General features: G+C 42.1%; 8 protein-coding genes and 1 pseudogene across 33 annotated transcripts; 6 read left to right on the top strand and 3 right to left on the bottom strand.

The window, feature by feature from the left end:
• The first annotated feature begins 10376 nt into the window (after positions 1 to 10376).
• Positions 10377 to 25615, top strand: Ism2 (isthmin 2). Of its 2 annotated transcripts, XM_013065863.3 has the most exons (6): positions 10377 to 11183; positions 18923 to 19153; positions 20941 to 21289; positions 22555 to 22695; positions 22948 to 23031; positions 24105 to 25615. In XM_013065863.3, exons 1-6 carry the CDS (start codon positions 11046 to 11048, stop codon positions 24620 to 24622), a joined length of 1461 nt encoding a protein of 486 aa, XP_012921317.1. In that variant the 5' UTR covers positions 10377 to 11045; the 3' UTR covers positions 24623 to 25615. The 2 variants fall into 2 exon arrangements, with proteins under 2 accessions (XP_012921317.1, XP_087051252.1); XM_087195126.1 differs by lacking the exon at positions 22948 to 23031 and having other exon boundaries at positions 10969 to 11183.
• A 3814-nt stretch (positions 25616 to 29429) lies between these two features.
• Positions 29430 to 37413, bottom strand: Ahsa1 (activator of HSP90 ATPase activity 1). Of its 2 annotated transcripts, XM_004837123.3 has the most exons (9): positions 37117 to 37413; positions 35618 to 35808; positions 34443 to 34525; positions 33919 to 34036; positions 32611 to 32699; positions 31282 to 31410; positions 30485 to 30586; positions 29945 to 29996; positions 29430 to 29807 (listed from the first exon to the last, which is right to left on the bottom strand). In XM_004837123.3, the coding sequence occupies exons 1-9, from the start codon at positions 37194 to 37196 to the stop codon at positions 29635 to 29637; spliced, it is 1017 nt and encodes a 338-aa protein (XP_004837180.1). In that variant the 5' UTR covers positions 37197 to 37413; the 3' UTR covers positions 29430 to 29634. The 2 variants fall into 2 exon arrangements, with proteins under 2 accessions (XP_004837180.1, XP_087051259.1); XM_087195133.1 differs by lacking the exon at positions 34443 to 34525 and having other exon boundaries at positions 37117 to 37364.
• A 183-nt stretch (positions 37414 to 37596) lies between these two features.
• On the top strand, positions 37597 to 67210 carry Vipas39 (VPS33B interacting protein, apical-basolateral polarity regulator, spe-39 homolog). 3 transcript variants are annotated; one of them, XM_087195125.1, is made up of 20 exons: positions 37597 to 38061; positions 40815 to 40907; positions 42262 to 42364; positions 44805 to 44951; positions 45991 to 46029; positions 46383 to 46447; positions 48457 to 48513; positions 50478 to 50570; positions 51194 to 51227; positions 51677 to 51779; positions 53254 to 53281; positions 56572 to 56645; positions 58448 to 58523; positions 58964 to 59098; positions 59981 to 60022; positions 60342 to 60431; positions 64069 to 64155; positions 64786 to 64875; positions 65374 to 65478; positions 66230 to 67210. In XM_087195125.1, the coding sequence occupies exons 1-20, from the start codon at positions 37678 to 37680 to the stop codon at positions 66248 to 66250; spliced, it is 1866 nt and encodes a 621-aa protein (XP_087051251.1). In that variant the 5' UTR covers positions 37597 to 37677; the 3' UTR covers positions 66251 to 67210. The 3 variants fall into 3 exon arrangements, with proteins under 3 accessions (XP_087051251.1, XP_004837182.1, XP_021101440.1); XM_004837125.4 differs by having other exon boundaries at positions 37688 to 37876; XM_021245781.2 differs by having other exon boundaries at positions 37770 to 38340.
• A 177-nt stretch (positions 67211 to 67387) lies between these two features.
• Positions 67388 to 110897, top strand: Noxred1 (NADP dependent oxidoreductase domain containing 1; the record flags this gene model as incomplete). Its single annotated transcript, XM_087195183.1, is given in 7 exon segments — positions 67388 to 70967; positions 85966 to 86146; positions 90650 to 90830; positions 91385 to 91536; positions 92113 to 92143; positions 92145 to 92324; positions 110738 to 110897. Coding segments are annotated over 7 exon segments (1041 nt in total), but the record flags the coding sequence as incomplete, so codon positions are not given.
• Positions 110192 to 122208, bottom strand: Samd15 (sterile alpha motif domain containing 15). 3 transcript variants are annotated; one of them, XM_021245763.2, is made up of 4 exons: positions 120325 to 122208; positions 119097 to 119195; positions 115192 to 115251; positions 114399 to 114605 (listed from the first exon to the last, which is right to left on the bottom strand). In XM_021245763.2, exons 1-3 carry the CDS (start codon positions 122206 to 122208, stop codon positions 115207 to 115209), a joined length of 2028 nt encoding a protein of 675 aa, XP_021101422.1. In that variant the 3' UTR covers positions 114399 to 114605; positions 115192 to 115206. The 3 variants fall into 3 exon arrangements, with proteins under 3 accessions (XP_004837187.2, XP_004837188.2, XP_021101422.1); XM_004837130.4 differs by lacking the exon at positions 115192 to 115251 and having other exon boundaries at positions 110192 to 114605; XM_004837131.4 differs by lacking the exons at positions 115192 to 115251; positions 119097 to 119195 and having other exon boundaries at positions 110192 to 114605.
• Tmed8 (transmembrane p24 trafficking protein family member 8) lies at positions 110743 to 166017 on the top strand. Of its 7 annotated transcripts, XM_021245803.2 has the most exons (7): positions 122568 to 122702; positions 126094 to 126178; positions 148339 to 148420; positions 154099 to 154261; positions 156189 to 156330; positions 156541 to 156843; positions 158110 to 166017. In XM_021245803.2, exons 4-7 carry the CDS (start codon positions 154112 to 154114, stop codon positions 158325 to 158327), a joined length of 813 nt encoding a protein of 270 aa, XP_021101462.1. In that variant the 5' UTR covers positions 122568 to 122702; positions 126094 to 126178; positions 148339 to 148420; positions 154099 to 154111; the 3' UTR covers positions 158328 to 166017. The 7 variants fall into 7 exon arrangements, with proteins under 7 accessions (XP_087051257.1, XP_021101462.1, XP_004837185.1 ...); XM_087195131.1 differs by lacking the exons at positions 122568 to 122702; positions 126094 to 126178 and adding an exon at positions 110743 to 110911 and having other exon boundaries at positions 154132 to 154261; XM_004837128.3 differs by lacking the exon at positions 126094 to 126178 and having other exon boundaries at positions 122570 to 122702; positions 154132 to 154261; positions 156204 to 156330.
• Positions 148430 to 154092, top strand: LOC147822773 (NOP protein chaperone 1 pseudogene; annotated as a pseudogene). Its single transcript, XR_015444946.1, has one exon. The product of XR_015444946.1 is annotated as an NOP protein chaperone 1 pseudogene (transcript).
• A 5107-nt stretch (positions 166018 to 171124) lies between the features above and the next one.
• Gstz1 (glutathione S-transferase zeta 1) lies at positions 171125 to 192048 on the bottom strand. Of its 7 annotated transcripts, none has more exons than XM_004837132.4 (11): positions 191874 to 192048; positions 188513 to 188619; positions 179503 to 179742; positions 179151 to 179202; positions 176964 to 177031; positions 176313 to 176393; positions 175935 to 176060; positions 173854 to 173932; positions 173246 to 173298; positions 172496 to 172545; positions 171125 to 171782 (listed from the first exon to the last, which is right to left on the bottom strand). In XM_004837132.4, the coding sequence occupies exons 3-11, from the start codon at positions 179671 to 179673 to the stop codon at positions 171656 to 171658; spliced, it is 807 nt and encodes a 268-aa protein (XP_004837189.1). In that variant the 5' UTR covers positions 179674 to 179742; positions 188513 to 188619; positions 191874 to 192048; the 3' UTR covers positions 171125 to 171655. The 7 variants fall into 7 exon arrangements, with proteins under 7 accessions (XP_004837189.1, XP_021101511.1, XP_021101505.1 ...); XM_021245852.2 differs by having other exon boundaries at positions 188527 to 188619; XM_021245846.2 differs by having other exon boundaries at positions 188403 to 188619; positions 191874 to 192045.
• Position 192049: 1 nt separating this feature from the next.
• Positions 192050 to 232741, top strand: Pomt2 (protein O-mannosyltransferase 2). 7 transcript variants are annotated; one of them, XM_087195117.1, is made up of 22 exons: positions 192485 to 192623; positions 193252 to 193404; positions 199396 to 199480; positions 201606 to 201710; positions 203177 to 203285; positions 205162 to 205270; positions 206822 to 206981; positions 208316 to 208422; positions 209069 to 209151; positions 211537 to 211646; positions 215884 to 215950; positions 218261 to 218333; positions 220515 to 220593; positions 222181 to 222332; positions 222982 to 223073; positions 223963 to 224039; positions 227292 to 227363; positions 227652 to 227711; positions 227812 to 227917; positions 229009 to 229149; positions 229339 to 229453; positions 230209 to 232741. In XM_087195117.1, the coding sequence occupies exons 3-22, from the start codon at positions 199421 to 199423 to the stop codon at positions 230312 to 230314; spliced, it is 1983 nt and encodes a 660-aa protein (XP_087051243.1). In that variant the 5' UTR covers positions 192485 to 192623; positions 193252 to 193404; positions 199396 to 199420; the 3' UTR covers positions 230315 to 232741. The 7 variants fall into 7 exon arrangements, with proteins under 7 accessions (XP_004837191.1, XP_004837190.1, XP_021101475.1 ...); XM_087195116.1 differs by having other exon boundaries at positions 199396 to 199492; XM_004837134.4 differs by lacking the exon at positions 193252 to 193404 and having other exon boundaries at positions 192050 to 192623; positions 218264 to 218333.
• Positions 232742 to 233196: the final 455 nt, after the last annotated feature.

The raw sequence follows: 233196 nt of genomic DNA, 5'->3' as shown, positions 1-233196 counted from the left end.
TCACATTTTCTCACTCTTTGTATTTACCATTGCTTTTATTCATTCCCAGTTTATGAGACCTCTTTCAGTAGATCACATCAATAAATGCATAGCTAGGAAACATCAAAATCCCATACAAAGAGTGGATCAACTGGTTTTTGCGTTTCTTCTCCAATCTTTATTTTAAAAGCTTTAACCTAGCAGTACAGGGATTTGAGGGCACCTTTTTAAACTTTTTTCTTTGCTTCAGGTTTTTGGTGTTTTTTTGGTACCAGGGATTGAACCAGGGTCCTTGTGCTTATGCAGCAGGTGGTAAAACTACACTGCTAAATCCCCAGCCAGATTGTTCTGTTTTTAATCCCCTTCATAAAGAGATTCCAGTCTCTAGAACCCTGTGTGGTGCTTGTTTGAGGAGTCCTGCCATCTTAGTCCTTTAGTTACTACCTTAAGTTCTCATGAGAGGGTGAGGGTTCTAAATGGTCAGAACTGGTTTCTTCATATGCAGTCACAGGTGAACAGGAACACCCTGCATCCATATTAAGGGCTCTGCTTTTGCCCCATGGCTCTTTCAGATGCTAAGGAACTTTTCCCAGTGATTTAGCTCTGTAATCCCTCCCTCCTTCACTTGTCCTTTTTTATCTTCCAGTTACTGATTTTTAGAATTTCAGCTCCAGAGAAAACTGATGTATGATGATCCTGTCCTTCAAGGATCAGTAGTTCAGAGCCCTGGTTCTCTGTCCATTCAGCCTTACATTTCAGGAGGAGATCAGGAGCAGTATTTCATCCCTCCTAATTAAAGGAGCCTGTATCTAAGTTTCTCGTGGATGATATGATCTAGCTAGATTTTCTAGTGTATAATACACTTTGCTTCCTACCTATTAGTAAAACCGGGAGGAAGAATGGCTCACTTGGAAAGATTTCCTGACTTCCCAGGGAAGGGGGAAAAAATGATGGGATTTACCACTACCTCCCTGTTTTTCTCTTCCAAATCAGTGAAGATGTCTGGTCCCCAGTGATACTGAATAGGCATATTAGGGTAGAACTGCTGGTCACACCTAGGCAATGAAGAAAGAGAATCTGGCTAATTCTTTTTTTGTCTGGATTTGTAACATTGTGGCAAAAGTACCTAGAAAAGACTAAATGCAATTGTTCTGTTGTGTGAAGAATTATTGTGACCTAATTCCCAGGCTGCCTTTCCTCTTCTGGTGTTTTCTAGGTAAACCACAAAGGGTTTAATCTGTATTTGCTTCCAATGCTGGTTAGAAAAAGAGGGAGAGGGCTGGGGATTTAGCTCAGTGGTTTTGCTGCCTGCTGCTCAAGCGCAAGGACTTGAGTTCCTTCCCCGGTACCAAAAAAAAAAAACCAGAAAAAGAGGGAGAACAGTGGTTTTCCTTTTCTAACTACCTACATTCATGAAGATCAGAATTGTTGAGCATTTTACACAGGTAAAATCAGTCCAAAGGGGCTGGAGATGAGACGTAGGAAAATCAAAGATTCTTTCTAGCTGCTTAGCCAAGAATCTATTAAAAAATTTTTCAAGCCCCAGAATCTATAGATGTATGGTTTTCTGCTTAACATGGAAGCCCAGTGCCCAGCAGGCATCTTAAACCCTTTAGGGCAGTTAGTCAAAACACCTTCCATGTGGAGAAAAGCATGTCCCTTCCTCTTCTCTGCTTTATCCACATGAAATTCTTGCTCGGGCTCCAAGCCAGTTGCCTGTGTCCAGCCAGATAGCTGAAGTAGAGGGCTGGCACCCTCCTCTATCACACAGAAGAAATGCTAGTTCTAGGCAGTGACCCCTTGGCTTTACTTGTGTACAAAATGCTATTGTTCCTTTTGTGATTTCCAGTGATTTGTTGTCCAAGGGACTGTTTGCTCTAGATTTAGTCTTCTGGGAAAGAAACAAAAGGGGCTGGCTTCAGCCCCTCGTGGAAGTGATTAGTCTTTTGACTTGCATCTGGAGATTATACATCCATGGTCCACCCTCGCAAGGTGGCTTGGGGGGAGCCATGGACAAGGTTTTGTTTACTATATAGTACACATGACAAATGGCCTTAAGCTGTTATTCTTTCTGGTATGATGAGTTATAATAAACTGACCCTAAAGAACACAGTGGTTCTTACGCTGCAGTTACTGTGTTCTTGATGAAGCAAAACCCAAAGCTCTGTTCTTCTAGTGCTGTTCTGGGAGGTTGAATGAAAGGTTGTTGTAGCTTTATGTCTATTTCATTGCCATTGTGTGAAGAAGTGAATCTTTCCATGCACAAGGAGACTTGAGCCAACTCTGAGTTTGCTTTTCCAATACAGTTCCCAGGTTTCTGTGCAAAGCTCGGTTACTTGTCCTAGGCCAGGGATGACAAACCTTTTAGAGCCTTCAGTGAGAGCAGCCAGCCTGCTATGGCACATGTGGCATAGGTTCGTCACCACTGGTCAAGGCCTTCCGAGAAAGCAGGGGACATACCACTGACTAGGGTGGAATGATAACCCATCTTCACCCTTAACGCTGTTTGTTACCTCAGGATTGTATACTCAGTAGCTGGAATTACAAAAAGCTTCCTTGCTGGGGCTTCACAGAACACTGGAACTGGAAATCACCCCGTCAGTCCAGCCTGCATACCCAGTCTTGATGATCCCTCTCTGTAGAAAGGCAGCTAACAATAAGAGAAGGGGGAAAGAGGTAGAAGACAGCAGTGCTTATGGGAGAGCTGAGGTCTTATTTTGTTGATCTATATTTTTCCACTGACCAAGTTAACTTGTCAATGACTTTGCAAGGTGTGCTGTGATGTTAACTCCTTCCATTGCTGTAATGTTAGTATAATCTGGGAAAGTGAGTAAAGGAGAAATGTAAATAAAATTTTTTAAATTTTGGTAATGTGTTAAAATGTCACTCTTTCTCCATTACCCTGCCTTCTTGACAGATGATGATTTTTTATTTTTATTTTTTATTGGATGTCTGTGAAGTGGATTGGGGATCAGTGTATCAGTTTTCAGAACACATGTTAAAGAACTAAAGAACTTCTTAAGATGACATAAGAATCATCTCATGCAGATATATTGATTTGTCCTAATAAAGCATTTACAAAGATACATCTGCCTTTAGTCATTCAACCAGGAAACATTAAGAGTTATCTCTGCCAGTTGGAGTACCAGTCACCACCAGTAAAGTTAGGGACAAATAGATATGGTCCCTACTTCCTAATTAACAAGTCATTTTACGAACTGCTAAGGGTTATGGAGGAAAAATAAAGAGTATGATAAAGGATTGTACCAAAGCAGGGCATAAGGGCCCATGCCTTCAATCTCAGTACTTTGGGAGGCTAAGGCAGGAGAACCACAAATTTAAGCCCTGCCTGGGCAACTTAGCAAGACTTGTCTCAGAAAAAGGGCTAGGGGGGTGGGGATTTAGCTCAGTGGTTCCACCACCTGCCTCGCAAGCACAAGGTCCCGAGTTCGGTCCCCGGTACAAAAAAATTTTTCTTTTTGAAGAAAGACCTGGGTAAGCAGAAGTGGGAGCAGTAAGGCCACCAAAGAGGTGGCAGAGGCTGCTGCACTGACTTCATGGGGTGGGGTGAGGCATTGCTCGTACTATAGGGAAAACCAGTGAAAAGTTTAAGCATTGGAAACTGTCACCTCTGGCAGGATTTTCTGTAGATACTGACAAGTTGATAAAATTTCCATGGTAGTAGTCAAAACAATTTTGAAAACAATGACATTACCCAGAGACTTTGGATAAAGCTATAGTAATAACGGTGTGTTGCCATTGGGGTAGTCATGTACATCACTTAGACTAATAAGAGCCCAGACACAGACCCATGTGTACATGGTCAGCTGACTTAACAGGTTCCATTGCAAAATTTACAGGTATTGCAACTAATGGTTCTGGAGCAACTAAATATGGGGAGAAATGGCCTTCAACCCTTATATACAATAATTAAGTCATAGATCTGAACATAATAAAAACCATAAAACCTCTAGAAGGAAACAAAATCTGATTTTATGGAATGATTCTTAGGACAAAGAACAGGATTCAAAAGAAAAAATCAACAGATTAGACTTCATCAAATTGAAGACTTTAATGCAAACTCCAGACTGGAATAAAATATTCACAGTATGTATGTCTGATAAAGGCTTTACATCCAGAACATGAAAGAACCCTTAAAACAAGTCCAGGGCTGGGGATTTAGCTCTGGTGCCACCGCCTGCCTTGCAAGTGCAAGGTCCTGAGTTCAATCCCCAATACCAAAAAGAAAAGTTTGTTTGATAAAAATAAGGGAAAGATTTGAACAAACACAAGGTATAATAATGGCCAATGAGCACGCGAAAAATGTCCATAATCACTAATCATCTAGGAAATGCACATGAAAACTACAATGAGATCCTTCCTATGGTGGCTAAAATTTAAAAGAATTATATTAAGTGTAGGCACCTGGAGTTCACACAGATTACTGGTGGACACAGCCATGTGAAAAAAATTGGGCAGGGCTGGGGATTTAGCTCAATGGTTCTGCTGCCTGCCTTGCAGGTGCAAGGTCCCAAGTTCAATCTCTGGTACCAAAAAAAAAAAAAAAAATTGGCAGATTTGGGGAGGAGTGTTTGTTTTTGAGACAGGGTCTCACTATATAGTCCAGACTGGCCTTGAACTTGAGATCCTCCTACCTCAGCCTCCCGAGTGCTGGGAATACAAGTGTGTGCCACCACATCCAGCTAATTTGGCAGTTTTCTGACAGTCATTCTATACACTGGTATTTATTTAACCAAGAGAAATGAAAGCAAGCCTACATGAGGACTTAGACTTGACTATTCATAGGTGCTTTATTCATAATAGACCCTAACTGAAAACAACCCAAAACCATTATAGTAAATGGATAAATTGTACTGTACCCATCTGGTGGGATATTACTTATCAGTGAAAAGGAACAAACCACTGACACAAAATGGATGGATCTCAACAATGCAGAGGAAAAAAGAATACATAAATGTTTCTGCATTGACATGAAATTCTAGAAAGGGCAATACTAACCTATAGTGACAGTGAGATCAGCTGTTGCCAGGAGCCAAGGTTAGGTGGTGAGGATTAACTAAACAGGGATTTTTAAAAAATAATTTTCCATTATCTCAACCTAATTAAAGCTATCTATGAAAAACCAACAGCCAACATGATGCTAAATGGTCAAAAACTGAAAATTTTCACAGTAAAATCAGGAACAAGACAAAGATGCCCACTATCACCACTCCTGTTCAATATAGTTCTGGAAACATTAGCCACAGCAATTAGACAAGAGAAAGAAAGAAAAGGAATAAAGATAGGAAAGGAAGTTAAACTGTCATTATTTGCTGACAATATGATACTTTACATAGAAGACCCAAAAAACTCTGCCAAAAGACTTCTAGACTTAATCAACAGATTCAGTAGAGTAGCTGGATACAAGGTCAACACTCAAAAAACAATAGCCTTCTTATACACAAATAACAAGACTCACTGAGAGAGAAATTAGGGAAACAATTCCTTTTACAATAGCATCCAAAAATATGAAATATCTAGGAATCAACCTCACAAAGGAAGCAAAAGACCGCCACACTGAAAACTATAGCAATCTGACAAAAGAGATTGAAGAGGATACAAGAAAACAGAAAGACATCCCTTGTTCCTCGGTAGGAAGAACCAATGTAGTGAAAATGGCCATACTTCCAAAACTGCTATATAGATTTAATGCAATGCCGATTGAAATTCCAACAATATATTTCACAGAACTAGAGAAAACAATCCAAAAACTCATTTGGAGCCAGAAGAGACCTAGAATAGCAAAAGCAATTCTAGGTGACAGAGATATGGCAGGGGGTCACAACCCTCAACTTGAAACTATACTACAAAACTATTGTGATAAAAACAGCATGATACTTGCAAAGAAACAGACCTGAGGATCAGTGGAATAGATTAGAAGATGTAAAAACAACTCCAGACATCCTCAGGCACCTCATCTTTTCTTTGGTACCAGGGATCAAACTCGGGTCCTTGCACTTGCGCAGCAGGCGGCGAAACCACTGAGCTAAATCCCAAGCCCCCAACCACCTCATCTTTGACAAAGGAGCCAACTACCCTCACTGGAGGAAAGATAGCCTATTTAATAAATTGTGTTGGAAAAACTGGATTTCAACCTGGCAAAGATTAAAACTAGACCCATATCTTTCACTATGCACTAAACTAAGATTGAAGTAGGCCTGGGGATTTAGCTCAGTGGTTCCAGCGCCTGCCTCACAAGCACAAGGTTCCAAGTTCGATCCCTGGTACCCAAAAAATAAATAAATAAATAAAATTTTTAAAAAAAAGATCGAAGTGGATTAAAGATCTAAATATTAAAACAGCAACACTAAACTTTCTAGAAGATAAATAGGTAGAACTCTTGAAGACAATGGCGTAGGAAAACACTGTGAACAAAACCTCAGTAGCACAGGTACTAGCACAAAGAATCAACAACTGGGATCTCATCTTATTAAAAAGATTCTGCCCTGCAAGAGAAAGCACCAACAGAGCTAAGAGACAACCTGCAATGTGGGAAAAAAATTTTATCAGCTGTACCTCAGAAAAAGGACTACTATCTAGAATATATAAAGAACTAAAAAAAAATCAGACCCCCCCCCAAATTTAAAGACCCAATTCAAAAATGGGCATCTGAAATGAACAGAAATTTCTCAAAGAAGTAAAAGCAGCAAATAAACATATGAAAAAATGTTCAACATCACTGATCATTCGAGAGATGCAAATAAAAACAACACTGAGATTCCACCTCACCCCAGAAAGAATGGCTGTTGTACCTCTTTTTTTTTTTTCGGTACTGGGGATTGAACTCAGGTCCTTCCGCTTGTGAGGCAGGCAACAGAACCACTGATCTAAATCCCCAACCCAAGAATGGCTGTATAAAGAAATCATCCAATAACAAATGCTGGTGGACTAGAGGTCGCATTTGATCCAGCTATCCCCCTGCTGGGTATCTTCCCCAAAGAATTAAAAGAATCCTACCACCGTGATATATGTGCACCCATGTTTATAGCGGCACAGTTTTTAATAGTGAAAGCTTGGAAACAGCCCAAGTGCCCATCAACTGGGAACTGGATAAAGAAGATGTGGTTTTTTAATAAAATGGAGTACTACTCAGCCATAAAGAATGACAAACAAGACATTTATAGCTAAATGGATGCATATTGAGCCCATACTCTTAAGTGAAATAAATAGGACACACGTGTAAATACCAAATAGTTTCTCTGGTGTGAGAAACTGAAAGTGTAAATAAGGATTAAAATGATTAAAATGAATAATTGATAACTTGAAATAGGAAGAAAAGGTCCAAATGGGTAGGGGAAGTAGGAGGGGAAGGGGAAAGGAAAGAAGGGAAAGGAAAAATTATGAGGAAAGGAAAAAATGGAAACAAAGCCTTTGTAAATAGGGAAGGGTGGAGGGGTTAAAGGGAGGACTGGGAATGGGGAAAAAATAAGAACCAAGATACATCATGTACAGGTACAAGTACCCAGTGATAAATGTAAACATATTGTATACCTAAAATGTACCAATAAAAGAATTTAAGGGAAAAAAATAATTTTCCAGAAAGCAGAAAATCATTACTCTTTTAAGGATATAAAAATACACACTGGCAAGGGCATGGTGGTGCATGCCTGTAATACCAGCACTCAGGAGGCTGAAGCAGGAGGATCACCATGAGTTTGAGGCCAGCCTGAATTAATAGAGTGAGACCCTGACTCAACCAAACAATAAAAAATTTAAAAATACATAAAAATAAACACTTGCTAAAGATTCTATTTAATACATTAATGAAATGTGAGTTTAGAACAAATTCAAAGGAGATCCTAGAAAAATGAATTTATGTATGAGCAATATTAAAATGAATGCACATGAAGGCAAAACTAGTTTCTTCCACCCTGGGAGAAGGAAGTCAGTTACGTTTCTACAGAACGGGACAGCATGTACCTGACTTCACTCCCTCCCTCTTACTGGAGATTCAACCCAGAGCTCTTGCGCTGAGCTACATCCCCAGCCCCCTCCTTTTTTTCAGTTTTTATTTTTTATTAGTGCACATGTGCAGTACATAATGTTTACATACCTTGTGTGGAGCTGGTACATATACATAACACATCCCAATTCTTTTCATCCCCCCTTCCTTTCCTCCCTCTGTCCTCCCCTCCCTCTACCTCTTGGTCCCCTGATGATTTGAAGCAGATCCATCTTACTCTTTCCTCTTATCTATCTTAGTTTGCTCTTTATTTATGCTTTAGGTTTCTCATATAAGAGAAACCATGCAATAGTAAGCTTGTGTCCCTGATTTATTTCACTTAACATTATGATCCTAAGGTGCATCCATATTCATACAAATGACTCAAGTTTATCCTTCTTTATGGTAGAATAGTATTCCGCTGTGTATAAATATCACATTTTTTATCCGATCATCTGTTGATGGACATATAGACCACTTCCAAGGTTTAGCTATTATTAATTGAGCTGCTATAAAAGGGTATGCATCTGTCACTGTTATGTGATATCTTTAACTCTTTGCCAGCCTTTTTTCTGTTTTTATTTTGAGACAGAGTCTCACTAAGTCACTGAATTGCCCAGACCGGGATTGAAATTGCAATCCTTCTGCTTCAGCCTTCCAGAGTACTGGATCACAGGTAGGCACAACCATGCCCAGCTCAGAATGTGCATTTCTTTATAAGAATTATTTCCTTTGCTATCAGTTACCTACAACCTACAGAACAGCTCGAAGACAATGAAAGACCAGAAGCAGATAACCCAGGAAGATATACTGCATGTAGACAATGCACAGTTTTTCACAATGCACATTGTTTGTTCTTCTCTTACACCGGAGGAAATTAGTGTTGGAAAGGATCTGTATCGTGACAGTGGTGGTGGTCACATGGGGTGTTTACATTTGTTAAAACTCACTAAACTGGGCCAGGGATTTAGCTCAGTGGTTTCGCCTCCTGCCTTGCAAGCACGAGGATCCGAGTTCGATCCTCGGTACCAAAAAAAAAAAAAAACCTCACTGAACTGTACACTTAAAATGAGTACTTTGTCATAGGTAAATTATCTATGAAGCTGATTAAAAAATAACTAGTTCCATGGGGTTGGGGGTGCAGCGGGAACAAGCGTGGAGGCAGCAGGACCCACTGCTCTTCCTGCCGCCAGGCAAGGAACCCGGGGCTGAGGAGAGTCCTTGTGACTGACACAGAGATGGGTGCTCAGGAACAAATGAACTCATTAGCTTCAAATTCTGAGTTTAATCTGGTGGAAGGCGTCAAAGTGTGGTGAAAAGACAAACTATTAGGCTAGATATGAGAGTATTCTAACCAAAAGCGAAAAGAGAAACCGTGAAAAGGAGTAAGGCAAGTTTGCACTGAGTCTCATAAATGTCATACAGTACAGCAAGTGCTGTTCAAAAGCTGGGTTTCTGTGGGCCCAGGGATCTAGCTCAGTGGTTCTGCTGCCTGCCTCACTAGCGCAAGGACCCGAGTTCGATCCCTAGTACAAAAAAAAAAAAAAGCTGGGTTTCTGTGGGCTCACATCTCCGTGCTTGCCACGACGTACTGGGCACCTCTTGAAAGTGGAGCCACACGAAACTGCCAGCGTTCAGCCCTTTTGATCAAATCATGGCAACTTCACATTGTTTGTGCTCATGTGAGGTCTCTACATGGGTTCTCATTTCCTCCTCACGCTTGTGAGGTGGGTAACGGTCCTCCTCCCCATATTGGACGAAACCATTTGTCCAATAATGTCACCCACTTAATAACTGGCAGAAGTAGGATTCAAACCCTACTGGCCAACCTCAGATGCAGATTTTCACCTTCCCATGCACCATTCAGAGCACTGCCGGCTGCGTCCTAGGTTGTGCACAGGTTTTTATTTTTTAATTTTTTGCAACAGGGTCTTGCTCTGTAGTTCAGGCTGGCCTCAAACTCACAGCAATCCACCTGCCTCAGCCCAAGTGCTGAGAAAGGTGTGTGCCACGGTGCCCAACGCCAGCTCCTCTGTTGTGCTTTTGAGGACAGGAGTACCTGCAGAAAACGGAAGGTCCCCTCAAACCTTCACTCTGGCTCCCCCAGATCCCAGCAGTTCAACCCCCATGGTTGGGCTCCTGGCCACCCTCTCCTCCACGGTCCAGGGAACATGAACCCTGAGTCCCCCTCCAGCTCCCTCATCCGGCCCCTTGGTAGGCAACTCCCTGACTGCCCCATCCTGGCCGCTGGGATTAGCACTGCCCTTCATTCTTGCTCTTGGCCACAGCTCAGGTTTTACTCAAGAGGAAGGCAGGCCATTGTTATGCTGCCCCGCGTGGCCTGCCAGGAGCATCCCTACAGGGAGTCCCAAGGGCCTGCAACTCGGTGACACCAGGCTGCAGGGCGGGGTCAAATGACCACTCCCCTCACGGCTGTCTCTCCACTGTCCTTCTGGGGTTTTAGCCTCACACCTGAGTCTCAATTTATTCCTGGTTTTTAAAGTGCAGGGATCCAGGAACAGCAGGTGTGGGTCCCCGCCTCCAGCAGCAGCACTGGACGAGCCCTGCGGGAGTCTTCCCCAGGCTTCCTTCCAGAGCAAACCTACCTCGGTGCACACACGCACACCCCAGGATCCGAAGTCCCCTGCTACTTGCCCCGCGCGAGGCCAGGCCAGTTCCTCCCCGGTCTGGGCGCCGTCGGGGAACGGGAGTGGGGCCGGACCCTCCCCGCCCAGCAGGGGTCGCCGAGCGCGCGGAGCTGGACAGCGGCGGGAGGCAACTTCCCCGGGACAGGAATTCGCTTGGGGCCGCGACGGCAACAGCGCCTGGGACTAAGGGCGGCGAGGCGGCCAGATCAAAGGAGCCGACCCGAGGCCAGGACGCGCCCGGGAAGCTGAGGGGCCCCTCCGGGAAGGGCGGGAACGCGCGGGCCGCGGAGAGAACGCGCGAGGCGCGTGCCCCTCGCCAGGTCCCCCGGGCGCGCGGCTCTCCAGCCCTGCAGGGGGGCGAGGCGAGCGCGCCCAGGCCGGCCCTAGGCGCCGCGGGCTGCGGCCGGAGCGACACGATGCATGCCTTCCCGGGCCGAGCCGCCCTCCTGCTCCGCGCTGTGCTGATGGCTGCGCTGCTGGCCGCGGGCCCGGGGCTCCCCCTGAGGAAGCGGGGCCCGGGACCCTGGCCCAGAAGCCAGGCGAGGCTGACGGAGGTGAGCGGGGCCTGCGGGGTCCTCCGGCTCCGGCTGCGCGAGGAGGGGGCGGGGGGTCTGACAGCCACCACCGGGGGAGGGCGGCAGAGGCGTCCGACAGCCAGGTGCACCGTGCCCCCCAGGCCAGCCTGGGCACAAAGTTCTTTCAAGCGACGAGTGCGGTGGGCCGACACCCGCAGTGGCCAGGTTTCCTCTTGGTCCGCCCTGCCCCGGGCACCTGGTGCTCTGAGAGGAACTCAGACCTCTGCTTGGAGGAGGGGGATTGGGTCTGCTGAGGTTCGAAGGGTCAGGTGACCTACCCACCCCTGCGTGCATCCTCTTAATTCCGCTCTGCAGCGGATTTGAGCCCCTTGGAGTGTGAACTGAGGTAAGCCGAGGTAGTAAGTGGGCTTCTCCACCTTGCTGGGTGCGGGTCGTCAGCAGGGCCATCTACATGCTTGTGTGCTTGCTAAGACTCAGTGGGATACTTTCCCAGTGGCCTGTGGGTTGGCTTTGGAGCTGTAAGGCCCAGGAATGAGCTGGGAAGGTGGCACTGGCCATGGCGAGAAACTATGTTTTGTCCAGTTCTGTTTCCTGCCCCTGTGAGGGTAACTGTCCAGCCTGATGCCACCTGGATTGGGGTGGACATTCATCCCCTGGACACTTATGTTTAAGAAGGGGCCTGTCTGCTGGGTGGTCTCCGTCCTGGGTTCTGCTTTGCCCTGAGCTGTTCTGAGAGGAGACTAGACTCGTTCTTTCCATACTCGAGACAGGGACACTGCGGAGCCTGGACAGCCTGCAGGACACCTGAGATGGTGAATGCCAGGAGCCAGAGCTCCGGCCTTGCTTGTAGCTCCAGGCTCCTGAAACCCTCCAGTCAGCTGGGCAGTGGACCAGTGTTTCTGCCCTGTTGAGGAGACTTTTTGATTTGTTTTTCCTGTGTCCTCCATCCCCTGTAAAACTTTATGTGTGATGGCCTTTTGGAATGTCACAAACTGTTGTCATATCTGATAACATATCCCCCACCCCCACATCCCATTTTACCCCTGTGGAGAATGCACCTTGTAGGCCAGGATTTCCCCACCTTGGTGCTACTGCCTGTGTCCTCTAATTCTTTGTCGAGGCTGCTGTCCTATGAGTTGCAGGGTGTTTGACAGCATCCCTAGCCTTGACCACAGGCCAGATGTGGCCACATGTTTCCTGAGGGACACACACCTCCTCTCCCCATGGCTGGGAACCACTGCTTCGGAGAAATTCAGAGGCCTCTGATGAGCTCCACCCTCCAGGTGGAGATAACAGTGGCCAGTGGCGTAGTTAGTTCAATTGGCATTGTTTCTGCTCACTTGGTATAATAAATACTTTACATTTTAGCTCTTATCAATTTGTATTGTAATTAATTTTTGTATGTTTACCAAATCTTCCTTCAAGGAAATCAACCTAGAGGATGAGCTCTTTCAGAGCCAAAGACACATCCTCAGCCCCAGATAGGGCCTGCAGAGCCCTCAGAAACACCTAAAAGCAAATTAATTCCACGAGGGAAAAACAGACAGGGAGCCAAGTGTGGTGGAGCACGCCTGTAATCCCAGCACTCAGGAGGTCAAATTGAGGCAGGGAGATCGCTGTGAGTTTGAGGCCAGCCTAGGCTAAATAGCAAGTTCAAGGCCAGGCTGAACTACATAGCAAAACCCTGTCACAAACAGACAAAAAACCCCAAAACTACAGAGCCCAGTGCCCGAGGTTCTAGTCCCAGCAGGTCATTAATGCACATGTGACTGATTCATCTTGGATGCTTTCCTCACTTTGTTTGTTTGTTTGTTTGTTTTGAGACAGAGTCTTACTATGTAGCTCAGATTGGCCTCGAACTCACTATGCAACCTAGACTGGCCTCAAATGCAAGCAATCCTCCTGCCTCAGCCTGCTTTTCTCACTTTTAAAGAGCCCTTCCAGCTCTTACTAGTGTTCTACAAGTCTGTGTGGTTTCATAGCAAAGGTGTTCACTCAAGCATCCTGAGAGAATGCAGACTGCTGTTCTAGGGGCTCAGGAATCAGTGACCACCCCAGAAACCTTTATGAGACCTGAAGAACCAACCCCCTTGTGCCATAGCCCCTCAGCCTAACAGTGGAGGATGACCTAGAGGAAGTGCACATTCTCTCGGCCTCCCAGAGCCCATGCCACTTAGCTAACACAAGATGGGCATTCTCCCCATTTTCCAGGAGAAAAACTTTTAAAGTTAAAATTGGGAAGTTAAGCCCGGATGGGAGCCAGGTCTATGTTATAAAGAGCTACAAAGGGGACCTTATGGTACTTTTTTTTTTTTTGGAGACAGGGTCTCGCTGTGTAGTTCAGGCTGTCCTTGAGCTCACTGTGTACCCTAGGCTGGCCTCGAACTCACGGCAGTCCTCCTGCCTCAGCCTCCTGAGTGCTAGGATTACAGACGTGCACCACCATGCCCAGCCTTATGGCACATCTTTACATTGTATACACCAGGCTGGTCATCTGAAGTCTGGAAAAGAATTATTAGCCTCGTGGACAAATTGTGCCACCTGACTCCGGGTAGGCATGTTGCTGAGCCTCAGTTTATTCCCATGGTAAAATGAAAATGAGCACCCACTCAGGTCAGAGCACAGGGTGGGACAGCACTGGGCACATGGGAGGCATTGTCATTACCAGGGCAGGGGCCAGGCAGTTGGCTGGGTGCTGGACAGGCAGAGTGACAGGTCTCTGCCTTAGGTTCCAGTTGAGGTTAGAACAAAATACAGAGCATTTTGCATGTCTTGCTTTGTTATTCTCCTTTGAGGGATGAGGAAACTGGCAGCAGGCCCAATAACAGACCCAAGGTTAATGTGTAGTAAGCCAGGATCCAAACACTGCTTGGTAAGCCTGGCTTCCCCACCTAGGTAGGCAAATTGGGGTAAGAGAAAAGGCAAGGAAGAGCTAGGGACTTGGTGTCCCAAGGATGGCAGAGGTTAAGGGCAGGCAAGAGAACTGAGCGAGGACAGCTCTTCCAGGCTGCAAGAACCGAGCCTCACTGAAGGTCCCCATGTCAGCAGGGTCGGGGCAGGGATTTTGTCGCCTGTTTGAGAGGATGGACCGAGAGAAGAACTGAATTCAGAGGAAGAAGCCTGAGAGACCCCACAGCCCGCAGGGTGTCAGGCCCGTGGAAGGGAGTGCAGTCGGCAGGGGGAAGCAGGGACTGGATTGTGGGAGCGGCTGAGTGGGAAGGTCGCCCAGCTGGGTGTGCTGCACCAAGAAGCCCTGTTTCCCGAAGGCTGGTTTGCTTGGCTGGGGTCTTTCTCTCCCAGCCCACATCAGGGAGCTCCACCCAAGCCTGTGTGAGCTGTGGCCTTGCTGGGGAGCCTCATCCTCCCGCGGTTCAGCTTGACCTCTCCTCTCCCTCTAGACTATCTTCTGTCTCAAGGCTGGGGAACACAAGAGAGCTGGACGAGGGGGGAAGAAAGGAAAAGACAGGAACGGAGGCCCAGATACCTGGCTGCTCAGTGGCCCTGCAGGTCCCCACCTCTCTGGGTCTCAGCCTCCCAGGCTGTTGCTTCCTCTCCTTCACCCTCCCACAGTCATTGCAGGATCAAAGGGAAAGATGGATGTGAAAAGTAGGGCAGCGTTCTGTTCATTGAGCACCACAGGGTAGCAGGCAGCAAATGGGAGCTTGCAGCCCCTGCCTGGAGTTAGCAAAGCAAGAGAGTGAAAAACAGACTCTCTGGACAGACCAGGGCCCCAAATCCTACTCTCCAGCCCCGAGCTGTGTGACCCCAGGCAAGTTACTTCACCTCTCTGATCCTTGGTGCCTCATTGATGAAATAAGGATGATGCTAGTACTTGGGCAAAGGAGGGTAGAGAGGATTCAATGAGTCTGTTCATACAGGGTGCTCAGCAGGACTCGATACATAGCTGGTATTTCAAGATGGGAACAGCAGGACATTAATCCCAAAGTGAGGCCTTGTGCAGGCACACAGGCTGCACACTATGGAACCGGCCCTGTGCTGGGAACAGTGTGCTCTGCCGCCGCTGTTCTTGTTATGGTGAGGCACCTTGAGGTCTCCACTGGGTGCCAGAATACAGGGTTAGAACAGGATGTACCAACCGGCAGGAGCTGATGGGGAAATCCAGCCCCCCTCCACCTCCACCCTTGTCCCGGGCCTGGCCCAAGGGCCACTTGCTGGGAAGGCCGGCCTCTGTCCCCTCCTGGGAGGCCGGAACGACTGAGCACTGAGCGACTGATCGTGCAGCCTGATTCCTTGGGACGGCCCTGGCCCTTAGTCACTGGGGCTGCGGGGAGGGAAGGGAGGAGAAGGGTGGCCTGCACCTGGCAGCTGGATGCTGCTCCCCCGAGTGAGTTCCTGACCCCTGAGGCCCAGAGGAGGGAAACCCAGGAGCCGTGAGGGCTGACTCAGGGTAGCAAGGCCCCATCACACAGTAATCGGAACTGTTATGCTCCTGGAAACAGCGGGTCAGGGCTGCCTGGCCAAGCCTGGGAGGGCAGGGTGTGTGCGTGCGAGTGTGCAGGCGTCTGTGTGTCTGACAGAGAGGCAGAGACATTGGGAACTGCTGGGGGGTGACACCGCCTCCTAAAAGAATGGAGTTGGGGATTTGCACCTGGAACGCAGCACGAGGGAGGAGGTGGCCTCATGGGGTCGGACAGGTGCTCCTAACCAGGCCAGAGCATGTGCATGAGGATCCATCGGCACAGAGATTCAAATCACACCGGAATAAGACGTGCAGGGCTAACCCAGTGCTGGCCAGGGGCTGCTCCTGTCTCCTCTTTCCACTCTGAGAACCGTCTGTCACCACCTCTAGGTAGCGTGCATTTCCATGAGCAAGCCCTCAAAGTTGCCCCTGCTGACTCCTGGTTCCCAGAGGGAAAGCAGGCAGTAACCGGCCCGAGCAGATGAGTTGGGATTTGAACCCAGGGCATGTGGACTCCAATCTGTACTCATCACGGCCACATTCAGTGCCGGACACGATGATGAAAGTGGTGGTGTCTTGTGAATGCAGAGGGCGCTCGCGTGTGAGCGTCACCACCCTGAGAGGGTGTGCGGCTCAGTGCATGGGTGACGAGAGTGTGCGGACCTGAGTTTGAATCCCAGCTCTGTTATTGTGACCTTACCTGAGTCCTTTGCCCTCCGTTTACCCAGCACTGATTGATTGTGCTTCTACAATGTGCCAGGCACCGTGCTAGACACTGGGGACAGTCAACAAAGCAGACCAAAATTCCTGCCTGCACAGACAGCTGTTCTAGCAGGCACGAGTGTCAGGGCAGGTGGAGCCGAGCCCAGGCTCAGAGGACCAGTTGGGGTCATGGCTCCATATCTGCCCACATCCCCCAGGCCTGCGTCCGGTACCCAGGGTCCAGTTGCCTGAGGGCTTTCACTGGCTGTGGCCTGCTACTCCTCGCCCCCCGGAAGTGCTGGAGAGCAGGTCCTCTCCCACCCAGCAGTCTTCCTCCAGTGACTGGCAGGGTTGGTGCCTAAATACCCGGGATAACAGACAGAGGACCACACCAGCTCCCAGAGGCACCCAGTGGGAGTGAGCCTCGGCTGCCCACCACGGCCCCAGGCCTGATGGTCACTCTTTATTAGTCACCTCCCACCACCTGCTGGCATCTCCTGGGATCACCTACCGAGGGAACACCTGAGACAGGATGTCCCCTGTTCCTTTGCACTCCCAGGAGTTCCCTGGTGGCTGCTGCCCGGAGCAGGAGGCTCCTGGGGTAGGCAGCTGGGGCCTGGGCCAGGACTCCTCGGGCCTTTGCTTATCTTATGCTCCAACCAGGCAGCAGTCTGCAGAGAGGCAGAGGAGGACTGGAAACGAGCATTGTGGACAGAGGGCCCCGGCTCTGCTCTTCCCTGTCGTTGTTCCCACTTTGCAGGTGAGGAAGCTCGCAGAGTTTATGTCTCCTGCCAAGGCCCCACAGGTCGCAGAGACTCAGGCAGCAGGGCTCTAACTCAGCACTGATTGCTTCTGGGCTGGAGAATTCTCGTTGGGTTGGACTGTCCTGGGGCAGCGTCCCCAGCCTCCGCCTTCTAGGTGCTAGTAGAACCCCCTCCTGTTGTGACACCCACAGATCTCCCCGAGCACTTCTAATATCCCCTGGTGAGAGCCATCAAGTCACCACTGCACTGCCTGGCGAGGGCAGCCAGACCAGCCTGAAAGGCTGCCTGTCCCTGACGCCGCAGGAGCCTCGGGGACAAGCACCCGGGACCATAGAAAAGGAGGCGAAGGGAGGGGAGACAAAAGTCTGAATCTCTTTTTCCAACTTTGCCAGAAGAAAGTCCGTGAGAATGAGAAAGTAGACTGACTGAGCAACTGGTCTGTAAAAGGGACTCCCGGTCCTCTCACCTGCAGCCTTACAGTGCAAAGGTGGAGTGTGACCTGGGGCCAAGGCCGCCCAGTTCAGATCCTGGCTTTACCACTAAATGTCTGTGTGACTTCAGCTGAATTACTTGTCCTCTCTGTGCCTTAACTGCTGATCGTCCATAAAAAGGGGATGGCTCCTAGCACCTACCAGTAAGGATTGATGGGAGGATGCAATGAGTGATTACGTATTTAGAATAGTGCCTGGCACCTAGTAAATGCTATGGGAGTGCTTGAGAAATAAAATCTGACATTCCTTCCCAGTAGCAATTATCATCTTTATTTATTTATTATTTATTTATTTTGGTACCAGGGATCAAACTCAGGACCTTGCGCTTGTGAGGCAGGCGGTGGAACCACTGAGCTAAATTGCCAGGTCATCTTTATTTTAATTTGTTTTTTGTTTGTTTGTTTGTTTGTTTGGGGGTTTTTTTGAGGCAGGGTCTCGCTGTGTAGTCCAGGCTGGCCTCGAACTCATGGCAATCCTCCTGCCTCAGCCTCCCAAGTGCTGGGATCACAGGTGTGCTCCACCACACCTGGCTTATCATCTTTATTTTGGATGTGAGGAAATTATAACATTGGAGTTAATAGGAGGTTGAGCTGGCATTTGGACCCAAGCTTATGTGAGAGTGTTTTCAGCTGTACCGTGCTGCCCCAGGGATGGGGACAGGAGTGGGTCACAGCTGAGATCCTCCTGCTCAGGGCCCTCAAGATCCCTGAAGGCAGGCCTGGAAGGGGCTCTTTCTGCCCTGTCATAGGGATCTGGCAAACCCTGGGCCAGGCCTTTCTCTTACTCTCTAAACTGAAACAAGGACAGTCCTGGTGTGGGCGCTGTGGCCGGTGGCTGGCGGTGGGGATGCGTTCACCAACAGCCGTACAAGCAGCCTGGAGTGGGGAGATGCCAAACAGTACAGCCCCTGTGTGGATGGCTCAGTCAGGGCAGGTGACATGCTGAGAGGCACGACCAGCCATATTCCGGGGACTTCCTGCTCTGACTTGTGGGGATACACAGCGGGGAAAGAGGACAGGCTGAGGATTTCCGAGCAGGTAGTATGCAAACAGCACATCAGACCCACTGTCTTAAACAGCTCTTTCCTGTCTGGGTTCTTCATCGGTAGCACAAGGAGGCTGAATTGTGCTAATCCTTCTTTCCTGTCTCATGTGGGCATCTGTAGATACAGTGCTTTGCGAACACAGTCCACGTCTGCCCAGCTACACCTCACTTCTCTGCCAGGACCATTAAAGCAGGCAGCGTTTAGATTCACGTTCAGCATACACCCTCCTGGCAGGGCTAAGTCACAGGGCACATGTGTGACACAGTCAGACCCTGGGGCTCCTGAATCCTCCTGCCCAGCCTCATCCCTGTCCTTGGCCTTCCCTCTCTCCCCAGACCCCAACCTCCCTCCCTGGGGAAGAGAAGGCGCCGCTGCTGCTCCCCAGAACCCACCTGCAGACCTTGCTGTGCAGGCACAAGTGCCAGACTCTTCCCGAGCCAGCAGCCGTAGCCCCGGGTGAGGGCACACCTCCCAGGACCCTGGAGGACACACCTTTGCTGCTGGAGCTGCAGAAGCTGCCAGGATTGGCTAACACAGACTTGAGCGCCCCAAACCCTAACATCCAGGTGAGACTTTAGACAGGCCGTCTGGAGAGGAGCAGGGCTGGGGTTCAGCCTGTGCTGTGTCCCTTCTGGCCCGGAATAGGGGGTGAGGCTCCTGTTGGGGGGAGCGCCTGCCCCTCCACTTTCTAGCTGCCAGCCTTGAGGAAGTCTCAGCTCTCTGAGCCTTGTAAGGGACAACAGCACCAACCAGGCAGGGCTGGTATGAGGACTGAATGAGGGGGAAATGTGTACCTTGTCACCTGCGAGCGTTCCACTCAGGAAATACAGGAGAGAGGCCTCTGAGGAGGGCTGAAAGTCTGGTCCCCACCCAGTCGCATCCCCTGACTGCAGGCCCCTGAAGAAGGTGTTCAGTACAGAAAGAGGTGGGCTGGCAGCATGGGGACTCCTACCCACCAGGAGCATGGTCCCAGAGCGGAAGCCCGAGCGGGGGTTAGAATTCCAGCTACACACCCACTGGCCTGTCCTGAAGCTCTGAGGGTGGTGATTCTGCCTGTTCACCTAGCAGTGCAGTTTGCAAATATAAGAAAGGGAGGGAGAGGAAGAGAGAGCCACAAAAGTGTAGAACATAACATTCTAAAAGTGTTTTAAGCCAGCCGCGGTGGTCCCTGCCTACCAGCACTCCTAGAAGGCTGAGTCAGGAAGATGGCAAATTCAAGCCCAGTTTGGGTAACTTAGTGACTGGGCAAGATCCTGTTTCAAAATAAAACAAGGAAAGGGCTGTGTGTGTAGCTCAGTGTGAAGGCTTTGAGTTTCATCTCTAGCACTACTCCCAAAATAATTGTTGTAAAGTGCATCTAAAAAAAAGTCCCCCCCCCATATATATACACACACACCTATAAACATGCAAAAAACTAGGTTATCTGTCAGTAATGGAATATAGGTGATTTTCACTTTCTTCTTTTTTTGATATTTGTGTGTGTTGAATAGTGAGAGGGAGAAGTTTTTTCCTCTAACACCCACACATACATTTATTACACAACTGGCATTGCAGATGGATAAAGAAAGGGGGACTTTGCAACACTTTTTATTTTTTGAGACAAGGTCTCACTATGTAGTCCAGGCTGGCTTCGAATTCGCTATGGAGCCCAGGCTGGCCTCAAACTTGGGGTGATCCTCTTCCCTCAGCCTCCGAGGACCGGGCTTACAGGTGTGCGCCCCCACCCCCAGCTTACCACATGTTTCTCTGGAGCAATTGTTTACCTATCTGGAAGATTAAATATGACTTGCTCTATATACAAGATTAAATTCAGATGGATTAAATATATGTAAAAGCAAGCATATAAATGGTTTTCAGGAAAATATTCATTTACTTCTTAATGTTTTTTTTTTCACCAAAGTTTGGTCAGTGTCCTATTACTTGACAGTAGACAAAACTAATGTTTTTAAAGTTAAATGATTTATTTTATTTATTCCTCCTGCTTAATGTGGGTAGAGAGCTCCTCCCAAGGGCTGCTTGGAGATTTGATCTTTGCTCTCGTTTTCCAGCCTTGTCCTAAAGAAATGGAAGAAATGTGTGTGGCAGAACCAGAATTCAAAGCCAGCTTCCCTTAAACTAGGGGCTCTCATCAGTGGCCCAAGCTGAAACTGCCAGGTCTGCCCTCGCCCCAGACTAGTTACATCTGTACGAGGGGCTGGGAGTCAGGAGTCTCCCATGTGCCCCGCACACCCTGAGAGGTCAAGGTCCAGACAGATGACACGTGGCTGGAGGCAAAGCTGGGCTCTGGCTCCTGCGCTCTCCTTGGAGTCCTGCTCTGAGGCACCCCCTGCCTTTGGTGTCTGTCTCCCTGCAGGTGACCATCGAGGTAGTGGAGGACCCACAGGCCGAGGTGGAGATGGACCTGCTGGCCGAGCCCAGCAATCGCTGGCCCCAGGGCGCTCCTAGGTGGCTGACCACCAAAGAGCTCTTCTGGCCCCTCTTCTGGAGCTACCTGGAGGGTGAAGAAGGAGCCACTGGCCTCAAGGGAGGAGCCCCAGGGGAAGAGGAGGAAGAGGGAGAGGAGCAGCACCTTGCAGAGCACGGGGAGCCTGAGGACCAGGAGGACAAGGAGGAGGAGCTGTGGTCCAGTGGGGCCACACATGGCTGGGACCAGGGCTGGCTGGGCCAGGGGGACTGGGCCTTCAAGGAGCCAGATAGCTACGGTGAGCACTCCAGCCTGGTATCCCTGGCTACTGCCCTCTGCCCTAAGCTGAAGTGGCAGCGCCCTTAGGGCTGAGGGTTTCCCCGCAGGGGAGCTGGGGAGGCCAGGAGCTTAGACACCATCATCAACTCCAAAGTGACATCACCAGAAGCTTGCAAAACTGGGGCTTTTTTTTGCCGGAGAGGTAGCTCAGTGGCGCCGCACCTGCCTGGCAAGCGAAAGGTCCTGAGTTCAATTACTGGTACAAAAACACCAAAACAAAACAAAACAAAAAACCCTGGGGTTTTTGTTTGTTTTCCCAACAATATTTGACCCTCACAAGATCCCCTAAGCAAAAGACAGTTGTTAATATTATATATATTTATATCTATTGGTTTCCAGCAAATTGAGGAATATTAATCTTATCACTCACAGCTGATCTCATTTTCAAACTATGTGGATTTTAGTCCTGGCTCTGCCGCTTACCAGCTGAGTGACCTTGGGCAAGCTACTTAACCTGTCTGTGCCTCAGTTCCTTCCTCTATAAAAATGGAGGATGGCACAGGCTTCACTACATATGTTGGTTGGGAAGAGTACTAAATGAGTTAGTATACATAAAATGCCAGCATTCAGCCAACCCCAGCCACTTAGTGAGACCCTGCCCTTAGTGGGGATGTAGTTCAGCGGTGCCAATGCCTGCCTGACAAGCACAAGGTCCTGAGTTTGATCCCGAGTACTGGAAGAAAAAAAAATGTGAAAAGAGGGCCAGGGATTTAGCTCAGTGGTTCTGCCCCCTGCCTTGCAAGCCCAAGGTCCTGAGTTCGATCCCCGGTACCAGAAAAAAAAATGTGAAAAGGGTAGGGGATGTAGCTCAGTGATAGAGTGCCCCTGGGTTTCATCCCCAGCATCCCCAGCAGGGCAAAACAAAGAAAGAACTGTAGCTCAGAGATGTAGGGGGTCTTGCCTGAGGTCACACTGATAGAGGTCAAGTGCTTCCAGCCCAAATATCTTTTCTTATTCATGGTTCTGTTGGCCCAGAATGAGTGGCTGGGGTTTGTGCCATTCCTGGAGAGCCACTGACACATTTGCACAGGTTGTTCACTGCACAGGGGTACCCAACTGAAGGAGTAGGTAGGGGCAGAAATCCTGCCCATGTGTTTTATACTAGGCTGAGAGCCCTAGCAACATGGGCTGCAGCCAGCTGGGGAAGGGGCGCTTTTTACTAATTTGCACCAATGTTTCCTGTGGGCTGTATGCACTCACACCTGGCTTTCTGCCTTGACCCAGACTATGAGCCTCAGGAAGAGTGGAGCGCCTGGTCTCCTTGCAGTGGGAGCTGCAGCAGCGGCAGCCAGCAGAGGACTCGGCCCTGTGGCTACGCCTGCACTGCCACTGAGTCCCGTGTCTGCAACCTGGCCCCCTGTCCTGGTGAGATGAGCCCCAGGCCTTGCATCAGAGTGGTTGATATGACTTAGACTCTGGCTTTCAGCCCCTGGGTGTGGGGCCCTTGCAGGAGGGGTGGTCTTGAGGAAAGGGATGCAGGAAGCTCTAATATGGTGGTCCTGTCCCAGACCTATCCCAGCCACTGTGGGCACCCAGAGCGCAGTAAGGGCTGGGCTTCCCCACTGGGAGCACGAGGTGCCCTGGGGTGCCACAGCTTGGCCTCCTCTCTTCCCAAAGGCGCTGAGGACGAGGACACCTTGGGCTTCCCCAGTGAAGGGTGGCAGCCCCTGGCCCACAGTGCTATGGACATGCTTGGCCCAGGTCAGTGGGGCAGGGGAGAGCCCGGTGGGGGGAGAACCCTTCTCAGGCGGGTGGGGTTCCGCCGGCGACGGCAAGAGCCAGGCCTCCATCCATCTGGCATTTCTGAGCCAGGCCCACTGGTTTCCCAGGCCATGCTCCTCCAGAGAAGGCCGTCATGATGGCAGCCACAGAGCTTGGAAACCCTCGGGGGTGTTTGTCTTCCCTGGCAGCAGGACAGGAAAGGGACATTCCAACTTCTTCCTTTTTGGAGGTTTCTGGGGAGGGGAACGCACTGCTCTCAAAAATGGGCCAGGTCCCAGACTTCAGGACCACTCCTTCCAGGCAGTTGGGAGTCTGTGTCTCTTGGTCTCACGGCGCCCCCCAAGGCAGGCAGGCAGCAGCTGGAGGCGGGGGCACGCCTGACTACCGGGAGGATAGCACTGCGAAGCAGGCTCAAAGATCTGGGAACAAAAAGGAAGGGGCAGTTTACTCTGTGGCCAGAATCAGGGCCCGCGTTCTCCCAGGGAGAGAGGAGGAGGGCAGCATAGACAGAGGGAGCCCCCAGGAGCCAGGGACGGTGGAGGGCCGAGGCCGAGACAGCGGCACACACTTCTAATTCCAGCTACTCAAAGGCAGAGGCAGAGGGATTGAAGTTTGAAGCCAGCCTGGGCCACTTAGCAAGAACTTAGAAAACATAGAACAGAAAAAAACCAAGTGTGGATTACTGGATAATATATTTTAAAACACTTTCTTAATTGTTGATTAAAAACTGCTGCCTCTGACCCCACCTACCCCAGCCCCTTCCGTAAATCCCAGGGTCTTTCCCGCTGTCCAGCACCTGCCCAGCAGAGGGCCCCCAGAACACCACTCATTTTCAGTGACCATTTTCAGTGACAGCATCTTGCTTCAGGTGCCTGGCAGGTGTGGGGTTGGCCCTCAAGTGTCCCCAGCTCTGGTTTGAGTCCTTCCAGTCCTGTCCTTAGGGCCCGAAGCCATGCCTTTGTCTCCTCTCCCTGTTACCCAGAGCTTCCCCATGCCACCTGGAGGCTGGCACTCTGACCGGCTGCCCTCCCGGACCTCCTTGCCCTCTGCAGATGTGAACAGCTGTGAGAAGTGGCTGAACTGCAAGAGCGACTTCCTAGCCAAGTACCTGAGCCAGGTGCTGCGGGACCTGCCCAGCTGCCCCTGCACCTACCCCCTGGAGGCCGCGTCCAGGCCCGTGAGCCTGCAGGACGAGCACCAGGGCCGCAGCTTCCGGTGGAGGGACGCCAGCGGCCCGCGAGAGCGCCTGGACGTGTACCAGCCCACGGCACGCTTCTGCCTGCGCTCGCTACTGTCGGGCGAGAGCAGCACCCTGGCCGCCCAGCACTGCTGCTACGACGAGGGCAGCCGGCTGCTGACCCGCGGCAAGGGCGCAGGCGCGCCCGACCTGGTCAGCACCGACTTCTCCCCGGAGCTGCACTTCAAAGTGGACACGCTGCCCTGGATCCTGTGCAAGGGGGACTGGAGCCGCTATCACGCCGTGCGGCCGCCCAACAATGGCCGGGCCTGCACCGACAACCCCCCTGAGGAGGAGTACTTGGCCCAGTTACAGGAGGTCAAGGAATACTAAGGAAGGCTGCCAAGTTGACCGAACTCCCCAGCCCTTCTCCTCACCCTTGCCCAGACAACCGTGGGAGGTCGTCTGGCACTGCGTGTCCCCTGCCTGTGACCTCCGGGCAGGTCAGAGCCCCTGGGTGTGCTGTGGGGAAGGTGGATGGGTGTACAGAGCCCAGGGTCTGGGGGTGTGGTGGAAATGTGTGTACCCTCCTGTGTCTCAGGGCCTCCTCTCCTAACTACCCGGAAAAGCTACCACCCCCTGGGCTCTTCTGCCCTGGCTCTGCACATAGGGGTGGCCAGAGCATTCCAGACCCATCCTGATTGCCAGGAGCCGCTGTGAATCTCTCAGACCCCCATCCTGGCTGAGCCACCCATTTCATCTGGCCCTACAGCGGCCCCTTGCTGGGCCTGTACCTGGGTGACCACACTTCCTTGACAGGATGGTGTAGATGGCTCCTCTCATCCCACCCCTGCCATGCATCACTGCAGGAGAGGCGTCTTAGCCCCGAGCTGCCCTCTTCTGGAGGACACATGTTAGCCTGGCCTGAGTGGACAGACAGGCTGAGGCACACCCCAGGCAGGGAGTGGGTCACTCAATTCTGGTCCTTCATTGTTCAGCACCTTGTGTTCCGCCCAGTGGTAGGGATTTGCGGGGTTTGGGGTGGGCTCAGGAAGGTGTCATTTACCTGTGGTGACTGTAAACCAGAAATCCATTGGAGGGGCTGATTTGCAGCATTTGGGCAGTTTCTGTTGGATTTACACCACTGTGGTGTCTCTGAGCACACTGGTGCAGAATTGGGTGGAAAAAGCAGCTCTCTGAGCACATCCTGTTCCTCTTCCTGGCCTCCCACCATCACCCAAACCATACTTCCTTGCCTTTTAGGGGGCTGAGATGTAGAAGCCCCACCTGTCCCTGTTCACAAAAGCCTGCAAAAAGGTAAGGGACTTCTAGACAGCTGTCCTGAAGCTCTCTGGTATCCTCAGCAATAAAGCACTTTATTTTCCAGTTCTGTCTGATGAAGAACGGGGGTTGCATTCATAATTGCCCAGCCCACAGCTAGCTCCTTCCCCTGAAGTGGCTGGGCGGACAGCTCCTGAAATGCAGGGGTGAGCCTGTAACATCTGTAAAGGCCTGCCTTCAAGCCAGACAGGAGCTGGCTGGACCTCAGGGGCACATCACACTTAACTTTGGTCACACAGGTAAACTGCACTTGCTCCATAGGAAGGTGGTCTCCCAGTAATTAGCTGTGAGGGGTCGAAACAGAGCTGCCTAAAGGACTACACCTGTAAAATGAGAGGCACACCTGTATGCTGCCTTCGTTGGCATGCTGCCTTGCCAGATATTCCATTGTTTCCCTAGACATGTGAGGAAGGACAGAGGTGGGTCAGGAATCAGAGTGAAGGAAGCCCACCCCCAGAGAAGCTCAGAGAACCAGATGGTTCCCCTTCCCATCATACCTAAAGGTAAGTTGTTCGTCTGATCCTGGGCTACTAGAGCAACTAGAATATTAAAGGATCAGAGAAGGCAGGATCTCTATCACCAGGTAAAAACCAAATCCACACTCTTTCTGTTGTCCGAGAAATTCAGTAAGAGTGACACAGGGTTGGGATTGCAGTTTGATGGCAGTGTTTGCCCTGCATGTATATGGCCCTGCATTCGATCTCTAGCACCACATGCACACGAGATTAGCACCGGCATGTTTCACTTTTTTCTTTTTCTTGAGACTGAGGTCTTGCTGTGTTTCCCAGGCTGGCCTTGAATGCCTGGGTTCAAGTGATCCTTTCACTTCAGCTTCCCAAGTAACTGAGACTACAGGTACACCCCACTGTACCTGGCTTGTTTTCATTATTTTTTGGCAGAAACTTTAAAAAACAAATAACAAAGTAGAGACATCCCAGAGTCTGTATTTACAGAACTACAAATTCCCCTTCTGTCTAATAGAACTTACCTTGGATCTTAAATACACTGTCTAAATCAAATCAGTACTTAAAATCATAATGTAAGAGAGACACACACAAAACTGCTGCCATGTTAGGTCACAGATGAAAGAAACTAAAGAAAAAGGGGCAGGAAAGGAGTCTTGTAGGGGCTGTGAAGTAAATTAGCTCAGAAATAGTGTTTATTCAAGCTATGCAAAGGAGAAAGGGAGCCAGTACCGGTGGCTGCAGCTTAAGGAACACCTGTGCGTTGGGCTGGGAATTTAGCTCAGTAGTTCCGCCACCTGCCCTGCAAGTGCAAGGACCCGAGTTCGATCCCCAGTACCAAAAAAAAAAAAAAAAAAAGGAACACCTGTGTGAGAGAAGCACTAACAGAAGGGTCACTGAACCCAGGAAAAAGGACTTAGAGGGGCCAGTATCAGTCAGGAGGCCCATAAAATCAGAGAGGGTCCCTCCCACTCCCTTTTGGTCCAATGTCAGTCACCTCACTTGGTTAACCATGACCAGCTGTTCCTTTTGTCCCCAACACCAGGAGCTAATCCAGGGCCCAGCATCTAGAATGAACACCATTACACCAGTGTTTCTACCTTAACAAGATGGTTTTACCCAGTCTTCCCCCTCTTGTTCGCCTTATTAAGGGCCATAGGTGAGGCAAGACCAGTCAAACTGAATCTTACTGGGTTTAAAGGGTACAATCCTTGCCTGAGCCTGCTAACCTGTCTCCCGAAAGCGAATGTTTCAGAACTTCTGCCCCATTAGTCACAATAGGACCCTTGATGTGCTGCTTTGCTTCCTCCATTAGTTTGTTTTCTTTGCATGTTGACACGTGTCACAAAATGTATCCCTGGTATCAGAATCACCTGAGTTATTAAGATGCAGGTTCATGGGCTACATGACATGCCCACTGAGTAAGAATCTCTAGGAGTGGATCCACTTTTCTGCATTCAGCAGGTTTCCCCACATGGTTCTTAGATGTGGAGAACTGTTGGTGTAAGCCAGTGTTTTGAAATGTCAGTTCTGGTTTAAGGAAAAACACTTGGGTTGTGAGTTCACAAGTCAGCAAGCACCAGCTGCTAAAGGCCACCAGGCTCTGGTGCTCCCACATACATCATCTGAAATGCTTTCACAAGGTACTAATCACATCCATTTTACAGATAAGAAATTTGCCGAATTGGTTAGGAAGTGGAATGTTTAATATTCAAACCAAGTCCAGGGTTTTATTTTTAGCAGCACCATTCTGCTTTTTTAGATTCAGATGGCTAACTGAAATATTATCAGTAAGATGGTAGTGACAGCACTGAATAACCATTTGGTTCTGGAGATGAACGCTGTTACTGAGTGTCACGTGACCCTGGTCAAGCCAGTGCTCTGGCATTTACTAAGGTGTTGTAATCTCTTCACATTTTCTTCAGCGTATTCTGTAACTGTTAACTTGCCAGGGTTCCAATTTTTTGTCAGTGATCTCTTTGTTGATTTGACTCAAGTTGTCCCAGTTTTTAATTGAAAAATGTAGTTTTATATCTCTAGGAGGCAAATGTAATGCCATATTAGGTGCCAGTGAATTCAGTCCAGCACTCATCTGCGTAAGTCAAGCCAAAGAGGGCTTTTAGGGGTCTAGGTGACCCAGATCACAAGTTTAAAGATTTTAACTACATTTTGGCCAAGTCAAGTAGGATTAGCTTGCAGGTCTGCCACTTAATAAAACAGGCAAAAATAGACGAGGCAAATAGCTGCAGCTGAAGGAGGTAGTAGTCTGACTTAGAGGGCACTGACTCACACTGGTGTGCAAGCCAGAGCAGGCTTGACTGGGAAAGTGACTGTCCCTGTCAGGCTTCTTCTTCCTGCCCTGTGGTAGCCTGAACTCCACTAGAACATGTCTAACCCCAGAAGTGGCACAGAGCCAGTGCTCAGTAAATTGTTTAATGGTACTAGGAATTTAGAACTACTTTAGGGACGTTTGCTTTTTCCCTGGTACTGGGGATTTGAACTCAGGACCTTGTGCATACTGAGCAAGGGCTCAATCACTGAGCCACGTCCCACCTCTTTTACAAAATTTTTAAATTTTGAGACAGATTCTTGCTAAGTTGCTCAGGGTGACCTCCCACTAGGGATCCTCCTGCCTCATGCTTGAGTAGCTAGGACTACAGCACTGTGCCACCTACCATGCTGTTGCTTCCTTTTGGGGGTCTTGGGGAGTACTAAGATCTGGAATCTCCTATCCAGGAAGGTTACTTAATATACTAAAAATGCAGTGTCTTTGCAGGTTTGAACCAATATGGCAGCAGCAGCGTTTAGATTTGAGTCTGGGCTCTGCAGTAATGGTCTATTCCAATCCCAATCCTGCTCAATGTCAGCTGTTGGATCTGTGCTATTTATGAGGCTTACCTACAGGATGTGTATAGGGAAACCCAAGGTTTAAGTTTTCGTGAAATAAATGATAGTACCTATTTCACTGGGCTTTACGGGGATTAAATGAGCTGATGGGAGGAAACTGTTTCATGTGTGGTATACAAGTGCTCCAGTAGAAGCTGCCACAGGACGGCAGTGTCCCTTTTTCTACATCTCAAACCAGCTCCTGGTGGTCAACTCTTTGCAAGGAGCCAAGAGGACATGGAGAGTGGAGAGCCCAGGGCACCACCTTCACAACAGTGGATCCCTTAGTTGTGGTGGTAAAAGGGCAGCTTTTTGCCAGTTTGCAGGATCAAGTTGGAATACCTCAAGGATGCCCAGTAGTGAGAAGCAGGTTTCCTCTGTGCCTCTTAATTACCTACTATCACCCAGAATAGAGCCTAGGCCTTCAAGCACCTGCCCCTCTTTAAAATTCAAAACCTTCAGGGGAATTCAGTACCAGCCACCCAATGAACACAGCTTCCAGATGTGTATGTTTTTAAAATTATGTTTATTTAGCATATGTACACAGAAAAGAGAAATCACCCTCTGATCCCACCCAGCAGAAAACATGCACAAACCCAAGGTATATGTGGAGGGAGGGGCCCCGGCCCCAAGTTAGCAGTTGGGATGGTGCAATCCTTTGAGTCACTAGCCCCAGTCAGAAGTGTTGTAGGCTGGAGCCCCCCGCTGCCAGCCCTAAAACAAGCGTGCGCCATAGCCAAAAGTCTGTTTGATGCCCTCAAAGTAGTACCGCTGCCAGCCCTGCCGCGTCCGCTCTTCCTCAGTTGCAGGGATGCCTCGGCCTTCCATGCACAGCTCAGTCTCTCCATTCTTGTCAATGAAGGTCAATGTGATGGTGGCGAAGTGCCCTGTTCGGAGAAGGTGGAAGGGATGGTGGTTCAGATCCAGGGTTTCCATGTAGGTTTACAGGGTTTCCATGTAGGTTTACAACTAGGCAGAAAAGACATTCTGGGAACAATGATAATAAACAAACATGCTTACTTACCCTCTGGCCAAGATTTAAACCTCCACTTCATCACAATATGTTTCTCTGGGACCTAAAATAATCAAAGAGCTCAATCTACAGTAGACTGTAACACACCCAATCCTAGCTAGTGTTGGTCATCTGCCTTTGTATGGTCTATCATCTGTGAGACTGTATTACTTGCAAGACAATTCAAATTGGGGCCTGGGATTTAGTTCAGTGGTTTCGCCGCCTGCTGTGCAAGCACAAGGACCTGAGTTCAATCCCCGGTACCAAAAAAAAAAAAAATAGGGACAATTCAAATTGCAGCATTCTTTTGAAAAATGAAACTTTTTGAGTTTTTTTTGTTTTGTTTTGTACCGGGGATCGAACTCAGGACCTTGCACTTGCCAGGCAGGCGAGGTGCCACTGATCTAAATCTCCCGGCCCCAAAACAAAATGGTTTTATTGACCAATGGAATTAAGTCTTAAATTTTAGCCACTGAGCCGAAAAAAGGACAGAAGTCACACATCTGACCAGACAGAGGCTATAATCTTAGACTGGAGCCCCCAAGTACTCACCAGATCGGTAAATTCCCCAGAGACGTTGCCATCTACCATGTGAAACTTCCCACCTTTGTCTGCTTCTAACATCGCAGGAGCGTGGGTAAAGGCCTGAACCAGCTGGAAATGTGGGGTGGGGAGAAGATGCACAGATTTCAATGGGATGGAGGGAGAGCTGAAACCTGCCGGCCTTAACTCTCATTTCCAAAGATGCCATTCTGCCCAATGAACAGGCTCTGGGTTTCCCTGTCTTCTGTTCCACTACAGACTAGGCTTTGCTTTTAGTAATTCTTTCTAAATTCATGATGCCATTACTTTGGGCCATTCATTTTTCTAACAAGGATTCAAGTCAAGCATGCTGACCTCCAGTTGTAATGGCAGCACTCTGGGACGCCAATGCAGGAGGATCTAAAAGTTAAGAGGCCAGCAGAAACAACTTAGCTAGACCCTGTCTCAAAATTTAAAAAGGCCAGAGTATAGGGTCAATGCAAAGGCCCTTGGTTCAATCCCCAGTACCACAAAACAAAACAAAACAAAAAAAAAACAAAAACACAATAACACAACAACAACCTCAAAATCAAACCAAACCAAAAACAAAGGATTCAGTCAGTGGTTCTCATTTATGTGACCTAAAACTACACAAACAGAAAGGGGGGTGAAATTCACTTCAATGAGTACTTGCCCAGCAGGTATTTTTCTTTTGCCTCTACTTGTGTGAGAGAAGCCTCACGGATCCAGTCACTGTTGCCTCCCCTGCCTTCTGAGGGGTTAGACCCACAACCCAAGTCACTAGAATGACAGAAGGTCACACTTACCTCTTGAGTGGTAAACACTCTGTACAGCTCCTCTGGTGATGTCAAGAAGGTTTCTCTAAGGGTGATCTTACAAGTGGGGATTTTGACACCAACAGGTTTGGCCTGGGTTTTTGAAGGAGCAGACTTAGTCTGTGAAAGGTTTAATGAAAAGGGTCAATTTAGAGTGACAGTGAAATCTCAGGGACAGACTTTCCATGCAATCTCACAAATTTCACCTCCAAAGCTATTACTGAGGGGGGTTGAAGGGAATTTGTGAGTGCAGATGTTTCAGTCATGAGAGAACTGTTCCAGAAATATCCTCAGTTCCTACTGAAAACAATCACTCTAAGAGGAAGACTCTGGTACTCATTCAAAACCCACCAGCCATAGGAAAAGCCAATCATTAGGTACTTCTGAAGAGCTCAGGATTAACTCTCAATAGAACTTCTATGCTTAACTAGCTGGAAGCAAGGCCTTGTGTGGTGCCACACACCTGTAATCCCAGCACTGAGATGCTGGGGCAGAAGGGTGGCCTCGAGTTTGAGGCTAGCCTCAACTACATAGGAAGACCAAAAGATAAGCTGAAAGCAGGAGCCAGGGGTGTAGCTCAGTAGTATAGCATCTGCCTACCATATGCAACGATCTGGGTCTCATCCCCCACACTGTCCTCACCCATACCCCTAAAAAAGACCGAAAAAAAAAACCTGGAAGGAGCCAGGCATGGTGATGCACACCTGTAATCCCACCACTCTGGAAGGCTGAGGAAGGAAGATCACCTAGCTGGAGCCCAGCCTTGGGAACTTAGCAAGATCCTATATCAAAATTTAAAAAAAAAAAAAAATTTAAAAGTGGGCTGGGGACATAGCTCAATACAAAGGCTCTAGGTTCAATATCCACTGGGTGGGGAGGTGGGGGCGCCGTGCCTGGAAGCAATTTTCCAGAATTCCCTAACTCTAGAGTATTCTTCATTGTGCTGACAAAAGGGTGTCAGGGCTCCTAACCAAGTACTGAACTTGAACCACATGAATTCTTTATCACTATATGAGACAGACCTATTTCTTGATGAGTAAAGTTGTGATGTAACCCTTTGACACACCTTGATGAGACCTTTAATGTCAAAGTATGAAATATCAACATCAAAGTTTGAAAGAATAACTGAAAACATATACAAGCAAAGACCTTCTTGTGCTGTGCTAGGGTTCTACTAAAATGAATAAAAACCTGGTTAAGGAGGGGTAGACACAGGGTGCACTGGCTTCAAGGTCAGAGAAAGCTGATGTAAAACAAGGAGGCAATCTCTGAACTCCCTCTGTAGACAGCCTCCTCTCCATCACCTGGAATACTGTTTACCTTGCGCTCCTCAGTTTTCAGTGCTGGCTGCCCTGGTGGGTCTACTGACTCTCCATTCATTGTCGGCAAGATCATGCCCTGGGTGAACTCTGAAAACACAAAATCCCAGTTTGGGGAAGTTATTTCTTGGCAGTTGAGACGGAGGTTTCATTACAGCTTAACAAATACAGCTGTCTTAATGCAGAATGAAGTGGTGACCAGAAAAGAAATGGTCTATTTTACAAATTTACCATTGGTCTATACCAGAGAAGTGTCTGAGTGTATGCTACAGAATATAGTACATTCACTGGGGTTATCTTTAAAAGCTTAAAACCCTGACCCAGTTGCAAGCATTACAATTTGTTAAATGCATTTACGGTCTACTACCAAAAGTAGTCAGTGAATAGAATGGCACTTCTGTGATTTCAAAAGTGGGTAACAAATCCAGCACTTATAGATGCATATTTAGTTGCTTTCCTCTGCTCTGCCTTACCTCTGTAGAATGACCATAATGAGCCATAACACTGGAGACAATGATTCCCACTAAAAGAGTTAATCACTTTCTAGGATGGTTCCCTTTGATGGTCATCATATGTACTCCAACACCAATACCAGAACAAAGGGACACAAATGAGACTCTAGGGGAGAGCTGAGCTGACCACTATTCTAACCATCTAAATATTCCTGAAGAATACATATCAAAGGTAGTCCGGGACTGACTCAAGGGGGAAGCCAAGTCTTTAGGTCAGTGCTGTCCAACGGAAATACAATGTGACCTGGGGATTTAGCCCAGTGGTTTCACTGCCTGCTGCGCAAGCACAAGGACCCGAGTTCGATCTCCGGTACCAAAAAAAAAAAAGAAATACAATGTGGGCCTTCTATGTAATTTAAAATTTTCTAGTAGCTTCATTAAAAAAAAAAAATTAAACAGGTGAAATTAATTTTACTAATTAATTTTAAAAATTAATGAAACTAATTTAACCTAATGTATCCAACTATTATTTCAACATGTTATTAGTATTAAAAGATTATCGTGATGTTATCTTTTTTTTGTACCAAGCCTTCAAAACACAGTATTTTATGTATTTTATGCTCCCAGCACATCTCAATTTGGGCTAGCCACATTTTAAGATCTTAAGAACCAACATATTACACAATGCAGCTCTAGATCTTTCCCTTCTCAGTTTACAGACTGACTTGGACACGAAATAACCCCGCCCCCCGCAATTTTCACCCATTTGCCCAACAAAGGACACTCAAGCCCCTTACTCACAGTCTGGCAAACAGAAGACTGCATTCTTAAGGCATTTGTAACTACTCAAAGGATACCTGTTTTGAGGGTGCTGATGTAAATTCCCACTGCTTCTCTTAGAAGTTTCATCCCTTCTTCCTTCATTAAGGCCACGAGATTTGTGTCAGGCTCATCTTTGGCAAGGCTCACACTAATCTGAGTGAAAGATAAGAAACAGGTGGTAAAAAAATTGAGGGACACCCACATCCTAGAATGTGGGTGATGATCAATGAGGTATCTGCTGACATTTCCAAAGGAAATAGTAGAGTTGGGAGTATTCCCCCAATCCCCATACATGTTCCGTCTTGAGTCTTCTCTGCTGAGGCAAACATGGCTAATGTTAGAACCCATTTCACTAGCTAAAATAAAAACAAAGACAGAAAGAAAGAAAGGGCACTTGCTCTGAAGCTTCCAATGGTACCATATACCAAGATCTTTTGCAGACTGGGGTTCTGAATGCTTGGACCAAGCCTGGGCTATTAATTTTAAGTGACAGGTCATTTTCCCCATCTGAGAATTAGAGGCTAGGGAGGACTCAGATGAGGAATTAGGAAGCACAAACCTCCACTTCATCCACACTGTTTTCATCAGACAAATTGGGGATCTCCACATGTCCCTTGTACTGTACTCCTGACTTAGAGGTACCTGTCAAAAGCAATGCAAAGTTATTAGTCTCCTCCTTTGCAGGAAGTTTCTGCTATAAGCTCCTACCAGAATACTACTCCATTTAAGCTTATTTTGCAGGGCTGAACTAACCTTCTTTAGTCTGAGGGACTGCTACAAGTCAGGTGCAATCAATCCCCCTGCCACACCAATGTCTTTTCTTCACCTAATTACTGGAGACCAATTGGTTTATTACAGTGTGGAACTGAGAGCTATACAGATTGGGCACTAGAATGAATTTATTCCAATGTGACTGATATATTAGGAAACAATTTGATCATAAGAATTTCATTTTTCTTCTAGGTGATTTCATCCATGAGAAACACTAGGTGAAGACAGAAAACAACACTCAGCAGAACCGAACTGCTTAGGAAAACACACAATCTCAAACAGCTACTTCCCAACGACCTGTTTACCAGGCAGTGAACAACAGACATAAAGAGCTGGTGATGTAACATTCCTTTAGATTTCAGATGGCTTTCCAGCATTTCACAACAGCCATTAGGCTACCACCCTGCTGAGGCCCAATATCACAAGAAAACTTCAGGTCTTTTTTATGTATTTCTTATCATTTACTTATGTATACTTTTTATGTAACATCATCAAAGAGACATTAAGTCAGAAGACAGGTATGAAAGCCCCAAATCAGTCACACATAAGCTTCGTTAAAATAGCAATCCAACTGGTCATATTCACACTGGAGGTATCTTAGAAAATGAACAAGACTAGAAAAATCTCCCTGCTCCCTTTAGGTCATTTACAAGGCATATGTAACTAGCCCAAGGAAATTTTGCCTTATGTGCCTCAACAAAGACCAAAGCCCCAAGATGCAGAGTGCCAAGCCACCTCACTAATGGGGACACATAAGACCTAGAGATAGAAACTCTACTTAGTGTTCCACAGTGGCAGAGAAATTTCAGCACCTAATAAATACTGCTTCATTCCAAAGTCTTCAAAGCACCCACTGTCTTCTCCCTTCAAGAGTTTTTGACTCCTCAGAAGCTGTTCTCTCCAGCTCAACAGGTCAGTGGAGATGTAGTTTACCTCTTCCCTGACTGCTCCGCTAATACTTACCTGTCCAGTTTAGTTTGATGCTCCATTCGTAAAAGAAGATGAGTTTGCCTTTTCGATTGTTAATGGATGCCTCTCCATCAAGCTTACTAACTTCTGTCACTTCACATTTGCCTTCCTCGTTTTGCACCTGCACTGCCAGGAAAAGTGTTTTCAGCTTTTCCGTGGACCAATTTGACGCATCCCTCTCTGTCCTGCAAAACAGAAACAAAGCTATGGACCAGCAGTAGACTGGAGGATATGCTGCTCTATGCAAGAGAATGCAAGGCTAAAGCAGGCCTGATAGTTTGAAAAGACTGCAAAAACCTGGCTGGGGATTTAGCTCAGTGGTTCCGCCGCTTGCCTTGCAAGCGCAAGGTTCCGAGTTCGATCCCTGGTACCAAAAAAAGAATGCAAAAACTCTGGTTCTATTCCATTATATCCACAAACATGTCACTCTGTTTTGGGAAGACAAAGTATTATATTTTGTTAACAAGTGCTGTACAGAATGCAACAAACTAAACGGAAAGTTATGCTTTCCATTCTTAGCATGATGATATTTGATGCTTTAATATGGCACCCCCAGTTGACCAAGAGAAAAACTGCACATGCTTCTGAGGTGAAGAGCAGACTAGACCATAGGGCACAATGTTTAGCTAAAAAACCCAGTAAAGAATAAACCAGTAACTCTGACCTCAAATAGTGGAGTGTTCTGACCTGTCAGATCCAGACTGTGCTATAAACTAACAAAACGGAGGTCAAGTACTCTGTGTATGTTAAGAGGAGACAGGGTGAGATAAGACAAGAATCACTATTAGCTATTAAAACAAAAACTTGCAAAAGGAGCGGTAAGGGTGTAAAAATACTGTAAACAGTAGGAACAAAGTTCACAAGAGTTCAAGGGTAAGTACATATTACTTTTGGAAGACTTCAAGGTGGGCAATTTTTAAGGAACAAACCACAATAGCCCTGCAACCCGAGTTACACCACCGCCAACTTAATAGTTCCGGGTGAGAGGCTGCAGCGTCCTTAGCATCCAGAGCTCTGAGCACCTGCAGAACACGTTCCAAACCTTCTCCAGCCGCACTGAGGCAGCGATCCCTTATGACTGACTTTTAATTCCACCGTTAAGCCGCAAAATAGGAATTACAACGCCCTGGCCAGAAGACTTCCATAGCAATTTCCCAACACAAACGGAGTTTCGGTCTCGCTGACTCCTCCAGCCACGTGTAGTAAGCATCTCCCATTCAGGCTTGATGCAGCACCTAGGGCGCTCTGTTCTCGTCTCTGAAATTCCTCCTCTAGGACGCAGCCGTCCACGTCGACCCTCTCTCCCCAAACACCGAGACCGTGGCTAGGGTATGGAGAGGTCTGGGACTACGGACCTCTGTCACAGTAAGAACCCACCCCTCAATTTCAGGGCAGGGTTCTCTGGGCCTCAGCTCTATCCCGACCCAGGCTGTAGAAGGCACAAAACCCTAGACTGGTCGGGAGCTCCTGCGGCCTGCCTCGTTGGACCTCACCAGTGCCAGTTGTTGACGTTGGTGGCGTCCGCCCGCTCTTCCACGATCCAGCGTGGGTCGCCCTCACCCCACTTGGCCATCGGCTTTTCTATCTCGCCGCCACCAGCCCCCAAGCAGTCGTAGTCACAGCCTCAGAACCGTTTGATCCCAGCCGCCCGGCAGCGCCTGGAAACTACTAGAAGCGGCCGCAGCACCTCCTAGGTTGCTTTTCCTCCCCCTCCCTTCCCCGCCCGAACTTCCGGCTCCTCCCCACTCCCACCGGCTACTTCCGTTCCAACTTGCCGGAGCGTGGGTTCGTACTGTTCTAGAGTTCCTTCAGATTCCCTCAGGTTATCCCCAAATAGGCTCGAAATTCAGCCCCTCGCACTAGCATTCCTCATCCTAGAAACACAAGAGACCCGTCTCATTGTTTCCTTGGGCCCTAAATCGGCTTGCTAAGCTTTATGGGAGTTGTAGTTTTGTTAAGTGACCATCGAGTAACCGCGGAAAGTAAAGGAAATGACCTCTACGGAGCGCTGGGGTCTCTGGGGGTAGTAGTCAAAAAGCCCCAAGGCCCATCGGATGGCGCCTGATGGCAGAGGCCAAAGAACTGCAACTTCCAGCATGCTCTTCGCCTTCGAACTTTCTCTAGGCCTGTCCCCAGCGACTGTCCTTTTCCGCTCCCTATTCAATGCTGCACAGCCTGATAGAAAGGCTGGCCCGGCGGTAGAGGCTGTAGAGGCTGTAGCTGTTCTGGGAGGCAGGGCTCGGTGTGGAAGAGGTGAGGGTGTCGCCCTTGGGCCGTGTATCTGGCTGAGTCCATCCTCTCCGCGTCCTAATCTTTTCTCCCTCTTGAGGCATTCCTACATCCTGCCCCTGGCCACCCGCCGGAACCGGAGTAAGCTCGAGGTTGAGCCTGCCTGCAAGCCATTCTCTTTACTTCAGAATGAGCTTGTACTCTGCCAGGTAACCGCCGGGGTCTGGCGACAGCGGAAAACCGATGGCTTCGTGGACGTTCGCCTGTAGAGTCGTCCTGTTTCACCCACGTTCTCTGGTTTCAGTTTACAAACCTTTCCTTGAAGCCAGGTTTGACTTCTCATAGCTGGTTCCTAGAGTATCCTGATTCAGGGAGTGTCTTGGTTGTTTATTGTTTTGCCTTGTTTTCGTGATCCTTCTGTTTTCCTTCGTCACATTCTGTTCTCACCTCGGATCTGTTACCCTCCTCTGTGGGTTCTCAGTGTACAGGTAACGATAAGATCAAATCTCTGAAGAATTATAAATCATGTTGAAGTACCTTTTTGGGTCACTTTTAAAATTGTACCTAGTTGCTTTGTAACTTCTAGAGCTATTAAATCACGTAAATCTAGCTTCTCTTTGGTACCACGAGTAAAAATTGGTGTCAGCCATTGCGTGGTTAAAAAAAAAAAAAAAAAAAGGTTCCAGAAATTCTCTGGTGGAGTATAGGGTTTGTTAGACACAGTCTATGCTAATCTATAGCTATTACCATAGTGCAGACCTGCTCTGGTTTTCCCAAAATTGAAAAATAGGTTGTTAAAAGGACTTTGCAAGGCAGAAAACCTGGCTTGTAGTGTGGAATAGGAATGATTAACAAAGTTGCTTTGTTACTTAATTCTTTTGTGCCTCATTTTCCTCATCAGTCAAATAAGAAAGGAATCTCCCTGGCCTACCTTATGAGATTGTTCTGAGAATCAAATGAATGACAAAGTCCCTATAAAATTGAACATGTGCCAGAAACATTTATGTATGTTCTGTATATGCTTTTGACATTGTGGCCACTTCAGAATTTTTGTATTAAATGACACTTTTAAGTATTTAGGCTTGCTTGCTTTATTTTGGTTTTTTGAAACAGGGTCTTGCTATGTAGTTCACGCTGGCCTTGAGCTCACTGTGTAGCCTAGGCTGGCCTCAAACTCACAGCAGTCTCCTGCTTGGATTACAGGTGTGCATCATCATGCCTGGCTAGGGTTGCTTTAAAATGCTTTTTTTTCCCCTATCCTTTTCTAAGGTACTATGATTAACAAAAGTTAATGAACATTAATTTTCTGTCAGGTGCAAAGCACTTACTGTTTTAATGCTCATAACAATCTTGTAAGGTAGGTCATCTGATATGCCAACTTAGGAGAAAACCAAGACAGAAAGATAACAGTAAGACAACTGATACTAAAAGGAACTATTATTTAGTATTTACTTTCTGTTTCACACATCACTTTCTTAGGTTTTTCTGAGTCGTACTTATCTTTTATTCCAACCTTCTAAGGTAGTATGTCATTTTTCTCAAAGCCTAAAATAATTTACCAAGTTTGCTCAGAATCAGAAAAACTGGATTTGAATTCAAGGCTGCTTGACTGCAGCTATGTTTCTGCTACTACAAGGGGCAATATAACTATGTCTGCCAACTTTTTTTTTTTAATTGAATTTTGACTCCCTAGAATTAAATACAGAAAAGGATTTTTTTTTTTTGGTACCGGAGATCGAACTCGGGTCCTTGCGCTTGCAAGGCAAGCAGCAGAACCACTGAGCTAAATCCTTGGCCCAGAAAAGGATTTTTGACCTACTTCTGGATTCAGTAAGAAAAAAATCAGTGAAGTCTGCTGTTGAAAGGGACCAGCTAGCAGAAAGTTTTCACCACTACTGGGTCCCCTTAGTTGAAAACAGGAAGTGAAAGTAAAGTATGTTAAAAGCCATGAAAAAGTTCAACAGGACTCTTATTAGAAGGGTTTCTAAAGCTTTTACTGAGAAAGGTGCTATTGCAAAAAAGGAAAAGCAAGTCAATCCTTTAGAATTTGGCACTGTAGCTTTTGAAATTATTTTGGTGCCTTGGAGGTTTTGGTGCTTGGTTATTGGCTTAAGCCATAGCTTTCACTTTAATCCAGCTGGCATTGATAGTTTAGTTTGTAATTCTAGGGAAAAACTGGGTTCTGGAGGGTGAAATCTAATTTTATGGGGGTTTTTTGATTTTTTTTTTTTGAAATCTCATTTTAAAGTGGTTATGAGGGACTTGTGGTCTTATGACTAATTCCTTATATATTTTTGGCTATGCTCTCAAATTTTCCAAATTTTGGCCAAGTTTTTAATAAAACAATCATGATTTTGAGATATAGGGAAGATAATTCTGCTTCTTTTAATTGCTTTGCTTTCATTCTTTTAGGCGCTTAAAAGGTATACATGAAAGTGAAGGGTTTGTCAGTTTTACTCACTTCATTTTCCCAAACCCTAGCGTAGTACTTTAGAGATGGCACTTGATAGATACACGTTGAAACATGAATGCAGTAATTCTGTTTTGTGTGTGCTTTGATTGATCTTTGTGTCTTCAGCAGATTTTATGATGAATTCTTACATTTGCCTGCCTTGTTCTGTTACCTTTATACATAGTACTTATGCTAACTGCCCCATCTCTGTTAAGAGGACAGTATCTAAACTTTCATATCTCTTACAATACCTGTGGGAGTGCCTTGAGCAAAGTTGATATTCTAGGAAAGAAAGACTGTTCTTGGCCAGCTAGAGGATTAAAAATATAATCTGGTTAGTTGGAAACCAAGGATCTGATTTTATATAACAGGTTCAGTATTTGCTTTACCGGATTTTTTTCTACATTTCTGATTTCTTGGGGTAGTTAGTAGAGAAGGAACCTAAAGTTTTTGGAGCTCTTTCGACAGAGAGCCAGGAAGGGATATGTATCTGTCTTCCTTTCACTCCAGATGAATTGGACAAAGGGTGATGAAGAAGAATATTGGAACAGCTCCATGTTCAAGGCTTTTACCTTTGATGATGAAGATGATGAGCTCTCACAGGTAGGTTTCCACAGATAATTGCGAAAAGTTGCCTTCTCCTTTATGATAACACTCTTAAAATCTCCTTCCCTTCCCTCCTTGTAAGCTGGAAGTGGTGGCACATGCCTGTAACAATCCGAGAGGCTGAGGCAGGAGGATTGCTGTGAGTTCAAGGCCAGCCTGGGCTACATAGTGAGCTCTGGGCCACCCTGAACTACAAAGCAAGAACCTGTCTCAAAAAAACAAACAAACAAAAAAATTTTTTTTAAAATCCCGTGTATCCTGAGCAACCTGGATTTTAACTATGTCTTCATTAAACTCAGAATTGTTTGGGGTTAGATCTTCAGAAAAATCTTTGTTAGTCAGCTTTCCATAGCTTTGATGAAATACTGAGATAATCAACTTTTTTTTTTTGGTACCAGGGATCAAACTCGGGGAGATAATCAACTTTTAGAGAGAAAAGGTTGTTCTGACTCATAGTTTTGGAGGTTCCAGATCATGACCTGGTGGTTCCATTGCTTTGGTTCTGAGGGGAGGCAGCATACCATGGTCCAAGCAAGTGGTGGAGCAAGATTCCCTCATCTCATGGCCAGGAAGCAGAGACAGAGGAATAGAAGGGGTGGGATCCCAAAGTTCACTTCAGGGACATGTCCTCAATAACTAAAGGACTTCTCACTGTGGCCCCCTACTCAAAAGTTCCACTGTGCCAACCAGGGGACCAATTCTTTACTGCGTAGACCTTTGGGAAACATTCAGGATCCAAACTTTAAAAACCTTCATGTAGAAAAGCACTTGGAACCCTATGGAGAAAGAGCCAGAAAGATTGTAAAAATTCATTCCTTTCAGTTTTCTTAAGAATCCCAAGTCTTATTCATGTGATATAATTTATTGTTATTCTTATTATTAAAATTGGATCTTACTATGTTGCCCATGTTGATCTTGCACTTCTGAGTTTGATAAGTCCTCTTGCCTCACCTCCCAAGTGGCTGGTATAGGCATTCACCACGTACCCAACTAATTTATTTTTGAAAGATGATCTAGATTGAAGAGTTGTCCTTAATTGTATCTATTTTATAAATGAGAAACAGACTCAATTTTGGAGGGTGAATAAATTCAGATTTTCACATCAAGTCATTTCTGGGAATATATTTAGAACTCAAAAGTGGCTTTGATTCCTTCTAACTTTTGCTGTTGTACTGCAGTGTTAGCTAAAATGCAAATTGTTTTCTTGGAAAATATATGGTAGACTTGGTTTTCAATTACAGAGGATGAAACTTTGGCCCTCTTGAAGTTCCAATTGTTCACCTTTTTGGTTATCAAAAGAGAGGTGGGAAATGTCGGTTGTCTGAGTACCCTGCCTTATATACCTCTGCAGTTAAAGGAATCCAAGCGGGCCGTGAATAGCCTTCGAGACTTTGTGGATGATGATGATGATGATGAATTGGAGCGAGTCAGCTGGAGTGGAGAACCTGTAGGAAGTAAGTAGAAAAGGCCCTACGAAGGAACTGAAATTCAAGGTTCTTGTCACTAATGAAGGCTCTCCTTATTTGTCTCTTCCATGCCAATCAGGAAAGGGTATGAGGTTAGACTATTATCAGATGAGCACACATCTGGAAGTTTAACCATAGGAGAAAATTCTTGGAAAAATACAACAGTAATTCCCATATGGCTATCTGTATCTGTTGTCCTAGAGCCAACAATTGGCTGGCTATTTAAAAGTCATTGGGATGCTTATTAAAATTACAGATTCCTAGGTTTTACCCCAGAGAATGATTCAGTATGCCTTTGGGGGTGTTATTTTGTTGTTGTTGGGAATTGAACCCAGTGCCTCACATATGCTAAGCTTGTGCTCTACAATTGAGCTGTACTGAAGACATAATTTCTAATAAGTACTGCCTGTGATTCTAATAGTTAGTCATATATTTGGAACTGTTGGCTTTTTTTTGAGACAGGGTTTCACTATGTAATTCAAGCTGGTCTTGAACCCAAAGTGATCCTCCTGCCTCAGCCTCCTGAGTGCTGCGATTACAGGCATGCGCCACCACACCCACCTTAAAACTGTTGGTTTAAATACTCATAATGGTTGGCAAAACTAACTTCCTTAGCCACTGTGCCTTACTACTTGGCTGTTACAGTATTTAGTGCCATTTAACACATTTGCAGAGTCCATCTGATTTTTAAGAAATATTTTTAATTAAAAACATTTTTTTAAATAGAATATGCTGTAACATGATTTAAAAATAAGAAAGGTATTAATGTATACCTTTGAAAAAGGTAGTAACATATTCCATTGACGTTTCCCTTTTACACTGATGAATCTTCTCTGTTCTTAATTCCTGCCTCTCAAAAAACAATCACTGTTGCTTGCTGATTTTATAACCATAAAGATTCTTTTTGCATTGGAAATGCTTATAGGAATATTTATTTATTTATTCATTCATTCATTTTTTTTTGGTACTGGGAATCGAACACGGGTCCTTGTGCATGCGAGGCAGGCGGTAGAACCACTGAGCTAAATCCCCAGCCCTCAGGAATAAATATTTATTTTTACGTCTCTATTTATACAAGCAGAAGCATACTTTATACCTTATTCTTTTCATGTGATAACATAGTTTGGAGATCTTTTCATATCGTTATATAAAGAACTTTCTCATTCTCCTTTAACTAGTTGCATAGTATTACATTGTATGGATCACTGTACTTTATTAAACAGCCCAATGTTGATGAATTTGGGACTTCCAGCCTTTTTATATCAGTGGTCTTATCAATGATCTTGTATTCTGACCATATATGTGTATATGAAAGGTCAGTTCTTACAGTGGAATTACTGGCATAGGATATTTTCATTGATACTAGATAGGTACTGCCAAATTGCCCACCATAGAAGTTGTACAAATTTGTACTCCCATCAGTAGCATGGGAAAGTTCCTGTTTTCCTACAGCCTTTCCACTCTTTGGCCCTGTTACAGAGGACCAGTGATACACCATTGTATTTTCTTTTTTAGTGCTGAGGATCCAGGGCCTAGAACATGCTAGGCAAGTGTTGTATCACTGAGCTGTATGCCCTACTCATTGTACTTCTAGTTTGTAATACTGTTTTGTTTTTTTTTGGTACGGGAATCAAACTCAGGTCCTTGCACTTGCGAGGCAGGCAGGTGAACAACTGAGCTAAATCCCCAGCCCTTGTAATACTGTTACTAAGAATGAAGTATAGTGGCCGGGGATTTAGCTCAGTTGTCCCACCGCCAGCCTCGGAAGCACAAGGTCCCGAGTTCAATCTCCGGTACCCCCCCGCCCCCAAAAAAGGAGTATAGCATCTTTTCATATATTAAAATTTTTTTTGAGTTTTCTTTTCTGTGATCCATTTATTCATATCCTTTGCCTCTTTTTCTGTTGATTAGTATTTTTGTTTTGATTTGTTTTTTGCAGTGCTGGGTATAAGAATTGGACCCTGGGCCTCACACCTGCTAGGCAAATGCTCTCCCACTAGGAGAACTAAATCAGTAAGCACTCTACCAAAGTCTACATACTCAGCCCTTTTAAACATTTTTAGTTTAGGGCTGGGGATTTAGCTCAGTGGCACCCTGCCTGCCTGGCAAGCGCAAAGTCCTGAGTTCCATCCCCAGTACCGCAAAAAAAAAAAAAAAAATTTTTTTTTTTAGTTTGAGTTAGGGTCTCACTGAGTTGCCCAGTCTGGCCTCAAACTTTTGATCCTCTTTCCTCAGCCTCCTAAGTAGATAGGATTACAGGCATGAGCCACCATGCCTAGCTGATTAATTTCTATGAGTCTCTTTTCCCTTGGTCCAACCTGGCCGAGGGACCCAGGGTCTCTGGTAAAAGTCTTTAGAGTTTGTTGGATGTTGGATGTAAGGATTTATTTGGGTAAGACTTACTGATTTAGTTCTTACTGTCTTGCAGGTATCTCGTGGTCCATCAAAGAGACTGCTGGTCATAGTGGGTCAACCCATGAAGGACGCGAACAGCTAAAGAACCGAAATAGTTTCTCCTCCTATGCACAACTACCCAAACCTACTTCTACCTACTCCCTAAGCAGCTTCTTTAGAGGTAGAAAGTGATGATTAAAGGGATAGGGAAGTCTTTTTCTTTTTTCAGAAAAATTCTCAGGCTATAGTTTTCATTTACTCTAGGGAAAAAGATTATTGGAGGATAATAAATTGTCATTATAGCTGGTGGCTGAATTGTAGGAGTTGGACAAATGAGAGAAATTTACAGGCATTGGATTGGATTTGTAGACTACAATGAATAAAATTGGCATTAACCCAATGACAGAGACTGAAGAAATTTGCCTAGTTCACAATTCTTCCTTGCCCAGTATGCAGTGCTGCTCCGAATCCTTGTGCACTGCAGGTGGGTTTGTAAAATGGTGTGGTCAGTATGGAAGATAGTATGGTAGTTCCTCAAAAAAACAAACATAAAATTACAATGTGAATCCAGCAGTTTCACTTCTAAGTATGTGCTAAGAAGAATTGAAGGCAAGGAGTTGAACAGATATTTGTAAACTGGCATTTATAGCAGCATTATTCACAAGAGCCAAAAGATGGAAACAGCCCATGTGTTCATCGTGGGATGCATAGATAGCTGATCTGTGATATGTACGTATAGTAGTCTTTTGCTTGGGAACCTGAGGCAGGAGAGTCCAAGTTTGAGACCAGCCTGGACAACTTAGTGACACTCAGTCTCAAAATAAAAACAAAAAGGGCTGGGGGTGTAGTTCAATGGTAGAGCACCTCTGGGTTCAGTTGTTAGTATTGCCCCCCCAAAAAGGAAAATTAAAATGGTAAATTGAATTATGTATATTTTACCACAGTTAATTATTTTCTCTTGACCTCCCCCCTTTTTAATAGCACCTCAGATTTCTGAAGTCAAGTAAAACCTTTTCTAAGCCTTAAGTTCGTTCCTGTATTGCATAATAAGAGTCCGTGTATACTGTATCCTTAACCAAGTCTGGACAACTCTGACTTGAACTCTGTTGACCTCTTCTTTTTTTTTTTTTTGGTACCGGGGATCGAACTCAGGACCTTGCGCTTGTGAGGCAGGCGCAATCCCTGGCCCGACCTCTTCTTTCTTTGTTCTTTACTCTTAGGTAGAACTAGACCTGGAAGTTTCCAGTCTCTTTCTGATGGTAAGCATTAGGCCCTTTCTCTTGATTGGTGAGGGAGATGTTGCTGATCTGGGGTATAGTCTGGGAAATAAGAATGGTAGTAATTAAAATAGATAAACTTTATTCTGAATCTACCATCATTAATAGAGAAATTTTCTGATGCTAACCAAGGAGGTAAAAATCAGGCTACAGAAGCAAGAGCTGACTTCTAGGGATGCCATTTTAGGGAAGAACTGAGATCTACTTTTGGCCATAAGATATCTTGGGAGGATACAAGTCTCAAAATGTGTGTGAGAAGGAGGCAATAGAAGAAATAAATGACATAAAACAGGACCTCTGGTGCTTTTCTGAAGCAGCTATCTGTTCTTTTTCAGTTCTGTCGGACACACCTGCCAAAAGCTATGCTCCAGAGCTGGGGAGGCCCAAGGGGGAATATAGAGTAAGTTATATCTTAATATTTATGTGCCACTATACAGTATAAGGTACTTTGGCATATGTTTGGCTTAATTTTCACCACTCTTTTTTTTTTTTTTTTTGGTACCGGGGATCGAACTTGGGTCCATTGCGCTTGCGCAGCAGGCGCCGAAACCACTGAGCTAAATCACCGGCCCCCAATTTTCACCACTCTTTGAACAGACACGATAGTCTTTTTTTTTTTTTTTTTTGTACCAGGGATCGAACTCGGGTCCTTGCGCTTTCAAGGCAAGCGATGGAACCACTGAGCCAAATCCCAGGCCCATGATAGTCATTTTGTCATGTAATGACATGGACACATGTTCTGCAAAATGTAATCTTACACAGCTTCATCACATGTGAACATCATTGAGTGTACTTGCCCAAACCTAAATGATACAGCTTATTATACACCTAGGCTATATGGTATAGCCTAGTGCTGTAAATCTGTATGTACTAAATACTGTAGGGAGTTGTAACATGATAGTATTTTTCTATGTAAACATATCTAAACAGAAAAGGTACAGTAAAAATATGAGGCAATAAGAGTTTTTCAGCTCCATTATAATCCACATACTGTTGTATGTGTGGTCCATCATCCACCAAAATGTCATCATGCAGTGCGTGACTGTAAGACATTCCTTTTTTAATGATCCATCCGTTTATTGACTGGACACAACCAAGGCACACTGTTCAGACTTATCACCTGCCACTTGGACCTTCAACCTGCATTCAGACTTAACAAAGCTGGAACGTGAGCAGCAATGAGGCTTTATGGTGACTTCTTCTACAGTACAGTAATGTAATTTTTTCTGATGGTACTGTACACTACAGTACTATAATTTTATGTTCTCATATATTACAATACTGCATGTAAGATTTATGCAAATAAAAGCAAGGTAATCAAGTTGGAGGTTTTTTTGACCATTCCTTTGTTCTGGATATTGTAATATACATACTATAAACAATTCCTCATTTAGTGATCAATTCATTTAACTCTGTTGTTAAGTGAGGACTGTCTGTATTTTAAATGTGTCCCTCCCCCAAATGCAATATGGAACTAGTGATTGAATCCAAGGCCTCACTCATGCTAGACAACATGTGCTCTACCACTGAGCTATATCCCCTTTTTGTTTTTATTTTATTTTGAGACATGGTCTCATTAAGTTGCCCAGGCTGGGCTGGAACTTGTGATCCTCTTTTGCCTTAGCCTCCTGAATAGCTAAGATGAAGACATGCCACTACACTTGGCTTAATGCCCTTTTGTAAATAAGAAAACTGAGTTTCTCAGTATTAATGTTTACTTGGGGTCTGACAGCCAGGAAAGTGTACGTGAGCTCAAAAATCTATATTTTCCGACTCAGTCTTAGCATTTTTTCTTACCCATTGTTCTACCATTTTTTTTCTTTTTGGTACCAGGGATCAAACTTGGGTCCTTGTGCTTGCGAGGTAGGCGGCGGAACCACTGAGCTAAATCCCCAGCCCCATTATCCTACCTTTTGAAGGCTGAAATTTGAAAACCAATGATCCTCTCAGCAGTCTGTATGCTTGGGTGAAATTCAGTGACTTTTACAATAGTGAGATGCTTGGTAGAATACATAGTCCCATGAAGTATAGAGAGAAAAGCAAATTAATTCATAGAAAAGAAACCATGTTTTAAGATCAAACAAGAAACGTCCCAGATGTTACTCTCTGTCTCTCGGCCAAAGGTATTAATCACTAGAATCTCAAAATGTGACTAATTGCATCTAGGGTTTAAAATTCTAAACCAGTAGATATAAGATTACTGGCTTAGTCATTTGGGTCATCCCTCTTTGATCTCTCTCTTCCTGCTTGCATTGCCCTGTTGTAGTTCGTTAAGAGACTCAAGACCATCTCAGTTCATTTTTCTCATCAGTTGCCTCAACAGAATATTTCTCCCCTGGGGACTAAGACTGAGTTTGAGGCGATTTCATCCCTTAACTTACTGGGATTCACGTGTTGCTAATATTCTAGGATTATAGCAATGACTGGAGCCCCAGTGATACAGTGCGACGCCTTCGAAAGGGCAAGGTAAGGCCACTGGATAGAGAATTCTTGTGGGATTCATTGTTAAAGTGTATCACTTATTGCCACAGGGAGAATTTCTTGTTAAATTAATTTCTTATTAAAAGTGAGAGTAATCTTTTAAGTTTAGGTCTGTGATCCATTGTGAGTTAATTTTTGTCTATATTATGAGACAAGGTTGAGGTTCATTGTGTTTTTCTCATGTAGATCCCAATTTTTTTTTTCTAGCACTGTTTGTAGATAAAACTATCCTTTCCTTATTGAATTATTGTGGTGCCTTTCTTGCAAATCAATTGATCAGATATGTGTTGGTCTCTTTCTTGACTATTCTAGTTCATTGATTTATTCATCCTTATGCCAAAGCCACTTGATTATTGTAGCTTTGTAGTATGTGTTGAAGTCACATAACTTCTTTTGAAACTTTCAACTTTGAATTTTGTTCTTCACTTGCAGAATTGTTTCGGCTACTCTAGATCCTTTATGTTTTCATATAGATTGAAGTATCAGCTTAACAATGTCTGTAAAAGAGCTGCTGGGACTTTGATTTTTTTTTTTTTTTTTTTTTTTTTTTACATTGCTGGGGATTGAACCCAGGGCCTTGTGCACACTAGGCAAGCACTCTACCACTAAACTACATCCCCGGCCCTGGAATTTTATTAACTCTGTAAATTAATTTTGGGAGAATTAACATCATAAATAATTAATGGATCAAAATAGATCATAGATCTAAATGTAAGTAAATGCTAATTATATAAAACTTCTAGAAGAAAATATAGGTGAAAATCTTTGTGATCTTGGGTTAGGCAAAAATTTATTCCCTAGGACACAAAAAGCACTAACGATGAAAGAAAAAAATGTGGGGCTGGGGATTTAGCTCAGTGGTGCTGTGCCTGCCTTGCAAGTGCAAGGCCCTGAGTTTGATTCCTAGTACCAAAAAAAAAAAGTATGGTAGGGGCCAGGGATTTAGCTCAGTGGTTCCGCTGCCTGGCTCACAAGCGCAAGGTCCTGAGTTCTATCCCTAGTACCAAAAAACAAACAAACAAAAATACGGCCATATAAAGACAAATGTTCATAGTAGTTTTTTTTTTTTCACAAAGGCTCGCAAATGGCAACCACTCAAATGTTCATCAGCAGGTAAATGGATAAACAAACCAATTTATCCATACAGTGGAAAATAGCTTGGCAATAAATAGGAATAAACTAGAAATACCAAAAACACACAGTTTTCATTTCAGATTGAAAGAAGCCAGTTATAGAAGAGTACATATTATATGATTTTGTTTTTATGAAATTCTAGGAAAGGCAAAACTGGTAACTGAAAACAGATGAGCAGTTACCCAGAGGTATAGGGATGCAAAGAGGTCATTAATGTCAAAGTGCACAAAGGGCCTCTTGGGGATGATGTAAATGTTCTGTTTCTTTGTTGTGGTAATGGTTACATTGGATATATACTTTTCAAACTATACAGTTAAACAGGACAGACTTATGTAAATTACATCTTATTTTTAAAAGTGAGTGATCTCTGTTGACGTTTTCAAGACTTTAGGACCTCAGCATCTTGTTTTTTTTTTTTTTTTTTTTTTTTTGGTACTGGGGATCGAACTCTGGTCCTTGCGCTTGCGAGGCAGGCGATGGAACCACTGGGCTAAATCCCCGGCCCTGTACCTCAGCATCTTGTAGGGTAGTGGTGGCGAACCTATGGTTCATGTACTACAGCTGCCTATTTGCTACCATTGAAAGCTATAAAAGCTTCGCCATAAGTGTCAGAGTGCATCAGGCTGAACTAGAGTGTGTGGCGGGAACCTACTGTCTCACAGAGTACTGGGGAGCGTAGTGCAAATATAAAGAGGCTCTCTTGGTGGACATTTCCTTTCATTGTTGCCTATCCCTCACTATCTGGTGACATAGGAATGTTGGAAACTGTCTTCTGTCTTCTTCCTTATGGACTAATTGTGTTCATACTCTGCCAGGTCTGCTCACTGGAAAGATTCCGCTCCTTACAGGACAAGCTACAACTCCTAGAAGAGGCAGTAAGCATGCATGATGGAAATGTCATTACTGCAGTGAGTTATGGGGTTTTATTGTTCTTATTGTTGTTTTGTTATTAGTACTTTTCTTATTGTTTTTGAGACAGGCTCCCACTATGTAGCCTAGCCTGGTGGTCTTCAACTTGTGATCCTTCTGCCTCAGTTTTCCAAAGGCAAGATCACCAGCCCCTCACTGTTGTCATTTCTTTAATTGTTGTTGAAACACTAGTTTCTGAAAATCTAACCAAATAGACTTTTCCATCTTGGGTTAAATATAAGTAAAGATCCTGGATTCTCTTGTGAGTTGTAGGATTCTCCAGCAGTTTCTGCTCTAAGGCTTAGCTGGTGGGATATGCATTGTGAGTGGAAGTCTTGATAGTAACCAGAGTAAACTAGTCTATGTTATATAAAGTAATCTGTGGGAGGAGAGATGTGAGAGTAGTCCTCCAGGGGACAATGTATCTCAGCCTATATGGGCAGGGGTATGTATATGGACACCCCCTTTCCTTCCATCCCATAAATATATTTATTGTCTGTACTTGAAAAGATTCTTAATGAGTTGTTGCCTCATTCATAGGCATCTGCTGGTCAGGGCAGAGCCTTGTGTTTATAAGATTGTACATTCTGTGTTACATGTTCTGTGTTCTCTTTTCCTCTAGGTTCTGATCTTCCTGAAGAGGACATTGAGCAAAGGTGAGGAGGGTTTGAAGGAAATCTTCACTCAGCAAGGTATCTGCCGCATTTAAGGGGAGAATGGCACCAAAATTCACCAATGTCAATCTGTATCAGAGAGAGCTGAGGTAGCCCTGGACTTGGGAGGGCATCTTCAGAGTGATGACTACATTAGACAGAAAGCCCTCTCTATTTATTAGACAGATGGCTAGTTTGCTTGAGGAAGTAAGAATCCATGTTAAACACTTATTTTGGGGTTGATAAGAACCGAAAAGCTGATTTGGCGGCTATGATTTGCCCTGGACCATAAGGCTATTGATGGTGAATTGAAACATAGGTGTAAACCATTTTTAGCTTTTGCTAGGCTTTGAGGAGATGATGTTTGGAACATGGGAATAGGGAGGCCAATTTCATACTTGAGTAAAAGTGGACTCTTTTTCTCCACCTCACACCTTCTTCCTGCCTGCCAGAGATCCTCTTCCGAGAGCTGGAAGAGCGACAGGTTGCCCTCAGACATCTCATTTACTTCCTTAAGGAAATAGGGGATCAGAAACTTCTTATAGACCTCTTCAGGTAAGAACTGATCCTCTTGTCTATCAAGTTTAAGTACTTTTTCAAAGCTTTCTGGGAGCTACAAAGAAATAGACACTGTCCTTTTCCTAGAAACATTTAGAAGGCAAGATATTGAAATGTGAGGAGGTAGGTAACAGTACACTACAGTCTGTAATAAGGTGACAGTATAGCAGGATGGTTAAGAGCCAGGCTGTAGAGTCAGACACACTTGAGGTGAATAGTGGCTATACTACTAGTGCGTACAGTGACCTTGAGCAAATCAACAAACTTCTTCTAGTATCACTTTTCACCTCTGTAAATGGAGATGATGAGACCTACTGCACAGGGTCATTAGGAAGATTGAAAGAGTTAATGTGTGAGTTAGTACTTAGCATAATGCCTTGTCTGTAGTATTAATCAGTGTTTATTAAGTATTTTTTAAATAAAAGACCTAGATTAAGGATATTTTTTATTGCTTGGTCTCAATGCCAGTGAGTAGTACATTAGAAGACAAGGAAAAAAAATATAATTTTCAGTCAGGATACCTGAAGAAAGTCTCATGGAAGTGGTTAGGATTTGAATTGGACCTATTAGGCTTGGCAGGATTCTGCTGGTAGAGAGATAGGCAGTATCTACTAGAGGTTAAGGACAATGGGAGATGGTCTTCTATCATGTTTTCTTTCCCTATGTCATTCCAGTTAGTTGGGACTATTTCTTGCCCTTGGATTAAAATGTATGTATGTTTTATCCTTTCTTCAGTGTCAGGGAAGGGATTGAAACTTCTGTTTAAGTTCTGTGGCTCGAGATAACTCTAGTTACGTAGTGATTCCAGTGATGACCTGCCCTAAAGACTAAGAGGGGAAAGCAAATTACTTAATTAGGGTTAAGATTACAGATGGGTGTCCAGGAATTTGCAAAAGGATACCTGCTCATGGATATAGGCTATTCCCTCTCTCTGACTCTCCCTTTTTCCTTCCCAAATCAATAAGGACTTATGAAGCATTATCTCTGTGCCACAACAGTGATGCTAATTTTGGTGATCTGTTCAGTGTCAGGAGGAATTAAAGACGAAAGTTCTTGTCTTTTAAGGTCTTACCAAATATATTGTACCCTGTGCAAAAGAATAAAGAATAATATAGAATATCTTTTGGGGATTATTTTGACAGAAGAGTGCTTTACTCTTATCAAAAAACAACAACAAAAAGGTTACTGCGGACTAGAGTAGGTTTTGTTTAAGCTCTCAGTATCCTGCAGTACCTTCTTTGTGCTTACTTTTTCTTCAGCTAGAAAGAACAGAAGAATACTGATATGTGAACAACCAAGTATTTTGAAAAAAATTACTTGTGGTAGAATACTTAAGAGAAGGGCTTATCTCATGCACTGAGGGAAACAAGTTTGAATTGTGTTTTTTCTAGACAGTCATCAACTTTGAGAGGTTATATGCCACTAGATAAAAATAGATAAAAATGCCCTGCTCCATTCTGCTTCTTCCCAGGTTCCTAGATAGAACAGAAGAGCTTGTGGTAAGTGTGGCCTTTGTTTCATTTGGGAACCTGTTACCAGACATTAAGCCAAAACCCAGCCTCCAAGATCCTAGACTGATTGAGCTATTTCCTTTGGTATTGATTATATCCAGAAGAGGGAGGGATCTGGGAAGCCTGAAAACTAATCCAAATGGTTTATTGTTTCTTCTAACATGTTCTTTCGCTTTGGGCTTATGAAAAAAAAAATTTTAATGAATAAAAACTAGCCTGATCAATTTGTAATTTCTTTTTTTAGTTGTTTTCAAGTTCTGGTTTGTTAGGAGTTCATGGGTTTTGGCTTCTAACACTAAAGAAAATGTTAACAGCTGAGAGGATAAGAAACCATAGGTAGGTCACGAGTGAAGGTAGGTCAGGCTGGTGGTGCACTCAATACACATTTTTTTGTTGTTGTTGTTTTTTCGAAACAGGGTCTCCCTTTGTGGTTCAGGCTGCCCCTGAACTCACTTTGTAGCCCAGGCTGGCCTCAAACTCATGGTGATCCTCCTGCCTAGCCCTTCCGAGTGCTGGGATTACAGGCATGTGCCACCATGCCCGGCCTAATACACATTTTGACTGAGAGCTCAGTGGCCAAGTGTGAAAATTGATTTTCGGCAGATTTTCACAGTTAGAATGAACTGGAATACAAGAATGAGTCTGAAATTTCACCAACTTAATGGTATTGTTAAAAATTTAAGGGCCGGGGATTTAGCTCAGTGGTTTCACCGCCTGCTGCGAAAGCGTAAGGACCCAAGTTCGATCCCCAGTACCAAAAAAAAAAAAAAATTAGTGAACTATTTTTTAAAGTATGACATAATGCAGAAATAAGAATTTCTCAGCATTGTTAAGGAAGGATTTTTTCCTTTATTACCATAGCACATATTTGTGATGATACCAATGCATATGAAGGTATGCTGGCACATTTAATATTAACTTTTTTGCACAGCAAAATATAATTAAGGAAATTGTTTTTCAGTAACATTTTCTAAAAAGAATTTGTACTTACAATTTAAGTCTTGAGAAAGTTTCAAAAATCTATCTTTTTTTTTTTTTTTTTTTGGCACTGGGGATCGAACTCGGGTCCTTGCACTTGTGCAGCAGGCGGCAAAACCACTGAGCTAAATCCCTGGCCCCATCAAAAATCTATCTTAGTCTATTGAAAATGGTTAGTAATCTATAGTATTCATTTGAAAAATTTTATGTATTTTAACCTCCATAGGTTCAAAACTATAAAGAATTTTCTTTATAGTACATTATTAAAAGCTTTGTTGTTTTGAAGTTTGGTTAATGAGAATAAATATGTTTTGTGTAGCTTGTTTTTATATAAAACAATTTTTTTCTCATACTCATTATGTTTGAATTGAAGATGCATATTATGTATAAATTTAGAGTTCTCCAGTCTTGAAAGGTTTGGAAGTAGCCAAGCTGATAGTCTACTTTTAGTTTATCCTAGAATATGAAGATTTCCCAAGTAGACTTTTTCTTGAAAAACTTAGGCCAAAATGAGATTAACAAAAAATTAACTATAGTTTTTTTTTAATTGGTACATGTTTACAGTACATGATGATTACAGTACATGATGATTACATTCAGTGTAGGGAATTTGTACATGTACGTAACACATTTCAATTCTCTTTTTTTCCCCCTCTCTTAACTATACTTCTTTTTTTTGGTATTGGGAATTGAACTCAGAACCTTACACTTGCCAGGCAGGCATAGCGCCACTGGGGTAAATCCCCAGCCCACATACTTCTTAAAAGTTATTTTCTTTAATATTATAAATGATTATATACCAAATATTTTACAAATATTAAACTATATCATTTCTGTATCCTGTTATATTGTCATTATTTTAATATACATCATTTGGCTCTGAAAGGATATATATACTGTACTTCCTAAAGCCATTTCATACTCTTAATATTCATATATTTTTTTATCAATCTTTTTATTTTTCATATCAATCTTTATTTTTCACTTCTTGGAAAGTTTTTAATAATTGTATATAAAATTACAGCTTTCAGAATCATTACTAATGGTATCATTTAACTCATAATAACAAATAGACATTTATACTTCAGAGTTTGTGGTACTGATGAATGAAGGCCTGGCTCATGCTCAGTAGGCACCCTACTGTAGAGCTATTTCTGCAGCCCTACATCAGACCTTTCTTTTAGAATTTTAAAACAGCACATGAATGAGATTTCTCTGCAAGTTACATGTAGAAACTATAGTATTTGAATATGAATAGTTAGCTGTGAACAGTTTGTCAGATTGACATGCCCTATTCATGTTACTCATGTTGTCCCCTCAAACACCAGGACCTTGCACTCATCAGGCAGATGAAGAGCTGCTGAGCTACATCCCCTGCCTCATACTGTTATACATGTTATACTACCATTAATCATATACATTGTTGAGGATGCCAAAAATATGTTGAAATGAACATTTAGCCCTTTGACCTTTTAAAAGCTAAGGCTCAAGGGCCAAGGATTTTGCTCAGTGGCACCATGGCTGCCTGGCAAGTGCAAGGTCCTGAGTTTGATTCCCAGTACCTTGGGGTGGGGTGGGGAGGACGACGGAAGGACAAGTAAGGCTTGCTGAGTGTGGTGGCGCAAGCCTGTAATCCCAGTACTCAGGAAATTGAGGCAAGATTATCACCATGAGTTTGAGGCCAGCTTGAATTACAGAGTGAGACCCTGTCTCAAAACAGATAAAAAACAAAACAAAATCAAAAGCTAAGGCTAAAGTATAATAGCTATAATTGGTTAAATATTGAGACTAAAGCCAAACTTCAGGATAAAGGTATGTACTCTATCTACTAAATGCTTCATTACAGATCACCACTGTCCAATACAAATTCCTATGATGAAAATATTCTTCATTTATGCTTTCTGATATGTTAGCCACTAGTCACAGCTATTTAAATATTTTAAAAATGGCCTTGAATTTTTAATTTGTTTAAATTAACCACTTAGGGCAAGTGGTTGCCATATTGGACAGTGCAGTTAAACATAAGTCTTCTAGGGGCTGGGGATTTAGTTCAGTGTTTCTGCTACCTACCTTGCAAGTGCGAGGTCCTGAGTTCGATCCCCAGTACCAAAAAAAAAAGCCTTCTAATGATTTTGAATCACTTTGCCCCTCCCACAAGAGTCACATAACCATCTATACCCAGAAAGAATCCTTGAGACTAAAGAATTTGCGTTTTTTAAGCATGAAAAGTGCACTTGCACAACTACCTCTCTCTTCTAAGGAGAAAAAAATGGCTCAAAACTTTCCTCTGTCTTTTGTAGCTGTCCCATTATCGAGAACATTTGAATATTCAGGACCCTGAGAAACGAAAAGAATTTCTTAAGACCTGCATTAGGTAAGCATGGGAGAGAAATCATTTTAAGTTTAACCTTTGAGTTGGATGTGGTAGCTCATGTCTGTAATCCCAGAACTTGGGAGGCTGAGGCAGGAGGATCGCTGTGAGTTCAAGGACAGCCTGGAATACACAGTGAGACCCTGTCTCAAAAAAAAAGTTTTAATACCTTTATACAGAAGGAATGAAGAGATAGATAGGAATGAAGAGATAGAAGGATTGAATTGATAGATAGGAAAGGGAAAATTAATGAATCATACCGGTATTATTAAACATTATCTTATTCAGTGGCTCTCAAATATTAGTGCCAAACAGTTTTCTCTGGTTCATGGTAAGCTTAGAAAAATAGACAATGTAGAGAGTTTTTGCCTAAAGCTAAATTTATTTAATTTGAAAGAGGGTCTTTTATTTTTAGATTTTATTCCGACCTCTTCCCCTCTTTTTCAGTAGTAACTTTTTTTTTTGGTACTGGGGATCAGACTCAGGACCTTGAGCTTGCTAGGCAGGTGGCAGCACCACTGAGCTAAATCCCCAGCCAGTAGTAACTTTTTAAAATCAACTTATGTAATAAAACAAAAAACTGGCAGCTCTTTGTGGACCTTATGTTATTTTTGTGTGTGTGACTGGTCCTTGAAACTCCATAGTTCAAGAACCACTGATTGGATACAGGCTTTTATCCAGTGTATAAATCCTTGTAAACATTCAGCCTCAAATAATATTATTCCTGTCATGGAGTGCTCAGTATTTTTGAGAGTAACTAATTTTATTGTTTAACAGCCTTCATTATTGGAAAGTGTTTCCTTATATTGCGCCGAAACTTACTTCCCCATGTCTTTCAAGACAGGTATAGAGTCTTTCGATAGTCCTTGCTTCTCCGGGTTCAGTACTTTTTTTCAGCTATTTTTCAGGTCACATGATTTCTAAGTTTCACATTCAGAAATTTGTTTGTTAATGAAATCCTTAGTTTTAATGTCCTAAATGCTGAGCTGTGTCATATGGCCTCAGAAAAATGAAAAGAGGAGTGATAAAGTTAGAACCTATTACTCTCTTATCTGTTACAAAAATTCGTTGTGATTCCCACTTTTTTGCGATAATGTAATTGAATTTCAGAATTCTTCCTAGAGTGAGTTGAATAGAGGGACAATGAAACACTTTCTAAATTATAGTACTATGAACTCAGAGTTTAAAATCTGTCTTCTATTCTTGGCCTTACCTATTGATGTACCATATGACTTTTCAGGAAGACACTGTCCCTCAGCTTCTTTATGTATAAAAATATAGAGAAGGAACCTTTGACATTTGTGTTGATTTTTGCAATCTTTGCCAGTCTGTAACCCTACCATAATGCTATGCAATTTACTTTTATTATTCTGCAATAAAAAATGGAAAATGACAAAGTGCCCTTTAAGTAGAGTTAACACAGTGACATGAGCCACAGAGCTTCACTGGGATGTGGGTGATGGGTAGTTGGCTAGGCTCACTTACTAGCTTTGTGACAGTCCCTGAACACCCAGTTCCCAGCATGAGATGATTTTTATATATGCCATAGCAAAATCACTAGTGACTATGTATTTTGTGGACTTTTAGGATCCCTCTTGAATTGGCAAAAATCTTAAACCCAAAATCTAGGCAAAGGTCTACTCTGTTTTCTGCTTTCCTGTCTCTGCATTTAACAGATACAGAGAATTGAGGTCAGACTTAAGAAGCACCATGAGTCTCTATCCTTATGGTGATGATTTTGGTTTAGTTGAATTTGTTTTCTTTTTATGTAAGAAAGAGATACTAACCTCCTGGCCCTCTACCAGTTTGCCGTTTTCAGCAGAAGATTCTGCACATATACAAGACCATTACACTCTCCTGGAACGGCAGATCATTATTGAGGTTAGATTCTTCATCTCTATAGTTTCTCCTTCAGTGTCATTCAGCATCTAAGAGCCTTCTATGCTCTGGATATATTGGTCATTTCCTGTTGCAGTCTTTTTAAGCCTTTCATTTCCTCCCTCTACACGATACCCCCTTTCTCAGTTGTTCTTATGCATCCTTTTTTGTTTCATTTGCTGCTGACCTGGAAGCATTTCCTCTAAATCTTAAATCTTCTGTGTCATCACCATGTTTTCAGTCACTTCGTCCAACTTAGTTCCATGATTATTTTATGTATTTTAACCCCCAAGATATCCTAGGCAATTTTTTCTTTTTCTCTTTGCAGTTTTGCTTCATTGGTAGGGTGGGAAACACAACTGCTATAGTATTAAATGGGTTTCTTCTGGTACTGCTTCATGAGCATTGTTTTTTTTCCCCCTTGGCTCACTCCTCTACCACAGGCTAATGATCGACATCTAGAGGCAGCAGGACAGACTGAGATCTTCCGAAAGCATCCCCGCAAAGCTTCCATCCTCAACATGCCACTAGTGACAACACTGTTTTACTCCTGCTTCTATCACTATGGGGAGGCTGAGGTACAAGCACAATATGAAAGAAAAAAGTCCCACAAACTTGCATTGCACAGAAGACCATGCTTCAAATCCAGTGCAGTATTTTTATGTACTCTTAACAATGTGGGCATATAGTTCTCAGAAACCCACCTGGAAGCTTTCCTGGGGATGAGCTAAGAGGCAAAAAGAGATTCATAAGAGTTTGTGCATAAGGGTTTTCAGTGGGCTGGCATGATAGTGTAACATGTTCTGTCTTTGATGCTGGCTTCCATCAGTCTCTGTTCAAAGATTCCATAATTTCCAGTGGATTGATACAGTGTAGAGAAGAGCAGTAGGTCAGGTAGCTCTGGTTTTTTGTTTTTTTTTTTAAAGTTTGAATTTTGTACATTTCCCCTTAATTGGATTAGCAAAAAACTGGAAAAAGCATTATATATATTATTTTATTTATCTGTTTATTTATTTTTGGTACTAGGGATTGAACTCGGTTCCTTGCGCTTATGAGGCAGGTGGTGGAACCACTGCGCTACATCCCCGGCCCTAGCACCATATATATTAATCCAATTTCTAATAAGCTAGGTTGTGGTGATCTCCCATTAGACTCTGAAATTTTTCTCCTAAAATAATTTCTGGATTTAAATGAGTACAGAGTGAGAGATAGAAAATCTGTATTGTAGTACCAGCCTGGCTGAGTGGTTAAGGCATTGAACTTAAAAAAGTTTGTATTGTGGAAAAGAAAGAGAGGGTTGGGGGAAGGGAGAAAAGTAGAATTGTAATGTGTTATGCACATGTTGCAATTTCCTACAGTAAATGTAATCATTATGTACTACAAACTAATAAAAGGAAAAAAATAAAAGAAAATGGGAGGCTGGGTTGTCTGTTAAAGTTCTTCCTCTACTTTCTTCCTAGGGGACATTCAGCAGTCCCATCAATCTGAAGAAGACATTTAAGGTAGATATACATTGGCCAGTGTTTTATAAAAGTAGAATCAAGGGTAACGGCGTGAAATGGATGTTGCTTGGTAACCCTATGCAATAGGCTCTTTGCTGGTTAAGGTTAAAGGTAAATGACTTTGTGGGACATGAGAGCAGCTTTTAACTGAATGGTATGCAGCAGTGCTGGTGCTTGGGAGTTAAGGGGTTCTTGATGACCTGTGATTTTAAGGGGCAGAATCAGTCAATAAATCAGGGTGTACTTTTCTAAAATTCTCAAACACCTATATCAATGCATTTTTACTTTCCCTTAATTTTTCTTGATCTCTGCTTTCTAGATCCCAGACAAACAGTATGTGCTGACAGCCCTGGCTGCTCGTGCCAAGCTTCGAGCCTGGCATGATGTTGATGCCCTCTTTACTACAAAGGTGGGTGCTCTGAAACTGCTGTGCTGCTGATGTCTTACGCAAAAAAAGGATTATATCGTTTTATAATTTATAGTTACCGATTAACATTTTTCCTCCAACGTTTTATTTTCCAAAATTTCAAACCTAACGAAAACTTGGAAGAATAGTATAATGACCAAGAATCTATAGCTATTTCCCTAATTTATTAACATTTTTGCCATATGACCTAGTTTTCTCCTTTTTTGTACATGTGCATTTTTTAAAACTATTTGAAAGTAAATTGCAGATAACATGACACTTATCCCTTAAACATATTCATCTTCTACGTAAACATTGTATTACCACTTTCAAGAAATTTGCCATTACGATAATAGCATAATTTGCTATATATTATCTATATAGTTCATATTTAAATCACTTAAATATAGTCCATACTTCAATTATACCTGTTTTTGGTTTGTCTTTGTACTTACGTTCTTTTAGGATCTAACCAAGGACCTTGCACTACACTTGCTCGTAATGTCTTGACTGGTTTACATTTTTAGATAATTAATTAATATATACATTTAAAGGTGTGTGGAATGTTTTGATATGCATAATAAAATAATTACTACAGTCAAGTGAATTAACATTGAGCTCAGTTACCCACTGTGTATGTGTAACTGACGGGGGAGACGGGGAGGGGGAGAGGGGTAGTAGCTCCTAAAATTCACTGTTAGAAAATTCTTATTATACAGTATGATATTATTAAGTATAGTCCTTATGCTGTACATTAGATCCCTAGATTTATTCATCCTACATACCTGCAGCTTCATACCCTTTAACCTACATCTCCCCATTTCCCCTGACCCTGGAAACCACTGTTCTTTATTTCTATGTATTTGACTTTTTCTTAGATCTTCCATATAAGTAAGATCATAGAATATTTTTCATTCTGTGTTGGGCTTGTTTACCTAGCATAATGTTCTCTAGGTTCATCCATGCTGTTACAATGGCAGGATCTTCTTAGGCTAAATACTATTCCATTATGTGTCTGTATATGTACATATACACTGTACATCACGCTTTCATTATCCATGTGTTTAGTGATAAACACTTAACCTCTCTTTTACAACGTGGCTATTATGGATAATACAACAGTGGATGTGGAAATGCAGATATCTTTATGAGGTAGTGATTTTATTTCTTTTGGCATATACCCAAAAGAGGGATTACTGGATAATAATACTAGTTCTGTTTTTAATTTCTTTAGGAACCTTCATACTCTTTTCCATAATGATTCCACCAGTCTGTATTCCCACTCACAGTGCCTAACAGTTACCTTTCCTCCATACCCTCACCAACATTTACCACTTAATCTTTTTTTGTCCTTATCCAGTACTGGGAATTGAACATAGGGTCTTGTGCATGCTGGGCAAACACTTATTACCACTAAGTAATATACCCATCCCTGTTTTTACTTTATTTTGAGACATGGTCTTGCTAGGTTACCCAAGCTGGCCTTGAATTTGGGGTTTGTTTGTTTTGTTTTGTTTTGGTACCAGGGATTGAACCTGTGACCTTGCGCTTGTGAGGCAGGCGGCAGAACCACTGAGCTAAATCCCCGGCGCATTGAATTTGTGATCTTCTTGCCTTAGCCTTCTGCGTAGCTGAGATTATAGGCATATGCCACTATACCACCCTATTGCTTGTCTTTTTTATAATACCTATTCTAACAGATATGAACTGATATTTCATAGTGTTTTGATTTACATTTCCCTGATGATTAGTGCTGAGTACATTTCTATATACTGTTGGCCGTATTTATGTCTTCTTTTTTACATTTTTAATTTTTTAGTACGTATTTGTAATAGATAATGATCACATTTATCATGGGGAGTTTATACATATACATAATACATCTTAATTCTTTTTTATCCCCTTCCTCTCCCTGCTCCTTCTCTTCTTACCCTTCTCATTTGAAAAAGCTCTATTTCTGCTCTCTTTTTAAAATTCCTTTCCGTTTTTTCCCTTCTCCCTCCCTCCATCTTTTGTTCCCTTTCCCATTTGAAAAAGATCTCCCTACTTCCTATTATTTTGCTCTTTATATTTTGGGTTTCTCGTACTGATATAAGAGAAACCATGCAAAATTTAAACTTGTGTGTCTGTTTTATTTCACTTAACATTTCTTCTTTGGAGAAATGCCCATTCAGATCCTTTTCCCACTTATTAGGTTATTTTTCTGAAGCTGTTGAATTGTGTGAGTTTTCAGACACATGGTTTGCAAATATTTTCTCCCAATTCATAAGTTGCCTTTTAATTTTGTTTTCTTTGATTGGTAGGTTTTTAGTTTGATACAGTCCTATTTATTTATTTATTTATTTGGTACTGGGGATCAAACTTGGGTCTTTCTGCTTGCAAGTTAGGCAGCAGAACCACTGAGCTAAATCCCTGGCCCCTCATTTATTTTTGTTTTTGTTGCCTTAGCTGTTACGGTAATATCCAAAAGTATTGCCAAATCTATTGTCAAAGACCTTTCCTATGTTTCTTTATAGGAGTTTTATGGTTTCAGGCCTTATAATTATGTTTTTTGTTTAAGTTGATCTTTGTATATGGTAAGAGTCCAGTTTCATTCTTTTGTATATTAAAATCCAGTTTTCCTAGCACTGCTTTTTTTTTTTTTCTAGCACTGCTTTTTGAAGAGACGACCCTTTCCACATGTGTTGTCTTGGTGGAAATGAGTTGACCGTACATGCTTAGGTTTATTTCTATGCTCTTTTTGTGTTCCACTAGTCTGTGTGTTTGTTTTTTTGCCAGGAACATACTGTTTTGATTATTGTAGCTTTGTAATATAATTTGAAATCAGAACATAGCAATGCCTCTAACTTTGGTTTTTTTTCTTCAGAAATTTTTTTGTTCTTTGGGGTCTTGTGATTTCATATAAATTGGTTTATATTTTAAGTATCAATTTTTTTACATTATGGGTTTGAGAATTTTTTTGTTTTTCTTCCTTGTTAATTAATTAATTGCGTAACTACCAAAGCTAAACATATCTATATCAAAGTCAAACATGGTTATGTAGTGAGAGGGCTGGGGATGTAGCTCAGGGGTTGAGTGCATGCCTGGTATGCATGAGTTCTTGAGTTCAATCCCCAGCACCCCAAAAAAGTTTTTTTAAAAAAGAAAGTCCTCTTTCATTGTCTACCTGCCCCTAGCTCACTCCGTTCTTCAAGGCAAACACTATTTAAAAAGTCTGATCAGGGGGCTGGGGATTTAGCTCAGTAGTGCCACCACCTGCCTCGCAGGCACAAGGTCCTGAGTTCAATCCCCGGTACCAAAAAAAATGTCTGATCAGTAGCTTTCCAGACCTTTCTTCATGAATTTACAAGTGAACATCTGTGTAGATAAATTTATAGAAGTACTACTTACTTAGTAGTATTTCACAGATTTCTTTTTTCCTGCATTAGTACCTATAGCTTTAAGAACTTGTTTTATGCCTTTGACTCTTTCTGTCCTCTTAAATACCTTGACTTTTTTGAAAATTTCATCTCTCAACAGTTCTCTATTCTCCTTCCCCTATCTTTCTACCATATTATTCTGGTCTGACCACAGAGAGACTAGTTCAGAATGTGTTGACTATGTCTGGCCTCCATATTATTCTCCCATCTTCCTTTTTCAGAACTGGTTGGGTTATACTAAGAAGAGAGCACCCATTGGCTTCCATCGAGTTGTGGAAATTTTACACAAAAACAGTGCCCCTGTCCAGGTAATAGCTCCTAAAGAGAGGTGGGTACAGGATACTCTCGGTGACCTAACTTAGCCTGTTATTGTTCAGTGATGGAGACTTGATCTGTTCTGGTTTTCCCTTAATGGCAGTACAGTGGTTGCTGCATGGGGCCTTGAGATAGAAAAGGCAGGAAAGGGATGTTCTCTTCCCTTTAGAAGTAATCCCAGACTGTGTTCTCTGAGGAGCATCTACTATGTTTGACCACGTGGAGAATGGATGTACTGTGTAAATGATCCAAAAGGAGAACTTCCTAAGAAAGGACATCAGGGAACAATGAATACAGAGCGGGATCAGCTCTAGAGTGGTGCCTTGTTGGCATGTGGATCTGGCTCTAGGATAAGGAAGAGTGTGCTCTTCCTTTTTTTCCTGAGGCACTGCCTGGTGTCATCTCTTTTCCCACTACAAAGCTAGTTTTATGATTGATGATAGGTATTGTAAAGATCAGATACTGAATTTTATTTTTCCAGTAGTGGGGATCAAACTTTATTTACCAGACAGGCACAGCACCACTGAGCTCCATCGCAGGCCCTAGAATTTTTTCCCCTCTACCTATAGATTTTGTGTTTTATAAGTCTGGGAATCATTAATCAGAAATACCTCTTCCTACAGATTTTACAAGAGTATGTCAGTCTAGTGGAAGATGTGGACACAAAGTTGAACTTAGCGACTAAGTTCAAGTGCCATGATGTCGTCATTGATGTAAGTTCCCAAGAAGTGAAAACCTGAGTTAGATCCTAGGTGGATAGTGGGGGATTACAGTATTCTGTGTTCTAGATCCTGAAATGTTTCTGTTAGATTTGATTGATTAGATAAAATGGTCTGACAAGAGACCCGCACTCATGCATTATTTTTCCAGCATTCTGATTGGTTTCTCTGTGTTGTTTTTCTTGTTTTGTTACCAGGGATCGAACTCATGTCTTTGCGCTTGCAAGGCAGGTGGTGGAACCACTGAGCTGAATCCCCAGCTTTCTCTGTGTTTTTTATAATTTGGAGTATTTAGAGAAATCAGAACTGATTAAGTTACATAGCTCTGCAGACGTCACTCCAGAATGAAGTTCTGTGGGTGCCTCACCCCATATTATCTGTAGCCTGTTGGCCTCTCCTTGAGCCTTGGGTCAAAGTGATAGTGACCAAAAAAAAAAAAAAGACTCCTCATAGAGAAGGCTGATTTGGGGTTTGTATTATTTTGTTCTACAGACCTGCCGAGATCTGAAGGATCGTCAGCAGTTGCTTGGATATAGGAGCAAGGTAGACAAAGGATCTGCAGAGGAAGAGAAAATTGATGCCATTCTCAGCAGCTCGGTGAGCAGCTATATTTACCCCTCCAGTGATCCTAGGAGGTAGATGGCTCACAAACTAGTATCAAATGTATGTTTCCAGGACTAGCCGAATCACATGGATATAAGATTTGCCTGTAGGGCCAAGCTGTCAAAAGCATTGCTTCAAACAGCAAAAATTACTCCTGAGGTGTAGGATACTAAAAGAGTACCTACAGGCCTCAGATTGAGACTTAACTGTGATGCTCTGATCATTGTTAAACCGATCAGAGTATTAGAACTATAAAACAAATGTTACAGATTCAGAATATCCAGACTGTATAGTTTCCTGGGGATGGATATGAGTTACCTTTTAGACATAAGAAGTGGCCAAAATAGACTTCTGCTATTGGGAGAGTACAACTGGGTCATCTCTCATAGTATGAAATTACTGAGCTTTTTATTATTATGGAACTTAATTTCCTGTTATGTATTTTGGCACTTAGGATAGGGTAACCTAAAGCTCAAGAACCTTGGTCCTGAGGAGAGCAGACCAGAAGAAGTGCCCTAAATCAGGCATTCTGTAAAATACAGAAGAGATATTTAATCCATCTCTTCATAAATGAACTCACCCTCATTAAAAAAAATTCTCCACACCTCCCCAGTTTAATCCTTATTTTCCTTTTTCTTTTATCAACTCCCTTCATTTATTGCATTCATTTATTTCATTCCCCCTACCTCTCTGTAGGGATAAGTGCAAACTGATCACATATGTTCATTGTTTGTTTTTTCCACAGCAAATTCGATGGAAGAATTGAGTGGCATTAGCCGCCCTGAAACCTGCCTCATTTCTTCCTTTCCTGCCTATGGAAGTAGAGAGCTCTTCTTTGTGAGAGTTACAGCATCACATCTCTTGGGCCTATCATCAGCAACAGCACCTGCTACTCTTGAGACAGAAACCAGCACCTGGGCACAGGTAGCTTCAGACTGACTTTCTGTCTAAGGCACATCATCTTAGGGCCAAGATCTAATGCTTTGACTTGTGAGAAAGATACTCTCCACTTGGTGCTCATGTGAAGGTGGGAGCCCACGTCAGTTAAGATCTCTCTTGGTTTGAGAAAAGTGACTGCTCCAGAAAGGAAATTTCCTAGAGGAGGAGGAAGAGGTGTCACAAGGTGGCTACTCCATTCTACTCAGCTAATTATGGGGATTAGCAGTTTTGCTATGAAGAAAGTCAGAACAGAACCAAAATGGCTGTCTTCCAAGGGCCTCAGGAAAAGGTGCCAGTATTGCTCAGGACCTGCTGGAAACACAACTAAACCAGACTGCACAGAGCCCTCCACTTTATGTGCCCAGATGTTGTGTTTCTTCAGCTAGTATCCCTTTGCTGCTTCAGTCTACTCTTTGTCCAAAAACTTAGGGTTCCTCTCTCAGCTGCACACTGAGATGACCTTATTTGGGTGATAAGATATCCCTCTTATCTTTTCCTTCTGTCCCAGACCCACAACTTATATGGAGCTCAGATTCAGCAGTGCTGGAGAGCTCTCCCTTTAGGAAAATTTCATTATTTCACCAGAAGTGTTCAGAAGTTTTACCTGGGCTAAACTCAGCAGCATTTCTGTTAAATATTTAGTGGAGGTTTTATTTTCACACTTAACTTTTGAGAGGATGTCCTGTAATGCTAGTTTGTTCCCTGTACCAGTATCAGCTTCTTTACTGTGACTCAACTGGGCTTTCTTGACATGCCTAGCCTCCTAATAAAGCCATTTCATCCTTGATGCCTTCTCTTCCCTGCCTAGTTGTTTTGTGAAATAATTGCTCAGTATCTAGTCTGTGTCCAGGACTGCATCCAGTGGCCTCTTAGCACCTGTCAGGGTGGTTATGGCAAAGTTGGGCTGGGTGGTTAACAGCACTAAGCTGAGAAACAGAAGGCCTGACTTGTTTTTCTAGTTCTGCCACTGATAGGCTGTGTGGTCCTGGGTGAGTCCTTTTCTTTCTGGACTTGTCTTCATCTGAAAAACGGGGGCATGATAATCTATGACCTTGTAGAGTTCTATACTCCTTTGTCTGGAATGGTTGAAGTGGTAGGAAGAAGAGAGATGATGCTCCTTCAGAGGTTCCCAGTATGCTTTAAGGTAACATGGTTCTCAGCTGGGACATTATTGCCACACTTGGGAGAGGCAGAGGATTCTGCTAAATACCCTAGAATTCACAAGACTGCCTCCCTAACAAATTATCCTGCCCACAATGTTAGTAATACCAATAATGAGAAACCTTGTTATAAGGAAATTCAACTGCATTTTTGCTCCTCCATTTTATAATCACTTTTGTAATTCCAGGTAACCTCATATTTAGTTCCTTTCCTGATTGTCCTTCCTGTTGAAGAAATAGGAGTTTAATTGCTAAGCTGTGTTAAAGTTATTGGCTTATATTCAGACAAACAGTGGTAATTTATTAACTAGTGTATCAGTTACAGTTCAATCAAAAAAGAACCACTAGGAGTGTATATACATTATCTAATCTAACATTTTTACAGGAATCTTACTTAGGTATGGCAGCTGGATAAACAGTCAGCATAAGATGATTGTTTTCATGTCTGGTAGAAAAGCTTGAAATTCATAGGGCAGGCAGCCAGGAAGGGAAAATAGATGTAAAGTAAGAGATAGCATAGACAAGCTAGAACCCATGAAAATAGACCTCGACTCACCTTTATCCTCACCACCTCTAATTGTGATGGAGTGGGTATCCTGCAGGAGAAGCTGATGCCCTAGTAAGTGTAAGAGGACCTAGGGAAAGGACTAGCAGTTACAGGCCCAGCTGCTATCCCACACCAACAAAGTAGCCAATGTATTGGCAACCATGTGTGTGACTACAGAAGTGCATGCTCCAGCCTTGCAAGCTGAAATACAAACTAGTTGCTATTTCATTTCTCCCTTCTAGGTTTTTCACAAAAATATCTCCTGTTGTTTACCATAAGCAAAAATACACAAGGAAGGGAATCCTGGAGAAGAGAGTTCAGCCTAAGTCATATTGATGTAGGAAATGACATAGGACTCCAAATGATATAGGGGAAGTACTATAACTCCCAACCTGCTAGATGTTCAATATGTTGAGTTTGTGTTCCCCAAAATCAAAGAATGAATTCTAAGGAACAACAGAGGTTAAGAGTTGGAAATACTTATTGAGGGGAAAGATACAGCTCCTTAGAGGGAGGAAGGGACCCGAAAGTGGGTTGCTGAGGACCCCACTTCTCAGGGGAAGTTTTTTTGATACCAGGGATAGAACTCAGGACCTTGTGCTTTCGAAGTAGGCGGCAGCACCACTGAGCTAAATCCCAGGCCTTCAGGAGAAGTTTTATAGAGCACAACCAAGTGGGTACAACATGAGTTACGGCTGTGATCAGTAAGATTATAAATATAGTCACTTAGGTAACATTGAGTCAATGGGGAAGTAAGTCATGTAGCAAGTGTACATGGAAGGAACAAAGAACTTTTCAGGAAGAAATGTCTGAGGGTCTTGGTCACACTGAGGTGACTGATATCTATCTAGACTTCATTAGACCAGTGTTACCACTTATCTTAAGCCTGGTCATTTTGTCTTTCTCTTGAGACCTGGCCTCCAACAGTTGTACCTCTGGCCAGGGTTGTAATGTTTTTACCTTTGTCCTGACTCTCAAGCTCCTATCTAAATGCCTATAATGTTTCTGCCTAGCTTAGCTATCTATAATAATATTACAAATTACAAAGCTACAACTGAGTCTCTGTTTTTGAGAATCCATAAAGTGTAGGCCTTGAATTCATGTCTGTTCAACTGAATGTGTGCTGCATTAGTCATGCTGATCTAGGAAGTTGTGAGTTCCTTTTTTTTTGAGCAGGAAAAATCATTTGCAACATTAGAATGCCCTACCACACTGTTTTGGTGTAAGGAAATGTTTCTTAGATTTGATAAAAACTTCCATGCTTTTCACTTCAAGTGCTAGGCACATGGCTTTTAAGGTTATGCTAACCTGTGGCATAGCATGCTTACTCTGAGAGGTTTTAGAGAAGCCATACAAATGGTCCCATATTATATGATTTCATTAATACGAAATACTTGGAATAGGTACAGTTCATCCATAGACAGCAGACTGGTGGTTCCAGGGATTCTGGGTGGAAAAGTATAGGAAGTTGTTGCTTAATGTGAATAGGGTTTCCTTGTTCTACAACTGGAGGTAGTTGCAGAGAATTCTGAATGTACTGCTAACTGGTTCATTTTAAAATGACTAATTTTTTTTTGTTGTTTTTTTGAGACAGGGTCTCATTATGTAGTCCACATTAGCCTTGAACTCATTAAGGAGCCCAGGCTGGGCTCACAGCGATCTTCCTGCCTCAGGCTTCCACGTGTTGGGATTATAGGCATGTGCCACAATGCTTGGCATAAAATGGCTAATTTTATGTTAGGTGAATTTTGCCTCAGTATTTTTTGTTTTTAAATTTAACAAGAGGACTAGAGACTGGAGTAGTTTCAAATTCTGATCTTAATTTCATCATTACTATAAAATTGATCACTGATTTCCTAAATACAAAAACAGTTGGAAATATAACTCAAGTAATCCTAAGATATGTATGATATTTCAGTCTGCAAAAAAAAAAAAAAGATTTTTAAACCCCTAGAAATCCAGAATCTTGTGTTTGGAAGAAGGTCCCATACTGGTCTGCCATAGTACTCCTACAAATAGTGAAAGGAACTTGTATCATCATGTTCAGGTCAGGAAAACCTTTTAAATGAGTCTGGCCCCTTTAAAAATCAGACTGAAGTGATCTGGTAGCTAAGGAGTCATAATGACAACTTTCTTGGGTAATTCTTAGAAATGTAATTTTTTGCCTGCCTGAATCAGAAGTACTGAGGAGAAGCACTCCACCACTGACAGAGCTGGCAGACAGAGCTTCTGGGTAATCTCAGTGTGGTTAGTGAGAGATGTATGTAGATAGGTTTATATACCTCAAGGTTTATTTTCAAAAATCTAGATGTCTCAGCCCTAGATATAAAGGACAGTGATATTTAGCTGGGGCTCTTTTCTACCCTGTGGGGAACCCAGAGTTTAGTGAAAAGGGAGAATTTCTTTGAAATGAGGTCCTATGTATTTCTGAAGCATAGGCCATGGAAGGGAGGTGATCAAGAATACCTCTGAAATCCACTGCTAATGGAAATATATCTGCTGAAAAAAATGCCTGCAGCCTGAATTTGAATGAGAGAGGCGCTGAATTTCACCATCACAAGTACTTGTGACCTCAGCATACACATCATCATACATAAGCCCTCCTTCATAAAACTTTATCTGTCTAGGGTAGGGAGCCAAATTGATAGGGATGTGTCACTGCAAGATATGATGGCTTGGAAATGGACATATTAGAAGACCTTAAGTCCCTGCAGTTTGAGTATGGGATTTCAGAGGAAGATCGTTCCTGGCTCTATTTGCGGGGCCGTTCTCGGGGACTAATGATTGAGGCCTGTGCCCATGCAGTCTTCTTCTGCAAAGTATTCCGTGATTTGAGGTAAGCAAGGTATCCAAGTTAAAGAAGATAGATAAGTGGCTGAGAATCTAATTGACTTAAACTTTTTATATTGGAGGATAAATTTAGCAGGGGGATTGTTTTTCCTCCTTTTCCAACCCAGAATCACTACTCTGAAAGAACTAGGAATATCCAATTCTGAAGCGTCTTGGCTTTGGTTATATAATAAAGCATAGATCAGTGATGATTTCCTTTCAGTGGGTGGATTGATTAAATGATCACTCATTGATTCATTCATTTACCTGTTAGGATTACTAGATTATGCTTCACAGCAGTTAATGACTAGCCATTCTTTGTCTATTATTGGCTTCAAGTGGGCTCAATTCATTCCTTTGGGGTTGACCAAATAGTGGACTGCTCCATCGCAGGAAAGCCACCTGGGACTTTGCAGTCCCTATAACCAGATAACTTTCTTGAACCAGTGATTTTCAGAGAAGCTCTCAGTTCAGTCCTGGTTTCTGATATCTTTCTACAGTGTGGCTTCAGACAATTGAATAGGAGGTGTGTGTGAACCAAATAACTAGAATTAGGGTTCTGGATTTTGTAACTTAGGTATCTCCTGGATCATAGGTCATCTCACTCTATTCAAGTTTACTTTTTTCTGAAATTAGATGAACTATATGATGGAACTGGATGTATTTTTTTGTTTAAATTTTTTTATTAGTACATGTTTGCAGTGCATAATGATCACATTCACTGTGGGGTGTTGGTACATGTACATATAACACATGTTAATTCTTTTTTTCCATCTCCTTTCCCTCCTTTCTCTTCCCCCTCTCTCTGGCTCTTGGTCTCCTTCCCTTTTGCAAATAATCTATCTCCCTATTTCCTATTATTTATTTTGCTCTTTAATTTATTTATATTTTTGGTTTCTTGTATGGGACCAGATCTGAATTGATCATATTTTTATCCATAGCCTATACCCAAGAAGGCAGCCTTCTCAGTGAGTTTGCTGACTGGCCTACTGATAAGGATATATAAACTTACTGGTTGTACCAAAGACTAATTTTTACCAAAATACAGAACAAATAATGTTGTCTATAACAATAAAAGTAATGTATTCTGAGGTCAGACTTTGTACTCTGAGATCAGACTTTGTTAATCATGAGCCAAAGAAACAACCAGAAAAAACAAACAGGAAGTGGAATCTCTGAAAAGACTGGTCTCAAATCCTTATCCTCAGTTTTTCAGGTCTGTTTGTTTTCATAAAGCATTTACTCTTATTAATTCTAACACTCTTAAAAAGCAAAGTTATCTAGGGGCCGGGGATTTAGCTCAGTGGCAACGCACCTGTCTCATAAGTGCAAAGTCCTGAGTTTGATCCCTGGTACCAAAAAAACAAAAAAAGCAAAGTTATCTAGTTCCTCAAGTCTTCAGAAGCGGAAGAGCAAACTGGAAAGAGGAGGTGTATGGTAAGAGAAGGGTTCCCTCATCCCAATAGCAATGCAAATTGACAACTGAGAGTGATATCAAAAAGATGGAAGAATAGGAAGCCACAGACCTCATATAACTCTGCAGAGACACTGACTTAACAAAAGTAAATGGTTTGAAAAGCCTGTGTGAGAACTCCAGAAACCAGTTAAGTTGCAGCATACCAGGCAAGTGCAAAGTCCTTAACAGTTTCATTGAAAGGATGAAGAAAAATGATTACAGTTTATTTGAGGTAGTCCCTTCCCTAAGCCAGTACAACTTGGTATGATCAGGAAAAAACACCTGTCTTTTACTTTGAAGAGAAAAAGAAAAATGGAATATATAGTATGCTCTGCATTCCAGCTTTTCAGGGTTAACAGGGAACCAATATACTTTGAGAACAAAGAAGAGCTCAGTGGTTTTTGCCGCACAGAGAACCTGCAGTACCATAGAAAGACACCAGAGGGTGCAGGAGATTACAAGCTCCTGCCAAACACCAAAACAGGCAACCCTCTCTAATTTGGAAATTATAAACACAAGCCCCCAAAAGACACATTGCCCAGAAAAGCCTTGAGAGCATTCCAAAATCTCCCACCGGGCTGATTGGTAAAGATCTCTTCCCGTATGAAACCAGACTATAAAGATTGGGAGAGGTGGCTATTTTTTCAATTTCCTAAACCCCAGAAAACCATATCAAGGAAATGTGGCTCAATCAAAGGATCAAACTTAATAGTCTGGAAACCAACTCTAAAGAAATAGATATGTGAATTACTTAAAGAAATAAAAATACTTTTATAGAAGCCCAGTGAGCTACAAGAGAAGATGGATGAACATTTAAATGGAATCAGAAAAATAGTACATGAACAAGTCAGAAACTTTTTTTTAAGGCCCAAATTTCTTGAGCTGCAGCATACAATAACATGAAATTCACAAGAGGATTTCAACATCAGACTTAACCAAGCAGAAGAATCAATGAATTCAAGATAGAAATTACTAAGAGCAACAAAAAGAATAAAATGAAGAAAGTCTAAGAGACTTGGGACACCATTAAGCAGACCAATGTGTGCATTCTGAGAATTTAAGGAGAAGGGACAATGAGGCAGATAACTTATTTGAAGAAATAATGGCCCCCAAACTTTCCAAATCTGAGGAAGAAAATAGACATCTAAATTCAAGAAGTTCAAAGTACTCTAAATTGAATGAACTCAAAGAGGCCTACACTGAAACATAAACTGTCAGGAAATATGAAACCCTGCAAGAAAAAAAACCAACTCATATACAAGGGAGCTTCTGTAGGAATATCAATGTTTTTCTTAGCAAAGATATAGTAGGCCAGAGGAAGTGGTTTGATATATTCTAAATGCTGAAAGAATATTGTATCTGGAATTCAATGGCAAATTCTAAAGATGCTGCCTAAAGGGAAAAGTGGTTCTGGAAAAGAGGATCAGGGGGACCAGTCTCTGGGAGTTACAGTGCTGACAAAGCTCAGGGATCCAAAGGTGGTGGCAAAGCAGTAATAATCAGAATTTATATTCCTCAAAAAACTAAAAATAGAAATTCCATTTGATCCTTCCCCTATAGATACTTATTCCCCTTCCAGGTATCTTCCCAACAGAGTTAAAAACATTATACCATAGGGGCCGGAGATTTAGCTCAGTGGTTCCAGCACCTGCCTCACAAGCACAAGGTCCTGAATTCGATCCCCAGTACCAAAAAAACCCATTATACCACTGTGATCTATACATATCCTTGTTTATACCAGCGCAACTCAAAATAGCTAAATCTTGGAAACAGCCTATATGTCCATCAACAGATGAATGGATAAAGAAAATGTAGTATTTATACCACAACGGAGTACTATTGTGGCATTGAGATCATAATGTTAAATGTAACTCAGACAACACAAGCTTATGTTATGAAATAACATGAAATAAACATGAAATAAAAGACAATAGGAAAAAAGAGAAAGAATTGTAATACAGCATGGACAATGTATCTAAAAGTGTACCTTGATTTAGTATAATCTTACATGTTTTATGTGTTCTTTGATCTATTAGTCTAGTTCTCAGTTGTATATATGATAATTAACTTTATAAGTTCTTATAAGATAAATAAATGAATTTGCTGCTGGAAAAATAAAAGGGGATATGAAGAAGGGGAAAAAAGAATTTAAATGTGTTATATATGTATACCAATTCACTACAGTGAATGTAATCATTATGTACTACAAACATGTACTAATAAAACTAAAAAACTAAGGGGATTTTATTAAATGAAAAAAAGGGCTAGTTCTTTGAAAAAATAAACAAAATAGATAAACCCTTAGCCAATCTTACTAAAAAAAGGAATGATAAGACCTATATTAATGCAACTAGATAGAAATGAAAAGGCAAAATCACAATGGACACCACTGAAATCCAGAAGATTGTTAGTAACTATTTCAAAAATCTGTACTCCAATAAATTGGATAATTCAGAATTCAGAAGAAATGGATTTCTAGATACATATGAATTACCAAAACAGAACCAAGAACATATGAAAACTGAATAGTTCAATAACAAGCGAACTGAGGCATTAATAAAAACCTACCAACTAAGAAAAGCCTAGGACACAATAGTTTCACTGCTGAATTCTATAAGAACTTTAGGGAAGACCTAATGCCAACTCAAACTCAAGCACTCCTGAAGTCATTCCTGGAAGCTAGCATTACCCTGATTCCAAAATTGGTCAAGGACCCAACCAAAAAGAAAACTACAGGCCAATTACTTTAATGAACACTGATGCAAAAATTCTCAACAAGATATTGGAAAACAGAGTTGAATAAATAAAAAAACTCATACATTATGAGAAACTAGGCGTCATGCTAGGAATGCAAGGATGGTTCATCATATACAAATCGATAAATTTAATACATCTCAAAAACAAAGATCAAAATCACATGGTGATCTTAATAGATGAAGACAAAATCCAACATCTATTCCTGATTTTTTAAAAAAGAAGAAAAAGTATATAGAAGGGGAGCTAGGCATGGTGGCACACATCTAAAATCCCAGCACTTGAGAGTCCAGGGCAGGAGGATCACTGCAAGTTTGAGGCCATCCTGGGCCAAAAAGGGAGTTCAAGGGAAGCCTGAACTTTGTAGTGAGACCCTGTCTTAAAACACAAAAACAAATCAATATAGAAGGAATTTATCTCAACCTGATAAAAGTCATTTATGGCAAACCTACTGCAACATATTAAATGGGAAAAAACTGAAAGTATTCCCTCTAAAATCATGAACAAGACAAGGTTGTATACTACCACTCCAGTTGAAAAATTAGCTACAGCAATCAGTCAAGACAAAGAAATAAAAGAGCTATGTATAGAAAAGAGATCAAAAAGTTTCAAAATTAGTTTCAAAAACATGATCTTTTACATAGAAGACCAAAAAATTCTACCAAAAGATCCTAGAATTAATAACTAAATTCAGTAATGTAGTAGGATACAAAATTAACACACAAAACCAGTAACATTCTTGTACACCAATGATGAACCCACCAAGAAAGAAATTAGGAAAACAGTACCATTCATAGTAGCTTCAAGAAAAAATTAAATATTGTGTTTAGAAATTAACCTAACCAAGGATGTAAAAGACCTCTATAATGAAAATTATAATACTCTGATAAAGGACATCAGAAAATGGAAACGTATCTTCTGTAACTGAACAGGCAGAGCCAATATTGTTAAAATGGCCTACTTCCAAAACTGATGTACATATTTAATGCAATCCCAATCAAAATACCAGCAGCATTCCTCACAGAACTAGAATAAACAATCCTAAACTTTATATGGGACCAGAAGAGACCTAGAATGACTAAACCAATCCTGAGAAACAAGACAAATCAGGAGGGATCACAATCCCAGATTTCAAGTTATATTACAAAGTACAGTAATAAAAACAGCACGGTAGTGGCACAAAACTAGAAAGTTGATCAATGGAACAGAAAAGAGGATGCAGAAATAACCCCAGGCACATTGGGCTATCTGACCTTTGACAAAGGGACCAAAAACATATGCTAGAGGAAAGATAGCCTCTTAAATGATGTTTGGGAAACTGACTATCCCCATGCAAAAGATTGAATCTAGGCCCATATCTCTCACCAGGTACAAAACTAAAATCAAAATGGATCAAAGATCTAAATGTTAAAACTGAATCTTTTGGAAGATAAAATAGCTAATGCTCTTGATGACATAAGGTGTAGGCAAGGACTTTTGGCACAGAAACCTAATTGCACAAGAAATAACATCAAGAATCAACAAATGAGATCATATCCAATTAAAAAGCTTCTGGGCCAGGGATTTAGCTCAGTGGTTCTGCCACCTGCCTCACAAGTGCAAGGTCCTGAGTTTGATCCCTGGTACCAAAAAAAAAAATAAAATAAAAGCTTCTGCTCAACAAAGGAAAAAACTAAGAGAATGAAAAGACAACTTACAGAATAGGAAAAAAAGACCTAGAATAGCAAAAGCAGTTCTAGGCAAAGACAAACTAGGGGGTATCACAATCCACAACTTGAAATTATACTACAAAGCTACTGTGATAAAAACAGCATGATGCCAGCGAAGAAACAGATCTGAGGACCAGTGGAACAGACTAGAAGATGCACAAACAACTCCAGACACACTCAGCCACCTCATCTTGTACAAAGGAGCCAAACACCCTCACTGGAGGAAAGATAGCCTCTTTAATAAATGGTGCTGGAAAAATTGGGTTTCAACTTGCCAAAGATTAAAACTAGACCTATATGTCTCACCATGCACTAAAGTAAAATCGAAATGGATTAAAGATCTAAATATTAAAACAGAAACATTAAACTGGCTGGAAGAGAGGTTAGGTAGAACTTTTTTTTTTAAGGTCAATTTCTTTAATGAACAAAGACACAAAAATCCTTAGGAAGATATAGACAAACAGAATATGACCAATCAAAAAGATCATACATTATGACCAAGTAGGCTTCATCCCATAGATGCATGGATGTTTCAGTATACGCAAATCAATAAATGTAATCCATTATACAAACAGAAGCAAGGACAAAAATCACATATCATCTCAATGAACATAGAAAAAGCCTTTGACAAAATCTAACATCCATTCATGATTAAACCCTAAAGAAAATAGGTATACAACAGCCTTATCTCAACCCAGTAAAAGCCATTTCTGGCAACATCATATTAAATGGGGGAAAAACTCAAAGCTTTCTCTAAAATTAGGAACTAGACAAGGATGTTCACTATCACCCCTCTTGTTTAACACAGTCCTCCCAACATTAGCCAGAACAATCAGGTAAGAGAAAGAAATAAAAGGATATGTACGGGGAAGGAAGAAGTTAAATTATCATTATTTGCAGATGACATGCTCTTCTACATAAATACCTGAAAATTTCCACAAAAAGAATCCTAGAATTAATAACTAAATTCAGCAATGTAGCAGGATACAAAATCATTCCTGTATACCAATAATTAATGAGAAAAAATTAGGAAAACAATACCATTCACAATAGCATCAAGAAAAATTAAATACTTATGAATTAACCTAACCAAAGAAGTGAAAGAAAGACCTCTACAATAGAAATTATATCATTCTGAAAAAGAAGATTGGGGACATCAGAAAATAGAAAGATATTATCACCTGTTCTTGGATAATAAGCACAATCAAAATGGCTATACTTCCAAAACTAACATACAAATTTTAAGCAATTCCAATCAAATTCCAACAGCATTCTTCACGGAACTAAAAAAAAAATTCCTAAAATGAATATGAAACCCACAATAGTAATAAAACACCATGGTACTGGCACAAAATCAGTCATGTGGATCAATGGAACAAAATAGAGGAAGAGGCTGTTCCACCGCTCCCAGCCCAGAGGAAGGGGCTTCCGGGCCCTCATTCCACCGTTCCACCGCTCCCAGCCCAGAGGAGGTAGAACTCTTGAAGACAATAGTGTGGGAAAAAATTTCATGAACAAAACCTCAGTTGCACATGAACTAGCACAAAGGATCAACAAGTGGGATGCCTTCTTCTTCTTTTTTTTTTTTTTCAGTACCGGGGATCGAATTCAGACCTTGCACTTGGCAAGGCAGGCGCATTGCTGCTGAGCTAAATCCCCAGCCCAAGTGAGGTCTCTTCTTATTAAAAAGCTTTTACACAGCAAGAGAAACCACCAACAGCATGAAGAGACAACCCACAATGTGGGAAAAAGTTTTCACCAGCTGTTCCTCAGACAAAGGACTACTATCTAGAATATATAAAGAACTTAAAAAAAATCAGATCTTCCAAATTTAAAGACCCAGTCCAAAAATGGACATCTGAAATGAGCAGACATTTCTCAGACAAAGCAGTAGAAATAGCAAATAAATATATGAAAAAATGTTAAACATTACTGGTCATTTGAGAGATGCAGATGAAAACAATGCTGAGATTCCACCTCACCCCAGAAAGAATGGCTGCTATCATGAAATCAACCAATAACAAATGCTGGCAGGGCTGTGGGGAAAAAGGAACACTGCTGCACTTTTAGTGGGAGTGTGGAACCACACTGGTGCAACCACTGTGGAAATCAGTATGGAGATACCTCAAAGAACTAGGATTGGAGGTCCCATTTGACCCAGCTATTCCCCTGCTGGGTATCTTCCCAAAAGAATAAAAAGAATCATACTATAGTGATATATGTGCACCCATGTTCATAGCCGCACAGTTTGTAATAGCTAAAACTTGGAAATAGCCCAATTGCCCATCAACTGGAGACTGGATTAAAAAAATGTGTGTGTGTGTGCATGTGTTTTAATAAAATGGAGTACTACTCAGCCACAAAGAATGAGAAATAAGAGACATTTATAGCTAAATGAATGCACATTGAGAAGATACTTAAGTAAAATAAATAGCACACACATGTAAATACCAAATAGTTTCTCTGATGTGAGAAACTGAAACTGTAAATAAGGACTAAAAGGTAAAATAGATAATGTGAAATAGGAAGAAAAGATGCAAAGGGGAAAAGGAAGTGCGAGGGGGAGGAGAAAGGAAAGAAGGGAATGGAATTAATATGAGAAAATTAAAAAATGGAAACAAAGTCTTTGTAAATAGGGAGGGATGGAGGGGTTGAGGGAGGGTAGGGGAAGGGGGAAAAAATAACCGAGAGAGATTATGTAAAGGTGCAAATTTCCAATGATGAATGTGATTATATTGTATACCTAAAATGTGCCAATAAAAATTTTTTAAATTTCGCCAGCTGTTCCCTGGATAGAGGACTAATATCTAAAATATATAAAGAACTAAAAAAAATTAGCCCCCCAAAATAAAATTGTCAAAAGATTGACAATGGAAATGAATAGAAACACTTCTCAGAAGTACAAATGACTAATAAATACGTGAAAAGTGTTTAACATCTCTGGCCATTAGAGAAATGCAAATAAAAGCAAATCTGAAGTTCCATTGCAGAAAGAATTACTGTCATCAAGAAGTCAAATGATAACAAATGCTATGGGGGGAAAAGAATTCTTCTACATTGTTGGTGGGAATGTAAACTAGTACACTCTTTATGAAAATCAGCATGGAGATTCTTCAAAAAACTAAAACTAGAAATTTCATTCACCCCAGCTCTTCCACTCCTAGATATCTTCCTGAAAGTGAAAGATACCATATATCATTATACACACATAACCATGTTTATAGTAGTACAATTCATAATAGTTAAATCTTGGAAGTGGCTTGTATATCCATCAACAGATGAATGGATAAAGTGTGATATTTATACCACGATGGAGTACTACTGTGCCATAAAAAGGATAAACGTGAGTCATTGAGAGAAACAAATCTGACACATACGTTTAAATATTGCATGATTTCTCTTACATGAGAAATCCAAAATATAAATAAAGAGCAAAATAAAAAAATATATAATAGGAAGGGCCAGGGATTTAGCTCAGTGGTTCCACCACCTGCCTCGCAAGTGCAAGGTCCTGAGTTCAATCCCCAGTACCAGAAAAAAAAAAAAAGGTAATAGGAGACAGGGGAATAGATCTTTTGGAAAAGGGAAAGGGGCCAAGGGGTGGAAGGAAGTGGTAAAAAGGGGAAAGGGTTGAAAATAGAATTAAAATTTTCAGGGCCAGGGATTTAGTTCGGTGGCGCTGCACCTGTCTGACAAGTGCAAGGTCCTGAGCTCGATTCCTGGTACCAAAAGAAAAAATGTGTTATGTACATGTACCAACTCCTCATGAGGCATGTAATCATTATGTACTGCAAACACATACTAATAAGTGAAAATTGAAAAAAGTTTCATCATGAGTTTTAGAGGGAACATTTACACTGTAGCACACCTCCAAGAACTAGACAAAGAAAAAGAAACAAAACCCAAAATTAGCAAAAGAAGGAAAATAGTAAAATACCAGAGCAGAAATAAAGATTAGAAAAACAGTAGTAAAAATTATTGAAACTAAGAACTGATTTTTTAAAAAAATCAACAAAATTGACATTCTGTCTAGACTGAGACCACTATTAACAATTATATGCTGAGATTGAATAACATCAAAGAAATGGAAAAAAATTCCTAGAAACTTACTATAAACCAAGATTGAATTTTGAAAAAATAAAAAATTCAACAGCTCCATAACTAGTAAGGAGATTGAATCAGTATACAAAAAACCTCCTAACAAAGGAAATCTTGGGACCAAGTGTCTTCACTTGAAGATTCTATCAAACATTTAAAGAAAAATTGACATCAATCTTTATTAAATTCATTTCATGAGAGCAGCATTACCTGATACCAAAGCCAGACAAAGATACAAGAAAATTATAGACCAATATTCCTGATGAATATTGATGCTAAAGTTGTCTACAAAATATTAGCAAACTGAATTCAACACTTCATTAAAAGGATTATGCACCATGACCAAGTAGAATTTATTCCTCAGATGCAAACGTGATTCAACATAAGAAATCAATCAATATACCACATTAACAAAGGACAGGGCCAGGGATTTAGCTCAGTGGTTTCAACGCCTGCTACGCAAGTGCAAGGACCTGAGTTCGATCCCTGGTACCAAAAAAAATTAAAAAATAAAAAAAAAAGGACAAAAACCACATTATTATTTCAATTGATGTAGAAAAGGCAGTTAACAAAAATCAACACCCTTTCATTATAAAAACACTCCACAAACTTGGAGTAGAGAAAAATTACCTTAACATAATAAAGGTCATATATGAAAAGACCAACCCAACGTCACATTCAGTGATGAAAATCTGAAAGCTTTTCATCTAAGGTCAAAAATAAGGCAAGGATTCCCACTTCACCACTTTCATTCAGCAAGGTACTGGAAGCCATAGCCAGAGCAATTAGGCAAGAATAATAAGTAAAAGCCATCAAATTGGGAAGTAAAATTAAAATGATCTCTGTTCACAATGGAATGATTTTATCTGGAGAAATCCCAAAAACCCCACAAAAATTGTTAAAAACAATAAACACATTCATAAAAGTTGTAGGATATGTAAGCAGCACTCAAAAATCAGTTGCATTTCTGTACTCTAATAATAAATAATCTGAAGAGAAAGTTAAGAAAATAGTCTCAACTAGTTCAAGTGGTAGATATATGCTTAGCATGCTTGAGGTTCAGACCCCAGGAGAGAGAACACAGACACATACAGAGAGAAGAAAATAATCCAATTTACAGTAGCATCATCAAATAGAATAACATACTTAGTAATAAACTTAACCAAGAGTATGAAATACTTGTACACTGAAAACTACAAAACATTGATGAAGGATATTGAGAAGGCATAACTGGAAAGATTTCTTGTGTTCATGGATTGGAAGACTTAAGAGTGTTAAAATGTTCATACTACCCAAAGTAATCTACAGATCCAATGCAATCCTATCAGTATCCCAAATGGCTTTTTTTGTCAGAATAGAAAAGCCATCAAACATTCATATGGAACTTCAAAGAATAGCCAAAACAATATTGAGAAAGAAAAACAAAGCTGGAAACCTTATACTTTTTTATTTTGAAATGTATTACTGGGCCATGGATTTAGCTCAGTGGTTCCGCCACCTGCCTCACAAGCACAAGGTCCTGAGTTCGATCCCTGGTACTGGGAAAACAAACCATATTACCAAGATAAACTGATCAAAACAGCTGGGTACTGTCATAAAGATGTTCATATAGGCTACCAGAATAAAAATAGAGCCCAGAAATAAATCTTCATATATATAGTCAAATGATCTCCAACAGTGTGCCATGGCTACACAATCGAGAATAGGATAGTCTCCTCAACAAATGGTTTTGGAAAAACAGGATTTGTATATCTAAAGAAATGAAACTGGGCTCTTAGATTGCACCACATACAAAAGTTAACTCAAAATTCAGTAAGTATATGAGACTTAAGACGGCAAAATTCCTAGTAGAAAACATAGGGAGAAAACTGCACAACTTTGGGTTTGGCTTGAATTAATAAATCCACCAAAAACACATGCAACAGAAGCAAAAGTAGAGAAATGGGACTACATCAAATTTAAAAGCTTTTCCATAGCAAAGGAAACAACAGACTATAGCGACAACCTGGGGACTAGGAGAAAATATTTACACACCATATATGCTAGGTAGTTAACATCCAGTGTATATAGAGCAACTCAGCAGCAAACAGAATAACCCAACTTTTAAAATGATACCTCAGTAGAAAGTTCTCAAAGAATACATAGAAATGGTCAACAGGTGTATGAAAACATTATTAATCATCAGGAAAATGCAAATCAAAACCACAATGAGATATCATCTTCTGTTAGAATGACCACTATTAGAAAACCAAAAATTAACAAGTTTTGAGTGAGGATGTAGAGAAATGGGAATCCTTGTACATGACTGGTAAGAATGTAAGACTGTATAGCTACTATAGAAAACAGTATGGAAGTTCCTCAGAAAATTAAAAACGCAGTTGCCATATGATCCAGAAATTGCATTTCTGGGTGTATATCCTAAAGAACTGAAAACAGGATCTCAAAGAGATATTTGCATACTCATGTTCATTACAGCATTTCCAATAGCCAAGATGTGGAAGCACTTAAATATCTACTGATGCTGAATTGATAAAGAAATTGTAGGCAGCACATATACTAAAAGAAGGAAATTCTCTCATACGTTACAACATAGATGTAGCTTGAAGATATTACACTAAGTGAAATAACCCAGTTGCCAAAAGATAAGTACTGCATGATTCTACTTGTATGAGGTATCTAAAGTAGCCAAATAGAAAAAAAAAATAAGTAGGATGATAATTACCAGGGGTTGGAAGAAAAGGAAATGAGTTGTTCAGTTTTGCAAAATGAAAAGGTTCTAGAGATCTGAAGCACAACAATTGTTCGTAGTTAACGCTAATGGACACTTAAAATGGTTAAGGTAGTAAGTTTTACGCTAGGTGCTTTTTATTTTTTACCATGATAAAAATGTTGACAGCTCTCTTCCTAGAAAACAAAAAAATAAAGGAAATGGTTACACAGTATGGTGTACAACAGTGACTCTTTACAGTCATCCTAAGTCAATGACATGATAAATATTCAGGCCTTGTGTCTAAGCAAGCAGGAATATGCATAGTACATATAATAAAAAGATGTGCATTTAAAAGTATTATAATCCTACAGATTCACTGCAATCCCAATTGAAATCCCAACAGCATATTTCACAGAACTAGAGTAAATAATCCAAAAGTTCATCTGGAACCAGAAGAGACCTAGAATAAAAAGCAATTCTAGGCAACAGAGTCATGCAGGGGGTATCACAATTCCCAACTTGAAACTATACTACAAAGCCACTGTGATAAAAACAGCATGGTACTGGCAAAGAAACAGACCTGAGGACCAGTGGAATAGATTGAAAGATGCAGAAACAACTCCAGACACACTCAGCTACCTCATCTTTGACAAAGGAGCCAATCACCCTCATTGGAGGAAAGATAGCCTCTTTAATAAATGGTGTTGGAAAAACTGTATTTCAACCTGTTAAAGATTAAAACTAGACCCCTGTCTTTCACCATGTACTAAACTAAAATCGAAGTGGATTAAAGATCTAAATATTAAAACAGCAACACTAAACTTCCTGGAAGATAAGTTAGTTAGAACTCTTGAAGACACTGGAATAGGAAAGGACTTTATGAACAAATCCTCAGTAGCACGGGAACTAGCACAAAGAATCAACAACTGGGATCTAATCTTATTAAAAAGCTTCTCACTGCAAGAGAAACCACCAACAGAGCTAAGAGACAACCTACAATGTGGGAAAAAAATTTTACCAGTTGTTCCTCAGACAAAGGTCTATTATCTAGAATATATAAAGAACTAAAAAAAAAAAATCAGACCCCCCAAATTTAAAGACCCAATTCAAAAATGGGCATCTGAAATGAACAGACATTTCTCAGACAAAGTAGTAAAAGCAGAAAATAAACAAATGAGAAAATGTTCAGTATCACTGATCATTCGAGAGATGCAGATGAAAACAACACTGAGATTCCACCTCACCCCAGAAAGAATGGCTGCTATCATGAAATCAACCAATAACAAATGCTGGCGGAGGTGTGGAGAGAAAGGAACCCTTCTCCATTGTTGGTGGGAGTGCGGGCTGGAGCAACTACTGTGGAAATCAATACAGAGATACCTCAAACAACTAGGATTGGAAGTCCCATTTGACCCAGCTATTCCTCTGCTGGGTATTTTCCCAAAAGAATTAAAAGAATCATACCACAGAGATCTATGTGCACCCATGTTTATAGCAGGACAGTTTGTTATAGCTAAAACTTGGAAACAGCCCAATTGCCCATCAACTGGAGACTGGATAAAGATTTTTTTTATATATAAAATGGAGTACTACTTAGCCATAAAGAATGAGAAACTAGAGACATTTATAGCTAAGTTGATGCACATTGAGGCCATACTCTTAAGTGAAATAAATAGGACACACATGTGTAAATACTGAATAGTTTCTCTGGTGTAAAAAACTAAAAGTGTAAATAAGAATCAAAATTTATAATTGATATTGTGAAATAGGAAGGAAATGTCTAAAGGAATAGGGGAAGTGGGAGAGGAAGGGGAAAGGAAAGCAGGGAAAAGAAAAAATATGAGAAAAGGAAAAACATGGAAACAAAGTCTGTAAATAGGGAAAGGTGGAGGGCATGAAGGGAGGGCAGGGGAATGGGGAAAAAATAAGAACCAAGATACATCATGTACAGGTACAAGATCCCAGTGATGAATGTAACTGTATTGTATACCTAAAATGTACCAATAAACTAAATGAAAAAAATGTATTATGATCCAGTTGTGGTCCTTTGAAAAATGGGTGTGATTTAGTTTTTAGAAAATTTACTCAGGAGAAACAGTTCATCCCCTAAAAGACTGGATAAATGACACACAATTGAAATACCATGTCTCTGAGATACTTAAGGTGCCACCAGGCTTCTATTTGAGAAAATTCATCCAGAGAATATTAGAGATTGATGAGAAGAGCTACTATGTCAACATGTATTTATGTATGTGTTTGTTCATTCTTCAGAAAATTAATACGAGAATCAAGGTTCCAGATCACTCTCAGTTGGATCACTTGATTTGGCCTCTACTGATGATGAGAAGTTAAAAGTGGGGATCATCGGAGGTGGCCATCTTGGGAAGCAGCTGACTTGTGCACTTGTCCCCCTCCCTGCTGAGAGCCTGCGCATCTCCACTTGGAGGCCAGAGACCTTGAGTGAGGAACAGTGTGTTACATAGGAGGTTTGGTTGTGTTAGTCATGTGTTGACAAGGCCATTTTGAAAGGGTCCCTTTAAAAAGGAATCGTTGTGTGCAGCATGCACAGTTCTGAGCTTGCTAGTTCTGAGAAAAGGTACAAAGATGGCTTTTCAACTTGTTGCTTAAAGCAGCTTTTCTCTCCACTTAAATGTTATATCCATCTCTCCTTCTTGTGCCTTTGGTGGTGAATTATTTTTCTGGGTCTGTGATATAGGGAAGCTTTCCTTCTAGACTTCTTCTAACTGGAGGAGTTAGTCTGGTGGACATTAGACAGTTCCAAGTATTTGGATTTGGGCTTATATTTTAAAAACTACTAAAATCTAAAAACATGTTTTATAATGATTCCATTCACTAATCTATGTGATAGAAATAAATAAATGCAATTATAGAAATAAATGCAGTGGTTGCTTCTGAGGAGATGTACTGAGAAAGGGCCTGAAGAATTTTCCAGGGAGATGGAGATGTTTTACATCTTGAGGGAAGTATGGGTTACATGAATGTATACACTTGTCAAAACTATTCAAACTGTATACTTTGGATCTGTGTGTGGTACTATATATAAACTATACTTCAATAATTCAAAACCACATGGGTATTATAGAAAATTACTCTAGAAGGAAGAAAATAACTGCTATAATTTTACCAGGATTAGCAGTTTCTTCCTATTTTTTTCTTTAATTCTATCAGTCATTTTATACTGATATAAATGTTGTTGTTTGTATCCTGATTTTTTTTTTCTTTTGAGACAGGATCTTGCTATGTAGTCCAGGCTGCCCTTGAACTCACTATATAGCTCTGGCTGGCCTCAAACCCCTGGTGGTCCGCCTGCCTCAGCTTCCCAAGTGCTGGGATTACAGGTGTGTGCCACCACGCCCAGGTTGTATCCTGATTTTTCCACTTAATGTTTTACAAGCTTATTCCCATATCACTTAACATTCTTAAAATAATGGGGGTTTTTTGCCCTTCCATTGTTCCACTGGCAAGCTTTGAGCACACTCACCTGGTGCTCCCCACAGTGCAGGTGCACTGCACTTGGTTGGCACTGTCGGTGCTGACCTGTGTGCCTGACTGGGTAGTAGTTGAGAATGCCAGGTATTCCACACTATTCTCCTTTCCTTTGTTTTTTTCCTCAGGATTTAAAATGTATTTTCATCAGTAAAGAGATTAAATTTAATGTAAGAAATGATTTTGAGATTGCACAGCATTTCAAAGTGTAGATATAATTTATATAACCATATTATTTGGTTGAACTTGCTTGTACATAATTTTCAAAATAAAACTCAGGCAACAAATAGGTACAGCTTTCAGGTGTGGTGGCACACACCTGTAATCCTAGCACTCAGGAGGCAGAGGCAGGAGGATCGTTGCAAGTTCGAGGTCAGCCTGGACTACACTGAGTTCAAGACCAGCTTGAACCTTCATAGCGAAGCTCTATCTCAAACAACAACAAACTCAGATAGGTAAAGCTTTATTAAAGTATTTGTATTCAATAAACTACACACCAAGTGTACAATTTGATGGGTTTTTTTTTTTTGGTACTGGGGATCGAACTCGGGGCCTTGTGCTTGCAAGGGAGGCAGCAGAACCACTGAACTAAATCCCCAGCCCCACAATTTGGTGTTTTGACACATGTGTGTATACCTGTGAAACCCATAGATACAGTCAAGGTCGAAAAGTTGCCTCTGTCCTTTGTGATACCTATTTCTCTCCCTCGCTTCAGCTCCCTGCTCAAGAAACCAATGACAATGATTTCTGTCACCATAAATTAGTTTTCATATTCTAGAATTTTGTTAATGGAACCATACATTTTGTTTTTTCAGGTTGTTCTAGTATGCACAGGTTAAACCTAGGGCCTTAAAATTTTTTATTTTGAGTCAGGTTTTCGCTAAGTCATTACGTAGCCTATGCTGGGCTTGAACCTGTGATCCTCCTGTGAGAGTCTCCGAGAATGCTGGGATTATAGGTGTGCACCACCATGCCTAGCTTTTACTTTCTTTTGGTCTGACTTCTCTTATTATTGTAACTATTTTGAGATATATCAACATCATTTTCATGTATCAGTATTCTTATTTCTGAGTAGTATTTCATTGCATGCATATTTCACAGTTGACCTACTCATCTGTTTATATAGGTTGTTTCCAGTTTTTGGCTATTACAAATAAAGCTGCTATGAACATCTGTATATATGTATTCATGTGGGCATTTGCTTTTCATTTTTCTTGGGTAAATACCTGGGATTGAAATGGCTGGGACATGTATATGTTTATTTGTTAAAGAAACTTCAAATACATTTTTTTCAAATTGACCTCAGAAAAGGTGGCTCAGGGCCAGGGATTTAGCTCAGTGGCACCATACCTGCCTCGAAAGCACAAGGACCCAAGTTTGATCCCCGGTACCAAAAAAACAAGGTGGTTCAGTGTAAAATTTCACCAGTATTGTGTAAGAATGCCCATTTCATTACATCCTGGTCAATGCTGGTAATCATTTTTAACAACACTATTTAATATACTTTTAGACTTTTTGTTTTCTCTTTTATTGATCACTGGAAGTGTTGAATATTTTTCATGAGTTTATTGATATTTCATATTTTTTCAGTTGCTTGTGTTTATTTTTAGGTTGGATTGCCTGTATTTTTTTTTTAGTGAATTGTAAATGTTCATTCTATATAAAGGAAACTTTAAAAAAACTTACCACTCAGGTGTATTTCTTAAGCCTACGAATATCTTAAGTAGTATATATGATATTTCAGTATAGTATCTATATTCTTTGAAAAGCAGTGTTTTTATTAGTAATAAAATTACAATTTAAAAGTACTTCTCTGTGTTGAATAAGGAAGCAAGAATTCAAAATGCTCAGCAATAGCTTCTATGCACATGACCAGAATGAGGATACCTCCCAAAAGAATGATGTGTCTGCTTTTTTTCTGTTTTTTTTTTTTTTTTTTTTGAGTCAGGGTCTCTTCCTATGTAGTTCAGGCTGGTCTTGAATTCCCAGTGATCCTCCTGGCTCAGCCTCCCAAGTGCTGGGATTACAGGCATGCACCACCATGTCTGGCACTGCTTTTTTTTTTTTTTTTTTCTTTTCTTGAGACAGGGTCTTGCTAAGTCATTAAATTACCCAGGCTGGGATAGACTCAAACTTGCAATGCTCCAGCTTCAGATTCCGTGAGTGCTGAGGTTACAAGTGTGCACTGCTTTGCCTCCTTTCTAATCTTTGTTTTTGTATTATCTATCTTCTAGATTTATGAATACCCAAATAACCTCAGCATCACTTTTGTCGTCTATTTTTGGTCATTACGATAAGAACTTACATTTCCAGTGTTTGTCATATTCTATTTTTCAGTAATACTGAAAATATACATATATATATTATACATATATACATATATATATTATTATATATATATTGCAGTAAATACAAATGATTAACTACCAGTGACCAGTGAGTGTTTTTAGTGCAAATAAATAAGTTATCACATTTCTCTACTATTTATTTATTTATTTATTTAGGGCCCGGGGATTTAGCTCAGTGGTTTCGCTGCCTGCTGGGCAAGTGCAAGGACCTGAGTTTGATCCTGGTACCAAAAACAGAAAAACAAAAAATGAATCATTAAATTGTCTTTATCACTTCTCGACCTTTTGGCTAAGATCAAGTGTATTTATTTATTTATTTATTTATTTCATTACCAAGGATTAAACCCAGGGCTTTCACATTGGGCTACATCCCAGCCCATTCTTTTTTTTTTCTTTTTCTTTTTCTTTTTATTTTGGTAAGTCACTAAATTTCCCGGTCTAGGCTCAAACTTGCAACCCTCCTGCCTCAGCTTCTCAAAGTGCTGGGATTCATGTGTGCACCATTATACCTGCTCTACATTTCCAAAAAAAAAAAATCCTATTAACATTAAGTTGTATATACTTTAGAGAAACTGGGAAACCTTTCCAAACTTTGCCCAGTCTCTACTTTCTACTCTTCCATTCTCCTACTCGTACCAATTTAAGCCAGTGAGCTATGTTGCTTTGGGCAAGTCACATAGTTTCCTGAAGCCAGACCTTCTGAAGCCTCAGTTTTCTCATCTGTGATATGTGTATACTATTAGTCTTTACCTTAAATAATGTAATAAAGTACATTATCTGGCACATTATAATCCTTTAGTAAATTGAATCCAAAGGTTTCGTAGAGGTTTTTTTCTTCCTTAAAATTTTTGAAAAATTTTAGCATTTGGTCTAATAGTAAGCTAAAGGTGAATTATAATCTCAAGCAGTGGCCCCAGCTGCTTTAGTAATGGGGTTAGGGCATTCCTGCATAGCTATAGAAGGCAGATAGGAGTATCTTCTGGTTTTTTTGACAATGATGCTTGGGTTACTTTCTGAGATAAAATAAAGATCATCCCCTCCCCATGACTGATGTTTGGATAAAAATCCTTTGTACTGTGCTGTTTCTGTCCTTCCTTATCCTCCCCAGCTGAGTTCCAGAAATTGGGGATCCAGTGCTTCTACCATAACTCTTATCTGGTAGTTTGGGCCAACGTGATATTCCTCTGCTGCTTGCCATCTCAGCTGCCTCCTATCTGCTTAGAAATTCAATACAGCCTTAAGAAGACCTGCATTGTGTACAGCTTTGTAGCTGCCATCCCACTCCCCAGGTATCTTGTTAGAATGAGAACAGAACTGGTGCTCACCTTGCCTTTGACTTCTGCTTCCCACCTCCACCATAGACCCTACCTTTTGGAGTTTGGACATTACAGTGATAAGGAGGAGGCCACTTGGACTGCAGAACGGTCCAACTCACATTTCCAGTTGTGTCTTCCCCATTTCCCCCAAATAGTACTTGTGAGTGGGATATTTTCTTTGCTATACAAATATATAGAACTTAACATATTACCACCCCACTATGTGGAGCTTAATACTATTCCTCTGTGTACCAATGAGTAGAGAAACTACCTGCTAACAACATGAAAAATTACTGAAAATGTGTCCAATATTATTTTTGTAGTTGTAGTGTCTGTCACAGTGCTTGACACATTATAACATTCAATAAGTGTTTGTTAGGTGGATGGATGAACAATCTAACTAATTGGTGACCTCAGCACAGATCCAGACCTGCTTTGTCTCTGTGCAGTGCAGTGCAGGAATCTGTTTGCTGGGGTTGAATGTATTCCAGACCTAGTACCCCATTCCCTGTCTTGGTGGCTTCCAGGTTGAAACTCCTACTGAACACCCCCAATATTTTGCGGCCTAAGTGTCAGTGTGCTGAGGATTTTGACAATATCTGGGGGGCCAATAAAGAAATCACAGCTGCTCTCCAAGATCCTGTGATTCTTTGGGCTACCTGCCCTTACAGTCCTGCTGGTAATAGTTCACTATACTTCTAGCATTCTTTAAAAAAATGTCTCCCCCTTAATGAGTTACTGTATTGTTAAATCCCTACTCTGTGTGTTGGGAGCGGTGGGTGGAGCACAAGTTAGACACAGTTTCTGGCATTTAGATTTGGTGTGGGAACAGTGGTGGTAGAAACAGCCTTTATTAGGAAGAGTTGAGAGGACTAATTATTTGATCCCTTGAGGAAGAACTGGAAACACCTAGTTTAAACAGGCAAATGCAATGTCCAGGGATGAAATGGCTTTTCCTTGTTGTAATTTTACAGTTGCCCTAGTTCCTTTCTCTCATTGGGAAAGATCATCCTGGAGGAACTTTTGCCATTAGGAATCTCTACATTAGTGGCATCTGTCCTTCTTTGGTATAGTTAACATGTGATGTGTTATAAGGGGCAGATAGAGCTGTTGGCCTAGGAGGAAAGACTGTTTACTTACCTTGAGGTCCATATTACCAACCTGTATTGACAAAAAAGTGGGTTCTAGTCACTGGTTGGGGTTTATTCTATGTTCCCTGCTGCTAACTGTTAGTTACCTTTTTATTAATGTATAGGGGGAATAACCCTTAGTATCAAATGGTTGGAGTGCACTCCTAAACATCTGCACAGCAAGCAACATGGCCCATTCACAAGTGCTGCAACTTCTGAACAAAGTGTTTCTGTCTATGCACTACAAAGACTGTAAAACAGATGAAGCATCTTGCCCTGAATTTCAATTAACAGATTTTGTCAACACAGTCTATGTGAAGAATATGTTTCAAAAAAGGTAAGATGTCACACAGCTGGCCATTCAGATTTCTGCCATACTCTTGTCTTGGCAGATGCTTTTTTGTTTTATCCTTTCCTATTCTCTTTAAAAATTGATAAAATAGGGCTGGGGATTTAGGTCAATGGGGCCGTACCTGCCTCACAAGCACAAGGTCCTGAATTCGATCCCCAGTACCATCCCCCCCAAATTGATAAAGTAATACATTTTTACAAAAAAATTCAACCACTGGGAAAATGAAAGCCTCCTTTGCCTCCCAAATCCCATTTCATAGATTTCACTTCTGAAAGTTTTACTATTTTGTCTTCTTATCAATGCATTTATAAACATATTTATATCATCATTATAACACATATACATACGTATCTTCTACTATGTATGGTGCTAGAAACCTGAGAACCACATATACTGATTTTTTGCTTCATATAACACAGATACCATCCTATGTTAGTGTAATGATATCTACTTCATTTATGAGCAGCCGCATAGGCTTCCATTTGTTACATTTACTTAATTAAATTTATTCCCCCATTTCCACTTGATAAAGATACAGTTCCTTTCTCCTACCCCAAATTTTGCACAAAAGGCTGCTTTGGATATTTTTGCATTAAATATGTGAAAGAATTTCTGGGTTAGAGATTATATATATAATATATATATTATGTTTGATATATATTGTATGCTTAGCCAAACACTTCTCCAACCATGACAGTGCCATTTCTCTATACCTTGATAACTATAAAATTAATCCTTTTAATATTTGGAGAATCTAATATGTAAAAATTGTTCCTCTTGTAGTAGTGACTTCCATGTCACTAGATTTGCAGGACACTTTTAACTCTTTTTCTCCCTTGACTAATGAATGTGCTATCCTTCTTTTGTTTTTTTTTTTGGTACCAGAGATCAAACTCAGGACCTTGCACTTGCAAGGCAGGCAGCAGCAGCACCACTGAGCTAAATCCCTGGTCTTGTGCTATCCTTTTTGAAGCAATCTCTTCTCTTAGCCTTCATGATAATTCACATTCCCCTCATTTTCTTCCTGTCTCTCTGACTCTTCTTTTGCTAGTTCTTCCTCTGTTCCATTTAAAATCTGGGAATTTGTGGGGCTCTACCCTAGGCCCTATTTCCTTTTCATTCTACATTTGTTCTTGGGTAATCTTTTCTACTTTGTGAACATACATTGCCATCTTTACTCTGATAGCACACAGCTCTATGTTGCTGCTATGCCTGGGTAAGCACATCCTTTCCATCTCCTCTGCAACCTTACATGTCCAAAAGCACACCTGATTTTGGTATGCAAAACTGGAGGTCTGCACTACAGCTGATGCTTCTGTGCTATTTTGCATCCAATTACACGATTCTTTACAAAGTCCAAGCCAGCACCCTGGAAGTAATCCTTGATTCTTCTCTCATCTTTTTTTAAAATTTCAATCAGAAATGGACAGTTTAGTTTCTAGCCCTATGATACACTTTCAGTTTGAGGATTTTTCTTCTCTCTTTTTCTGAGGATTCTCCTTGCTTTTATGTTATTTTGTTTCCTGGACCCCTCTTCTTCTGTGATAGTTTATTTTTTTATTTTAGTGGAACATATCCTACGGTAGCTTCCTGAGAAAAGTATTGGAAGTAATTTTTAAAGACTTGTTATGTCTGAAAATATTTTTAGTCTTAATATTCTATGACGAATACAGCCAAGTATAGAATTCTAGATTGGAAATAATTTTCCAACAGAATTTTGAGATATTGCTCCATTGTCTTTCAGCTTCCAGAGTTTCTGTTGAGAGTTACAGTGATAATTCTTGATCCTTTGCCTGAAACCTGTTTCTTTCGTCTTCCCCCATACTGGGGATTGAATCTAGAGCTTCATGCAGGTGCTGTGTCACTGAGCTACATCTGTAGCAGACATCCTTGCCCAGTATTAGCAGGCTATAAGTGGCACAAGTTTCTTTCCTCTCCATAATTTGGCTGTATTAGGGGTCCAACCAAAGCTTTATGTGACTCAAATGGGCATGTCAGATAGCAGAGTAGGGCGAGTATAGCTCCTCCGCTAATGGCTGCTACCGAGACTTAACTCCTAGTACATGAAGTAGCTGAGCCCTGTTGAGTTAACTTCCAGCCAAGGTCAGCCTGACTCCAACTAAATTCTTTCCCTCTGAATTACCCATTTGTTCTCTTCAGCAAGATATACTAGTGCTTCCCTTTTACAGTCCTGCCTGCAATGCCTGCTATCACCAGATGTTCCAAAGCATACCCTGCTCCCCTCCTTCTCACACTTGTTAGGAATAAATACTGGATATCTTTGTTCCCTGGAGCAGCTTAGATCAGCCTGAGACCTAGATCTCTGTTTAAGTTTCTGTGTCTGTCTTGTTCTCTCTCTCTCTCTCTCTCTCTCTCTCTCTCTCTCTCTCTCTCTCTCTCTCTCTTTCTCTCTCTCTCCTACTGTCTTGTAGGAGATCAAGACCCACAGCCAAGCTCTCAATAACTGGTCTTGATATACATCCTCAGCCCTTTAAAAATTTTTGGACAAGGTCTCACCCAAGTTTTGTAGGCTGCGCTCAAACTTGCAATCCTCCTACCTCAGCCTCCCAAATAGCTAAGATTACAGGCGTATGTCACCATGCCCAGCTCTGTAGGATCTTTCAACCTCAGTATCCTAAAAATTTTTGATGTTTGTCTCTTTGTGTGTGTGTGTGTGTGTGTGTGTGTGTGTGTGTGTGTGTACTGGGGATTGAACTCGGGACTTTGTGCTTGCAAGGCATGGATGGTGCCACTGAGCTAAATCCCTGGCCCTTAAGTCTCTTTTTTACATAGCATTCTGTTGTATTTTCATTATGGAATACTCTTATCTCTTTGAGGATATAAATTATTAGGATTTCTATCTTCTCCGAGTAGTCTGTTTCCTCCAAGTTGTTTTTTGATCAATTGTTTTAGTCTCTATAATCATTTTAGAGGCATTCTTCAAATTTATGTGAATTTTGACAGTTTTCTCCTTTTTTTCTTTTCTTTTCTTTTCTTTGGTACCAGGGATCAAACTCAGGACATTGCCCTTGCCAGGCAGACACTGTGCTGCTGAACTACATCCTCGGCCCAACACTTTTCTCATATTTAAGATCCTGGCTCTTAAAAAGTTACTTGGAAATTTTGTTTACTGCTATGAACTTTACTACAAACCAGTGTGGACAAACCTATGGCATGCTTGTTACTTATTTTTCTTTTTTCTTTTTTTTAAAATGGTAAGCAAATGTATACTTTAATGAAAGGAGCATATATTGAAAAGCATTCTGAGGTTTGTTTTATAAAAAATCATATAGTACAAAGAACATCTAGTTCCATCTGAACCATTTCTTTTTAATATACCTGGGCTATGGCAGTAAAAGTGATTTCACTTAAGAACATGATTTACCTTAATATTAAAGTTCACTCTTTGAATAATACAGTTCCTTTTTAAAATTCAAACACTTTCTATTTCTTAGAAGAAGGATTATTTTATGGTCCATTTTACTTTGTTTTTGTTTGCTTGAACAAACATTAATTACTAACCAGTTTTTACTGTTTGTGCTATTATTTGTATAGTTCCTTATTTTTAAATGTTAACTCTTAGTCCTATTATTAGATTCTCCTTCTTCTTGAATGCTTTTGATTTTGATTAATTTCTTCTTGGACTTCATTGTCAGGTAGTTTCAGTTTTCCTTTTCTTTTCTCTTGCTATGTTCACCTCCTCTTTTTCATTTTTCTCCTTCTTTCTCCTCTGTCCTCTGTTTCCTTCCTTCCTTCTGTTTAACAAAGCATCAAGATTATGATTGAGCAGTTTCCGGCTGTGACATCCCTGGGTGGGTCCTGGGCCTGTGACGCTCTGGACAGGGTGTGGGGGCGTGGGGAGGGGAGTGTGGAGACTTCCGGGGAGTGACAGGACTAGAAAATCTTAAGAGGCACCCAGAAGGAAGCTCCTCTGCCGCCATCCCATGCTCCTAGGCCAGAGAAGCTGAGCCAGTCCCAACACCTGGAAGGAAGCTCCCCACAGCCATCCGAGGCTCCTAGGGCAGAGAAGGTGAGCTGGTCCCAGCACCCAGAAGGAAGCTCCCTGCTACCATCCCACGCTCCTAGAGCAGAGAAGCTGAGCTGGTCCCAGCACCTGGAAGGAAGCTCCCTGCCTCCATCCCAGGCTCCTAGGGCAGAGAAGGTGAGCATGGGCGCAAGAAGCACACCCCGCCCCCATGGAAATGAGAAGACACATAAACAAGCCTCAAAAACAGACTTCCAGATCACCTACAGTAACCTCAAAGGGAAATGAGATGGAACAATCTGATACTCAACCACCTGGACTCTCTGAACTGGCAACAAAAGAGGATCTGGGAAAAATGAAATCAGAAATAATTACTCAGATAACAGCAAAGGTTGTGCTCATGGTGCAAGACATGATTAATAAATGTGGAGAGGACACAGATAAAAAAAAATAGAGGACCTGAGGAACATGATGGAATCCCAACATAGGAAACAAATGGAATCCATAAAACAGATGCAAACAGATTTCCAAGAGATTAAAAACTCCATTGAAAGTCTGCACAGCAGAATGAACCAATGTGAGGATAGAATTTCAGATATAGAAGATAAGATTGCAATTAGTGAGGAGGAAAAGAAAAATTGCTTTAAAATTGTAAGGGAACATGAGAAATAAGTCCAGCAGCTGCTAGATGATGCAAAGAAGAATAACATAAGACTGATTGGAGTCAATGAAGAAACAGGAGAGAGTGCAGATGACATAAAAAAGCTGTTCATGGAAGTGATGGCAGAAAACTTCCCAAGGAGGGGAAAAGAACTTGACCTACAGATAAGTGAGGCATATAGGACTCCAGCTAGCCTTGATCAAAAAAACTCTACACATAGGCATATAATAGTTAGGATTCCAGAAATCCAACAGAAGAACAAAATTCTACAAGCAGTGAGAGAAAAGAAACCAACCACACACAAAGGAAAGCCCATCAGAATCACAGCAGACTTCTCAATGCAAACCCTCAAGGCAAGAAGAGCTTGGAGTGATGTATTTCAAGCCCTAAAGGAAAACAGCCTCCAACCCAGATTGATGTACCCTGCAAAACTATCTTTCAAAATTGATGGAGGAATAAGATACTTTCATGATAAAGAGCACCTCAGGAACTTCATGAATACCAAACCAGCACTCCAAGAAATTTTAGACAATACCCTAGGAAAAGACAATGAGGATCACAACCCCAGGAAGCCCAGCTGAATGAATCCATCGGGCATGGCAAGAAATTAAACACAAAGGGGGAGAATCCAACAAAAAGAAAAAGTCATGACAAGGCTTTTAAAACTTTTAACTTCATCTCCCTAATGAGTGTATAATTCAATCTTGTAGTATTTTTCTGATTCTAGAGTTGCACATCTTTCCTTGTGCTATACTGGCTATTTATCATCTTCTTATGTCTACTTTTTAATTGGGTTGTCTATTAATGAGCTGTAAGAGTTCTTTATATATTCTGGTCATAGGTTATATGCATTGTAAATATGGTCTGTTTAAGGACTACTTTTCATTTTAATGATGTCATTTAAAGTTCTAAATTTTGATGGAATCTCATTTATCATTTATACATCATGTTTTTTGTATCCTAGGTAGTTCTTGCCTAACCTGAATTCATAAACATTTTCCCTTATAATTTCTTCTTAAAGTTTTATACTTTTAGGCTTTCTTATTTAGGTTCATAGATCCCTTCAAGTTGTTTTCATGTATGGAAATAAAGAGTTGAGGTTAATTTTTTATATACAGATACCAGGTGTTCTAGTGCTGTTTGCTGAAAACACTATCTCTTCCTCGGCTCTTGAATTGAGTTTATAGTCTATAAAATGCTAATGTTAAATAATCTTTCAAAACTCAGTGGACCATATATGTCTGGTTCTATTTCTAGATTCTCTGTTTTATTCAAATGATCTATATGTCTTTCCATACACCAACATGCCTTGATAACTGTAGCTTTAGAAGAAGTCTTAAAATTAGGTACTAAACATCTTCCAACACTGTTTATTTTTAACTTTTCTAGGTCCTTTGTACTCCTACATAACTTTTCAATTTCAATATCCAATTCTTCATTTATAGCAAGTATACACAGACCTGAATTTTTATATATTCCTTGTGTTTTCTAATCCTGCTAAATTCAAATACAAGTTCTAGGGGCTCCTAGAGATTTCTTAGTATTTTCTCTGTAGATGATCATTTCATCTACATATAAAGATTTTGCTTCAAAATTCTCTTAACCCTTTATACATACACATAAAAAATACATACATACACACACATACACACACATATATATTTCTTTTTTTTTTAAACAAGATCTCAGTTGGCCTTGAACTTGTGATGCTTCTGCCTCAGACTCCTGAGTAGCTGAGATGACAGACATGTGCCACTGCATCCAGCTCACATATGTATTCTTTTATATGAACTTTTAAAAAATAACAAAAGTAAGCTGGGCATGGCAGTGCACACCTGTCATCCCAGCACTCAGGAGGCTGAGGCAGGAGGTTTGCTGAGAATTTGAGACCAGCCTGGGCTACATAGTGAGTTCAAGGCCAGCCTCCACTACGTAATATATGTTTGTGGTAAAAAGCATATCAACTCTAATGTACCAAGTAAAAAGTGAAATTGTCCACTAGGACAAATCCCATTTACCAAACATAAAATCTACTAGTATTTGTTGTGACAAATGAACTTGAAAATGAATAGATTATTTTAAAAAAAATTTTATTGGTACATTTTAGGATTTAAAATAATTATTATTATTTTTTGGTAGTAGGGATTGAACCCAGAGCTTTTGCACTGAACTATATCCCCAGCCCTTTTTATTTTCTATTAAATTCTTTTATTGGTACATTGTAGGTATACAACACAATTACATTTCTCATTGGGAATTGTACCTTTATATAATGCATCTTGGTTCTTATTTTTTCCCCATTCCTAGCTCTCCCTTCACGCCCTCCACCCTTCCCTATTTACAAAGACTTTATTTCCATTTTTTCCATTTCTCATCATTTTTTTCTTTCCCTTCTTTCCTTTCCCCTGTGCCTCCCACTACCCCTACCCCTTTGGACCTTTTCTTCCTATTTTACATAATAGCTAAAACTTGGAAACAGCCCAAATGCCCATCAACTGGAGACTGGATAAAGAAAATGTGGTTTTTTTATAAAATGGAGTACTACTCAGCCATAAAAAATGAGAAATTAGAGACATTTATAGCTAAGTGGATGCACATTGAGGCAATACTCTTAAGTGAAATAAATAGGACACACATGTGTAAATACCGAATAGTTTCTCTGGTGTGAGAAACTGAAAGTGTAAATAAGGACTAAATGTATAATAGGTCAGGTGAAATAGGAAGAAAAGGGGCAAAGGGGAAGGAAGTGGGAGGGCTAAGGGAAAGGATAAAAGGGAATGGGATTAATATGAGAAAATGGAAAAATAGGAACAAAATCTTTGTAAATAGGGAGGGCTGGAGGGGTTGAAGGGAGGGCTGGGCAAAGGTGAAAAACAAGAACCAAGAGAGACTATGTAAAGGTGCAAATTTCCAATGATGAATGTCATTATATTGTATACCTAAAATGTACCAATTATTAGAATGAATAATTTATTTTCTATTTTGAAATAGGGTCTCACTAAGTCCCTAAGTTGCCCAGGCTGGGCTCGAACTTGTGATCCTCTTGGAATAAGCTATGTTTTTAATGTTAAATCATTAAGTAGTATGCTTGCTTTTGGCTTCTGCTACTACTTACTACTACTTTTTTATATAGACTTAAAAAAGCCTTAAAATTCATTTTAGACAAAAGGCATGTGTAGACTTTGTTTGGCTCATGATTCTAAAAAACATTGTCTTAGTTACTTTTCTAATTGGTGAGACAAAATACCAAACACCCAAAGTTAAAGGAGGAAAGGTTTATTGTAGCTCGGTTCGTAGAGGTTCAGTCCATAGTTGGGTGGCTCCAAGGCAGGGTGGCATGGCAGAGGGGAATCACAGAGGAGAAACAGTCCATGGTGTAGCCAGGCAGGCAGAGGGCAGCAAATGGCAAGCAACAACAGCTTCTTTCTGTCCCTTTATATTCCATCCAGGTTACCTGCCTTTTGGGGGGTGTCATCTACAGCCAAGGAAGTGCACCCTTAATCTCAGCATCGCATACCCTAATCCAGCCATCTTTGAAACTCCCCACCTATGACCACATGAGACTTTGAGGAAGATCTAGATACAAGTCATAACAATCATTTTTTTAAAAAAGGAAGGCACATAGTTCATATTAAGACATTTTTTAATTCAAAACTTTCTGGGTTTTTTTCTGGGGTTTTTTGGTGTTTTTTTTTTTGGTACCAGGGATCGAACTCGGGTCCTTGTGCTTGAGCAACAGGCCGCGAAACCACTGAGCTAAATCCTGTCCCCCCCCTTTTTATCTTTACTAATTATCTCCTCAATTTTTTTGTGTGGTTCTTTTTCTTATCTTCTTGAATATTTATGGCTCATTTAGTTTCAATCACATTATCATAATAGAAACAACAGCTGAGAAGATTGTTATCTAATCCCTTCAGGTATATGCTATTTGCCTTTGAGATAAGAATACATTTTTGAAGAGTACAAAGTTCTGTGGGTCAAATCTATTACAGACTTGCTTCTCAAAATATTGATATCCATAGGCATTATCTGGAAGTTTATTCAGAAATATAGAATCTGGCACTCTAGGCCTATGGAATCAGAATTTGCATTTAAAAATTATTTTTATTAGTACAAGTTTGTAGTACATAGTGATTACATTCACCATGGGGGAAATTGGTATATATATAACATCTTTCTTCTTCTTTTTTATTTTTTTGGTACTGGGGATCAAACTCAGGACCTTGTGCTTGCAAAGCAGGTGGCAAAACCACTGAGCTAAATCCCCGGCCCTACATCTTTCTTTTTACATCCCTTTCACCTCCCCTCCCTCCCTCTAAGGTTCCATTCCCATTTGCAAAAGATCTATCTCCCTGTTTCCTATTATTTATTTTTTATTTTGCTCTTTATGGTTCTTTTCATAAAAGAGAAACCATTTGATATTTAAGCTCTGTATCTGATTTATTTTATGTAACATTAGGTTCTCAAGGTGTATTCATTTTTTTCACAAATGACCTTTTTATGGCAGAGTAGTTCTTTACTGTGTGTATATATACCACATTTTCTTTACCCATTTATCTATTGATGGATATATAGGTCACTTCCAAGATTTAGCTATTATGAGTTGTACTGCTATAGAGATGAGTATGCTCGTATTATTGTAATATAATGTCTTTAACACTTTTTTGGGGGGGCATACTGGAGATTGAACTCAGGACCACACAGGCACAGCACCATGGAGCTACATCCCTGGCCCATGATGTCTTTAACTCTTTTAGGAAGATACCTAGAAGGGAAACAGCTGGGTCAAATGGAATTTTCAACTTAATTTTTTGAGGAATCTCCATATTGATATCCACCACTAATTTACATTCCCACCAATAATGTAGAAGGTTTCCTTTTCTCCCACAGCCTCATTATTATTTGCTACTATTTGCTATTATTTCTTGAGGATAGTCATTCTTTCTGGAGTAAGATGGAATCTCAGCATTGTTTTAATTTGCATTTCTCTAATGGCCAGAGATGTTGAACATTTTTTCTCATGTATTTATTAGCTGTTTGTACTTCTTCTGAGTTGTGTCTATTCATCCCTTTTATTAGTTGCTCATTTTTGATTAGGTCTTTTATTTGAGGAATGCCTCATTTTTTTTAGTTCTTTATATAATATAGATATTAAGCCTCTGTCTGAGGAATAGCTGGCAAAAAATTTTTTCCACATTCTGTAGGTTGTCTCTTTACTCAGCTGGTTGTTTCCTTTGCTTTGCAGATGCCTTCTAATTTAATATAATCTCATTTGTTGATTCTTGTGTAACTGGGTTTCTGTTCAGAAAGTCCTTGCCTATGCCTATGTCTTCAAGAGTTTTCTCTGTTTTATCTTCCAGAAGATTGTGTTTTATTTTATTTTATTTTTTCTGTGTACTGCAGCACTTTAGTTTTCCTTACACACTAACACATTGGTGGGGCCTAATCTTTTCACAGTAGAAAACCAAAATCTGTCATCTTAAAGAGGTAAGTACACTGCCTCACAAACTCAAGGTTCCAAGTTTGATCCCCGGTACAAAAAAAAAGTGGTAAATACAAAAAACCTTACATAAATTAAAAGAATGAATAAATTTACAGGTGTATATGCAAACTGTTTCCAACTCAAGACAAGTAAACCACCCATAGTGTTCAGATGAGAAAACATCAATGATGATGGAAAAAGGGTCCTAAGGCTCAGATTATCTCACCCTGTTAGACTAGCAAGAAGACAGAAGTGACAACTGGTTTACCAACTCCTGTCAGCCTGAGACATCCTGAAACAGTCATCTCTGATTCAGTGCCCTGCACATATCGCTGTGCTCCGGCCACCTAGATTGCTGAGCTGCAGATTTCTCCTCCACAAGTGTGCTCAACTCAGTCACCAAGTGACTGAGCCACATGGACTAAGGGAATTAATCAAAGATATGTGCAGGGTATTAAACATAGACTAAAGGAACAGTTAACATGAATACAGGGTCAAAATCAGCAACAAGTTCTACACTTCAGTGCTGATATCAGATACAAGCTTCAAGGACAAATTTCTTTCAAAGGCTTATTCCAGTTTCGTGAGGCTAGCATGAGGTGTGTACATTTGCCAGGGCATTATACTTTGGAATCAGCTCATGCAGCAGGTGCCTGCCCATCTAGAAGCATTTGCAGTACACAATGGAGGGGCCTGACTTGTTGTACTACTGCTTGCTGATCCACATCTGCTGGAAGGTGAACAGTGAGGCCAGGATGGAACTGCTGATCCACACAGTATACTTGCACTCAGTGGGGGCGATGATCTTGATCTTCATGTTGCTGGGTGTCAGGGCTGTGAAGCTTTCAGTTTTTTTGCATTTAATATGATGTTGCCAGTAGACTTGTCATAAATAGCTTTTATCAGATTGAGATATGGTCCTTCTATACCTATTTTTTGCTTGTTTTTTGAGATAGGGTCTCACTGTGTAGTTCAGGCTGGCCTTGAACTCACTATAGCCCAGGCTGGCCTCAAACTAATGGTGATCCTTCTGCCTTAGCTTCCCAAGTCCTGGGATTACAGGCATATGTCACTATGCCCAGCTCTATACCCATTTTCTTCAGGGTTTTTAAAAAAATTCATGAATGGATGTTGGATTTTTGTGATGTTTGTCCTTGCTTCTGTGTATATGATATATTACATTTATTGATTTGCATATGTTTGAACCAGTTTTACATTTTTGGGATGAAGCCTACTTGATCATGATGTGCATGATCTTTTTAATGATTTGTTGCATTCAAGATCTTTGAAAAAAAAAGATCTTTGCATCTGTGTTCATTTATGAGATTTCTGGTAGTTTTCTATTTTAGTTGAGTCCTTGTCTGGTTTTGAAATCAAGGTGATGCTAACTTCCAAGAATGAATTTTGCAATACTCCTTTCTTTTCAATTTCATTGATGAGTTTGAGAAATATTGGTGTTAGATATTTCCTGAAGTTCTTGTAGAATTCAGCAGTGACTCCATCAAGCCCTGGGGTTTTCTTAGTTGGTGGGGTTTTTATTATTGCCTCAATTTCATTGCCTATTGTTAGATTTTTTTGTATTTTCTTGATTCAGGATTTTGATTCAACGTTTTTGTATTTTTGACTCAAGGTTTTTGTATTTTCTTGATTCAGTTTTGGTAATTCATATGTATGTAGAAATCTATCCATTTCTTTTGGATTCTCCAATTTATTGGAGTATAGTTTTTCACGGTAATTACTAATAATCTTCTGGATTTGGGTGGTATCCATTGTGATTTTTGCTTTTTTCATTTCTAATTGCATTGATATGGGTCTTTTCTTTCTTTTAGTGACATTGCTTAAGGATTTGTCCATTTTCTTTATTCTTTCAAAGAATGAGCTCATTGCTTCATTGATCCTTTGTACTGATTTTTTAGTTTCAATTTCATTGATTTTTGCTTTATAATTTCCTTCCTTATACAGTTTTGGATTTGGATTGTTCTTGCTTTTCTAAGACCTTGAGGTGTATCACTAAGTTTTTTATTTGGGCTCACTATATTTTTCTGATGTGGGTATTCACAGCTATAAACTTCCCTCTTAAGACTGCTTTCATTGTGTCCCATAGTTTCTGGTTTATTGTACTGGCATTATCATCTAATTCCAAGAACTGATTTCTTCTTTGATTTCTTTTGTGATCCACTGATTATTCAGAAGCATACTGATTAATCTCCATGTATTTGCACAATTTCTGTGGTCTCTTTTGCTTTGATTTCTAGTTTCATTGCACTATGATCTGATTATATGCACAGAATAATTCTGATTATTTCGTATTTATTTAAGCTTGATTTATGGGCTAGTATGTGGTCTATTTTGGAGAAAGTTCCATGTGGTGCTAAGATGAATGTGTAGAGAGTTTTCATTTTACAAGATCCCATGTTATACTTCTGCGTATAAAATTGGAAAAGTAATGGGCTATATTCTTGTCAGATGATCTTTTAGAAAGAGAGATTTGGCATATTAGTATTTTCATTATGATTGTAGCTTCTCAAATTCACTCCATATTTGTAATCATCTTTCTTTATAAAGTTTGAAGTTATATCATCTGATGAATAAAAGTTCATAATTTTTAATGTAGTCTTGGTGGAATATATTTTAACTGAATCTCTTTTTTGAGATTAAAAAAAATATACCTTTAAAAAAAGCAGTTTAATTTCCTAAGAAAACTGAGAGGAAAGTATAGATTTCCTGTCCCCATGCATGTATAGTCTCCCCCATTATCAACATCCCCCACCAGAGTGGTGTATCTGTTAAAATTTCTGAACCTACATTGACATATCATTATCACTCTGAGTCCATAGTTTACATTAGGGTTCACTCTTGGGTGAGGAAATATATGAGGGATTTGAAGAAATGTGTGATGATCTGTATCCTCCATTTTAGTATCAGACAATTTTCACTGCCTTATTCTCTGTACTCCTCCCAGTCATCCCTCTAACACTTGGCAACTCCTGATCTTTTTACTGGAGCAATAGTTTTCCCTTTTCCAGAAGGTTACATAGTTAGAGTCACTGAATATTTAGCCTTTTAAGATGGGCTTCTATCACTTAGTAATATGTATTTAAGTTTCCTTCATGTCTTTTCATGCCTTGATAGCTCATTTTGCTTACCTGTCAAATGATATTCCGTTGTGTGGCTCTATTATCAGGGTTTATCTATTCATCTACTAAAGGATTGATTGTTTCCTAAAGATCTTGATTGTTTTCCGAGTTGTAGTAATTGTGAATGAAGCCCCTATAAACATCCTTGGGCAGATTTTTGTGGGAAAACATGGTTTTGGTTTATTTCTGTAAATACCAATGAGTTTGATTGCTGAATCATCTGGTAAAAGAGTAATTTTGTAAAAAAAAAAAAAAAAAAAACCCAAAAAACAAAAAACAAAAACCTGCCAAACCGCTTCTGAAGTATTATTTGTATTCCCACCAGAAATTGAAGCGATTTCCTGTTGCTCTATATCCTTACCAGCATGTAGTGTTGTCAGTGTTTTGGACTCCGGCACTTCTAATAGGAGTGGACAGTTGTCTCATTGCTGTTTTAATTTGGAACTGCCTAATGTTGAAGATATTTTAATATGTTTATTTGCCGCATGTACATCTTTTTTTGTGAGGTGACTATCAAGATCTTTTACCTATTTTTAATTTGAGTTCTTCATTTTTATATTGTTCAGTTTTAAGGGTTCTTTGTATATTTTGGATAACAAAGATGTATCCTTTGCAAGTATTTTCTCCCAGTCTGTGGCTTGCATTTTCATTCTCTTGACATTATTTTCATGGAGCAGAAGTTTTTAATTTTAATTAAATCCATTTATCAATTCTTTCTTTTATGGATCATGCCTTTCACGTTATAGTTAAAAAGTCACTATCAACTCCCCTTGCGGAAGTCATCCAGAATTTTATACATTTTACATTTAAATTTGTGGGGGGTTTTGTTTGTTTTAGTTTTTTTAGGTTTTTTTTGGGGGGGTACCAGTGATCACACTCAGGACCTTGTGTTTGTGAAGCAGGTGGCGGAACCACTGAGCTAAATCCCTGGCCCTGTTTTTTTTAGGTTTTTGAGACAGGGTCTTATGGAGTTCAGGTTGGCCTTGAACTCAGGATGCAGCCCAGGCTGGTCTCAAACTCATGACAATCCTCTTGCTTCAGCCTCCCTCATGCTAGGATTATGTGTCACCATACGGGCCTAAATTTGTGATACATTTTCATTTCATTTTTGTGAAGGGTATAAGGTCTGTGGCTGTATTAGTTTTTTTTTCACATGTATGTCCAGTTTTATTATCATTTCTTGAAAATGCTGTTTTCTTCATTGTATTCTTTTGTCTCCTTGTCAAAATGCAGTTAATTATATTTACTTGGGTCTATTTCTAGGATCTCTTTCTATTCCACTGTTCTATTTCTCTATTCTTTCACTAATTATGGTAGTTCTTTTTTTTTTTTTTTTTTGAGACAAGGCCTTGGTGTGTAGTTCTGACTGGCCTTGAACTATGTAGTTCAGGTTGAACTTGAACTCATAGAATTCCTCCTGCCTCAGCCTCCTGAGTGCTGGAATTATAGGTATGTGCCACCATGCCCAGTTACTGTGGCTTTTATATTATGAATATGTCTTAAAGTGAGTATATCAGTCTTCTTTGTTCTCTTTCAGTACTATAGTGAGTTGGCTATTGTTGAATCTTTACCCTTCCATATAAACTTTAGAATTAATTTAATACTCACAAAATAGTTTTCTGGGACTTTGACTGAGATTGTATTGACTCTGCAAATCAAATTGGGAAGAGTTGTCATTTTGAAACTATTGTCTTTCCATCTATGAAGATGAAATTTCTCTACATTTATTTTGTTGTTGGATTTCTTTTATTACAGTTTGTCTTTGTATAGATCTTGTACAATATTTTTTTAGATTTACATTCAAGTATTTTTGGGGAGTACCAATGTAAATGAGACTGTTTTTAATTTCAAATTATACTTATTTATTGCTGTTTGGTGTGGTCTGGATATTTGCCCCTTCCAAAACCCATATTGAAGTTTAATACTGAAAGCCATATGTCAATGAATTTGGAAGCAGAGCCTCTGGAAGGTGTTTAGGGTTAAATGAGGTCATGAGGGGAAGTCCCCATGACTGCATTCTTCATAAGAAGAGGAAGAGAGACCTGAGGTAACATGGTTGCTCTATTTTGCTATATGATGCCCTCTACCACGTTATGATCCAACTCTTGCAATTCCCAGCTTCTAGAACTGTGAACTAAATAGATCTGAATACTAAACAAATCTGGATAAATTACCAAGTATTCAGTCATAGAAACAGAAAATAGACCAAGACATTGGTATACAGAAAAGATATTTGACTTTTGTATATTAACCTTATAACCTACCAATTACACTAGACATTTATAACTAATCCAAGTATCATTTCATATAACATCATAGCACTTCAAATGTATTGTATAACAAGATAATCTAATTCTTCCTCCTATTCTTTATATCATTACTGTCATTCATTTCACTCACATATGTGCCAATATATAATACACTGTTGCTATTATTTTGAATAAACTGTTATCTGTTAGAAAAATTAAGTGTTTATTTTACCTTCACTTCTTCCTTCGGTGCTCTTCCTTTCTTTATGTAGATCCAAGTTTTTGACCTATATCATTTTCCTTCTGTTTAAAGAACTGGCAACAAATTTCTTTGGTTTTTTAATAATAACTATTACCAAACACACACACATACAAAAAATTAAAATCACTCAAAGAACAATGCAAGGGGGAAAAATTACAGTAATATTCAAATACAGCAGAACTCAACCAAAACAGAACTGAAAAGCACTTAAACATTTTTCCATATAACTTAAAAAAGCATCTCAAGCCCCAACAAGACACCAGAGGATGTGATTTGCTTCAGAAAGATCCCCAAAACCAACACTGAACAAATAGTGGTCTGAAAAAAAAACTCCAGTTAGTTAGCAGACTCTATATAAGCCAAACTTCCCCCTAATTTAAATTTTGATACAATCATATGACACGTGATAGAAACACAATCTGAGAAATGTTATTAGGCCATTTCATCTGTGTGCATCCTTAATTACACTCTCAGTTTCTCACACTAGAGAAACTGTTCGGTATTTACACATGTGTGTCCTATTTATTTCACTTAAGAGGATGGCCTCAGTATGCATCCATTTAGCTATAAATGTCTCTAGTTTCTCATTCTTTATGGCTGAGTAGTACTCCACTTTATAAAAAAACCACATCTTCAAAAAAAACACACCACATCTTCTTTATCCAGTCTCCAGTTGATGGGCACTTAGGCTGCTTCCAAGCTTTTGCTATTACAAACTGTGCAGCTGTAAACATGAGTGCACAGATATTGCTGTGGTAAGATTATTTTAATATTTTTGTGAAGATACCCAGCAGGGGGACAGCTGGGTCAAATAGGACCTCTAAGCCTAGTTCTTTGAGGTGTTTCCATACTGATTTCCACAGTGGTTGCACCAGCCTGCACTCCCACCAACAATGGAGAAGGGTTCCTTTCTCCCCACACCCCCACCAGCATTTGTTATTGGTTGATTTCTTGATAGCAGACATTCGTTCTGGGGTGAGGTGGAATCTTAATGTTTTCATCTAGATTTCTCAAATAACCAGTGATGTTGAACATTTTTTCATATATTGATTTGCTTTTACTTCTTTGTCTGAGAAATGTCTGTTCATTTCAGATGCCCATTTTTGAATTGGGTCTTTGAATTGGGGGGGGGTCTGATTTTTTTCAGTTCTTTATGTATTCTAGATAGTAGTCCTTTGTCTAAGGTACAATTGCTGAAAATTTTTTCCCACATTGTGGGTTGTCTGTTAGCTCTGTTGGTGGTTTCTCTTGTAGTGCAGTAGCTTTTTAATAAGATCCCAGTTGTTGATTCTTTGTGCAAGTTCCCGTGCCACTGAGGTTTTGTTCATAAAGTCTTTTCCTATACCAATGTCTTCAAGAGTTCTACCTATCTTCCAGAAAATTTACTGTTTCTGTCCTAACATTTAAATCTTTAATCCACTTCTATCTTAATTTAGTGCATGGTGATAGGCATGAGTCAAGTTTTAATCTTTGGTAGGTTGAAATCCAGTTTTTCCAACACCATTTATCAAATAGGCTATCTTTCCTCCAATGAGGATGGTTGGCTCCTTTGTCAAAGAGGAGGTGGCTGAGCATATCTGTAGTTGTTTCTGTATCTTCTAATCTATTCCACTGATCCTCAGGTCTGTTTCTTTGCCAATACCATGCTGTTTTTATCACAGTAGCTTTGTAGTATAGTTTCAAGTTGGGGATTGTAATACCCCCAGCCATATCGCCATTGCCTAAAATTTCCTTTGCTATTCTAGGTCTCTTCTGGTTCCAAATGAATTTTTGGATTGTTTTCTCTAGTTCTGTGAAATATATTGTTGGAATTTCAATTGGGATTGCATTAAACCTATATAATAGTTTTGGAAGTATGGCCATTTTCACTATATTGGTTCTTAAATTTCTTTGATTTTTAAAAAAGTCTATTTATTCTTCATTTTTGAAGGATAATTTGCAGGGTACAGAATTCTAGGTTGGTGGATTTTTTCTCTGAACACTTTAAATATTTCACTCTACTCCCTTCTTACTTGCATGGTTCTAAAAAGAAGTCAGTTTTTAATTCATATCTTTGTTCCCCTTATAGATACAGTGTGTTTTCTTCTGTTTTTTTTTTTTCAAGATTCTTCTTTATCTTTGATTTTCTAGTTTTAAAATATCGAGATGTAGGTTTTTGCTGTTGCTTTTGTTAGCATTTATCCTGATTGATATTCTCAGCTTGCTTCCTGGCTCTCTGGTTTGGTGTCTGACGTTGATTTGGGGAAATGCTCAGTCATCATTATTTCAAATATTGTTCCTTTTTCTCTTTATTCTCCTTCTAGGATTATCATTATGTGTGTTACACCTTTTTGGTTGTTTCACAGTCCTTGGGTATTGTGTTTTATATTTTTCAGTCCTTTGTTTTGCTTTGCTTTTCAGGTTTGCAAGTTTCTCCTAGGATATGTTCAAATTCAGTCTTTCCTCGGTCATGTGTTTAACAGCCAAATAACATGCATTGAATGGATTGGAGCTGGGGATTTAGCTCAATGGCACCGCGCCTGCCTGGCAAGCACAAGGTCCTGAGTTCAATCCCCAGTAACAAGAGAAAAAAAAATGATGTATTGAATGGATAAAAAAATAACAATTTCTCTTCTACCCCAGGCCTTTCCCATGGTTTGATCTGACTGATGTGCAGCTCAAGGAAACTTCCTTTTGCCAGCTTCTCTCAAGCAGTACTGTTCTCCAAGACTACCTTACCCATCTATACTGTGACTCATTTGGCATCTCCCTAGTCAAAGAAGATTAGCCAATGATCTCCATGGATGCTACAACCCAGTAAGAGCTCTCAGGGATGAGGGGTTTCTTTTTCCCTCTCACAGATTTGCTCTATGTGGTTACATCCCCAATTATCACAATTGACAAGTAATCATGTGACTGTATTGTGCTTGAAAATTGTATTGGTGGATCTTTTACATGTAGAATAAACAAGAGGTCAATATATTTGGGTGTGCCTAGCTTTCAGAAACAACCAAATCAAACTATACAAATTAATGCCCTTATGTAAACCACTTCCCCAGAAAAGCCTTAACACAAATTATTTCTCTTCAAAAAGCTAAATTCAAGAAGCTACAATGCCATTATTGTAAAATTATATACTGTAGCTTTTTTCCCCCTATGTCATATATAGCTGACAAATGATGCAGCAGCTTGATTTTTTTCTACCATTTTGGATAGAGAAATGTTTGGTAAACAGTCTTAATTGTCTCATTTCATGCTTATTTCAGTTATATGTGTGTTTTCTGGTACTGTCTTATTTAAAGCTGTTACCATTTAAACCGTAGAGCCAACTTAAAAAATAACTGCCATTTATATTAAATGGCTAAAATAATTTTGCAAAATATAGATCTTATTTATATAAAGAGAATTTATTTCCTTTATTTTTTAAAAGCATTTTTAATTCTTTTTTTTTTTTGGTGGTACTGGGGATTGAACTTAGGACCTTGCACTTGGAAGGCAGGCATGGCACGATTGAGCTAAATCCCCAGCCTATTTCCTTTATGTTTTGCAAATACTTTTTGTCAACTATAATAGAATAGAAAACAATAGCAGTGACCCTATCAAGCTAGCAAAAGATGCCACTTACTATGCTCTGTCATGGAACAGAATCATAAAGCTTTGGGAGTTACCACATAAAGGAGCCTTATAAGCCATTGGCTTGTGTCTAGATGCAACCCCAAAGCCTCATGTAGTCATAGGTGGGGGTTTTTCAGAGATGGTTAGATCTAGTTTGTGCTGCTGGGATTAAGGGTGTGTGATTGCTAAATTAGTGCACTGATTGGTTTGGCATAATTCTGAGTGACAATAATGGAAAGGTCACTCTGAGTGTGAGTGCTACCCACCCAAAGTGCATGTAGCCTGGATATAAGAGATAGAAAGAAGACTGGTGTTGCTGCTTGCTGCTTGGTTCCTCGCTGCTTTGCTGCCTTCCTGCCTTCTGCTTGCCAGGAACAGTTTCTCCTCTGTGATGCCCCTCTGCTGTGCTAGCTGGCTATGGACTGAAACCTTTACAAACTGTGAGATAAATAAACCTTTCCTCTACAAACTGTGAACTAAATAAACCTTTAACTTTGGGTGTCAGGTATTTTCTCAACAACAAGATAATGTAACTCAGACATAAGCAAACCCCAGACCCTATGACACTGTCAGTGGTATTTCAATAAGTCTTGTTGTTTTTAAGAAAATATAAACAAATTTTTTTAAAATCTTTTTTTCTCTGATAACTAAAGAGAACTTCCCATTCCTCATTTTTCCTATTTGAAAAACAATCCCTTTCACAATAGCATTCCCAAAAAAGAAACACCTAGGAATCAATCTAACAAGGGAAGTAAAAGATCTCCGCATTGAAAACTACAGTATTCTGAAAAAGGAGATTGAAGAGGATATCAGAAAATGGAAAGATATCCTTTGTTCTTGGATAGGAAGAACCAATATAGTGAAAATGGCCATACTTCTAAAATTGTTATACAGATTCGATACAATCACAATAAAAATTCCAACAGCATATCTCACAGAATTAGAAAAAATAATCCTAAAATTCATTTGGAACCAGAAGAGACCTAGAATAGCAAATGCAATTCTGGGCAACAAAGGCAAGGCAGGGGGCATCACAATCCCTGACTTGAAATTATACTACAGAGCTACTGTGATTAAAACAGCATGGTTACTGACAAAAACAGACCTGAGGACCAGTGGAACAGACTAGAAGATGCAGAAACAACTCCAGACACATTCAGCCATCTTATCTTTGACAAAGGAGCTAAACACCTTCACTAGAAGAAAGATAGGCTCTTTAATAAATGGTGGTGGAAAAACTGTATTTCAACCTGTTAAAGATTAAAACTAGACCCCTGTCTTTCACCATGTACTAAACTAAAATTGAAGTGGATTAAAGATCTAAATATTAAAACAGAAACACTAAATCTGTTGGAAGACAGGTAGAATGCTTGCAGACATGGGAGCAGGCAAAGACTTCATGAACAAAACCCAGACCGCACAGGAAATACTACAAAGAATCAACAACTGGGACCTCATCTTATTAAAAAGCTTTTGCACAGCAAGAGAAACCGCAAACAGAGTGAAGAGACAACCCATGGTGTGGGAAAATATTTGTACCAGCTATTCACCAGATAAAGGACTATTATCTAGAATATATAAAGAAATCAGAAAAATCAGATCCCCCAAATTTAAAAACCAATTCCAAAAATGGGCATCTAAAATGAAAAGACACTTCTCAGATGAAGAATTAGAAATGGCAAATAAATATATGAAAAAATGTTCAACATCACTGGTCATTCGTGAATGCAAATTAAAACAACACTGAGATTCCATCTGACAAGAAATCAGCCATTAATAGCTTCTGCTGCAGCAGCCATTGAAGAGCAGCAGCCATGGCTCTACACTACCCCATGGCCGTGGGGCTGAATAATTCATACATATGTAAAGGATATATGTATCTGGATATTTTAAAGAGTGAGATTTCTTTGTCTTTGAAATCTATTTAGTAGCTTGTCTGCTGCATGCATCACAGTTTAATGCTTATTCAATAACAAAAGACTTCTTGCCGGGGATTTAACTCAGTGGTTCTACCGCCTACCTCGAGAGCACAAGGTCCTGAGTTCGATCCCTGGTACCAAAAGGAAGAAAAAAAGAATTCTTTTCTACATTTGTGGAATGTATTATTTGGGCTGGCAGGTGATTTTATTTTTAATTATATTTTCCCAACATATTTCTACCACCAAGTGTATTACTAGAATTTATCAATAATTCTTCCAATTACCCAGAAAGAAAAGAATTGCTCTTTAATAAAGGGCTAAACTGAAATACAAATAAAGGGAAGATGCCATGAGTAAAGGAAGAACTAGGAATGGACCCAGCAGTTCTCTGATCCCTCTTTTTTTTTTTTGGTACTGGGGACCGAACTCAGGTCCTTGTGCTTGCACAGCAGGCGGCGAAACCAGTGAGCTAAATCTGACCCTCTAATCCCTTTTTTTGAGACAGAGTCTCACTATGTAGTTCAGGCTGGTCTTGAATTCACTGTGTAGCCAGGCTGGCCTCAAACTCGAGGCGATCTTCCTGCCTCAGACTTCTGAGTGCTGGGTTTACAGGCATGTGGCACCATGTCCAGCCTCTGATCCTTATTGAAAAGAAAAAAAAGAAAACTCCAAAGAGACCACACCTCTTTCCCTAAGTAATTTAGTTTGCTCTTTCAAGGTAAGTGATATGGCTCTTTCTCCTCTGTAATTGAGTGCAATGTAATGCCTCCTTCTGTTCAGGGAATTCTTTATGGAGCGTAGTCCTGTAATCCTGCTGCTTTAACAAATTCAGAAAAGGTCAAGGAGTCACATTTTACCCTGGTATGACTTTTTTGTTCTAAAAATAAGCCAACATTGTCCCTGTAGGGAAGTCTGATGGTGCGCCTGAATAATGGCTCTTCAATTCCCAGTAGCTCCCTCGTATGCCGAGAAATTACCTGAAATGCAAGGATATTTTTTTAATGGAACCAATGTAAAAATACAACAAAGCCAAAATTTTGTTTTTTGGTTTTTTTGGTACTGGGGATCAAACTGGGGTCCTTGAGCTTGCGCAGCAGGCGGCAAAACCACTGAGCTAAATCCCTGGCCCAACAAAGTCAAAATTTTAATTAATTTCCTAGGCCTCTTGAATGGTAACCCTTTAAAGTATTTCAATGGGAAAAAATAATGAAATAACATCATGAACTTAATAGCCTGGCCTTACCAAAAACTAAGCTCTTAAGAGAAACGTTACATAACTTTATTTTAAAATTAGCATTTATTGGGCTGGGGATTTAGCTCAGTGGTTCCAGTGCCAGCCTCACAAGCACAAGGTCCCAAGTTTGATCCCCAGTACCAAAAAAAAAAAAACAACAAACAACAACAACAAAAAAACAAAAGTAGCATTTTTGTTTTGTTTTGTTTTGGTACCAGGGATCAAACTCAGGACCTTGTGCTTGCGAGGCAGTAGTTACTCACTTCTAAAGAGCAAAAAATAAAAGGAGAACACAGTAACTTTATTATAGAGAAGAAGCTAGCACATACCTGTAGCCCCAGCAGCTACTCAGGAGGCTGTGGTGGGAGGACTGCAAGTTCAAGGCCAACCTAGGCAAGTTAGTGAGACCTCATCTCAAAACACAAAACATTATATAGCAAGGAAATCTGGCAAACACCCCTTAACCAAATGATCAGGCTAATGTTTCCAGTATTGAACCATACAAATATAATGTCCCAGTATGAGATGAGAAGGGCTTATCACCTCTGTGATAGTCTCCTCCCAAATTCATAACCTTAATCATGATTGGGAAAGATCCGAAAAACTAAAACTGAAGGAAATTTATAAAAATGCTTGTTCACTTATCTTCAGAAGTGTCAAGGTAATGAAAAACAGAAAGATCAAGAAACCATCCCACACTAGAAGAGACGAAAGAAACATGACAGCTAAGTGCAATGTAATATCCCAGATTACATCCTGAAACAAAAAATTATCATGAGTGGAGACAATGCAGAATCTGAATAAAGTTCATCATTTAATAATACAATATTAGATCAAAGGTAATTTGTTAGTTTTATTATTATTATTATTTTTGGTGCCAGGGATCAAACTTGGATCCTTCCGCTTGCGCAGCAGGCAGCAAAACCACTGAGCTAAATCCCCGGCCCTGTAATTTGTTAGTTTTAATGAATATACCATAGTTACATAAAATTTTAACATTAGGGGAATCTAGGTTAAGAGTATACAGAAATTTGGGCCAGGATTTAGCTCAGTGCCACCACACCTGCCTCACAAGTGCAAGATCCTGAGTTTGATTTCCCTGGTACCACCAAAAAAAAAAAAAAAAAGAGTATACAGAAACTCACTGTACTACTATCTTTGCAACTCTTCTGTAAAACTGAAATTATTCACAAAATAAAAGCCTTTTTAAAAAATTAAAAAGGTCTGCCTCAATTGTTGACATGTTATAAATTTGTGCTACTTAAATAATTTTTAACAAGGCAAGAGTAGCAAAATTGCTAAAATATTGTAAAGTTTATAAGGCTGTATTTTAGACTATAAAATCATGCATACAAAATGAATAAACAACTTATGTATGTCCTCCAAATATTTACCACAGAATATTTTTGCTCACTTGATATAGCAAATAGTGGATATTTTCAGAATTATTTTCTAAGAGAGAAAGACAAAGCAAGTGTAATGTTCTTTTACCTACTTTGTCCCTAAAATAAATAAGATTGACTTATTTAAATATTGTTATGGGGTAAATTGTGGATGTATTAGTTGCTGTAATTACAACAGTGAGATAAAAATATGTGATATACAGACTAGGTGTGTACCTCAGTGGTAGAGCCTAGCATGCCACATGCCCTAGGTTTGGATTCCTAGCAATGCAAAAACAAAAAACAAAAACAAAATGATTCCTATATCAATAAAGAAGGTAACTACAGCATACTTAAGTTCATGTATGATTCTAGAAAGATACCTGTGTCTTAGAGTATAACTACCTCTTTTATATGGACCTAAGTGTCAAGTAATGCTTATGTAACATACCTCTAAATCTTGATTTTAATGTTACTCTACTGATTTCAAAGAGAGGCCATATTTGTCTATGACTTTGATAATAACTATCTCAAAGTTTGCTTATTTAAAGTTCTTGGGATATAAGGATAGACTAATAGATTTATCATTAATTCTTGAGGCTATCCAAGACCTCTTGTTTCTTGCAAGACCAGAAAAAACATTATTAGAATCTTTATTTTTGTATATTGATATTGTACTTCTGGAATCAGAATGCCACTCTCAAAAATCTTTTCTTAAGGGCCGGGGATTTAGCTCAGTGGCACCTCTGCCTGCCTCACAAGCGCAAGGTCCTGGGTTCGATTCCCAGTACCCCCCCCCCCCAAAATCTTCATTTAAGATTAAGAGCTCAAGGGCCCGAGTTCGATCCCCGGTACCAAATGAAAAAAAAAAAGTTCATCTCCAAATAGTTAAGGGCCGGGGATTTAGCTCAGTGGTCTTGCCACCTGCTGCGCAAGCGCAAGGACCTGAGTTCAATCCCTGATACCGAAGAAAAGATTAGGAGCTGACAAGGTCCTGAGTTCAATCCCCAGTACAAAAAGAAAAAAAAGATTAAGAGCTGAAATTCTCAGTGCTTAAATCAGGAATTTGGATTAAAAATATTTTGTTAATTCTGTGCCTTATTTTATTTAAACATTCAGTATACTCTTAAGTAGAAATTAGAGCTCATAATTACAGATGTACCATTTTTGAACATAAAAAGAATAAGCTATTTATCTGGCAGTACTTGATAGGTATGTGAGGGCATGGTTGAAAATACCATATTTAATAAGTGGTCCTTCCCACATTATGTACATAAATATTTGTCTATATACCGGCCCCCTTCCCTGGCTCTTAACTAAATTATCTTTTATAAATTCCTTCATATTTCTAGGCCTGTTTTCTCTTCTGTAAAATGAAGATTGGGGGAAATGACATATGTATGGTGCCACATATAAAATAAGCACTCAGCAAAGAATAATTATTAGCAGAATTTAAGAGAGTAAATGTTCAGTTAGGTCTCTGTGTTTAATAATTTAAAGGAATTCCTTACATGTCATTGCCAGTAAAAGGTCTTGAATATTAACAAATATAGTTTTCTGGGCCAGGGATTTAGCTCAGTGGTTCAGGCACCTGCCTTGCAAGCGCAAGGTCCTGAGTTCGATCCCCAGTACCAAAAAAAACCCCCCAACAAATACAGTTTTCTTATTTTCCAAACTTAATGATGTATGGCATTACATGGTTCAAAAGCCTGCTGAAGAGTCCCAGGGAACAGATTCCAGAGCCTACGCTAAAACTAATGAACTAAAAACTCTGGAGGGCAAGCTTGGGAATCTACCTTAAAAACAAAACAAAACTCTCATCTGATTTTGAAGACCATTATCCATATTTGGGAACCATTGAGATAAAGCATCAATGGACATGGGTATGCTGAGTGAACATTGTCATGTTGGGGTAGAAGTGCTAGAGGAAAGGTTACAAATGAGAGTACCTATGTGATGCTTTGTAAATTGCAAAACATTACCCATGGAGGTTACTGTTAAGCAAAGGGAGGGATCTTGAACTGCTAGTGCTGGTAAGATGAGACCCACAGAGGTTAATGTAACCTGTTTAAAAGTCAGGCAGCAAACCAAGCAAAATATATATGGTGTTATAAAGTAAGTGCTAAAAGGGTATTGGAGAAATAAAATGTTATGAGAGAGTGGGAAGAAAGGTTACTGTGGTCCGGAAAGACTTCTTGGGGAAATGAGAATAAGAAATTGGTCTGGAAGAATCACTAAAATTCCTATTAGTAATACAAGGGAAGAGGAACTGAGCAAAGACACAGAGAGAGGCATGTACCAGACCAGTCTGCGATACTGTGAGTCAGACTTGGTATGCTGGAGCAGAAGACTCACAGTGAGAAGGGAAGAGGTTGGTGGCTAGAGAAAACTTGTGGAGGACACTGAACACTTATCTAAGGAGTTGGGACAATATTGTAGGCAGAGGGGATTCAAAAGTGTTTAAATAGTATCTTAGTAGTTGGAAAGTGAGGAGCTGAAAGCAGAGCCCTTGAATACAAAGGGCCCATAGAGAGGCTAAATACAGAGAGCTACTGCAGTGGAATGGGGCAGTAACAGTCTGAAAAGTGGGAATGGAGAAAACCAGATAGCCTAAGTGCCATAAGAGGAACTGGCTGTTGTTGGGATCTTTGTATAGAGTAAAAGGAGAGAGACAGAGAGAGAGAGAGACAGGGAGAGGGAGAGGAGAGAGAGAGAAACCATTGTGAGCCTGGGGGATTTCAAGTACAATGACATCCGCAGATAGAAATAGGACTGGAAGAAAAAGAAACTGATCTGAGACAGATGGCAGCATTATTACAGTGCTCCATAGGGGAAATCTGTACACAACTCACCTTCATATGCTCAAAATCTGTTATCCCCATCTGAGGGAGGTTTGAGCAGTTTACATGGATGAGTTTATTGCCACTGATGAAGTTTGTGGTAAAACTCTCCTGTCGGTACAAAAACATCACTTTAAAATGTACTAAAAGTAGAAGGATGGAAAAGAGGAAGAAAAGAGGGAAGGAGGAAGGATGGAAAGAAATCATGCTTTCCAGCTCTATACTGAGAAAACTTATTTTGTATCTTAAAAATACTACATACTTTTTAAAGCTCTTGATTACATTTCATGCTGCTACTTAAAATTTTTTCCGCATGCTACAATGCTTCATAGTGTTTGTTTGTTTTCAGTACAGGAGATTGAACTCAGGACCTTGGACATGGTGGGTAAGTGCTCGACCACTGCCCTACATCCTCAGCCCTGCTTCATGTCTTGTCCAATTACATTTTTTTTTTTTTTGGTACCGGGGATGGAACTTGGGTCCTTGTGCTTGTGCAGCAGACGGTGAAACCACTGAGCTAAATCCCCGGCCTGTCCAATTACATTTTTAGTACAGGAAGTACAGAAGGTTTCAGATCTTGTGTTGTTTTCAATTAAGAGAATTATACTATCTTTTTAATAAAATTATTTTGGGTTAATTGACCAAGTTACATTAAACTTAACTGCTTGTCATATCTGGGGCACTTAAGATTAATAGCAGAAATTTAAGGTAAGGGAGTTGCCGCTAAGACAACTTGACAAACTACCAGAAGGTCTGTGGTGGACAAAATCTATTTTAAAGTAAATTTTCTGGGCCAAGCATTTAGCTCAGTGGCACTGCAACTGCCTCAAGGTTCTGAGTTCATTCCCCAGTACAAAATAATATATAAATAAATAAATATAGTTTTCTATGAAATTACAAATTTCTTAGCCTTTATTAAAGGATTGCAGAGAAGTGTAATCTCTGGGATTAATAGGAGAAACAAACACATGTGACTCTCCCCAAATACAAATATCCATCAGTAGTAAGGCCAAAATTAATACCCAGTTACAGGTTAGGGATGTAGCTCAGTGGTAGGGTGTATGCTTAACATGTGCAAGGCCCTGGGTTTGATTCCCAGCACCCCTCTCCAAATTCAAGTTACTCTTCCAGAGTCTAGGACTTTTCTATACTTCTAATGAAAAAGAGGCGAAGGGTCAGGTCAGGGTAGAGGAAATATGAAGTAGATTGAGAGCATGGGATTTCAAGTTTTTTTGTATACCTTGTATTGAGGGAAGCCTAAATGGCTAATCCACTCTGCAACCTCTTCTGGGCTCCATTTGAGAAACTCAAATTGTGGCTCCATCCTTTTTTGGGGCCTGGATTCTTCATCTTTAGGTACCAGTTCCTCCAACTCTTGAGACAAATCTACAACTTTCTTCTCATTAAAGGACTCTTTTAATTCCATTTGAGACTCTGAGAAATGTGAGTTTGAGTATTCACTGAAATCATCAAGCTGAAACAGTTTTGAGATTTTTTGAGAATTCTCATAATGTACACTAACTAAGTCTATTTTACTTCCTCTGTGAAAGCCTACTGTATAGTTGTTTCTAATTTTGTCAGTTTCTTTTACTGACTCTGGCCTGTTTTCTTCAGAAAATTCTATACGTGTTTCTCTTGATTTGGCTTCATATGGTAACTCCAGATTTTTCTCCTCAGTTGACTCTGTTTTTCTCTTCTCTAGAACTGGTTTGATCATCTGTGGTGGCACTTGACCTGTTTCCTTAGTTGGTTTTCTTGGTTCCACCTCTGGAAACTCCAATTTAGCCTGTTCTGGTGGCTCCAGGCCTTTCTCCTCAGCTGAGTTTCTCAGTGTTTCCTCTGATTCGAACTTCTCTGGCAGTGCTAGTCCTATCTTCTCATTTGATTTTCTTTGCTTCTCTTTTTGATCTGTTGGTTTAGTATCCTCTAGTGGCTCTGGAGCTTTCTCCTCAATTGACTCTCTTTGTGTTTCCTCTTCAACATCTGGTTTGATCTCCTGTAGCTGTACTAAACCAGTCTCTTTTGGTGTTCCTGGAATCTTTTCTTCATCTGACCTTTTTGTCTCCTTTGGAACTTCTGATGTAGTCTTCTCTGATGGTTCTAGACTTGTTTGGACAACTGGTTTTGTTGATTCTTCCTCATGATACTCTGATTCCAGTGGCTCTGGAACTTTCTCCTCAGTTGACTTTCTTGTTTTCCAGTCTGGAAACTCTGGTTTAGTCTGTGCAGATGGCTCTCTTCCTATCTCCTCAATTGACTTTCTTTTCATCTCCTCTGGAACCTCTGGTTTAGTCTCTTCTGGAGGCTGTAAGTGTGTTTTCTCAGAAGATATTTTTGGTTTCTGGTCTGGAAACTCTAGATTAATCTGCTTAGGTGGCTTTGTCTTTTTCTTATCAGTTGACTCATTTTGTGTTTCCTCTGGAATCTCAGGTTTGGTCATCTTTGGTAACTGAAGATCTACCTCTTCAATTGATTTTCTTGATTTCTCACTTGCAAAATCTGGTTCGGTTTGCTCTGGAGGCTCTAGGTCTGTTTCTTCACATTCCTCTCTAAGTGATTCCTCTGGAACCTCCTGTTCAGTCCCCTCTAGTAACTCTAATCTTGTCTCACTGGCAGTGGCCCATAAAACCTCATATTTGGTTCCCCCTGGTAGCTGTATATCTATTTCTGTAGCCCATTCTGTCATACCTGGTTTAGCCTCCTCTGGTGGCTCTAGGTCTGGTTCCTTACCCATTTCATCCACAGGGACCTTCAAATCCTTGTAAAACTTGCCTCCCTTTTCTCCCAGTGTCTCTGACTTCAATACTTGGGGGATACCTGGTTCGGCTTGAATAAATAGGTCGATTTGGGCTTCCTTGGGAATTTCTTCCTTAGGTGCCCAGTTTGGTTCCAGCTGTACATTCTTTTCATTATCTGGCTTCTCCTCTTTAAAGTCCTTTTCCCCAGTCACCAGTGGCTGTGGCTCTTGGTCAGTCTCTGAGGGCAGCTCCGCGCCTGCCTCTGCGATGGTGTACGGTTCAGCATCTTCGTACAATTTACGAAGTCCTGGCATTTCAGGTATCTTAGGTTCTGGCTTCTCATTTTCATCTGGGTCAGAATAGTAATCTTCTGAGACTTCAGACATTACACAGTTTAGCCAACGCGCCCAGACTTCCTAGCAACCCTAACTTCCGACAGCGTCTCTATAGTTACCACGTTTTTCCGGTAGTGTCTTCCTGAATCTTCTCCAGGTTTTGTTGATTCTTCCGAGCTCTGACTTTAAAGATTGCCCACCAAAAGCATGCAGTAACTCTCCCCGCGTCCCCGTTGCCTGCTTCCGCTGGCCAGTACTCCTGCAGCCTCCCAGAGCCAGCGCGTTCTTCCCGCTACTGCAGCGCGGCTCCTTCCGGCCCGGGGCTCTGTTCGGCTCTTCGGCTCACCGCGGCCGCGCTCGCCCAATTTCGGCTGTTTCCGGAACCTCTAGCTGCTGGCGGCGCAGACTCTCCCTGTGCGAGCTGCAGATGTCGGGCCGGCTGGCGGCTGAGAGGCCGGGCGTTTGGAGTCCCGCAGCCCGCCGAGGGTCGGCGGGCGGCGTCGGTGACGGCCCGGCAGTGGAGGGAAGCCGGGCGGCCTTCTCAGGTACGCAAGGCCCAAGCACTGGCGGGTGGGTTCCGCCCGGCCTCGGGGCCCCGCACCTCGGCGCGAGCCTCCGCGCGCTCTGCCCGGGCTCGCCGTGGAGCAGACTCACCTCGCAGCCCCTTGGCGCACAGAACTCCGCTGCTCTGCGGTGCGACCCCTGTCCCGCCGCCGCCGCCGCCGCCACCACCCGGGCCCTGGGTGCGCTCGAGCTTGTTTTCTGCTCTGTTTCGAAATGCCTCGGTTCCTGTCTCGCTTCCTTTCTCTGATCAGCCCAGATGGTCGTGACGAGGTTCTGCCCAGCTTCAGTCGGGTTCACGTCGCACCTCGGTTAGCTGACCACACCTCGGCTGCGCACTGACTTCGCTGCCCCTGTTTCAGCCTCTCCACTGACCCCCACCTCCGTCCCCTGCCCCGGATTGGCAGCATCGCCTTCCTCTGCTAGAGCCCGCTTCGCCCTGGCTTCCCTGCACGTAGGCCCCTTTAGCTCGAGCCATCCTCTCCATCTCCTAGAGAGGCAGAGATGAAAAGCAAAGTCGTAATAGGTAGGCTCTGAGGTCTAGAATGAACACAGTAGTTAGTGCAAAGGCAGGAAATAGCGGCTGCAATAGGAATTTTGGCGACCTCCCTCGTTCTCCAGGGTTCTCATTTTTCTTGTTTGAGGCATTGTCTCCAAGTCTACTCATACAAGTTCCTCCATGTGAATTACTTCAGGGTCTAGAGATGAAAGGGACAGTTTGTCCCACTATTACCTTTTAGCCTCATGATCACCACACAGGAGGCAACAAAAGAGATGCTCTTTGAAATACAGTGATAGAAGGGAGAGAAGTGGTTACTCTAAAAGGCAAATAATTTTCCAGGTCTGAAGTGAAAATGGACACCATAAAGTACGGTGGTTGAGGTGTTACTGTGGAACCAGGGTGTTTGGATTAAAGTCTGGATCCTCACTTTAACTGACCTTGGGCAAATCTCTGCCTGAGTTTCCCTCCCTTAAGATGTGGTTAATAACAGTACCTGCCTCTAGGATTGTTGGGAGGATTGTCTAAAGCATTTGGCCATGAAACCCAAGGTATACACTGTGATCAGTTACCCATTATGAGTATAAGGTCTGTTTTTGCTCAATTAAACTCCCAGTGATGCCAGGGGAGGTGTTCCTGGATGTATCTCTTCCAATATGGTGGCTTTTCTACTTGTATTCCAAATATCTCCCATTTCCAAATTTTACACACACACACACACACTCACACTCACACACACTGTGAACTGTCCAGCTCTTTCTCATGACTATTTTTTTACTTTAAAATATGTAACAATTTTTGCCTCTTTTCTTTTGAACTTTTAATGCTTTGTATTAAATTTAATACTGAGGGCATATATTTAATATTATAGCAGTAGAAATTCTAACTACAATTTCTGAAAGATTAAGCAAATAAGCTCTATAAAGGTGCATAAGTCTCATATCTGTCCCCTGTGTGTGCCAGTATTTGTTAAGTTAAGCATATTTTAATTTCTCATTAGGTCTTCAGTGTCTTTATGAAAACATACCCAAGCATTTGAATAGAAAGCCTCCCCCACTCCATTGAACCCAGGGCCTTCACACTGAGTTACATCCTCAGCCCTTTAAAAAAATTATTTTGAAACTGGGCGTGGTGGCTCATGGCTGTAATCCCAGCACTCTGGAGGCTGAGGCAGGAGGATCGCTGAGAGTTCGAGGCCAGCATGGGCTACATAGTGAGTTCAGGGCCAGCCTGATCTACAAAGGGAGACCCTGCCTCAAAAAACCAAGAAAAAAAATTATTTTGAGAAAGAGTCTTGTTAAACTGCCTAAGCAGGATTCAAATTTGCAATCCCCACGCCCCACCCCCCTCTCCCATGTGCTGGGATTACAGACATGTGCTGTGCCTGGTTTAAAAAGAAAGGTTTTAGGAGTATTTTAGGAATATATTGGAAGTTAGTGGAGTTTTTTTGAGAATCTCCCCTACCCTGACTTCTTCCTCCCAGGACATTGGTAGAGAAGCTTTCAGTTATTTTTCTTTCTCTGGTCCTCAGAAAGCACGATGATACTTGATTTCTCTTTATGTCATGGACGTGTTTGTGTTAAAGTCTAGGATAAACTCTTATTCTTGAAGTAGGCTTTGTTGCTAAGAAAATAATAAGAATGATAACTTACATATATTGAATATTTACTGTGGGCCAGAATGTGGAAAAAATTTGCATTTATTTTTTGATTTAATCTTGGCAACAATCATTTTCTTCCCATTTTACAGAGAAGCAAAATGTAATTGAGAGAAGTTAACTCGTCTTAGTTTGCTCTGGAGTTTTTACTGTCCATACGAAATCATCTCTTTGTTATAATACAGTTTACAGTTATTTCTTTGTTAATCAGTTATTTGATTAACTTCAGGACAAGTTGTGGTCTTTGTCCTTAAGGTGTTTTCAATTTGTTGAGATGGAAGTTCCACAGAAAACATAGATAATTCAAAATGTTATATAATTGGGTTCTGTTTTATTGTAGTTACTTTTGTACTTGTCCCCCGAGAAGTCATCTTGAATGGAATCTATCTTGCCTGCTTTCCCCCTAGAACCCCTGATGTATTTCAGAGGTCCATAAATACTGGCTGAATTGGATGGTGAAAGTAAGTCTCAATGAAAAGGTCTGAAGGAATATCCAGTGCACGTGAGGAGTTAGGCTGAAGTAATCAAGAATGCACCTTTGGTTAGAGAAGTGATTATGAACCATCAACTATTGAGCACCCTCAGGGGCATTCTGACAATGTCTGAAAACATCTTGGTTTGTTAGAATTGAAGGCAGCTATTACTGAAATCTATTTGAGTATAGGCTAGGGGTGTTGCTACATCCTACAGTGTGTAGGATAGTTCTGCAATGAAGACCTGGCTCCAAATGTCAGTCGTATAACTTCTGAGAAACCCCAAGTTGAGGTTAACCTGGGTTTCCAAAACAGCTGGGAATGCTTGGCCCAGAGTACTTGGAAGTAAACCTAAAAAAATGTCCCAAATTAGGTGTTTGGATCCTTCTGCCACTTCCCACTAGAAAATGATCAAGTGAGTGAGCAGTGGAGATATTGAGAAGGAACGAAATTGACATACTTTCTTAGAGAAAACAGCACTAAAAATGAGGTTGAATATTCAGCTGTTATGGAATTAAGAGTATTTTCAGTACTTTATTCTTTCAAAGCAGGAATTTGTCATTATAAAGAATAACCATAACTTATTTTTCAAAAGTTCTCTGCAGAGGGTCTTCATGTTTGTCAGATGAGGTTTTGCTAAAAAGAAAGAAAAGGGTTTATATTCTTAAACCACTCTGCAGTGGTGATGGTGTTTTTTTTTTATGAGCTGTAATTATTTTTAATAGTTTTTTATTTGGGGCCTCTAGGTTCTCCAGTCTCCCAGAGGAAAACGAAATCATTCTTTGTATCATGAGACTCTCTGAGGCATACATGTTGCATCACTTAAGGCAGGTAATAAGTGATTTTTTTTTTTTAAGTCTAGAGAGGTTGGAGAAAATAAAGATCAAGATCTGTTATGACTGAAGTCAGCAAAATCATAGATTGTTGTGTATGAGCTGTACTGCGTTTAGATGTTGAGCACTGGAAATGGGTCAGGTAACTTTGTTCATGGTTTTGATGTAGGACTATGTGCAGTGTATCTTTGAAGTGAGGGAAATGTTCCATATCTGTGGCTATTTCAATTTAAATTAATTAAATTAATTAAATTTGGTGGCTACCATATGGGATAGTGCAGAAGGGTAGAAGTTTATGCTGAAAAACCTTTATGCTTTTTAGTTTTCTACTGTGCTTTTATGTCAAAACATTAGAAGTTAGGCCAGAGATTTAGCTCAGTGGTTCCAGCACCCGCCTCACAAGTGCAAGGTCCCAAGTTCCATCCCCAGTACCAAAAAAAACCCCCCAAAAAACAAAAATTAGAAGTTTGCCTTCCTGCAGCTCTCTTTTTCTGTATGATTCTTGAGTCTTAGGATAGTTGGTAGTCATGTCAAAATTCATGCCATACAGTACAACCCAAGATGTGGATTCCGAATGACCACTCAGGACTATGTCCCACTCTTAAAGGTTGAAGAGAAATTGGGTCACATGGTCACTGGATTTGGTTGGGACATAAAATTCAACCAATTTGTTTTTGTTTGAACTTTTTGGTTTATAACCACATAGCCTGCTTTTGGTTCCTCTGCTCTGAAATAAGAGGCTAGGCTGGTTATCTCTTTGCAGCCTGTTTAGTGAAGGGGAAGTCTTTTGAGACCTGTTCAAATGAAACTCTGACCTGGTATTCAAATCTTTGGAAAAAACCTGCTTTTTGGTTCTCTTTATAGAGAAAATATGCAAAACACAGTAAGCTTGAATCTGTAGCATGATCAAAATGTCTGAATCCACACTCTGGTAAGTAACATCAAAAGAAAACTCACATTTTAAGAATTGTCAAATATAAAATAAATTACTTTAAGAAAGTTTCTTTTTACTGCCTTACTTTTGATTTAGAGGTTGTGCAATTTGTTTTTGGTTTTGGGGTGTTTTTACTTTTTTTTTTTTCCTGGTACCGGGGATCGAACTCAGGACCTTGTGCTTGCAAGGCAGGTGCAGCGCCCCTAAGCTAAATCCTCAGCCCTTGTTTTTGTTTTTTGAGATGGTTTCTTGCTATGTAGTTCATGCTGGTCTTGAACTCATTATGTAGTCCAGGCTGGCCTCAGACTCATGGTGATCCTCCTGCCTCAGCCTCCCAAGTGCTGGGATTACAGCCATGCACCACTACACCTGGTGTAAATTATTTTTCTTAAGCTTCCATTTTTCTTTCTCTGTTTATGGTTTCCAAGATTTTGGCCAGCCAGGAACCATGGCAATGATTTGTCACAGTAAAGAGTAATATTCTATTATTATTTGGTCTTTAAAAATTGACACGTTTTATTTCATTCTACACTTGATCTTAGCCAAAAGGCTGAGAAATGATTTTTAAAATTTCATTCTAAATAATATACATGATATTACTACGATAATAGGTTTTTTCTAATCATACTAAAATAAGTGTTTATGCTTTAAAAAAAATTTTTTTTTGGTACTAGGGATCGAACTCAGGTCCTTGTGCCTGGGCAGCAGATGACAAAACCACTGAGCTAAATCCCCAGCCCTGATACTCTTAATAAGAAAGAAAAGGCAGAAGTTTTAAACTTCTATTTTGTTTTCATTTTATTCACTAAATTGTCTTCAAGTTGAAATGGATAAAGAGGCGATATGGATTTCTGTTTTCAGTAGTGGCAGACTACTAGGACATTGAGACCCGCTCTCTTTCTGGGGACATTTAGAAAATATGCAGAAACTATGAACGTCTGCTTGAAGACACTGGTGAGATAGCAAGATAATGAATTTTCAGGAAATTCTTGAGTGAGGTATAAAGGTAGAGTTCCAAGGATGAGAGCTCTGTATGAGTGGGGAGCCTAAGAGAAGAGACTGTGAAAAGTGCCTGTCTGGGCTACAGTGACAAAGATTAATGCTGAGGACTTAGCAAGTAGGAAAAACCTAGTAAAGTCTATTTTCTCTATGAAGACTAGGAAAGGCAATAGCCTAAAAGAGGGCTTTTAAAGTTTGGATCTTGAATGTCCCCAAGGCCTATGTGTTAAATTCTTGATCCTCAGAGTGGTGCTAGAAGCTTTAAGAGTTGGGGCCCAGTGGGAAGTCCTTGGATCCCTAGAGGGTGTGCTCTCAAAGAGCCTTGTGGGACCCTAGTCCTATCTCTTTTTCCCTCTCTTCCTCCCAACTCTCCCCTCCCCGTGTGCTGCCTCTTTTGCTTCCTGGCCCCAAGGTGAGTTGTTTCCCTTTGTCACATGCTCCCATCTTGATGTGTTGCCTCACTCAAAGCAATAGGGCCAACTGATGTGGACTAGAAACTTTAAAACTAAGCCAAAATAAATCTTTTCTCTTTACAACTTGATTATCTCAGGTATTATAGTAATAGAAAGTTAACTAACAGAAGGCCCTTGTAGGGACTGCAGCTCAGCTTCAGAAACAGATCTAAGTTCTGAGTTAGATTAAGGTGACCCCAAGATGCTAGTACTCCTAGGTGTCTGCTAGAAACACAGGCAGAGATCTTCCCTAAAGGATCATTTTAGACTTCACATTATTTTCACAAACAATTTTGGAAGAAAAGTTTCTGGCAAGTGTCAAACATAACCAGACCCATAACGTGAAGAGAGTATGTGAGCAAAAATCAGAAGAAGCAACAGACAGTAAAAATGGATCCATAGCGATCCAGATTTTGGAATTACTAATTAAAGCTGTTGTAAAACCAAAGCAAGAAGAAATAGAGAGCCAGGCATGGTGGTACATACCTGCCTGTAATCCCAGCACTCAGGAAGCTGAGGCAGGAGGATCGTAGGCAGGAGGAGATGGCTGCAAGTTCAAGGCCAGTCTTGGCTCCATAGTTCAAGGTCAGCCTGAACTGCAGAGTGAGACCCTGTCTCAAAAATAATAAATAAAGAAAAATTTAAAAAGGAAATCTCGAAAGTAACCAGAGGAAAAACAGTCTGCCTTAAAAGATGTGATAATTAGATAATTAGACTGACTTCTGACTTCTGTACAGACTAATGAAAGCTAGATTGTCTTTCAGTACTAAAAGAAAAGAACTAGCAATACAGAATTTTTTTTCAAGTGAAAATATTCTTCAGCAGCCGGGGATTTAGCTCAGTGGTTCCACTGCCTGCCTCACAAGTGCAAGGACCCGAGTTCAATCCCCAGTACCAAAAAAAGAAAAAAGATGTATTTAGATAATCAAAAACAAGATTTATTACCAGCAGACTCACACCAGAGGAATAACTAAATCTTTATTCAGAATCAAAATGATCCCAGATGAAAGGAAAATAGCAATTTAATACCTCTTGTTAACATATGTGCAAAAACTTGTCAACAAAATAACAGTGAATTTGGAAATTCACGGCAAGTTGAATATTTTTTCTTTCCTTTTTTTTGAATTTTGAGGCAGAGTCTCACTGTGCAGCCTTGATTTCACTATGTAGCCCAGGCTGGCCTCTAATTTGCAGTAATATTCCTGCCTCAGCCTACCAAGCGTTGGAATTACAGGCATGGGCCACCGCGTCCAGCCCAAGTTGAATTTTTTTAGGAATGCAAATTTGTTTAAAAATTTTTTTTTTTGTACCGGGGATCAAACTTAGGACCTTGTGCTTATGAGGCAGGCATGGTGTCGTGAAGCTAAATCCCTGGCCCTGTTTTAGTTTTTTTTGGTACCGGGGATCAAACTCAGGACCTTGCACTTGCCAGGAAAGCGGCAGAACCACTGAGCTAAATCCCCAGCCCTAATATTTTTTAAAAAATCAGTGTAAATCACCGTTACACTACACTTGAGGAGAAAAATTATAATCAACAGATGCACACAAAAGTGTTTGATAAAATTCAACATTCATGTATGATTAAAAACTGGCAAACTAGAGATAAAAGGAAACTTCTTTAATTGGATAAAACATATCTACAAAATAGCTACAATAAACATCAAACTTAATGGTCAAGTTTGAAAGTTTTCTTCTTAAGATTAGGAATAAGGTTTTGGTTATGTACCCTTACCATTTCTATTTATCACTTTCCTGAACACTAGCTATTTCACTGAGGCCAGAAAAATAAAAGATTACAGAGGGATTCTGTTGAATTTGTTGTTTGTAGGTGAAAACTGTGTACATGGTAAATCATAAAGAATCTACAGGTGGGCTGGGGATTTAGCTCAGTGGTTCCACCACCTGCCTCACAAATGCAAGGTCCTGAGTTTGATCCCCAGTACCCAAAAAAAAAAAAAAAAAATCTACAGGTTGGAATTAATTGTATTGTAATTAATAAGTAATTTTGGCAGGACTGCTGAGTGTACAGCCAATATACAGAATTGTATTATATTTATATAATCTCAGCAACAAAATAAAAAATAATGTAAAAATATTATTTACTGCATTAATCAGTTTTTTATCACTCACAGAATGCCTGAGACAAGCTACTTGTGAAGAAAGGAGGTTTATTTAGGTTTCAATTTTAGAAGTTCAAAGTCCAAATGGCAACATGGACTCTGTGGCAGGCACTGTCCCTTGGCCCCATCATATCATGGTGGGTAGCAATGGTCACATCTAGAACAGGAAGCAGAGAACAGAAGGAGCTAGGTGCCCTCCTTTTATAATAGCCTTGTAGGGAGAACTCAAGGGGTCAGATGAGTTCTACCCTTAAGACTAGATTCCTGAGGACCTAAGGTCCTTTCACTACAGCATACCTCTTAAAAGTCCATACATCTTCCATTACCTCTACTCTGGGGTTCAAGTTTCTTTTTAAAAATTTATTGATTTTTTATTAGTACATGTTTATTGTACAGAGTGATTATATTCACTGTGGGGAATTGGTACATGTATATAACATATCTTAATTATTTTTACTTCCCCTTCCTCCTCCCCCTCCTTGGAATCAAGTTTCTTTCTTTTCTTTTTTCTTGTTCTTTTTTTTTTTTGGAGACAGAGTCTCACTGTGTAGTTCAGGCTGGCCTTGAACTCACTTTGTAGTCCAGGCAGGCCTCGAAGTAGTAGTGATCCACCTATCTCAGCCTCCCCAGTGCTAGGATTACAGGCATGTGCTACCACACCCAGCTTGCATTAAAGTTTAAGAAAGTAGAATTTGGGTTTTGTTTTTGTTTTTGATTTTTCGAGACAGGGTTTAACTTTGTAGTGCAGGCTGACCTCGAATTTGCAGAGAGCCTCCTGCCTCAGCTTCCTGAGTGCTGGAATTACAAGCATGTACCACCACATTTGGGTTGAATGTTTTTAATTTTGTTTTTCCTTAAAAAAGAGAAATCCCGGGGCTGGGGATTTAGCTCAGTGGTTCTGGCGCCTGCCTCGTAAGCATAAGGTCCTGAGTTCGATCCCCGGTACCAAAAAAAAAAAAAAAGACAAATACCTTTCCACCCCACGAAATCAGAATACACATTCTTTTCAGCTGCACATGGGTCATTCTCTAAAATAGACCACATGCTAGCTCATAGGTCATGTCTAAGTAAATGTAAAAGAATTGAAGTTTCCCCCTGTATATTATTAGACCATAGAGCAATAAAATTGGAGATCAATGATACAAGAAACTGCAAAACTCCCACAAACACGTGGAAATTAAATAACACCCTCCTGAACAACCACTGGGTCACAGAGGAAATTAAAGAAGAAATTAGACAGTTTCTACAAGTAAATGATAATGCCAGTACAACATACAGGAATCTATGGGACACAATGAAAGCAGTTCTACAAGGGAAATTCATAGCAGGTAATGCCCATATTAGGAAAACAGAGAGAACTCAAATAAATAACCTAATGCAGAACATCAAGTTCCTAGAAAAAGAAGAGCACAACAAACCTAAAACACATATAAGAGAGGAAATTATGAAGATCAGAGCAAAAATCAATGCAATGGAGACTAAGAGAATGATACAAAAAATTAATGAATCAAAGAGTTGGTTTTTGAAAGAATAAATAAAATTGATAAACCCTTAGCCAACCTTATCAAAAAAAGGAAAGAAAAGGCTCAAATCCATGCAATCAAGAATGAAAAAGGTGAAGTCACAACAGATCCAGGAGAAATCCAAAGCATCATCAATACCTCCTTCGAGAACCTGTACTCTAATAAAATGGAAAACACAGAAGAAATGGACAGATTCCTAGGTACATATGAATTGCCAAAGTTAAATGAAGAAGATATAGAAATTCTAAACACCCCAATTACAATGAGTGAAATTGAAAATGTAATAAAAAATTTACCTACAAAAAAAAGCCCAGGTCCTGATGGCTTCACTGCTGAATTCTATAAGACATTTAAAGAACTATCGCCATTACTTTTTAAACTCATCAAGGAAATTGAAAGGGAAGCAAAGCTTCCAAATTCATTCCTGGAAGCAAGTATTACTTTGATTCCAAAACCAGGGAAAGACACAACCCAAAAAGAGAACTACAAGCCAATCTCCCTAATGAATATTGATGCAAAAATCCTCAACAAGATACTGGCAAACAGAATTCAAAGGGTCATCAAGAAGATCATACACCCTGACCAAGTCCAATTATCCCAGGGATGCAAGGATGGTTCAACATTCGTAAATCAATAAATGTAACACACTATATTAACAGAGTCAAGGACAAAAACCATATGATCATCTCAATAGATGCAGAAAAGGCATTCGACAAAATCCAACACCCATTCATGATGAAAACCCTACAGAAAATTGGAATAGAAGGTCTTTATTTCAACTTGATTAAGGCTGTCTATGAAAAACCAACAGCCAACGTCATACTAAATGGTCGAAAACTGAAAACTTTCACGGTAAAATCAGGAACAAGACAGGGATGCCCATTATCACCACTTCTGTTTAATATTGTTCTTGAAACATCAGCCACAGCAGTTAGAAAAGAGACAGAAATAAAAGGAATAAAAATAGGAAAGGAAGAAGTTAAACTGTCATTATTTGCTGATGATATGATACTTTACATAGAAGACCCAAAATACTCTGCTGAAAGACTTCTAGACTTAATTGACAGATTCAGTAGAGTAGCTGGATATAAGGTCAACACTCAAAAAACAATAGCCTTTTTAAGGGCCGGGGATTTAGCTCAGTGGTTCTGCTGCCTGTCTCGCAAGTGCAAGGACCTGAGTTTGATCCCCAGCACCAAAAAAACCCAAAAAAACCCCAATAGCCTTTTTATATACAAATAATAGACTCACTGAGAGAGAAATTAGGGAAACAATTCCTTTTACAATAGCATCCCAAAAAATGAAATATCTAGGAGTCAGTTTAACAAAGGAAGCAAAAGACTTCTACACTGAAAACTATAGCGCTTTGAAAAAGGAGATTGAGGAGGGTATAAGAAAATGAAAAGACATCCCTTGTTCCTGGATAGGAAGAACCTATATAGTGAAAATGGCCATACTTCCAAAACTATTGTATAGGTTTAATGCAATGCTGATTGAAATTCCAACAGTATATTTTGCAGAACCAGAGAAAACAATCCAAAAATTCATTTAGAACCAGAAGAGACCTAGAATAGCAAAAGAAATTTTAGGCAACAGAGATATGGCTGGGGTTATTACAATCCCCAACTTGAAACTATACTACAAAGCTACTGTGATAAAAACAGTATGGTACTGGCAAAGAAACAGACCTGCGGATCAGTGGAATAGATTAGAAGATGCAGAAACAACTACAGATATGCTCAGCCACCTCCTCTTTGACAAAGGAGCCAACCATCCTCATTGGAGGAAAGATAACCTATTTAATAAATGGTGTTGGGAAAACTGGATTTCAACCTGCCAAAGATTAGAACTAGACCCATACCTATCACCATGCACTAAAATAAGATCGAAGTGGATTAAAGATTTAAATATCAGGGCAGAAACAGTAAATTTGCTGGAAGATAAGTTAGGTAGAACTCTTGAAGATACTGGTATAGGAAAAGACTTTATGAGAAAAACCTCAGTGGCATGGGAACTTGCACAAAGAATCAACAACTGGGATCTTATCTTATTAAAAAGCTACTGCACTGCAAGAGAAACCACCAACAGAGCTAAGAGACAGCCTACAATGTGGGAAAAAATTTTTAGCAGCTGTACCTCAGACAAAGGACTACTATCTAGAATATATAAAGAACTGAAAAAAATCAGAACCCCCAAATTCAAAGACCTAATCCAAAAATGGGCATCTGAAATGAACAGACATTTCTCAGACAAAGAAGTAAAAGCAGCAAATACATATATGAAAAAGTGTTCAACGTCACTGGTTATTGGAGAGATGCAGATGAAAACGATACTGAGATTCCACCTCACCCCACAAAGAATCGCTGCTATGAAGAAATCAACCAATAACAGATGCTGGCAGGGTCATGGGGAGAAAGGAACCCTTCTCCATTGTTGGTGGGAGTGCAGGCTGGTGCAACCACTGTGGAAATCATTATGGAGACACCTCAAAGAACTAGGCTTAGAGGTCCCATTTGACCCATTTCTTTGGGGTATCTTCCCAAAAGAATTAAAAGAATCTTACCACAGTGATATACGTGCACCCATGTTTATAGCCACACAGTTCGTAATAGCAAAAGCTTGGAAACAGCCCAAGGGCCCATCAACTGGAAACTCGATAAAGAAGATGTGTTTTTTTATAAAATGGAGCACTACTCAGCCATAAAGAACGAGAAACTCCAGACATTTATAGCTAAATGGATGCATATTGAGGCTATACTCTTAAGTGAAATAAACAGGACACACGTGTAAATACCGAATAGTTTCTCTAGTGTGAGGAACTGAAAGTGTAATTTAGGATACACACGGATGAAATGGCCTAATAACATATTTCTCAGATTGTGTTTCCATCGCGTTTCATATGACTGTATCGAAATTTAAATTAGGGAGAAGTTTGGCTTATGTGGAGTCTGCTAACTGGAGTTTTTTTCCAGATCATTATTTGTTCAGTGTTCGTTTGGGGGACCTTTCTGAAACAAATCACACCCTCTGGTGTCTTGTTGGGGCTTGAGATACTTTTTTAAGTTATATGGAAAAATGTTTAAGTGCTTTTCAGTTTTGTTTTGGTTGAGTTCTACTGTATTTGAATATTATTGTAGTTTTTTCCCCTTGCATTGTCCTTCTTTGAATGGTTTTAATTTTTTGTATGTGAGTGTGTTTGATAATAAAGTTATTTTAAAAATTAAAAAAAGACAAATGCCTAAGCAAAACCTCATGCAGAAGATTATATTATTGAGAGAAATTAAAGAATACCTAAATAAATGGAAGGATGTCTCATATTCATGCAGTGGAAAACTCAGAATTATTAAGGATTTAATTCTTCAACTTGATTATGGCTAAAATGCAATAACAAAAATAATCCCAGGAGTTTGGTGCTTTGGGGGTGACAGAATTTGACAAATTGGTTCTAAAATATATATGAAATTGGAAGGCTGCAAACAAAGACATCTTGAGTAAGAACATGGAAAGAATTGCTCTGTCAAACATCAAGACTTATTTTAAAGCTTTGCAAAATAGTCAGGTCCCAACAATATAATAAAAAAACCTAGAAATACCCACATTTAAATGGATTTTTGGGACAGGTATGGTATCCTACGCCTATAATCCTAGCCCTTGGGAGGCTGGGGCAGGAGGATCATCATGAGTTCGAGGCCAGCCTGGGCTACAATAGTGAATTCAAGGCCAGCCTGAACTGCATAGCCAGACTGTCTCAAAACAAAACCAAAAGAAGCATGTTTGGTTTACAATAAAGATTACAGTCATACCTTGTTGGTACTTGACTGCTTTGAAACTCATCAAATTTGGTACTTCACAAATTTTGATGTGAAAATTTTGCCCAGTACTTTACACACAAGCTAGAACTTGTTGATGTTGATTGCCTTGTGACTTGCTAACCTTTCCAGCCAAACCGAGTTGGTGCTGGTCATTTTCGGTACTCATTGCGCCTCCTGGAACCAGTTAATGATGAATACTGAGATACCACTGTCCATGAGATGGCAGCTGGGGAGAGCTGGGACAGTTGAATATCCCAAGGGAAGAGAAAGGAAATTCGATTTTTTTCCAGGTATATAGTATTTTATTGGTACATTTTAGATATACATAATGATAATATTCATCATAGTAAATTTATACCTGTACATGATACATCTTGCTTTTTCTTTTTTCCCATTCCCTCCACCTCCCCTCAACCTCTCCTCCCTGCCTTATTTACAAAAGCTTTATTTCCATGTTTTCCTTCTATTTTTTATTATTTCTTCTTCCCTTTCTCCCTCCCCCTTCTCTTGTTCCCCTTCTCTTTGAACATTTTCTTTCCGTTTCCCAGTATCTGTTACACATTTTGGTCCTTATTTATACTTTCTATTTCTCACACCAGAGAAACAATGTGGTATTTAAACGTGTGTGTTGGATTTATTTCACTTAAGAGTATGGTCTCAGGGGCCGGGCATTTAGCTCAGTGGTTCCACCGCCTGCCTCGGAAGCGCAAGGTCCAGAGTTCTATCCCTGGTACCAAAAAAACAAACAGACAAAGAGTATGGTCTCAAGGTGCATTCATTTAGCTATAAATGTCTCAAGCTTATCCTTCTTTGTGTCAGAGTAATATTCCATTGTATTAAAAAAAACACATCTTCTTTATCCATTCATTAGTTGATGGGCATTTGGGCTATTTCCAAGATTTAGCTGTTACAAACTGTGCTGCTATAAACATGGGTGTGCACATATTGCTGTGGTCTGATTCTTTTAATTCTTTTGGGAAGATACTAAGAAGGGGACTAGCTGGGTCAAATGGAACTTCTGGTTTTAGATTTTGAGAAATCTCCACATTGATTTCCACAGCGGTTACACCAGTGTACACTCCCAACCACAGTGGAGAAAGGGTTTCTTTTTCCCCCACACCCTTTCCAGCATTTGTTATTGGTTGATCTCTTGATATAGCCATTCTTCCTGGAGTCAGATGAAATCTCAGCATTGTTTTAATTTGCATCTCTCGAATGACCAGTGATGTTGAATATTTTTTCATATATTTATTTACTGAGGAACTTGATTCTTACCTTTCACACCATACACAAAAAGTCAACTCTAGGTGGATTATAGATCAAAATGTGAGAGGTATACAGGCATACTTTATATTATTGTACTTCATTTTATTGTGCTTCATAGATAATTGCATTTTTTACAAATTGAAGATGTCTGGTAACCCTGCATAGAACAAGTATATCAGTACCATTTTTCCAACAACATATGCTTGCTTCATGTCACTGTGTCATATTTTGTAATTCTTGCAATATTTCAAATTTTTTCATTATTGTTTTATCTGCTAATAGGGATCTGTGATGAGTGATCTTTGTTGTTAGTATGAAAGTGAACTGTGCCCACTTAATATGGCCACCTTATCAGGCCGAGGATTTAGCTCAGTGGTGCCACTGCTTGCCTCGAAACACAAGGTCCTGAGTTCGATCCTCAGTACAAAAAAAAATGGCCACATTAGCAATAAATGTTGTGTGTTCAGAGTATTCCACCAGCCAGCTCTCTCTTCTCAGATCTTCCTATTACTTCAGACACAGCAATATTGAAAGTAGGCCAGTTAATAAGCGTGCTACACCCTCAGTGTTCCACTGAAAGGAAAAATCATAAATCATACCTCTCATTTTATTTATTCATTATTTTATTGGTACTTGTTTTTACTTTATTAAAATGCTGAGTTTATTTCACGTGTATATTTTTGTCTCCCCACCATCTCCATGTCTGACCACCACTACTACTATGTCCTATCATAACATTCCATACATACTTAAAACCAAGCAAAGGGTGAGGTTCCATCTTTAAAAACTAAACAAGCATTTTGGACAGCACATTCTTGGCAATGAAACCTGGACAACATTTATCAAACACGGTAGGGAAAGTTCTCACTTTGTATTATAAAAAGGATAGCCAGGTATCAACTGTTAACAGAAACGAAATAAGATGGAAAATTTTAACAGACTGTTTAAATTGGTTTTTTTGTTTTTGTTTTGTTTTGTTAAAGAGGCTTCCTCCACTGCCAAAGATCTTGAATAGCCTCCTGGTCAGTCATCCGGAAGTAATTCTTCACATAACTGATGAACTTGGCTTCCACTTTGGGAAGAGAACCACCCTTTTCTATATTTGCTTGCATTTTTGCTTTAATATCTTCTACAGAACTAGGTCCTTTGGGTGTTTTAGGAGTCTTTTCTTGTTTTTTGAAGGATTCTTGACCTTTTGCTCTTGGTGTTGATGGTTTTGAGTCTTCAATTCTGGTTTGATTTTTGTGCAGTTTTGGCTAGAGTATCTCGTATCAATTTCTTAACTGCTGCTTTCTCTTCAGCTTCCTCATCAGAATCATTGTCATCATCATCATCATCATCTTCAGCAGCAGCTAGTTTTACTTTTTTCTGTGGAACCTTGCTACCACTTCCAGGGGGCAGATCGCTTTCCGTATATACTTAAGAGTAAGATATACTTACATCCTCTTCCTCCTCCTCATCTGATTCTGCATCTTCTTCCACAGCTACTAAGTGCTGTGCACTAATATGCACAGGCCTTGAACCACACTTCAACCTTAAGACAACAGGTGATGTAATTTCAAAGCTCCCAAGGGAAACCGTTGGTGGTACAGACATTTTCAAAGTTGCTAGTGTTACTTTAATTGGACTGCCTTGGTAATTCATTGCCTCTGCTTCCACAATGTGCAATTCATCCTTTGCACCAGCCCCTAAACTGACTGTTCTTAGTGACAAATGGTGCTCATTTTCATCATTATCCACCTTAAAGTGATAATCTTTGTCGGCATTTATTTCACAACCGAAAAGATAGTTCTGGAATCTTCCATGGAGTGATGGCATGCACTTAATGGGAGAGAATGTGGATAGAAATAAACACCTACTGCCCCCAGAGAACAGACATGCAGGACGGAATCACGCCAGGGACTATTGGTACTTTTTATGTATATATTATGATCACATTTATCATTGGGAATTTGTACCTGTACATGATGTGTCTTGCTTCTTCTTTTTTCCCCATCCCCATTCCCTCCTTTCCACCCCTCCACTCCTCCCTATTTACAAAAAACTTTGTTTCCATTTTTTTCTTTCTTTTCTCATATTTTTTTCTTTCCCTTCTCCCCACCGCCCCCTTCCCCTTTGGACCTTTTCTTATTTCACATTATCTATTCAGTTTTCTCACACCACAGGAACTATTCAGTATTTACACATGTGTGTCCCATTTATGTCACTTAAGAGTGTGGGCTCAATGTGCATCCATTTAGCTATAAATGTTTCTACTTTATCATTCTTAATATCTCATTTTTAATGAAAAGCTGGAAATGATTAGGCAAGTGAGGGAGGTATGTTAAAGGCTAACATAGGCCTCTTATGCCAGTTAGCCAAAATATAAAGAAAAAGTTCTTGAAAGAAATTAAAAGTGCTACTTGAGTGAACACAGAAGTGATAATAAAGCAAAACAGCATGATTGCTGATATGGTGGCAGTTTTAGTGGCCTGAGTAGATCAAACCAGGAAGAGCATTTTGTTAAGCCAAAGCCTAACCCAGAGCAACGATTCAAGTCTGCATAACTGATCACTTCTGTGACGTCTGAGAGAGATGAGAAAGCTGCAGAAGAAAAATTTTGAAGCTAGCAGAAGTTGGTTCGTGAGTTTAAGAAGCTATCACCATAATTTAAAAGTGCAAGGTAAACCCCACATGCTGATGTAGAAGCCTCAGGAAATTATCGAGGTAAGATAACTGACAAAGGTGACTGTTAAAAAATAGTAATTTTCAGGGCTGGGGATTTAGCTTAGTGGCACCACACCTGCATCGCAAGTACAAAGTTATTACAACAAGATTCCATTAAGATTTCCTTGGAAAAGACTCCATTAGTACCTGGCTTCCTAGGACGGCTGACTCTCTTGTTAGTGGCTTGTGCAGCCTGCTGGCTTACATGGAAGCTAATGTTCATTTACCATTCTGGAAATCCTAGAGCTATTAAAAGTTAAAGTCAGTCTACTCTGCCTGTGCTCTATAAATGGAACTTGAAAGCCTGAATGATATTACATGAACTTAGTTGATAAAGAAGCAGCAGGGTTTGAGAGGATTGATTCCAGTTTGAAAGAGGTTCTACTGTAGGGCCAGGGATTTAGCTCAGTGGTTTCACTGCCTGCTGCACAAGCGCAAGGACCCAAGTTCGATCCCTGGTACCAAAAAAAAAAGGTTCTACTGTAGATAAAATGCCATCAGACAGCATCAAATGCTACAGAGAAGTCTTTGTGAAATCAAAAATAAATTGATGTGGTAAACTCATTGTTGTCTGATTTTAAAAAATTGCTACAGCCACCCCAATCTTCAGCAACCACCATCCTAAGCGGTCATCAGCCATCAACAATGAGAAGAGACTCTACCTGCCAAAGATTACCAGTCCCTGAAGGCTCATTATGACCACTAGCTTTTTTTTTTTTTTTTAGAGATAATGCCACTGCACGCTTGATAAACTACTATAATGTAAACGTAACTTCCATATGCACTGGAAAACCAATTTATGTGACTCCAGGGTATACCTGTACAATAACTCCTAGGAAAATATTTTCTGGATTGCAATACAGTGACAGACTTCTCAAACAGGACGTACAAAGCCATACTAAACTGCCATGATTTTTTTTGTCATTGCTTTTGCTCACTTAGTCTCCTCTGCCTGCAGTGTCCTTTCCACTTGACTTGCCCAAGTCCTACTTTTTTTTTTTTTTTTTTTGTACCGGGGATTGAACTTGGGATCTTGCACTTGCCAAGCAGGCACTGGAACCACTGAGCCAAATCCCCGGCAGTCCTACTTATTCTTTAGGAGAGCATAAATGAGCTGGACATGGTGGCACACACCTGTAACCCCGGGGACTTGAGAGGCTGAGGGAGAAGGATCACAAGTCTGTGGGCAGCCTGGGCAATCACTAGAGCCCTGTCTCAAAAATAAAAAGGGCTGGGGTTGAATCCCCAGTACTGGGGTAGGGGAAGACAGCATAGTTGTCATCTATTTCAGGAAACCTCCTTTGACACATCTCTTCCTAAATTAAAGTATCTGTGTTTTTGTGATACCCAGTGCATAATTCTAAATGATACTATACACATACTTGTATTATAATTATCTGTTTATGAGTTCATCTTCCTCACTAGACTGAGATCTTTGAGGGTAAAAATTATGCCTAGGTTAACTCTATATTCCTAGCATGGAAAACAGTGCCTGACACATAGTAGAGGGCCAAAAGGTTCTGTTGAATTGAGACAGGGTCAATTTTTAATGTGGTTTCCCTTGTTATATGGTTCCCATATATATACTACATTTTGATTTTGGCAAAATGTTGGGCAGACTGATGCTGAAGAACAGGGTCAGTGGTCTGCTTTAAATGGGTGAATATCATTGTTGAGTGAAAAAGGTAGGTTAAATTGTATGTGTAGTATAAATTAATTTTTTAACCAAAAAAGGTAACTTTTATTTTTGAGACAGAGTCTTGCTATGTTTCAGGCTTGAACTCACTTTGTAGTCCAGACTGGCCTCAAACTCACAGCAATCCTCCTGCCTCTGAGTGCTGGGATTATGGGAGTGTGCCATCAAGCCCTGTGGCAACCAATTTTATACACATAAAAGTTTCTTTTGACTATATGAACTATCAGGATTGCAAATTAAAATAGTAATGTTTCATCATGTTCTATTTATTAGATTGGCAAAACTTATAAGGAATTTTTTATTATACCTAGAAGAATGTGGGAAATAGCACACTCTTTTACTGCTAGAGAGCAAAATTTGGAGAGAAACTGAGTAATGTGTATAAAACTTTTAGTGTGTAAACTCTTTGACAAGGAGTTTCAATTCTGGGCCGTAGTCCCAAGGAAAGAAAGTAAAAAGAGTTTATTTTGTATTTTAAATTCTCTAGTGCATTAAAAATAAGTGCAAATTAAAATTAAGCTATCAAGCTGGTTGCTATGCATTTGTAGTTTCAGCTACTTGGGAGGCTAAAGCAGGAGGATTGATTGAGCCCAGGAGTTTGGCTGGGCAACTTGGCAAAACCCTGTCTCAAAAAACAAAACAAAAGAAAAACAAATAAAATTATAGTATCATTTCTCATGCCAAGTTCTGTCAGTTTTTTAAAAGTTTGACATAATGTAATGTGGAAGCTTTGGAAAAACAGACACTCATATATAGGGGCTGCGAATATAAAATGATAGATGATTCCTGTCAAGAAGAAATTTGGTCCAGAAATTCTACTCCCAGTAATCAGCCTATCCTAAAGACTCCCTGGCAAATACATGAAATATACACAAGGCATGGTAGTGTGATTTGTAATATTAATAGAATGGTGATAATGCTAATGTCTATCAGTAGTGACATGATTATTAATATACAATCAAGTATTATAATTTTAAAAGTAATAAAGAATAATATTAGATAATGTGTTGGCTTTCTTTCACTGTGAAAAAATACCTGAGAAAAACAAAGAAGGAAGGTTTATTTTTTTGTTTTTATTTTTATTTTTTTTTTGGTACTAGGGATTGAACTCGGGTCCTTGTGCTTGCACAGCAGGTGGCGAGGAAGGTTTATTTTTGACTCACAGTTTCAGAGATTTCAGTACATGGTTGGTTAGCTCCATTACTTTTAGGCCTATAGTGAGGCAGGAACATGGCACAAGGGTATGGTAGAGGAAAGCTGCTCACCTCATGGCAGCCAGGAAGCAGAAAAAGAGCGAGAGAGGAAGGGCCAGGGATACCTTTCAAAGGTGGGCGTTCCAGTAACCTTCCTCCAACTGGACCCCACATTATTTCCATCTCCTCCCATTTATGGCATCAAATTATGATCTTATAAATGGATTAATCCACTGATGAAATTAGAGCCCTCATGATCTGGTTGTCTACTGAAATCCCTACCTCTGGACACATGAGGTTTCTGGGGAACATTTAGATTTAATCCATAACAGACTTACTTGTTTTGAGATTTTTCTTTTTTAATGTCATTTACTGCTATAAATCCCCTCTCAAAACTGCTTTGCTGCATCCTGTAGATTTTGGTATATTGTGTTTCCATTGGTGTTTGTCTCAAAGTGTTTTTTTCCCCGGTGCTGGGGAAGGAATCCAGGTCCTCGTGTAAGCCAACAAGTGCTTTACCTCTGAGCTACATTCCCAGCCTATCTCAGGATAATTTTAAATTTCCCTTGTAATTTTTTGTCTGACCCATTGGTTATTCATGTTGTTTAGTTTCTACGTATTTGTGAAATTTCCAAAGGTCCTTCTGTTATTAATTTCTATTTTCATACTTTTGTAGACAGAAACAAGACATCATAAAATTTCTATCTTAAATTTGTGAAGTTTTTTTTTTTTCCTGGCCCAACATGTTGTCTATCCTGGAGAGTGTACCTTGTATGTTAGAGAAGAATTTATCTTCTTTTGGGTGGAAAGTTCTGTGTATGTCTGTTAAGTCCTGTGGTGGATTAACTAATGGCCAACTTGCAACACCCAGCTGAACTGAATCAGCATGGTTTAAGTGTGGAAGAACCACCTGGGGATGGTTGCCAACAGCATAAAAGAACTGGAGGGGAAGATCGGGGGCTGTTGATTTTCTTGGAGAAGCTTCCTGTGGTTGATTTTCCTGATGCAAACTTGACTGTTCTCCTTGGAGGAGGAGCTCAGGGCCTTGTTGATGCTGGGAATGGCTGCTGTTCTTGTCAGGGGAGCTCTAATCTTCACTGTGAGCATCACTTGCTGGCTCCAATTTAGATGATCCCTCAGCCTGGTGGCACAGATCCTTCACCCCACTAGTACAGGTTTTCTGGCTTCCACTACTGGCCTTTGGGCCTTCCAGGTGCAGATCCTCAATATGGACAGCCTGGAGACCTTGTGGTAGATGGGCTCTAGGCCACTGGCTGGACTCGTGAAGGACATTGCCTTAGACTCTAGGCGTTCAGCTGGACTTGTAAGGGACATTGCTGTGGGATCCAGGCCCTTGGGTGGATTCTTCGGGTTTCTAGTGTGCAGCTAATCTCTTGGACTCCTCTGCACTTTTTTGGTGAATATTAAAAATAATCCTACAGATTATGTGTCCTGTATTAAATCTGTTCCCTGACTACAACAGGTCCATTTGGTCTGAGTTGTAGTTCGAATCTAATATTTCCTCATTAATTTTGTCTGGTTAGTCTTTTTTTTTGGTACCAGGGATTGAACTCAGGACCTTGTGCTTGTGAGGAAGGCAGAGGAACCACTGAGCTAAATCCCAGGCCCTGGTCAGTCTATCTATTGAAAGTGGATACTACTGTTACTGTATTGCTACATATTTGTGTTCATGGCTGTTATTATTTGCTTTATACATCTAGATACTCTGATGTTGGATGCACCTATATTTATAATTGCTATGTCCTTTTGATTGACTCCTTTATCATTAAATAATCCCCTTCTTTGTGACAGTTTTTGACTTGAAATCTATTTTATGTAAATATAGCCACCTGTGTTCTCTTTTGCTTACCATTTGCATGGAATATCTTTTTCTATCCTTTCATTTTGAGCCTGTGTGTGGCCTCACATTTAAAATGAGTCTTCTGTAAACAGTACTCATGAAATATATATTTGTGTATGTGTCTTAATCATTTTGTGCTTCTATAACACTGCATGAGCTGGACGTGGTGGTGCACACCTCTAATCCCAGCACTCAGGAGGCTGAGGCAAGAGGATCACTGAGAGTTCAAGGCTAGCCTGGATTACACAGTCTAAGGTCACATCTGGACAGGGCCTTCTTGCTGTGTCATCTCATGGCAGAAGATTGAAGGGCAAGAGAGCACAATGAGAAAGAGATGAGGGGAAAGGGACTGAACTCATCCTTTTATCAGAACCCCACTTCTGTGATAATGAACCTATTCCACAGTAACTAACCCATTACTGTGATGATGAGGGCAGAGCCTCTGTGAAAATGCTGAGTCTCATAAAAAAAGAATTAGGGTTTCTTGGAGAAATGGCTGATTACAGGTCCAGGGCAGGGCATTTATAAGATGGAACTTTTACTGTAAGCAAGACTGCTATGGTTTTGTTAAAGGAACACAGGAGCCAACTCTAAGGAGCTTCTACAGACCCAAACTAGGAAAACCTGAGGCACATAAAATATGGTAAAATCCATATGTTTCTAACAGTATTGCAAAAAACAAATCAGCATTCACCTACCATTCTAGTAGTATTCTGATAATTTGAATAGAATCCTTTATCCTGCCTTTTAAGTATATGTCATAGTAGCCAAATAGTTGATGAGGGGATGCTTTTTTTAGTAGAAAAATTCCAACCAGTAAATGTAGGAAGTGTGATCAAAAAATGCAATGAATGTTTAAATTTTTGAAAATGTATTCCAGTGAAAAGACATGTTGCCATAAATCCCCCTTAAAATACTTCCGCTCAATTGGAAACACCTATTCCATTGTTATTGCCACTTTCTGAAGTAGTGCTGAAAGTCCTCTTCATGTCTAGTCATCCTGTGGTGGCTGCCTTGATGCCCTGAACTGATTTAAAACATTTACTTTTCACGGTCATTTTTCACTTAAGGGACAAGTCACAAGTTGCCTGGTGCCAGATCCAGTGAATTAGGTAGATGAGGATGTGTGGTAATATTTTAACAACCTACCTTTCCATTGCATGGCACTTGGCAGCAGCATTCAGCATTCATTGTATTTTTGATCACATGTTGTAAAGACACAAAGAGGACTTTTAGAACTACTTTGGCAAGTGGCAAGAATGATGGGATAAGTGTGTTCTAAGTGAAGGGGAATATTTTGAGAGGGACTAATAGCAATATGTTTTTTAAAAACACCATTTTTCGATCAGCCTTTGTATAAAAGTGCTAGATTTGGAAAAATCATTTTCTGATTTCTAGTGAAAGTAGATAGTGATCAGTCTTAGAAAATGATCAGAAATGCCTGCCAAAGCCTTTGAGTGGAAGATGCAGCCATTTAAGATGATAATACAGTTCTGTTTATATTCTGGAAAGTGTTCATTGAAATGTTCCACTAATATTTGGTGTATTTCTGTTTAGGAATACACACATATAAATGCACACATATATTTATATGCATAAATGTATTTCAGAAAGGGTATATACTTCAAACAAGTATCTATTGTTTGATGACTTAATAGCGTCTGTTTTACTGAAGTTATAGTTGTTTGTGTTTTTGTGGTCATTTTTCTTGTCTGTATTTTTGATTTTTCTACAGTGAGTAGAATTATTTCTACATTATTTCTAGAATTATTTCTAGAGTTATTTCTCATTATTTTCTACAGTGAGTAATGAATTATTTGTGATTTTAAAACATTTTAATTGAAATAAAGTCTGTGAGTTTAGATGTAAAATGTTTTTTTACTGCAAGATGTTTTCATATCTAGTTTGTTCTATAATGAAAATGCATTGGGAATGTAATTTTTAAAAATTGAAATAAATAATAATGGTATATAAAGTCCTGAATTTCAGTTAAAACGTCAATTATTTTACAAATGTCTGTCTCAAAACCAGAGCATAGTAGAGGGTGGGCTTGGAAAAAATAATTCATTTTTAGAAGCCCTGAAGATCTCTATTGACTTATTTAGGTCAACAGGATAAGTTTTCAGATTAAAAAAATCTAGTGGCTGGCTAGGGTGTTATGCCAAGAACTGTGTGATTAGTAAGAGATTATTGTTGCTGTGCTTAGTATGGAGTAGAACTCTTCTGAAAAAGCTGTTTTTGCTTCTTACTTTGAGTGGAATAAACTAAGTGGAACAATTAAAGGAGGCCAGCATGGTCAAAGGCCATCTGATGTGGAGATGGCTCAGGGAGAAGGAGATTGCAGGAAGCATAGCTCCACACTATAAATATGTTAAAGGGTTTTGTGGGGAGGAGTGGTCAGAGACAGAATTTATTAGGAAGCAGATTCCACTTAGGTCAACACAGGAGAGATCTCTGTATTTAGATTATCCCTGAGTAAAATGGGCCTCTTTACAGAGCAGCAGAGACTGAGGAGCAGCTCATGAGCATCTTAGACTCAGTTCTTTTTTGGGAGAAAAATGTGGTGGTGTGAGTGCTAAGGTCTTTCTACCTATAAGACGGAATCAAAAGAAAGAAAAATACATCTTATTCACATATGAGAAATGGAGACTAGAGTAAGGTTAGATCACAAATCCTGTCATTTTTATTTTTATATTGCTGCCAAACCCTGGCACTCTCAGTGTTTGGGTTTTACTTTAAGTGGTAGCTTGTATTGGGAAGTGGACTTGAGGCTTCATTTTCCTCTATCTTAAGGGACAGAACTAAGGTCTATCTAAATGCACTAAATCACATGCTATCTCATGTTCAAGAAGAGACTGTAAAGTAAACCATGAAACTGATGATTAAGAACATAGCCACCAAAGGCCAGGGATTTAGCTCAGTGGTTTCGCCGCCTGCTGCGCAAGTGCAGGGACCCGAGTTCAATCCCCGATACCAAAAAAAAGAACATAGCCACCTGAATCCTATCTCTGTGCTTTTGTTTTCTTACGTGCAAAATGGCAATGTGACACTAACCTGTAGGCTTGTGGAGAGCTGAGGAACACAGCCTTCATTATGCATTTCACCTATATACTCCTCGAGGGCCCTCATTATTCAGTAAATCATTGGAGAATGAATGAATGAATGAATGAATGGAACCTATAAAAGTCCTTTAACATGAATAAAGTGATTGGAGCTTACCAAATGAAAGTAGAGGTGACTCTACTTTGATAGTAAATTTAGTTCATTTCATCTTACATCCCAGTCGGCCTTCTATGTTCTGCCTAATTTACCTATATACTTTCTGAGAGATATAGTTCTTATATGATTAATTTTGTGGGGACTTGTTTTACAAAATACTTACCTTTTTATGAATGAGTTATGACTATCTAAGACTACTTAGATGTGAACAGTTGAATAATTTTTGTGCTAGCCCTCTGAGAATATAAAGTTTATGCCCAAATTTTTTTGGAAGGAGGAAGTTGATTGAATCTGCTAGTTTTGTTTTAAAGATACAAGATAATTATGGCTGTGGGCCCTACTCATATATTAAATTCTTTCTTTCCATGATTTTCTAGAGAATGAAGATGTAGAAAACACCAAGACCACCTCTTCATTGGCTTCTGTCTCTGATCCAGCACCCCATTCCTCACCTCACAGGTAGGAACAAGCAACTGATTTGGGTAAAGTGCTTGTAGAAGTTTTTTTATGACAATAAATGCATCAGAGAAAGAAGTATCTGTAATGATAATAAAAGTTACTTTCATCGTTCCTGTTTGCTAAATATTTTACTAGATATTAAAATGTATGATCTCATTAACTTCTATAATAACCCCAGTGAAATAAGTATACCTGGTTTTTATTAAGATGAAGAAGTGAACAGTGAGTTCAGTTTGCCCAAGTTCCTGTAGCTATACTTTATCCTCATAACTAGCAGTACAGGGTTTTGAATTCTGTGCTTAGAGCGCCTGGGTTACTGTATGTGAAAATCCTCCTCAAAGCTTTGGTTATGTGAAACAATTCACATTCTCATTGAATCCCCCAAGGAGAACTCCTTTCTGTCTTCCCACTACTGTTCCTTTCCCGCACTTGTCGATGAGAAGGCTTTTTGGAGGATAAGTTTTGGCGTGGAACTGTTTTACACTTGTAAATGTAAATACATTTCTGAGAGAGAAATGGAGAACATTCTTAGACAAAACGATATTTAATTTTAAAGACATGTTTCTAATATCTTTTATGTGAAGAAAAAAATCCAAAGAGCAGGGCGCTGGAAGCTTAGTGCTTGTGTTTTGCATCTATTGGAAATGGAAACAATACAACATTCTGACTTTTCTAGGGTGGCTGGCCAGCTGGCCAGGCTCTCCTCACCCTGTGGGCTGGTCTCTTGGTCCAGGTCAGCACAAAGAAGGCATATTTAACGTAGAGGTTTTTCCTCTCCATGCCTTATCACCAACATCAAGTGGTTTGTAATTTCCATTTCCCAAAATTCCCTTCGCTAATTCTCCAGAGCATAAAATACAAACGTGAATATTAAATTTATGTGGCTATTGCAATCCAGTTTAAAATATTTTTATAAGTAGAGCCATATTTGTTCAAAATAGTATACACATACAAAGAAGAGACTCAGTTTCAAGTTTATTTACTTTTTCTGGTGCTGGGCTTTGAACCCAGGACCTAAGCAAGCACTCTGCCACTGAACTATACCCCTAGCCCAATTTTAGATGCCATAGACAATAAGGTCAGGCTAATGATTCAGAATAACTGTTGTAGGCTCTGTTTCCCAATATCATACATGGTAGTCTGATCCAGAATTCCTGTTTTGGTCCCAAATAAAAATTAACATGTTCATTTACTCATTCAACAAGTATTTTTGCGTATCTACTGTTTATTTGTTCAGTAGATATTTGTTGAGTCCCTACCATGTACCTGATACTGTCTGGGTACTGAAGATATCACAAATGAACATTTGGAGCTTACATTCTAGTGGGGAAGGCAAGCAGAAAACAAGTACAGCATGACTCATGGAATCTGAGTAGCCATCACGTGTAAGCTGTGTTGTTCTCTTCTTAACTCTCAAGATGGCCTAATTGGGGACCCCACATGCACAGGGATACTAGAAGGCAGCACCTTCAATATCTTTCAATGGAAAGATAGAAAAATCTCTCCACATAGAAAAGGATAGCAAAGAAACATGAATGTCTCAAACTTGGCACTGTGTAAGGGGAGGAAATAATACCTCCCCTGAGAATGTGAACCACAAGTCTGTAGTCATTAGGGCCTAAACAAAACCCTTGAACAGAGAACTTAACTTCAGGTAATCAAAGGTTGGTAGTATTCATGAGCAGTGGCAGAAGCACATGCAAATCTCCTGTGGGAGGACTCTGTGTCAGTCCAGGCCCAAGGCAATTTTAAGACATCAATTTTTAAGATAGCCTGTATTTCAGTTGTGTTAAAATCTAAAAGCAATGTGTACCTTGTACTTAACAAAATATGGTATATATTATGGGAAGCAGTAATAAATACAATTTTTAAAAAGCAGAGTAAGGGCATAAAGAGTGATGGGATCTGGGCGTAGTGGGACATACCTGTAGTCCCAGCACTTGGGAGGCTGAGGTAAGAGGATCACGAATTCTAGACTATATAGTGAGACTCTGTCTCAAAATAACCAACTAGCAAACAAAGTGATGCAGTAGGGAGGAGAGTGAGTTTATGGATGGACATCTTGGAAACCTCTCAGAAAGTGATAATTGAGCAGAGAGCAGAGGGAAGAAACATCAAATGCAAAGACTCTGAAGTGGAAGATTGCTTGATGGGTTTGAGGACTATAGAGGATTCAGGAGACCCTTGTCATTGAGGTGACCTGGGCAAAGCAGGCATTTTAGGAGATGAAGTCATAGCTCAAGAAGCCTGAGAGCTCCGTGCTCAGTCTTGGTTCTAGATGCTGTGCATACAGAGGGGGTAACACCAAGTCCCTGGCATCAAGACTGGCTCGTAGTGAAGGAGACAGATAATAAACAGTGTCACAATACAGAAATGGACTGGGATTTCTGAGTTTAACACCATTAAAATAGGTAGGCTCACAACTTACGGCTTACACTGTATTACCCAAGCAAGCCTTACTTTCATAGTCACCACCTCTTATTGATTGAGCTAAGGTAGATTGGAATGACTTGGATATTCCAAAAGATGGCTCTGTTTACCTGAAGAATAAATTATTTATACACTAGGAATGATTTTCCTTATTTATATTAATAAAGAAAAAAGACAGAGCCGGGGATTTAGCTCAGTGGTTTTGCCACCTGCTGCACAAGCGTGAGGACCTGAGTTCGATCCTCTGTACCAAAAAAAAAAAAAAAGAAAAAAGACAGAGAATTGGGGGAGGGAGGCCCTAAAGTAAATGTAAGTGTAAAGTAAGTATAAAATTATTAAAGACTTGTATTAGAAATTAAAACTGAAAAATTAGGATATAATCATTTATAGCAATAATAACTGCCTACATATTAATATAAACAGCACATGGGGCTGGGGATTTAGCTCATTGGTTTCACTGCCTGCCTTGCAAGTGCAAGGACCCAAGTTCGATCCCCGGTACCAAAAAATATATATATATATAAACAGTACATGTTTAATGAAAAACAATAATTTCCATAGCAAAGTTATATAGTAAAGAGAAAAACATAAATCTCTAATGTTCGGCTTACTTAATTGAGTTCTCATCTCTGCTTCTGGATTTATTTTGTGATATCGCCTATCATATAATCTCTGGAAAAAGTAATATTATGAAAAAGTTTTTGCTTTGCAGACTTCCCTTAAGGGTCTTGAGGTCCAGGGTAACCCAGACCATATTTTAGTAACTGCTAATTTAAAACTTCCGTGTCACCTCTTATTGGCAACAGATTTTCAAAAGGCCTGGGGGATTGTGTTATAGTCCTGGCACTTAACTCATGTTCTGGTTTCTCTAAAGCCAGGGAAAAAGGAAGAGAGCATAAATCATTCTCTTACCTCTTCAAAATCAGCTGTTCACAAAGTTGTGTTTTAAGTCATGGGATAATTGTTTAATGTGCTTGAAAAGAAAGAAAGTCATCGTCCCCAGCAGTGAACTGGCGTAGGTAGGGTATGAAGGGAAACTGCTCAAAGATTGCCCCTGGGAGAACTGTGGAGAGGGATTGCCTTGTTGTCAGCTGGCACTTCCTTGGTATTGGTGGTCAACTTCTGCCTTAGGTAGGCCTCTGCTTTGTTTCTATCCAGTGGTTTTGTGTGCAGGACCAAATTGGGAACCTAATTCTTCTTTCATTACAGTTCTGTGTGGAAAAATGGGCATGAGTCTGAGAGTGAGGAATAAAGTCAGACTTATAGAGGCAGAGAGAAGAATGGTGGTTACGAAGGGTTGGGGGGACTGGTCGAATTCAGAGGTCCTGGTCAAAGGCTATAAAGCTTCAGTGAGACAGGAGAAATAAATTCTGAAGATCTTTGCATAGCATGCTGACTCTAGTTAATAATAATATATTTCATACTTAAACATTGCCAAGAGGGCTGGCTGTGGAGACAATGGAGGTCCTCAGTGAGTACTGTACCAGCCCAAGTTCTTCGTCACCCGTACTGGAGTGTTTGGGGGTGTCACTGTCCAAAGAGTGCTGACTGTGGGCGAGGAGTCATATGGGACAAGTTGCTCATCACCTCTGAGCTTAATTCCAGAAAAATCTCTACTTGTCAAACAGTTTAGATAGAGAGAAGTCCATTACTGGTCCAAGTTCAGAACTTTCTCCCACAGATGGCCCAGGCAAATGAGAAGCTCAGAAAAGAAATGAAAGCTGCTCCCCTTGGTCATTTCAGTATTGAAAATATTGATGGGACCCTTGGCAAAGTTATACAAATGGATATGGCTTCATTTGAGATGAACCAGGCAGATTCAGAAGAAGATAGTTCAGATGAGAGTTCCCAAGACAGTTCAAAGGAGAGCTCAGGGTCCAAGGACGAGGATAACAATGTCACCTGTGAAGTCACGGTGGATGACATTAAGTTTCCTAATTCAGAAGGTGGAAAAGGCAAGATTTATGTTTTAGACAGTCCAGCAACTAAAAACAAGGAACAGTGAAATAAATGATCTAAAAAGAAACAGGTGATACATACCTGTTAATGCTGTGAAAAAGAATGCAGTTCTATTCTTTGCATTTTTGGTACTTATGTTGCTCTTATGTGTTAAAGAAAAACTTTAGACAGGTTTAACAGTTTGAGCAAAGAATAGTTCATGACTTGGGCAGAACTCAAAATGGAAAGGGGTTCAGAGAGCTCCGCTGTGTACAGAGGGCAGCATCCTTTTGTAGCTGAACAAGAAATAAATTACAGTAATAACATCAGTTATTTAGTTATTAGTTGTTTCTATGATTAGTTACAGTGAGGCCTTTGCCTTCGTTGGACATGGTCTGATCCACTGGGGGCTTCGGATTGGCTGAAGCTCAACTGTTTGTGTTTGGCTGAAACCCAGCTATTTATTACAAAAATATATTCCTATTTCAGCTGTTAAAGATTTTTTCTTTGTGAGTCAAGTTATGCACTGTGATTATACTTCCTTCTCTCAGTTTTGCACAGAAGGGTGACTCTAGTTAACAAATAGTTATTTCAAAGTAACCAAAAGATTTTTTTGTTGTTGTTGTTTGTTTATTTGTTTTGGTACCGGGGATCGAACTTGGGTCCTTGCACTTGTGCAGCAGGCGGCGAAACCACTGAGCTAAATCCCCAGCCTACCAAAAGATTTTGGAATGTTTCTGTACAAAGAAATTACAAGTATTTGAAGTGATGGATATGTCATTTACCCTGGTTTGATCATTAAATATTGTTTACAGGTATCAAACAACACAATGTACCCCATAAATTTGTAAGATTTGAGTTAAAGTAAATAAATAAATTTTAAAAATACAAAAATTGCTTAGAGTAGATATTATATGTTTTTACAACACAAAAAGTAAGTATATGAGATGACAGATATATTAATTTGCCTCATTTGATCATTTCACAATGTTTACATATCAAGACATCATATTGAGAACCAAAATATGTATAATTTTTATTAAAATTAAATAAAAGGATAACAACAAAGAAAAGCACACATAGAGTCCATCTTAGATGACTGAACTGTGTATGTGTTTACCATGGTTCACCATGTTTACCAAAGCCTGAGCCGTGGCTTTGTCACTGTGTATCCTTACACTGTCACTCTTTTACCCTGGGCCAGTTCTGTCCTTGGCAGTTGGCATCTGAGGTGACAGCAAACCTAGGTGCAGAGGAAGGCAGAGAATAGGGTTTGGGGTATCCTTTGAATGTTGTTTTATTTCAAATAGCCCTTAAATTGACATGCTCTCATCCTCTGAGAGGCCACAGATGGTATCTCCAGGGAGTAAGGATGCCACGGAAGATCTACGCAAAGCAGCCAGTGCCTTGGAAAATCAGGCTTTGGTGGAACAGGATTTACTGCCTGCAAACCAGGGCCAGATCTTCAACAAGGTAGGGAGCATATTCTGTGTCTCTCATGTAAGGGGAGGGATTTATGGTACCAGAATTTAGATACATAATGGATCGGTTAGAATTAAAACACTGCTGATTCCTGAACTCTGGTTCCCAGCGTTCTCTCATTGCTCCTTTGGGCCATCTCGATTTTAATTATTGGAGAATTATCTGTATCTCCCACAGGGCCCACAATTGAATTAGCAGCAGGCACTTGTTCAAACAGTGAAATGTTAGGAATATTCACTAAAATCCTCATAGTGTGATGAGACTTAAGTCATTAACTGTTTTAATCTCACTTTCCTGTGGAAGATCTATTTAGTACTTATGGTAGAAGATTGTACAGAAGTGGTATTAATAAGTAGTGATCCTCTAGCCTCAAAGGTATGGAAGGTAAGGATTATTTGTATTATATTAGCATAGGTATTAGAATAAAATTGATATTTGTATCAATAAAAAAGACCAAACATTATAACATTTGTATAATGCTTATCTACAACACTTCATTTATTCCTCAGAATAACCTTGTGAGATGGATATCATCGTGTCCCCATTTAACAAATGAGGAAACTAAGACTAAGGGCTGTTATTAACTTTATTACAGCTATGCAGCTAAATAAGTTGCAAACTAAATCCATTGTTTAGCCTTTTGGAAAAGTAAGAACTCCTTAAAGCATACTAGCCAAAACGTGATTCACTTCACTTAGCAGTGGAGGTGAGAGCTGGAGGGCTTGCTCTCTTGAAACAAGAACTGGAAGAGCACTCCTGGGAAGATTACAAACTTGGTTTATTTATTTCTCACAAATTCAATTCCAGCCTCTTAACTGGATTGCTGATTCACTGACATGCTCTCCCCTGTGGGCAGTGGGTATAGTTTTTTTGTTGCATTTCTACCAACTGGGGAAGGGGCAGGACATAGAGGTATAATAGTGTGAAACAAGGGCATAATCTGAGTGATATGCAGGGAAACCCACTGTAAAGATTGTAGGCTTTGACATGGTAAGAGAGGGCTGTGAGTATCAAGTTCCATTTGTATTCTTCCATGCAAGTCAGATATCTGGCAACAAATATATTGTTCAAATGCAAATCCTAGAGCAGATCTAAGATGAAATTGTAATTATTTATAGAACATTGTTAGTGACATAGAGGGTAAGACAACATGTCCTCTGAGGTGTGGATGAAAGGAAGGCAGAGGAAGAGGGGGAAATGGAAGGAAAAAGAGATCAGACATAGTGGCACATGCTTGTAATCCCAGCACTCTGGGACAGGAGAAGGACCACAAGCTTGAGGCCAGCCTGGGCAACTTAGTGAGACACTACTGCAAAAAGAAAAATAAAAGTTCAATGAGGAGACCCTGGGTTAAATCCCTAGTACCATGGGGAGAAAGAAAGGGAGAAAGAAAGGGAGAGAGATAGACACAGATAGACAGTGCTTTGGTGAACTGACTGACAGTGATGTAGAAGTAACCTTTGAGTGAGAAGTAGCACTTGATGTAGAAGTAACCCCTATAGCAGGAGAATGTGTGGCAGAATGAGAGTTGAGCTAAACCCTAGATGTGAGAGCTGCCATGAAAGAAACCACAGGGTGGTCCTGAGCAAGCTGACATGAGAACAAGGCATGGCCCAGAAATACTTTTGATGCAGAAATCAGTAACAAGCTAAGAGGATGTTTGTGGAGAAGGATTTTATAGAGTTTGGAGCAGGAGTTGCAAAAGGTAGGAAAGAATAAGAAAGAATCTTTAAGCTATGGAACATTTTGGTGACATTAAATATATAGAAGTTATTAGCAGTTTATACCCAGAAAAAAGAGAAAGAATATTGAATAGCACATTAAGCTTTAAATTGAGGGAGTGGGTGGCCAGGTGGGTCAGGCTTTGTTTGGAAAGAGGCTCATTGGAATCTGCCACTCTAATATGTCTTTAAACCAGAGTTCTATTATGCAGATGGCCAAGTACCAAGTTCCAAAAAGATCTGGGGACATCATTATGATCCAGTCTGAGCATACAGGAACCATAGATGTTCTTTCATCTGATTTGGAATCTGCAGATCTTCTGGGGGACCACAGGAAAGGTGAGACCTTTGGACGTATAGAAAGTGGTTTTTTGTTTGTTTTTAGTAGTTATGTAAAGAATACAGGCAGCTAGAAGGAGAGAAAATGACTTGTGAAAGGAAGTGAGAGAAACCAACAGAATGTCTTAGACTACATTAATCTCCCTAAGTAAAATGTCAGGTGTGGTAGCATTTCCTCACGGTTTTCCAGTAATGTGTCTGTCCTTTCAGTCTCCCCACCTCTGATGGCTCCTCCATGCATCTGGACCTTTGCCAAGGTGAAGGAATTCAAAAGCAAGCTGGGCAAAGAGAAGAACAGCCGTCTGGTAGTGAAGAGGGGTGAGGTGGTGACCATCCGGGTACCTACCCATCCAGAGGGGAAGCGTGTCTGCTGGGAGTTTGCGACTGATGACTATGACATTGGATTTGGAGTTTATTTTGACTGGACCTCTGTTACCAGCACCGATATAACTGTGCAGGTCAGTGACTCCAGTGAAGATGAGGAGGAAGAAGATGACGAGGAGGGGATTGAAGGTAAATAAAATTGTAACAATTTGCAGTTTTCTTCTTTGGCTCGGCCTAATTTCTAGTGACCACTTCCTGGGTGGTAGTAGTCCTCTTCCTTAGAATGCACTCAAGGAGAATCCAGGAATACTACAGGTGCAGGACCCAACATAGCAAGCTAAAGTTGAGGGGTGCAGGCCAAAGTCAGACCCTCAGAGAACATTCTAATGGGGTTGGTATTGATGCCTTAGTCGAAAGTTGCCTTTCCTTTTACTCAGTACCTAGTCATTACCCGAATCTCTCTGTGAGGCTGGGGATTGGGTGGGGGCAGAGAAGGGGTGAGTCAGGATTTTCTAGATTGTATATTAAACAGATCATATTACATTTCTCTCTTGATTTGAGGATATTTATCCTCAGCTTGAAACCAAACGGAGTGATTATAATTTCCTCCTCCTTCTCTCTCCTTCTAAGCTGTCATAGCTGACTACTGGTTTACTTTCTGCTTCACAGCCAGAGCAGTTTTAAAAGTTTTAAAAGTAGTCTCTGTGACATTCCAGTTTTTATTTGTAATATCTACTCAGAATGATCCTGAGACATTTTGAAAGGATAATCTAGGAGCAGATTCTAAGCTTTAGTCTTATTCCTTGATTCTTATATAACCTTAAAATCAGTCCTTTAACTTGTTCCTTCAAGACTGCAAGCCTGCAAGTCTTGCAAGTCTGCAAGGAAATCTGCAAGTATTCATAGAAGAGGAAGACCTTATATCTTAGTTGCTGCTTTTTAGGTGGAACTTTTAGGGTCACTCTATGGAGTGTATTCATCTGCATTTCCTGCTTCTTTTTTGCGAGGCAGACGGCGGAACCACTGAGCCAAATTCCCAGCTGCATTTCCTACTTCTGTTAGATAGTCCTTTCACCTACTAAATGAAACAATATTCATATCTTCACTTCTAAATGTCCTTTGCCCCATCAGAAGCATCCAGGTACCCAGACTTTATCAAGCTGTTATTATTTCTTAGTGGAGGCATCACTGGCATTTGGAATGGGCACCACTTTGTTGCAGAGATACTATCCTGATTTTAGCACTCCTAGACCCTGAGGTACTAAATGTCAGTATCACTCAGTGGTCACTGTAATGACCAAAAGGATTCACAGATATTTTGAAATACCCATATCAGGGCAAATAGCATCCCCAGGCAGAAGTCACAGGGTCCCCCTGGCCTACCCTCTTACCTTCAGATAGGATTATTCAGTCTCTGAACTCACATCGAAATACTCTGCTGTTTTGCTCTTGCAGAACCTGTTCCTGTGGGAGATGTGGAGAGAGGTTCCAGGAGCTCCCTGCGGGGTCGCTACGGGGAGGTCATGCCTGTGTACCGACGAGACAGCCACCGAGATGTGCAGGCTGGCAGCCATGACTACCCTGGTGAGGGCATCTACCTGCTCAAGTTTGACAACTCCTACTCCCTGCTACGCAACAAGACTCTCTACTTTCACATCTACTACACTAGCTGAAGGACTCTGGGATGGGGGCAGGCCATATTTTCTGGCTGAAGCAGCCTACGAGCTGGTGCCTCTTGTTTTGGATAGGCAAGACAAGAGCTGAAAGTTTGTGTGAGGCTCCTGGGCCTCATGCCCTGCCTGGCATGCCTGACTGTTGACCTCACATAGCCTTTTCCCCTTCTTGGCTTCTGCAGTTGGTGGTATAGTGCCCCTGTTCTGTGGTCCCTGACTCACGCTCTTGTTGCTTCAAATTCCAGCGAAATCCCTCTCTGAAGGAACCTACCAGGCAAAAGCCTAAAAGGAAGTAGAATGTTATCTTTTAAAAATGGATTTGTGTTGGTACAAGGCTTATCATTCAGATTGCTGCTTGCTCCCGTAATGCCAATGCATTTGGTGGCACCCACCCTCTTTACTTTTTGAGGTGCCAGAAGAGGGGAAAGCACATTGTCTGCGATGGAGAAAGCTCTGTCCAGCTTCTCACCACTGCCATATTCCTGCCTGCTGGGTATTCTTGGTCTCTAGCACAGAATGGGAGACCTCACTGCCTTGGAGGAATATTATTATTATTGGTAGTTAGACTCTTCTTTTCTTTTTCCTGAGTCTGTGTTTTTGCCACACAGCAAGAACTTTTCATGGAATCTAAAGTGATGATCAGTGTAACCTAAGATCTTCTGGGAAGAAAATTGGCCTCTGTCATTTCTTGTTTCAAGAACTAGTTTCCTTTACCAAGGGTACCAGAAGTTAAATGCAGAAAGGGTGGAAATTAGGTACTGAATTGATCTCAGAACCTACACCTTTGAAAGTCAAGTGTTACTCAATTTTTGAAATATATATAATTAAAGAAGGAATGATATTATTTGAAAGAAAGAGTTCAAAAAAACACTCCCAATTCCCCACTTTTTTTTACCCCTCCTGTCTTTATGGTGGGAGTGTTATGTAGAAATTTTTCTTTGGAACCAAATGCAGTGCAACCCAATCAGGTGTCCAAAGTTTCTGGACTTAGGTTTTTTGCATTGTGGGCTTAAAGTTTTTGGTGTTCGGAGTCCCTTAGGAAAGGTGATAATGAAACATCACTGTTGCTGCTGATTGTATGTGTTCTTTACCTGACCAAAGCTTGCATTTCCCTGGTGGCAGCCTTTCTTACTCTGTTCACTCTGATGCTCAGGAGCACCAGGGAGTGCAGCTGGTGCTGCACCCAGTGCTGAGCACCAGGTGCCAGGGCCTCAGATGGAGAAGGAACACCAGATGAGGTGAGGCTCTCGGCAGTCGATTGTACCTCCTTATTTTTCATTCCTATATTAAGTCTGTTATTCCCTTCCAATTTTGAATAACTAGATTTATTTATTACTTTACTTATTTATTTTAGCATATTTCATTTTGCCTTTCAAACCATTTCCATCCGTTTCTCAGAAGGCTTCCCATCTGCTCAGAGCCACAGAGGCCACTGCTTTTACAGAGTTAAAATGATAATTGTAGAAGAATGTGGGAAGCGATTAAGTTCATTCCTGCAGGTCAGTCCTGTGATACTCTGGGAGGAGTCTGCTCCTTCAGACATGGATGACACTAGCCTACCCTATATTTAGGTACAGCCCCGCGCTCCCTGTGAGGAATTCCAAGTTGTGATGGAATCCACCCATTTGCTGGGATTTGAGTGCAAAGGAACTAACTGGCCAATCAGTGACTAGCTAATCACTGTGATTCCAGGATTTCATAGTCCTTTGCCTCCTCTGACTCCTGTTTCATGCAGTTTCCTTTGGCTCATGCCTTCATTATATGGATGCCTTGCACTCTCCCTATAGAAGCAGTCACTGTAAGAGCAGGACTCCCCTCAATAGTTCTGTGGTAGCATATTGTCAGGAGCAAAAGGCAATACATCCTGACCCTCTGTCCCCTGGAAGCAAAGCCCCAAGAAGAATAGCATGTTGTGGATGGCCTTAGCATTCCTATTCTCTCAGCAGCATCATACTTCCATTATTTAATCATCATAGATGTATTTTGGGGTTTTTTTTTCTTGTCTTTCTTTTTTTTTGCAGTACTGGGGATCAAACTCAGGACCTTGTGCCTGCAAGGCAGGTGCAGTACCACTGAGTTAAATCCCTGGCCCTGTAGATGTATTTTATAGATTACACTGGGCAAAATTTATATACATTGTGATAAATTATTTCAGTGACTGTTTGGGCAGTGAAAAGCAAACTTGCTATGCATCATCCCATCAGATAGCTGGGTGATCACTCTTTCATCACCGAAGTTGAATCATGCCTTAGCTAATTGAATATAATCTTTGTTAAACAATTTTCTACTATGCTGTTTTCCAGTCAGCAAAAGCCTTGCTTATTTTTCCTGTTTATTATCAACTTCTGAGTTTCTTTCAAAATGGAGCTATCAGGTCATACATAGTAAGCTCCCAAGGATAATACGTATTAATTTTTACTTTTGCCATGGAATTGTCTTTGCTTATTTTCTTTTGAATCCTAGTTTTGTTGCATCAGGGAAGCCGAAGACTTGATCTCATCACTTTCATGTGCCTCTTACTGTCTGGTCCCTTTTGAAGTTCTGGGCATTATATTCCTTACTGTTTTTTTTCTCAGTGGGGATTCTTTGTTCCATTAACACAAAATAGCTAGAAGAAGATATTTGCACTGTTGAATGGATTCACTCTTCTCATACTAAAATTCTAAAATAATTGAACTTTAGGAACAAAATATTTACTGAAGCACAGGTAATTACTGAGAACTTATGGCCCAGCAAATTCTAGAGGTGGTCGCTTCCTCAGTCCCTTCCTGTTCAAGTTTATAGAACCAAACAATGAAAAATCATTTGCCTTCATGCTACTCTGTTCCCTAGAGCACAATTAAATATTAAGAAACAGTTAAATTGCTTCATAGTATGGGAGAGATTGAATTCTCTACACAGAGTGGCTGGGTTCTTAAATTTCTTTAGTTTGTTTAGTTTTGCTACTTTGTTGAGAGATGAAACTTTTAGAAAAAGAAAACTTTTGGCCTTGCAAGTACAAGGTTCTGAGATCAATCCCCGGTATCAGAAAAAAAAAAAAAAAGAAAACTTTTTTTTTTTGAGACAGGGTCTTGCTATTAGTTCAGGCAGGCCTTGAAATCACTATGTAGCCCAGGTTGGCCTGGAACTTTCAGCAATCCTCCTGGGATTACAGGCCTCAGCCTCCCAAGTGCTGGGATTACTGGCATGTGCCACCATGCCCAGCTAGGAAGACATATTTAAAGTGTTATTTTTTCCAGCATTTTATTGTGAAAATTCTCAACAAATAAAAAAAGTATAAACACACACACATATGGCACATAAAATTTAAAATTATCAACTGCTAATTTTTTTTTTTTTTGATACTGGGGATCAAACTCAGGACCTTGTGCTTTTGAGGCAGGCACCGGAACCACTGAGCTAAATCTCTGGCCCCATCAATTGCTAATTTTTTTTTTTTTGTTTTGGTTTAGGGTTTTTTTGAGACAGGATCTCACTATGTAGTTCAGGCTGGCCTTGAACTCACTGTGTAGCTCAGGCTGGCCTCAAACTCATGGTGATCCACTTGCCTCAGCCTCCCGAGTGCTGGGATTATATGTATGTGCCACCGTATTTGGCTTTTAACTGCTAATTTTTAAATAAGGATAATTTCAACCCATTTCTCTTGGCAAGTGTCAGTCAGAGAATGTTTCCTATGCATATCAAGTCTCCTGTGTCAGAGAGTCTTGGTTTTTAGCAGGCCTGTTTTATCAACGTAGTTTACTTGGGATGTCACTAGTCTTGGTCTCCCTCTTTCAAAACTTGTGCTGAATTTCTCCTTTTCCTCAGGCTATGATTTCCACCATTTTCCTTTCTAATTGGCATGTCAGTGTGAAGGTACTTGAGAAGCTGCTCTGGAGACTTTTATTCTAATCTGTGTTGCTTTATGATACATCCTCAGGACTCTGAAATTCAAACTCAATCCTTAGATAACAGTAGCTTTATTACAAGTAGATAGCAACTTGAAATTAGAATATTTTTTCTTAATGAATTGATTCATGCACTTTAAAAAATATTTTTATCTGTTATTTAGGAAAGCAAAATGGACTTTTAAAAGTGTTTATTGTCCCATTATAATGTGGATATGGAAGAACTACATCTGTAAGCTCAGTAAGTCTTATGTTAGTCAATGGAATTAGATATTGTGAAATTTATAATATGTAAATTTAGAACATAAAATTTTTGTTGAGCCCCTATTTAGTCCCGCTTAAGAGGATTAAGGAAAATCCAAACCCTGAAGTCTGTATTTTGTATATATTTTTAAAGACCATTTCTCTGCAGAAACTTGCCTTTTAACCTCAAAGTCTGTGGTTTTAAGATTTGGCGTTGAGTAACTCCAGTATACACATAAAAGTTTTTTGTTTCAGTGGAGAATGAGAGAGGGGCAGAGGTTGAAACAATTTTGTGCCACCTGAGAACTGCCTTTTAAATTGATAGCAAGGACTAAGAAAACAAAAGGGGAAAGCAAAGGTCTCAAACATATTTAAGAATTTTGCTTTTATCCTAATTTAATTTAATATGTTACTTTGCATTTTGTTCATTAGAATTGTTCTAATGAAGTCTTACTGGTTCTCCTTGGGTATGTTAAGAATTCCCAAGTTCCTTTATGGTCTTTCTAACAGTATCAACTAAAAAAATTCTTTCCTTTTTGCAATACTGGAGATTGAATCTAGCCCTTTTAATTGATTTTTTGCTTTGAGACAGGGCCTAAGTTGCCCAGACTGGGCGTCAATTTGCGATCCTCCTGCCTCAGCCTCTCAGAGTGCTGGGATTACAGGCATGCCCCACCACACTCAGATTCAACTAGAAATCTTTTTGAGTAGGACTCCTCTGCTAAATGTAATGCTAACCTGAGGATTAATTGCATCTCTTTGTTCTTTGGGATTTAAGAGTAATGCCATGGAAAAGATAGATAGAAAAAGGCTGAGAGGAGTTAATTCCATCTGTGGTACTGTAGTCACAATTGGTTTTGGATAAGGATGAAATAAGTTCATTTGATCATCATTACCTAAGAGCCTAAACTGTATGAATGGGTTTGGATCATTTCATTGTAGGCCCAATGAAAGCCCGCCACATTGGCAACTGTAACCTATGTGAGATGGTTGCACACAAAGCCGTAAGTTGAACACACCACACACAGTTTTTTCTCCATCATAGGACCTCTGTTTAGTTTCCCTTGGGGGCTAAAAGATGCACATCAACCTGTTTAACTAGTTTCTAAGTGTAGAATACCTAGATACCAGAATCTGCTGGAAGAGGGAAGAGTAGCCATCCCTGCATTCTTGGTGGTTCTGTCTGAAGGAAGGTAATTCCATTTCGTTGCTGTGTGACGGGTAGGTAGCTTGTTAAAGGATGTATGTTCTTTACGGAGTGTAAGTCCTTCTATCCATTGTGTGTTTGTGCTCAGGGAGTCATCACATGTGCTTCTTTGGAGAGTAGGAAATGAGTATCAAAAGCCAGTCATAAGTATCTGCTTTCCAGTGACCCAAGTACTCTTGTTTCCTGGTGGCCTCTTTTTGGGAATAGAAGGAGACATTCAGGCAAGAACTGCTTTGGCTGTGTGTGCATATGGTGATGGTCAGTGGCAGCCCTTTGCTCCATGGAACTCCTCTAGCACTATGTAAATCCCTAAATACTATCTCAGTTATTGTAGGTGAGAAGTTAGGCTGGAGTATCTGACCCAAAGGTTAGAAAACTTTACTAAGCACTGCATGGCCAGATTTCGGAATCGCTGCACTCTGGAGTGTGCAGTGTTCCCACTTGACCAGGAACACAGAGGCTCTCCTGTTTGAAAACTCCTTGTATTGACACTAAGAAAACACAGTTAATAGCCTAGAGCTCGATATAGTATGGACAGCACGGCTCCTTTAAAAATTTTCATTCTTCACAAACTAAGTCCAAAGGCAAGACAAGAGGCTTTAAAGTTGTTTGTAATCCTGGTCACTGATTTGAACTCCTGATCTGATTTCTGTTATATGTACCGTACTTTCTTATAGGCCCCAGGCACGTAGATCGCATTTCATGTCATTACTCTTCTTTATTCTAAGACAGTGATCCTGAACCTTTTAGAGCTTACAGTGATACAAACAGCCCACTGTGGCACACGTACTGTAAGTTTGCCACCACTGCTCTAAGATATATTGAAAACATGTCCTAGAAATTTAGAGATATGGGCTATTTTATGAAATTTCACAGTTTTCTTATCATTGAAACAGATTGTTTTGTTTTATTTAAGTGTAAAAAATAAAATATATGAAATTACTTTCAGGGACTGTATTTTCTAAAGTTTTGATATAGGATTATAAACAGTTCTGAAGTTTTGGGTTGAAATACATTGTATATAGCAGCGATGGTGAACCTTTTAGAACTTTCAATGATCCAAACAGCCTGCTACAGCATGCGTGCCATAGATTTGCCACCACTGGTATAATACTGTATACCAGTGGTATATAGTGGTACTGAAGAGCCCTGTCAATTTAAGGGTCTCTCTTCTTGAACTTTCTTCATCACTCAGGGTTGCAATGCCTAGTCTGCAATATCCTTTGTTACAGATTGTTATTGTTGATTTTAGGTTTGGACCATGAATCATCTGGAAGATACCTTAATTCCTTCTCTTATGTCCTAAACAGTACATTTTACTTTAGAAGTCCATGTTAAAAATACCACTTGTCTCTTCCTGAGATTTTTTTTTTTTTTGGTACCAGGGATCGAACTCCGGTCCTTGCGCTTGCAAAGCAGGCAGCAGAACCACTGAGCTAAATCCCCGGCCTCTTCCTGAGATTTTGTCCCATGAGTTAATTAGCTTTCATTGAACCAAGCTGAGTTATTTCCATTTACCCATGTTGGAAAACAAGTAAAGTCTATAGAAAGCAAGTAGTCCTGTGATCCATGACTCTGGTACAACCATTTTCCCTTAATAATAATGGGAAGTGTTTTGAAATTCCCAGAAGAAATGCTGGGATGCTTTACATTTAAAAAAATCATTTATAAATGCTTAGTAATCAAAATAGTGCATCCTAAGAAAGACTTTGGGTAAGGATAATGGGAATACAGGACGGTGCTTGAAGATTTCCTAAACTACTTTATGCCACTTAGCTTATATTTCTGAAGGATCTGCTTTGTTGCTATGTACTCATCTATCAGTTAATTGAAAGTAATGTTTTCTAAAAAAAAATAATAATAATAATTTTTCTTAGTCAATATTTAAGCAGTTACCAACCGTGAAGACAGTCTTTCCCTTCTGTTCTACATCATACACTGATGCTGACATTAAAAAAGGGATGTTGAAGGAGAACTGTCTCAGCCTTGTCTTTTTTCTTTAAAATACAAAAATATCCTAATTAATCATTTATTGTAGTCAACTTGTTTTATATGTCACCCTCTCGAGAAATGCTGTCAATATCAACAATTTCTATGTTAAGAACCCCAAACTGTTAACTTAATCCTTATGTCCTGCTGAGTGGCTTTTCATTTAAAATACCAGATTTTATCACCCTGTGGCACTCAGTGTGTTGCTGTGATACACTGATGATCCCAGCTATGTTCTTTAAATAGCTTGGTTCTTGTGTTTTTATATTATGTAACAATTTTGTGATGCTTTTGTGCATTCTTTGTCTTCTCTTCAGAGTTTTGAAATCTGTCATAAATAAACTTTTTCACTGTGCACCTGAAACATTTTGAGTTATACTTTAATGAACTTGATTTATATTTTAAATTGTCTTTCATCTCTTTTTTATTTCAAGAGAAAAGGTATTCTGTGAATTTATGTGAAACTTTGTTTTTATTTTTATTTTTTATTTTTTTGTGGTTTAGGGGATTGAACCCAGGACTTCACACTGAGGTATATACCCCCAGGGTCTTGATTAAATTGCCCATGCTGGGCTTGAATTTGCAAGCCTCCTGCCTCAGGCTTCCAAAGTACTGGGATCGTAGACATGCACCACCACATCCAGCCCATGTGAGTTCTTTTATAAATCCACTAAGATTATGAAAATTCAGAAAAACATGAGGATAAGATAAATGGTAGATCTTTAATCTGCATTTAAATTCATGGTAGAGTAATAAGAACTGAGAGCTGGGTTTGGAAAAATTGGGATTACAGTGATGATTAATAAATGGAACATTAAAAAAGGATAGAACATTGAATTTTTTGTAAATATTTGGTCTCTAGTGATGCTCATTTTCTCATGAACGTAGTCCTCAAATTTGGAACCATTACTTTGGACACCAGGGTAATCACTAACACAGTCTAAATGATTTTTAATTCAGCCTGTTTTCATTTACAAAACTGTCACCATAATGTATCGTTGACTTATTTTAAAACACTACCACTTCATACCCTTCTTCTTCACATTACAGAATGAGGACTCAAATCTGGCAGGGGTGCCATTAAATATTTTCTCCGATGTTGTCTGTGGCTCTAAGATGGCCTGGTCGATCATTGTCTGTTTTCCTTTACAACATATTTTAGAGGCTGATATAAAGAAGGGATCTGAAATAATTGTGCATTTAATGAAGGTAATCTGCCCACTAAACTACACCATAGCCATCAATAAAAAGCCTAGAGAATTACACATACCTAGGGAATCTGTAATAAGTTGTTTGAGTATATTGGATAAGATGTCACTAACAGATAATAGAATTAACATTTTTTTTTTGGTACCAGGGATCAAACTCTGCTCCTTGCACTTGGGCAGGCAGCGGAACCACTGAGCTGAATCCCTGGCCCTATTTTTTTTTTTTAATTTTTAAAAGCATTCATACCTGTCATCTCATTGACTTGACATAGCTGAAGTTACATAGGCAGTCCACAAATTGCAGCTCTTGACATTCAGTCTTGATCTCAACCCCATGTATGTAGTTCTGGCTTAAACTCAGCAGTTGAGTTTGCAAAATGTTAGGTCTCCACATTTTACTTTTCAGTACTGGGGATCAAACTCAGGACCTTACACTTGCCAGGCAGGCACAGTGCCACTGAGCTAAATCCCCGGCCCAAGTCTCCACATTCTTGAACAGCAGGGCAACTGACCATGTTGATGATCTGGACTCCACTGGAGTCCCCAGGGCTGGAAACAAAATAGCCTCGCTCTGGCTCAAAACTGCAGGCCCAGACATGAAGAGACTTCTCTTTCTTCTAAACTGTGGTCATTCAGTGATGCCAGGACATCACTTTCTCCCCACCCTCCCTACTTCCCATCCTCCAGTTGATCCTGAGTAATGGTCCCCTGGACCTGCATTCTCTCTGCAGCCTTCCCAGTTCCATCTCCCAGCTTCCCTGACTTCCTCACAGCTCGTCTTCAAAGCCCACAGCCAATACCTGAAGAGTTGTTCCTGAGGCTCTTCCAAGTGAACAGGGAGCAAGAATGGTTCTTAGCCCTGTCTCAAGGGCTATATTCCTATAAAAGTCTATGTTCCTACAAAACGTGTGCAGAGCTCCCACATCTTAGGTTCTAGCTTTAAAAACAAAATCTTTGCAAAAACATCATGAAGTATGGAGGTGGACAATCATCCTCCCAAAACTGGTGCAGCTGAGAACAAAGGTTTAGTCACTTCCTCTGGGTGGTGCACCTAATTGATGGGATCCCTGCAAGAACCCAGCACTTTCCAGGTAAGTTACTGCAAAGGAGCCCAGAGTTTATTTTGGTTTAGACCTATTTCTGGTTTTGTAGAGGACAGGTTTGTTTGGGTTTAAGGGACTATGAGAAAGGAGGATGTGATGGTTATGTCAAATCGATTAGGCCACAGGATACCCAGATAAAACATTATCCTGGATGTGTCTGTGAGGATGTTTCTAATGAGATTAGTATTTGAGTGGGTGCACTCAGTAAAGTAGATGGCTCTCCCCAACATGGGTGAGTATCACCCAGTCTATTAAGGGCTTGAATAGAACAAAAGGTGAAGGAAGGAGAGTCACCCTTTTCCTGCCTCACTACTCCAGCGGGGACAACTTGTCTCATCTTCTCTGGCTCTGACTGGGATTTCCACCAGACTTACCCAGTTCTCAGGTGTTTGAACAGGATTCAATTACACCACCAGTTTTCCCAGCTCTCCAGCTTACAGACAGCAGATCATAAAAATTCTTGTCTTCCATGACCACACGGGCAAATTCCATATAAGAACTCACACTCCTCCTTTCCTCTAAATATCCTACTGGTTCCGTTTCTCTATTTCAGAACTCTAATACAGAGGGCTTCAGAGAAATATCATGGATTCCAAGGAGCTCTGGTGCTTTCGCGCCAAATCCAAAGGAAAAGCCATAGCATTTGTTCCCTATCTACCCCCAATTCGGGTCTGATTTTCACATATCAGAAAACTTGTTGAGCTATATACGACTTCAACTAGGGGAAGAATACGTAAAATGAGTCTGTGCATTAGATGAGGGGTCATTTTTTATGTTTCTTAAGGAGGTTGTATCACCTCTACCTGATTTTTATTTCCTTAAGATCCATAATGCTTTTGTTGCTAGTTTTGGATGGTTGATGAGGTCCTAGGTTAAACAGCTTAATACTGTATTCTGATACTGCCTCGGAGGTGATCTAATTTAAGTTGAATTAAGTCAACTCCTAGAAGTCACCTTGGAACAGTCAGGCAAGGAGATAAGCAACAGATATACAAGGTTGAGTGATAGGATTAGAGCCAATTAAACTTCCAGGAGTAAATGCAGGGACCTAAAATTAGTAAAAGCAGGGGCCATGGCTTTGTAGTTCTAGTCACACCTGCACACATCCCAGCTTCTAGACTGTGGCGGTCACCTGGGAGGGCTCTCTGCATGTTGGCAGGCTGAGTGGAAGGCAAGACAAGGCCACTGCTAGAGTCATCCAGACATCAAGATTGTTTTACTCTAGGAAGAGGTCACTCCTCACCATACCTAGTTCTTCCTAGAATCATACAGGGCAGGGGGAAGGGCCTCAGACGTGTTTCTGTACCTTGTCCTAGATGTGGACTGTGACTAGTTCTCTTACTTGCAGATGTCTCTTGGACTTCTGTTTGCTGGAGACTGAGTAGAGGAAGGTGGTAGGGGAACCTGAGAAGTGCTGGAAATCCTTTAGGGTCAGATGGGCTCACCTGTTGGTGAAGGTCAGAGCCAGCTGCCTCCTGTCTTAGGAATGGCAGCAGCAGCCGAGCTGGTCAAGCCAGCCCCTGAAGCTGGCCTGCTGCTCCTCTGCTCCTGCTCACCTCTCCAGGTCCAGGACCTGCAGTGGGAGCTGTAGGAACATGCCCGAAGTGCAGGGGCTCCTTTCCCCCTCGAGTTCATTCTCCTTTTTTAAAAACCCACCTTCATTTCAGATATCCAAACCAGGTGACAATTCCTGGTTTCTGGGCTGATTACCAAGTAGAGGTTTCTTGTGGAGAGACCAAGGGAGACCTATATAGCCAAACAAATCTAGAGTAAAGAAAAGGGTTCAGGGGCTGGGGATTTAGCTCAGTGGTTTCGCCGCCTGCTGTGCAAGCACAAGGACCCGAGTTCAATCCCCAGTACCAAAAGAAGAAAAAAAAAAAACAAAGAAAAGGGTTCAGATGGCAGCAGGGCAGGACAGGAGGCACCACTAAGTCTCCCTCATCACTGTCCTGTGTTATCTACCTTTCTGTCTTTGGGTTTGCTGGGACAAACCTGCCTTGGTTTATCCCAGCAAAAAAAAAAAGACGGGCTCATTTTGGTCGTTCTAGAATTTGGAACCCAGGTCATTTATGAGAAGAGAGGCCACGACCCCAGGATGAAGGGAAAACCAGGTGCCCTAGAACTGAGCTGGAGAAAAGGGGCACATGGTTGAAGAAGGTGGCTTCCATTTGAATTAGGCACATAAACCTTAGCTCCCTGTCTAAAAGCCATACAGGAGAAATGAAATCTCAGGTAAGTCATAAAAGGTCATTTGTTTCACCAGTTTCCCTACAATAACTCTGCCAAGAGGTGGACCTAGTTCTGCCCAAGCACTGCCAAACATGTAGGCTTGCTTCCCCCAGCATAGCCCATGGTGAAATGTCACCTGGCCGGTCTCCTGCACTCAAGCTGCTTTCATGCTGCCATGAGGGGAGTCTGCCTCCCATTCCCACACCCATTTGTGACTGGGTTTACAGAACTGCCTGATGCACAGACTGGACTAGAGAATGCTGCCCCTGCAGATGAGGGCCAACTTGCATCTTGGGGCTGGAGTGGAACACTTCTAGCCCTGGGAACTGCCACATGCTTTCTTCCCTGCTTCTTACATTTGTTCTCTTAGATCTTGTCTGTCTCTCAAGCAGGCCTTTGGGCTATTTCTCTTCCTTGCCCCTGGTTTTCAGGGCAGGCAAGTGGTTGGCTAACTTCCTCCCTGAGTCCAGACACGTGGATTCCAGCTAGGGGCAGTGTTTGTCTTTGGGAGCCCAGCTCAGTCTTACTGAACAAGTTGGAGAGCTGGGCTTTGGGAATGACCAAACTGCAGTGTGCACGTTCTCTGGAGTACTGTTAATAAGGGATGAGAAGATGCCTGCAGGTTCCTCGTGGTGCTTTGGTAAACTTGCCAACCATTTTAATCAGTTTGTTTTCATGACTACCCCATGACACAGATAGCAGGTAACATTTTTGTCCTTTCAGACATTTGACAGATGATAGGACTGAAGTGGGGGAAAGCAGACCCACAGCTACAGTTCAAATCCAAGGGCTAGAGTTCAAGTCTCCTGCCTCCCTTGTTTCAGTCCACCCAGCACCTGTCTGCTCCTGTGCCCTGCCTTGTGCCAGTGGGGCGGGGTTTGGGAGTGTTGTGTCCAGATCGCAAGGTCCCCAAAGACCACCAAGGAGCCGATTTTGATGTAAACACACAAGGGTCGTTTATTTAGGCTCGAGCAGGGACTTTTATCTGACACCGACATAGCAGGTCAGGGTTGAGAGCCCTGACTCTAAAACACCAGGGGTTTTTATAGAGGTTACAGCAAGGCGCGGGGTTTTAAAAAGGCGCAGGGTTTCAAATCACACGCAGATCACACAATTGGCTAGCATTTAGCAAGTTTTGAAAGTTTAAACCTAATTGGTTGGGCCTTGTGTGCTTAACTGCAAACGGCTGTTCAAGTCATCAAAAAGAACATCTGGGATACTGGGGTATTGGGGTAACTACTGATTAGCTGTGGTAGGCCATCGAAAAGAACATCTGGGACATTGAGGCAGCTACCGATTAGCTGTTGTTAGGCTAGTTGCTAGGGGACTGTTGACCATTATCACAGACAGGTGGCCAAAGTGTATCTTGTGGGCTTTTTTGGAACTAAAATCTATGTCTAGGCCACCTTACTCTAAAATGGGGCCAAAATTTTAAAATAGAGTCACTCAGGTCTCACAGGAGCTAGGCCCTCAGCTCAGCAGGTGTATCTGGCTGCCGGCAGGGGTGAGACACCTGGAAGGCCTCCAGGGCCAGCAGTGTCTTGTTGATGCGACTAATGATAGGGTAGGGCTTGAGATCAACCTTGAACCTGTGGGAGAGAAACACCTTGTAAGCCAGAGTTTTCAGGGACACAGTGGGCAGTGAGGGGAACAGAGGCAGGGCTAGATAAAGTCCATGGGCTGACCAAGAAATGACGAGGAAGCAGCCCTGTTGTGGGAACCCTTATTCACAAGTAGCTCTCTGGGGATGGGTAGGACTGGTGTGGTATTATTTAGCATCTCTGCTACCTACTGTTTCTCTCTAAGCAATGACTCTTTATTGAGAACCTGCTATGTGCACAGCCTAGTATCAGGCATTTACATATCACAAGCTTCTTGGGAGCAGGAATGTGTCATATATTTCCATATCTCTAATGCCTAGCTTAGCATGGTGCCTTCCAGAGAGGTACTCACTCAAATGCAATTGAAGGGCTGGTAGAAGGAAACAGGTAGAGCTCTCCGTAGAGCAAAGAGCTATGTCTGGGGACAGCAGGCTCTTGGAGTGCCCACAAGTGAGCCACCTCCTCTTAGGAGCAGGGACTGTCTGTACAGGATCACCTGGGCTACTGTGCGCTTAGTAAAACATTTCATTGATTTTTTTTTTTTCTACCCTGTCTCTTCAGGGCTAACATGGTTGTTGTAAGCCAGCATAGTGGGCCCCTTGGCCAGCTGGGAGGGGTCTGCATGAGATGCCACATAGTAGCTGAAGTGGAAGGCCCAGCTGGATGTAAGCAGAAAGAAGGATAGCGGGACTGTCTCTTACCTTTCAGCATTTGCTACCTGAGGCACTAAGCACAGATCAGCCATGGATACCTGAAAGGGAACCAGGTGGCTTTGTGTTGGGGGTAAGCACCCCAGACTCAGTGTGTCCACTGCAACTACACTGAGGATGCCAGCCCCTGATGTTCCTATCTGACTAGTCTCTTCCCATCCCTAACACGCCACTCTCACCCTTGTTTCCCCTGGGTGTCTGGCTATCCCCCATAGCCACACTGCTTTCAGGCCAAGCTCCAGCTACCCTGCCAGCCAACCATGTGGGTGGCCAGAGAAGGTTTGATACCCTTGGTGATATTGTGCTTGTTAAAACTGCTATTACCAGGCCCTTAGTGAGGGTTCCCAGCAGGGAACAGATGCCTCAGGACCGAAGGAACCAGACCTACTATAGGTTCAGAGCCAAAGCCTGTAGGACTAAAGGGTACCTGAGTCCTAGGGTTTCAGAACTGAGAGGGAAGGGAGACATCATCTAGTCTAACCCCTCAGAGGATGCCTGGCCTACCTTGCTGTCTCAGAGGGGCAGTCTTCTGATATGGGCACCTCACTTCCTCTTGGGGCAGCTTAGGAGTGATCTAGGAGCTCCCCATAAGCTGATGGCCTGGCCAGAGATCCTGACAAGAGGAGATTTAGCATGTGCCTGCACGAGCCTCTATAGGAAGCTGTGAGTCCTGCCTACCTGAGGGGGAGGAGATGGCTGAGCCACAGAGGAGGCCTGGTGAGTAGGTCTGGGGACTCTTACCTCATCTCCGACACAGAACTTCCCTGCTGTGCTCTGCAGGATCTGCTCCAGAGCTGTGGGGAGACCACATGAGTCATCTCAGTCTGGGCACAGAAAGGGGACATCAGCCTTTCTGAGCCTTGGCCTTCATAGTTATGGAATGAGTAGTTATCTGAGTGAAGGCTGGGGCATGGGTGCTGGAGGATTTGTTGCAGCCAGGACTAGAGTGAGTTTCTGGGGACAAGCCTGGGCTCCTCAAGTCCAGCCACAATTGTCCAAGCAGGGTAATGAGACTTGTAGCCAGTCCAGACCTCAGCTCTCAAACTGACAGGTTCAGGCTTTTGCTGGTCTTGGTTTGGCCAGTGTGGGCAGTGAAGCAGAAGTTGAGCCATCATCCAGTTCTGCAGGACCATGGGGCTCCTGTACTGAGGTTTCCAGAAGTGCTGGAGCTCAAGGCCAGGCTTGAATGCCTGCCCAGTCTGCTGCCTCCCAGCCCTGCCCTCATCCTCATCGATGACATGGTCAAGACCAAACAGCCTGGGAGGCTGGTCAGATGCTCAGGACCCTTTGCCCCAGGGTAATTTCTCTAAGAGGTCACTTTGAGGCAGCTCACAGGAGTAAGGACTCACCGTTAAAGCCAAAACTGATGACTTCCTGAGCCCAGGGCAGCTGGTTCTCCGTTCCCACTTGCTTCAGGACAGACAGGTTCTGTGCAGCCCAAGGAAAATCTGTGATGCTTTCAGACTGGGCTGGAGCTGTCCCTCAGCCAAGCTCTTCCTCTCAGGGAAGCTCAGTTCCCATCTGCCTTGGGCTCTTCCCCTAGTCCAGCCCTTCCCTGGACTTCATAACCCCTCTGCTCCCATCACAACCCTGAAGCTAGAGGAAAGAAGCTATCCCAGCAGCCAACCTCTCAGGCTGCCCCAGTGGCCCTAGCTCTCTGAAAGCCCTGTGCAAGACAGGACAAAGGCTACCACCGTGGCCATGGCAGGTGTGACCATACCCTGGGGCCCATTTCCTTCAAACCCATGCTTCTGTGATAGCTAACCCGACTCCATCTTGTGCCTCAATGCCATTTTGTAGCTGTGCTTGAACAAAGTGCTTGCGCTTGAACAAAGCGCCCCAAACCCCCACATCCTGCTTGGCAGTAAACTTGCTGCAGTTGCAGGATGTTTTGTAGCTCACCTAGTGCGTGTGAAACTTCCTTGTACCCCCCACTAACCTGGCATGATTCTGCTTCTGTAAGATTCCATTTGCTCTCCCCTGAGCCCTCCCCAGCTGAAAGCATGATTTAAAAGAAGAAATCAAACTGCTTCCCACTGCCGAGAAAACTTTCTGGGCACTAGCCCCCCTCGGCTACTGGCTATAATAAACAGGCTCGAATCTGGCACAGAGTGTGGCACATCCCTATTGTCCGAACTCACTCATCCACAACACTTCTTCCTTACAGGGTCTCTTATGAAGAAAGGGAGTTCAATGTAGATCGGGGCTGCAGAGGGGATGGGCACAGACAGTTTGAATCTGGTACACCCTTGCACCCCTGGAACCATTTGACTTCTGCTTCCGTTTCCTCATCTGTAAATGGGATGTGGGTCTGTTGCAGTCTGCTTTGTTCAAACAGCAAGAAGACTCTTGGGGCACAAGTTACACAGGGGTCCTGGCCTTGACGTCAGCCCTGCTATTGTGTTACTCGGCAAAGTCACTCCACCTTTCTGGGCTATTTTCTCACAAAATCAGGAGTTGGCACAGAAGAACGGTCCTAATATTTGCTTTTCTGTTCCACCAATGAAAATCTTTAAAAGAAAAAAAACACTAGCCAGGGATGGTGGCACACACCTGTAATCCCAGGACTCCGGGAGACTGAGGCAGGAGGATCCCAAGTTTGAGTCCAGAATGAGCAATTTAGCAACTTAGTGAGACCTTATCTCAAAATAAAAAGGGCTGGGAATGCAGCTCAGTGCAAAGGACTTGGTTTAATCTCCAGTACAGGGAAAACAAAAACTATGAGAATCCCAATATAAGCATACTTGGGAGATACTACAGACTTAGGTCTAGACCATGACAATAAAGCAAGTCATGCGGAATTTTGGTTTCCTATGCTCATAAAATTTCATTTAAACTACACACTATATAGTCTGTTACCTGTGCAGTATCATTATGTCTAAAAATATACACAGCTTAATTTTAAAAATGCTTTACTGTTTTAAAAAGAATGCTAACAATCATCTGAGTTGTTGGAAAAATGGCACCACTAGACTTACTGGATGAAAGGCTGCCACAAACTTTCACTGTTAAAAAAAACCAAAACCAAAACCTATCTTTAAAGCACAATAACCCCAAACGCAATAAAATGAGATATGAAATGTATGTGACAGAGAACAGATGGAAGGAGGCTGCTTGGGTTAAACGCTGGAAGCCGGGACCCGATTCTGTTCAGCTCCTTCCCTGCCACCCTGGCCTTTTCACCACCTCTAATGTGTCCTTGGAGACCTAGGGCTTCCTGGAACACAACTGGGGACCTACCAGGGTGGAGGATTTCTCAGATCCCTGCTCCCTTTCACCACATGGTCTAAGTCAAAGTCTCTGAGAGTTCCTCTCTGTCCTCCTGCTACTCCTACCCCCAAGCTGTGCACCTCACTGAGGACCTGCCACAGCTGATGTGTAAGGGCATGAGTGTGTGGGGGGGCAAGGCTACAGGGTACAAGTGCCTCACCTGCAGGGGCTGGATGCCACCAGCGATGAGGTCAGAAATCATGCGCACATTGGCCCTCTTCTTTGGGTCTTGAGGCAAGAGTTGTGGTGTGGGCCGAGTCTCCTCCAGGTACTCAATGATGGCCAGCTGTCCAGAGAGGGCAGTGAGAGATCCGGGACCCCCAAACCACAAGGGACAGGGCCAGAAACCTCCTCTTCCTCCACTGTTAGCTTGGACCTTGTCCTGTACAACGTGCTTTCCTATATGCTCCGCTCTCTCCTCATCCCCCCAAATAACCTGTCTGACAAATATTTGAGCCTCTACTACGTGTGCCTTAGTCACACAGAGGCAAGGAAGAGACACTGGGTCCTATCATTCACAGAACTGCTCCATACTTACCGACTGGCCAATGGTGATTCCATCAATCTTCAAGGCTGGCACCTGCTTCATGGGATTCAGTGTCTGGAATTCTGCAGAGAACTGTGGAGACCAGGTCCTGGTGGGCTGGGTCACTTGGCCTGAGTTGGCTGGAGCAGAGCCAAGCAAGCAGGCCTGCCACCCATCTGTATTTCCCTTCTCTAGGGAGCCCCTAGCTCCTAAACCTAAGACAATCCCCGGGGAATCCACAAAGCATCTCAACCCTAGCAGCTGCTGAGCTACAGGCTTCATCCCAATGGCCTACCTATGTGATTTTCCCTGCATCTCATACTGTGGCCACCAATGCAACTCCCACCCTAGCCAGCTGGCCAGGGAGCCCAGTATGGGGCCAGGGAGCCCAGTATGGAGCCAGGACCCACTTGCCACCCACCAACATGCACTGGAGCACTGGAGCTCTTAGGGTGTGGTACTGAGATTGGAACCTAGGCCCATGCCCTGGCTTCTCTTGCCATGCAACTTACCACCTTGTCCCACAAGGGACAGCCAGCAGCATTCTCCAGCCACAGAGACCATGGGACACAGGTGTACTTCTTGGAGACAGACACCCACCTCCCCAGCTGGTTACTCTCCAAGGTCCAACTCCACAGTATGGTCTGGGGGCAGCCTCCTTACCTGTTGTCCCCCGTCTTTTATGAGGTTGATGGGCACTGTCTCATAGTCAATGCCTTTCAAGGCCAAAGCTAGGAGAAACCAGACAGGGAGGTCAGAAAATCACTTCTAGCTCCACTCCCAAGAACCCACCCAGGGTGATTTTAGGATGCTGAAGGGTGGTTTCTCCATGCTGCTGATGGTCAAGACCCAGCATGGCACTATCCCCTTGTCTCCAGCTTTGTCACTACCCACTACTCCATTCCAGGGGTACATTCTGCCTCTTACCCTCTTAGAACCCTCACCCTCTGGGCCTCCAACAGGGCCCTCATGCTCCCTGCGTGGTGCTGAATTGAGTCATGGCCCACTGCAGGCTCTTGGGGACAGCAGAGTATGTTCTGTTTACCTCTGCCCCTCTAGGGCCTTGAACAGCAATAAGCAGGGTATATTTATTGGAGACATGCAATATTCCCTTAACAAGGGATCTAGGGGCCAAGGGAAGATGCTTGGGGGTCATGCAGAGCATGATGGGCTGATAAAACTATTTAGAGAAGAATCTCTCAAAACCATTCTCTCTGTTCTCAGGGCTCCTTAGATTCAAGGTGGACACTAGCCTCTCTGGTGGTCTTGGAGCACTGTGGTGACCCCAGTGAGAGAGTAAAAATGCCTGGTGTTCCCCTTTAGTGGAGAAGACTCTGTGTGTGTGTGTGTGTGTGTGTGTGTGTGTGTGTGTGTATGCACACTTGGGTATTAAAATATGGAGGTAGCTGTTCTCCTGCAAAGGCAAAAGAGTGGAGGCATAGCAGGACATGTCACAGAGTGAGGAGAGTCTGGAATAGGCCAGGCTTGTCCTTGGTGCTGGTCACCTCCACTCTGGACAGTGGGACAGTGAATGTGGCTGGAGTACAGAGGGAGAAGCCAAGGCATGCAGGTCCCACAGACAGCACTCCTACTGCTCTGGCTTCTGGCTCAGCCAGGGCAGACTCTGGCCCCAAGGAAAGGAGCATGTTCTTGGAGGAGTTTCTCCTAGCACCCAGGGCTTCTGCTTACTGATGCCACAAACTCCATCGTGGGATTTTGGGGTCAGGGAGGGGTGTTACTGAAGATGGCTTTGCTGTTAGGGTCAAGCTTTTGAGACAGGCTGCTTGAGTTCAACTGTCATATCACATTTATTTGTTAGCTGTGTGGGTGTGGGTGAGTAATGGGCCTCTGTGCCAGTTTCCCCATGTTGTAAGCAGCAAAGAGTAGTTGTTAGAAGCATGGGCTCTGGCTGGAGGTGTAGTATGCTAAAGGTTAGCATACTTGGCCCTGGGTTTGGTCCTCAGCACCAAACCAAAGCAAAACAACATAAACTCTGTAGCCAGATTATTTAGGCCAAATTCCAGCTCAACCTCTTATCAGCTGCAAGATGGTGGAAAGTTATTTAATGCTCCTCTGCCTCCCGTTTCCTCATCTGCACAACAGGAGAAAGAATAGTCCCTCCCTCCTAAGGCGGTTGAGGTTGAGGGAATCAGGCACACAAAAATACTCATAGTCAGGTGTGATGGCACACATCTGCAATCCCAGCACTCAGGAGGCTGAGGGAGGAGGATTGCTGTGGGTTTGAGGCCAGCCTGGGCTACAGAGTGAATTCATGTCCAGCCTGAATTATACAGTGAGACCCTGCCTCAAAAAATGAAAGGAAAAAATAAATAAATAAAATAATTTAAAAAGAAGCACTCAGCACCAAATACTTCCTCAGTATGAGCTGCTGTGGCTATGACCCTTGGCGAGGATGGTGTTAAACTGAGGGCGCAAAGGGTCCAATTTAGGACTAAAGGAGAGGGCTCTAGTTTCTGTTCCTCTAATCCTCTGTAGCTGACACCAACCAGTTCTGTTTGATTTGCCAGGTCAAATAAGATAAGAAGTGAGGGAGGCCAGCTGTTTCCCCTCCAGTTACCAGGAACCTCTGGATTCTGTGAACCTGCTTTAAGCACGGTTGCTGAGGGGCTCTGGAGAGCAGCACGGGGAAGTGGAAGCCCCTTTCCTCTCACCCTGGTATCCTCTTGTTGGACTTCCTGGGTGGAGGTGCCATTCAGGGACAGGGGATCCTGGAGACTGCGGAGGTTGGTTGCGGGGTGAAGCCCTGTCTGACCGAGCATCCCTTTGGTCCCAGGCCAGCTTTGCACCTGAGGTTTCTCTACCCCATCCCACCCAGGTGCCAGTGCTTACCGATTCGAACTCTCCAAGAACAGGAGCTTCGGAAATAGGAATAGAGAACGGGCTGAGGAGAGAGAGGGAAGGGGGACACATTAATCCAGGGTGGGTGGATTTCTAGCCTCAGGAACTCAACAGAAAGGAGGTCTCAGACACCAGCTCAGGGCCTCTGAGCCACCTGTTTCTTCTCATTATGCTGGGCCTCCTTCGCCAGGTCTGTCTAGGCAACTCTGTGCTGACTCAGAGCTCTCTGGTCAGGGGCCCTGAGAGTCTCGTGAGACCCCTTGATTCCCAGTTATGCTGGGCAGGAGTTCCTGAGGGTGGAGTGGCTCCATGGGTAGCAGCAGCTTTCAAGTGCCTGCCTTACCTTGCTAGACTCAGTCATGGTGCTGTGGTGATCCTTGGTCTCCCAAGAGAAGTGCCTTCTCACAGAGTTGCAAGGAAGGGAAGAACCCTGAAGGCGTGGATCCCATGAGCCAATGGGGAAGCAGCGCTCAACAGGCACCAGGGGAACTTTGACTCTGGTCAGAAAGGCCATCCCTTGCCAACTTGTGGGAGTTTTCTCTTGCTCCTAGTGGAGCAGAGGTAGGTAGGACAGAAGTGAAAACTAGGTAAGAAGGAGAAAAAGGAAATCCAGATTTAAAAAACTGTTTTGAAGAAAAAAATGCAGCTTCAGAATACAAACTCAGTTTATTTTTTTCTCTTTTCTTCCAAAACAGAGTAAACCTGGGCAACTCCCTTTCACCTACAAATGTGTCTGCCCTTTCCCTTTTTACTTGCAAATGGTCCTCTTTTACCCATGAAGGAATCACCCTTTTGGGGTTTCCCTATGAAAAGTCCATTATCTCACTGTGGGTGGGCCATCCTCTCCCACCCACTAGACAAAATTAAGATTATAGATGATCAAATTTCAGATTTCCACCAAAGAAAACACATAAAAAACAGTTCCCAACTGTACTGTGCCTCATCTCTTTGAGCCCTGGCACTCCCCCTTAGGTGCATCTTATATTGTATATCTGCCTAATAAACCTTTATCTTGCCTCTTACTTACTGATGCATTCTGAAAATTATTTTTCTGTGAGAAAAGTCAGCAAGCCTCCAAACTTCTTTTCAAAGGACAGGATAGGTTCCTTATTTCAGCCACAGGGACCCTCAAGACCCATCACAGTGGGCCGGGGATTTAGCTCAGTGGTTTCGCCACCTGCTGCGCAAGTGTAAAGACCCGAGTTCGATTCCCAGTACCAAGAAAAAAAAACACCCAGCACAGTGATGATCTAGGAATGATACAGGGGAAATAGATGTAACTTGCAACCTGTTAGATGTCTGAGTTTGTGTTCTCTAAAATTGAAGAATAATTTTTTTTTTTGATACCAGGAATTGAACTCGGGTCCTTGTGCTTGCTCAACAGGCAATGAAATCACTGAGCTAAATCCCCAGCCCTGAAGAATAAATTTTTAAGAACAATGTAAGGTAGGGCCAGAGATTTAGCTCAGTGGTTCCGGTGCCTGCCTCGAAAGGTCCCGAGTTCGATCCCTGGTACCAAAAAAAAAAAAAAAAAAAAGAACAATTTAAGGGAAGAGTAGGAAATATTTATTGAGGGAAAGACAGCTTCTGTCTAGGACAGAAGGAGACCCAGATAGTGGGCTGCCAAGGACTCCATTTATAGGGGAGGCTTTATAGAGGATGGGTAAGAAATCATGAGGTGGATATAAGGTAGGACAAAACTATGGTTGACTAATAAGATTGTACGTATAGTCGCTTAGGTAATATTGATTCAATGGGGAAGAAGTCATGTAAAGGACAAGGACCTTTCCTGGAAAAGATGGGTTAAGGTCTTGGTACCCCACACAGGTGATGGATGCCTATTCAGAATAGCGATCATTATTGTTTCTCCCTGGGGAAGTAGATGTAGTAATTTCATCTTTGTCTTGAGGCCTGGCCTTTAAGCAATGTGCCTCTACCCACTACGTGTGTTTTTATCTTGTGCACTGGCTTCTTGAAGGGCCTACCCATAGGCCTGACTGCCTATATTTTTAACTAACTTAGCTCTCTATGATAGTGACAGAGCCAGGTCTGGCATCTTGGGCAGCTGGCATGGTGTGTGCTGACACAGCTGGGGTCTGGACCCAGTGCAGGAACCAGATCTGTGACCTGGACAAATCTCTGCATTCCCTAGTCTTTAGCTCCTCTGCTTGGACAACAAAGGCTTGCCCTAAAATGACAGCAGAGATTCCTTCCAGCAGTGGCAGAAAGACCAAGAATTCTATCTTGGATGGTTTGGTGTCCATCTCCTACCTCCATGCACCACTCCTGCAGACTGCCAGCTGGCCTCATAAAAATAGCTGGCAGGCATGCCAATTCACCCTAAAGGTCAGGTTGCCGTTGACAGCCCATAGAATCTTATCTGCCGCTCAGGTGTTGGTTAGTCTACACAGAAGGTTCCTGACTTAGGATGGTGCGTAAGTGATAGGTATTTGGCTTAGAAACCAGACTTGATTTTGATCTTTTCCCAGGGTAGTGATACTATAGGCAGCTAAGTTAGATAGAAATATACAGTCAGGGAGGGACTGGGCTCTCAAGGAAGTCAGCAGAAAAGAAGACATCAGAATGGTGGCTGAGGGTACATCTGAAGAAGGCCATGCCTCAAGATAAAGATGCAATGGCCAGCCCTACATGCCTCCCTAAAAGATAAACAGTGACTTGAGATTATACTGTAATTAGCACCACCTGGTCCAGTAAGTCCAGCTAGGCATCAGCCGCCCAGGTGGTTGACGGAGCCAGCCGTCACTTGTCGAACAGCACCTGAATGGGGGAGTGAGGATGCAGAGATAGAGTCGGGAGCCTCTATGGCTAACACGGCTCTCCACATCTCCCCATTTTATATATTATGATCAAGGTCCCTTGATCACGCAGATAGGCTGTGCCTGTCTTAGGTGAGGAATATAAAGAAATCCCTTACCCATCATGGAGTCAAGAGCATCACAGTACTCTTGCTCTGTCTTAGGTTGGTGATTTCCTGTATTCCTCTTACCCATCATTGACTACCAGCCTCTGCAGGGAATTACACCATGGGTTTAGGCGGTGTAGCATGTAATTGTAGACCATGAATACTTCCAGCCATCCTCATTAAAGAATGCATAAACATCTGTAGTAGCGCCAGAAGGATCATGCATGTAAGAGGCAGCCCTCCTCCAATAATTACTATGGAAATGAGTTACCGCGTAATTGCAGATGTAGATGGCAGAACTTTTCTAATTTGTTCGATAAAATCCTGTGCAGCCTGGGCCGCATCAAATTTTAGGGGTTCTGCATTTTGGAGATCTATAATATCCAAATCTAAGAACACATTCGCAAAACCATTATCTGATTTTCTGTTCGGGTGACACAATTGCTTATTTGACAATTGAAATAAATTACATTATAATAATCATAATCTTTCTGAACACTAATATTTCCTACAAGCAATACCTAAGAGCACATGACATATGCAGTGACATTTCTTTTGGGATGACAAGAATTTTCAGACCAGTCCAAAACATAAGTATCAAATCCAGTAATACTATATCTCACAGGGGCATCCACCACACATCTCTTCTATGGAACAGTCCCATTGGAGCCTTAAAAGTTGGATGCACTACACCAGTGGTCTCTATACCCACAGGTAGATGTAGATGGACTCCAGTGATCCTGCCTTTGCATTGATCTACCTGCCTTCCTGCCAGGATGCGAGCGCTCAGTCTTATACAATCAGTTCTGTTGATTTTGAAGAAACATATGGGGATTCCAGTTTCTGATCCCGTATAGTTGAACAATCGGACCTCGTTCTTGTCAGGTGCTGCTGGCTCATCCAACAGCCTGGTATTGTTCACCCATACCATTACTTCTCCATTTTTTCAGCTCGTTGGATGTACAACAGGTGGATCAGGTACATAAGTCCAATAAACCTTCTCATTAAGCATCATCATTAGATTTATCAGCAGGACAGTTGTCAGGATCATCCTAAGGGACAGGGGAATTTCCCGCAAAACGGACCAATCTTTCAGGCAGCCACCTGGCACCTTCAGCGTCCTGCGGGAAAACACAAACATGCCCTAGTCCCCATATTAATACCGGGTCGGGGCCACTCCATACACCCGTGAGGGGATCTTTCCACCTCACTTGAGCATATGATGATTTAGTTTTAGGATGCCACAGCCGTTCTGCTGCAGTCAATCCATGAGCATCCACAATCAAAAAGTTCAGGATGAAGAGAGCATGATGTAAATAATTCTGTGGGGATAAAGGGTATAACTCCCCCTTTTTTATTTTTTGCAATTGATTTTTCAGAGCACCATGGGCTCTTTCCACAATCCCTTGGCCTTGTGGGTTATAAGGAATACCTGTCTTATGGGCGATACCCATCTGTTTACAAAAGATTTGAAAAGCTTTACTAGTATATCCCGTGCCATTATCAGTTTTAAGAACGATAGGGACCCCAGTTGTGGCAAAGCATGTTAAACAATGGGCTATCACATGTTTCGTAGCTTCTCCAGTTTGTGCGGTGGGCATAATAAATCCCGAAAAGGTATCAATACTTACATGTATATATTTCTGTTTTCCATATTCAGCAATATGGGTAACATCCATTTGCCATAACTGATTAGGTTTAAGGCCGCGGGGATTTACCCCATAATGAGGGACAGAATGATGTATAGGACAGGCAGAACATTGCTTAGCTATTTGTCGAGTGGCTTCCCGAGTTATATGGAATTGCTTCCTTAAGCTGTGGCTATTTTGATGATGTAGAGCGTGAGACTGCTGAGCTAATTCCAATTGACTGAAAGCTACTAGCCGTGTAGCCTGATCTGCAAGATCATTTCCCTTTGCCAGGGGTCCGGGAAGCCCAGAATGAGCCCTAATGTGACCCACATAACAAGGACAGGTCCGGGCAGGTATGCACTGTTGTATCTGAGCAAAGAGCTCCTGTATTTGATTATTGGCAGCATCAATATAAGCAACTGTTTCAAGCACCTGTAAAGCTTTAACAATATAATGACTATCTGTATACAAACTAAAAGAATAATGGGCCAAAAGTTCAAATACCGCAGCGATGGCACAAAGCTCAACAATCTGAGCGGAGGTGGGGGCTGTATGAACAATCTGTGGCTTTCCCTGAATAACATATGCCGCAATACCATTGGAAGACCCATCAGTGAAAACCACTTGAGCATTTTTTATGGGTTCCTGTTTCATAATCTTGGGAAACACCAACGCATGAATATTAACAAATTGCAATAATTTATCCTTGGGGAGATGGTTATCTATACATCCAGAGTAATGTGCAAAAGCAATGGCCCACATGTCCACATTTTGGAATAGCCAATCTAACTGTTGTTTGGTAAACGGGACTCCAATTAAGGAAGGCTCTGCTCCAAAATAGTTTTGAGATTCCTCCCATGCCATATGAACTAGGCACACCACAGATTCATAATAGGGAGTTAACACTCTGGCTGGAGAAACAGGCAAATGCAACCAAAGCAAGGGACCTTCTTGCCATAAAACGGCAGTGGGAGCATGTGCTGTCGCCAGAACATAGGCAGCCCATCCTCGAGCATAATCTATATATTGAACTTGCTGTCGTTCTATAGCTTGTTCTACCTCACACAAGGCCATCCGACCTTCTTCAGTTAATTTTCTAACAGATGTAGGATCAGAATCTCCCCGGAGGATATCGAATAAAGGTTTCAATTCTCCGGTGGAGAGTTTTAAATATGGCCTAAGCCAATTAATATCTCCTAACAATTTCTGAAAATCATTCAAAGTGTGTAAATTGTCTTTCCTAATTTGAACCTTCTGAGGTAATATGGATTTGAGATATAACTTATGTCCTAAATAGGAATATGGCGGTTCAGTCTGAACCTTTTCCAGTGCAATCACTAATCCTTGATCCCTCAGAGCTTGTTGTAAATGAGCATAGGCTGTTAATAAGAGGCCTTCTTGTCCATGAGCTAAAAGTATATCATCCATATAATGAACAATATAGATTTGGGGATATATTTGCCTAATTTTATTTACTGCCTGAGCTACAAATTTCTGACACAAAGTAGGACTATTAGCCATACCCTGAGGCAATACTTTCCAATGATATCTCTTCATAGGCTCCTTAAAATTTGTTGAGGGTACGCTAAAAGCAAATCGCTTACAATCTTCAGGAGCAAGTGGAATAGTATAAAAACAATCCTTTAAATCTACAATGATTTTATAAGTATTTCTAGGCAAAGCTGATGGCATAGGCAATCCTGGTTGCAAGGCTCCCATTACTTCCATAGTCTGATTGACTTTTCTAAGATCTTGTAATAATCTCCATTTCCCCGATTTTTTCTTAATGACAAAGATAGGAGAGTTCCAAGGAGAATTAGAAGGAGCTACATGTCCGCTATCGAGCTGTTCCTGTACTAACTGCTCAGCAGCTTTAATTTTTTCCTCGGTGAGAGGCCACTGATCCACCCACACAGGTTCCTCACTTTTCCAAGTAATGGGATCTGCGTGGAGTACAGGCTGATCAGTGGCCTCCTTTAAAAACACCCTAAGCCTGTTTTTGGAGGTCATTTGATCGGCATTAAAGGCTCCTGTATCCCCTGACCTTTAGTTCCCAAGCCTTGATTAGGTAAAAGCCCTAGTTCAAACATTCGGTGGGTGACCTGTTCACTAGGACTATATAAATACACCCCCATTTCTTTCATAACATCTCTGCCCCATAAATTAACTGGCAGCCCCGGCACGATATACGGCTGGAATCTACCCTGATGACCCTCGGCATCTTTCCAAAATAACATATCACTACTCTGTTCAGTACTTCGGCTTTGACCTATTCCTTGTAATTGTGTCATTGTTGATTGTTTAGGCCACGCCGTAGGCCATTGGTCTGCAGTTAGAACTCAGACGTCAGCCCCAGTGTCCAGTAGACCCTGAAAATTTCTCCTATCAATGGTCAGGGTGAGCACAGGTCGTTGGGTTCCTATAGACCATAACCAATAAACATCTAAAGAGTCGAATCCAACATCTCCTCTTTTTTCTCTTTTTGCTGCTTTATTTGTTAGTATTTGAGGGAGCAACAGCAGCTGCGTTATACGTTGTTCTGCTTGTATCACAGAAATCCCAGTAGGTGAATGAGTCATGATTTTAATTTCTCCAGTGAAATCCCCATCTATGACCCCAGGAACAACCAAAATACCATTCATAGTAGCGCTACTTCGACCTAAAAGCAATCCCATCATCCCTGATGGTAAGGGCCCATAAACTCCGGTAGGTAGAGCCTGCATGACCATTTCTGGGGTTAATACTGTGAAGGCGGAGGGACTGAGGTCCAGTCCTATGCCACCTGCGGTTGCTCTGAAAAGGTCCTGAACGGATTTCCTTGCTGGGGAACGAATGTTTGAAGTGCCCCATAACATTGTCGCGGGGCCTGGGGCGGGCCCCTCCTCCCGTTTCCCTGCGGGAGAATATTTCCCATGGCATCCTTTTTAGATTTACACTCATTAGCCCAATGATTGCCTCTTTTGCATTTGGGACACAATCTAGGCCCATTTTCTTTCCCTGCCTTGTTTGAATTGGCTGGAGGAGTCTTATTGGGACATTGCCACACCTGATGGCCTATTTCACCACATCTAAAACAACTCCCTGGCAGACCCAGAACCCTGCCTTTGGGATTTCTCTTTTGTTGTTGGAACAACACTTCTTTAACTGTTTTTCCTTGCAAAGCAGCTGCCATGGCAAGGCCCTGAGTATAAGCAGGCCCAATGTCAGCACACATTCTAATATAGTCTGAAATGGTGCCTTTCTTTCTAAATGGTCTTAGGGCTGCCTGACAGGCGGTATTGGCATTTTCATAAGCCAGTTGTTTGACCAGTAACAATCCTGCATCGGAATCTCCCAGCAATCTACTGGCAGTCTGCATTAACCTGGCTACAAAGTCTTGAAAAGGCTCATCAGGTCCCTGCCTAATTTTGGATAAATCTTCTGTCTGCCTACCTGTAGAAGGCAGCTTCTGCCATGCCCACTTGGCAGCGGTATTGACCTGTGCATATACTCCTGCAGGAAACAATAATTGATTGGCGAGGTCCGCATATTGCCCTTCTCCTGCCAGCATGTCATAATCAATATCATTCCTATTAGCCCGATTTAATTCAGCTGTTCTTTGACACTGCTCGGAAAATTCTGTTTTCCAAAGGAGGTAATCTCCCCCAGACAGGCATGCCTTAGCAAGGTGTTTCCAATCTCCAGGAGGCAGCGCCTCCATGCTCAACGATTCTAACATAGCCTGAGTAAAAGGTGCGGTAGGGCCATATTGCGCACATGCCATTTTTAACTCTTTGAGTTGCTTAAAAGATATCGGCCGATGGATTCTGACCATATTCCCTTGAGCGTCAGCTTCCTCAAATACTGGACAAGCTAAATGAAAGCCCTGGGTATCTTCCCCTCTGTCAACCACATGTTGCAGGGTAGCTTGTAATGGCGACAGAGACTGAGAGTTGACAGACAAAGGCCTGGGTCCTGGGGGATGTTTAATCATGGCTATAAGAGGGTCAGTTTTTTTCATTAATCTTGGACCTGCAACTGGCGGGGGATCAAGACCAGCAATTATACTAGGAACTATTCCTCCCTCGCCCTGAGTCTTCTGGTCTTCCTCTTCCACCGTTAAGCCTGTCTGCCACTGCTGACAAAGAGACTCCAATCTCTTTTCCAATCTAGTAATCATTTTGGTCACGTCCTCATTCGCTGGCTGTCTGGATTTTTCGGTTTTCCTGGCCACGGCTGTGATTGGGGGCGGGGGGGAGGCAGTCCTCATTGTTATACCTAGCAGCCTCTTCTTCCAAATCATCAGCATCTCCCGGGTTTAGGGGTCCCTCATCCGGAAAAAAACCCCTTCCTTAGTGCAGGCTCTGCCTCAGCATATACTGGCGGAGCAGCTGGCTTAGTTTCACTTTCTATAGGAGGTGGAGGGACAACCTCGGGAACACCAGCCTTGTCAGGCTCCTCCGAGGAAGGATTTGAGGAGGGTCCTTCAACCCTCTCTCCCTCATACCGAGGATCCAAACTATCTCTAATTAAAGCCCATAAACTAAAAGCATCTACAGGGATTTTAGTGGGTCCATGACCATAGTAATAGTCCTGAAGTCGCTTTCCTACCTTATTCCATACTTCTAAATCTACTGTGCCTTCTTCAGAGAACCAAGGACAAACTTTCTCTACAAATTCTAAAAAATTACATAATGGTTGATGCCCTACCTTTGCTCCATGAGCGTGAAGCATATTTTTAAGCATATGTTCAAAAAGCATTCTGCTATTACCAATACCCATCTTGTTACTCCCGAGTGTATTCACCGCCCTTAATTTACTTATCCGAGCTCACGATCCGCGGTGTCCTTCACTATGGTCCCCCGTATTCAGGTCCCTGTTCAGGCGCCACCCGTGACGGAGCCAGCCATCACTTGTCGAACAGCACCTGAATGGGGGAGTGAGGATGAAGAAAAAGAAAGATGCAGAGATAGAGTCAGGAGCCTCTATGGCTAACACCGCTCTCCACAGGTGGGTGACCAGAGGATATGGACCCTCCATTCCCCAAAATGCCTTTGTCCTTTCCATATATCCTTGACACATGATTCCTTTCCTTATTGGGTCAACATTAACTAAGCGGTAATACTTGTAATCCTACAGGTTGATTGTAGTTGGACCCATATTGTACCTGTCAGGCTTGATCTGGCCATGACCTGTTTAATGAATATGTTGTTTAATTGCAAGCTACAATTTTAGCAGATATAAAAACACTGCAGCCCTCAGCAAAAACATGCCGCTCCTTTAGGTGGCTAAAGACCAGATGCCGGCTGTGCCGTCTTTGAGCAGATAGAACACAGAATGGGATGTTACAGAAAAGTGATAAGACTACAATATTCAGCACAACATCTCCGCAGCAGCAAGTTACTGGCTAACATCCATACATCTGCCTAGACCGCTGCACAGACCCTGATCACAAATATTTGCTCTGACCCCTGTACGTATGTGACAGACCCCTTCCCAATCCCCTGCCTTTTCTTTGTTTACCACTGATGGCCTTGTCACCCTCAGTTGACCTGCACCCAGGTGAATAGTCTGTGCCTCATATTGCCTTCAGCCAGCATTTTTGGGTGGTCTCATTCCTCCTCCATTTTTCAGAGTACCCACATCGTGATTTTTGCTGTATAAATCACCCCCAACAAAGGGCCTCAATGGCCACCCCATTCAGGACCCTTCCCAGAAATCCAGGAGCTCTCTGGAGCTTATTGCCAATAAAACTCTCCTAACTTCACCAGGTGTCGTGGAGCATGCCTATAATCCTGAGAGGCTGAGGCAGGAGGATCACAGTGAGTCGGAGGCCGGCCTGAACTGCACAGTGAGACCTGAAAAAGTTTAAAACTCTCCTAACTCCCTTTGTGTGGTTCACGACTTCATTCCTCCATGCTGTGGGACCATAGACCTGGCACATTTGACATCTAACAGGTTGGGGGCTAATATTTCTCCAATATCAGTGATTGAGATATATATATATATATATATATATATATATATATAGTATAATTTTCCCTCAAAACTTTGGGCAGTGGCAGCAAACTGCAGCTCTGTGATCAAGGAGAACATTAAATGTACTTTGAGGTAGAGTTGTTCCAATTTATTATGGGTTTACTGGTATGCAATCCTATTGTAAGTCAGGGAGCCTCCATATTTTAAAATGTTTCAATTGTCAACATTTAAAAATCAAGCCATTTCGTTTACATATTTGTTGTCATTTTTTTCTTTAAAAACTCTGGAGGCAGTGGATTCAGTTTCCTAAGTAGCAACAATTGATCAGGACAGATTAATGATCCCCTACCTTCATTGGTCATGGTACGGGCTCTCTGGTCTGCCTTGCCCACATTTCTCTTGTTAACTTTCTCCCAGGAGGTGGCTGAGTGTGATCTCTCATATATAAAGTTGTTTCTCTGCTGGTTCTTGGGTAATCAGCATTTCAAAGGGGGACCCAAGAGTCACTGGTGATTGGCACTCATAAATGTTCCCAGAGACATATATTTATATGAATAAGAGAGAACTTAATGGAAATTCTCGGATCACACAACGACCACTTCTCTGACTACAGACACTTCACCAAAGTTCCCTCTCCCTTCGGACACCCTGGGACACCAAACTGCTCTCTGAACCTGCTTTCCCCAGCCCTACACTACTAAGGACAGGCATGCGTCTCCAAGTATAAAATCCAATTGTGGTCACCCAAATCTCCTTTTTAAAGGTCACTTGCTCTGTCTGTGCCCCAGGACCATCTTCACATATCCCACAAGAGGTGCTTTCAGGACAAGGTAGACTTTTGCACTTGGGACTGGGGCTCACTCTGGGAGAGACTGTGTTTCCAGGGTCTTGCCTGCCAAGAAGACTAGCTTGGTAGAGTTTTTTGTTTGGTTGGTTTTTTCCTTTTTTTGGTACCGGGGATCGAACTCATGACCTTGTGCTTGCAAGGCAGGTGCGGTATCACTGAGCTAAATCTCCGGCCGGGGTTTTTTAGTTTTGGAATTTTCCATTTAATATTTTTTGACCACGGCTGACTACAAGTAACGAGCCACGGAAAGAGAAACCACAGGTAAGAGGGCACTATTGTAAACCATTCCATTCTTTTTTGCACTTGTAAAGTTAAATTTTAAATCCAAGTAGTGTCCATTACATCAGTGCACCTGGAATTCCAGTACCTGTCTGATTACTCCGGCTTTTAAGTACTGGGTATTGAACCCAAGGTCTTCACACTGAGCTACATCCCCGTTTTTTTAATTTTGTGAGAAGGTCGCTAAATCGCTAAATTACCCAGATTAGGTTCAAAGTTGCAACTCTCTTATCCTCCCAGAGTGTTGAAGGCGTGTGCTGAGACCAGTAAATTTTATTATTTATTAATTTATTTTGCGGTGCTGGGGATCGAACCCAGAGCTTGATGTGTACTAAGCAAGCGCTTTACCACCTGCTTTTATATTGTCTCTTAACATTTTACAGAAAAAACTTCTAAAATCCCACTTGGAAGTGAGAAGGCTGAACACTGTCAAGGTGATATAACGTCCCACCTGATGTGCCACCTTCCTTAGGACCTTAGCAGTGGCTCTCAATCTTTAACGCTCTTGAGTTTTGCTGCTTGTGAAAGATTCTCAGCCCTTTTCGCCATTGGTTAATAAGGTGGCTCTAGGACTGACCGGGGGAAGTGCGTGTTACACTTGGGAAGCTCCCCAGGTGACTCTGACGACTTAAAAATGCCACAGCCTTCGCTCCACCTGGTGCGCTCTTAAAATGCAAACATCCCTGGAAGGCCATCCGTTAACTGTTAGGACCGACTGGTGGGAAAACGAGGACGCAGAGCTGTGCAGGACCACGAGGCAAAGGACATTTACAATTTCTAGAAGATATAGTGAACTGGGGGTAGGAAGCGCGGAGACAGAAGCTCGAGCTCACTGGGCCAAGCATGGTCCACAGAGCGCGCCACCTCGAACCCACTCCCTCGCTGATCAAGGAGGGTGTGGCATGTCCCACCGCCCCCCCCCGTCAGCATGCAGCGCGCAGGCGCAGAGCTAGCCAGGCGCGGTGCACGCACGGCACGCCGGGAGTCGTTGTGGGAGCCATTGGCGAAATGGAGAGGGGGACCCTGGGCCCCACCCCTGCCTTGCTCCACCTTTCTCCGGGGTTCGCGGCACAGACCTTCCCGCCTTGCATCTCGCACTTCTGGCGATCCCTTGTTCAGCCAGGGAAGTTCGTCCCAGCGGCACTCGCCGGCGATCAAGGCCCAGTGAAACTCCCAGGAATCAGACCGCAGTCTGATCTCCGGGCAGCAAGGGGTGGTCCGCTATGGACTGTCTTACGGTTTCGGGATGGCCCGGCCCCGCCCCGCATCCCCGCCCCGCATCCCCGCCCCGCGCGCGCGCGCGGTGCCGCCGGGAGATGCAGTTCCCTGAGCCGGTCCTCGGCTCCGCTCGTCCTCGCGTCCTCCCGCCCTCCCGCCATGCTCTGCGCCTCTGGCCGCCTCCTAGCGGCCCGGACGGCGACCTCGCTCCCCGCCCCGCCTAGAGGCCGGGGCCCTGCACTCCGCTGCCCGCGGAGGGAACTACATTTCCCAGGGAACCCCGATCCGCCCTCTTGGGACTGCTTGGCTGGGCGCCTGACGAGAGCTAGCGCTTCTCCGCACCGGAGGGTCATTCTGAGGAGGGGGAGGATGCCGCCGGCCGTGGGCAGAGGTCTGGCAGGGTCCGAGCTGCGTCTCCGGAGGAGCCGCTGTGGGCCCCGGGCTGCGGGCCGGGACGTGGCCATCCAGGCCGCAGCGCGAAGCCCGAAGCGGCCGGCTCCGGGCTCGTGGCGCTTCGAGGTGGCGGGCCGGCGGGCAATGCTGGCCTTGGTAACGCTGCTGTCCTTCGCCACTCGCTTCCACCGTCTGGACCAGCCGCGGCACATCTGGTGAGTGATGGGAGGGACTGGCGGGCACCCTGGCAACCGGGAGGGAGGGACGCTAGCCTGTGATTGGCCTACAGGCACAGAGGGATTCACAGGAGGAGGGGCAGGTTCGCGGTGGAGGGGAAACTGAGGTTTCTGCTTGGCTTCCCGCGAGGTGCAGACGCTGAGAGGAAAGGTTCTGCTCTGGTGAGGGACCGTGGGGCTCAGGATTTAGAGAAGCAGTCCTCAACGATTTCCAAATTATGCTGGAGTGACTCATCTTGCTGCCAAATTGTTAACTCCTCTAAAGGTGCTTTGAACTTTCTGAAGAGATTTGGAAATTCTTGGTACAGAATTTCCCAAGGCCTGAGCGCCTCACCTAAAAGATTTTCAGGCATCAGCAGAGGGGGAAATTCCTTTATGGGTACCTTCATCCCATAGAGCTGGGATAGTGTGGCTGTCTAGAGATGGTGACAAAGATTCCAGCAAGCAAGTCTGGGGCTGTGAAAGGAGGTTTATTTTCTTGAAGATTTTATATTATACGACACAGAACTGGCTTGAGGCATGCATGATCAGATTTCATTAAGTAACATGGTCTCCAACTGGAAGGAGGAAAAATTTTATACAGTTTGATTTTTTTTTTTTTTTTTAGACAAGGCCTCCCTTTGTACTGCAGGCTGGTTTGGAACTCATTGTGTATCCCGGGCAGGCCTAGAACTCGTGGAGATCCTCCTGCATCAGCCTCCTCTGAGTGCTGGGATTACAGGCATTTGTCATCACCCCTAGTTGATACAATTTCAAAATGGTAAATTTGTCTGGCCACAGAGCAATACCGTATTTTCTTTGTGTCACTAAGAAGGAAGTGTAGACGATGTCAGAAATGGAACTCATGTCAGAAAAACAAGCAAGCAAAGACACTGTCAGGGTTGCCTTATGTGGAAATTAATAATAACGAAACATTATTGTTTCATGACTTCCGGAAGAAGATTAGCGAGGCAGGCTGTGGAACCACTGAGCTAAATCCCCAGGCCTGACAAAGGACTTTATTATAGGAGGCAGGATGAGTATCAGCATGTTGGAGTCAGTCATCCCCCAGCCCCAGCTCTCGCAGGGTGATACTATGGGCTCAAATGGTTGATTGCACACCAGGGGACTTGCATCGAAGCAGAGCAGTGACAAGCTTGGGGAATCTACTATTTTGTTGGGGTTTTTTTGGCACTGGGGATAAAACTCGGGTCCTCGTGCTTGTGAGGCAGGCGGCGGAACCACTGAGCTAAATCCCCGGCCCGTGAATCTACTATTTTATCAAAAGCACTAAACCAGCCTTCTTGTCCTGGGAGGAGACATTCCCTCACTTTCAAGGTAGCTTGCTGCTGAGAAATAGCCCGGAGAAAATGCAGGCAGAGCCTTGCATTTTTAGCATACTTAGCAGGATATATGGATGCAGGAGGCATTGATGGAGGCCTGTCTCTCCTGACGGTACTTCTCACTCCTTGATCTCAAAATAACTTGGCTTCTAGCCGATTTCCATGTAAATGTGCAACTCCATTGGCTATTCTGATTAGCCTGACTAATAGAGGCAGAGACCAAATCTGTTTAATTTGTCTCATACAGCATGTAATTAAGGCTTCTATCAAATGGACTCAAAGCCACAGGAGGCCAACCTTTGGTATTTACCTCAACTATGCCTACTAGGATCCTGGATTCAGCCACCTGTAAATAAGTCCTGGGGAGACCAATAAATCTTATATCAGACAATAGGGATCTAGTCTAAGGCCAGCCTATCATCCATTATGACCTGTGCACAGTTGGGAGTTTGTGCGGATGTCATTGGGCACATCAAAATAGTTCAAGACTGGACATCTCCACATAAGTTTTTCTGTTTTTCTTATTATGATGACAAACTCAGGTTCTGGTCAAATTGCTAGCTTCAGCTGTCGCTTGACTTAGATGGACTGTTGAGCCTTCTGCCAGGCTTTGGTGCTGAACCTAGGGAGAAACAGAGCATCATTTGTTTCCTTCTACATCTCCTGAAATCTAAGATGTTTCTTCTTCAGATGCTGATATTGCTTCTTTCCTATCACTGCCACATGATTAGTGTGTCCTACTGTATGTAGTTCCTATATCTTCACCTTTTCTTTGGTTGACCTCCACTAATATCCAGACCGTTTTGCCAGGAGCATTGCTAGAAAATTGACAGAAACCCATTATGTCTTCTCCCTGACACCTGTGGGCAACTGTGGGGAGACTTGAAAAGCAGTGTATTCAACGTAATAGTTACTATGTTTATGCTAGAGTCCAGGACCATGCCTCTCCAATAAGACAGTCCAGGTGACTGAACTAGAATTTAAATTTGAGTTCTATAGATCCTTCCCTGCCCTTCCCGGCTCATCTGGGGTTTCTCCAAGGGGGAAGAAAAGCAATTCATGGTTGGGAATTCATGGTTGTCATCTGTTTTTGAAAATAAATATATAATTCTGCACTTCTTTTTCTGATCTTTAGCTAGTTGGTGGCTAAGAGAAGATGAATCTTCCTGAGTGTGACCACATTAGGTGATCAGACTGCTTTATTAGGGCATATAGACCAGGAGGAGGTGACATAGGTGGGGTTAAAACTCATTTTGAATTGATGTCTGAGAAGACTATTCAATGTTTGATCATATCAGATGCCTGTGGATGATATGGAGTGTGGAGTGTCCATTGGCCCATTGTTGGACAAAAAGGTGTACCACTGTCAGACTATAGGTGGTTTGAAAATCTGAACATCTAATAGTTTAGTTTCAAGGGCCACAATGGGATATCCAAAGTCAGATGACTAGACTGGACCAGCTACATCAGTGTAACCTGAAGGAGGATCAGCAGCAGTGAGGTACCAGTGAAAACTCCAGAGTTTAGAACAAAGTTATAATATAGTTAGTTTTCTTGGAGCCAGTTGGATCAGTCCCCCATGCAGAGTTTTGTTGTTCTTGTTGTTTACCACAAAGACAAGCAGGCTAACTTTGGGCAGGAGTCTAATATATGGTGGTGGCTTCTGCTCTAGAAACCTTTACTTTGTGCCCAGTCCATGAGGGTGGATACATTTCTATGCCTGAAACATTGATAAATCCAAGTGTCTCTGGCAGTAGTCTGGGTGGTACAGGCTTGATCAGCAGTTTCATTTCACTTAGTCCTATCAGAGTACTTGCCTTTACTATGGGCACCTATCTGATTGATCCAGACTGTCTCATCAGTAGGGCACCACTTTGTTTCCATGGTTTTCAGCTGCATAGCGGGTGTCTTTTTTTTCTGGGGGGCAGGGGCTACCGGGTATCTAACTCAGGTCCTTGCGCTTGCGCAGCAGGCAGCGAAACCACTGAGCTAAATCGCCGGCCCCAGTAGCAGGTGTCTTTATCTCTCAGTATTTAGTCTTCCAAGTGGCATCTCAAACACTTTAACATTTATTGCAGTTGACCATCCAGAGTTGTCATTGGGGCTGAATGGCTGCTGCTGCCCAGTGGACATTAGCAACTCTTACCTTAGCCTGACCATCAGTGAACCAGGCACAAGCATTTTGAGGAACCTCAGTGAATCAAGGGACCCACCAAGCCAACATCTGTACTTCAGAAAGTGGAGTAGAAAGTAGTTTCTCCAAAGGGGAAGATGCTCCTTTATGTAAAACCCAGATGCCCCAGTGGCCACGCTGGCAATCTTCAGGAATGTACCATTTCCATAGGACAGTGAGGCTTGTTGAGCCCTTTCTTTTGTTAGCTGTAAATTACAAGTTAACCCACCTCAAAGTAGGACTGTCAGGCCAGAGAGTCTTGGAACCTTTGTGGGTCAGGCACTCAGCTTCAACAAATGTTCAGTACAAGTATAGCACTTTATGTGGAGCAAACGCTCAACACGCTGTCAGGTTAATAGCTTACTGTAGTAGGTTAACAGCTGCTCTTTTAAAAACGGGTGTACTTAAAATCTGTATTCAGCAGGTGGCGCTGTTTCTTGGTGACTAGTTTGTTACTATTTCAGCAGCCATTAATCCTTTAAAGCTGTGATTTCTCTTTGCCTTCCAGGGATTTATTTCTCCTGGATCATTAGGAAGGACAGGATCACCTCTCCACACACAGCAGTCCTTGAATGATATAATCCTCTTTGACACTTAGAGAATCAATACAAACTATGCATTCAGCAGTGGATGCCACAGTAATACATTGAAGTGCTCTAGAGAGCCCTACCCCCTATTGGGAACGTGGCTCCAAACCCTGTCAGTTGAATCTGGGCATTTTTTGGACTGATGAGTCTAGTAGGCCCACATCAGGCACTATCTAGAGATGACGCCATTTCCCAAGTGGAGAGAGGGGAATGATGAATGGAAGGGTTGGAGAGAAGCTTTATTCCTTCTTTAGCCCTTCACTGGGCTTGGCACCACTTTTTCCTCATCATTCTTCCTTGTGTCCAGTGAGGTTCTGGGCTCAGGGACCCTTTTTCTTTAAGTCCCTGTATTCACTGCTAATGGCTTTCTCTGCAGTCCTTAGTCCCTTTGGTAACCCCCGTGCCTAGCAAATCCTTCCCCCGTGGGACTGGGTAGAGTGGGGACATGGCTCTGCCTTTAATCATCATACTCTTTGAAGAAGCTGAGATAGTAGAAGGGGAGGGATCAGGGTAACAGTGGCTCTGAGCCAGTATGCAAGACATTTACTTTTGGCTTGAGCACACCAGTAACTCAAGGATCTTTCAGTGTTTTCATTTTAATTGAAATTCTGTATTTGAGTCTACAGAGTTTGTTCATATGTGTTATCTGAGTTGATGGCATGGCCATTGTGGATGAAGGGTCCATGGAGTGAGAAATGATGGTTGGGGATGAAGGAAAAATAAAGACAGAGATACAAAGGGAACAAAGGGAAACAAAGCTGGGGCCAGGTGGAGCTCTTCCTCCTGATGGGAGAAAAAGACCACCAGGCAACTGCATCGAGTTTATTTATAGTGGTAGAAGTAAGGCAAGTGCAGGGGGAGATAAAAGGGGCTGGTCTATAACCGGAGCCGGGAAAGTAGCGAAGGTCTGCAGAACATCATGCTTTGATGGTTTTATGGAGAATGGACAGGGAGGAAGACAGCCCTCTTCTCAGCCAGGCCTTGCTCTGCCACCCCCTTTTGTTGCCTGTTCTTCTCCCACAGGGCTCTGCCTCATCTGAGGGAGGAGGTGAGTTAGGCCTGGCCATAGCAATCTACAATGCAGTGCTCCCAGCACGTTGATCCCTAATACCTCCTTGGGAGGGGGGCATAGTAAATAGTATTATTGTCTGTGTCATGTAGATAAAAAGAAGAAGACTGGAGAGAGCAAGTGATTTTGTCACATCACAACATCAGTAAGAGGTGAAGCTGGTACCTATCTCTACTTTCCACAAATCTTTTGTCACACTGCTGTGCATTTATTTCTCTCTGACATCACCATGCCTCTGTCCTTACCTCATGACAGCCAATGTACTTAGCAGGTGTAGAAATAGATTTACTTTTCTGCCCATCTCCTGAGCTCATTGAGTTACACACACACACACACACACACACACACACACACACACCCACACACCCTTATACATTTTTGGGGAAAGTGTGTTCTTTGCCTTATGTGGTAGTTCTGTAATTACTGCTCATGGAAGCTGACCTGGGCATGGATGGCCAGTACAAAGTACTCTTCTTTGAGCTGCAAGGAAAAAATAACAAACAGAAATGACCAGGCTCTACAGGATGACTTGACTGCCTTCTTAAAGCCCTCTTGTAGGGTGTGAAAAGGTTTATATGCCTATGTAGAAGATCAAGGCTTTGTGTTGTGTTTGAAATCTAATATATTAGATTCACTTCTTGCAAAATAACTTGTGTAACAATGCATTGCTTTTTTTTTTTTTTTTAAACAGGGTCAAGCTGTGTAGTTCAGGTTGGCTTTGAAGTCACTATGTAGCCAGATTGGCCTCAGACTGTGGCAATTTTCCTGCCTCAGCCTCCTGAAGCTTCGCCACCACGCAGCCAAGAATGCATTTTAGACATGCTCTTAACTTAGGAAGAAGACCTTCAACTTTTATATATTGGTTAGCTCATCATAATAAGATTAGTCAGATTTCACTTATCAGGTTATCCATCACAAGGTTGATGAGCAAAATGAGGCTCCTATGGCAGACATGGTTAAAAGGCTTTCTCTGCCTCGTAGCCCAGCAATGTAGTAATGCTCATTCTAATTGCAAACACAGTCTCAGAGTTAGAAGGTCATAGTCTTGGAAGAGCACTCTTACTACAAACCTTTCCCTATTACAGGAAAACTCTGCTATTTCAGAATTAGTAGATAGAAACTTGAGATACAGCATAAATATATATTTAACTTAAATTTATGGTAACTGCTTGGTAAATACTTGCTAACCTTTCTCATCCATCCAAGTGAAAGTTAATAACTGGATTAATGTTTTGCTTCCTCAAATTATTTGTATCAAAAGTATTTTTAGGGCTGGGGATTTAGCTCAGTGGTTTCACCACCTGCTGTGCAAGCACAAGGACCCAAGTTCGATCCCTAGTACAAAAAAAAAAGTATTTTTAATCCAAACTTTGTCTGTAATCCCAGCACTCAGGAGCCTGAAGCAGGAGGAGCGCCAGGAGTTTGAGGCCAACCTGGGTTTCATAGTGAGTTCAAGGCCAGGCTGAACTACATAGTGAGACACTGTCTCAAACCCCCCTCCAAAAAAAGTCCTTTGTAATTAATTGCTTGAAATTCATAGCCTTTGGTCTTAACTATAATTTTAACTATGCTTTATTAAAGTGTTTTGTTTTTCCTTTAGTTGGGATGAGACTCACTTTGGAAAAATGGGAAGTTACTATATCAACCGCACCTTTTTCTTTGACGTGCACCCACCTCTGGGAAAGGTGAGCAGTGTGGTAAGCAACAGCTCTCATCTGGGAGGATGGCTCTTAAGGGAGAGAGCCAGGTGTCAGTTTGGGATGTCATTCTTGAATTTAAGGATTCCCCAATAGAATTTTCCAGTATTTCAGACCAGGTACTTTCAGGGAAAATCTTTGATGCTTTGGGGATGCTTTGGGCTCAGAAATGGACAGAGGCCCATCAACTGATAGATGAATGAACAAAGGTAATATATCCGTACAGTGTCATATGATTCAGTCATAAAGAGGAATGAAGTTCTGACACATGCTGCAGCATGGATGAACCTTGGAAATGCTATGCTAAATGTAAGAAGCCAGACATAAAAGGTTACAGGTTATGTGATTGAAATATCCAGAATTGGCAAATCCATGGACACACAGAGTAGATTCATGGTCTCCAGGGCCTGAGGGGAAAGATTAGGGAGTGATTGCAAGTGGTATGGGGTATCATCTTGGGATGATGGAATGTCCTGGAATTGGGTAGTGGTGATACTTGTACAGTCTTGTGATATCTAAAACTACTGATTATACACTTTTGCTGTTTTGTTTTGTTTTGTTTGGGATGGGGGTCTTGCTGTGTAGTTCAAACTGGCCTTGAACTCACAGTGATCCTCCTGCCTTGGTCTCCTGGAGTGCTAGAATTACAGACATGCATCACCATGCCCAGCTTGTACACTTTAAAGTGGTGAATTTTATGTTATTGGAATTTATCTCAATTTAGTAAACTGAGTGGAATGTATTGCATAAAGCAGAAATGCTTAGGGGAGCTGACTATCCATAGTCTACCTGCCTCCTCCCAGCATGCACATTGTTTGACCTGTTCCTGTCACATTTTACAGGAGAAATTCTACCAATTAGATTTCATTTTATACTTTTAAAAACAAGCACCTCTGAGAAGGCTAATGGATTAGCCCTGGCATTCATTCAAGCCTTTTCTTCCTGACTGGAAACTGAAATCTTTGGCACCAAGAGGACAAGGATTTGCCTGTGAGGAGGCAGGGAAGTGATCTTGGAGCAAGTGGTGCTTGGGATGAAGGCAGGGGGTGCAGGGAGGCAAGGGTAATGGTCTGTGATGGGTGGGGCTAGGGAAGCATGCGAGCGCAGGCCAGGCACCAGGGAGAAGGTAGGAGGGTAGGAGAAGGTAGGAGAGCGAGAGAGAGGTAAGAGAGAGAGAAGTGGCCTGTGTTTGTTTGTTTGTTTTGGGACTGAGGATTGAACTCAGGATCTTTACCCTGAGCTACATCCCAGCCCCTTTTAAAGAATTTTTAAGACAGGGTCTTGCTAAAATTGCTAAGTTGCTAGGCTTGGCTTGAACTTGCAGTCCTCCTGCCTCAGCAGCCCGGAGTGCTAGGGTTATAGGCGCATGTGCATTACCATACGCAGTATAAGTAGCTTGTTTTGAAATTGGTTCTGAGCCCAGGAAAAGGTAAATATCATGACATGTAAATATCATGCCTCTTCCTGTCTGTTTAAAACAAAACACAATAAAGAGAAGAACGATTATGTGTTTTTTCATGTAAGCAGTTTCAGAACAACGTAATAAAACTGTTCTGTCATAGTTCCATTTTGCAAATGGGGTAACTGGCACTTTTTTCCCTCTTCCTCTCTGGAGAGAAAACTATGTTCCTCTTCCTCATTTTCTTCTGTGCTCCATATTTTTGGCATGTAGCTACTTGGTCACTTTTCTCTCTTTTGTTTGTGAGTTGGAATCTCATTTTCCAATTTCCTAGGAATCAGTGTTTGCCCTTGAGCTCCCCCAAGAGCTGTCATGTTTTATTTCAGAACAAATGAAGGAAGACTGAATGCAAGAACTACTCACTGACTGTGCCCTTCAAATTGTGGAAGCTTTTCCTCCCTAAGTGTTTAGTCTGTACTCTTTCCAAGAGCTGAGCCAGAACACAAGAAAGGATTTGTTTCAAGCAAAGAACTCTACAGACAAGAGATTCTTTACTCTGTAGCAGCTGCAGAAGAAAATGCCACATTGGCCTCTCTCTGTGGACAGTTGACAGAGGAACCCAGAGCCTCTGGGTACAGCTGAAGGGAAGTTCAGAGGACAGAGGGATTTTCTCCCAAAGGTCTCTCATCTTTTTGTTTGTTCTTTTCTCCTCAGATGCTGATAGGTCTTGCAGGCTACCTGAGTGGATATGATGGCACCTTTTTGTTCCAAAAGCCAGGAGACAAATATGAGCATCACAGCTACATGGGAATGAGAGGAGTAAGGCTTCCTGACTTGATACAGATTTGACAGAACCCAGGGGCCACACTCAGTCGGAAATGTCATAGTTAGAAGCCTTGGAGTGGTGGCGGGTGGGATGTTGAGGGAGAGAGGAGGGTAGTGAGACCCACTTTACCTCCTTGGTGTAGAGATTCAGAACTGAGGTGGGGAATAAGGGAAAGAGAGGCCACAGAAAATACAGAGATTACATATGAGCAAGCACACACTGTCACCTGCTGCCCTGGCCACATGTGCCTTAGAGCTCAGGTTGGAGAGCAGCCTCGACCCAGGCATTCAGGAGGGGCCTGCAGCTGCCCTGGCACACAATTTGTCCTTCTCTGCAGCCACAGCAGCTCAGATATTATCTACCTCTGAGGAGCTTTTCTTAGGTTTTGATATCCCCACACCCTGTCTCCAGCTTCCTGCTTTTTTACTTGCAAAGGTTTCAAGCACACATAAAGAGTTTTCCAGTGTTATTTTAAAGGAGGCCATATAACCTCCCTAAACATGGGAATCTTGAACTTGTAGCTTAATGAAACCTTCAGAAAACTGACCTCCAGCCTAGAACTCTCAGAATGGTTTGATTTACAAGACCCTTCCCTTGAGGAGCTCCCAGCATTTTAGATAAATGGCTATGTGCTTATTTGGGCTAATCATTGCATAATTTACATGTTTATATCATGCCATATTAAATAAGGAGTGTCCCCTATCAAGTTTGTGTTTTTAAGTGATTCTGTCTTCCTATTGATTTTTGAATACCACATAGCATGCATAATTGTGTATAAGCCCGACACACTGTGAACTTGTTAGGGAAATTGAGGCCTTACACAACAGCCCCATTCAGTCTTTCCATACTAGGGTACATTGGTTTCTGTTTATAAAAAATGACAGCCTAAATGTGAGAATTTCTCTTTTCCCTGGGCTTGCGTGTTTACTATTGATGGGTAGGGTGGAGAGATGGAAGGCTGATAATTTAAATCACAATAATTCCTGTAGATTAAAGAGTGATTTCTGGTGTGATTGAAGAAAAGAAGCAGGGGAGACAATATAAAAATTACCATTACTGAGATGGGAGCTGAGATAAAAGATATGACTGTCTGAGGGTTACAGCTAGTGATGGGGCATTGTTCCAGTTTCAGGCCAGTGCATATGTTGCTGCTCCATAGAAACATATATTGCTTGGTTTGATTTGACTCTTCACTGTTGCACCACCCTTTTCTTTCTTTTTTTTGGTACTGGGGATCGAACTCAGGACCTTGCGCTTGCGAAGCAGGCGCCAGAACCACTGAGCTAAATCCCTGGCCCTATCCTTTTCTTATTTATAGATACCCTAGGTGACTTTAGGGTCAGCAAAGATATACCTTTGTCAGGTCCTCTGTCTTAGACATTAGTTTGTCCCGAGTCAGGTAGGTCCTTCATGCTTAGCTGTACCTTGTTATTTAACAGCTCCTCTGTTCCTTCCATAGTTCTGTGCATTCCTTGGTTCCTGGCTGGTCCCCTTTGCCTTCCTCATTGTATTGGATCTGTCCAATTCCCTCCCAGCAGCACTGCTCACTGCCGCCCTTCTCACCTTTGGTAAGTTGTTTTCTCCCATATATTTTTGGAAATATTTTGCTACACTATGTGAGGATAGCTGGAAATCAGTATATTAAAGCATCCCATCCATGGCCCCAGTGCTTCATTAACATGAGGATCAGGTAAAATGTATTGCCAATCTTGTTTTATTTCCATTCTTAATACTTTAATGTAACAAGCCTTTGTATTTTTTTTTTTTTTTTTTTTTTTGCTTGCGGTACCAGAGATCAGGACCTTGTGCTTGTGAGGCAGGCATGGTGCCACTGAGAAGTCTTTGTATTATTAGAGGGGAGAGTTTGGCATGGGTAATCCCAAGGAATATACTACCTCCAAGTTTTCCACATTTGAGTTTGGAGGGGATAATAAAATAAATTGTGCGTGTGTGTTTGAAGGAAGCTTATCATTTTAATTTTGCTTCTCTGAGGTTAATACTAAGATTAGTTTGCATTCCCCAAACTAATTACAACAATACAGGGCAAATACTGCAAAAGTAGCTGTAGTGGCAGGAGAAAGCAATGGGAACTTAAATATTTTCTGTGGCTCCTCATATAGACAAGTGAGAATTGATTGTACAAGTTCATCCTCTTGCTAGCCCTGTTCTTCTGAAAGTGAATTCGTGGCTTCATGGTGCTTAACATTTATAGAAGGCTAGCTAGGGATTTAGCTCAGTGGTTCCGCCACCTACCTCACAAGCTCAAGGTCCCGAGTTCAATCCCCAGTACCAAAAAAAAAAAAAGAATTGCAAGTAACATTTATAGAAGTCTGGCCCAGTTTAGGAGGACTTTTTAGAGATTGAGTTTGACAGATACATTGCTTTATTGTGATGGATATGTTGCAAGATTATAGATAGGATCTCTCTATAGAGGAGTAGTAAGTTTTTCCTTGTATCTTTAATTTTCCTCTGCACTTATTCATTTGTTTAGTCATTTGTTCATATTTTCTATAATCACCTATTTCTCAAGCACCTACCCTGTGCCAGGCCACTTGTATTGGTCTTAGAGGATACACTAATGAGACCCTGCTCTCATGGAACTTATCCTCAAAAGGGGCAGACAAAAAAGCTAGTACATTAATAAGCCTGCAGTATAACATCTTAAGCAGTACGTGCAATGTGGAAATAAAGTTGGGTAAGGGTGGGGTAATGGAGATCAGTACTACTTTATGGTGGGCATTGAGGAACTCCCTGAGAAGGTACCTTTGAACAGAGACCTGAGGGAAACAAGGGATTAAGCCATGCAGAGTTTGGAGGGAAGAACATTCAGCAGAAGGAACAGTATGAGTAGTGCAAGGCTTAGTGTAATCAAGGAACAAGAAGGCTGGTATGGCAGGGATGGAGTGAGTAAGGCAGAGGGTTTTGGGAGATGAGGTTGGGCAGGGTAGGAAGACCATGTAGGCTTTGGCAGCTGTCATGAGAATTTGTTAATCTGAGTGAGATGGGAAGACTTTGGAGGGTTTAAGCAGGGAAATAAGATTTAAGATTTAAAAACTCAGTCTGGTACCTATATGGGAAATAACCTTAACAGAGACATCGTATAAAATGATCATAGGTATATGTCGTAAGCAGGGTACAAATGAGGAAGAGACTTGCCTCAGGCCTGCACTGAGAGAATGACATGCTCCTCTTTTGAGTTGAGGGCCTAGAAGTGGTGACTCAGTGGGCCCTTTAGGTGCTCACATACAATTAAAAAGGGGAACTGTTGGGCCGGGGATTTAGCTCAGTGGTTGCGCCACCTGCTTCGCAAGCTCAAGGACCTGAGTTCAATCCCCGGTACCAAAAAAAAAGGGTGGGGGGACTGTTTTTTACTACCGGGATGTTTGGTTTTAGGGGCTCCCTCTTTTGACTCTGCATTTTGACCAGTGAGCTCATGTTTTTCAGACACAGGATGCCTCACTCTGTCCCAGTATATCCTCCTTGACCCCATCCTGATGTTCTTCATCATGGCTGCCATGCTGAGCATGGTCAAGTACCGCTCCTGCGCTAACAGGTCAGAAGCCCCACTTTTGGGAGGGGAGAGTCAGAAACTATGGCTGCCCTAGAAGTTCCACATTGCTAGGGCTGGGGTGGGTTCGTAGAGGACCTGTCTAGAAGCTGACTTTAAAGCAAGCATTTGTTTTTTTAGATTGTCTATTTTGTATAATAATAGATTTTTTAAATGTTTTCATTTTTTGCTTTTTACCTAAGACTGAGAAAATGTCAGTTGTCTTTTCTAGAGTATTATTAGGTTTACAATGGAGGTACAATTAGATAGGAATTTACAGATACTATGGAGAGGTCCCATTGACTTCTCTCACCCATGCCTTATGAGCTGTCCCTCAGCACCAATGCTGCTTAGGAGATCTGGGACAGATCGTTCACATTCTGCATCCTAGAGATGAGGACACCAGGGTAGACTCTGTCTAGGTGCTATTTGTCTCCCTGCCCTTAGTGGTTGCCTCCAGTCTTGACCTGCTAATGGGTGGTCCATACCAGCACAGAGGATTGTTTCAGGCCCTGGTTAATTCTAAAGCTTATCTGGAGAGTCTGTCTGCTTCCAGAATAGTCTTTTCTGGATTATCTTTCTCTGAGAAAGTAAAGCAGTAGGCTCAAAAGAGCTGCCCCCCACCCCCAGGCTTTTCCAGAAATCAACCAATTTCATCCATGGCCAAGCTTATTAAGCCACACACCTGAGCTGGTGACTGCCAGCCCACTTACCTTTGGTTATCTTCTGCTTCTACCACATCTATTTCCTTCTACTGTCTCTTGAATACATACTATGGGCCAGGTACTACACTAGGAGCTGAGGTTCAGAGGTGCAGAGGTGTTGGCTTTAAGGAGCTTCTGTTCTGGCAGCAGAGGCAACCAGATAATCTGAAAATTGGTCTGCAGTGTACTATTTTAAGTATAGCAAAATGGTGCAGAAAGTTAACCTTGGAGCTGATGCCAGGGTTAGATCTATGCTCCACTGCTTCCTAGCTATAGTACTTGACCTCTTTGTACCTCAGTTTCCTTTTGTGTAAAAAGAGGATAATAATAAGCTCTACCTCATTGGGTCGTGGTGAAGATTGAAAGAGTTCACATGTATATAGTACTTGGAATGGTGCCTGACACATAGTAAGCACTCAATAAATAAATAAATAAATAGATAAATAAATGCTGGTTTTGACCTTTGTGTCCAGGGGTGACACAAAGGAGAGGGCTTAGGCTAGTGCACTTCTTAGGATTTTCCTTTTGCTTCTGGTTGATTGGTCACTAGTGAAGAATGAGCCTACTGTATACCTTATGCCCTGTACTTAGCCAGAAACATCATGGACCCTCTCCCCAGAAAAGTGTCCTACTCTCTCTCTCTTTCACACTGACTGGCCTACAGTTTTGGGAGTTTCACAGACCACGTCCTCCATGGAATCGTACCATTGTCTCCTGAGGTCAGTAACCCCTAAGGCACAGGGCACAGCACAGTCTTCCTGAGTCGGAGAACTTCTCCCTTGTCCCACTGTTGCTCCTGCTTTCAAGTTTGGGTCTAGCTGCCAAACTAAACTCTTGTCTTGTTTGTTTCCAGGCCTTTCTCTGCCCCCTGGTGGTCCTGGCTCAGCCTGACTGGCATCAGTCTTGCTTGTGCTTTAGGGGTCAAGTTTGTTGGCCTCTTTATCATCCTCCAAGTGGGCCTGAACACCATTGCAGACCTCTGGCACCTGTTTGGAGACCTCAGTCTTTCACTGGTAAGAATCCAAGTACTGGTTGAAATGTCTTTGCTTCCCAGTGTTGCCTAGCAGGAACCAGTGGCCTTTCTTGGCTTCTGCCTTGTAGAAAGGCAGGTGGTGGAGTGGCTGTGTCCTGGGGTCCTAGCTGGGCTGGACCTGGCAGCCCTATGTAGAGAGCCAGGCATCAGTTGGCCGCACCAAGGGCTGGAGAGGTATAAGGGAGAGGATTGACTACTTTGGGATTCTCTTTTGACATTTGTTTCCATACCATCTTTTAAATATTCTTTTTTTTTTTTGGTACCGAGGATCAAACTTGGGACCTTGCACTTGTGAGGCAGGTGGGAGCACCACTGAGCTAAATCCCCAGCCCCCATCTTTTAAATATTCTGCAAACTACCTAGCCAGGGGAATCTGTTCAGCTGGGTTCATGCCAGATGTGTGGCAGACACTAAATGTATGAGACTTTAGGTAAAATGGATGGGTGACTTCTGAACTCAGTTTCTTTTTCCTGACCCATGGGCTTCATATTTGGTGGCCAGCAAGGGCTTTCAGGTTTATTGTACTTTTATTAGTTAGTAAAGACTGATTTGGTGTCAGGCACTATGCTAAATGCTTTACCTTCATTGTCACATTTAACCTTCATAACAGTCCCATGAGTGGCAGTTACTACCTTGATTTTACAAATGAGGAAGTTGAGACGTCTAGATCCCACCGGTGTTAAAAGGGAGGCCTAGGACTTATATTTAGGCTGACTAGGGGCTTTGCTTATGTTGCTTCTCCATCACCTCTGAACCAAGCCCCCAACACATTTATTCAGAAAATATATGGAGACCATCCACTAAGTGTGAGATGCTGGGAATGTATAGATGACTAAAACATGATTCCTGCCCTCTAGAATCCATGGAGAAAGAGAGAGAAATGAGTAAGCAGGCAATTATAATCCAGCTGCTAAGTGCTAAGACAGAACAGAGGGGGCCACTCCACAAGGCCTGAAGTAAGGCAGGATGCAGTTGGCCGTGCGATGGTAGAGCTGTTGCAGTACCAGGAGGCATTGGGAAAGTGCAGGGAGTTCAGAGTGACTGAACATGGAGGGCACTGGTGAGCAGCACCTGAGCCTTATTCGAGGTGCTGTGACAGTCCTGAGTGCAGGCCCTGGAGAGGCAGCAGAGGGCTGGCACATGTCAGTGCTTGAGTGGGAGTATATGTATGGGCTTAGGGTTTCCACATAGTCTCTCCTGTTAACTATTTTCATGATTAGGACTTACATATAAGGACATATACAACACCATAGAAGTTACAAGGAATAATAGGGCCCCATGTGCCCACTACCCCATGCTGGCCTCTGTTTGCAGGTCACTGTGGGAAAACACCTGATGGCTCGCGTCCTGTGTCTCATAATACTGCCGCTGGTGCTCTACATGGCCATTTTTGCTGTTCACATCATGGTGCTGAATAAAAGGTACAGCCAGAGTTTTCCACTGTCTTTCTCTGGTCTCCCTCTGGTTCCTAAGCCCAGGGATGGGCTGTGTGACTTCCTAGGTCTGTGGCTTGGATAATGGAGGCAGGGGCACAAACTTTTTCCTGTTTCTTTCCCCTTGCATTCTATCATCTGAGTATCCCAAGGACTGAGAGGCTAGCACTTCACCCTGAAGAAAGAGGAGAATTTCTTGGTAGTCAAACTGCCCCTGTTTCTAAGCAGAGTCCCTTCTTAGTAAGGAAGAGTGGGTTAGGAGTGGGGATAATAATAGCCATAACACCAGCAGCAACAGCTCCCATTTGATGAGTACCTGCTAAGTGCCAGGAACAGTGTTCAGCATTTTGTATACATTATCTCATTTAACCATTTGTGAGTTCTTTTGTTTTTTTAAATCTCCAATTTATGAATGAAGAGGCTAAACAAGGTTAGATACGTTGCCCAAGTCACACAGCTAGTAAGTAGCTGAGTTGGGATTTGGACCCCATTTTCTACAACTCTGTCACTCATTTCTGTCCCATTTTACCATGTTGCCATTCTGATTTTACTTTTAAATTAACTGAGGGCTCCTGGGAAATCACAATTTTCACTCCATTAACTTGACTGTTTTTTGTCCGTCCTCTTCCCACAGTGGTCCTGGTGATGGTTTCTTCAGTTCTGCCTTCCAGGCCCGGCTTTCAGGGAACAACCTTCACAATGCTTCCATTCCCGAACGTGAGTGTTCTGGGCCTCCACACAGAGTGGCAGGGGAGTTTCCTGGGAGTTGAGTCAGAAGAGACAAATCTGATTGCTGGAGTTATTTTAGCATGTAGGTGGCAGAGTGTGAGAAAGACCCAGTATTCTGGTAAGGGATCTCAAGAGAGAGTCAGGTCAGTATAGAGAAGACATCCTGAGCAACAACCTCTTTGACCTAACAGAAGAACTTTTCTTTTGTGGGTGCCAAAGCTCACTCTGTGGTCAGAGAGAATCCAGTGACACAGCAGGGCCCACTAGGGACAGTGGTTAGCTTCCACTGCAGTGTTCTGAGACTGCCATTGATTTGCTTGTTCCCAGACAGTAGAGTCTGGTGTAGAGGATCCCCAGCCTGTGTGACTACTTGTGTTAAGCACAGAAAAGAGAACACAGATTACCAGGGATTAAAGAATGAGAGGTCACTGCTCTGGGCAGTTAGAGGAATCAGAAGTACACACAGTGGATTGCTTGGAGTCAGGCCCTGGAAGATGGGTAGATTTGAGGAAGTAGAGAGTAGAGAAGAGTTGTTATTGAGCAAAAGGGATGGTATGATTAAAGCTGAGTTGGCAGAACTCCAGGCACAAGTTACATGCAGAAAGATGCTGAAATATACATTGAAATATAAATTTGAGAGGATAGTTTGGGCCTAGATTGAGAGTTTGAGATGTTTAGATGAGATATTGGAGACATGGTGAAGGTCTTTGAGCAGGCAGATGGCTGGGAAGACTGCAGCAAGGCAATGATATCTCTGGAGGAATGTAGGATGGCTAGGGAGAGACAGGATCAGGGGCAGAAGACATCCCCTGGGAAGCGATTGCAGAGACGAGCTGGACCTGGTGACAGCAGCCACTCAGCTGAGGCAAATGGGTATATGCAGGGGAGTTGGGACATGGGAGGGAAGAAAGAAAGATGTCACAGACGACTTGAGTGTAGGTGACTGTTTTGTGGTGGGAAGGGGCACATATTACTCATTTTAGTCCCTCCAGTGCCTTGAACAACACCAGAGCATGGTGGGCCCTCCAGGACAGTGAAAAGAATGAGAACTAGGAAAGTAGGAGGAAAAGTTGGTTCGGAAGGGCAGATACTGAGTTCCACAGCAGAGAGGTTGACTTTTAGCTAAAAGCTGTGCAGGGGAGCCAGTAGAGTTGGGGCTGATGCTTCCAAGGAGCCAAGTAAAAGGGTAATTTATACTGTGGGGGTGGCTAGGAAGACGAAAAGAGCAGGGCTGAGGTCAGTTCACTGGTGAGTGCCAGAGGAAAAGGAGTGAGGGAAGCAGGCTGCAATTGAGCAATTTGTGGGAAGCAGTAGGGCCAAGAAAGGGAAACAGAGACCATTTGTAGAAACAAAGGAGATCATCAGTGCTCAGGTACAGATATTTGCATGTATGAGAACTGAGAAAAATAGAGCTACAGAGTTTATGGATTCCTCCTTGCTATTTAAGAGCTCACTGTGATCTTAAGTCGTCATCTTTTTGCTCCTTGGAAGAGAATTTGTCCAACCTTGCCCTGGGCTCCCACCATGTCACACATTGTCACATTTTTGCTTGAGCACTTCCTCATTGCCTTATAATTGTCAGTGTGTGAAGCTGTCTTCCCTTTAGATAGGGCTCTTCCAGGGCTGCAGGCCAGCCTTCTCTGCCTTTGGACCCATCTCCTGTGTAGCTGATGCGTCCTGTTGATCTGTAGTACGCCTGATAGTGGAGCAAGAGACCTGTGGCAGTGCAGTGGTAAATGGCAGGGCAGCTAGACCACAGGGGATGGAGAAGAGGGATGGTAGTAAGGAAAAGAGGCTGCTTAGTAACCAAGGCCTACAGGAGGAAAGGATGCTCTTGGAGAAGTGGTTTACCCGTATATGTTTTTATTTAATTCACAGTAAAAAGAAAAAAAAATCTTAAACATCTTAAAGCAGTTATTTCATATAGTACTAAATTCAAAAGGCACAAAGGAATACAGAGTGAAAAGTCTATTTTAACAGTTCATTATATTATTATATCATAGAGAACAGTCTGGGCAAAGTACAAAATGCTTTCCAGTGAATACATGGACAGACCTTAACTGAAGGACAGGCTGTTTCTAATCTTTTGCTGTTACAAATATGCTTTGATAATAACAGTGTCAACATGCAGCTTTTTCTGAAGTCCTCAGGAGGGACTGGGACAGGAGGAGATGCTGCAGGCGAGACCTGGTGAGGAGTTCTCTCTTGAGTTGGTCCCATTGGAGTGAGCAGGCATCTCCTGCTTTAAACAGTCCTGTGGCCAATGGAGTCCTGTAGAGGGTTCCTGGGTCCTGTGGCTTTGACGGTCCCTCCCAAGCAGGGGCAGCTCTAGCACAATGTCACTTATTTGTCTGCTCTCTCCCTTCCTTCCAGATCTGGCTTATGGCTCTGTGATCACAGTGAAGAACCTCCGGATGGCCATTGGCTATCTGCACTCCCATAGGCACCTCTACCCCGAGGGCATTGGTGCCCGTCAACAACAGGTTGGTGGGCTTTTTGTGCACTACTGCAGCGACACTGAACTGTTTGCCATGAGCGAGCCTGCATTCTCTTTCTTGATTCTCCTTCTTTGCTTGTGCTGTTTTCCCTACTTGAAGTGTTCTCATTCCTGCATGCTTCTCCCCTTTCCTCTGGTTAACTCCAGCTTCTTTAGGCTTCAGTTTATGTGTTCTTCTCTGTCCACCATGATACCTCTCCCTGGTAGTGGGTTAGGTGTCCCTCTTAGGAGAGCTTTCTCTGTGCCTCTCCATGCCTGTACATTCATAGGGAATGTGATTGTTTACTTCCTCCTACCTTTCTACTACTTGATTACTCACTTCTGGAAGTCTGAAATGCCTGGCATAGAGTGGGTAAGGCATATAGTATTGTAATTATAAACACAGACTTGGGAACCGGAGATCACTGGGATTTGAATCCTGGTTCCATACAGAGTATGACTTTGGCCAAATTTCTTTATCTGTCTATGTGGTATTCTCATCATTACGGGAAATAAATAGTGCCGCTTTCTATTATAAGGTGATTGTGAGGGTTGAATTAGATAATATATGCAAAGTGCACATGTGAGGGTTAACCACAAGTATTAACTGAATGAGGAGTGGTGAGTGTCCATGTTAGAGAGTGTTAGTTTTGGCTGTGGTAGGTGGTGTCTTGAAAGGGACAAGCAGGGTGTTGGAGAGCTTGGTGGGGCCAGGCTGTAGAGAGGCCTGTGTTATTGAAGACATTGGGATGGCATGAAAGTTAGTAAGGGATGGTCCCTATGTGTAATAGGCAATGTGAAATAAAAAATTATTCAAAAGGAAGGGGGAACTAAAGAGAGGGAGAAGGAAAGGAAGAAAGAAAGAAAGGAGAAAATGGAAATAAGGCTTTTGTAAATGAGGAAGAGAAGAGGGGTTGAAGGGAGAGGAGGGGGATGGGAAAAGAGGAATCAAGATACATCATTCCCTATGATGAATGTGATCATTGTGTATGTCTAATTAAAAAAAATTGTTGGACCAGGGATTTAGCTCAGTGGTGCCTCACCTGCCTGGCAGGCACAAGGTTCTGAGTTCAGACCCTGGTACCAAAAAAAAAAAAAATTAAGCAATGACAAGAATGGTTAGATTTAGAAAGATAGTTCCAGTGGGAGTGGAATAGATTGCAAAGAGCTAGTTTGTAGGCAGTATTTATGACAAAGAATAGGGAGTGGAGGCAGAGATTGTGTGGCTAGAAAAAGGAATTGATTCAGGAAACACTTCACGGGTAATGGCAGGGTCAGAGAACAGATCAATGGCAAGCAGAGCTGCGCCCAGGGATATAGTTTGGATGTCAAGATGTATCAACATGGTAATGCTGTTTCACCGTACAGAATGGAGGAGGAATAGCTTTGGAGGTGGGAGGGGAGAGTGAAGCTTTGTGTATTTAAGAGCTTGTCTCAGAAAAGAGAACAGAGTGTGTAGCATGTGGGTGTAGCTCACAGGGCATGGATGGCACTGTCCAGAAAGGCTGTGCAGGTACAGGAGGGCCCATCAGTACATATGCTGATGGGTACACCAGCATATAAGGCAGTGTCTAAAGCTACTTGGTGGAGCCAGTAGAAGAGCCAAGAAGGAAGGAGAGTATAAGGGGAGTGAGGGTCTCTGGAAGTAGGAGGTAGTCAGCACTTGTGGTGCTATGGAGTCCTCAGAGGGTGAGGCCTGAGAGGTGCCCTGAATACAAAGGAGGCCTCTGACTGACAAGGAGAGCTTTGTGGAGCAGTAAGGGGGAAGTCACAGGTGCCATGGAGCAAATGGGAGGTGAGGAGGTGGAGGCTGTAGAGCTGTTATTCTGAGTGGCTTGCAAATCAAACTTCTGTTCTTAAAAATAACCAGTGTTTTCACTTTGCAAAAAGTTGTGCTATTCACATGCTTTATTATCATTTTTTTTTTTAGTTACTGGGGTGTTGACCCAAGGTATTGGACTTTAGTATCAGTTTCTCCTCCTTCATGCTCTGTATATCTCTAGCTAAGTGGTTCTCAGCCCTGGCTGCACTTTATAATCAAATGGAGAACTTTTATAACATTCTGACCCCTGGGCTCCACCACAGAGATTCTGATTGACTTGATCTAGGCTGGGCCCCATGCATAGTGGATTTTTGTTTTAGTTTTAAGCTCTCCAGATGATTTCATTGAACAGCCAGGACACCACAGCCAACTATATCACAGTGATACTTTGCTGCAGGTATCATGTGGAAGATAATAAAGTAACAGGCGTGGTAGCCAGGAAGACCTATGCAAAGTGACAAAAAGGCCAAGTCCTAAAAGACACTAATTAAGCTCCTGTTCTGCACTTGGAACTCATATGTGCAGGTGTGAAGGTGGATGGTGTGGTAGAGAGAGTATTGGGTCAAGGGACAGAAATGTCTTTGCTGAATCATTTGGCCTTTCCCAGCTGCTTTCTTCCTCTGCAAATTGAGGAAAGTGGACCAAATAACCTCTAATCACTTTATTTGCCCCACAATTTAATGTCTTGTTAATGTCTCTAGATCCCGATATTAAATGTTTTTTTTAAAGAAGAAAGGTTTAATTTAGCTCACATTAAATGTTTTTAAAGTATAACATAAAGTAAAATTGAAAGATACAGAAAAATATTAAGAAACAAAAGCTACATATAATCTAGGATTTTTTTTTAAATCTAGGATCTTTTTTATCCAAATATTTTGATGTACAGAGTTCTGCTATAATTAGATCCTGTGTTCCTAAGAAACCTCATGGTTTTTTTGGTACCAGGGATCGATCTCGGGTCCTTGCGCTTGCTCAGCAGGCATCGAAACCACTGAGCTAAATCCCTGGCCCAGAAACCTCATGTTATTACAAACTCCATTTTAGAAGTACTCGTTTCAGTGGGAAAAGGATCAAGGAAATATACTCACAATAGAGAAAATAATTTTAATAGTAATGGCTTTTATAAAACTAAACAAAAAACACTCTCCCACCATACAGCCCAGAGTATACACACAAGCCCCCGGAACGTTAACAATTAATTTTTTCTGAGAAGCAAAACAAAAGCTACTCAAAGCAGCCATAATACATGCAAAATAATTTTTTTCTATAAACTGTCATGCAAAAAACTCTGTGAGCAAACTGGTCATGTTCTATCAAGTTGGGGTTATGAAAACTCATATTGTAAAAGAAGTGCCTATATTTAAGTTGTTTCCAGGTGTTTCTATACTTTTTTACACAATTGGCATAATTGTATCTTGGGAACATTGGCTTTAGCTGGTTTCAATCTTGTCTTCCCAACATGTAAGCTGTGAGGTCTTGAGCAAATGACTTACTCGATTTCCTTGTAATGTAGGGGAAATAAAAGCACCTACAGCAGAGCTGTACTAATGATTAAACAAGGTAAGACTTGCAGGGTGCTTACAGTAGTATGTATCTGGTGGTAAGTAACAGTTGTTCTCAGCACCAGCATTTCAGGAACCTTTCCCCTGCGGGAAAATGCTAAAAATGCTCTGAAAAATTTTTAGTGGCTGGATAATAATCTATCCCATGGACATGTATCACATTAACTATTTCTCTATTAATATTCAAACTGTTTCCAGATTTTTGCTGTTAGATTAATTGCAGCATTATAGACATATGCTCATGAGCATACACATACCTAATTTTTACAAAATTAATGTGTCCACAGATTAAAATTCTAGGATGATATATATATATATATAGAGAGAGAGAGAGAGAGAGAGAGAGAGAGCTTTTTAGTTTCACTTAGCCACATTATAGAAAATATTTCATGAAATTTTCATTTAGAAAGTTTGAGGCATGGTCTTAATTTTTAAAATGCACTATATCTACTCTGTGGGAGACTGTTACACAAGGTATCATGGTTCCTCTAGAAAACTGGAACTTTATAATAAGATACAAAAAAACAAATCAAAAAGACTCTTCAGGGCCAGGGATTTAGCTCAGTAGTTTCGCTGCCTGCTGCACAAGTGCAAGGACCCGAGTTCGATCCCTGGTACCAAAAAAAAAAAAGACTCTTGAGCGATGGACAGGGCCTCTAAATCTGGAAGAAAGCAAAATCTCAGTACTGCTGCTTCTGAGCCTCTTTGGAAAATGTGGTCCCTTGGGCTGGTGGCTGGGGATTCTGAAAGAGGCTCAAGCAGTGTTGGTTTGCTGGGGGTTGTGCTTGGCCAGCTGTGCTGAGAGTGATGAATTTATCTCCCTCCCACCTCCTCTGCCCTGTGCCTCCATCCTCCTCCAGGTCACCACCTATTTGCACAAGGACTACAACAACCTGTGGATCATCAAGAAACATAATACAAACTCAGGTAACATGGTCAGGAACTGCCACTTCTTACTTTTTTACTTACTCTGAACCCCAGCATTTCTCATGCTGCCAAAAGAATGATACCGAGGCATTCCTGAGCATCTTTGACAGTATCTGTACTGATCTCAGTTATCCTCTCAACAATTACTGGGCACCTACTGTGTTCCAGGCACAGGCATGGGGATTGAGCAAACAGATAAGATCTCACTCTTAGCACAGTCATTTTGAAGCCAGAGAAAAGGGCTCAGACTTCATCAAGGAAAAGGTAACCTGAGGATGTCACCAGGGGCTGGTGAGTAGCCCCAAGTGAGGGTACCTGACGGCTGCTCTCATTTCTTATGTAGAGCACCCCTAGCCTTGCAGAACCTAGGATGTGGTCCTGATAGGATAAGAGGGCTGTCCATGGGTCATCCCTGGACTGGGTCATTCACTTCAGGATCTAAGGGCCAGCCCTGCCACTGGGCTTGTCTAGATTGGTCCCTGGGACATGCAGCCTGATCTGTCCCTGACTGGTCTGACATCCATCTGTCAGACTTTGCAGGATTTAGGACAAGAGCAAGAGCTGTATCTGGATCTTTCTGACTTTGGTCAGGCAGCTAGCTACCTGCAGGCTGTGCCTTCTGCTATTGCTGAGAAGGGAGGGCACCTTTCTCTCGCTATCTGAGCCCATCATCACTGCCTATGTCCTGTGTCCTCGGCACTCCTTGTGACTCCTCAGCAAATACCACCTGCCTTAGCCTGTCCCCAGCCATCTGTTCTTGGGCCTTTGTGAAGTGGGCAGATGCTCATCTAAATTCTTTCTTTTTCCTGTCACACCTCATTTTTACTGCCTTTTTCAGGCTAGAATCATGACATACACAATCAGTGTTTTGGCATCCTATTTATTTGCATCCTCAGTAATATACATTATGGTGCCATTGAGCAGAGTCTGTTTTATACTCTTGTGATACTAGTCCTGATTGTGTTTTGACCCAACAGCCAAACAAGTCATTCATCATGATGAGTTAGGAGGAAGAACAGTTTTAGTTTTACTTCAGTCAAACAGCTTGAACCAAACTTTCGACATTTCTAGTTTGTTACTCCACTGTTAAGCAATGAAAGATTTTCTGGGAACTTTATAAACTAAGGTTTTTGTCTTCTTAATGGCTGTAATTGCCCCTCCCCAAATCCATATGAAATAAAACTTCCCTCCCCATTGATTTGATCTGTCATCTTAAAGGCAGTATAGCAATGGATATCTGTGTGGCTTGAGTTCTCTGATTCTTCTGAGAGCCAGTGATTTGCTCTGGCAAATTTATCTTGCCTGACCTTTATCTATTTATAGTGTTGGTATTTCACTGTTTGGGAGAGTAGTTTTCAAGGGTACATTCTGCATTGCTCTGATGATTGCCAGCTCCTTTTCCATGTCATTGCCTTTACACATCTTCATTAGTCTTGACTTCTAGATAACACAAAAGTAGTCCTTTTCTTTCATCATTTCATCATTTTCTTCACCTCACATTTAGCAACGGTATTACCAGAGATAAGATTTGATTTTTGAGGAGAGCCGGGAAAATAGTGAGTTGTGTGGAATTAATTTTGGGGAGACTGCTAAAAGGGAATCTTACTATTTTGCTTCCCAGCTTATATTATTATTTATTTTTTTTTTTTGGTACCAGAGATCGAACTCGGGACCTTGCGCTTGAGAGGCAGGTGCCGGAACCACTGAGCTAAATCCCCAGCCCTCAGCTTATATTCTTTTTGTTGTTGTTGTTGTTGTTGTTATTGTTTTGAGACAGGGTTTCACTGTGTAGTCCAGGCCAGCCTTGAATTCACTATGTAGTCCAGGCCAGCCTTGAACTCATAATGATCCTCCTGCTTCAGTTTCCTAAGTGCATCACCATGCCCAGCCCCAGTTTAACTTCTGGTGGAGGTTTCAGTGCCTGTCAAGTAATGGCCACACTGCTCAGCCTGGCACATGCGCATTTATACCCTCATCTGTTTCCACTCTCTCCCTGCTCTCATGCCCTAACTGTGTGACAACATTTGCCATTGGTCAGATGAGTTTCGTTCTTTCATACTTTTGTGCCTTTCCCCTAGTTCACCTGAAAAAGTCCTGTCCTTCCATGAAGAGTCTTTCCAAGCATTATCTCCAGGACTCCTTCTCTAATCCTCTAAAGTGCTTGGGACCCTTACTCGTTGGTCCCATAACACTGGGTTAGTGCCCCTAGCACATACCGTGTGGTGGTACTGTAGCTGTTTCCAGTAGGCCCTCACTTGATACTAATCTAGTGAGTGAATGGTTTTGGTGTTGATGCTTGTTTCTTCCCAGCAGATCCCCTAGACCCTTCATTCCCAGTGGAGTTTGTGAGACATGGAGACATCATTCGACTAGAACACAAAGAGTAAGTGAATGTGCTCTTTGCATAATGAGTGATATGGGTACCAGGGATGGGGAGTTCTTCACTTGATCATAGCCAAAAGGCCGAGAAGCGATAGGGATGGGGAGTTCATGTAAGAAATAAAATATATAGACGTCTTGGCTGAGGCTCTGGTGATAGAGCAGTGCTGGAATGAGAGAGCCATGTTATGAAGGTGCTGAATTAATCTGGCCACCTTTTGCCTGCCTGTCGTGGCCTAGGGAGCTTTGACCTTTGAGAGTTCCTTTCAGTTTCTCTTTTCCTAGAGGAAAAAGATAAAATTTAGGTACCCAAAAGTGTCACTTAAGTGGGCATTTTGAGAAAATGTAAGCATCTGTTTCTACGAATACTACAAACTGGTTTATCTCACTAGTGTTCTCACCAAAATGACTGAAAATGCCAGAATAACATAAAAATTTCTTAAAAGCACAAAAAAGCAGACAAGATAATAGTTATTATTAGGCTAGTAATCCAAGTGAAAGGGGAAACCAAGAGAAATAATTGAGCCACTGAGCCACTTTTGGCCTAATTCCACAATCTCTGAGTATTGGGCTTTCTTTTTTTTTGAACTTTGGATTCAGCTGCCTCTTGAGGGAAGTGAAGTCAAAGCTCTAGGCTCACCCAAAGTGGTCAATGTATTAAGTAATCCTTCCCCCAAATTTGGGTAAGGGTAATCTGCCCACTTATCCCCAGGAAAAGTCACTTTGGTGTAATGAGTGGAGTGCTGGGGCTGGGTAGGAAACTAGTTCCTAAGAAGGTGTAACTAACAGTTGATTCTTACATGGATTTGCAGCTCTCATTCATGTCACCTGGGAATCTTCAAGCTGAGTTTTAATGAACATGATCTTAGACTGGTAAAATCACCTAGGCACCTGGCTAAAAGCAAGGATGAATTCTTTGGGAAAGACATTGCAGTCTAATCCCAAAAAGAGTTTTTCAGCAACAATGAATAGTGTCAAAAAAATACATCACTTGAGGAAGTAGGGCCCATACATAAAGATAATCAGAAACAATAGCAGGAGCAGCTCTGCAAAAAGTTCATACACTAGAATTGTTAGATATGGATTTTTTTTTAAATCAGGGAAATCAAGGGTATATATAAGTGGTTTTTCTCTAATCATTTGGATTTTGGGTACTTTAAATCTTTATTATTAAACATTTCTTTTTTATTGTTAATAAATTAAAATTTGTTGTAACTGAGGGCTCGGGATTTAGCTCAGTGGTTCCACTGCCTGCCTTGCAAGCACAGGGAACTGAGTTCGATCTCTGGTACCAAAAAAAAAAATTTATTGTAATTGAATTTTACTTTTGCCAATTAAAAAATTTATAATGAACATTTATATACTACTTATAAATAAAAGAGTTGTAATAAGATATTAAATAAATGGCCAGGCATCATGGCACATGCCTGTAACCCCAGCACTTGGGAGGCTGAGGCAGGAGGATTGCTGTGAGTTTGAGTCCAGACTGGTCTACATAGTGAGTTCAAGCTTGGCTTGAACTACATAGCGAGACCCTGGCTCAAAAAACCAAAACAGAGATGATATTAAATAAATGAAAGCAAAATTAAATGGTCCTCATTTTCTGCAAATCCCCACTTTATTTATTTTTATATATATATATATATATATATTTATTTATTTATTTATTTGGTACTGGGGATCGAACTCAGGACCTTGCACTTACGAGGCAGGCAATGGAACCCCTGAGCTAAATCCCTGGGCCCCTCACTTTAAAAAAATGGTGATGGGAGTAGAAAGAGTAAAGTGGGGTGGGGAAGTTTATGTACCATAGGCATGCGTAGATTACTGGTGTTAATTCTGTTCTCCCTGGACCTGCTTCCTAAGTCAGGCAAGGTAAGTGTTTCGAAGTCAACAAATGTATGAAAGTAACATCCTTCCCAAGACCCCTGAGGTTGCCCCCTATCCTGGCATGTAGACTGGTGCTCCCACCATTGGTCCTTCTTGAGCCAAGACTTCTCTCTTCTCCAGTTCTGTAGATATTTCTTGTGAGTGAATAGGCAACAAGTTCCTTATGTGTTGGAATTAATAGTTTTGATTCAACAGTTTTGACCCTAACAGATGATTCTGCATATTCTTGATAAAAGGAGATACATTGAACATATCTTTTCTGCAGATAACAGCGCTTCTCTCTTCCAACTTCTAGGACTTCTCGGAACTTGCACAGTCACTACCATGAGGCTCCCCTGACCCGAAAACACTATCAGGTCACCGGCTATGGCACAGTAAGTGAATGCCTGGCATGGGCAGGCTGTAAGAGCTGTGGGGCTTGACTCAGGGCCGAGTGTCACGATGTGACCTCCCCAGAATTCTGGAATGTTCTCGGGGATTAGGGGCTCTGCACGGCCTTAACATTGGAGAATTTTTTGGCTAAGTTTGCTATGAAAAAAGCAGCCTATGAAGTCTGTTTGTCTCCATTTCTCTCCTCAGATAACAACCATGTCATTTATATATTACAACACCTAGTAACTGCCAAATATGAATGATGTTTGGGTTTCTTTTTTTTTTTTTGGTACCGGAGATCGAACTCGGGTCCTTGCGCTTGCACGCCACGCGATGAAACCACTGAGCTAATCCCCAGGAAAATATATTTTTCCAGGTGTACCTTTTCTTTTTCTTTTCTTTTTTTTTTTTTTTGGTACCGGGGATGGAACTCGGGTCCTTGCCCTTGCGCAGCAGGCGGTGAAACCACTGAGCTAATCCCCAGCCCCTGTTTGGGTTTCTTAAAATCACGCTGGACACAGAAGCTAAAGACCTACAGTATGGCCCCAAGTGAGTTTATCTTTTGCTGAATCCTGTATCTTCATTGGCTTCATTTTTAAGGATCTCTTTCCTGTTCTGTAATGGACTGTTGTCCTCATAGCTTTTTTTTTTGTACCAGGGATCGAACTCGGGTCCTTGCACTTGTGAGGCAGGCAGGGAAACCACTGAGCTAAATCCCCGGCCCTAGCTTTTGTTTTTTACTATCTCAGAAAAATGCACTTAATAGAGTAAAACCTTGGGTGGTGCATGCCTGTAATCATAGTACTTTGGGAGGCTGAGGCAGGAGGATCACAAGTTTGAGCCTACCCTGGGCAACTTATACAGATCTTGTCTTAAATACAACAGCCAGGGATATAGCCCAAAGCAAAGGCCCTGGGTTCCATTTCCAGTACCCCTCTACCAAAAAAATTGAAAAATAAAAAGTTCTGTGAGTACTCATGGTTTGGGAATAAAGACAGAAGCAACTAGTGGAAAACTAATTCCCTTCCAAGGCCATTGGTGCTTCAGGAGAAACTGGGTTCCTTAAGGTGAGTTTCCCACCCCTCCTTCCACTTGCCCATCCCAAATTGAACCACAGCCAAGACTCTGAACATCTATTGTCCTGGGCAGCTCTTGCAGAGAATTAGATACAACTGTCTTCATTTCCAAGGTTCAGTGGCCAGGCCTTTTTGGCTTAGATGAATGAGTGCCCAGACGGCCAAGATGATGAATGCAAATGGCCCAGATCTGCTTCTCTTGGCTCAGGGTAATGTCTCAAGTTTGGTTAAGGGGCAAGACATCACTAATAACTCAAACTCTAGTCATGTGAAGCAAAAAATTGGACTGCTTTAAATTATACTACCTTATTTGGTTGCAGATGGGGAGTGCCAGGGCATTGTGTCACTTGGGGCGTTTCTATGGCCTTCTTGTTCCCTTTCCCACTCAGTCACCAGGTTAATTTGGTGTTTGACCTTTGTAATGGTAGCATCTGAAGGGGTAACCATTTCCCTTTTGACACCTTTTCTCTAACATCATCTCACTGTGTGTTCTTTTCTTGGTTTATGTGGCAGAATGGGACAGGGGACTCAAATGATTTCTGGCGGATTGAGGTTGTAAACAGAAAATTTGGGAACCGAATCAAAGTGCTAAGAAGTCGAATTCGCCTCATCCATCTGGTCACAGGTTGTGTCCTGGGTTCCTCAGGAAAGGTTCTACCCAAGTGGTAAGTCTGTGGAGTTCTAATGACCTCATGGAGCCTGCGCTTTCCTTTCATGCTACAAGAGATATTCTAGGGGCCGGGGATTTAGCTCAGTGGTTCTGTTGCCTTCCTCACAAGCACAAGGTCCCAAGTTGGATTCCCGGTATCAAAAAAAAAAGAAAGAAAGAGATATCCCAGAAGCTTCTGATTTCAAGTAGTCAGTGCACCTCGTGTTTGGTAAAAAGAAGAGAAGATATCAGGTACATTATGGAGCACAGAACTCCAGGGGCATTTTGGAATTTTATATGTTCTTTTTTTTTTTTTTTTTTTTGTACCAGGGATTGAACTAGGGACCTTGCGCGTGCAAGGCAGGTGGTGGCACCACTGAGCTAAATTCCCAGCACTATATGTTCTGATAGTTGTGCATTTTTACTACTGCCTTGTGGTAATTACTCTCTTGGGCTTTGTCTGCTTGTAAAATGGGAATAGTATAGGTTAGACTACTCCTAGGATAGCTGTGGAATATGAAAGGCTGGGGTTGAAACAGTAATGGCCACTCACTTAAAAAGACAGGAGTTCCACAGATGGAAGAGCAGTAGACAGTGCCATTCTTGCAGTGTTTGTATGGGGGGATGCAGGTCTTCTGAGAGACATTTGTGACTTATTCTCACAGGGGCTGGGAGCAGCTGGAAGTTACTTGTACTCCATACCTGAAACAAACCCTCAACTCCATCTGGAATGTGGAGGACCATATCAATCCCAAATGTGAGTGAGGGCTGGCTCTGAAGCAAAACATTTATAAAAAACTCTTCCCTTAGAAAAATAAACCCTTACAGATTCTCTGTCATTTCATCTTATTACCCTTTCTTCCTTTTTTACACCTGTTAAGAGTTGGTACCTACTCTGATAGCTCCTTTTTCTTCTCATCCATTTCCTTCATCAGTTCCTCTCTAGTGACCAGTGATCTCCTGTAAGTCCATTTGTATCATCTGCCTCTGTCTTGTCTCCCTCTGAGCTCTCCTGTCCCTGCACCGTGGACACCTCCAGGCCCCCCAGGCCTGGTGCAATCTAGTCCCTGCCTGCTATGCCTGTGCTGACTCCTCCTCCCCCACATCCAGGCATTCCCTGTACCAAAGGCCAGCCACAGCCCTGATCTCAGCCTACACCTCCGCTCCCAGGCTGCATTTGATATTTCCACTTCAGTGTCAACTCAACTCGCTAAGCCTTTGGATTCATTCATTTGTGCTTGATTTCTCGTCCTCTCTGTGCTTTCCATTTCATTCTTGCTACCTAATCTAGCCAAACCAACTAATTAACTAACTCTTTACTGAGTCCACCAAGAACCATGGGGGTCTTGTGGATATGTGGTAGTCCTTGTCTTCATGCATCTTGTGCCCAACAGGAGGGCAGCATCTGAGCCAGTGCCACAGTGCAGAGTGATGGTGCCTGGATAGAGCACCATGGGGAGGCCTGTTATCTGTGTCTGTTGTATTTCTCAGTGCTCACTGTAAGCCGAGTAAGTGATCCCCAACACTGTCATCTACTCATCGCCTTGTCAGGAAGGCTGCACTTGGACTGTAGTGGGAGTGGACAGACTCTGAAGAGATAAAGTGTGACAAAGCCTTCTCTTGTTTTTGTTTTGTCTTTTCCCTAGTGCCAAACATCAGTCTGGATGTGCTGCAGCCAAGTTTTCCTGAGATCTTGCTGGAGTCCCACATGGTCATGATCCGGGTACTGTGGCCCCTTACTCCGTGGCTTCTCTTAAAGAGATTTTGGGCAGCCACAGATTTGAACCACAAATCAGTAGCTATAGTGTAGATCCATTGCCCCCTTGTGGGCAACCTTGAAAGTGTCCTCACCTATCAGTTTACTTGATTTTCATAGGCATTTTCCTTATCACAAAATGGGGAGGCTGTGATAACAGCCATGATACCAGTGAACATTTGTGTAACTCTTGTGTGCTAGGCACCACTGTAAGCTTTGTTTCTGTGTATATAGAGTAACATATGCAATACTTATCCTGTGGAGATTATTGCCATTCCCAGGAAACAGATAAGGGAACTAAGGCACAGAGGGATTGAGGAATTGTCCAGCCTCACACAGTAATGTGTAAAATGTGGTTCCAGGGTTCAAAGGAGGGCTAGTAGGCTTTCAGAGCCAGTGCCAGTTATGATGACACCACTTTTCCTCTAAGTGGTTTTTCAAATCTGTTTGAACGGCAGAGCCCCTGAAAAGCAGCATTCTTGGTTGAAGATCATGAGACATTGATAGTTCATTCTAGCATATGAATTCAGAATCAGTTAGGCTGGCTAGCTAGTTTGAGTGTGGTGTTTTATCTCCCAACCCAACCATGAGCTCACTCGTATTCTGGGACAGAAACCAGTGAGGGAGCATGGTTGATTCTTGCTTTTTCCTTAGACTCATTGTTTGAACTCTGTCACTAGAAGCTGACGCCATTTGTAGCATCAAAGGTTTAAGGAAAAGTGAGAGAGGAAATCTTTAGATTGAGGAAATTCTACCCACTAGTTTAAATTTCCACCTGCATACTGGGCAAATCTTGCGACAGTTCTGATGCTTTAGGGACGAGCCCCTTGCTTTGGCTTGTGGGAAACCTGAGTCCTGCAGGAGTGATGGTGAAGAGCCAGATGGGTCATAGCAGCTACCCACCGGGTTGCAAGGAGGTGTGGCAGCTGTTATTTTTCCCCTGTGAGCCACTGTCAAGTGTGCTTTTCTGAAGTGATTATGTAAGCAGTACTCCATAAATATAGTTGACTTATTTCACCAGATTAAACTTTAAAAATTCAGATTTTTGTCATTTTTGCACATTGGGATGTGATGAATTGACATTAAGCAATCTCTGGGTCACTTCCTCGCTGACTCTCTGCTTGTAGCTGTCACCGTGGCCTGATGACATCGCTCTTTTGAATATGTGCCTGTCAGTCAGAGTATCAATCAGGGTCTGGGTAGAATTTTAAGACCAAGTAAGTCTAAAGACTTTCATTATCTAAGAGGTAGAGATAAAGAAGAAAAGGGATATAAAGACGCTCTCTTATTTAAGGAAGGGAGAGATACCAAAACAGTGACCTAGACTATAGAAACTTGAGTGAGGTGTGTGCATATATATGTGTGTGTGTGTATATATGTGTGTGTGTGTGTGTCTGTGTCTGTGTCTGTCTGTCTGTCTCTGTCTCTGTCTCTGTTTTCTGCCAGCTGGAACCTGAATGGAGAAGGCCAGCCTGTCTGGTGAGTTTGGCTAGAATGAACCTGTCTCGATTTTAAGCATAGAGAACAACTTGCAAATACATACGCCTCTATTGGTTGTAGATTTTCCTCTCCTTCCATTTGTTGATTTAGTAAAGAAACTAATTTCTCAGAATTTGATGTAGTGAGTAGGATTCCCTTGGCTTGCTACAGTTCTGGCTGGAGTCCCTGAGTTTGGGACTGAACTGAGCTGGTTTGAAGGAACTGATGTCCTCAGCCACTGCTTCAGGGCTTGTTCCTCATTTCAAGGCCCTTCAGACAGCCACAGTGATTGAGGGACTATGAAGCTGGCCCCTTTCAATCTGACAACATTCCTCCCCTGTGACAGTTTTGACCCTACAGGAGCAACCCAACCATCATATGGAAACCATCCATATGATGGCAAACTATCCCCAGGTCCTCAAAGAGTTGGATTAGTAAGGTGCCACGTGGCAGTTCATTGAACCTGACCTTTTCAATTTTCTTGAGCTAGACCATTGATTCACACTGAAGGCAATTTTGCCTCCTAGGGAACATCTCACAATGTCTGAAGGACTTTTTGGCTGGCATAACTGAGGAGTGGGGTATGGGGATTCCACTGGTATCCAGTGAGTAGAGGTCAGGGATGTTAAACCTATACTGCACAAGACAGCCCTGTGACAGTCTTATCCAGCTCCAAATGTAAGTGGTGGTAAGGCTGGGAAGCCCTGACTGACCCCCTGGTGCCTCTTGTAGGGCTTCTTTTCCCAGTTTGTGCTGGCAGTGAGCTGGCCCAGTCCTCATGGCTGCTGTCTGGGATCCTGACCCTGTTCCTCCTGTTTCGGCAAAGTCCTGATTTTGCCATTGTAAGACAAGGTACTAGATAGTCTTGGCTGCTGAATTAGAGGGACTGAATTCAGGTCCTTCAGGCTAAAAGATTGCAATAGAGTGATTTCCCTCCCAGTATATGAAATGAATTCTTGGAAGCCAAAAACAAAAATTAAAAAACCTTAGCTTTTTCTCTATAAAGCACAGGTCTTGTATAGTACAGAAGGAGTTGTGTAGTGTGACCGCGGTATTAAAATGACATGGAAGGCATTTAGAGAAAATGTCTAAAAAAGCTCTGAGCAGGGGAGAGGCAATAACTGAAAAAAAATAATTTAAGAATACTAGGCTAAGATAACCTTTTCTAAGTCAAAGTACTCCTCAGAGTCTCTGTTTTTAGGTTGTTGTTTTTGAGACAGTCTCACTATGCAGTTCAGGATGGCCATGAAATCACTATGTATCCCAGGCTGGCCTCGAACTTGCAGCAGTCCTACCTCAGCCCCCCTAGTGCTGGGAGTACAGGCGTGCACCACCACACCCAGCCCAGTTCTTCTGTTTGAAATTAGATAAAGAAGCTCTGATTTTTATATCCTCCACCCTCTTGATACTTTGTCCTTGGCTTGGCAGATGAATGTATTCTGTGCCCAGGAGAAACAAGTCCCTCATTCCTCTTTCTCTTCTTTGTTTCTAGCCGAGATGGTCTCAGTGGACTGATGGGAAGTGGAGGCTTGTGTTTTGGGGAAGTAAGGCAGTTATTGTAGGCTGATGAACAATAGCTATGAATACGCATCTGATTCTTCCCTGCAAAGGAGGGAGAGGAAAGAGGGTGGTTCCTCTTGACACTTGTCTGGATAGCAGAAAGACCTGAGCCTCATATTGCTGTCAGCCCTTTAGATCTCTCTTGATCTTGATTAGCTTTTCTTTACCACCTTCCTACAGGGGAACAATGGCCTTAAGCCCAAGGACAATGACTTCACATCCAAACCCTGGCACTGGCCCATCAATTACCAGGTAGGACCAGAGGCTAGAGCCCCTCCCACAAATTGGAGTGAAGAAGGAGATCATTGAGACAAAGTGGGGCAGAAGTGGTTGCAGGGAGGCCTCACTTGGAATGGGCTGGCCGGAGAAGGGGCTCTGTTTCCTGCCCTGATGCTAACTCTACGTTCCCAGAGAGCTCATGGAGAATTTGTACCTTCTGAGCCTCCTGCCCAGGCCTACCTGTCTGTGAAAGGTGTCTGGTCTTCCTCTCATTTGAGGATGAGCTGGCCCAGGATCCTCAGAGTGTCCTCTGCTCCACAGGGCCTGCGCTTCTCAGGGGCAAATGACACAGACTTCAGAGTCTATCTGCTCGGCAACCCGGTGAGTTGTTGAGTGTTGTACATCCCTGCTCAGCCCATGAGCGCTTGTCCAGGGAGAGCTGTCGCTTTCCTCTCATCCTTCTGTTTGTGTCTCCATGCAGGTGGTTTGGTGGCTGAATCTGGTGAGCATTGCCCTCTACCTCCTCTTGGGAAGCATCATTGTTGTCGCCATGCAGAGAGGGGCACAGCTGCCCACAAAGGTGGAAGGTCAGGTCCCCTGCACTCTCCCTGCCCTGCTGAGCGGCTGGGGTGCCAGTACTGTGAGGCCTTGCTACAGTGGGGCATCCCTTGATTTCCCTGCCCTATATTTCCTTCTCTTTTGCCTTTCAAAGCCACGGTCACCAGACACTGATTGCTATTTTTGACACTTTACACACTCCCAACAGCCTTATGGAGGAGGACATTATTACCCCCATTGCATGGATTAGGAGACTGAGGCACAATGAAATTAAGGGACTTGTCCTAGAACCTGTAGCTAGTGCTGGTGATGAGGTTCAAACCCAAGCAGTCTGACTTTAGAGCTTTCACTTTTGCTCCTGTGCTATAGGCAGAAATCACCCATCTTCTCTCACTGTCCCTCCTTTTCTTTTTTTTCTTTTTTTTTTTTTGCGATAGGGTCTCACTGTGTAGTTCAGGCTGGCCTTGAACTCACTATGTAGCCCAGGCTGGCCTCAAACTTAGGATGATCCTCCTCCTGCCTCAGCCTTCTGAGGGCTGGGATTATAGATGTGGGCCGCCATGCCCAGCTTCACTATCCCTCCTGCCTCTAGGGATAGCAGTGGTTTCCATCGTGGTGCTACTTCTAGTTTCTTTGGCTTCCAGGCAGGGACTACAGCGTCTGAGAGCTCACCACAGGCCCTTTTTGCCCCTGCAGCTCTGTGTGTGAACAGTCAGAGACATACCCTTACCCCCTCCATCCTCCTCTCTGACTTCACCTCTCCCATCTGTACTATGGAGGTCTGTGGCAGCAGACATGGGAGAGGTAGGGCAGTTGTCTGTAGAAGTGTGGGATATGGTTTCTTTAGAGCCTGGGTGCCTCCTGCCCAGACAGCAGCCCCAGGCACTCTGCTGGCATGTACTGCCCCTGCCATGGTGCTGAGACCTTTCCAGACAGGGTAGTGACCAAGACTTAAGAGACCCAGTTGGTCTTTTTCTTCCAGTTGCCACAGGGTTGTTTGAGTCAGTCTCCATGAGGGAAGGAAGGGCCACCCACAGAGAGGGAGGAGCAGGGCTAGACTGGAAGCCAAGCTGTCTGCTCTCCCTGTCTTCTAACTGAGCTGTGCTGCTTTTTGGCCCAGGGCTGACTCGGGTCCTGCTGCAAGGAGGTGGCCAGGTGCTGCTTGGCTGGATGCTGCATTACTTCCCATTCTTCCTGATGGGCCGGATCCTCTACTTCCACCACTACTTCCCAGCCATGCTCTTCTCCAGCATGTTGACAGGTCAGCCCTGCCCACCTGCACATGGGGGGAAAGCAGGAGGCAGGCAGGGTGGGAGAGGAGGAAGAGGCTGCCATGGAGCAGCAGGGCTGAGGGTGAATGTCTGCTTCCTGGTGTGGGGCAGCTCCTTCCTGCTGTATCCCCAGGAGTTGTTCTGACGGGCTGGTACTTGCTGTCTCTTCTGTCCACCAGGCATTCTGTGGGACACACTCCTGCGGCTGTGTGCCTGGGGCCCAGCCTCCTCTTCCCTGGCCAGGGCTGTACATGCAGTGGGAATCCTGAGCCTGCTCCTGGGAGCTGCCTACAGGTGTGCATCCCCCTCCATGGCCCTCCAGTGGGGCTCACTGGTGCTTCAGCCGTGGACACATTTGAGAAGCTTTTAAGGTGTCCCAGTACCTGGGCCTCATCCATGCCCAAAGTGGAGCTCAGTTAGTGACAATTTTCAGAGCGCCCCCTAGTGACCCTAATTTGTAGTCAGGAGCCAGGTAGAAGCAGGAGTATCACTTTACATCTCCTCTGCCAGGTTCCCAGTTTTGGCTGGGAGGATCTACCTGGAAGGGTACCCCTTTTCAGTCAGTGGCTCCCTACTGTAATGGGGTGTGGGAGAGGGTGGGAGGGAAGAGTGGGAATAGGGATATAGGTGGTGTGTGCAGAATTTCTGGAAGGACACAGTTGTTTGAGAAATCTGTGCCCCTCACCTCCAGCCCCCTTCCCACCTCTGGCAAGGCACACAGATCCTGTCGAGAGTTGCTGGCTCTTGTGGTGGGGCCTGTGATCTGTAACCCTGTGCCCCCAAAGAGGATTAAATTCCCATGTTGCAGCCCAAAGGCAGACCCCTAGACAGGGCCCTCTCCTAGGCCTGTTGGGAAGAGCCCTTTCCTTCCTTGCCATTCAGGCAGCATCTCCCAAGCCATTGGACCAGAGTGTGTCCATGTGGTGTGCTCAGATGGCCAAGGTGCCGTCAGAGAAGGGGACTTTGGGGTGGCGACTGTCTGATGGGCCCTGGCAGGAGGAGCTGCAGTACTGGAGTGCCCACTGCCTCCCTCTGGTTCTTTCTCACAGCTTCTACCTCTTCCACCCCCTGGCTTATGGGATGGTTGGTCCTCTGGCCCAGGATCCCAGAAGTCCAATGGCAGGACTAAGGTGGCTGGAATCGTGGGAGTTTTGAGAGCACTACAAGGACGCCTGTCTGGGTCCAGGAATTTCCTGGGGGCAGCCAGCTCTGGAACCAGTCCCAGGACCCTTCTGGCTGCAGGGGAGCTAAGGAACCAGAAGAATTCTGCCACTACTAGCACCAAGCTCCAGGAGCAAAAAGGATTTGACCCAGCACTGCAGAGCCACAACCCCGTCTACAGCACCTACAGAATCTCTCTCCACTTGGTTCCCTAAGTGTGCAGCCCAGGGGAGAATGAGTGTGCAAGAGGGTGGTTGTGAGTGTGGGAGTGTGTATGTGAGGTTACATTTGTCAAATCCCTGTGGAATACAGACCGTGTGACTAAACAGCCAAGTGTCATAAACACTAAGAAACAGTCCAGGGCTACAGTAGTGTTTTTGGATATTTTTTTATACTGGATTTGGTTTGATTTTGGATTATGAAATCTATAAAAAATTCTCTGATCTCTAAGAGGCCTGAGTGCTGACCCCACCTTGGGATGTCACCAGGAACAGAGTAGAGGGAACCATCAAAACAGTGCTACCCTCCCCACCACCAAAAGAATCTAGCTGAGGAGAACAAGCACCTGAGTTGGAGAACTTACCCCCTGCTGTTTCCTGGGGTATTATCTGTGGCCACAGGTAGTTGGACTGCCTGCCAGTGCTGTGCAGAGAACTGGGCTCCAGGGAGCAAGGTGGCGCTGGCTTTCATTAGCCCTTGTCTCTGTTCTCCGGGAATGTCACACTGAGCTTGGTCAGAGGAACTCTCTCCTAACCTTGCCCACTCCAAGTACCCAGGCCCTGTGTGTCAGAGATTGTTTCTTGCTGTTCATCTCTTTCCTTCTGCATCCACCATGACCATGAGAGCTGAGCCAGATGTATTGTGCTTGCTGGGAGACCCTCTGGGGATCTGAACAGTGGAAGCAGATGAGAGTCAGAGCAGGGACTTTGTGGCACCAGGCTGGGATCCCAGCAGGATGCCAAGGTGTGGGGTACTCTGGACTGTCTGGACTAGTGGTCCTGTCCCCTGCTGGGATTCCAGTTTCACTTCTGCCTTCCCCTGCTGACATTCCCTTCACTCCATTGGTATCCCCTTTCTCTGTCACTGCTGCACCAGTCTCTTTTCCCCAAAGACCAGAGCTCCTAGAGATACATGACAGCTTCTACTGTCTGCTACTTTGAAGCACAAACAAGGAGCTCAGAGCTGCTTCTTCCACGTCCTCCCTGGCGGGATTAAGAAAACTTCTGGGTCAGAACCAGTCCGACCCAGGGCCAGCCCTTCACTGCAGGACATGTCTCCTTCCTCTCAGGACAGGACAGAATGTTCATTTTGTCTCAGAGGACTTTGATGCTTCACGGTTTAATGATTAATTTCTGCCACACTCCATATTCCTTCTGTTGCAGCTCCCAACAACTCTGACAGGGTCAGAGCTCTTTAAAGCATCTCCAGGAGGCGGTTGCCACGGAGACTGGAAATTGGTGTCAGGGACAGGCTGTGCTACCTATTGAGTGGTGAGGAGGGAAGCTTCTGGGCCATGCTTGGACATTTAGACCATTAATGTTAATAAAGGAAATGCAGCCTCGTGAAAAATAAGGCAGGGCGGTTAATTAGATCTGAGGCCCATGACCTCCCTCTCCCAGTGCTGCAGCCTTTCTGACTTCCCCCAGCAGGAAGTGCCGCCTGTGTGCTGAGTCTGGGCTGCTTGCTTAATTGCATTTCTGGCGAGGAGGAACAGCAGAAATGGAGAAGCTCTGTGTACACCCATCTCTTCCCCAGCCTTCCTACCTACCCACAGGCAGAGTTGTTTTCTTCTGAGCTGGGTGGGGACCATCTGGATGGGCTCTCTTAGGGGTAGGATGCTGGAATCTGTGCGTGGCTCTTAGCAAAGAAGGTGGTGCACGATGACATCCCAGGGGTGGCTGATTTTCTTTTGTGCCTTCTCATTTCCCAAGAGGAACCTGTTGGAGGGAGGGGCTCTAAAGGAGTCAGCAGGGGCAGCCTCCAGAAGGGTGAGGAAAGAGGGCTTGGCCAGCTCTCCCCCACCCCCTTCCCTTCTGATTGACCATACTGGGGACAAGAGCTTCTTCTACTGCTTTTTAAGAATGGAAGAGAGAGAACTTACCACTCCTTCCTCCATGCCCAAGTTGCCAGACACTTCTCTGGGGACAAGGATACATCGGGTGATGCTGCTCTGTGTGCTCGGTTTTTGTCATTTGAAGGTGCTGGGGAGAGAGGCTGGCAGGTTGCTGCTCTGAATATGGGCTGCAGCCCTCCAGAATTTGCAGAAATGTGACATGTCCCACAAACTGCTAGGGGAGGAAGAAATTGTCAGGCAGCACAGTCTCCAGCCAGCACCTTGAGCCACATTTTATTTTTTAAAAAATGGTTTCCAGAGATAATTGGAGGCCGGTTACTTTTGTAATAAATAGCTCTTGTTTTGAATGACATGTTCTTGTTGTATTTAATTGAATCTGACTTGCTGTCTGCTCCCAGAGAGGCCTCCTTTAGAACAGAAGAATGTTTGGAGGGTGGGAGCCTTTCCATCGAGCCTCATGTCTGCGGCCATTCTGATCACAGTGGAGGCTCTGGCTGGGCAGATGAGCATAATGCCAGGACTTTGGGCCTTCCCATGTAGTTACTGGAGTAATAGTGGTGGCTATTTCAATTTACTTACTCTAAAATCAGTGGGAAAATGTGGACCTCATATTTTTTTCTTTATCCTACCCAGATAGTATAGAAAGGAGCGAAGGAGCCAATCTGTCCACTTCTGAGAGCTGAGTGGCCAGCACTGTGGGAATGGGCCATTCTGCCTAGCAGAGGCCCCCATTCTGACAGGGTCCCCTGTCATCAGGAATGGCCTCAGGGATCTGAGGGAGGTGAGGGCTACTTGAGTGTGG

The sequence above is a fragment of the Heterocephalus glaber genome, unplaced genomic scaffold, assembly GCF_053883595.1.
Source record: "Heterocephalus glaber isolate CG9 unplaced genomic scaffold, H.glaber_assembly_v1.0 deba00001608, whole genome shotgun sequence".
Taxonomy (NCBI): Eukaryota; Metazoa; Chordata; class Mammalia; order Rodentia; family Bathyergidae; genus Heterocephalus; species Heterocephalus glaber.
The sequence above is the reverse complement of the archived record's forward strand: the minus strand, read 5'-3'. Positions and strand labels throughout refer to the sequence as shown.

What these genes read in the sequence shown, in the direction of transcription:
- Tmed8 (XM_004837127.3), top strand. Translation starts at nt 122,585, where the DNA reads ATGTCGGGCCGGCTGGCGGCTGAGAGGCCGGGCGTTTGGAGTCCCGCA. An exon ending in AAGCCGGGCGGCCTTCTCAG is followed by an intron (nt 122,703 to 148,338) that starts GTACGCAAGGCC and finishes ATGATTTTCTAG; the next exon opens with AGAATGAAGATGTAGAAAAC. An exon ending in TCTGGGGGACCACAGGAAAG is followed by an intron (nt 156,331 to 156,540) that starts GTGAGACCTTTG and finishes CTGTCCTTTCAG; the next exon opens with TCTCCCCACCTCTGATGGCT.
- Samd15 (XM_004837130.4), bottom strand. Translation starts at nt 122,208, where the DNA reads ATGTCTGAAGTCTCAGAAGATTACTATTCTGACCCAGATGAAAATGAG. An exon ending in TAGGCTTCCCTCAATACAAG is followed by an intron (nt 119,196 to 120,324) that starts GTATACAAAAAA and finishes TTGTACCGACAG; the next exon opens with GAGAGTTTTACCACAAACTT. An exon ending in CAGATTTTGAGCATATGAAG is followed by an intron (nt 114,606 to 119,096) that starts GTGAGTTGTGTA and finishes CTTGCATTTCAG; the next exon opens with GTAATTTCTCGGCATACGAG.
- Vipas39 (XM_087195125.1), top strand. Translation starts at nt 37,678, where the DNA reads ATGGCGCCTGATGGCAGAGGCCAAAGAACTGCAACTTCCAGCATGCTC. An exon ending in AAGATGATGAGCTCTCACAG is followed by an intron (nt 40,908 to 42,261) that starts GTAGGTTTCCAC and finishes ATACCTCTGCAG; the next exon opens with TTAAAGGAATCCAAGCGGGC. An exon ending in GACGCCTTCGAAAGGGCAAG is followed by an intron (nt 48,514 to 50,477) that starts GTAAGGCCACTG and finishes ATACTCTGCCAG; the next exon opens with GTCTGCTCACTGGAAAGATT.
- Ahsa1 (XM_004837123.3), bottom strand. Translation starts at nt 37,196, where the DNA reads ATGGCCAAGTGGGGTGAGGGCGACCCACGCTGGATCGTGGAAGAGCGG. An exon ending in AACGTCAACAACTGGCACTG is followed by an intron (nt 35,809 to 37,116) that starts GTGAGGTCCAAC and finishes TCTGTTTTGCAG; the next exon opens with GACAGAGAGGGATGCGTCAA. An exon ending in CTGGGGAATTTACCGATCTG is followed by an intron (nt 29,997 to 30,484) that starts GTGAGTACTTGG and finishes TGATTATTTTAG; the next exon opens with GTCCCAGAGAAACATATTGT.
- Gstz1 (XM_004837132.4), bottom strand. Translation starts at nt 179,673, where the DNA reads ATGGCCTTTCTGACCAGAGTCAAAGTTCCCCTGGTGCCTGTTGAGCGC. An exon ending in CCATGACTGAGTCTAGCAAG is followed by an intron (nt 179,203 to 179,502) that starts GTAAGGCAGGCA and finishes CTCTCTCCTCAG; the next exon opens with CCCGTTCTCTATTCCTATTT. An exon ending in CATCAGTTTTGGCTTTAACG is followed by an intron (nt 173,299 to 173,853) that starts GTGAGTCCTTAC and finishes GTCTCCCCACAG; the next exon opens with CTCTGGAGCAGATCCTGCAG.
- Ism2 (XM_013065863.3), top strand. Translation starts at nt 11,046, where the DNA reads ATGCATGCCTTCCCGGGCCGAGCCGCCCTCCTGCTCCGCGCTGTGCTG. An exon ending in CAAGGAGCCAGATAGCTACG is followed by an intron (nt 21,290 to 22,554) that starts GTGAGCACTCCA and finishes GCCTTGACCCAG; the next exon opens with ACTATGAGCCTCAGGAAGAG. An exon ending in TATGGACATGCTTGGCCCAG is followed by an intron (nt 23,032 to 24,104) that starts GTCAGTGGGGCA and finishes TGCCCTCTGCAG; the next exon opens with ATGTGAACAGCTGTGAGAAG.
- Pomt2 (XM_021245834.2), top strand. Translation starts at nt 192,175, where the DNA reads ATGCTCTGCGCCTCTGGCCGCCTCCTAGCGGCCCGGACGGCGACCTCG. An exon ending in GGACCATATCAATCCCAAAT is followed by an intron (nt 223,074 to 223,962) that starts GTGAGTGAGGGC and finishes TCTTTTCCCTAG; the next exon opens with TGCCAAACATCAGTCTGGAT. An exon ending in CTCCTGGGAGCTGCCTACAG is followed by an intron (nt 229,454 to 230,208) that starts GTGTGCATCCCC and finishes TCTTTCTCACAG; the next exon opens with CTTCTACCTCTTCCACCCCC.